Raw genomic sequence first — 260,038 nt, forward strand, 5'->3', positions numbered from 1 at the left:
CTAGTAATGAGTTTCTGACCTAGCTAGGCACAAGATGGTTCAGGCACGGCCCTTGGAGCTCCTGTTGTAGAGCAGCTCGTGACCAGGTCTGAATGGTGCTTTTGCCCTTCAGTAGGTCCTGCCCCTCCTGGGAAAAGCACAATCTCACCTGTATTCTGGGAAAAAAAGCACAAAGCTAGAAGGCCCAGTATTCCCTAAGGCCCTGAGCCAGAACCGACCCCACCAGCTCCCACTTCTGGAGGGTATTTAATGCCATAAAACAAAGTCTGGTGCTCTCACCTTCACCACATCTCCACAAAGCTGAGGGTTTGTTTTGAAGAAAAAGTATGTACTTCAGCTGGAGCATAGGCTCAAGGGCTTTGCTGAGCTTGAGGCTCACCCCCACATCACTAAGAGGAGGGGGTTCAACAGGTGACAGGTATCTGCTTGTGCTCCCAAATAACAGCAGCATAATTAGGAAGGGCAACACTTTTTAGAGGAGAAAATGTCAAGAAACATTGTTGGGGTCACAAACTTAGGAGGAGGTGAAATGAGAGGACTGGTCTGGAAAACTCTCCTATTAAAACTGCAGAAGCCCTGAGAGAGGGCTCTTGGGGCTGCTGGCCAAGGCAGGAGAGATGCACGAGGATGAACAGGGATGGAAACAACCTGGCCACTGATGTAGGCTATTGGCATAAATCTTGTCTCCTCCGCAGCCCAGAAACCCAGCCTATGCTGAAACTGCGTGTAAACGCTCTTCAGAAAAGCAGAAAAAAGGGGGCACCAGGAGATGCTTGAGCAGGGCCTTCTGTGCTGCCCTCTTTGTCCCTGCCAAGTGGCGCTGGCATGATTCCAGCCCAAGCCATGTACCTGAGACGTGTGGATCTGTCACTTCTGGAACAGGAGAAATGGGGGAGCCCGGCAGCACAGCTTCTGCAGGGAGACCTCCTCTCCCAGAGAGGTTCACAGCCAGCTGGGCAGACCAGGGGGCACGCAGGAAAACTTGACAGAATTTTCCCAGACCTTTTAAAAGCTTCCAGCAAATGCCTCTGCATAAGGCTCTTCAGGAAACAAAGGCATTTGGGAGAGATTAGAAACTGGTTGGGAAACCCAAAATCAAGAGCAGAAATAAATATTTGATTTCCATCCTGCCCTGGCTCTCTGCAGGAAGCAACGTCTGCTTCTCACCCATCTCAGGAGGAGGAGAGCAAGATTGAGACCATTTCTTTTCAGTAAGCTGAGTCTTGCAAGAGCAGCAAACCTGCAGCAGGGCTTTAAAGGTAGAGGAGATGACAAATCAATGGCGTTGCTGGCTGGAAGGAGTAATTACAATGACTTAACACATATTGCTTGCTTCTAAATTAACCAGGAGCACTCAGGAGAAGCCCCACATTCTCTAAGGGCAGCTGGCTTGAAAACAGTGCATCGCACTCAGAAGAGATGAGGAACAACAATATCACCCTTGGGAGGCTGGGTATAGAGGGGAATTTTAAAAAATGGTGTGAAGAAGGTTTTGTGGTTGTGGTGGGTGCTTCAGCTGGGTTGCTGTGTTGTGTCTGGATATCCAGAATGGGGGGGAAGAAGGGACTCAAGAGGTGGGCAATGCAGAGGCAGGGGCACCGTTGGGCTGTAGCAGTTCAGCAGGAGCTGTCACAAGAGGAGATGGTGTGGGAGACAGGTTGGTGCGATGGATACCACCTGTGTGCCCTCCTCTCCCTGCCCAGGGGCTGTTAACATGCTTCGAGGAGTGGAGAGGGACTGCCATTTTCCTTCCTAATCTGCAGGACTCACAGCTGCAGGGCTTTCTGCAAGCCAAGGGCTTAGCCAGACTCAAACATACCCCCCCCACATCCTCCAAGGGTTTTGTCCAGCAGCAAAGAAGACCAAATCAAACATGGCAGTGGGAAACCTTCAGGCCTGATGACTGTTAACTAAAGTGCTGAAATTCTTGAACCCCTCCAGCCCCTGCCCGTATTTCCAGAGGGCACCACTGGCCATGCAGGCTCTGCCTTCCCGGGGACATGGACAGTCCTGGGACCTGCCCGCATTGCAGCGGGCTTTGGGAAGCTCCTGTGCTCCCCAACACCTACAACCTGAGCTTTGGGTTTGCATGTCACAACTCCCTGCAGTGTGTCAGCCTCCTGGTCCCTCAAATGAGGTCAAGCCAGCCCATGCTTGTCCCCAGGAGGTGACTTCCGAAGTCCCCATTTACCCGCTCTGCCCTAGTGATGGGGCGCTGCCTTAATTGCATCCTTGCGCTTCTCTGTCCTGCTGGGAGCCTCCTCTGCTCCCTCCCAGAGCCAGGAAGGCTCATTAAGACTCGTGCAGCACTTGCATAGGGAATGTGCCATGATTCCAGAGCATCTGTCACAGGAACAGCCCCCGCACGGCTGTTAGTGCTGAGGCAACAGACCTTACTAGCAGTAGCTGTTGTTACTAGAGGTAGTAGCTGTGGGATCATATGAGGGTACTGCATTTCCCAGCAGACCAAGGGATCCAGCTGTCCCAGAGCAAGTTGCCACATCCTCCAGAGCAGAGGGTTGAGCTGCTTTTGTCTGCCTCCAATTCCTGATCATCAGCATCCCCATCTCTGCTTTCCCTCAGCTCAACACAACATGGTGGGGCTCTGATGCCAGTGAAATGTGGCTTCAGCATCTCCACAGGGCCTCCTGAGTGCTCCTCCTGCCTCCAGCAAGCTGCATCTATACCACCCCGCAGGGTGGTATACAGCTGCAGGGTGGACCTCAGTGTGTCCCAAGTCCCCAGCCTGGGCCCTCTGATACTACCCAAGGCAGTGTGGAGCAGTGCCCAGTCCCTGGGCTGTGTCTGACAGGCTGGACAGCAATCACCAGGCCCCTACTTTATCACAGGGATGTTGGGGAAGTCCCAAAACATGGCCTGAAGCAGGTAAGAAAAGAAAGAAGAGAAAGAAAAGAAAGAAAAGAAAGAAACAAAAGAAAGAAAAGAAAGAAAGAGAGGAAAGAGAAGAAAGAAAAGGAGAAGAGAGGTGCTTTCACCTGATGAAGAGTCAACCTGCTGTCTGGTCAATAAAGATGGCTAAAAGAAAGCATGAGGCAATATATATGTTATATATATGTGTGTATTTTGCAGTTGGTGCTTGCATTTCTGTGCTCAGCTAAGGAGTACAATGCACCCTCATGTCAGAAGGCAAATGGCACTTTGTTTTAATGCTTAATGCTTTCAGCAGCCACAGTGAAGTACAAAGGGCTGAAAGAGTTACCATCTGTGAGTAGTGGCAAATAAGGAAGGACCAGCCAGAGCACAGCAATGATTCCAGCTCCTTACAGATCCAGAGGGGTGAATTGGACCCTTGCTCTGGACTTGCTTTCACCTACAGTAGGGCACCTGGTTGCTTGATATGGAAACTAAAGACCAGTACCTGTTACCTGTGTTGGCCCAATAAGACTCTGACTGGCTTGCAGTGTGGTATAGAGGCAGCCTGCACTTGAGGGTGCAGAAACCAACCCAAGTGCTCACATTTTGCTAAGCCACAGTAGATGGAGACAAGCCAGCAGGATGCTCTCCTTCCTCAGGAGGCATCTCTGCCTTGCAGCCTGACCATTATCACCCACCACAATCACAAAACCCACATTGTTCCTATCTTTGACTTCTGGGGTTGGCCATTTTCCCTTAGCTTCTCACCTAGGAGCTGCTGCTGAACAATCATCACAACCAGTCCCAGCATTCCCTGAGGGAAACACCCCCTGGGGTCACATTGATCGGAACCAAAGCACATTAGTTGAACCCAGAACTGCGTAGGCACGCATGCTGCCCTCCTGCCCCACGCATAGGGGCATAGGCACACAAACACACCAGCTCGCACTGACTTGCTGCTTGGTAGTAAAAGTGGGTGAACTACGCAAGGATTAAAGCATTAAAACACAGCAAGAATACGATGTTTGAAAGAGCCGTGTCCCTGGAGAGATTAGAGTAGCTGCCTGGAGATAAAGCAATGATGATGGAAAGATCTACTTCCTCGCAGAGATTCTACTCCTAATTATCTCGTCTGAAAAGAAAAAATGATGATCTCCCAGCTTTTATCTGCCTCTTGACAATTTTAGCTCTGCGCCTGCCTCGTTGGAAGAGGCCGATGCTTGCTGAAAGGAAGAAGGGGAAGGAATCAGCCCAGGGGGCAGGAGCAGTAGGAGAATGAGGGGCACAGGAGGTAGAGCTTCATTTCTGTCACTGCCTGCAGCGGCGGCAAAGGGAAAGATGAATGATCACTGCAGTGTTGTCTTTCCAAGCCCAAAGGCATCTCTGCTGCCTCCAGCACTGGTCTGTCAGGCAAAGGACAAGCAGGAGATAGGATTCACTGCTTCACGAGCAAAAGAGACAACAAGGCCATAGGGCATAGCTCAGTACTACAGTGTGAGAACAAGACTCATGAGCTGGCAGGGGTAGAAGAGTGCCCAGCTTGTTCCTCCCCTGCTCTTTTCCTTCTCAGACAGCAGAAAGCAATTCTTTCAGCAGACAGCCAGCAGTGAGGACATTTCAAACAAACACCAGCCAGAAGGACCATGTGAAAGATCAGGCCCATGAGCCACTCTGTGAGACAAGGATGGGCACTGATGGAAGCCCAGGTGTCACATCCAGCATCTGAGGCTTTTCATAGAAGTCTTTCCCCTCGATATTACCCTGAAGCTTGCTGCTTCTCCACCTCTATTAATTTCAGATTAATTCAATGCTAGACCCCCAGGAAACTGTTTAAGCCCTGGCTTAGAGGTAATTGGTGTTTGGCTAGCAGGGTGGAGGGCAACAGAGGTTTCCCAGCAAGCCAAGAGGCAAGGTAAACGTGAAAGCAAAGAGACATTACAAGCTCAAAGGCCATGGAGGGCAGGAGGGGGGCTACTGTTATAGGAACTGCTTGAAAACTCATGATCCATCCTCACAGCACCGCTTTCTCCTTCTGTACAGTCATACTGACATGCAAACGTGGGCGATTGCCTCTCCCACACAATGAGAACTGTGTCCAGATCTGGGCCCCTCAATTCTGGAAGGTTCTGGAGCGGATCCAAAAAAGAGCAACAAAGCTGATGAAGGGTCTGGAGCACAAGTCTTATGAGGAGCGGCTGAGTGAGCTGGGGCTGTTTAGCCTGGAGAGAAGGAGGCTCATGGTGATCTTATCACTCTGTACAACCACCTGAAAGCAGGTTGTAGTCAGGTGGGGGTAGTTTCTTCTCCCAGGCAACTAGGGACAGGACAAGAGGACATAGCCAGGGGAGGTTCAGTGTGGACACCGGGAAGAAATCCTTCACAGAAAGGCTGATCAGACATTGGAAGAGGCTGCCCAGAGAGGTGGTGGAGTCACCGTCCCTGGAGGTGTTTAAGGAAAGACTGAATGCAGCACTGAGTGCCATGGTCTACTCATCATTGACACGGTGGGTTGGTCACGGGTTGGACTTGATGATCTCAGAGGTCTTTTCCAACCTAATTGATTCTGTGATTCTATGATTAAAAAAACCAAACCAAAACCCATGAATTGCCCCAAATCGCTCCTTGTTCTTACAGTTATCCTTGTTGTTAAAAAAAAAAAAAAAAAAAAAAAAAAAAAAAAAAAAGGTAGAACTGGGCCCCAAAGGGGTTTTTAGGCAGAACAATACTAAGTTGCCGGATACCGGGTGCTGGGGCGGGGACTCGGCTCAGGCGCCTCGTGGCCACCCCAGAGCCGCTGCGCCCCAAGGCCCCGCGCGGCGCCCGCCAGCGCAGGCCGCCAATCAGGCGCGCCGGGCTTGCGCTCCGCCCAATGGCCGCTGAGGTGGGCGGGACTTCCCGCGCCGGTTGCCATGACAAGCGTGGCCTTTCCTTGGCAACGGTGCTGCGGCAGCGGCCGCGCAGGTGAGGCCGCGCCCGGAGCCCCCCTGTCCCTTCCCGGGCTTCGCTCAGCGCCGCTGGCCGAGCTCGTCCGCCGCGGCGCCGAGGGCGGCGAGTCGGCGGGGCGGGGCGGGGCGGGGCTACTTCGGGTGCGCGGCCCGCTCGGACCGCGTTCCGCCGCCCCGCACCTCTTGGGCTGTGGCCCCGGGCACGTCTCAGGCTGCGGATGGGTATGGAAGTGGCTCCCGGGGTTTGCCAGGTGTCAGCCGGGCGGGGGCTCTGGTCTGCGGAGGTTGTGGTTTGGGACTGCCCCGTGTGAGAGCTGGTGGTCTGCTTGACTTGGTGCTTCAGCCAGCGGCTCTACATACTTGGCATAAATGCTTGGTCTGTCGCCTGACGTCGTGTTTGTTTTGCATTGCCTTTAATATGGGCTCGCCCCTGCCTCCGCTGGGTAGGAGAGGAAGATGCTTTGTTCCGAGTGAGGGAACCAGCGGGAAGACCACGGTGAAATGCTCTGGATCTGTCAGTCAGTGCTGTGCCTCTGTGTTGCCAGAGTCAGGTTGGTAATTAGGCCCAGAGGCACGGTCCAGAGTTTTCCCATATGGTCCTCCCCAGCCGACAAATGCTCAGGGATCTGAGGAGCAAGTGCACAAACGAGACCAGGATGTTCCTGTTAAATGTTACGTTCACAGATCCTGTGTCTAAAATACTCCTGCCCTTTGCTTGTCATGTGCTGTTTGAAACTCTGGCAGATAATAGTGCCCTGGGAAAATCATTTTGGAACTAATCAAGAGTTGTGGTGGCTGATGTATTGTTCTCCCCTCCTCTGTCAAAAGCTGTAGCCTGGCTCAGCACTTCCCTCCAGCTCCGTTGGTGCTTCTTGGAAGTGCTGTGTTCTTAAAGCCTGGCTTATGGAAAAGGATACATTTTTAAAAAATTTGTTTCCATTAATGGTCTGTGAGATAACACTCTCTGTGCGTGGGATGTGAAGGCAGTGTTGAGAAAATGGCCAGTGAGTGAGATAGCGTGATGTTCTCGTAATAGTTTTATTTGCCTCTCGCTTTAATTTAAAGCTTTCTGTCTCTTCCTCGTGTTTGTTTCTGTTGAAGCAGTGTCCTCTGGGCCAAGAAGCAGCTCCTCCTGCTGAAGCTGCTCGTGTTCACAGAACTGAGTTCCTCTCAGCTTTGCTGAGCTACAGGCAGCCCCTCTACCCCTTCCCGGGGTCCCTGTGGAAGGACCATGGAAGAGACCGAGGAGGAGAAAAAGGATGAGGCTGATTATAAAAGGCTTCACAGTTTTCCACTGATTAGGGTAAGAAGGGGGATGGATTGCGCATTTACCAGTGTCACAGATATGAAACTCTGCCTTTGTTCCTACCAGCCTTCTCCCACTGAGTAGCTGCTGTGAGAACATGAGTACTGATGGTCCTGTGGAGGGATCCTGGTTGTCACTGCTGCTTTCTCCCTATCCTTGACCTCTGTCAGAGAAATCTATTAACACCGGTGTCCCCCGTGTCAGCCGGAGGAAGTCTGGAGCAAAATGATCCATCTAATAGATTGAGCACACTGCCTTTAGAGCCCTCTCCTCTGTTCTGGATGCACCTTTCTTTTTGTCCTAAGAAAGCTGGAGCAAAAGGTCTTGCTAGGCAGCCAGATAGCAGCAACAGAAGAAAAGGCTGTGTAATTTAGACTTTGTTATGCTTATAGCAATAATTAAGGACTGTGGTCCAAGCAGTATTAACATGCTTTCTCTTTATCTTAGAGCAGAAAAACTGACAAATGCCTTGATCTCCTTTAAGCTGTGCTTACTTAGTGCTAGTCTTCATGTAGGTAGACAAGAATTCCGTGTTGGCTGCAACAAGGAATGAATGAATCAATTCTAATGCAATAAACTATTTTCATATTTACTATGTCTAAGCCCCAACTACAGCCAGTGCAAAAGTAAGGGCTACTTACTGTTGTCTCGTGTCCAGCTCTTGTTTTGTTGTGTAGTTCCTCTTGTTTGTTTGCCCTTTCCAGCACTCGGACATGCCGGAGGAGATGCGTGTGGAGACCATGGAGCTGTGTGTCACGGCGTGTGAGAAATTTGCCACCAACAACGAGGTACTAGCCAGATCCCAAAATGGCCAGCCTGCTGTTGATGCAGCTCAGGGGACCTGCAGGAGCAGGGCTAAGGGTGCAGGGCAGGGTGGAGTCAGGTCCTGACATCCTATTACTCTCTTTATGCACTGAGCAAGGGTAGAAGGAAGCAAAGAACTTGGCTAGATCTCAGATTCAGTTCTCTTGGTCTGCAAGATTCCATAAGAGCACTTTGCTTTCCTGCAGGAAGCAGAGATTAGTAGTGACCTTATCTCCTTCCTGATCCTACGTTCCTGTGGTGTGCTTCCACTCTGTTCATAAAATGCCCTGTGTCCTGAGGGCTTGGCTCAGAACTGTGTGGAGACTCCTGTTTTGGGGATGAGTACAGGAAAGTCTGCTAAGTATTCCTTCTTGGCTTTAGGACCAAGGATAAAGGGAAAACACACCTTGCTCCATGCCCCTACAAAATCTTCCTCTCTCCTTTTTTGGATCAAGCAGGGTGTGATCTGGGAAAAGCAAGCCTTTTAAAAGTCAGCCTAGTTTCAGTGTTTTGGTAATTAGCTGGAGAAAAAAAATGGACTCCTGTAAAAAATAGCCACAGCTTAGTGACCTGAATCTCCTCTTGTGCTCACCGCACCCAGCATCTAACTCCAGCAGCATCTAAAGCAGAGCTCTTGCTTCAGGCTGGGTGAACAACAGAAGGGGTTGCTAGATGCAGTTCTTTAATTTCTTCTGGCTGCTGTATTGGAGGCTGCTGAGACCTGTTTTACCCTTGGGTGTACCTCTGGGCAGCTCCCTGTTCCTGCAGTGCAGCTGCTATACCTGTTGCTCCTGGCTTGAGTAGTCTGTCAAGGGAGAAGACTAGGGGGGTGTTTGCATAAAACATCATTGGTTGCTTTATCTCACCCTATCCTCTCTGCCTTAATGTTCACCAGAGTGCTGCCAAGATGATCAAAGAGACGATGGACAAGAGGTTTGGGTCCTCCTGGCACGTGGTGATTGGGGAAGGTTTTGGCTTTGAGATCACTCACGAGGTGAAGAATCTGCTGTACATGTTCTTTGGTGGCAGCCTGGCCGTGTGTGTCTGGAAGTGTTCCTGACTCCTGTCTGTGTCCCAGACTTGTTGAATACAAGAGATTTGTCCTTCTCTTGACAGGTTTTCTACAATCTGGAGGTGGGGCTTTATTTTTAATAGTTAAATGTCAAGATTTCTCTTTTTCATACTGATGTAACAGTTCCGTAGGATACATATAGTTGGTGCGTGTGTGTGTGTGTGTGTGTGTAAACTGGCTAAGCTGTCCTGTCCTAGCTCGTGGGATTTCTCATCTGTCTGTGGCTCTTTCCTTGGTGTTTGAGCCAAAGCAGAAGGGAAGTGGAGGATAGTTAATCTCATGACATGCTGCAGAGCCACAGAGCAGCACTAGCAAGGGTCAGCAAAAGAGAAGAGGTGCTATCTAGCCCTATGGTTTTTATAACTCCCACTTGTTCCACATCGTGTTTTTTCTCTTCTGCTTTCCCCGCTACCATGCAGTATAGTTCTGACCAGCACCTGTCTTTCATCTCTCTGACTGCTGCTCATACATTCTTTCTCACTTCTAATATGTCCATGCAGACCTGGCAGCACCAAGGGTCTCCGTTCAGGCTGCCGGTGGAGGTGTGAGCCACAGGGAAGCAATCCCAGCTCGCCCTTCCCCGCTGCTTTTGGGAGGGTACAACAGCTGAGCTGCCTGGGTGTAGGAGGTTGCTATGCAAACTGCCCCCTCCTTTCTCACCCACAGTGCACTGAGACAGCATGAAAACACAGGCGGCTGACGATGCCTGGGGAGTGGGTGAGAGCTCTTTTTAAGGCTCAAATGCCTCCCCGTCAGTTCCTGGGGGTGTTGCAAGTGCTGTGTACTTTCAGCATCTTGTTTGGGGCTGGCAGAGGAAGGAGGCTCCATGTGAAATATAACTTGGTCATCAGAAACCTAATGTCTTTCTGGACTTGCGTTCTTTTAGCCTGTTTCATTTTTTAAAGCTGTCGGTGTTGGAGGATGGAATGAACGTAACTGTATGTTACGTCTGTGGCTTATTTATATAAATCTGGGGAACTGTGTTTTTACAATAAAAATTTAGCAAAATGTCTGTGTATGTGTGTTTGTGTAGGAAAAGTAGTTCAAGAAACATGGAAATAAGTACGCAATGGTGTAGCACAGGCAGAGGACAGTGACAGATCTCCATCCTGCAAGTTTTCTGTGTGCCTCTCATCCTCCCTGTTCATTTCCTTTTACCAGTGCAAATCACTATGCTGAGGCAGGATGCCAGGCCCACAGTGCTGCTGGACAAATCCCCCAGTCTACGCAGCTGTCTAAGCAGTAGCAGCAAGGGAGCATACCTGTGTCTGCTGGTCAGCTGGTGTGCTTTGGCTCTAATCTTCAGTGTCTCATATTTGTGGCTTCCTTATTTTCAGATTTCCTCTCAGAATGTTGCCAGCTGGCACCTCTAGTGCATAGTTCAAGATGGAAGGATCTCTTTGCCTTAGTGCCTGCAGTGGATCAAGCTGGTGGAGGGTCTTTTACAATTCCTTTTGTTCCTTTTCTGAACCTCAGTGTTACACTAGAGATGTCCTTCTTCCATTTCGTGTCAGGAGCTCTTCTATAAGCCATAAATTGGAGTAATATGAAAACAACTGGAAATTATTTCAAATTTGGACCGTGTGTGCTTGGCTGGGACTAATGTCCTCTCACGTAATTCCTCACTGATCAGGTGAGAGTTGTGAGGTGGGAGGGACACAAAACTACTGTTATAAGGTAGTTAGTATCATGATACCTGGCCTGTGGTCAGGATTTCTGTGCTGCGTAGAAGAGCCCAAATCCTTTGAGCTGTCTCATGATGTGGTTGCTCTGTCTCACTCCAGCTGGCTGCCATTACATGAAGATAGTGCTATTGACTGGTGCTTTCTGCAGCTGGCAGGTGGAAAAGATTATTCTCTCTTCCACAGCTTTCTATCTCCTCTAGATTCAGAGGAAAAGGTAAAGCCAGTGTCTTTGGAATGCCCAACATTGGAGCATGATGATACCCTTAGCCATACCACAATTGCTTTAATCATGCCTCTTTCAGACTAATGAATAATTAACTGCTGTGTGCATATGCACAGACATGCTGGTCATGGGCATCTCTGCAGGGTCGCGGTGACCTGCAGATGACCACAGGGAGCTGTTTACCTGAGTATGCAACCTCTTGGCTGCTGCCTGTTTGTTATCTCCTTGGCTACCAGCTGACCAAAGCTAGTGTCTTTGTGACCTGCTTCGGCAACAAGGTAGTGGTGACTGCTCCCCAGCCTTCTCGAAGCTTCCTGTGCAAACAGATTGAGTTGAGCAAGGTGCGAATGTGCAGCAAGGCAGCTCCCACACTGCCACTCCCCCAAGGTAAGTGCAAGGTGGCTCACAGGAGAGTGGCAGGCTATTTTTGTTTCCAGGGGTAACAGCTTTCCCACAGGAAGTTACCATGAAGAGGCCACCCCTTGTTAGCTGGTTTCCAGGCCTGTCATTGGCTCTGTACATGAAAGCACAAGCCTCAGCCTCCCAAAATTCAGCTGCGTGTGTCAGGGCCCCTGCTCTGAAGCAAGTGTTTAAGGTAATAAGATTGATTGTCCTGCCTGTTGCAAGTTGAGCCATGCTGTGCTGGTCCCCATGTGCTAGAAGAAAGACTTTTGTCCTCCTTTTGCTGTAGATGTGGCACATTTTTGGGCATACCTATAATTTTCAGGGGAGTAAGGTTTACGGATCAGAAATGGTCCCTTGTTCTGTGTTTTCCACAAGAGACTCCTCTGTGGCTGATGACTTGCTGGATCGGGACCAGAGGAGGCCATTAAGATGATTGGAAGGCTGAAGTACCTCTGGTATGAAGACAGGCTGAAAGGGTTGATGTTGTTCAGCCCGAAGAAGAGAGGGCTCCAGAGAGACCTTATAGCACCTGCCAGTACCTAAAGGGTGCCTACAGGAAAGCTGGAGAGGGACTTCTTCACAGGGCGTGTTGTGATAAGACAAGAGGTAGAGGCTTTAAACTAAAAGGGGTTTGTTCAAGTCTGAATATGGGGAAGAAGTCTTTTACAGTGAGGGTGGTGAAACACTGGAACAAGTTGCCCAGAGCCATGGTGGATGTCCCATCCCTGGAAACATTCAAGGTCAGGCTGGAGAGGGCTCTGAGCAACCTGATCTAGTTGAAGGTGTCCCTGCTCATTGCAGGGGGCTTGGACTAGATGACCTTTAAAGGTCCCTTCCAACCCAAACTATGATTTATGGTGGAGCCTCTGGGGCCTCTCTGCTTTTGACTATAAAAGTGCAGTCTGTTGCTGGAGGATTTTACCTTATGAATTTTCAGCAGAAAGCTAGGAAAGTTGGCAACAGTTGGCTTGCTATTGTGTTTCCCTCTCATTTCTTGCCCCCTGCATATTGCTGCCATTACCCATTAAAGCATCAGAGTGAGTCAGATGTAGAAAATGAGATAAAAACCGCAGGGTGATGCATGGGTGCCAGCCAAATGACTCTTTCTATCTCCCCGTCCCGTAAAGCTGTGATAGCAGCTCAGGGGGCTGTGCTTCATGACTTCATCCCTCCCTGCTGAGGGGAGATGGGCAACATCATTATCAGCTGCCAGGGAGTCCTGACTTGGAGCCTGCAGTGAAAATGTCCTCAGATGTAGGGCTCCTCCTCTGCCCCAAGGATGACTTGAACCTGCTGGGAAGATGGAGGAAGAGCTGGAGGGGGGAGATGAGAAGAAAGAAGTGCAAACTCTACCGCTTCACTGTGATGATGTCATGGCAACAAGGTACATTGATGTGCTGTCAGGAGATTGGGCTTTGAAGGTCTCCAGCTCTTCCCCGTTGCTGCAGGCTCATGTCTGACTCGCTGAAAAATGTCTTGGTTAATATTTTATGCCTCCACTGAAGTGCTAAGGGTGGCAAGTGCCCCACCTAAGCCCCCTGCCTCTGCTTTCCAATGGGATGCTAAATCGGGGAGGGGGGTAGGATTGTAAGCTTCCCTGGGATGGGACTCACAGTCAGTAGGGTGGCTTCAGCCCATAGCGTCCCTGTGCCTGTCTGACTCTAGGACATAGGAAGGAGGTTTCTATCCCCTCCAACCCACTTTGGAGCTGGTTTGGGACACTGGAAGGAGGGGGGTCTCCCTCTGTCCTCAGTCTCCCAGGGCTGGATCTGGAATAAAGAAATCTCTGGCCCTGCTCTGGGAGCTGAGCTCAGCTCCTTTGATGCAATCAGTTAGTATATGGATTTTGGTGGGGGTTTTGTGGTTTGGGGTTTTTTTGTTTGTTTTTTGTTTTTTTTTTCCACCCTAAGCAATGACCTAATGATCCCATGTTCCAGTTACCAGCTACCACCCCTCTTAGGTGCCTTCTTTCCAAATCGTGCATCTGGACTGGATCCAGCAAACTTCCCAGAGCAAGACGCCGTGTTCCCTTCCCCAAGGAAGCCATCTGCTTCCCTCCACTCAGCTCCTTCTGTGGGGCTTTGGGCTCGCCAGCCGGGCTGGAAAGCTCTCCTCCTCCTCGTTTGCCCCGGCTCTCATCGGCCATCTTGTCAGCACAAGGCACGGGGAAGGGAACACGGGGCTGGCTGAATCTGGGGCGGCTGATGGTGTCAGCCGGAGGCGGTTTCCAGGCAACTGTCGCGCCGTGGGACACGCGAGCCAAGAACACCGGGAACACCGCGTTCTCAGCGCACCGCCTGGGAGGGGACCGAGCCTGACACGGCACAGCGTGGTGTGGAGAGGGCAGCGTGAGCGAGAGGGTAGTGCAGGGATGGCAGCAGAGGAAGGGGTCTCCAGAATATCCCCCCTGTCCACTGATCATCATACCCTCTCTGGCTTGGAGTGAGAATTTCCAAGCTGGCTCCTGGTGCAACACGCAGCAAGGAAGGATCGCATGATGTATGGGATTTCACATGCCTTCTGCATCCTTTGGGAAATCAAAGAAAGGAGAAACATAATGCCAGATTCTGTACCCAAGCCCCCAGGCTTGTTGCAGGTGGTCCTGTGCTTCTCTGTCCTTTAACAAATCCAAAGTTCCCTCCCTACAAGTCATGAGCCATTTGTGTGCACGCAGCCCAGCTCTGTGTCCCTGGGTGTCACTGAGAAAGGGAATTTCTTGTAAAGTTGGGCTGCCCTTCCCTTCCACAAGCTGCCAGTGCTCCCCATGCTTAGTAGGTCCCACTGCCCCTCTGCGGTGATGTCCAAGGCAGCATCCCCACTCCTGCCTACCTGCCTGCCTCCCCCACCTGCTTTAGAGGCTCTGGGAGCATCCCAACCCATGAACCTACCCTGCTTGGTAACCCTTCCTTACACTGCCAGCCCACCATTTCCCTTCCCGGCAATGCTGACACTCACATTCCCTTTGTTTTATGCCATTTGAGTGGTTTTTGATAGGTGCATTTAGTACAACTGATTTTGAATGGATGAAGGAGGGTGATAAAATTGCTTTGGCTAAGCAGCAGGGAAAAGATTCTCCTGGATTCTGAGTGTGAGGCTGTGATGCACATGGAGAATGGAGCTGCATAGTGCTTGGCAGGGTGGGTGCTGCAGAGGGGCAGAACTGCTTTAATGCCGTGTATGCCAGGAAATGTTCTGCAGCCCCTTGTGGGTGATAGCACAGAGAGACAGGACAGTGAGGGGGTCAACTGCAGCCAGTGCTGCCCCTGGGCCAGCTTTGCAGCTATTGATTTGGAACTTGCCCTGTTCACCCTAACCTTGGCAGTGCCAGCTTGACCCTTATCAGCACTGATAAACCCCGCCACAACCTCCTGTCCCATCCTGGTGGTGTCACTCTGTGAGTGCCGCACTGGCAGATCTGTCCTGTGACTCCGCTCTTGCACCAGTTGCTCTCTTGCTGCGATGCTCTAAATCCAGGACATCTCTCTTTTATTTTTACACAGGGGCTGTGGCCACACCAACTCTTTTAACCCTAGGTGGGTGCCTACCCCTTGCTGAGTGTTTTGGGCAAGGAAGGATGTGGCGCCGGCTGCAAACACTTTTCCAAAGGAAATTTAAAATCGGTCTTCTCTTTCTTCTGCTCTTGGCCCTCCTCATGCACCTGGTGATGGATTTTGCTCTCCCTGCAGCCCACAAGCCCTGCAGCTGCGATACAAAAGCAGCAAAAGCCACAGGTGTCCCGTCAGGCAGCCCCATGCTGTCTGGCCTCAAAAAGCTGAGCCTGCGAATCCTTCAGGATTTCGGTGGCAGCAACAGCTCCTTGGAAAAAACCTCTCAGCTACAGGGAGCAGGGCTGCACACAAGGACTGGAGAGCTGTGGGTCCAGCACCAGCAAGAAGGCGGCAATGCGGGACAGACCAAGGAATCAAAGCTGGCGGCACTTTTTGAACATCCTCTTTACAACATTCCAATCCCAGAGATGACAGAGAAAGATAAGCTGTTTGTCATCAACCCCATGGAGAAATTCAGCCTGCGCAGCAGCAGGAGTGACGAATGGTGAGGAGCAAGCTCAACCCTAGCTTGCTTTTGGGGGATAAGTGGGTTTGAGGGGACAAGCAGTGGGAACCAAATATGTACTTTCCCTACGGAGAGCAGCATCCTCCCCTGGAGGGGCCCCCACTGCTAAGTATGCTCTTCTCATACCTCAAATCCTCTCTTAGCCCTGAATTTTTGGGCTGCTATTCATAAGCCTGTAGCACATGGCAAAGCCAAAGGAGATTCTTGAATTATTCATTGTATTATGTAGGTTATCTATTGGGTGGTCTCCTTCCCTTCCCCAATGCAGACTAGCCTTTGGTCCCTCTCTCTGTATATGAGGAAGTCCCCAGTCCAGATTTCTAACCAGTTTTATCCCCTCTCCCGATATGTTGAAGATGCAAAGCCTGCAATGTGGGTTATCTCTAACAGTGAGACCATTCCCATCCTGCATTTGGCAGAATATCTCCTGACCTCTTTAGGCTCGGCTGTATGCTGAGCTCACTGCTGCCGGCTGCCTATTTTTATCATTGGACTACTAACCTCTAATTAGAAGGGAAGATATTAAAAGCTTTAGCGTTGTAACAGCTTCCTTATGGAAAGCACACCTTCCAAAAGTGATGCCTGCTAAATTTGGGAGAGAAGAAAAGCTGGTTTAAGAGCTGGTTTCCACAAATGGCATTTGCCTTGTTTCTGAGGACCATCTCACCTATGGAATAACCTTGGGTCTGGTTTGATGAAATTGAGGCACAGTCTGTTTTCCTAGAGAGAGACATGGATTTGGATTATAGATGTCCTGGGCTAACTGTCCCACTGCAGTGCCAGTGTGTGCTAGCACAGAGGGGGGGACAGATACTCCCACAAGCTCCTTTGAATGCCAGCTAACTGCCAATTTGCAGGATGCACAGAGACAGGGATAGTGCTAACCCAAACTTATCCCCCTGGGAAACCAAGGGTGTGTGATAAACCTGTCCAAGGGGAATGGGTTGTTGGGGGTGGGAGTTCAGGTCAGTGCTGGGGATGGCTGGGAAGCCTGTGCTCTGGTTTTGCCACCATGAAACCTGGAAATCACACAGAGCTTGTGCAGGGCCTTCCCCATGGCTCACCCTCCACACACTGGCTCCTGGGAAGTGCCTGGGGACTGAGGACAGATTCCATTCCACTAAAAGCTGTTGTTGTTGTTGGGTGGTGGTGGCTGTCGGGCTGCAGGGTCAGCAGCAGTAAAGCCGAGACGCTCCTCCCGACAGGGAAGACGGCCTATGACACCTACCCCACCTGGCTCAAATTCCATGTTGGCATCAACCGCTATGAGCTGTACCCCCGCTGGGACCCCCTGTTGCCCACACTCCTCCAGGACTTGGCCACACAGAGGATCATCAGCTCAGGTACCATCTCCCTGCCCACACCCCTGCCCCACTGCCTGCTGCCTGCCTCTCTCATCCCTGTGTGCCTCCTTTCAGTCCAGAAGTCTGGCGGGACCCAGCTCAAGCTCATCATGACGTTCCCAAATTACGGGCAGGCCCTCTTCAAGCCCATGAAGTGAGTAAAGCCTGGGACAACCCCTTACCCCACCCACATGGTCCCATTAGGTAGCAAGGAGTGGCCAGAGGGGACTATGGAGGAAGAAATGGACAAATGCTTTGTGCACTGCCTCGCTTCAGCACCTCCATCCCAAAACTGAGGCAAGCAGAATAGCCCCCATTCCCTTGTCTTCCCTGGCTGCTTATGACAGCCTGGATGCAGCTTGTGATGGGGTAGTGACCTCCAGTGGTGGAAAGAAGAAGGTGGTCCATGAGGACTATCCAGGAGCCTCCAGTCCATGAGGCTTCCCAGCCCTTGTGTTGGAAGCAAGGAGTATGTGGGAGCCTGGATGGGGTTTTGGAGTGACACCACCCATCAGGAAGTGACTGGAGGAGACTGGGTCTTGCTGTGTCTCCAATGTCACCAGGGGACACAAGGTGAGGTGTGATTTGGAACCAAGCCCACGCTCAGAGTGACCCCCACCCTCCCAGGCAGACCCGGGACCAGGAGACTCCCGTTGATTTCTTCTACTTCTCGGACTTTGAGCGGCACAACGCAGAGATTGCAGCCTTCCACCTGGACAGGTGAGCATAAGCTTTACATCCAACCCTGCCTTCCCATGCTGGCAGAGCAGCAGAAAAACTGCTCCTTCATCCCATCTCTCCCTCCTTTTTGTGAGGGATACCTCTTGGTGGGTTTAATAACTTGCTGTGAAAACCAGCCGGGGTCGATAAGAAATGGTTCCAAGTTCTGTATTTCAGGATCCTGGATTTCCGGCGAATCCCCCCAGTTTCTGGCCGTTTGGTGAATATAACAAAGGAGATTCGTGACATCACCACAGACAAGAAACTGGCTAAGACTTTCTTCATCTCCCCAGGTGAGCTTTCATGTTATCCATCCTCTTCTGTGGCCACCCACATGGAGCTCAGCTGGACCTGTCTGCTCCTGCCCTGGGGCAAACTATCCCTCTGGGGACTGCTCCAGCTCCTGTGGATCCCCTGCCACAGGGTTTTGCTCCTCACAGCCTTCCTTGCCATTGCGTTACCAGTGGTGCATGGCCACGGTGCATGGAGCATCCTCCCCTGGCTGCCTGCCAGACCACCCTGCCTGGGGGTCACAGGCTTGTTGCCTTCCTGTTCTTCATCAACCTTTGCTTTGTCCCCATGGCCAGCGGGTAACATCTGCTTCTATGGGGAGTGCTCCTACTACTGCTCCACCGAGCACGCCCTCTGTGGCAAGCCGGACCGGCTGGAGGGCTCCATGGCTGCCCTGCTCCCTGACAAGACCTTGGCCAAGCGCCGCTCCTGGCGCAGCCCCTGGCGCCGCTCCTACCACAAGAGCAAGAAAGCTGAGTGAGCCAGGGCATGGGGGGTATGGGGGGGGGCATGGAGCAGAAGAGCTATGGGATGGGAGGGGGCTGCTCCATGGCCACTCTCAGTGGCCCCCGTTCCCTCCCCGGCCTCTGCCAGCAGGTGGGAGCTGAACCCCAACTACTGCGCTCGGGTGCGAGAGACGCCGCCCTACGACAGGGGCCATCGCCTCCTTGACCTCATCGACATGACGATCCTCGATTTCCTTATGGGTGAGCCCCTCCATTCTGGTGCTGAGGGCTGTGGAGCTCCCTTGGGACAGAGAAGCCCAAATGTCTCCGTGTCCTACAGTGCTGTGCCCTGTGAGGCTTGTTGGCCAAACTTGTTCAGGCTGCAGCTAGCTGCAGTCTTACCCAAAATGAGAGGACAGGGCTGTGCCACTAGGGCAGAAGTCAAAGGACAAGAGATGCTGGGGAAATCCCAGCTGAACACCCCAGACTCAGAAAGCACCTTCCAGCATACTCCCACATGCAGCCCCTGGAAAGCAGAGGCAGAGGTGATACCCAGGGCTCTGGCTGCCTCTCCTGCCCCTGGGCTGCTGCTTCTTCCCTGCACTGTCCCCTCACTATCATCTGACTTGGAGAGTTTCCCATCTCCTCGTTCTTGGCCACCCAGCCATGCTTTTGCCATTACTTCTGCTCCATTTGCCACTGTTGTCCCTCTGTGGGGCTGCTGGGATGAGAAGGGGCCTAGAGGCCGGTAGGGTCTCTGCTCAGTTCCCCTCCATGGCCATGGCCACCAGATGGGCACCTTAGAGGTGCCTCCAGACCTTTTCCCCAGCCTTTGGGTTTCAGTCTCACACCAGGAGGGTGCTCTGTGTCCCTGCTCCCATCTCCCATCCCACAAACTGATGGCAAATTTGTTGGCCCATCACAGGCAACATGGACCGGCACCACTACGAGACCTTTGAGAAATTTGGGAATGACACTTTCCTGCTCCACCTGGACAATGGCCGCGGGTAAAGCTGGGGAGGGGACAGCAAAGGAATGGGGGGAGACTGCCAGTCTTGCTGAAATGCCACCGTGACACCCACTGGTGGGCTTTCCCCCATTTCCAGCTTTGGCACACACTCGCGTGATGAACTGTCCATCCTGGCCCCCCTCCAGCAATGCTGCAGGTAGTTAAAGGGCTGCCGCTGCCTGCCCCAGATCTGCTGTCGGGGAGAGGCTCCCGCTGTTGAGACATCTCCCTCCTCATCTTTGGCAGCATCAAGAAGTCAACCTACCTGCGTCTGCAGCTGCTGGCCACCCAGCCCTACCGCCTGAGCGACCTGCTGCGGGAGGCGCTGGCCACAGATCCACTGGCCCCCGTCCTGGCTGAGCCCCACCTGCGGGCGCTGGACCGTCGCCTGGGGAAGGTGCTGGTGGAGGTGGGACACTGCCTGGCCAGGGCAGCCCACCCGGATGAGGTGCTGGTGGATGATGTGGGGTCATGGGTGTGATGGGGGGCTGGGTATCCTGCTGGGTTGGAGTGTGTTTGGGTGCTGCCAAGGATGATATGGGATCAGCAGGCAGCTCTGACTTTGTGTAGTGTTGGCCTTTTGGCAGTGCCAAAGCTGGTGGTGTGATGTACCAGGAAAGCAGGTTGTAAGGATAGCTGGGACAGGGAGAGATTTTAAATAAAAAGGTTGGCCTAGTGGAGATGACATGAGCTGAGATCTCCCGACCACAGCTACCTTCGCAGCCGTGGCCTATCCTCACATGCCTGGACATGTCGCTTTATCCCTCAAGAGCCTTTCAGGAAAGGGTAGGGATTTTTCCTGCCTTTTCCAAGCAAGAGCTGCCAAACTGGAGCAGTTGGCAAGCTCCTTCTGCCCCACCCCGTCCCCAGCATGGTGATGCCCTGGTGACTCCCAAAAACAGAGCTGAGACTCCCCACTGCTGGTGTGGGGAAAATGAGGCAAGAGCTCCCAGCCACTCACTACTTATCCCTGCCCTGCTCTTCCCTCATCCGCCTGAAAACCCCCATGGCTCTGGCATCACCAATTCCTCTGCAGCACCAGGGGTGCAGCAAGGGGGACAAGCCCCACTCTCCTTGGAACACCTCAAATTGCCTGGGAACCACTGCCAACTCCCTTACCACCCAAAAAAGTGGCTCCTGAGAAGGGGACGGATTGACCCGGGGCCATGCACCCTATTTAGTGCCTGGTGGCTCAACACCCAGCTTATCCCCTGAGCCTCCCGGGGGGTTAATCCATGTGCAAGGTTACATCAGCTGGGGCAGGTGCCATCACAAGGGCCACTGTCAGTGTCCCCAGGATGGGGCACAGGCTTGGCATCGGCATGGCCAGAGATGAATGTGCTACCGAGTAGGGGAGATGTCCTCTGTCCTAGTCGGGCACCCACAAAGGGATGGGAAACCAAGAGGAAAGGGTGAAAAAGGGTGGCTGGCACAGTGAGAGATGGAGCTGCCCTGGAAAAGCCAGGCAGAGATTTAGGCTGGAACAAAAAATGGGCTCAAAAGGAAGGAAAAAAAAAAGAAAAGAGAGACAAAGAGGATCTGTCTGCGTTACACAACGGGGCCAGGGCCACTGAATCAGGGTTTGTTGCAGTGTGCCCCCCCAGTGCTGGCGGCACGTCCTCCTACCGCTGCTCTGGCTTGTGCCCCAAACCCCAGCACAGGGAGGAAAAGGTTTTGGGGCTGTCTTACAACAGGTTCTTCCCCTTCTGCCAGCTTCATATTATTTAACTCTTTCTATAAATACCTTTTTGCTCCATAAGCAAAGCCGAGGGGGGGGGGCATTCCTGCACCATGCCCCATGGACGTGGCCTAACAACCCTGTCCAGACACAGGCGGCTGGTTCCCCCCACTCACAGAGCCCTGCCCGGCAAATCTTTTTCTGAGGTACCGTGGGATTTAAAACACAGGGCGTGGGAGGGCAGCTGTTTCTTCAGCCTGGTGAGTTTGCACAAGGTCCCAGCTGTGCTGCCGAGGTTCAAGGTCCCGTGGGAGAAGCCTGGTTTGGCTCACACCCTCCTGCCAAGCCGGCCCAGCCACCCGTGCAGGAGAGCAATGGTAACGGGCTGTCTGAGGCCACGGGTCTGGGGAACAGCAGAACACGCCTGCCCGGTCAAGGCGGTGGGGCACATGGGCGTTGAGCAGGGCTGCCCACGCCGCAGGGATAGGTTTGGTTGTGTCCTCGTGCCAGGTGGTGTAAGGGGTGTGGGTATTTCCCACCCCACCGGGACTGGCAACCCAGTCACCCCAGCAAAACCCAAACGGGGCTGGAGTGCAGCCCTAGATCTGGGAGCTCCAATTTTGGGCTGGCATCACCTACGCCCTTGTCTGGCAGTGTGGGCTCACTACTGCCTATGGTGGACTTGGTGAGGGGGAACCCAAGGGCTGAGGTTCTAGGTGACGAGGTCCTGGTGAACACCAGGGGGTGGGGATGGGCCCTCGCCATTGGCCCCCCAAAACGGTTAAAATAAAATAAAGTAAAATAAAAATAATATGCCAACAGCGATAATAATAATAAATAACAACGATGATGACAAAGAAGGGGACATCGAAGCGCTCCCCAGAGGCCGGGGGGGCCTGTGGCTGCCCCCCCTCCGCGGCGGCGGGCGGGGCGGGGCGGCGGCGGGGAGGCCCGGGAGGAGGGCGGGGAGGCGGGTGCCGCCTGCCCCCGCAAAACAAAAGGGAGCGGCAGCCGCGGCGGCGGCGAGAGCGGCTGGGATCGGCTAGGATCGGCCGGGAGGGACGGCGGGGGCTCCTTCCCCGCCGCGCGTGACTCGCCGGTGGGTTTGCGTGGAGCGGGGCCGGGGGGAGCGGGGGGAAGTTGCGGGAGGGCCGGCTCGGCCCGGGGCTCGGCCCGGGCGGGGGGAAGGTGATGAGTCGGGCCGGGAGTGTTCGGAGGGACCGCCGGGGCAGCGGCTCCACGCGCGGGTGGGACCTCGCGTGAGTGGGAGGGGAGAGGAGAGGAAGAGTTTTATCGCCCTATAAGGGGAGGTGGCTCCATCCCGGGGCACCAGCTCGGGAGGGGGTTCGGTGTGTGCGGGACCCGCTGTCACAGGGGTGGGGTCCCCGCCGGCGGGTCCCTCCTACTGATAATTCCCTCTCTTTTCCGACATCCCCGCCCGCCCCCAGGTGAGCCGTGCCCTCCCCCCGTGCAGGCGCCATGTCCCGCCGCAGTCAGCGCCTTGTCACCACCCGCTATTACCCCGGGGACGACGATGCCACGACCAGCAGCAGCGGCACCTCTCTGCTGGGTGGGACACAGCTCCCCTTCAAGGAGACCGCCGGCAGGTTGGTGGGGTGCAGGGGTGGGGGAGGGCCCCCCCCCCAAACCTGACTGGGGCTGGGCACTCCATCCCAGCGACACCAGGGACCGGGTATCCTCCCGGGTGGGGTGTCGGGATGGCTCGCAGGAGGGAGCGTGACGGGGAGCCCGGCACATTCCGGCATGGCCGCCGGCCGCCTTGGCACTGGTTGTGCCCCTGCTCCAGCGAAAGCCCCGTTCGCCCTGTCTGGGCACCTTTGCCCCGACGCAGGAGCTGCCGTGGGTGGCTGGGTGCCTCCTCCCAGCTGCAGCTGCCTCCGACTGGATGGCGGGAGGCAGAGAGAGAGAGGGAGGGAGGGAGGTGCGCTGTTAGTGCCGGCCGGAAAACCGCAGCGGTGCGAGCGGAAGCGATGCCCGTGGACGGGCGGGAAGGCCTTTTGCAAAGCAGAGGTTGCACCCTCCGAGACCTGCTGCCGTCTGGTGCAGAGGGGAAGTGATGCCGGTCGAGGGATTGGGGTAAATTCCCCATTTCTCCCCCGTGGGTGCGCTGTGATCCCCCACGCAGTAACCACACATGTCTGATGAGCCTGTTCTCGCCCCCGGCAGGACGATCAGGAGGAAATCGAGCAGCACAAAGCGCCTCTCTCCCGCCCCCAGCACCCAGACCTCCTACTACAGCGAGTCCATGATGAGCGAGTCCTACCTGGGGGGCAGTCGGGGCCTTGCTGCCCTGGGCAGCTCCATGCTGGATGATGACCTGGACAGTGGCACGTACTGGGGTGAGCCCTCCCGCCCTCCTGCAGCACGTGGGGGGAGGTGTTGGGGCAGCCCCCCAGGGTGGCTGACTGGTTGCCCCCTGTGGAAGTGGTGGTGGGTGGTTTCTCAGCGGGACTCTGTGTTTTGGGAGCAGGTGGGGAGCTCTCTACCAGGAGGAGAAGAGGCACAGGGGACACAGAGTCCAGTAAGATCAACGGGCTGCTGGAGAGCAAGACGTACGACACCTATGCCTCTTCATCTGGGTACTCCTCAGAAGATGACTATGCTGGTAGGCATCACCAGCCTCTTTGTAGTGGCAGGGATGCAAGGAGACATTCCTGGGGGACTGGCTCGGGGCCTGGCCATACTCAGGGTGCTGCCAATCCCCCCTGCATGCCACCTCCAGTGCAAAGCCTTTGCCCTGGGCAGTGCTGTGGGATGCTGGCTCCGTTGGTGACTTGCTTCTTCCTTTCCAGGTCACTTTTACTCAGGCCAAAGTAGCTCTGGGTCAGGTCTGAGGACTGCAGCCTCCCGAGTGGGCTCCTTCCTCTGGCAGGTGTTCACCTCCCCAGGTTAGTGGAGGGCTGGCAGGGGCGTTTCCAGCAGCAGCTTTCTTGTCTGTCAGTGTCTCTACTCCCTAAGTGCTGTGTGTGCTGTTCCCTGATCAGGTGAAGGGGTTTTTTCCCCTTCTAGGATCATCCCTGGGGGATGGAGGGGACATCTCTGCCAGGACCCCTCCTGAGGCTTGTTTTTCCTCCTGGCAGTTCGGTTCATGACATGGCTGTTCTCAGGGCTGGTAGGTGCCTGGCGCCGCCTCACTGGCACAGCTCCCCGCCTGGACAGCGTCCCTTTCTCCAGGTGAGTGTGGTGGTGGGACACCAGGAGGGGGGAGGTGTGTTGAAAACCTGCAGGACCCTGGAGCAGGGGTGTGTCTGATGCCAAAGCCCATCTGGACTTTGCTTTCCCTCGGCCCCCATCCAGAGGTGGTGGAAAGGTGGCTGCAGTCCTACAGGTGCCTATTCCTTTTCTATGCTCCAGGCGCTACCCATGGTTGAAGAAGTCCCTGCTTCTGCTGCTGCTCCTCCTTCTCCTCGCTGCTGCCGCCTACGGTAAGCCAGCCTGACTCCACGTGTTGCCCTGAGGTCTGGGGCAGTGCAGAGCATGCCACTGCCATACCTGGGGGATGGGATGGCTCCCAGCTCAGTGCTCATGGCTCCTGGTAACATGGTCCATCTGCTCCACTGTGCTGGGACCTCCTGGTAATCCCAGGGGATGCTGATGGCTGAGTCTCTGCATGTCCACCCTATCCCCGGCTGTGGCCCATTAGCAGCCTGTGGCTTTAACCATCTTATCCCTCTGCATGTCCAGGAGCTTGGTACTTCTACCCATATGGGCTGTCAACACTCAGCCTGCCTGCCTTCCCGTGGTGGGGAGCTGGGAAGTTTTCCTCCTCTGATGTGCCTGGAGCAGGGGACCTGACCATGCTGGACCAGGTGAGCTTCAGCAAAGACATGGTGGTGGCCCAGGTGGGATGGGTGCCTTGCAGGGAGAGCTGGAATGATGTGGTCCATGGCTGAAGGATTGCTTCTAGGGGATGGAGAATGGTGGAGAATGGGGCAGATGTGGAAACTGCCCAGATTGTGACAGATTGTGGTGGAAATGGCTTTGCCAGCTTGTGGCCATCTCACTTTTGGGCTGCCCCAGGAATGGAGCAGGGGCAAGTTCTGCCGTCTCCTGGGAAGCAGCAGATGAATAAGGTGTTAACTGACTCTGGGGAATGAGGGGTATGGACCCCTTCCACAGGGGTGCTGTGGAGCAGGCACCTCCTGGGGGGGCTGCATCTCACTGTGTTTTGGTTGCTGCAGGGAGGACACCGGCTCCTGGCTCGCTTCCAGTCCCTGGAGAAGCGCTTCGAGGCACTGGAGGCTGAGCTGTCACGGTGGCAGCTGCGTCGGGGGGCGGCAGCCGTGACAGCAGGAGAAGAGCCACCCCCAGGGGACATCCTGGTGCTGCTGGAGGGGCTGGTGAACCGCCGGGATGCAGGGCTGAAGGAGCATCTCCGCACTGACGTGACCAGCCACCTCCAGGTGAGGGGTGCAGGCGGCACATGGTGAGATGGGGGTGTGCAGGGCCAGGCTCTGATATTCCACCCTGTTCCTCATCCTGCAGGGTGAGCTGGATGCCTTCCGAGCCCAGGTGCAGAGGGATTTAGACGGGCGCCTGGGGAAGATGGCACAAGCCTCTCAGGTAAGGGAATGAGCATGTGGTGGTAATTGGGCAGGACCACTACCAGCATCACGTCTCACCCCTTCCCCTTTTCCTGGTAGGAGATGGAGGCGCGCTTGCTGGAGCTGAACTCGGAGTGGCAGAGGTAACGCTGGCTGTTGGGCAGAACCACTGCTTGGTTAGGGGCAGGCAGGAGGCAGAGTGAATTCCCCACAGCGAGGCTTAGGAGGGGCTTCTAGGTCTGGTTTGCTTGGGACAAAAGGAGAGATTTGGAGGTGTTGTCTTGGGGGGAAGGAAGGGATGGATATGTGGGTATGTTGGTATGAGCCAGCAGGGGCCCTTGTGGCCAAGAAGGCCAGTGGTATCCTGGGGTGCATTAGTAAGAGCATTGCCAGAAGGTCAAGAGAGGTGATCCTACCCCTCTATTCAGCCCCAGTGAGGCCACACCTAGAGTGCCGTGTCCAGTTCTGGGCTCCTCAGTACAAGTGACATGGAGCTCCTAGAGTAGGTCCAGCAGAGAGCAACAAAGAATAAATAAGGGACTGGAGCTTGTTCTTTGTAAGGAAGGGCTGAGGGAACGGGGCCTGTTCAGCTTTGAGAAGAGACAACTGAGAGGGAACCTCATCAATGCCCATCAGTATCTGAAGGGAGGGTGCCAGGAGGATGAAGCCAGGCTCTTCTCAGTGGTATCAAGCAATGGGACAAGATGTGACAGGCAGAAACTGGTGCACAGGAAGTTCCACCTGAATATGAGGAAGAACTTCTTTACTGTGCAAGTGACCATGCACTGGAACAGATTGCATCCAGTAAGGGAAACTCCACAACCTCTCTGGGCATTCAAGAACTGTTTGGACACAATCCTGTGCAATGTGCTCTAGGATGGCCCTGCTCAAGCAGGGAGGTTGGTCCAGGTGACCCTCTGTGGTCCCTTCCATCCTGACCCATTCTGTGATTCTGTGGCTAGCACCAGGGCTACAAGGGTGATTGCAGCAAATGACCTGTGCTGCTGTCGTTTTGCATCCCTGTGAGGAATGTGGCCCTTCAGCCAAGGGGTGAGCTGTGTATGCTTTCCCACAGGATGCAGCAGAAGATGTCACTGCCACAGGAATTAAAATGTTCTGGGTCTGGAGATGGGGTTGAGCATAGGCAATGTGGGATGAACCTCTTCCCTCAGTGTGCAGAGGGGAGCTGGGGCTATTGTCACAAAGTGTTGTTGCCTTTCTCTCCACAAAGCTCAGCAGAGGAGAGCCTACGAGGGACCTTCCAGCAGGAGGTGGGCAAGCTGGAGCAGGAGGTGGCAGCGCTGAGGAGGGAGCTGGTGGGCCTCAAATCAGACCAGGAGGTGATGGGGAAGCATGTGGAGGGGATGCTGGAGCAGCTGAAGACAGTGCGGGCTGATGTGAGTCCCCTGTCCCCACCCTGCCTGGCAGAGAGAAGAGCGAGGGTTCCTGCTCCCGGACTAAGCTCTGTCCCCACCCTTTCAGGTGGAAATGCAATTCCCAGTGTGGATCAGTCAGTTCCTGTCACGGTCCCGGCAGGATGGTGCTGCTGGCCTCATCCTCCAGCGGGAAGACTTGCAAAGAGAGCTCCAGGCTCTGGAGCGCAAGATCCTTGCCAAAGTCTCGGAGGACCGGAGACTCTCGGCCCAGGATGCTCAGGCTGGTAGTGGAGTGGCCCTGCAGCACGGGGGGACTGCAGGGGTGACAGAGGAGGTGAGTGCTGGCCTGAGCCCCAGGGACGTGATGGTGACCTCAGGTGTGAGACTGGGGACTGTGCCTTATTGTGTGTGTGCAGAGGGGCTTGCACGTGTGCCTGGCAGATGGCAGAGCCATTGGAACAGCCCCTACAGTTGGGATATTGATCCCAACCCACCGGGCAAGAGCATCCCTGAAGCTCCTTCTCGGTCTGTACCTGCACTCTGCCCTGGAAGGGGTCACAAGTGGTGATACTTGCACACCTGTGAGGTTCTTGCTGTCTTAAAATCCAAGCTTCTGCTCGTGCATCCTTGACCCAGAAAGTAGGGCGGGTGCCAGCAAGGATTCCATGGGTGGAGCATCTTGCTTATCCTCATTCTTAACAGCACTGCTGAGTTGTTTGGTGCAAAGCATTTCAGCAGAATAACACCAAGGGGAAAAAATGAGTCTGCTTGCTTTGGAAAGAGTTGTTGGCAATTCCCTGTGGAGGTAGTGGAGGGAGGGATCAAGCTGGGATTAGCAGTCCCTGCAGTCTGTGCAAGCTTTGTGCACTCTATAAAGTTTAGACCTGCAGTGGTGCTGCAGTGTCCCAGCTCCTTTGGCTGGGTTTGGCTCCAGAAGGATTCTCCAGCCAGCTCCCCCTTTCCTGGATGGGGAAAGCTCCCATCAATCTTGCGGGAAAGGACAGGAAGGACCAGCAGGTGATGCTGAGGAGAACTGGGTGGTGTGGAGTTGTATCTGGTACCCACTCCCCTCCCCTGGGCACAGCCTCTCTTTTGGGGACGGGCAAGCCCAGCATGCCTGGGGTATTTTTAGCAACCTCTAGCAAGGCTTCCCAGCCAAATACGTGTCCTCTCATTTTTGCCGTGGTGATTCATTCCCCGGCTGTTCTGTCCCCTAGCTGTTTTGTGGGAAGGTCTTTGTGCCCTCGCTGCCCCTGCAGGGTGGAGGTTGATGGGGGGCAGGATGCCTGTCCTGGCCCTTCACCCCTCTTGTGCCCTCTGCTCCTGCCGCAGCAAGTGCATCTCATCGTGGGCCAGGCCCTGAAGCGCTACAGCGAGGACCGTGTGGGGATGGTTGACTACGCCCTCGAGTCGGCAGGTAGGTGGTGGGGGACGAGCCAGCTGTCCTGGGGAGGGGACCACAGGGTGCTGGCATGCAGCTTACCTGCTGCCATCCCTTCTCTGTGCCAGGGGCCAGCGTCATCAACACCCGCTGCTCGGAGACCTACGAGACACGGACAGCGCTGCTGAGCTTGTTTGGCATCCCCCTGTGGTACCACTCACAGTCCCCCCGTGTCATCCTGCAGGTGGGCACCCTCGGGGCAAGACCCCACTGAGGGGGAGGACTGGCTGGGTTTTATTGGGCTCTTGCTCATGTGGGTTTTATTTGGCTCTTGCTGTTGCTCCAAGCCAGCAGCTGAGCTGATGTCGGGGGGAGAAAAAAGGCGCTGATGGTGATAATATTGCTGGTGTCTCACTTCCATGCTCATAGCCAGACGTCAACCCTGGGAACTGCTGGGCATTTCGTGGCTCCCAGGGCTTTGCTGTCATCCGCCTCTCCAGCATCATCCACCCCACAGCTGTGACACTGGAGCACATCCCAAAAGCCCTCTCACCCCAGGGGACCATCCCCAGTGCCCCCAAGGACTTCACTGTCTATGTGAGTATCCCTGCCCCTACCTGAGGGAGGAGTGGGGGGACATGGTGGGAGGGTGCAGGAAGGAAGGGTTGATAAAGCCCATACCTGGCTGTGGGGTGCTCTGAAGGGGGTTCATCTTACCCTGAAGAAGAGGAAGAAGCAGTACTGGTGGGGAGAGGGGCAGCATGGGCTTCAGAAAGAGTTTGGAGGGACACAAGGGGAGAGGGGATTGAGTAGGTGTAACTTCTGGTCTTCCTCCCCCATCCCTCCCCGCTGATCCCTGTCCCCATTTGTCTGTTTTGGCCTGGAAGAGCAGGAGCGGAGGCCAAGCACGCTTGTGTCTCCCTCTCTCTTCTGCCCTGGGTGTGCTCATCACCTCTGGTCTCCCTCTCTGATGACCCCTGGTTCTCCCTTTCTGCCTCCCTACCCCTCCATAGGGCTTAAAGGAAGAAGGAGAGGAGGAGGGCCTTCTCCTCGGACAGTTCACCTACAACCACGATGGCGACCCCATCCAAACGTTTTACTTGGAGGTAAGCAAAATGGCCCTTGGAGCACCTGACCCCAAGAAGAAAATGGGGTCTCTGAGCCTTAGAGAGCTCCCAAGGGCTCACGTTTTTCTTTCCCCTTCTCCCCAAGGGTGACTCTGTAGGCACGTACCAGCTGGTGGAGCTGCGGGTGCTGAGCAATTGGGGCCACCCCGAATACACCTGCATCTACCGCTTCCGCGTGCACGGGGAGCCGGCGCACTGACCCCCGGCTCCCGAGCAGGATGAGGATGCCGCCAGGCTGACAGCAGGAGCGGATTCGTCTGGTTCACCGCTTCGCACGTAGAAATCCTGGGATCCGCCAGCAGCTGCCCCAGGAAGCTGCTCCCCTGCGGGGAGGAGAAGAGCTGGTGTTAAAGGGGTGAGGCTTTCACTCTTCTAAGGACTGAGGTGGTGAGACAAGAGCATCCCATATGGGTCCTAGCGCAGCCTGGCTTGTTTTCTGTGCATATCGGACTTTTTAACTTTTTGAGCTAACTTTTTATCGGGTCTGCGCTGCCCCTTGTCCCTGTTGCCCCGCTCCTTTCTGATGGTGTGTCTAGCATTGCCAGGACTTGGGAAAGGGGTGTGTAATTTTGCGATGTGCTTCATGCGGGCTTGGGTGCGATACGGTTTATGGGACTGTGGTGCCTGGCCCGGTTCTGCCGGCGTAGGTGGGAGCCACCGGTCCACACAGTGGAGTCCCCTCCACACAGGGTCACTTCTCTTGCCTTGGCGTTGGGATGGCTGAAGATCTCCAGCCCTCCAATGCTGGTCTGGCAGAGAGGAAATGAGACAGTATTAATGAAGTATTAACATAGAGCTAACAGTTTGGGGTGGCAGGAGGAGAGAAATGTGGCACATGTTGGTGGCAGAGCCCGCCTTGGTGTTGCCGTCCGTCTGCTCAAGCCCTCATGCTGCCAGTGGCTGTGCTGGGTCTTGGTGATGCTATTGGCCTCCCAGGCTGGCTGCCTCCCCAGTGTTAAGCTTGATGATTCTATTGAAAATTCCTGTTGCCTGCTTCTCCTTCGGGGTTTGTTCTGGGTGTTTTTTTGGTTGTTTTTTTTTTTTTTTTTTGAGGGGTGGGGAGGGGCATTATTTTACAGTTGGGGTGTTGGGGTTGTTTTTTTTCTTTTTTTTGTAGTAACAAAGGGAAAAAAGACTTTTTCCTTGCAATTTGTACTTAACCGGAGAATGTTACATGGTGCCACTTGGGCAAGTGGCTTAGATGTGGAGAGGGCTAGAGCTTTGTTTAGTAGCAGAATAGCGCACATAGTAGAATAAGCTAGAACAAGAGCAGCAGAGCTGTTTGAAATATGGGCCTCGTTGTTGGGGGCTTGGTAGCTGGACCTGGGAGATGGGGTCCTCTGTAGACTGCTGCTGGTGGGGTGCTGGAGGCATTCCTGCCCTCCTTGCTCCGAATGTCCTCTGAGGCTGCAATGGCTGGCTGTGGCCTTTTGCCCATGGCTGCATCTGTGTATACATGACTGTTAGCAGCAAGCAGGAACTGCTGCTTCAGTGCTCTGCAGGTCTCTTGGGTGGGAGATGGGGCAGTCTCCAGGGTTTGCAGGTGCCAACATGCTTCTGCTCATTGGGGAGCAGCAGAGTCACCCCCACCTGCAGTGCTCTGAGCTGCCTCCATCAGCTCCCAGTCCCTGATGGCAGATGGCTGGTGCAGCCTGACCTCCTTTCTCTTGGAAGGGCTGCCTTTCCCTCCTACCTCTCCTCACAGGCATTGCTCTGTTCTCTGAGCCCTGGCTGTGGAGGACAGTGCTGGAGCAGGATGGGGAGTTCTGACTGCAGTGGGCATGTAAGTCCTGCCTGTGCTAATGTTGTAGATGGGGGGAGCCACAGCAGGAAGGATGCACAGAGAGCTTCCCTGCCTGTGCCAGAGCCATCTGGCCCCTCCACCTCCTGGTTCCCTGCATCACATGTATTTTGGCTTATGTTCTTTTAGCATTTACAGCCTCCACCTTTGTCTTGTGTTTTGTTGAAAGAAAAGCTAAAGGGCTCACATTTAGCGCTTCATCCCTGTCTGATGCTGGTATCATCCTTCCCCTGGCACCATGAGAGCACTGTGTACTGATTCCCACTCTGGTGGTCACTGCTTGAAGCACTGTAGGCATAGAGGAGGAGGGAAAGGGACTGAGGAAGTGTCTCCCTTCATAATGCCCTAATGTGTTGATCAACAGGCAGAGATGCTGAGCCCTGCCCCCCTCCATGCCACCCTGAGGGGATGAGGATGGTGGCAGCACATCCCTTCTGGAGGGGTCCACTTGCTCCAAGCAAGGGAAGTGAGCCCAGAGGCCACAGCCCCATCTCCAACAGGTTAAAATTACCCTGTGGAGCCTCCTGCAGAGCTGGGAGGCCCTGCTGCAGGGAGAAAGCTGACCTGTAGCCAGATCCAGTGACTATAAATTCTCTCCTATATTGAGCATAGTCTTAATTCTTGGCATCCACAGCCAAAGTTATTTTAAACTCATCTGCAGCTGCCTGCTTGCCTTGGAGCCATGTCCGTGAGTGCCCTGTGCACACGGAGCTGTGCTTTTATCAATGCCTAGACCTGTTCTGGGCTCAGCAGAGCAGCTCCTGTATTTATTTGAATGATAGAGAGAGCAGAGATGAAGCTCTCCCTTTTCCCCACCTCTCTTTGGCTTCTGGAGCAAATACCATAACCATGAGACTGGGAAAACCCCTTCTTTAATGTTTTTTCTGGCTCCCTGGTCTCTGGTTTGGACTATCAGGGCAGACAGGGTCTTTGCCCAAGAAAAAATTGTTTTGTGGTAAATCATGCATGCTGGTAAGAGGTGGGAAAAGGGACCTCTTTCCCTGAGAATAGAATTGCAGCACGGTCTCTGCACCTTCCAAGGGGGTGTTAGCTGGTGGCTCTGGGTTAGGGAGCATTTGGCTTTACAGGGCAAGCTTGCCCTGTCCTTTGGAGATGAAAGTCTCTGCTGTTCTGAGGTAAAATCCTCTGGAGACACCAGTGAGAGCTCATCCTGGGGCTTTATGCTCTTCTCTAGCTGGTTTTAGAGGCCTCATGGTGCTGCCTGTGTGAGGATCCCCAGGAACATATGCTGAGGCTACATGTAGTTTTTCAGCCCCCACATTCAGCATCAGTGCTGGGCTGCAGCCTGAGTACCTGTACTGAATGCCCGGGCAGCTGCCTTTCCAGCAGCCGCTTGCAGGATTTCTGCAACACTTCCCAGAGCTACAAAAAAAAAAAAAAGGGCACATAAAACTGCTGCTTCAGCATGTGCATCTCTGCCCAAGGGTATTTAATCCTAGAGCTGATGCAGAAGATGAGCCTGGTGAGGCAGGAGAAATGCAGAACAGCTGTGGGAGCAGATTTCCCTTATTTACTTCATTTCCCTCCTCTATTTTCCCTCCTTCTGAGTTTCCCCTACACAAGTTACAAATTAACCCTGCAGAAACAGATGGTTACAGGCAGGAGTTTGTATTTGATGCTGTAGCCTGTCGCAAATGCTGCACTGTTTTGTTCATTTTATTTTTTAATCAACAGATTGTAATTTATGCCTATGCAAGAAAAAAAAAGACCAAGACAAATAAATTATATCAAAACTGTCCTGTTTTGTACGTTTGGATGTTTTGAAAGTGAATTTGCTGTTGGAAATGATGCACAGCTAGTAGATGGACAAAGCTATTCTTGTAGCTCTTCTGTGTAGTCTCATGGCAAATCCTTATTTTTCAGCTTGATGTGCTAACTCTAGGGTCAGCAGTTGTCACCTTGTCATTGAGCAGGCTCTGGGATGCAAAACTCAAATTCCTTGGGACTTCAGTGACTTCTACTAGACTTAAGTCTGTGATGGACCATGGCTGTGTCCATCCTGCAGTGACCTCCAGGCCCTCCCTGGGCATCAGTCCATCCTCTGCCTTATGAGCAGAGCCTGGCTTGGCCCTCAGGAGCAGCAGGGAGAAAGCCTGACACAAAGCACAATTAAGGGTAGCTGCAGGCTGCTCTTTTCCCTAACATGGGTTGTAAATTACTGAGCAGGCAGCTAAGAGCAAGTAGAAAGGAAATATTTAATTTTCCTCAGCATGAGAAAATGGCGCAAAAAAGGCGGCCGCAAAAAAGGGAAATTGAACTCGCTTGAGGAGGGTCACAACCCGGTCTGCTTAACCAGGATGGGCTTGGAGGCAGGCTTGTGTTGAGGAGTACCATGCAGCTCCTCCCAGGTCACCTCAGGGCCAGGCTTGCTCTGTGCTGGCCCTGGACCAGGCATCTCCAGGATAAAGGCTCCATGGGCCTCTGCTCCAGCTACCACCAGCTCCCAGCCCAACACTTACCTATGTTGGTAAGTGCAGGGCGGAAAAAGCGTTTGCGAACCTCTGAGATAAACTGAGGCAGAAAAAAGCTCATTCCACACACTGGGGAGTCCTGCTGTATTTGCAGAAAGAGGTGAGGTGCAAGTCCTAGCAAAGGCCCAGGGAGCACAATAATATCCAGGCAGTGCAAGTGCTGTGCTAAAGTTGCATTCTGCAGCAGAGGTTCTCTGATGGAGCTGGCCCCAAATGATTTGCTATAGCTGCTTTTCACACGCACTCATACACATCTCACACAGCTCACACCACACATTTAACCACTCTACCACCAAGGGGCACTAAATCTTGTTCAGAGTAAAAGCTGTCAGGGCTGTGCAGAGGCTCAGCAGCAGCTCTCTTGTGCCATGGCATGCCCTCCCCTGCCCTCACTGTGAACACAGCCTCCTTTCGTAGCCAGGAAAGGAGACTGGTGCCAGGCAAACCTGCTTTGTCTGGCTTTCATCCTGGTTTTCCAGAGGGACAAAAAGCAACAAGACACACTTTAACTTGGAACAAACTTTTTTAAAATTTATTTTATAGATCACACCAGCCTGAGTGATCTTTAAATGCTGGTCACAAAAGAGAGATCACACCGCCTCCTTTGCACAAATTGAAGTGAACCTTCTTTCATTCTCGGCAGTCTCCTTCATTTGGAGCACAAGGAATGGAGAAAGAGAAAACCGCCTGGAGCTCCCTGCTCCCCTCAGAAGCAGAGGGCAGTGAAATCAGATGCAGTTTGATGCTGCTACAGGGTCAGAAGACAAAAAAACCAGGCCTTCATGCCCTGCTTAGCCACACCTCACACCCCCTCACAATGTGGGTGCTATTAGTGTTGTAGCCGCCTATAGTTCCTCCCTCGCCAGGAGAGTGCTGGTATTTAGGCACATAGCTTGGAAAAGGACTGTCTGACCTCCCCCTCCCACCCACGCTCAAGCCACTGAAGTCTCTAAGGCAAAGTACCCTCGTTTCCAAATCACGTTTCTCACCTCTCCCGTGCCGCTTAATGCTCTTGGAGTGCTGGTGTTGGCATCGGGAGATGCACTGTGGCCCCTGAGCCTGCTGCCACTCAGTCGGTGTGAAAGCCTCACCTCGAATCACAAGGTGAACTGGAATGAACTCCACACAGAAGCCACAGAGTAAGAAACAGGAACAACCCGCTCAGGAGGGACAGAAGCTTTACAGTCTCCCTCTAATTAAAACAGAAGTCCTTCATTGGAGGAGGAAGCCCTCAGAGAAACCGAGGCTGACCACACCTGCTGGGGAGAGCCATGATTTGCTGAGGATGCCACCTCCTCCTCCTCAAAATGCTACCACGCTCCCACAGCTCACCACAAGCTGGCAGAGGATAACTCCTATCCTCATCGGAGCCAAGCAAAGGGGCAGGGTTAGAAGGGAGATCAAAATATGCAGGGAATCGATCACTTGCACAACTCAGGGTTAAAAAAACATTCTAACAGTAATTTGTAGACTATCCTTGCAGGGCCTTCCTGGAGAAGCAAGAATTTGTAATTAAAATAAAATACAATCTTAAAAAACAATGAAATTAAAAGTCACAAAAATTACTATGTACTTCCAATCCTGAAAGCACTTCTATAAATTTGGTACCAATTCATCACTGCCCTCTTTGGTCAAGAGGAGAGAAGACAAATCCTACCTCTGCCATTGCAAAGTTTGGCCACTGAGTTCCAGGAAAGATTTTGGAAATCTTGGAGTAAACAAAATTAAGGGGAGGTCATGTTAGCCTGGTGTCTCTGTTCCAAAGGTATATTGCCACCTGTGACCTCTGTCCGTCGAGGTGAGAAGGCTTCCTCTGGCTCAAGGGACGGACTGAGTGTTCCTGCACTGTATTCTTAATACTGTCAATTGAGTTGCTGCAGCCTTGAGAGGCAGGTGAGATTTGCTTCCATGTGCACTGAACAAACACTAGGAAAAGCAGCACAATGGGAAGGGGAACAGGATGGGCATACATCTGCCCACTTAACTCTGTTACTAATTAAAATCTTAAGTGCTATCAACATTATTTGAGAAGGAAATTTAGCATAAGATCCCTGAATTTAATATCAAGAACTGCTTTCCAATTTGTTTCCCTCTTAGATCTCCAACTAAAGAACTTTCTTACCATCTTCTTCAAACTTCAGTCACACTACAACATTAAATTAAATCCATTTAGAAATAGTTTAAGAGAGAGGGAATCCAGAAACATTTTGGCACGGGGCCACTGCGGTGAGGAAACAATGCCCCATGGAGCCATCCTAAGCAACGTGTTTTAACCTTTGCAAGTCTGAAATTTCAGGCGTTCGATAACCCCTGGATCTGAGACAGCAAATAGAGGGAGAGCAGCAAGTCCTGTGGACAGAAAGGGGTGAGGGAGGAGGGAGGCAACTAACTGGCTCTTCGCAGTTCTATCCAGACTCTCCTCTCATCTTCATGCACACAAAATATAATAAAAACTAATAAGAATAAAAACTAAGCCCATGATGTACAAAAATGTGTCAACAGGTGGAGGAGGAAGGTGTCAGTTACTCAGTTCTCTGTGTCTTATCACCTTCATTAGCTTATAAATTATGCTCCTCTCCATCGCTTCCTTCAGGGAGGAGGGACGATTCTTCTGCAGCCAATCAGCTGGGATGGGTTTTGGTTTAAGCTGCTCTGGATCTTTTGGATAAGAAATGAAAGGAAGGGGAGGAATTCCTCAGAGAGAGGAGGAATAAGAAATTCAGCAGCCACTGGCAGGAGTCACACAGGCTCCCTGAGATTTCACTTTATGGCGCTGACCCCCACGCCGCCGGCCTCCTCCTCCGACTTTTGACTGAAAAACAAGAAGACTGACTTTAGTGCAAAGGGACCCCTCAATCAGAGCATCAACACAGCAGGAGTTCAGATGGATCATGTACACATTCAGACAGCGGGAGGGCAGTTGTGACTGATTGGCTTCCTACCACTGCAGGAAGGAGGTAAGGCAGACAGACACACCATGAGGGAAGGAGGAGAGACAGATGCACCAAAAAATTCTGCCTTTCAAGCTGGGAAGGATTTGATTTCCCAATTTTCTGAGTGCTTCACTCCCAAGAGAGCCAGCAGGTGCCATGGGCTTCGGCATTCAGGAAATCAAGGCCTCGGGCTCCCTTGACTTTGTGCAGAATGGAAGGAGAGCCCCCCACCCCCCTTACCACAGCTCTCTTGCTGACCTGACTCTGTTCCCAATCTCAGGCCAGCAAACCCACTGTTCCTCTTTGAAATCAGCCAAATACCTTATTGCCCTCACGGATGTGGGGCTCTTCGTCCAGGGCAGGCTGAGTGGAAGCAGCAAGGAGAGAGAGGAAGAGGTAAGCAAGAACAAAAGCAACAGAGTCTCGGGCAGGGATGAAACAAAACGCAAGCTGGGAGTGCTACTTACAGCCACAGTGACGCTACAACAAGATAAGGAGGAGATGGAGGACTGGTGTGAAGCCCCAGGCATGTGCAGAGGGAGAGAACCCCTGCCACAGGGCTCTTTCACCAGCCAGCATGGCTAAAGATTTGACCAATGGCAACTAATATAGCTAGAGTTAAGAAGGGGAACACTGACCAGGTCTCTTGACAGAGTCAGTTCCTGAACCTTTCACTTACTAGGTAAATACACTAAAAGGAGAAGATCTTTCTTCTGTCAGTAATAAAGCTGATAAATAGCTCCCAGAACCTGCAGCTAGAATTGAATTTCCGTTCCTTTCAGGCCAGAAAGGCTAGGTATCCTTCATTAACAAGCTGAGCTGAGAGGTCCTAACCAACAAAACAACCTGGATAAATTTCTCTAAGAAGAGATAAGCCTTTGCTTCTCCTTGGATGTCTCCATCCTCCTCCTTTGACAGGGCAGATGACCTGTGACTTATACTCAGGTTGTAATTTCTCTGGCGTAAGGATATTCTACATCTCATTCAGACATCAGTGACCCATTCTGTGACTGGTTGTTTGATGCTTCACTAGTTGAGCTACTGGGTATTATGGAGACACATTTTCCCTGTGAGCACAGTCATACTGAAACAGCTTGCCAAGAGAGGCTGTGCAGTCTTCCCTTGGAGGGTTTTAAGACATGACTGGATAAAACCCTGAGCAACCTGGTCTGACCTCACAGCTAATCCTACTTGGAGCACGGGGTTTGACTAGACATTTCCTGAGGTCTAACCTGAATTGTTCTAGGACCTTCAGCAGCTGTCTGCTGAAAGGTCAGCCATAGGGTCAGTCATCAGAGAATTATGATTTCTGCTGTGAGACTACTTATATTTCTATTTGTTTCCGTGGCACATTGAATCCCAAGGAGAGTGCTATGCTTGTGCTTTAGAGTGCCCTTCCTCCAATGGATGAAATCAGGAGGCAAACAGCTAGGACTGACATGGTCTTTTCCTCACTTACCAATGGTTGCAGGGCAGTAGCTGTCAATGCTGCTGCAGCTGTTGAGGGGGCCTCGTCCCCAGCTGGTGGGCCTCCAGCTGCCGTCCCAGTGGCGGGAACACCATCCTCTCGTTTTGTAACAGCTCCCTTCTTAGTTGACTGCATCTTGATCTGCTGTGGCTTGGAGTTCATTGGCGAGTTATTGGTGGTCTGGAGTAACTGCAAATTGCAAAGGGAGAGGCCAAACTCAGCATTAAAATAGCTAGTCTGATCTGGCAAGGTTCAATGCTGCTTTTTAACAAAAAGCCTCAGGAGAATTTATACCAAAAGCCATCGAGAAGACTGCAGCAGCAGCAGCTATTCAAAGAAACCTAGGCCTCTGAGTTGCCCTCAAGAATTCTTACCAGGAGGAAAAGGTCACTCAACCCTCCACAACATAAAGGGACCGGCTACAAGATGTCTGAAAGAGACTGAGCCTTAAGAACCAGAGGCCTGGTTCACCCCCCACCTTCACATTCCTTCACTCGTACCAGCTAAAGACGCACCACATGACAAAGCACCAGAACCCATGTCAGGGCTGATGTTTGTAATTGAAGGACAGCCTCTTCCCTCAATTTTCCAGAGCTACCCAAATCCTCCTGCTGGCTTCTCAGTGTAAGAAGTAGCCAACGAGCAAAACCAAGTTGGACTCTTCAGCCTTTACCTTAGTGATGGTGCCCACAGCTTTGGTGCGGCCTTCACGGAAGACCAGCCGCTGGTCTATGTGCAAGTATTCCGGGGTTTTGATGAAGCGAAAGTGCACTGTGGCTTTGTCCCCTGTTCGCAGGCAGTCCTTGTCCATGCTGAGAATCGTGGCTGTCTGGCGGATGCTGCCACAATGCACTGCAAAGGTAATGCACAAAGGCTTTCAACAGCCAGTGCCATTAGTGGAACGAGCTCCAGACAGACATCGAAGGCAGTTTGTTGCCCTACAGCAAAGACTACACGGGTCACGCAGCTGCCTTTGTTCAGTCCTCAAAATGAGAACACTGTGATCTAGAACAGTTGCCTTCAAATGGTGCCTGTCCTGAAGCACCCTCAACAGAATCCTACACACCAAGCAGCTCAGCTAGAGGGCAGGACCCAAAATGAGTCTTTCCATCAGCATTTGAAGGTGAAGAATCTTTGCACCATGGAGATCCAGCTCAGGCAGGCTCCAAGTACACTTGAGGGCACACATCTCCTTTTTACCTCCTCCACTCTCCTCTGTCAGCTCCCTCCCCTCTTTCTTACACATTGCTGGGAAAGGCAAAACCAGGAACTATGGCATATACTCATGCTGACAGAGCCACCAGGAGCAGAATTATCTCAGGCTAGAACTGATACCAACTGCTACCACTGAGAAACAAAGATGAGACAACACTGAGGCACATACCCATGGCCTGATATCGTGGGCTGATGGTGGTGGGGTGATGGAGCACCAGAATCTCTGCTTCAAACTCCCACGATGCTTGTGGATTCAGGCGGGGTGACACCATTACCATGCCTTTCCGGATGGAAGAGCGCTTGATCTGGAAAGCAGAGACACAAAAAACCTTAGCATGATTCTCCAGGGAAGAAATTTACTTCTCTGGCTGACTGCATCCAGAAGGGTCCTAGGGGATTTCACAGATATTATCTCATGTTTGCCAAAAGGCAAAGCAAGAGCTGTTAAGCAGCATGTTATATATCTGATGTTATGTAAAGGCTGCGAAAATCAAGTTCAGCTGAAGTTTCTAAGGAAGCTTTAGTTAGAGTGCTGGGAATGCTGGACACTGACACACATACCTCACTGCTCCTTTAAAAGCAAAACATACATTCTGGTTACACATTACCCAAGCAGATGATCTCCAAAATCACGATGTCTGTTAATACAACACAATAAGCCTGAACACATGAAGTATGGTGTAGTTTAAACTATATCCCCTTAAAATAATTGGAACTTCTATTGACAGAAACCTTTTTGGAAGAGGAATTTCATCAATTTTTGCTTATTTTTAAATCCCCAAACATGCAGCTGGTCCTACAAGCCAAGACGAATAGTGTAAATATACTGCTCAGGACACTAATGCAGTTCCAGCACAAAAGGAGACTTTTCTTGCAGTACCTCCACTTTGTTAGACATCTCCAACACTATTTGTCATTACCTAGGGGCACTGCAATGGCCTGGCAGCTCTCAGGAGGAACAACCAGGATGTAGAATCCACAGAGGTTCTACGGGATTTTATTTCGCTGCAAAATGAGGCAGCTGAGGTTTGTAGAAACAGTCTTATTGTAGCTGATCTCTGAGAGCACTTGAAAATTAGAGGGTGGTTTCTTTTGGGGGGGTCTAGAGCAGATCATCTCACCTTCTTCAAAGCAAAGGAGGCAGTCTGGCCTCCCCGCACTTCTTTGACAGGCATTCTCTTGCGGTGGATGGACTTGACAGCAATAGGCAGGAAGTTGCCAAGGGGATCTGGCCCCAGCAGAAGGGTGTCATTTAGCTTGATGAGGCCTCTCAGCGTCGTCCCAGAGACAACTGTTCCTACGCCCTATGCCAAAGGAGAAAAAACAGTAATTGGGTTACTCAAGCAGGCTGACAGAATAGCTCTAGAACTCCCCTCTCTAGAGAAAATACCTTCTTCAACCTGAAAGAGGGAACAGAACATTCTTCCAAAAACCAGGCCCCTTACCGGGACAGAGTAAGTATCATCTATCTGGAATTCTGCTGGCTCTTCTTCCCTGTAACTGGTCCGTGGAGACAAGAGATTAAGAAACATCTTCAGCAAATCTAGGTTCTCCCCGGTGACATTTGAAATCTGGAAAATCGGGCACATCCTGTAAAGGAAAATTGATGAAAATGGAGTTAGTTCACCTTCCTACCTAGGTTTCCACATGTAGGGAGACATCCAAAATCTTGGGACTTGAATTCAAAACACAGTGCTAGGAAGGGAGAGCCTGGCAAGAAGTCAGATGCACAACACCCCATGTTTGAACACCTGCAACATTGCCTCTGCCTTCTAATGACATTTGGAATAACGTGTAAGGTTCCAGGACTGAAGGAAGCCGAATGCCCTGACGTCTTCTGCAGACTGCCCAGAAGCAGCCTCTCATTTCTGTCTCAGAGAGGGGAACACAAGCAGGTCAACCTCAAAATCAACACACTCTTATGGAATCAACACACCACATGGCAGATGCAACCTTCACACATCTAGACAATGGGACTCTCTTTCTGAATCTCCTCACCCAGTCTCCAAATAGGATTGAAAGAGAAATGATTCTCCTCTACTCCCGTTACCTCTCTGAGCTGAAGTTGGAGGCTGTTACAATGACATCATCCTTGCTCTGAACCAGCACGGGAATCTTCCTGCACCCTGGGGACTTCAGCAGTCGCTGTAACAGCTTCAGGGTTTCTTAAAGGGTGAAATGAATATTGTTAGGGCAGCATCTCCTGTCTTTACAAATCACTTTTGTGGGGTCTCTCCCTGAAGGGAGACGGGTGCTCTGGCCACAAATAGACAGGAGAAGATGGCTAAAGGTGAGACTATGAGTTTGCTGCAGCCCAGGTAGGACTTAGGAGCCATTCCATCTTTCATTTCATGCCAGCTAGCCTGCTGCCAAGCGACACCATACACAAACAGACAGACAAGTTTGCATCTGCAAGTGCAGTGCTGTGAAGTAGACATTTTATAGCTGTCTATTAGTAGCTTTAAGCAGTTACAAGGTATTTCCTCTTCCTATAAAGGATTTTTCATATTGAATTAAATGAAAACCATCAGGACTCAGGAACGGAAATATTTGAGAACATGTGATTTAGAAATCAATTTTGACCAAACACACCTCAATACATTTTTCATGGAAGTCAGCTTGCCCTAGGAGGCTGGAGAAGCATGAAAGAGGTGAAGATCATCATCATAGACTAGAACAGTGTGGGTGGACCAGATTCGGAAATCATTGTTTTGGGACAAATCTCATGGCTCCCAACTTTCATCTTTTGCCTCTTTTTCATGTATTTTCTAAACCTGGTATCTATGAGCCAGCAGGGGCATTACCTGATGCAATGGCATCAGCCTCCTGCAAAGTGCCTTACAATAAACAAGGAAAAAACAAAAAAGGCTAGTAAGGACTTAAAAGAGAAAAGAATTTATATTCTACAATTGTCATCCAATTAGATGGGTTTTTGTGAACAAATGATTGCCTATGGGAAAGTAATGTTTTGGATACAGAAACACAAACATCTAATCATGCCATCTGCTCTTCACAGATACACTTGAGTCAAATCTTGTGTCTATTTACTTTAAACAGAGCATGTCATGGGAGTGGCTTCTCCCAGGAGCAGCTCTTTTCTTCTCACACCGAGCCAAATGTTCTCCTTCCTTCCCAGTTATTATCTTATATTCAGGCCTTACATTTATTTGCCAAATAACTACTACAGAGACATTTAGATTATCTTCTGTTCACATGCTTCTATTTACCTTAAATATATTTGGGATTTTTACAGTAATGAACTAACCTCAGTACTGGGAGCATTCACTTCCCAGATTCTTAGGACCGATTATCAAAAAACCTGAAAACATTCTTCCAATTAACTACAGAATATTCCTGTGGGTGTAAGAAATGCTTAAAGAGCATTTCAAAGGTGAGAGTTGGTCACTGCCTGAAAAAATGTCAGGCATGGGTCAATGGGTCACTGCTGGGGTTAGAGGTACTGCTTTAACTGCTGCTGAGAAAAAAAAAGAAATCACTAGCCCCTACTACTCACTGCCATCCCTGCCTGTGTCTAGTCCTGTCTCCCATCCTGCTACCATAGCCCACATATGCAGCTGCTTCAAATCATGATTTATTAAGTGTTGGTTGTTCAGACAGAGGAAGGAGCTGCTGTAGTTATACCAGAGTACCTGAGAAGTGCCCAGGTGAGCAGGATGTAACAAGCAGCTGCCCCTTCACTAACAGCTGCCGGAGAACAAGTCCAATCACAGCGTAAGATCACACTCAAACTATGGGCAAGGAGGAAAGCAGCTTTCAAAAGAACTTCCAGACTTTTCCTCCAGGTTGAAATACCCAGAGAGAAAGCAAAGCCCCAACCCCAACTGTATGCTGCTCCTCTTAGTGTAGGAAACACTTTCAGGTTGCTCTGCTGAGTCCCTCAACATGGGTAATTTTGACATGGTGACTCCCAGTGAAGCACCTGCAAAATGGGCAAGGGAAAAAGGATAGATTGCTGGAAGGTGTTTAGTATGCAGTCAAAATCAGATAAAGCAGCTTTCCTCCAGCAGTAATTCCTGAACCCAAGCAGAGGACAGCAGCACATACAGAGGTAAGAAACAGCCCTGGAGAGAGCCTGGAGGACTCACCTTGCAGGATGTTGGCAGGGCACATGTCAATCTTGGTCACCACAACAAAGACGGGAACATTAAGTGCAAGCGCCAGGCCCAAGTGCTCCTTGGTCATGCCAACAATCCCAGCATTACTGCCAACCTACACCAGGGATATAAGACACAGGGATGTAAATGTTCCTCCTGCAGTAAGCTGGGTTACAGAGAAGACCTCGTGCCAGATGTGCAGTGGACTGTGATCAGGTTGTAGATGTATCACTGTGACTGTATGAGCAGTCTCAGCTCATCTCAAATGCTGTTGGACACTGACAAAGGACTAATTTCTCCCCATTTTTAACAAGGTTTTGTAGAATTTAGAAATCTTCCCATTTTCAAGAATCACAAACCTTGGGACTGTCTGGGACTGACAGCTTTGTGGCACTTGCCTCAGAGTCCTGGGGAGATACCCACAGAGGCTTCTGCTCCCCAGCAATGTGAGATGCTGCCTCCCTCCATAACCCCACAGGGACTTTGCAATAGGAAAGAAGTCGAGGCTGTTAAAGCTGTGAACAGACCCACTCCAGCTGGTATGGTACATGTTTCTTGCTACCTACCATAAGCATGCAGAAATCAGGTAAGTGGCCAGTCATGCCAAAGACGGTCGTTTTCAGGTACTTTTCATGACCAGCCAGGTCAATGAAAGTAATGACCTTGGTGGATTTCTCACAGATCTTTGTCCATTCCAAACTGCCGCCGTGGCTGTCGGGTTTGTTCACCACGTTGCCCTCGCTGTCGAAGCCCAGGATGTCATTGCCCACGCTGCTGGTGCGGCCTGACTCAATCTCGTGCTTGTGGCGGAAGAGCTTTTGCCGAGCAAAGCCTCGGCCATTGTCTAGCTCGCCGTGAGTCAAGACACCCAGCAACGTGCTCTTTCCTGCGTCCACATTGCCAACCACTGCTACCCTGGAGGGGAAAGGAAAAAGGAACCTGGTAAATGACAATACCTGAAGAAACAAACAAACAAGCAAGCAAAAAAACCCTGAACATCACTGCTCCTGTAAATAACTTTTTTTTTCTTCCTATCCTTTAAACAGAGATTAAAAAATGTTAGACCCTCACAGGTAGAGCAGAGATTCTTTTACAGTTATTTATTAACAGTGGAGATCACAGGCTCTGGGGACTGGGATGCGGAAGACTGTGGAAACATGTCACTGGCGTCCAGCACACAGTCAACTGAACCTGACATTGCCTGATGCCACACAGAGTGTCTCTCTTCTGTCTCTGCAATCCAACATATACACTGCAGCAATTCAAAAGGAAGACTAAATCACAACTTGGTCTAGAATACCTCTGCCTTTCTCACATTCCTCACGTTGCAATAGCACCAAGTGCTAAGTAGAGCACAAAAATTGAAACTGTTGTTTCCAGAAAAGCTCGAATAACAATAAAATATTTTAGGAGAAAACCATCTCCTACAGCAAGCTGTTTCTTTGACTCTGATCAAGGTGGCTATTATGGCTGTCAGTAAATGTTGGAAATCCACTCCATCCAGGTCTGGGCAGACCCTCAATCATGTTACATCAGGTAGTATATGTCCATTAAAAGGTGACTTGGATCATCACAGTCCTGGAACAGAACTGAATCCTTAGTCAAAAGCATTGTGTTCCAGCACTGTGCATATATGCACATGCATACTGCCACATGGGCACATGTGACTCCCTTCTGAGATCCCACCATACAAAAGATCCCTAAACTGTGAAGCCCTCACCCAGACAGCAACAGCCCTCTGCTAAACACAGGCAAATTTTCACCAACAGTTTGTTCACAAAAGAGACAGCAACAACAACAAAAAGGCAATTGCATTAGCAAGGAGTGGTCAGGCTCAATTCCCTTTGTTGGGTAGCTACAACACCCAGACTCCAACCGGCGTTGCTGGCTCAGCATCACGGACTGCTCACACAGTAAAAATGCAGCTGAGCTGCTGACTAACCCTGTCTCCACCTGGCTCCTCACCTGACCTCCAGGAAGTCGTTGTCACCCACGCGCTTCCGAACGAGGTAGTCGCGCACCTTGCCCCCTGCCTCCTGGTGCTCCCGCAGGAGGATCACGTCTGCCTCGATCTGCTCCGCCATGCTCTTCAACGTGGCGTAGGACGCTTCCATGTCTGCCTCGCTCAGACCGTACTCAGTCCCGTCTAGTGTGGTGTGGAGACAAAGAAGAGTCAGTGAGCACCACCTTGCAACAGCCAGCAGCAACATCATCCTGCCTGGGACCTTCACAACAGTCGGTATTCATACATGGACTGGAGGTATCAGCCACGTACACAGAACAAGCATCCTTTACCCAAAATAAAAAGAGATGGTCTTCACTGTGAGTCTTAAAAGACACTAGAAAAGCACCATCTTTCATCTAGAGGAGTTTTCACAATTTTTACAGGCAAATACTTATGGACTGGCAAGAAAGACACATTTTTGTCTAATTCCCTTACTTCACATGCTGAAGGTACTTTGTGTCCTTCAGTCAGAGGAAATATCTCCTCTTGCATTGCAATAAAGGGTAAAGCATTAACAAAATGAAAGCTGTGACTAAAATATCACCACAATTAACCAGGGAATGTGGGACCAATGTAAACAATCAGCTTGTTTTATAAAACCACACCCCAGTACACACTTTCTGCAAGTCTGGCCGGCACAGCAATTTCTTCAGCTCTCACATACTCCAGTTAAAACAATGTTTTTGGCATGTCTCACTGCCTTCATCCTGGCACTTGAAAAAAAATGCTGACAGCACATCAGACCAGAAAACACCAAGGAATTAGTGCTTCCTCAGAACGGCTCACCCAAACAAAGAGCCAACAGTCACAGCAAGCCAGTGGCAACTACCTACAGCTTCAAGGCCACCACAGCCTCTCTCCTAACTCAGGTGCTGTGAAGGTACACAGATTTCAGGCCAGAATCTCCTCTGTGGGTAAAAAAACCCCACAAAACAACAAACAAAGGTGGAGGACCACACTGCACCTGAAGACCAAAGCTATTGAGTGTGTGCGTGTTCATATGCATGGCTGACTCATCACCTGGTAAGCAGTAACTGCAGTTTGCACGAACTAATCAGCATTTTAACTACTGCACAGCTCTGAAACTAGCAGTTACTGGGTGATTTCCAACCTAGCTCATAAGCTGGCTGAGAAGCTGTTGAGATGGCGAGGAAAACAAAAAGCCTCATGGCTGGAGTCTTGGGTCATAGAACGGGAAAAAGAAGTAGGGGACAGGAGAGGGTAAGAGCCAAGGGAGAAATGGAAGAGTTGCCACTGGTGAAACAGTGAACTTCCCGGCAGTCTTCATTCACTTCTCAGTCTGCCAAGTTCATTATCTGGGATGATCAAAATCACAGACACTCAAAGTGAATTAGAAGGAGAGACGGCGGCAGGGATACCAAGATTCTCTGTTATATATCCCCATCTTCCTTGACTATGCAGCAACCCAAAGTGAAGTCAGAAGTTTAAGCTCATATTTTAAGAAACAAATGCCTGCTTCTAAGTACCTCATTGCAACAACCGCCAGTTAACACCCTCACAAGGTATCCTTGAAGAAAAAGCAGGTACTAGCCTGATTAGCTAGATCTCCACTGTAGATGTGGTTATCCCAAACACCAACGAATCAGGCTACATATGGGAAGCTTTCCTGAAGGCAAGAGCATTATCCCTGTGATATTTATTGGCTGCATGACCACTGGCTATCTAATTCTGGCTTCTCTTCTATGTTGGCTGCTTTGCAAGACTCCAAGAAAACCCAAAAAGACACAGTTCTGAGGTAACACAGCTCTCTCCCTCCATTTTCTCAGCCAACCCTGGTACCCACAACCAGAATTCTGTATTCTTCCTCAAACACAGTGAATTGCTGATCATGACAACTTCATATCCATCAAATATCTAGTATATTTGAAACATGCCTTTAGCTTTATGATAGTCAATTATTTTATATTCAGAAAAGAAATTTTTATTTCAAAGTAAGGCCACATTCAATTTTATTTTACCAGCATCAGATGAAAATATTCAAATTGTCAAAAAGAACAAAAAGGTAATCTGTGCTAAATGCTAAAATCCGCGAAGACAAATGACTGTGGTCACACACAAATTAATGTGGCAATAAAGGCCTCACATTGAGAAAAGGAAAACCTTCCCCTCCATAGTACAGATACACGCTAACAAAGAAAGTCAGCAGCATATATTTTGGCTATCTGAAGTACCTCTAATACATTCCTGTGGGATGAAAATATGTTATTTCCAATGGAGCAGTGACCAAAACCAGACAGAACAAGACCTTTGTACACACTGAGGAAGTCTCTACTAAAACTGTTAATATGCATTTAGACCCTTCGTCTTTTCCTGGTGTGCTCAGACAAGATATGCCTTATTTCCAAAAAAGAACTTGGATGATTTTATACAAAAAATATGTTTAGCTCTGCTACGTAAGACAGCTGTTGGTAGGAATAAAAGAAAAGAATCTGTCCCACATATTCTGCTATACTTTATGGAGGTTTCCAAATTATTCTGGAAAAGTAAGCATTACCTTCAGCAGATAAACTAGGTTTTTCTTATAATTTTTGTTGCTTTCCTGAAGAAGCTATACTCACCTGATCCTTGCCCAATGACATAGATGGTCTCCCCACATCCCTCATCAATCCTCTCTGACATCTGCTGGAGCAAACTGTCATACTGCTCTGAAGTCGGACTCACCATCACCAGCTGGAAAAAGATTAAATATCCATTTGCAGGTGCCAAGCTAACAATTTCAAAACCAGCTTCAGTTACAAGGACAATCAATCCATGTGCTTTATTGAAAGAGAAGGGTTCTTTTTCCAGGACTGCTTTCTGGTGGTTTTGTTTTGTTTTGCTTTTAAACCAGTTTTGCTGTCAGCTATTTCCTTGTGACACTACACAAGGTTGTTTGTCTGAGCTCAGAGTTCATTCATGCTGGAAGATACACTTCAAAGCAAGTAAGAATACCAAGCATCTCATTCTGATGTAACCAATATTTAAAAGCCACATTTAAATGAACACTCCAGTATGTTTCCATGCAAGGAAAACAGAAAGGGGAGGAGATATTTTCTCCACAGAAATTTCTTAGCTGGGTACTCCACGGTCTCTGCTCCCCCAGAACGTGATGGGACAGACAGAGGAAGCCAGCCAGACCTCACTGCAGAGCACAACAAGGCACTAAAATCAAGAACATCTCAAAAGTCTTTCACATATTTGATCTCCTCTTTTGTTTTCTGAGGGGGCAGAGGAAAAGAAGAGAACATCAATAAGTATTATTTTCAAACTCCTAAGAGAATTTTAGCTACTTTACACTACAGTGCTGAGGGACAGACATACAAAGCAGTTTGTACAAGCACATCTGCAGGTTCACGAGTGAAGAGCTGCAGTTCTGCAAGTCAGTAGTTGTGCTACCAATAAGCTTTAACTGCAGCTATTGCAATAACCACAACTTCCTTTGCCCTGCAGAGGCATCAAGAGAATGAAAAAATAAGACAAAGCAGAAAATGAGGCCAACAAGACAGTGCTTCAGGAACGATTTTTCTTAGAACAGAATGGTGTAGCACCACTTCTGGCAAAAACTCGTATTGCTCACACAGTACAGCTGAGGACACTGGCACAGAGCGGCCACAATGGTGGTATGGTAGTGACAGACCAAGGAGACCTCACATCACCAAGTCTACTTCCCCTCTGGATGCCCCCATGGTTGCAGACCTGTTGGTGGCTGAGCATCCTGCTACAGTGGCTCGATAGCTGTAGCAACTGAGATACACATTTCTGTTAAAAGGCACTTTTAGTAAGAGTCGTAAGGGTTGTCACCCACCAAGAGCCCCATGGGTAGGCCCACCTGTGCCATGGTACAACACTAAATGACATCCATGCTTTCACTAGCTGTCCCTACACACACATTCCAAAATCACATCCTAAAAGATGCACTTCCCTTGGCTACACACTAAGGCCAGCCTGAAATCTGTGCTAGATTTGCCTAAAACACACAGTTTACAGCAGTTCACAGTATCATCTTCAAGTCTGCCCAAGATTCTGTAACACAGCCTGACTTATTAGCACAGCTAACACAATGTGCATTCAGGGAGGAACTACTTTTACTACCACTATTACTACTACCACTGCATAGTTGATAAAGGCCTTCATTGGAAACCTGGAGTGTAAGGGAACCCCAAAACACCATAAATAACACTTAAGCAGCTTCCAAATCCATAATGATGCATCTGGGAAACTGAAGCACAGACAGCAGGTGCTGGTTAGAAGGTTTAAGGCAGCCAAAGCAACACTTTCCTCAGATGTTAAGGGTCCCACAGAGCATGAATGTGTCTGCAAGGGCCACACAGCTACAAGAGAGACAATCACCTTCACGTGCCTCTTTTGGACAAATGCCCTATCTAAGCCTTTTAACTACTTGGCATGGTCTGCAAAGGGTACTAAAGCACTCTGAGCTGGAAGGCCACATAGTCTTTCTATTTCATGCTACACAAGACTGAATTTTGCCTTTATTAGTTTTTCTTTCAGTTTTGTTTTCTTCTTGAAGGAAATCACTGGATGTAAATGCATTGAGACGGAAATCAGCAACTGTTCAGAGGCTTGATCTGGGCAGGAATGGAAGGCTGTGTGTTAATGTCTAGGGTTTGTTTTGCTCTGCAAGTACTTTCAGGAGTTCCTGGAAGCAGAGCAGACAGGCTCACTGCTTAGGCCAGTACACTAGCATAAGTCAGGGACTCGGGAAGATCTATTAAAGAGGCTGTCACATACATAAAGGTCAACAGAATAAGAGGGGCCACCAGCACCGAGGCACACTAACTTCAGTGTCTTCAGGTCTCATCACCAGCTTTATTTTAGTCTGAGTTCAAGTGCTTCAACAGTGTGAGCAGGTACGGTGTGTAACAAGTATCAAGGGACATTTCAGCTGAGCAGCTCATTGTACCCTTTCTTCATGTTGCCAGGCAGGAGGGCTGGGGAGTTCAAACAATACCAGCCCATGCATATCAGCTCAAAATACTGTTCTCCCACCCTGCTGCTTTCACTGCCACACAGAGGTGCTGCTAAAGGGTGTTCCATTGGTAGACTGCCTTCAAAGGTTACTCTGGGGCCCATGAAGCTTATGGTTGACATGATGTAGTGGGACATCAGGAGAAGTATGTGTAGATCAAATAGCAGATTTCATGGATCACACTTTTCCATTCTGCAGCCACAGCCTCAGCCAGTTCTAGCTTCCTGGGCCACTGCAAGACTTGATGTGCTGTTTTGAAGGTCTCTTTAGCTTCCTGGGCAGAGAGAGTCTGGTCTTTGCCATCTCCTTGGTCGGAGAGACGTCCTCCATTTTGGCCCCTCTGCTTTTTTTGCTTTTCACCTTTGAGCAACCCCCTCCATGCTTGCACTACGTATTGGTGTGTTTCAGGGGTTTTCACAAAGTCAAAAACGTTCACTTTTGTTCCTTCCACTTTGCCAGGCACTGAGCAGTTATCAGTAGGAGCCATGTGGATCTAGCAAACTTCAGATTTCCTACAGGGCAAAAAAGTAACAACCAGTTATTGTTTTATTCTTAAGACAGCAGAAGGAAACATATCTCACAAGTTTGAGATGCCATTCTCTAAAGTCCCTTCCCAGTCTCTGGGGAGAGGTGGCTTTGCCCGCCTTTCCTCTGATCACTTTTGGGATTAACACACACCAGAGGTGGGTAAAAACTACAGTTGCCTGAGCTTACTCCTGAGGGACAGATTGGACTGTGGCATTCTGCACTGCCCAACAGCAAGCAAGAGGCCATAGCCTTAATTAACAGCAATTTCAAGAGACCAGCAAGATGGAGCTCAGGTTATAGCAGCACTAATACAGGTGGTCCTTACAAAAAAGCATCCTATATCCATAAAGCGGACAAACTATTAATATTGAGGGCAAACCAAGTACTATGTGGTAGGTAGTGCTGCTCTTTATTGGCAAAACAGAGCCTGACATTTTGCATGGCTGGAAAGCCACCACCAGCCATCAGGAGGTCAGGGAAAAGGCACCTTCTGTAATGTCATATTTTGATTTCTATTCCCTATGGATATACACAGTTCAAGTGCTATTAATGTTCTGCTGTCAATGTAGATCTAATATAAGTATCAGTTTCACTAATAGTCGTGTGATTTGGTTTTTGACCTAAAAGTTGATTACTGCTGCTGTGTGTTGACACTAATGGGAAAACAAACACCCATTAAGATCAACATGACAATGAATTTGTGCTGATGAATGGAACTGTTTGCTTGACCAGCAGACAAGGAGTACTCGATAACTGAATCCCAGTGTTCCTCTCTAAAAAGAGCTCACCTTACAGTGAATGAACTGGGAGGTGACTGGGAGACAAGTATGTAACAGCCAGGGGGTGTAGATCAGACCAGGACAGAAGTAGCAACTAGCAACAAACTGACTGCAGTGGGAGTTCCCATTTTAAGCATGGATTGGAGGGGAGCAATTCAGCTGGGAAGACAGAATAGAAGAGGGGGATCAGGGGGTAGATGTTAGCTACTGCATTCTCACCATATGGGATTGCTGTTTTGAGTACACAGTGGGAGACTAACTTGGAGAGATGCAGCAGAGCTCACAGTTTTAGCTCTCATACAAGATGGGAATGAATGAAAGGTCCAGGGAAAAGAAAATAGGTGCACAGTGCTGAATGGAAAAGTAAATTATAATAAGGTCAAAAAAAAATGCTTACCTACCACCTCCAAAGCGCCTGCAGATTTCTAATAGTGGAAGACTGACTGACACCACAAGTGGAGTTTGTGGGAGAAAAGCATTCTTCTTTCTTTGACAGTGTTTTGGTCAGGTTCCTGGCTGTCAAGAATCAGTGATGCAGTCCTCGGCATCCTCCTTGGCCCTCTTCCACATCAGTCACATCCAAGACAAAGCACAGATCAATATTGGCATCCTGTATAAAAATCTTGTCCAGCTCATTAAGGCATGAACAGGTGGCTTAATAGATACTGCAGGTTTGACTTCTGTTCTTTAGTATCTTACAAGACATCTCCATAATAATTTGTTTTAATACAGTCCCACATTATAAAATATTCAATCGTCTCCTCAAAAAAAAAAACAACAAAACCAATCACATTTCCATGTCCACACACTCATTCCTCTCTCTCCACTTTCCTGTGCACAGAGTATGAGAAAGTCCAGGACTTTGGAACAACTTCAGTTGAAAGCATGAAAAGGAGGCATGGCAGAAAACTAGGAGGAAACACCAGCTATGCTGACTTCTGGGTCACATAATTACAAGTGGACCAAACTAAGCTTTCAGGAGACTTTAATGTGGGAGACAGCACCACAGTACATCAAACCCATGGCAGCAAAAGGTATACAGTTAAAGAGATCAGCCAACTGGGAAAAAAAACAGGAGACAGTGTGGAAAGGCAGCTAATGTAGTCTGTGGCAGGCTCCAGCACGCATGTATTACTACAATGTACCTTCCTGCAAGATGAAAGTGAGAACTGGTTCTGACGGAAATAAGACCATCACACAGTTCTATCACTGGGACCCTAGAAAGGAACTGCACGAGGTGAACCAACCTTTTTACATTGAATTTAACCCGTGTGCAAGAGCCAGGCACCCCTGTCACTGAGCCTTTGCACTCAAAAGTTATGAGCTCTGACCTTCTTTTAAGATTGCGAAGAAAGCCCCAGGAACTAGTGCAACTGGCAGCAGAGATAACTAGAGAGCACCAGCGCGGAGGGAAAACGTCAGCGGGACGTTGCAGTAGCTGTCAGCTCCAAACCCCGCGCTCGCTGAAGATGCTGCACCGGCCGTGGGTCGGGGATCCCCCCAGATTGCCGCGATGCGGAAAGCGCCGGGCGGAGCAGCCTGCCAGTACCCTCCTGTCCCGGCCGGGCCACGGCACAACTTTACTGCGTTTCTCCCGGCCGCCTCCACAGGCACCGGGCTCTGCCGCCCGCCCCGGCGATGCTGGGGCAGGGGGAGCCCTGGGGGAAGCCTCCCGCTCCGGCGGAGGCAGGCGGGCCCCGGCCTCTCGCTCTCCTGAGGTGCGGCCAGCGGACAGGCTGGGGGTGGCAGCCCTCCGTGGCTCGGCGGCCGCCGGAGAGGAGGGCAGAGGGGGCCCGGCGGGGTGATGGCGCTCGCCGCCGCCCGCCCCCCCGCCGGGCCTACCTTGCTGGTGAGGTCGATTTCGGGCTCGCCGTTGAGCGCCTCGCCGTCCTCGCCGTCGAAGGCTGCGCGGAGGGGGCAGGCGGCCGCTGCCACGCGAGGCCGTCCGCCCGGGGAGCCGGGCTCCGGGGCGAACATACAGGCCGGCACCGGGGAGCCCCCGGGAACCGGGGATCGGCTCCGCTCTGCCGCCGCCATCTTCCCTGCCCGGCCCTCCGCTCCCCCCCCCCCGGCCCCGCCCCCGGCCCGCCAAGGCGGCGCCCGCCAATCACCGGAGGCTGAGCAGCGCGATTTGCATGTTGCCATGGCGGCGGCGGGCGGGGCCGTGGCTATTCATGCCGCGAGGCCGCGCCCCCGCAAAGCGCGCGAAGCCAATGGGAGCAGCAGTGCCAGCTCGGCTTGTTTGCTACACATACAGACACACACAACACAGCCGGCGCGACGTGTCGGGGAGCGCTGTCCAATGGGAGGGCTGAGCTTCGTGACAAACAACCCCGACAGCCAATCGGATACGGAGACTCGAGTGACGGGGCGGGACTAAGAGGCTGCCACAGGGCCCGCCCCAGTGGGTGGGCTTTCTCTCAGGTTAGCCAATGAGAAAGAGGCGATTTTTCACTGACAGTTTTGTGAGCCAATGGCACGGGGAGGGCGCGCTGGGTGTCTCTCCAGCCCGCGGGACTGGCTGTCCTGGGCCGGCGTTCCACCACAGCCCCCGGCGTGGGAAAAAGGCTCCTCCGCCCCGGGCTCCTGGCAGAAGGCCTCCATGCCATGCGAGCCCACGGTGTTCAGACCGCCTGTGGTGCCCGCCGGCAGGCAGGACGCCAGCGCCAAGGAGGAAACCTCTCTGGCTGAGGGGCTTTGTGGGCCGGCAGGTGACCCCTGCGGAGCGGCAGGGAAAGCCGTCCGTCCTCGTCCTCCGCCTGGTCGCACGTCCACTCCACCGCCGCACGCTTCAGCCCGCGGCACAGAGCGAAACCGGGGGAGGACTGGCGTTTGTTTGTTCACCTGGCGGTGAAACCGCTCTCAGCTCTGTCCCGGCTCGTTTTGGCGCTGACGTCAGAAGGGGTGGGACCGCGCCTGCGCGCGGCGGTGGCCGCGTGCGGTGGGCGGGGGTGGGTTCCGCGCGCGTGTGCGTGCGCGAGAGCGGCGTGAGCGCGGTTCGGCGCGCGCGTGCGCCGGTGGGGGCGGCCCGAGGGGCCGAGCGGGCGGTGAGGAGGCGGCGGCGGCGGTACCGGCCCGGCCCGGCCCGGCCCGGAGGGGCCCTCCCGAAGGGAAGGGCGGGCGCCTCGGCCCGGCCGCGAGCCCCGAGGGACTGGGGGGGTTCAGGCGGGGGCTTCTCCTCAGCGCGGTGGGCTGCGGTGCTCGCTGGGCCTCGGCAGCGGGAAGCGACCGCCGCCCGGGTTGTTGTTGTTGTGGTGGTTGTGAGGGCGCAGGGTGGGGAGGGCCGAGGTGGGAAGGTGCGGGGCAGGCCGTGGGGCTGGTCCCGCCTGTGCTCCCCTCCCTCCCACGGGCTTTGTGCCGCCTCCTCCCGTTGCTAACGGAGACTTCCCTTTGTCGGAGCGCAGGGTGACCTGTGAGGAATCGCCTTCCCCGCAGCCTGGACTTGGGCTTCTCGTGGCCTAGCAAGAAGCGGTTTCTTTTCCCGAGCTGTTGGCATCTTCCTGCCAGGATTCATTCGTTCCCAAAGGAATGGAGGAATGCAGCTGATAAGTGCTTAACCACGCTGTGCCCCCATAGGCAGCACCAGGCGCTGGCTTATCGTCACCACTTTGGCACTTTGGGGTGGGCTTCTCCTTCTTACCTGCTCTGGGTACCCTTTTACTGTCACTGTAGACCAAAGGAGATGGAAGAAAAGGAGCGATGTGATAAATTCCAGCTGGTACCTAGACGCTAAGGGGAATTGTATATTTTGACTTTTTTTTTTCCCTTTTTTTGTTTTCTGTGAAGGGGAGGGGAAGTATTTTATGGGGTATGGGAGGAGGGAGGAAAAATATGCTGCAGATCTTCATGTGGTTTTTAAAACCAGCTGTCAGAGGGAATTACTGAATAAACTGAAGCACAAGAGGAGGGTTTGTGAGCTGGAAGCAGCGCTAGCCCACCAAAGAAAGGGGCAGTGAGCTGCTGTTGTGACTGTGGAGGCAGAAACTTCAGCCTCCTTCATTTCTCACCAACTACTCCACATCCACCCATCGAGAAAATGAGTTGCGTGCCATGGAAAGGTGACAAGACCAAATCAGAATCGCCAGAGCCACCCCAGCCACCACCACTGCACATTTACCATGAGAAGCAACGCAGGGAGCTGTGCGCCCTCCATGCCCTCAACAATGTCTTCCAGGACAGCAATGCCTTCACCAGGGAAACCCTGCAGGAGATTTTCCAGAGGTAGGATACTCTCTGTATTGGTGGTAACTACCCCTTGTCCTCTGTTGATTGGAGGAATTTTCAGGTCTTATTTGGGCAAATGTAAAGAAAAGGAGGGATTCAGACTATGCCACTGCTTTGAGATGAATATATCTTCTTTTTTTACACCCGGTCTTTTTTTTTCTTCCTCCATGCAGAAATTCTTTCTCTTTTTACTTGTTTCTTAACCTACTCTGGCTGCCAGTTTTGGGTCCAAGGGCTTTATTGCAGATGCTGTCATGGGGTTGGACTGCTGTCTTCTTCCCTACCCACCTTAATGCCTCTTCTACCCATCTTCCATGTTCCCTGACTTGTATGTGTTATCTTGATGATAATAACACATTTAGGGATTCCCTTGGGAGAATGAAGGCAGCAGGAATGACAAATGGGTCATCATAAAAATTCAGTATCACAACACTTCTAAGATTTTTGGAAATTAGCAGCTTTGCAAAATGAGTGACTCCTTATTTGAGTGGTTCAGTGAAGGTCTTCAAATATTATGTTGGGTTTTTTTCCATGCAGCAAGACCCTGATTTAATTTCAGTAGCTGGACCCCTTTTTTCTGTGGCATTGCTAAATGTTTCCCAACAGCTTCCGATAATTAAAGTGGTTAATATAATAATAATTCCAATAATTAATTCTGATAATTAAAGTGGTTTTGAGTTTTACAAGGATGAATGTAAATTATTAACGTAGCCTGTGCAATAGCTGGTGCTTTGCTCAGTGTTTATTTTACACTGTTTTGATGCTTTGTGGAAATTGTCCTGTTCGTGCCTTTAAAAATTCTGGTGATCTTTCATTGGTGGAGCTAAGTGATCATATAGGAAAAGAGGTCTCCTTTGATGCTCAGCCTGCAGATGTTGTAAGTCATGTAGGTTATGCTCAGCAGTTGACAGCATCTTGTGTTTGTGACAGGTAGGAAATCCCACCATGGTAGGAAATCCCATGGTTATGTAGTTATTGTGGGACAAGGCAGTCGGGGTGCCCTGTGCTGATGAGCAGGGAGCTGTGCACCTCTGTCACTGCTCTCCTGAAAACTGGCAGATTTACAGAACTGGTACTTGACTCATGCCTGTCTTTGGCAAAGATAGCAGATATCAGATTGAAATGCTATTTACAATAGTGTTGTAGATAAAACTCCTGCTGGTCCATGGCAGGCTCAAGGCACTCTTTGTCCAGTGTAAAGACACTGTGGTTTTGTTCTAGAGCAGCAATTGTCAGAATCTTAATCACAGCTGGATTGCTCTTGGCCTGAAGCAAACAAAGGCAGTTCATGTGGTAGAAGGAGTGTGATGATCTAATTAGTTGGCTTTTGTTGGGCTTGGTGAGACGGAATTAGTGTACAGCATGAAACCTCTCAAAAAGAGATGGGATGTTAATCTTGCTAGACCTCTTGCCATAGAAGGGAGAGTTTGTTTTTGAGTCCAACCTGGTGGTGTTCCATCCTAATATTCAGATGAAGATAGATTGATTCAGCCCTATGGTAGTATGGAGGTATACATGGAAATTCCTCTTGGAAATGGATGAGCTATAAGCTGTGTGTAAGAATTGCCACTGCCTTTCCATTTCTTTTGGGTTACTACTTTTGTGTAGCTCTTTGATTTGCCTTTAAAAAGCGTGGATTTAGTTGCCTTTTATATATCGCTTGTCTTTTTTGTGTCTTATCATATTCTGTATGTTGATAAAAGACTGATGAATATTTTTAATAAGCTACAAAAATGTTATGGTATGATTTTTAAACCCAGTGTTGACAAGGTAATGACATCACAAGTAAACTTAAGCTTTCTGTAGCTTTTACCACATCCCTTGGAGAATGATTGAACCACATCGCTTAATCATTAGCTTCCGTTTTGCTGCATCCTATTGTGAAAGGCCAGTTTTGATGATTATCATCTCAAGAGTATGCCAGAACTTGTTCCAGGCACCCCTCTGATTTTGTAGTCCTTCCCTTTTCTTTAATACCTTTTTGATGTTCTTCTGGCTTTTGTTGCAGGAATTAAGATTGCCTGCTCCAAGTGTTGCGTGGAGATACAAACAAAATCACTTCACTGGAGTCTGTGTATTGAGACCTGATTGGGAAGGACAGCTGCATACAGGAATCTTGGAGCCCCTTGTGTTAAGACAATACGTTGATGAAAGTTTCTGACTGAGATTACCTGGATTTCTGTCCAGCTTTGTCAGTCTTTCTCAGCTCAGTGTCTAGATAAAAAAAAACACCAAACGAAAAAACCCCAAACACCCCCCTCCCCTGCCAAAAAAAAAACCAACTAAAAAAACTAAACAACAACTTTGGGGAGGCAACTTAATTCCTTATCTAGTAGAATCCTTCAGCTGATGATTGTGGACCCTACTTAAGTGTGTGTGTGGATAGCGACATTGAGGCAATTCTTGGTGCAGGTTTGGTCACAGGTGCCATTTCTTTGAGACTGTCACCTGTGCTGGTCTCTTAATCTCATTTCTGGAGCTCTGCAAGTTCCGTGAAGGAACAAAGATAAATGTGTTCTTTCAGGTCTCAAAGTTGTATCTGGAGTATGGTGCAAGGAGAGGGTGCTTCTGTAACCCAAAGGGCTTTCTTGATTGTGAGGCTTTCCTAGCTTTCTGGTGCTCATGAATTAGGATGAAGCAATGATTTTGAGGAATTAGTTGTAGCCAAGTGATCTTACTTTATGGAGATGCTGGAAGAGCTGTGACAAGCTACAGTTGCATCTCTGTGACCAGTAAATGCAGCAGAGCTTTGAGACTGGAAACCGTGAATCTCTGAAAATGTGATTGCCTTACTCGGAAATGCCCTGTTGTGGATATTAACAGCTTTTCCTCTTGCCATGGTGTTGTGGACTCTTCTCCATTCTATAGTCGAGTTCTCCCCACCCTCCTGTGGGGAGAATGCTGTTTTGCTGCAGTCTGCTCCAGTGCAGGAAAACACAGCTGAAGCCAAAAGCTACCTGTCTTCAGACCTTGGTTGGTGTGAAACTCCCTACTCAAACCACTGCGTTCTTCTTCTTGTCAAATGCCTTATGCTGTCAGGGCAGGAATGCAGAAGGGCTGAGGGATTTTCACTGGATGAAATATGCCTGCAGAATGTGCACTGTGCTAAAGGCCAAGCAAAAAACGTGCAGGAACATTAGGAGTTTTGGGGGATGGAGTTGACAGGTGGGAGAGGCAGGTGAAATGTGGGTGTTTGGATGATATGAAATCTGAACCTTGCACCAGCAGAACTAAGGATGTCCTTACCAATCAAAAGAGCAACTCATTACAACAGAACTGATCTCAGGCTTGACTTTCTTTAGATTGGCATTGCATGACCTTGCTGTTCTCTGCTCCCAGTTTCCCCTGTGCTTGGTTTTCCAGCTGTCATCTTCATCATAATACATCCTATCATCATTTTCCCTCCTTACAAAATTTCTTGGGCAGGGGGGAAGCATAAAACAATAAAAGTGGATAACAGGGTTTTTTGCCACATATCTCCATGTTTTGTGTCTCACATCCATTATCTGAAGCTGTCTTCTATTTTTGCATGTAACCTCATAGCAGTCCACATCTTCCTCACAAGGGGAAGTGGAGAGACAGGCACTGATCTCTCCTTTTTGGTGACCAGTGACAGGACCCAAGTGAATGACCTGAAGTTGTGTCAGGGGAGGTTTAGATTGGATATTAGGAAAAGGTTCTTCACTCAGAGGGTGATTGGGCACTGAAACAGGCTCCTCAGGGAAGTGGTCACAGCACCAAGGCTGGCAGAGTTCAAGAAGTGTTTGGAAAATGCTCTCCAGCACATGGTGTGATTCTTGGGGCAGTCCTGTGGGGGCCAGGAGTTGGACTCGATCCCTGTGGATCCCTTCCAACTCAGGATATTCTATGATTAGATGAACACAATAGAGTGCGGTTCTGCATTTTCAGATGCTGTAGTAATGGAAGTGATGTCTAAGCAAGCTTATAGGTCAAAGCTGAAGAGATTTGTTCACAACAGGATTATCTGTTTAGTTACCTACAGCAACAGTTATTTTTTACCATCTAGCAAAAGCAGTGCTTTAGAGAGCTCCCAGCTGCAAATGTCTTCACAGCTTTGTGTCTGAATACTTCTTTCATTTACCAGTGAGAGGGTGGGGAGAACAACCTTTTCTGCATCCAGCTTCCCCTGCCTCTTTTTCCTACCCAGTCTTCGAGACCGGTGTTGACTGTTGAACTCTCAAAATTGTAATAGCCATTGTCCTAAATGGCAAACTGGCATTCACTCCAACTGTGAATTGAGGAAAAATCATAATTGAAGCATCCTTCAAAAAGTACCAGTTCAAGGGAGTGGGGGGGGAAAGCTTTTTGGTCTCTTTTTGCATCAAAGGTAGGACCTTTGGAGGTTTTGTACACCAAAATTATTCTTAATGCATTACTTAGTCCCCTCAGCCCCTTTGATGAATGAAAAGGGGGAATGGAATAGTTTGTGTTTAAACACAAAACCCCCAAAAATGGCCTTCAGGTTGTACAGCAAGTAGCCCTTTGTGGCTGTAGAATACAGGTTCAGCAAACGCCTGCTAGAGCAGTCCCCTGTTCTGTTTGCAGGCTGTCTCCCAACACCATGGTGACCCCCCACAAGAAGAGCATGCTGGGAAATGGGAACTATGATGTGAACGTGATCATGGCAGCCCTTCAGACCAAAGGCTACGAGGCGGTTTGGTGGGACAAGCGCAGGTACTGACAACTTGTGTAATTCTGGAGGTGGCTGCTGTTTGTAAATATGAGAAAGAGATTGAACTGAAAGCACCAGAACATAATCTTACTGCTGTCTTGTTCTCTGCACTCTTTCAGGGATGTTAACGCCATTGCCCTGTCTAACGTGATGGGCTTCATCATGAATCTGCCCTCCAGCCTTTGCTGGGGCCCCTTGAAGCTCCCCCTCAAGCGACAGCACTGGATCTGCGTCCGGGAGGTGGGAGGCACCTACTACAACCTCGACTCCAAGCTCAAGGTGCCCGAGTGGATTGGAGGTGAAAGTGAGCTCAGGTAGGATTTCCTCAAATCTTTCCCTGTTGGAGGTGAGAAATATGTCCTTAAACAGTGAGTGATTGAAACATGTATGGTTGACCTTCAGTAGTAAATATTTGAAAGTAATAAAGTTCTTGTGCTTCCACTTGGATTTATGCCTCGTTTGGAGAGAGCTAAGGGAAATGCTTTCAGCAGCAGCAATCTCTGTGAGCTCAGGAGAGCCTGACTTGGCCTCTTAATGTGTCTGGCTCTGTCATTAGTGGTAAAGGCAGAGGCCAAGTCTGGTATTAGTGGGTGACCCCTGCAACAAGATGTGCTGTGCCCTGCTCCCTCCTTGAATGTGAGAGTCTCAGCATTCTTTGCCTCTTTAGTAACTGTATGTTCCCAATAAAAGGCTTTCCAGACTAAAAGTGCAGCCTTATCCCTGACAGCAGTGAAAGCTGTTTGTTAGAAATCACTTTCCTATGTAAGCACTGACTTGGCTCCTCTTCCCTCTTTAATCTTAACATGAGATAGTTGCTGTAAATGCTTTATAAAGTCTCACCTGCTCTTGGTTGTTGTTTAGTTTCCATTCCATCATGTTGTGAATCCTACTAGCAGCCTTGCTGTCTTGACTAGACTTGTGATGAGATAGGGATTGCACATCAGCAGTATTTGCAGAGCTGACCATGCCATTGAAGTCTTGGTAAAGGGAATGTCAGCCTTCTGTGAACTTCTGGGATAAAGCAACACTGGAGTGTTTTTATGGAACTACTGTGCAGAGGTTCTGGTGGATTTTATCCTGTGTGTATTTTTCTTCAGCAGTAAATATGGGCTTTCTGTATTGGGAGTTTTGGAAATCTGGAACAAAAGGTATCAGAGAAAACATTGATTTGACTTTCAGATTTATTGGAAGTAATCCAAGTTTGGTATTAGAAAAAGCTGAGGGGCAGAAAGGGGCTAAAGAACCATGTCAAATGACCAGGTGCTATGACCTGGGATAAGCACATCTCAATGATGGGCTGTTTTTTTCTGCAAGTGTTACCAGATTTGTTGGAATTATTTTAAATTACAGTGGGATTCTTGATCTTGGAAATCTGAAGAAATTGAACTTGGTTTTAATTCTATTTTTGCTACCTTGGAAAGTGACATCTATATAGACTTCTCTCTTCTGAGGTTAAGATAATGTCTGTCTGATTCAGAGAGAGTTTTCTGGGCAGAGCTGTGTTGAATCTATTGGGACAAGTTTAATATTTGTTTGGGGGGTTTTTCTGTTGTAAAATAACTAAAGACTTTGGGCAGGGTGTGTTTCTCCCATTTCTTGTCACATCTACATAGTTAGTTGCATTTAGTTGTTGTAGAAGATGATAGAGTTCTACATTCAGTAGCACTTATTTCTATTTCTCTTTATGATAGGAAATTTTTGAAACACCAGCTGAGAGGAAAGAACTGTGAACTCCTACTGGTGGTGCCAGAGGAGGTGGAAGCACATCAGACCTGGAGAGCTGACGTGTGATCTGGACCGACTGTCCTCCAACTACAGCTCTTCCCCTTTACCAAACTCCTGATGTCCTAAAACCTGGATAATGGATGCCCTGACTCTTCCTGTCTGGAATTTCCTTTGTTAGGCTCTTCTCTTCCTTCCTTGGTGCAATAGGGCAATGGCGCAGGACGTTGGGGGTGGTGGGTGGGGAAGAACTGAGGCCAGAGTGGAGGAAACTGGAAGCCAATCACTTTAGTTGCAAGGTGGATGAGCTGCGTCCCTTTGGCCAGCGGGAAGGCATCGTGCTCTTTAAAACTGGGCTGGGGGCGAGGGTGCCTGGAAACCTCCGGCCTCCCTTTCCCCACGTGGCTCAAGGCCATGTATGGTGGGACCCTGCCCTGTCCAGGGCTTGCCAGGGAGGAGCAGGGGCCGAGCATGCTGCCACCTCTTCACAAGTCTCTCCCTCCAAAACAAGTCACCATGAAGACATTTGCAATTCCTAAGGATCTCTCAGGACACTCAAAACACTAGGAATGGTACGGTGCTCAGCACGACCCTCTGCTTCTTAGGGCTGGTTTGTGCCAGAAATTAGGAAACAATAATAAGAACAGTGTCATCTTCCAAGAAATTCTTCGGGTAGCTAGAGGATTCTTCCCCAGTGTCTCCAGGGATTTATGTATGTGGTGAGTGGTTCTTTGGCAGCGTGTGGCTGGCTAAGGTGACATGGAAACAGCAAGCACAGGCTGAGGAGTATCAAGTTTCTGGACTGGAGAGAGGCCATAGTCTGCTTGGGTTTCTTCGTGCTGTGGTGCAGGGGGGGGGGATTATTTTGTTTTATTTTTTAACACCTATTTTGGTTTTCTGCATGGTCACCCAGTTTAGAGGCTGCTTGGAGAGAGGAATAAAGCTGAAGAGGTTTTGAGAGAAATTTCATTCCCCTTTATTTCCCTCTTCAGAAGCCTAGCCCATAGTCAGGAATGTCATGTGAAATGTCCCAGAAACGGGTCAAGTTACAAAATAAAAATGAGCTGAGGAGAGAAGCCTTCATAACAGGTTTGCCCTTTCATAGTTAGTAGCCACTGGCGTGGGAGCTGCAGAGGGTCCACCAGAACTTTCAGGCATTAGAGACACCCTGACTTGGTAGTTGAACCAATCTCCCCTTTAGTGTTGGCCCACAAACATTCCATTAATGGATGAATTGCTTTTTCCTGCCTTCTGTGGGGAAGAGTGACTAGACATGGAGACTCTAAGCAGAATCCCTACCGGCTGTTCCCAGTCACCCAGATGAGCCGTAGCTCAGCCATGCCTTCCATGGCAGGAGGTGGTAATGCTGAATTTGGAACAGACTTCATTCTGTTTAGCACTTCCTGGCTGAGCTGCTGTTTGCTTCCCTCTTTACATGTCTGAGTTGAACAGCAGCCTCTGGTACCTGATGGAGCTCGAAGGATCCTGCTCCATCGTGCAGGAAGGTCTCATTACTGATGTTCGAGCTGGTGAAAGGAGGGCTTGTAATGATCTTTTCTCAGTTATTTTTCTCTTCAGAGCTCTGCAAATGCATGAGTGGGTGCTCGAAGCTGAAAGACCACCAAAATGGCACCTTCCCAGCAGAGAGGCCATGAGAGGACGGGATGATGGTGTTCACTGCCCCCTGGACATCTGGCAAGCACTGTTTTGCAGTCCTTTGAGCACAGCCTCCCACAGTAAAGGGCAAACGGCTCTTACGTTTTAAAAAGTCGTATTTCGTAACACATTCCAATGACCAATACCAGCTGGCAGAGTTTTTAAACACTTTCCAGGCAGGATGTGCAGCCTGCAGGCATTCTGCTCCTGACTTGAAGCCATTTCTTCAAGAGGGGTAAAAATATATCTCAACAGCAACGTTTTCTATGCTGATTGAAGTTGCACTTTGGAGAAAAACCGTTTGCATGGAAACTGCAAGCCAATGGACAGTGCACAATATGCAAAGATGTTTTAAAATACTTTGGGGCTACTCTCCTCTCCTTGTACATCAGCTGCTTCCCATGGGGGGGAAACAGTGTGATCCAGCTGCTCAGGTAAAGGGAAAGTGTACGATCACACCCCTGTGGGAGGCGAGGCTGCCGTGCCCAAGGGTGGGTGAGCCGGTCCACTCCCACCGCTCAGGAGTGGGGAAGCCCCTGTTTGTTTTCTTGCTTGTTTGGTTTTGTTAGAGCCTTGTCTTGGGTTTGTTTACAGAGATGTATTTTGTTTAACCAAATATTAAAAATGGAAAAAAAAAAGTTTCCATATAAATGTCCTATCACTTCTGTATGTTCAACTGAATTGTTCTGTAACAAAGTATGTAAAGGATAAATAAATTTTTTTCTTTGGTTATAAAACCACCACCTTTCTGTGAGTTTAGAGCCTTGAACGTTGGTCACCAGTGCTGAGCACCTCCCTGAGAACTCCCTTAAGCCATGTAAGGCTTCCCCCCCACTCTGAGGGTGACAGAGCCATGTCAGTCCCTTCCCCGTTGCCAGGAAGTGCATGAAATGGAGAGGTCCCTACACACAAAGCTCCCAACAGCTCTGAAAGAACTGAGCCTCCCTCAAGGACATCTATTAAAATCACACTGCTCAGGTTGGATTTATTTAATATTCCATACAAAAAAATACGCAGCTGATATCTGAAGTTCTACTTTATGAGGCAGAGAATCTGCGTGGATGTGATCGTCTCAAACCTGGCCTGCTGCTCCCTCTGTTCTCACACACACACAGAGCTACAGTGAAAGTGTTTCTGCAGACACATCTTCCCAAAGAGTGTTTTCCATGGGGTATGGATTGCCACCTGCACCCCTCCTTCCTCTGCTGCAAAAGTCACTCCTGCCACCGGTGTCCTTCAGCTCCGAGTCAGGCAGGAAGGAATTTGTCCTCTCTGACTGCTGCTTTTCAAAGCTTGACCTGTGCCCCAGGGTGGTTCTGGGGGGGCAGGGGCAAGGAAGCTGGCAGAGGAGCTCCCCCAGTCCAAGTCAGTACCTGGTTATGGCATAGTGATTGAATAAAAGGAAATACTCATGATTTCTACAGGAGGGGGGATGCAGACAGGAACCGTCATCAGGTCCAGAGGAGGGGCTTCCCCCCCTCGTTGTGAACAGGTCAATGTCCCAAAGGAGAACCAAAACCAAAAACAAACAAAAGGAAAAAATGCCCTGACCCAACAAATCAACAGTTCAATATATCATAATCGCGAGGTCTTCCCACTTGATATGAATCCAACTCAGCTTCTGCAAATTAGATTTTTCCAGACAGCGGAGGCAGGGCCCCTGGCATTCCCCCTGAGAGCCCTGCGTTGGGTCCAAGGAGGATCTGAAAGGAAAACAATTGGTTGAGTGGCTTCAAGGACACAGGAAGGATTCCCACCCTGTCCCCCCTCCTACAGGTACTGGCAGTGCCACAGCCGAGGTCAGTGTCTGACCACAGCCCCTGTTTCAGCTATTCCAGCCCCTCAAAGCCTATCTCAGCTGGAGAAAGCCAGGTTGTGCTTGCCAGATTGTCCCACTGGAACATCCAGCTGGAGAATCTGGTGGGATGAGTGAGGCCACAGTGTGTAACAGTGCACTCCTCTCCCGCAGCAGCTGGTCACAGGGGGAGGCACTGGCACTCCCAGCCGACTTTGCAGGGCTAGGAGAGAGGGCTGGGCTGTTCCTGCCTCACCTGTCGCTGCTGCAGCTGCTGCTGTTGCTCCATCTGCAGTTTTTCCGTTTCAAAGACGACAGGAAGAACCAGAATCATGAAGGAGGTGGTCCCAATCCACAGAGCTGCCCTAGAGAATCTAGCAAGGAGAAAGAACATTAGGATTTAGAATCAGTTCTTTAGTCACTTCTTACCCACTTCCCTTCCCACGCTTCCCTTCTGCGCCACGGGCAAAAACCTTCCCCCAAATCCACCCCCGAGCTCCAGGTGGCACCTTACCCCCGCCCTCCTCGCGCCGCCCAGAAACAAAGCGCGGCCCTGCCGCTGCCCGCCGGCCCCGCACTGCGCTACCCGCGGCCAAAGCCGCCCCGCGCCAGCCGGGCCCGCTTCGAGGGGCTCCCGCCGCCCCCTCACCTGTACATCTTCTGCGCTACCGTCAGCGACAGGTCGAACGTGGCCCCGGCCGCCGATCGCACGCTCTCGGGGAACATCTCCGTGAGCCCCCACAGCCGCTCCGCCAGCGTCTCGTCCAGCTGCGGGCGGCACCAGCGTGTCAGGCCCTGCCGCCCGGCCCCGCGGGGTCACCGCGCCCGCCCGGCCCGCCCGGCCCGCCACGCCGCCGCTCGCCCTGATACCTCCTCGTCGTCCTCCTCTTCTTCCTCCAGCTCGTCTTCCAGCTCCTCGGCCTTGCCCGCGCCGCCCTTGGGCAGCAGCTCCTCCGGGGACAGGGACGCCGCGGCCGCCATCGCCACCAGACAGGACGGAGGGGAGCGGCGGGCGGAGCGCCGCCGGAAGCGGGGCGGCCCTCCCGCCGCCCGGCCCGGGCGAGGCAGCGGCCCCTGGCGGCGCGGAGGAATGATGGCCGCCCCCCGCCCGGCCGCCCCAGCGCAGCGCGACCCGACACAAACACCCACAGAAACGTGTTTTAAAGGCGAGGTTTTATGTAGATTATGCAAAACCCTCGAGAACGAGCAACTCCAGCATCCCGCTCGCCCAAGGCAGGCGGCGAGGCTTGTACGAGCCTCCGCGGGCTCCCCATGGGGGGACAGGCTGGAGGGGGCAGGGGTTTCCCTGCCTTCCTAAGGCAAGGAGGAGCCCGCACGGAGAGGGATCTTCTCCACCGCCCTTGTCCGGCTGCCTTGGAGAGAAGGGTATCTATGCTGGGTTGCTGCAAGGTAAAGTGCTCTGAGAAAAAACGTGTTAATTTTAACAGTGCTGCGGTGCCAAACCAACCATCAGCAACATCACGGCACCGCACAATGCTGGAGGCATCTCGTCACTCTTGGTCCCATGAAACAAAGTACCTACACACAGTACCAACGTGGCTGGGAGGCCCAAGCTGGCCCTGGCATCCTGTGTGCCAAGACCCAGAGCCAGCCCCATTCTCCAGCCACCTCTTCTTCACTTCCTCCTCCGGCTGTGCTGCTTCAGCTCCTCCAGCTCCTTCTCCATCAGGTGGGACTCAGCGGTGGTCTCGGAGAGCTGCAACGCATAGCAAATGATGACAAGAGTGAGTTAAAAGCTTGTGAGGCTTCTCTGACTTCACAGCACAGTTGAAATTTGCCACTGCGAGCCAGGACCTGCAGAAGGGAATTTGTTCCTATTGAGCAAGGGGGAAGCTGCCATGTCACACTTCACTGAGATCACCCGGAAAACCTGGAGAACAGCTAGGGTTTCTGCTCAGTGCTCCAGCCACAAAAGCCACTTGCCAGTTTCAAAACATGTGAAGAGTAAGGAAGGAAAATAAAGGAATGAGTATTTGTCCAGACTGACATAAAGGCTAAATCACTTAATAGACGGAGAATACACGTGTTCTATTTCACTGAAAGTCTCTCCAGATTTTAAGCACAAAAGTTGTGATCTTAGGATAAGGCTGAATTTTGGTTTATTTAGGGCTTGGGAATTATTTCATCCACAAGTTTAAACACAGAACAGATGTCATGTCCCTCGTGACAGCAGATGGAAGTTTTAATCCTCTGTGACCAGAGAGGGTGGTTATAACTCAGTTTCACAGTTAGGGCAGAGGCCAGAGTGGCAAGAAAAATGCCATTCTCCGTGCAGAAGGGGAAAGAGGAGACATGGCGCTTGCAGGCGCTGCCCTCTCCTCAGCCACAGCATTCACAACAAGCTCTGGTGCAGGGGGAACCTTTCTCTCTCCTCACAGAGCAGATCAGCCTCTACTCCCACAGTCACTTCACTGTTACATGAATGCTGCACAGCAGGGTAAGGCAGAAAGCAAGGTGCAGTGGGAGCAGCCTCCTTCAGCAGTCCCAGCACCCTTCACTTGGCCCTTCCCCGAGGAATCTCCACTGCTATGGGCAGGCAGGAATAGGGTGAAGACTCACCATGTCCAGCAGAATATCCACCTTCAGCCGAAGGAGGTTGTTTTCTTCCTCTAGCTGCTGGTTTCGTTTGCGCAAGCGCTGCAATTCCCTGCGATCCCCCGTGAAGCTTCCTGATTCTGGGAGGAAAGAAAGAGGTCAAAATATAGATTGTCAGCCAACCGTGGCTACTTCAGACCAAAACAAGCTGAGCTGCACTCTACCTGACACCCACTGGCCATTTTCAAACTTCAGGTTCTGGCCAGCAAGGTTCATGGAGGGGGTGCCGTACTCCAGGCCCAGCTCAACCTCACGGGTGGATCTATCCATCTGCAGGGAGAAGATCACACTCAGCATTCCGCAGAATTCCAAGCCACCCCCTGCTCTCCCATTTCTTAGTGACTGGCATTAAAATGGAAGATGCTGGTCCAAATGGCCCTGGATCCTGGAATCCTGCTTGGTCATGTACTGCTGCAGTAGACAACTGGCTTCTCACCACCATCCCTGCACTTTCTCCCACCCAAACACACACTCATCTCCCTGGGTTTGAAGACCACTGGTGAGGAGTTTTCAGTGAAATGGTTCTGGACTGCATGTAGGGTAACAATGATCTTTCCCTGAGCTATTCCATTTCTAGTTTTATATATGGTCACCGGTGATCAGAAATGGGGCTGCACTGCAGGAATAGAGCAGCACAGCTGGAATCATAGAATATCCTGAGTTGGAAGGACCCCACGGGGATCGAGTCCAACTTCTGGTCCTGCACAGGACAGCTCCAAGAGTCACACCACATGTCTGAGAGTGTTGTACAAATGCTTCTTGAACTCTGTCAGGCTTGGTGGCGTGACCACTTCTCTGGGGAGCCTGTTCGAGTGCCTGACCACCCTCTGGGTGAAGAACTTTGTCCTCTCCCAGAAGAAGCTGGGAGCTCTTGTAAGGGTTACGGTACTCACAGCAGGAGCCACCCACCCCGGTTACCAAGCAAGTACTCCTGCAGCAAACCATGGGCACTGGGACTCACAAAGTGCAGGTTGGAGAGAGAGACCCATTTCCTGGGGGGGGTCTTCTTCGGGCTGAAGGAGTTCCCAAACAGGGGCATCACGTGCTGCTGGCCGGGCTTCCAGGAGGCTCCCTGAAAGAGCAGGAGGGATAGGGCTGGTCTGAGGCTGTGGGACAGGAGCAGTGATGTGACAAGGCAGCTACGTTGGCAGGGGAGAGGTTTGCTTCAGCTGCCCATTTTCCAGCACTGACGCTGCCCGGTTTCCACCCAACACCAGCCCTCGCACCCTTTCTCCCCAGGCAGTGCCCCCCTGGCTCTCAGAGAGGCTGAGATGGCGGTTTGGGGGGTACCTGGCTGCCCACCCGCCACCACTGCCCGGCAGCACCGGCCCTCCACGGGCACCTCCGTCGCACCTCTGTTGCCACGTGAACAAGCTGGGATGGGGGACAGAGGGTGCAAAGTGTCACAGCCCCCCCAGCCCTCACCTGTGCCCCCTCCCAACCAGTGCCCTCTCCTCACCTGTGTCCCCTCCCTGCCCGCGCCCCCTGCCCTCGGCCGGTATCCCCCGCGCCGCGCGGTATCCCCCGGCACCGGCTGGGCACGGGCCGTACCACCCTACGGGCACGCCGAGGAGCTGCGAGAGGAGCACCGCAGGGCGTTATTCCCCGCACGGGCCGCCATCGGGATGCTCCTTTGTTCTGTTTTCCCTCCCGGCATCTCACTGGCGAAAGCAGCGGGCTCGGCGAGAGCAGAACCGACGAGGAACACCCCCGCCCCGCAGTGGTAGGGTCAGCCCCGCGCTGCGGGGGCGGTTGGGCCGGGCTGTTCCATCGGGCTTCGCCTCAATGACGGGGGGGGGGGGGGGGGCCGCACCTCTCCGTTGGGCCGCGCTGGCTCCCGGCGCTCCCCGTCCGTCCCCAGTGGGATCCGCCGCGTGTCCCGGGAGCAGTTTGCGGCCGCCGCGTTGCCGTGGCGACGGGATCCGCCGGTCCGCTCCGCCTCCCGTGGTCGGGGAAGACGGGGGCGGAGTGGCTGGGGCGGTGGGGATGGGGCTCTTCTCGCGTCAAAGTTGTGATGTGCTATCCGCGCTTTCCCTGGCACCCTCCCGAAAATGCTTGAGTCGGTTGGAAGACTTTCTAAAATTCTTTTGGGTGGGTTTTTTTTGTTTGTTTGTTTGTTTTTCAGATAAATACCTATAAGACGTTAGGCAGAGAACCCCTCCTTGCTTGGGAACATGGGAGAAAAAGTGGAGGAGGTCTGGAGTCCTGGACTGCGTGTGTTCAGGGGATGATGGGTGAGGAGCTGAGGAGGGAAGTATCCCACAGAACCACAGAATCAATTAGGTTGGAAAAGACCTCTGAGATCATCGAGTCCAACCCATGCCCGAACTCCACCGTGTCAACTAGACCATGGCACCAAGTGCCACGTCCAGTCTTTCCTTACACACCTCCAGGCACAGTGACTTCACAGGAGCAGCTCCTCACATGCCTTTCTCTGAAGCAGTCCCAGCGTCCTGATTTCCTGCACACGTTGCAAAGTCCTCCCTTTCAGCACATGATGGAATACATTTAGTTTTATTGTGTTACTTGCTGGCTTGTATTCCACAGGAGGTGGCTGTGGCAGTTAGTTTGGATAATATTTTAAATGAACAGCAGGGGTATGTAGCAGATATCACCAGTACTTTTTATATTGCAGGGGCAAAATGCCATTCCTAAATTATAAAATAATTCTCCAATATGTTAGAATTTAGTGATCTGAATTTACTTGCTTCATTGTTAGAAAAGCTTCTGTTGAGGACTTCCTGGGGCTTTCCTGAAAATTTTAGATGAATGAGATACTAAGATGCTGACTTTGGTTAAAAGGGAACAGTAAAGAAAAGAAGAAAAAAAAGGGGGGGGCCCAGGCAGATAAAAGGAGAAGAAAAGAAGAAAATCACCAACCTTTTACTTTGGTTTGTACATGTATTAATACTCCAGGGGAAAAAAAAAATCCAACAGTCTTTCATTCTCAGAGTGCTTAATTGGCACCCTGCCTGAAGTGAACCAGAAAATGATTCACTTGGAATGAAAATTGAAAAGATACCACAATTAAACCCGGTGTCTAGAGACAAGAAAAATCTCTGGTGCTGCACTATCTTCTGGTAGTCCAGTTAAGCAATGTCTGTTTCTTGCAGGATACATGCTATAAACACAGTGGCCTTCTGACCTGGTGTACCAGAGTCTGTGCACTGGAAATTAGTGATTTTTGCAGTAAGAGAAGTGATTATATTGTATGTGGGGAAACAAACACCCTTAAAAGTAGACTAAAAACTTGCCATTCTGAGCAAAGTCTTTGTGAAGTAGTCATGGCTTCCATCAGCATTTAATACCCATTGGATAAGAAATATGAAGGTCCAGATAAATGAGGGCAAGAGTCTTGGAAGAAAAGCTGAGAGAATGTAGAATTAGAATTTTGAACTGAAAAAAAAATGCAGCTATCCTGGGTGCTTATAAGAGCCAAAGACCACATAGGATAGTGAGGGGCTGAGATCTTAACACTCACTTTCTTCTTTTTCATTCATTATATGCACTGAAAATTTCTGAGTTTCCAAACAGATACTCAGACCTGAAGAGCTCCAGGTGAGAGATGCATCTCCCTGAGTTGCTCAGAAACAAAGGCACATATGTTTCCTTTGTAAACACTTAAGGGGTTTTTATTGCGGGGGTGGGAGGGGGACCAATGACAGATGTCAAGAAGCGCCGGTCAGGACATGCCCTGCCAATAACACAGGGGGAGTATTGTTCACCTTCCTAGAAGAAACCTCTATGTTTCAGCCCACTTGTTGCCTGAGTTCTCCTTGCACTGAGCAGGATGAGTATTGAAGTAATATATTATAGTTACTGTAAAATTAAACTGTCTCATGTATCCAGGGTCTCACCGTGATTCCCTGACAGCCTCTTTCTGTGGAGCAGAGACTCTGAAAAGGCCAGGCAGCCCAACCCTACTACTTTGGCACATGGGGTGAATGCTTCCTTCTGTGTGTGCCTGATGGCTGTGTGCATGGTGGGTAATACCTGTGTGAATAGTCTCACAGTTGGTAGGGCTTGTGAATGAGAGTTCAGAAAGCTTCTCCTGGAGACTGAGAGAAAGAGGTTCAGTGTCTGATTTCCGCTGTGATTTGCTTAAGGAATCTTTCTTCTTTGGCATGGCATTACTAAGTTTCATTTCTTGCCAGACTCCATTTCCTTGAAAAATGCTGTGGAATTTCCTTGCTGCACCAACCTCCTGGGCTATTCTGGCAGCAGCTTTTCATAGTTGTTTCTCTGCTCACATCAGGTAGATACTGAGACAAGAGCTGACCATTGCTGTTTCAAGCATTGCCTCTCGATGTATTGCATTGTTCTCCTGCCAGGGGGTAGTTTGACATATGATTTTGAACGATGCTAAAAGCATCATGGCATAGCACAGTGCATCCTTTTGTGCCTGTTGCTTTGTGGGGAAGTGAATGCCTAGCACACACACTCTCTGCCGGGACAATAACTAGAGATCACTTAGGTCCTGCAAAAGCTCATTAAATGGTGAAGAAACTGCATATCACAGTCATTGTGCAAGGAAGCTGTGTATGTTCTCACGAAGACATCTTTGGGAACACTGGTGGAAGGCTGGGAGATTGACAGGATGAAGATAGGGCTGCAGCACATGGCAATGTGGAAGTTTTGGAATAGACCCAAGCTGTTCTTGGTAGCCTAATTTGGAGCATCTTCTTCAGCTTTTTTGGTTCACAGGCGATAGAGAATCTACAGCTTAGGTAGTCTCAGAGCTGCTTTTAACTCCATAGTGTTTCTCTTGCCTTTTTTCATATACACTATGGGATTATTATTGTTCTCTGTTATATCAATAATTTTAGGGAACCCCCACTGACTGGTGAGTTCAGTAGGCTTACTCTAAGCTTACTCTGATGTAAAAAAGAGTATTTATTGTAATTATTGCTGCTTGAAACTTGCTACATTGCCTGGTGGGCTAAATGAGACTGATTTTGAGACCTATAAAACCTATTTTGGGATAGTGAAATTAATTCCCTGCCCAATTAAATTTTTTTCAGTAGTGAGGTAATTCCTGTTGCCTCAGTGCTCTGCAGTTAAGGACATCCCTTCTTTTAGTATCCTAGATATTAAATACATCACCTATATTTTACTGACAAAGCAGACACATCTTTTTCTCTCTGTGTTTCTTCTTTTCATTATAGCCAACTCAAGAGATAAAAGAACAGCCGTTTCACCGCTTTGCAAAGAATTGTGCTTTCCTCCTGCTTGACTGCCGCCGATTCCACCACCAGGAGGCCCTCGTTCCAGTGCTTACGGCTAGGCAAAGAAAGCACAAGGACAGCAAAAAGAGGTAGAGAAACCTATCCCCACAGGAGTAATCTGAAATTAATACTTATCTATAAACATAGATTTTCAGAGTACTGTGCAGGCACCTATTATTAGAATCTATTATTATTGCAGGAATCCTAATATCCAACTATTAGTTGTACTGTAACTTCTGGGAATAATGGAGTGTCACAGATGGTATCCCTGCATTGAATCCCTCAGTGACAGCCAGGAAAGTTCATGCCTTTGTCTTCTGGATAGTAAAGCTCTTAGTGACTTAAGTAAAATAATAAAATGAAGTAAAGCACAGGTTTGACTTCTAGTCACTCCCGTCTGCCCTCTATTACCCAATGAATATGCCTTCCCCTTCTTTGCCTCTGCCTTCTCTCTTTTAGTTACTTATTCCTGGGTTCTTAATTTTCTTTCACTTTTCACAGCTGGCTTTTATTGTCTCCGAAAAGTTCTAAATATCTGCACTAACAGTCTGTCTGATTGTTCTGTTTTGCTAACATGACCTTTAAAGAAAGGGGGAAGAAATGTTTTCATCCTTTCTTTTTTACCAAATCATGTACTTCTTTCCTTAATTATTGGCTCTTCAAAGCTGCAGTCATTGCTTTGGCTGAAATGTAGTTTTTGTTATTCAAAAGAACAGTGTGTCCATGATCTCTTAACTAAAAAGTATTTAGAGTTGCCTTTTTTTTCCCTTAAACCCTATTTTTTTCTCTTCATTGCTGAGTCAAGCCTTGTATATCTGCTTCTGTGCTGTTTTCCCAAGATCATGTTTCAGTGCTGATGAGCTTTGTAATGCAATTTCAGAATGGATGATAGGTGAGAATAGTTTTGCTCCTTGCAGGAAATGCGGCTCCTGCAAGCTGTAGCCCCTTCTCTTTCAAACCCAGTTCCTGCCCTCCTTCCCTGAATTCACACATATGCATTTTACATGTTTACATTTGTTTACTTGGACCTTTTCTTATATGTACTAATGTGTAAAACACATATCCTCTGCTCTAAGAAGCAGAAAAAGCATAAATGAAGCCATGACGATGTATGCAAAGTTCCCAGGCCTCTGAGGTTTTCCGATCACCACTCACCGTTCTGGCCACACTATTCACTTTAAAGAGTTTACACAAATACACAGGCAGTTGAGCCACTCACGCACTCTGGAAAGAATCCATCACTTCCTGACAGAGTTTGCCACGAGGCTGTCCTTAGTGACTGGGATACTGAAGGCTCAGAGAATACGTGCTGCTCACACAGCAGTGAAAACTCGTGTTAAGCTCTATTTCACTCTGTTCCTATTACCTGGCTACTCTTTGCTTGCTTCCACATCTGTATTTTCCTTCTTCTTTTTGTCTCTTACTTTCACAGTCATCTGTTTCCATGGATCACTTAACATGTCCTTTCTACGAAATGATGAAATATTAAACCTCCAGTCTGTAAGTTCCTGATGAGCGGATGCAGGGAAAGGGAATAGCAGTGAAAGGGTCTCAAGGATCTCTGCGTATGCGTTGGTGTTTTGTGCTCTGTTGTAACCCTTCACAGCTGGCAGATGCTGGAGACAAGATGTTCAACCTTCAGGCTTTGCTGCTGTGTTGTTTATAAGGGAGAGCAAACAGGGCCTGTATTCTAAATCCCCTTCTAAGCTGATTTTATATCAGGCCATAGGTGAACATCAGCTGTGCTTTGTCCATACAAACAAGTGAGATACTGTGAAGCTCAATGTGTATAGCACACTATGGAGATCAGAAAGAAGTGCTAAATATTCTTTCTTCTTCCATGTTCTTTCACTGTTCCTTCTATGCCTTCACTTAGGCATCAACTCCAAGAACTGGAGACTATTCTCAGCTGGAACCAGAAAAATTCAAGATGAACAATCCGCTGTCACCAAAGTCATGGGAACACTGATGCAAGCATTCTCCCTAGATCCTGCTATTCAAAATAAGAATTTCATACCCAACCTGGGTGGTCATTTTTCTCCCCAGGATGCCTTGATCTATAGGTCTTAGTCTGCACTAATTCTTTGTGTCAGAAAGGTATGCCTATGGATAGCCTCTTACCAAAAGCAAAAGTTGAAAGTAATGTGGTCTTTAGATGATGTGGTGTCTGCAGCAACATGACAATGGACTGTTTGGCCCAGTCCTTTCCAGTTCTGGGTATCTGCTGTCAGCTCTTGTGGTTGCTTTTCAGGCTTTTGAGGAATGCAGAATACTGTTCACCAATGGTCTGTGCTACCCAAGGGACAGCAATTTAGAACCCATTCCTATGAGGCCTGGGAAGGCCAGGTATAGTAGTATTTAAAGCAGTAAATGTGAGATTTGGTTGTTTTTTGTTTCCTGTCTTAATTCTGGGTTGTTTCCTGGCGTAGCAAGGGATGCAAATATGAGACATACCAGGATCAGGTAGAAGGTGGTCTTGATAGCTCAACAGTTGCCATGTAAGTGGCTGTACCTTGTCAGTGTGTTCAGCAGCAGTAAAGCAGGATCTTCATTAGTTCACAAGGGAAAGCAAACCCTGAAAATAAAAATTTTGAATTTGCATTGAATGCCCAAGCATAATGAGCCTTAATGGAGGGTGGTCTCTCTGCATAAACTTAAAATAAAACATAAACTAAGTCTTGGATTCTAAACTTAGGAACTGTGTTTTTCACTCTGCCTCCCTTCCCCAGATTCCTTCAAGATGACAAGCAGTCCAGAGAAGACTGGTAAGCACTCTGTACGAGAATGCAGGATAAAAATATATTCACAAATATGTGCAGCCAGCAAGTGGATGTGTCACAGAAGCCAAGGCTTTCATTAGAAGGAGTCATTACTCTTAAGGAAACTTTCCAGTCTGACCACTCAGGACCTACTCTGTCAGTCACACTTGGGCCAAAGCCCTTTTGCAGCGGGCGGCTCCACGGAGTCAATGGGTGCCTTGCCTGACTCCCTACACATCCCACACTCACACAGTCAGACTAGGTTTCCTTACTGGCTCAAGCCAGGGTTTCCCATAGCAGAGGCTCAGACATCTGGATCCTTAAAATAATTTAATCTTCATGCAATAACAGAATGACAGCTTGAGTGTGGTGCCTCCGAGGAGGGACCCCGAACAAAGGAAGCCCTGGGTTTTTATCCCCTCACAGTCTTCACAAAAAAGTCCTCAGCAGGTGTTTATTCATCTTAATTTCAAACACATGCCCCACAAGCACCTGTTGCACTTCACTTGCTCTTCAGGGATTTTTGCTCATTGAAGGTCATCAGTTCCCCAGACAACACTCGCTGCCTATATTGTACTCTCCGGCCAAGATCCAAGGTACCGCAGACATTTCCTTTCGAAAAGAAGTAAGAGAAGAATGTGATATAGGGAAATTTATACTTAACTTTGTGCACCAAGTGCTTAATATTGTAAAGAATCTCATCTTTTTAATGGGAGGGAAGGCATGTCATATTTAGAAAGTGGCTCCCAGCTCACACATCTGTGTAATTTGATTCAGTTTGGAAATAAAAGCAGATGAAAATCTGAGTCTCTGAAGATTTAAATCTTGTCGGCCTGAAAGAAAGCGAAATTGTTTTCATGGGTCAGCAGACAGGCTGTTCTCACAATTCATTCATTCATTTACTGCTGAAGTAATGTGCTACTTCAGTTCCAAGATTAAACAACTGGTAGTGATAACTTGTTGTCAGGGATCGTGTCAGGGTGTCAAGCCTTGTGTAGAACACAGGAAAGCTAGTAATGGAAATTGAGACAGGTGAGCCAGTGTGCAATGGGCTGCAAGTAGCGATAATCAAGTCAGTAAAAAATGGGGATTGCAGCATCCAAAACAAATATCCAAATTTGATATTTAGTCACCTAGATAAGTCATGACACTCTCCAAAATGCTCCATAATAAGCATTTATCTTGCAGGCAATTGGAACTGCAGGCACTTAAGCTTTTGCTCTTTAATTATGAGCATCTAATTTAATTTCTGGTTTGATTTCTTGGGACCTGGATGACCTAGATGATGGACTATAATGCAACAGCATTACCACTATACTTGGATACAGAATAGCAAATTACTTTGAAATGTCTAACAGAAATTCACTGGATCTTTAGACATGGTTTTTGTCAGTGGTTTAGGAGAAAGAAAATAATGCTTGTTTGTCAGACAAAGAAAGGAAAGGTTCTAAGCACAGAGAGCAAAGAAAGTAAGGGAGAAAATAAAAAAAACAAGAGAGATAGTTGGGCAAACTGGCATGGAAAAATTATGAGCAGTGGAAGAAGTGGTAGTGGATAAAGGTACACAGAGGCTGCATTGAATCGGAGGCTGGAAATGCTGAACTGGATACAGAAGCCAGTGAGATATTTAAAGCCAGTGTTGATAGAGTCAGTAATTTATTTCTCTACAAATGCTTTGGAAAGAAACTGAATTATATTGCTCCTAAATTGAAGTTAAGAACAATGCCAATATTGTTCAGCACTTTGTGGTTTTCTGGTATTGTACATGGAAGTGAGGAGGGGAGGTGGGATGGGGAGAAAAAACAGGTAATCACTCACAAGCCTGTCTGTTAAAATCTAGAACCTTTGAAAACAAGCTGGCAGGAAATTAGTTATTCTCCCTAAAGTCTGAAATTAGGTATAGCAAATATTTTCTTCTATAATTACTCACGCTGCAGATGATTTATCTTGGCATAACATACAACTTACTCAGTTTGCAATTTGCTGATTTCTACATATTTTTGTAATGGAAGTTTGTGCTGTCACGTCTGTCAACAAGTGGAAGCAACATCTTCTGCTTCTCTTGACCAAGCTAAATTGAGTTTGGTTTATTTTTTATTTTAATAGACATTATTAGAGCAATGCTGCTGGAATCCAGGTCACTTTTTCTTCTTTGGAATTCCTGTCTGTGCTTATATTTAAGTATGATCACAGTGATACTGCCATGCTGCCAGTCACATTCCTCCTGCCACAGTCAGGGGTCTTGCCATTATAGTGTTAGAAAACTCCCCCTTACCAGTGCTGCTTTGTCACTGTGGAGTGGCAAGGGGAAAACACATTTCACTGAGGAATTATGGGAGAGATTAGTTTGCTTATAAAACTGGCTTAGAAAAATACAGTAACCATGTGATGTTAGAACCGTTTTTTTACCCAGATCCACACACTGAAACACACAACTGTGTTGTGCTTTATTAATTTTTTTAAAGCAGTTTATAGAGTCAATACATCTTGAGGGAAGAAATGTTCCAAAATTGTTTCTGTTGGAGACAGCTCACTTGGCTGTGAGTTTTATGAAATAGTTCCATCAGTTACTCTTTACTAGGTAAAGGCATTACCCTGGTGTCACTGCTATTTTGGAAGCCTACAATTGCCTTCTATGACCCTGAAATTTCTCCTGCCATTTCAGCAGGAGAGGATGTTTTTACTTCTTTTCCCATGACTGCAATGTGATTCTGCTAGCATTACTGGCTGCCCTAGAAACAGCTATATTTCACTTGGGGATGGGCTAGACTTTTTAAAAGGAATACATGAGAATTAAGGAATTAATCCTACCATCGTGGTAAATTTCTGAAATTTTTTCTGCCTTTCATTTTTCTTGAAGAAACTGAGCCACGGAGAAGCTTCTAGCAAGTACCAACCTCATCAAACAAGCAAAGTGTCTTCCAAGTCCAAACAGGTTAAACACAAACCAGTGACTTTTCCATGTACAGAATGGAGAAAAAACGGTAAAATACTATTTCTTTTACTAAGAATTTGCAGGCTTGTTGTTGTGAAGACCTTTGCTATGCTATAATATGTGCTCACCATTTGAGTGTGTGTACATGGATGTGTATGTGTTTGTCAATCCTAGACCCATCACAGCTGGGACCCATCACAGCTGCTTGTGTGCACATGTTCTTTTGTGTGCCTAGTTAGTGCAAATAACTTCCTTAGGTATTCCTTGGATTCACTGACATGTACTAGGCAAAGGGAATAGGGACTGCTGACATTTAATATTTCAGACCTCCACACCCAAGATGCAAAGCTTGAAATGGATAAGAAGAAAAGCGTTTGGAAGCGGTCTCAACATATGCTTGAAACGAGAAGACTAAAAATAGCACCTCATTCTAGAGAGGTGACGCAGTGTTTGGAGAAGGAGATGATGTCATAGATGGAGTTAATTTTTCTCTCTCCAGCGGACATAGCTGATCTTGTTGGCACCCAAATATGCCCTACAATACAAAAAAAAAAAAAGATTCTTAACGGTAGTTGCTCATATAAAGGCAATGTGGAAGTGGGATTGCTTTGCACAACTTAATGTTGGGGTTTTGTCAGTTTTTCTGCACAGATTCTGTCCCTAAGCCACTAAGGTCCCTTGCCTGTGCCCCCTTAAAGCCTTTTGTCTTACTGGGAAGAATGGGTGAGAGGACTTTACTCCTTTTGCTGGAAGCAGGTCCTCTAAGAGAGCTTAAACAACTTCTGTTGCATTGAAGGCAAGTACAGCTTCCAAACCTTTGTGCTTTGGATATATTTTTAGACTTATAATTATGACAGTTCTGAAGACTTTAGCTTTGTTTGCTTCTCAACAGGCTTCCTTCACCAGTTGTTCTTTGGGAATTTCAATACAGTGTTGGTGACAAACTATATACTGCTTACTTATTGTGCCTGTATCAGGAATTTCCTTCCCTGCCTTTTTTTCCCTATCAAATATACTTGAGTTCCTCCTGAAGCAACACCCAGAAGAGTCCTTTGCCCAGACAGTTCAGACTCCTGAGCTGGTTTATAGGTGCTTTAACTTTAGAGAGAGTTCTTCAAGGCCACTCAGTCGCTTCTTACAAATGGCTGGGATGCAAGACTGTTGTTGCTCTCTTCAGCTTCTTATCTCCAATTTGCTGATCAGTTGGGGACATCTCATGGCGGCAGTCCAATACTGAATACTATTTTGAAATCAAATATTTGAGTGTTGTCTGATTTCCTTCTTGTCTGATACTCACTGCCCTAAGAACAGAGGTCATGTGTGAAATTTGGCATCAGAAACTCTGACCTATTCCTCTGTCTTGGATTGCCTGGCTGTTAAAACAGGAAGTGGTGCCTTAATAATACAGTGGAAAAACAACAGTGAGGGATAGACAAAACAGGAAGAAAGATTGCACTAGGAAATACTGGGATATATTGAACCCCAGTGGGATTTGTTATTGAGTGGTAGTTGTGCATCTGCACAGAGTTTCAAAGACACAGGTACATCATTTATAATCACCATTCAGCAAAAACACAAGGAGGAGAGATTAAAAGCCTTTTTTCAAATATGGACACAGAAATGTTTAATAAAGAAACTCTATTCCAGTAAGGCTGATAAAGAAACCATGGTAATGAAAGGAAAGAAGAACAAGGGATTAAACAAGAATAATCAGGCTAATGGATCTCTGAAGTTTAAAGGTTCAAGACTGAAAAAATTATTAGCTTGAACATTACTGAAAATTAAGGTTTTATGTGTAGCAAAATCAAGGAAACACAGTATTTTAAAGACCATTACAATTCCTGAGACCTTTAAATATTATTATAAAGTAAAAATAACTGTATGATGATGCACTCAATGCCTATCTAAGTTTTGGGATTTGAAAAACGTACTGCTTATGATCTCTTCTGGCCACTAGCCTGGCGAACATATGGAATACAAATGGAGCAACATTGGTTTTTTTTTTGTAGTTTACACACAAACTCACTTGCAGAAGCAGCAGGCAAAGCCAAGAGTAGAAAACTGGCCAAATAAGAGCATGTTCAGTTCTGAAATATGATTGGTTTAAAAGAAAAGCTGATACTGACTGAGAGGCTGAACTAGAAAACCTTAGCTTTTCCAAACTCATAAGGAACGTGGAGACACTGCGAAAATGATTCATTTTTCAAGTAGAGGCTCTTCAAAGTTTGGAGCTTTTTTTTAAATGAAGAAAGGTCTCAAATACTAGTGCTGAACCTCTTCTAAATGTGAATTTAAAAATGTTTTTTTCCTGTAAAATGCCATTTTTTATGTGACCAGTGAATTCCGCTGTGACCTAGAAATTTAAAATTTTCTATCAGCTGCACTTTAAATACATTCTTCTTTCTGAAGCATGCCAATGAAAAAGCTGTCCTGAGTACAAACAGAGCAGTGTACTCAAAGTCATTATTCACCCTACTTGACAACAGAAGCACTCAGTTTCTGTGAGCTGGAATGCATTAAAGGGGAAAAAAAACATTCAATGATTTATGCTTTTTTGAGCTGTAACACTGAAAACTCTGCTGTCCTATGTTTGGTGGACAAAGCTGCTTTGCTTCATGTCTTTTTCAAATTAATTTTCAATTCTGGTGTGTGAATAAGTTAGAGAAGCACTGATGCTTTTGGCCATAACAGTTAAGACAGTATTTGCAGTACTTCCAGCTTGTTTGTATTAGGAGTTGGAATTTCTTTGGTGTCAAGATTAAACACACAGTCCTGTGTTCTGCAGCATGGCAGATGCATCCGTGAACAATTTTCTTGTTTTAACTCCCTTTCTGATGAGTTATTGCAGTTAAATCAAGTTTTCTGACTCAGCTTCCTGCTAAAGTAGTAACCCCTGTTGCTTCTCTCATTTTCTCTCATGCACTAATGTGTTCAGCTGCCACCAGGCAAATTCTACCCCCTGTATTTGCATTCAGTCCCAGAGAAGTCTCTCTGTCTAAAGGAATGGTGAGAGTCCACTAAATGGCAAAACTGATCCAACACTGTCTCTCTTCCCCATCTCCCAGCTGCCTGATCTCATCTTTTCTTCTTTATTGTTGAGATAAACACCTGAGGGAATACAAATAGGGAAAATGCAAAGCATAATGCCCTGCTGGGTTAAAGCAAAGATCTGGCTCACTCTGAGGGCTGGAATGTTGGGTGTTAGGGCAGAGTGGGAGCCTGGCCATGCTCTGTAGTCTGATCAGGCCTAGCCCTGGTGCCAGACTGGCCTTGTGATGTACTTCATTCCCTTGGGGGATGGCTTCCCACTTAATCTGCGAGCAGAGGGATATTTAGCCAATTCTTCTGTTTTACTTAGTGAAATTAAGATATTCACCCATGGACTTTAACCAGGCCTATGACTGAGCTTTAATTCAAATGCAAGCTTGTCAGTGTCGTTGTCACCAAATTTGAGGACTGATAACAGTTTCATATCAAATAAATTTTACTATTGCTTTCTTCATCCTACTTTTATCTGATCTTGGAGGTCAATTCAAATGAAAAAGATATATGTAACTGCAATTACTACTCCCACTTAGCTATATATGTGGGCAGTCTTATTTCATAATTAGTCTGTTACTTCTGTTTATCATAAAGTTAATATCAAGCTGAAGTAGAACAAAACAAAAATCTATGTATGTGGAGTTAGTCAAGAGCAGTTATTTTGGCATTTGCAACAGCTGTTTAGAAAGCTCTCACAGTTTAAAAAAAGACCTGTACTTCCCAAAGTATACATTTCATGATTCAGACTAATATATTTTACTGACTGCATTTCATTTTTTTTCAGTAGAGATTTTTGTGCAGAGATTGATAAACTGTAGAAGGTCACAGCACCGGCCTCTCAAGCAGAAAGAAATGTTGAACATTAAAAAGCTGCTTTAAAAAGATATATTTTTAAAATAAATATTAGCATAGGTCAGAAATATGCTCAGTGATAAGATTTTTAAAGGACTGAATTTTAGCTGCAATCAGGCAGCAATGCACTGGCAGCAATGCACAGGCAGCTGCAACCATGCACTTAATCCATGTCTGTCCATTCTGCTACTGATCTGCTTGTTAGCTCAGGTAATCCTTGAGTTTCCTCTAATTTATCAGCTAATAGTGAAAATAAGAAGTATGTCAGACACTAGTTAGTGACACTCAACAGTTTGCTCCTGGGCAAAGAGGAAGCACACCTTACGTATAATTAAAGTCAGAAATTTATTGTTAGTGTAATTGAAATCTTGAGAGTTGGATGATTATTGATCCAGATACAACTTATAGAAAGAATAACAATACAAGAGTACTTCTATAAAATGGTAACACATACACTTCTTGGATTCTACCTCTTTTCCTTGTATTTCACTCATCTGTCCACTCTTCCTGTGAGTCATAAGGTTGGTGGTTTCTTTCTGGTGTGTGGGTGATATGGGGAGTTGTCAGCACCTGGAGTCCTTTGCTGGGAGAATATGATCTTCATGTTGGTAGTTTCTCCTTCCTTGCTCTAAGATACACTTGGTGTCATTTTTTATATGCTTGCTAGCACACATTTACAGCTTTCTTCATTGCTCTGCAGTGCCACACTATATCTGATTTTATGGTATGTGGTGCCCATTACATATGTTAGCTGTTATTTTTTTTGTTCTCTTTGTTACCCCTAAATCTAGTTCCATGTCAGCATTTCTTTGACTGATCACTGGTGAGTTGTTCATAGCCATCCTGTCTGCAGAGCCAAGCCTGTGCCTCACCTGTTACATTTACATCCCTGTACTCCTCTGCCCACCTTGTGTCCCCACTTTTCAAGGCCTCTGCTATTGCACTACGCCTGTATTTCTCTACACTGCATGCTTGTGCTAGTCGTAACTCTCTTTCAACACAGAATAACTGTTTGTTACTTCTATTTATATAAAATGATGACTGTACCACACACAGATAAACAGAAGTAAAACAAATTAGCCATAGACCTTGTTAGTTATGGAAACTGCTGTCACAGCTAACCAAGTAAAAGATACAGAAGGGTCAAGAGAAGTTCAAACAAAGCAAACCTGACAAGCCCCAGTCCTGAGGCCTTGCAAATTCAGTACAAAGGTTATGGCAAATTACTGTATTACAAGGCTGCATGGTTACAGGGTTTTAGACTCAAAAGTCATGAGCAGGTAAGAGCAAGCTGTACACACTACCACATCATCCATCAGGTTAGGCTGTTTTTTTTAGAACCGTTTAGAACTGGTTATGCTGGCATTTTTTCTCTTTTGGGGAAGAAAAAAACATGAATGCAAGACTTGGACTCTCAGTTATCTGAAATTTTAAAACAAGAGGCTAGTTCAAAGAATACTGGATATTTTTACAGATAAAATTGCATGGCATAGTGAAGTGGAGAAAATAAGGGTAATGGCAAGGATAGCCAAGCAGTGGAATTGTCTGATTCTTCCTCAAAAGATGAAAGAAAACCCACAGCTTCCCCAGGCAAACAAACATCTGATTCAGCTTTGAGCTAGATAATCTCTTGATGTTGCTTTCAGTCCTATTGTTTTCTATGACTAGTCTTCTTTTTTTTACCTTAAATAAAAAACTCCTTGTGCGTTCCCAAAAGGGACAGCTTTTCTTATGTCTTTTGTCTTTTTGATAGACCATATGTGATATACTGATGCATGTCTCCATAAATCCTCTAACTTGGCTTAGGTTTTGCAAAGCTTAAGAGTGGTCTTATTTTCCCAGTTTGCTTTTTTTTTTTTTAATAAAGAATTGCTAATTTCATAATCTTCTATTCAAATAGTGAATTTTATGGTGCTTGGACTGCTATCACTTACTGTATTTGTATAGCTGACATACAGATTATTTCTTTTTCATTTACAAAAATACCCATTCCTGAATTCTCTGGTTGGTGTTTTGATATTAATATTATCTTTGGCATCTTTTCTTCTCCAGTCACATATAATTTGTTGTGTTCCTGACTTGACCTGGCACCTGTTTAATATCAATGGGCACAGCCCTCTAATTCATCATTTCCTCCATAGCTGCAATTCTGAACCATGATCTGGACAAGACATCTTGAGAAACAGAAGGGAGATCTCTAATCCTATAACATATCCTTAGTGATTAACTCAAAGTAAATTAGAGGCAGCAAAATCTGTGTCTTTTTAATGCAGGATCACTCTCAACACTGTAGGATTGAGTACTTTTTCAAGGCTTTTTTAAAGATCTCAAGATTGCAACAGAGACATAACTGTCTCCCACTACCATATCTATTCCTTCCATTAATTGCATTTTAACAATAGAGCTCTCCTGTCTGAACGGTGAAGCTTGGCTGATCTGATATTTTTGCCAGTCCCCCTGAGACCCATTGTATGCACACAGCTTTTGCAGTTCATCTTAGTTCTGACCAAAGAGAAGGAAAACACAGGCAGAGTTATTTCCTTCATGTAAAACCTCAGAGCCTACCCCAACATATGCAGGCACAGTTTCAGTCATATTCCCAAGATGGACATGGAATTCAAGGAACTGTACCAGAGAGACTGCAGATAAACGAGGAATTTGGACATGAAGCAGCAGGAAGATAAGCAAGAATTGCATAAGTACAAAAAATTGTGTGGATTCATCCTACCATGTTCTGATAACCTGAATTCAATTCTGCTATTCTTCTCTTTTGCTAATCTGATATGCTTTTAGACTATGCTAGTCTAGTATACTTTTGCCAGTATAACCCATTAGCTACCAGGGGTTTTCAGAAGAGCTTTCAGGTGTGAAGAAAGAGGAGAGAGTTGCAATCTGTGGTGTGAGTTAATATAAATTCCATGGGGCACATTTAAACAAGGTGGCCTTTCCCTGAGACTGATCAAGATGGAATCTGTGTTTGTGCTTCCTCACAGAAAGTTTTTGGCAATTTTTTTTTTGAAGCAGTGATTGTTGACTATGATGTGACTAAGGGAGTAGCTGAAGTGACACAGCATTGCATGGCTACCATGATTTCTGGATTTGGGTAGTTTTGGGAATATAATAGCTAACCTAACTTCCAAGGTGGTGCTGCTATTTACTCTGTATATTCCTTTCCTGTAAGAGAGTTTTTTGCCTTGTTAATATTTGGATTGTCTTTGAAATATTCAGTATCCTTTCTCCCTCTCTCTTCTGCTTTCCCTCCCCACCTCTCACCCCCAACATGGATTTTACAGGGGAAAAAATCCAAACAATGGCAGCTAGAGAAGGGAGAGCTGAAGAATATGAAGAAATTGCTGCACCTTTGCCCGGAAGCATTCTGCAATTCTGGGAAGATTTCAGATATCATATTATTTTATCCTGGTTAGGAACAGGCAAACTGCCAACTTGAAAGTTCAGAGAAGGCATTAGCTCCTATATTTGACTTTAGTCCATTTGAGCAACATAAATATGGATCAAAACCAGGTAATCAAAAAAGAAAAAAAAAACAAACCAAAAGCTCAAACCCAAACAAAACCCACCACCACCAACAAAAAAGCCCTCATGATTTCCCTGTTCTGGATACCTAATACTTTTATGGTAAGGTTTTGACTTGGGTCTTATCTTGTCCAAACTGGTACACGATCCCACATAAGAGGCAATGCAGATAACAGTGGGGTGTCTCATTGCCAGTACCTCACTCCCAGCTGCAGACACACTGGTCAGCAGCAGAACATGTAAAAGGGAAGGAGCAGACTCCAGCACACCTCCACTCACTTGGCCGGTGTGTAGCAGGATGGGGTATGTGGGGTTATTGCACAGCACCAGCTGGAAGCCAAATGAGCAATTAATGATCACACAACATTTTGAAGCTGTAGAATGGAATTTATTGCCCAAAGTAGCACTTCGGAGTGGGAAATAATCTTCGGATTCTGTGCGTTCATTGACCTTTCTGGGAACTATTTTCCAAACTAAAAAAATAATGAAGGGAAAGTTGTTTACAGAGACATTAGCTGTAGCAGAGGTGCTCTGTAAGACCAGAAGGGTCACTCTCTGCATGTGCATTCTGTTCTGGAATAAAAGCATACTTTGTGAAGGAATTCGCCTTTAAAGGGCTGCCTGCCTAAGTGCTCTTCTGGAATAGCTCTTGTGGAATAATGCAGTTTTCAAAAGCAGTGCCAGCCGGTTCCTCAATATAGACAAAGCCTCAGGGCTCCCAGGATTAGACTTTTGGTACTCATGTAAATTGCTTGATGTCTCAAATGGGGACCCTGCGAGCACTCCTGTGGTGTGCTGATGATTGCTGAGGGCTGTGGGGTTTGTTGCTTGGTTTCCTGACTTGGCTAAGAAACAGCTTGAAAAAAGTGCCCTTAACCTCCCACAGACGAAGGGTGGGTAAGTTTTCACAAACACCTTGAAACAGGCTGAGAATGTTGCTCCCATCCCTTCTGCCATTTCAAACCCACACAAGGGGTGGCCAGGAACTCCTCCTGCTCACAGGAATCCGCGGATGTCTCCTTGACATGCAGTCCCGTACTGACTGTGCTACCAGAGGCAAGCTAAAACGGGTAATTGCTTTCCACATACTGCCTCCAAGAAGACTGCAGATGTCTCAAAGTGTTCATATACTAAAAAGCACCTTTTCCATCCTTTTAAAATGGCAGATTAAGTCATGTGTGTGACTCAGCCTCATTTTCTTGTCCTGTGACTTCAGGCAAGTCACTTCTCTTCCAGCTCTCTGACGGGTTTTGAGCATCCAATCCAAAACCGCCGTGTGCCTTGTTTAGGAAGATGCGTGAGTGGCACCCTGGAAAAACAAAGGCAGAACGTGTTGAATTGAATATCCTGCTAATCAATGCCATTCCATGTTTTTCACTAAGGCTGCCTTTCCCAACTGTAAAACAAGGGCGATGCAATATTCCTTAGAGAGAGAGCGAGTATATATTTCTTAAATCACAGATGATGAAGTGATTAAAGACAGTGGTTAAAATGTATTTCAGCGCGGGACGGGGCTGAGGGGAGGGACGGCCCCCATTCCTGCCAGGAGCCCGTGCCCTCCCTCGCGGCCCCGCCCCTCGGTGCCGGCGGGAAAGCGGCGGGTCGGTGCCCTCAGGAGGAGGAGGGCGAGAGGCTGTGGGGAGTTCGGAGCCTTCGGCCTGGGTACTGTACCTACCCGCTCCCGGAGCTGCCCGGGCGTGAGCTGGGGTTTCGTTATTGTTGTAATTTTCGTGGGGAATTACGGTGCTCGGCGGGAGAGGGAAATTCTGCGGTGCCTCACCCTTTGGGAACAGAAATGTACATCCTACGCGAAGGCAGCTGGCAAGGAAAAAAACCAAATAAATCCGTGTGTTGATAGGCGATTAATCACTTATTTTCCTCTGAGTCAACAGATGTGAGATCACACACACCGTGGTGCCCCTTGGGGCAGGTCAGATCGCCTCCTGCCCCTGGCCCAGGGGGTCGAGCTCTGCTCCAGCCATTTTCTGTCAGTCCAAAAACCCAAGGGGAACTGCTGGGAACTGCTGTCACACCCGCAGCCTGGAAGGGGTGCAGCATCCAGGTCTTCATCACCACTCTTGGGCACCTGAGGTGGCACAAGATTGATGGTGTTTCTTCATAGATTTGCTCTTTTGTCTCAGACTTTTACCCTTTTATCTACTGCGTGTCAGGCTGTGGTGACTGAAATCCTTCAGGTGCGCCAACACACCAGCAGCAGGAGGACCCTCCACTGAGCAGGAGGATTTTGTTCATACCTAAATTTTCTAGTGGGGTGAGGTATAATTTCTCTGTTTTCCCTTGTAGCCTGCAGGAGGGCACAGGTCTGGGTCTGCCTTGTTTTTCTGCTGTGAGATGCCAATTGCCTCAGGATGGGGAGTAGGAGAACAATCCCGTGACCTGCTGAGCGTTATTGAAGTGCAGGATTATGTGCATTTCAGGAGGATGTTTCTAATGAAGAAGGGGATTGTAATATAGTTTTAATACCTTTTGCATTACTTGTTTTTCTTCCTTCAGTATTTGAAGGATTTTTAAAAATCTCTTATTTTTTAATTAATGTTTTACTGTACTTATGCAAAGGCATGGTTTGTCATTCCGTAATTGTCAGTGTTCTGAAACAGAAATGAAATATAACCTGACACTATCAGATACAACTGATTTTATAAGAATATTTCCATTAAATATTAACAGAAGATAATACTAAAATTCTGATATTTCTCCCTTTCCAAGCCTCTGTATACAGAAGATTCTTGCAAGCAAATTAGGCAGACCTTAAATATCCATTTAGAAGCTAAAAAAAAGGCTCTTTGCAGATATTTAGCCTAAACTATCCTGACCTCTGTTAGACTCCCAAATCTTACAGTTAGAAAGGATGAGCAAGTAAATATATACACATATCTTTATGAGATGGTTTACAAAACTTTTGATCAGCCATAGATAGAGCAGCAAAGGTAAACTCACAATTAAAACAGAAGCAACTTGCCCATTTACAAAAGAAAAAAAATGATTACAGGTTATAAGGTCATATTTCTAGGGAACTACTTTGTATTTATTTTTCTTGCATTCATACAATTTAAGGAGGTCATATTTTGCTTCTTGTTTAGCCATGCTATCACTAAGGGCCTGTTCCCCTTCTAGGCCTTGCTTATAGGAAGTCACATAGAGAGGGCAGTGAAACAGTGGTGAAGCAGAGACATGGCAAGTTAAGCATGAAAAAACTTGACATGAGCTCTCTGTACATGGTTTTGCATAGTAAAAGCCTCAGATTTTTATTACCCTTCCTTTATTCGTTTTATGCAAGCATACTCCTTACAGGCATTACTTGCATGTCTTCAGCATTTATTGGTCATTCTGAACCTCGGCAAGAACTTCAAAACAAATAGAGCTTTAATAGCCTACTCTCAAGATATATCACTAAGGAGTTGTAGCCTTAGTAGCACTGTTTTGTGGGTTTTCTTTCACATAAAGATGGGGAAGCTGAGCTGTTGCACAGCCTTTCCATTAACCATTCTGTCTGTAACTATGCTTACTTTTGCTATAAATATACAGACTGCCTTTAGCATTCTTACCAGAATAAATTCCAATAATGATAAATCATTTTAAATGTTTCCCACTTCCAAAAACTCGTCTCTGACCCAAGATTCTCACATGGGAATGAGATCTCTTTTACTAATACCTGTGAAGCTCCTTTCTAGCCAAACTGGTTCATCTTAGAGTGAAGCAGTAGATTTTCTCCTTTTGGTCTGATATATCAGATAATGAAGATTTGGAAGCAGAATCCAAGTTTAAATCCATATATGATGACATACTGACAAGTTTCTGTAGTTCAAGGATTTCTTAAAAGTACTTTTACAATCATTTACTCATTTATTGCCTCCCCAAAACTGTCTTTGTTTGCATTTCCCAGCAGTGATCAATACTTTCTTGCCTGCTCTTTCACAATGAAGGCCATGGAGGATCAAGTAGTCCAAGAAGAACCAGGATACCAGGATGATGAGGTAAATTTAAGGTTGGTTGGAAAATATGAGCAGCAGATGTTGTTTGAAAGTAATTTGATAGTGTTAAGAAATCAGTGGAGAGACAGGAGATCCCCAAAGACCATCAGGGAGTTCAATGTGTTTAAAATTTTGCTCTAATCTATTACCAAGAAAATCTCATTCTCTTAGTCCCTGTACAACCTGGCTCTTCAAGTACTCTTCGTTAACCTTTCAAAAGCTATGCACAATTTTTAATGAGATTATCGTTATTTCTTTATATTTTGTGCTTCTCTATTAAATGCAAGGGGATATCGGTTAATCTTATGCTTCCAAGGAATGGTCATCGCCATGAAAAGACTGAGAAACTGTGGCAGAAAAGCTCTAGATGATGATGATGACAACACAAGTTTTATTAGCATAGCAGAGGATTAATTGCCTGTGAAGTTACACTTTATGGAGAAGGTGATAGGAAATATTAAGGCCTTTTTGGCTCGCTATGGCTTTGCCTATTTCAGTTGCCCAAGAAGTTAAGTATTATTGAGGAAAATCAACAGAAGTTTACAAATTTGAAACAGACACATAATGAGATACACATAATAACAAGAAAATAACAAGAAAAACAAAAATCTATTTTTTTCCTGCTATTTTTTTTTAGGAATCCTTTTTTCAGGATATTGACCTTCTACAGAAGCATGGAATTGTAAGTATTAGCAATCACTTGACCACACAGAGTTGTGTATGTAAAGATGTTGTAAGGTTATTTCCAAAACTGTATGCACATTGATGCAAGTAGCTGAAATTCCTCCTTGCAGTACATTCTAACTCAGTCATGTGGAGACAAATTTTGCCTCTGGTTATAAGACAAATTTTTAGAAAATCTCGTTCACATCAGATTCCTAAATAAAGTGGCAAGACACTCAAACTATTTAGCACCTAGCACTCTTGAAAAACCAACTGCTTGCTAATTTATTTGAAAACTGTGTGATAGATTATTTCCTGTTCCTGCCAATCTTTGTAATTACTCCTGCATTTCTGGTGCCTGTGAGATTACACTGTGACAATTGTCGCTATACTATTTTCAGCATGCTGGTGAAGGGGGGAGAGTAGGAGTGAGGAGAATATTAGTAGCTAGAGAAATAAGTGGTTTTCTTCATCAAATATGAATTCCTATCATTGTTATCATTATCATAATTATCACATAAACATCACCTATTTATTTGAATTACTATTATATGTTTATCTAGGAGTCTGGCTCATGGATTGGAATCCTATTATATTCAGTTATAGGAGCAGAATAAAAGGTTGGGTTTGCCTGAAGTAACATAAGATTTAACTCTAATTTAAATGACTACAGGCAAATACAGATGGGAAGGACACAGACAGAATGAGTCATCATTAGTCAGCACTATAGCTACTGGGCTGAGCATGTCAGCAGTGTAATTGTTGACAACTTTTTTTATTGGCAGTTTCAGAGTTCTGAAGAAGGATCACACGATTGGGAGCTCTAACTATGGGGCCACACAGGAAAAATACACAAATTATTGCGTTAAAAATTTAACAAGTTGATCAAAGAGGCTGACCTGAGCTGGAAGGGAGCTGTACTAGCCTGTCAGTATTAAATAAGGCACAGCATTCACATAATGATATGAATGTATGAAAGATCTTGAAAATAAAGGATAATGACTTAGGCTGTTTTTCTTGTTTAACAGGGCTATTCTGCTCCTTTTCATTTTTTTCTTTCTTCCAAGTGGGTATTCTCACACCTCAGGGGAAGGTTTTGTTCTCAGCTGTGCCAGTTAAAAGCTTTGTGTGAACATATGATGACCCATATCTACTAAATTAATTTACTTCAAGAAATAATTTTTGTGGATTTAGATTTTTTTTTTCCTGAGGAGTAGAGAGAAAAATATTTACTAGATCTGACATGTAGCCACAAAGAGAGTCAGAATAGCACAACCGAGGTTGTGGTTCGATGATCAAAGGTGTTTGGTTGGAATTAAGGTGCTGTGACCCCTCAGCCTTTGCTGAGTGTCATACACATATCACAGGATGAGAAATAAGCTTCCAAATGAACATGACTGATTTCTCACACAACCCCCTCCCTTCTTATGCTCTATGCACTCCCACACTCTAGATAAATAGATGATATGTCCAGTTCATAGTTTTTTTCAAAGGAAAATCTTGGCCAGAAATGGTAAATTGATGTATTATCCCACACCTTTCACACAGTGTGTTTTCTTGTGAGTAGGCTGTTTGTGCTTTTAAATTCCCAGTGATGCCAACATCATAAAATGAGGTGAGAGGAGGCAAAATGTGTCAGTAGGGTGCTGTCTGAAGTTGTGCTGTTCCCAATTTATGAAAAACTCCAGTAGCTCGTTCCATCCCAAGGTATCAGTTAGATCTGGGAGATACATGTGTTTTAAACTGGACATAACTGTGAACATGCAAAACCAGCACAGCATTTAGACTCAGCTTCCAGTGATCCTCATGTATCGGCTCCCAACTATCCACCCTCAGATCATATGGTTTACAGATTATCTGTGCTAAGGGACCAAGGGCAGACTGAGTGTTATAGGGTTTCCTAGGATGGGCTCCATGCTATCTGTAATAATCCATACTGTTTCTTTACTACCAGCTTGGATCTAGAAAAACTGACACTGAACAGGGACAAGTAAATACAACTGGACCCAGACACCTTTCTCTCAAAACCACCAGGAGCTGCTCTCTGCACCACGATCCCTCACACCAATCTTACTCAAAATTTTCTTTTGTTGGTGTCACAAACTACACAATGGAGAGTTTACTGTGTAAATCTGTTTATTTCTCGGTGAAAACCCACATGCATATGAATGTATAGTACAGTATGTTTCAAACTGTTAACTGTCTGAATACTCACAGAAGGGAAATTTCTTTACAGAACGTAGCAGATATCAAAAAGCTGAAGTCAGTTGGGATCTGCACAATCAAAGGAATCCAGATGACCACGAGACGGGCGCTGTGCAATGTAAAAGGGCTTTCAGAGGCCAAAGTGGACAAGATTAAAGAAGCTGCAAACAAGCTTATTGTAAGTCACTTCCCTGAGAGTTTAAACCTATGTTGGCCTCTCCAAAATGCTGTGCAACATTTCTCTTAACAGATTTTCCACCACATCATTAAGATATTTTTGAAAATTATTCTGTTTGTTACTCTAAAGGGATAATACTTTATACTCCACAACAACCAGATAGTATTTTTCATACCTTACCTGTGTGAATGAGGCTAGAGCGGAGAGAAGATATTTATATGGGATATTGCACTATAACTTCAGGATAAAGCTAAAATAAACCTCTCATGTTGTCTTTGGTCTTCCTTAGGAGCCAGGCTTCCTGACTGCCTTTGAGTACAGTGAAAAACGGAAGATGGTATTTCATATTTCTACTGGCAGCCAGGAATTCGAGTAAGCTTACCTCTAAAATCCTTCCTTCATCCAAATGTTTCCAATGATTATATTTATCATCCTCAATGAGACACAGAAATATAAGGGAATAAATACTCACATAGGACAAGTAGGTCCCCTTGCATTTGGAGCTAGTGCTGGCTCAAAGATTCCTGCATCAGTAAGCAACAAGGCAAACTCCTTTTCTGAGGGGAAACTGAACTTTGTACAGTCACTGTAAATAAACATCAAGAGTTTGCATCCAAAAATCCTGAATGTATCATCATTTTTTTTACCTAGTCAAAACAACCTGCAGGTCTCAGGTCAAACTTACAAGTGTTCAAGATCTCCCTTGAGATATTTATCTTTTCAAATGTTATTTTTTCCTCTTCTTTCTTTCCAGTTACAATTTCTACAGATCTTTCTCTTACACATAAAAGGAGAAGTTAAGACAGAGTTAATTCTTTATGAATCAGGGATCATTTAGTGCCCTGCACTTAATGCAGCAAGTGAGGGGCTTTAGGGCAAAAATTACTTTTCTTAAAGTAGCAAAAATGTATCTTTTTTTACTTTCCTCTTCTGATTTTGTGGGTTTAACTATATCATAATCCTCTCCCTTTCTCCAGTAAACTTCTGGGTGGTGGGATTGAAAGCATGGCAATCACTGAGGCCTTTGGAGGTGAGAGAACCACATTAAATGAGTGTTACTGAACAAAGACCTGAAACTTAATTTAGATTTTAATTCATAAAAAATTGATTATTTCTATCGAATTTACCATGTCGTACTCACAAAGATGAGGACCTGCATGAGTGCAAGAAGAAAGAATCCACTTCTCTTAGTGTTTTCTCATTTTCCCTCTTCATTTGCTTGCAGACTAAGTTTGAGCTGAGTAATCATTAGACTTGGGGCATATCATTATTAACACTATTACTAAGGTGTCAAAGTTCTGATGCAAAATGTTCCTTTCCAGTAACACAACTGCCACAAAAGGTATGCACGCTTAGTGTACATTGTATTTCATGTAAGATTCTGAAATTACAATTAAGCTACTATTATAGTACACTTGATTAGTTTGTGCTTAACACTTCAACAACAACAACAAGAGTTCATAAAACACAGCACTCTTCCCTTTAGAAAAGATAAACTGGAGACTAACATGATTTGATGTAGTGAGATGATAAACTTGTAAACTTCTCCTTGATCATTTTACTGAAAATGAAACTGGCCCAGGTCAATGGAATCAACCATTTCTTACCCCACCCGTCCTCAGTTAACACTTTACCACAGGTGCCATGTGGTTTTAACTTTTACACACAAGGGAATAAATGACCTTAGCAATCTAGTGCGATAAAATTAAAGCATTTCAGATTTTGCTTTTCATGTGACACATTTCTCTTGCACAGAATATGATTTATAAATTGAGGTTAAATGATTTAAAAAGATAGAGATAGAAGTGAGTTTTGTAAGTAAGAGTGTTCCTAACTGCAGTAATGCCTGAATCTGGCAAACTTGGAAAAAGAGACCTTGACTTTTTTTTCCCCTTTTCTTTATTTAACAGAGTTTCGGACAGGCAAAACCCAGCTATCTCACACTCTTTGTGGTAGGTGTAATGCCTTAAAAGAGACATGTTTCTTCTCAGTGAACCCATTCTTTACCCCTATGTCAGAATTAAACACATAGAGACAACTCAGAATCTTTTATGTCCAGAAATACAGTGTAACAGACCTTGGTGACTCTTACCTCCATTAGCTGTGTTTGAGTAGAGAACTCATAAATGTTTACTTTTTAATACTGCTCACATCCATGTAAATTTTGCCATAAGGAGAGAGATGATAATAGACTGCCTTAGATAAACCAGTATAACACACCATCTGGAAAAGCAGAGCACAAATATGGGTCACATGTAGATGGGGGGCATTGCTCAGAAAAGGGCAAAGATTCTATCTCAGTATCTCTTTTACTTTCCTGGTTTCCAGAGGTTTTGCTGAATATGACATTCTGGAAGGGCACTGAGAGGATACTACTGGCTGTCTGTAACTGGATAAACAAATACTTTGGCAGTTGCAGTATTCGGGCAGTGCCAAATACAGCAGGACTCTGATTTCCCAGAGATATCTCTCAATGTGTAAATAGTAGTAAAAAATAACTAATATAACTATTAATGCTGCTGGAATTACCAGACACTGCGTAGGCAAATTCCCTTAAATGAACCCTACATTGTATAGTGAAATATGGCATGTTCTGGAAAAATAAGGCCTCTTCTAGTTAGTACAGTCTAATGGCCAGCAGAGTCATACCCTTTTGCATGAATGATTACAACTGGATTCAACATTTTAGCTTATTCACTCTAAAGAGATTAAACCCACAATCAATAACTGTTCATGTATCAGGAAAAATTCATACCCAAAGAATTTTTGATCAGATGAGTTACAGCTGGAAAAAACCCTACTAAAACAATACAATCAATTTGGGCAGAGGATTAAGACAATGCCTTGTGTATAGGAACTTATTAATAATATCCTTAAAAGATACAGATTTAGTTAGGGTACTCAGTAAAACACAGTTTTGATAGCATTTATTAAATCTCATCTGATCTCCAGTCGAGAAAAGGGGCTTGAGTTTATACTCAAGATGGCAGTAAAACTTGAGATACTCCTCATTTCCACATTGATTAAAACTGGTGGTTCTTTGTGATATGAATAAGCAGTTGTATTTTATTTTAAAAAATAATAATAGAAGGAGCAAGAAAATATTTTCCCCACTTTTTCATGTTGATCTTCTATGATTCTCTGCAGTAACAGCTCAGCTCCCAGGACCAAATGGCTACACAGGTGGAAAGATTATCTTCATTGATACTGAAAACACTTTGTATCTTTTTGACTCTTAAGCTACAGATATGATGAACTTGAGAGACAGTTTATTTTATTATATGGAAGCAGGAGTCTCCTGATAGCTTCATATATGTAAAAAATTATGACTGGCACAGAAATCCTGAAGAGCACAGTGTGTAGTGGCCCACAAGGAAGTGACTTTTTCCTCTGTCATTTGATGTAATTCAACCTGGAAAAATTAGAGTTAGGATTCAGATTTTATTTTAAATGAGTTTTGCTTGTGTGTGGGTTTTTTTGGTTTTGGTTTGTTTGCTTGGGGTTTTTTTGGTTTTGGTTTTGGTTTTTTTTTGTTTTGGTTTTGCTTTTGGTGGTTTTTTTGTTTGTTTTTTTTGATTGGTTGGGGGTTTTTGTTTTGTTTTTGGTTTTTTTTGTGTTTTTTGGTTTTGTTTTTTGAGGTTTTTGTTTTGTTTTGTTGGGTTTTGTTTTTTGGGTTGGGGGTTTTTTGGTGATTTTTTTTTAAGATCTAATAGGCCTCCTACGGGTGATAGCAGCTTTTCTGTTCAAGATAAATTTATCTAAGTACTAAACACTATTTTTAACACTTCACATCTGCGATAGACTGTGTATAAACAGGTTTTGCTCACAGCTAAATTCCTAGAGCACAGATATTCATGTGCCAGCCCCTCCCCGCCTCAAATCCTAAACACAAAACAATTATCATCGTGAGCCTTAAACTATCTTTAGGGTACGTGGGACAGCATGAAGAGAAAAAGTCAGTCTTCTCTAGGATCGAAATAAGTATTCTTCTTTCCCACCCCATCCCACCCCTAATTCTATTTTGGAATGGAGTTTTATTATTTTCAGGGCCTGGTTTGTATAAAGAGAAATCCTTAACTCTGACTAATGTCAGCCGACCAGACCGTCTCCGTGACATTGCCGATCGCTTCAGCGTTGACCACGAGGCAGTACTTGACAATGTGCTGTACGCACGTGCATATACTAGTAAGAACAGTATTGAAACTGGCATGATATTTGTGTTTTTTCTCCGAGGTACCCATTTTAATATTCTCATTTTATCTACAGCTCCAACACACTGTGTCACAAGACACTGCTTTAAAACTTAAGAAAGTTTTAAATGGGACTTTTACTTTGAGAGTGCAATATAAATACGATGAAAACAATTTCTGTGTGTCATTTAATTCAACATTAAGTTGAACTGTTTATATTGCTTTTCAGTTTCTTAACACGAGAAAAAAAGTTGTCTTCTTGCATACTTTCATTGTGAAGCTTTTCACAAAGAAGTGTTGTGAGATGGGCAAGTGGAAACTGGAGCCTGCAGAAGCACAGGCACTGTTGGGTATTGTAGATTGTTACTGGGCACTGGAGTTAAAACTGCTGGCAGTGAAAATATAGACAGTGCAAACATTTAAAGTGGGATTTTAAAATTCAGGCTTTTGTTCCTTCAGAGCTCCTTCTGGTCCTAATTTCACTTGGCAACTCTACTTCCCACCAGGTGAACATCAGATGGAATTGCTTGACTATGTAGCAGCCAAGTTCCATGAGGAAGCTGGTATCTTCAAGCTATTGGTACAAGACTTTTTGGTTTTGTATGCTTACTGTTTCAGAATAAGTTTTCCTATTTTCTTTCACTATATTTACTTATCTAGCATAATTACAATGCAGATCATTGACTCCATAATGGCACTTTTCCGTGTGGATTTCAGCGGTCGTGGAGAGTTGGCTGAACGACAACAGAAACTAGCTCAGATGCTGTCAAGGCTCCAAAAAATATCAGAAGGTTGGTAGCACAACCACCTAGTAGTCCAAGTGTATTATCAATCAGGCACTGGCCCAGGAATCTTTCCTCACTTTACACCTCTGTCTGTTACCAAAAAGATCAAACTGAAAATATATTAATTCAAGATGACAGATTGAGAAAACTTTAGAACTCTTCAGCATTTAGAGTTTTTCTAGAAATGCTGTCAAATCCTAAATGAGAGAATACGTTGTCGATCTGGACAAATATCCAGTAAGAGAAATTGTCTTCCCCAAATTTCTACAGTCTAAATACAAAAGAAACACAAAGAATAGAAAAAAGGATGAAGGCACAGAGAGATAAAAAAGCCCATCACCGCTTTCCTAGGACTTTGCAATGCTCTGAGGGATGATGACAGGATGTTGATGAGGAATGAGTAAATGCTTTTTTTCTGTGCAGTAAAAAAAAAGGCAAACAGAGAAAGGGAGGGAGAAGGGGCTGAGGGCAGGGTGCCAAGAGAGAAGATGGGAACTGAGAAAGACTTGTTCACTGGAATTCTGAAAAGTGCTCATTTTTGGTGTACCTCAGCTGAAGCCATGCAGGAGCAAATTCAAGTTGACTCCTGATTAACTGCAGCCATCAGCCATAAAGAATATTTGCTGCTCGTTCATTTGAAATGTGAAGTGCTTCAGCAGCAGCCCTGCTTTTACTGTGAATGGGAGAATATTTTGGCATTCTAATTGGATGTAGTCTACCTTCTTTCCATTGTTTTCCATTGCAGAATATAACGTGGCCGTGTTTGTGACCAACCAGATGACTGCTGACCCAGGAGCAACTATGACGTAAGAGAATTCTTCTCTCTCTTTTTAAAAACTTTCTCCTATTTTGTAATACGTATTTAAGAGAGAACTGAGACTGTATAGAGCAAGTGGCACTGAAATGAAGGTTCAGATTTTTTTATTGGTTCCTGTGGTATGAGGAATCGTTCATGGATGACACCTCTAAGTTTCTCTCAGTTTTTGTAATGTTTTTTACGTTTATCTGCTGCCTGGTATGACGGTATGATTTCACTGTGACTTGAATGAAGACAACGAGCTACAAAAAGTATTGAAAAAGCATCCCATTTTCCTTTGGAAGACCTTATATATGATGTTTAAATTGTGCATTTCTTGAGCCTCTTGAATTTAATGAGAGGCAAATGATGCCAGCACTGACCATCTGAACATCCTATCTTGAGGCAAGTGTGCTAAAGTATTTTTTTAATATATTGACCTATTTATCATTTATTACTGAGTTGAATAGGCCTTGTCTGACAGTTAATCACAGTATTAACCTCTGGAATTTGCACAGTGAATCGCTGCCATTTTCTTGCTAATTCAGCTTTCAGGCAGACCCAAAAAAGCCCATTGGGGGCCACATCCTTGCTCATGCTTCGACTACCAGGATCAGTTTGAGGAAAGGGAGAGGGGAGCTGCGTATTGCAAAGATCTATGACAGGTAAATGACCTTTCCCTCACAGCAAGGAAACTGCATTATGAGCAACTGTAAAGTGACCAAGTTCAAGGTACTGAAACTTTCTGCATGGTAAATTGGGAGAAAATCTGAAAGGACAAACTAATTAACAGATTAAACAACTAATTAAAGTTGTCTTGCATATTACATACATTAAATTACGTGTTCTTTCATTATAAATCCTACTAAGATGCTCGGCTCTTAAAGAAGACCATCCAATAGTTTGGTAGGAGTCGTGCTCCAGAGCTGTGAAATTACTGTTTTCCTGACATAATTATTTCACTTTTTCGGATCGTGCTGATATTGATCACGTTTGCACATAGGTGTAAAGGCACTGAAGTGTTCCAGGTCACTTACACCTACAACATTTTGGGGACTGTTTCACAACTGCATTTAACATGGAGAAACCCACAAGTTTCTTGGTTGTTTTTTTTCTCCAGCCCTGAGATGCCTGAAAATGAAGCTACATTTGCAATAACCATGGGAGGGATTGGGGATGCCAAAGAATAGGTAAAAAAACAATGTAAATGTACTGCTGGGCAAGTTGGGATGAAGATTTGTGCGTGGCCACAACTGCCTGGCTTCACTTCTAGCTTTTGAGAACTATTTGAGATATTTTGGGAGAACACTGGGATGAACTCTGTACAGTTCAGTTTTACTGAATTTGGTTCATTCAAGGTCTTTGTTTTTCAATTAAAATTTCAGCAGACAGTGATTCAAGAAATAAGCTTGTGAATTGTTCTCAGAATCCTTTTCCTATGTTTTGTGAAAATCAAAGCTGTTCTTTCACATGAGATTAAATATACTCTTTCTTAGTTTATTTCAAAGAGAATGTCTAAGTCGTAGGATTTAATGCAGCAAAATGAAGAATTGGAATAAACTCAGTTATGAAATTACCATAAATAGGTGGAAAAGGCAGTGGGAGGAGCAACAGCCCAAGAACTTGATGGATTCTCATGTACTGCAGAAGAACAAGTAATTTTAAAAATATGTTTTTAGGCATTTTTATCTTGACTATTTTTATCTTGATAATGCTTACATTTTTATTTAGCAGTTTTTACTTTTTAGAAAATAATGTTTTAAAACTGTTCTTATTAAAGTTAAAAATAAAGACTAAATTGGAACAGAGGTCTGATTATGTTTGAGTGCTTTGAATTAAACCCTTCTCTCAATAATCCTGTTGATCTTTCACGAGAGAAATAATCCGGGTGCAACCCAACATTTTAAACCTATTGTCTAGTTCTCTAACGGGACAAACTTTACATAATTGGCTTGTCATTCTTCTAACAGAAGTAAGAATACCAAAGATTACTATTAATGATTGTTATCATCATCATTATTAAAAGGAATAAAACAATCCCAGTGGCTACATAGGAGAGAGAGGCACTGGTACTGTCGCTTACACTGAGGGAAAGGCATTTAGGAATCAGTTTGCTGAGGGAGCACAGCTCAAAACTAGCCAGAGGTGTGGGTCATGGGGTACAAAAGAAGAAGCTGGGAATAACGAGAGAAACAGGGCACTGGGGGACAAAATAATTCAGTTTGCAATACCTCTGATGCTCATGGAATGGCTTGTTTTAAAATAAACTCAATAATTTATGTATTTATAAGGGAAGGTCTTACTCTGTCCTCTGGTAATGAGAATGGTTTAACTTTGGCCTCTAACTTTGGTCAGGGAGTTTGTTCTCACTGGCACAAGAATTTTTTTCATTTAGATTAACAAATGCCTGTAGAATAACATGAAGTAAAAAGGCAGTGATGACCAGAAACTCCTCCAAGAGAAGCCTGATGCTGTAGCCAGGCTTTTCCTTGTGAAAGACCTAGAGGGCTTGCCTTCCTTAAGTGGTTTCTTTACAGAGAGCTGGTATTCTTCTTGACGTAAAGCACAATTTTTCAGTGGAGAAAAGTCTAGAGAGACAAAGGCAGGGAGGCTGGCTGATCTGGGAGAGCCAGGATCGGATCGGCTATTGTCATTTAATGCAATGTCTAGTCCTTTGCATGTGTCATTCCCACACCAGGCATTCATATCCAGTGGCCAAGTACCAGGTATCAGTGAGAGTGCGCAGTGTCACTTGACTCCCTCCCACCTAGAAAGGCCCAAGTTTCTGTCAATACTTTATTTTAGGCACCAAGATTGCTTTTTGCTTTCTCACGCGTGCCATACATACATACATACATACAGCACATAAAACTAAAATGGTAGTTCGTGTGCTGTTCCAGCCTGTTACTTTTATTCAAGGGTCTGGAACTAAAGGGGACTCACTTTCTCTTCTGCCAGTACAGCCGGTTTTTGATAACCTGACGGCCCAGTAAGCACCAGTGATAGTGCAGCCGCCGTTTGAGCCGGGGCTGGGTCTGGCTGCTGTGACCCCATCGCCCACCCAGCACGGCCCCTGGTGCCAGGACATGCTGACCTGCCCCTTGGCGATATTACAGGCACGGCACAAAAGAACTTATGGCCTGTGCCACGTAATCGCCTCATGGATTATTCTTTCATTCGGCGAGGAGTCCCTGGTTGATCTGGGGAGTTCTCTCCCGGCCTGCTGGTGCTCTGGCGACACCAAACATCATGGCCGCTGTCACTCTGCTCCTGCCCCAGCTCCGCGCCAAGATTCCCCTACTAATCTAATATGGAAAAACCTAGACACGTCAGAGCCGCCACGGAGGCCTGAGGGGCCGCTCCCGCCCCGCCGCCCCTCGCCCCATTATTGTCCCTCCATTGTGTCCCCAGCCCCGCCGCCACCTCGGCGGGGCCTGCGAGCGCGTAGGCGACAGGTCGTATTCTTCAAACCCGCTGCACAATCAGCGTAGCCCTCCGGCTGTGCCTGTGCGCTCCGCGAAAGAATGTTACACCAAGCGCACGGGCTCTTCCCGCCCTACGCCGGCCTGAGTTACGCACCTGGCGTACGCCGTCCGCTTACGTAACGTGCGCCCGACCCAGGTTTTGCCTGCCGAGCCGAAGGCGTTACGGAGCGCGCTCCTTGCGCAGTAGACTTTGGGGAATAGCGTTTCTCTCCTTCTCCCGCCCGCCTTCCTCACGCGGAGCACCGGCTCTAAGTGAAGAACTCCACGCACCTTTCGTAGCCCGCCTGCTGCTGCGCGGGGCGGTGTTTCGCCGCGCGCGCTTCGTGCGTAGCTGGCTTCCGTGAATAGGCGTAGGCGTCTCGGAGCGCCGCGGTTTGCGCAGCGCCGCGCCGCCCGTAGCGTAAGCGGAGCGGGCCGGGGCGGCGGCGGCCATTTTGTGCCGGGAGCGCGGAGGAAGAAGACGCTGGTGTCTCCACACCGCCCGGGCCCTGGAGCCGACCGAGAGCCCCGCCGTCCCGGCCGCTGACGCCCAGCGGGTCTCGGACCCACTGACCACCTCTTCTCCTTTTGTGTCCCACCAAAGAGGCGAGGTGGCGCAAAGCGAGTCCTCCGAGGCGCAGCCGCCCCTGGCTGGACCCTCTCCCCGTACCCCCAGCCCCTCGCCGTCCCCACGGCCGGCGTTCCGCTGCCTCTCGCCCACCCCTCCGGGGGCGATGAGAGGCTTCGGGGACCGGGGCCGCGACCGAGACCGCGGCGGGTAAGGGGGGGGTTCGTCACGGCCGGGAGGCGATGGGGGGAGCTGAACCACCGCGTTGGGGGCCTGGGGAAGGCGGAAGGCCGGAGAGAGGGGCGTGCGCTGTAATAGGGGTTTTGGGAGAGCGAAAATCCCATTTGTTGGGATTTTCCCCCACGAATTCTCGTGGGGGGGTGGGGGGAGCTGGAGACTGAGCTGACAACAACGTGGGGTGGTGGGCTTTGAGGTGGGCTTTTAAAATTTTTTACTTAGCTTTTCTGTCGTTCGTATGTAATTGTGAGCCTTGCTTGCAATTTTAAGGCCTGCATCCACAACCCCCCGCCCCCAATTATTTGCTGCCAGCCCTGCGACCCCCGTGCCCCCCCTCCGCAAGCTACGAAGGTCTTGGTGTTCCTATCAGGGTTGGTTGGTTCCTCTGCCCTTCGGGTTGTCATTGCTCCTTCTGGACTTTCTGGAAAAATGGCATTGGGGGGAAGATCTCTCTCAGTTGCGCTCCGAGGCTTATCGTGAGAGGAAGTGGGATTGGAAACTGCTGCCATGCGGGGGACCTCGATACTGGGGATCACACTTGCCAAGCTTATGTAGCACAACAGGGATTGTTCGTGTGGCACTGTAGAGACCCTAGTATCTTGAATGTATTATTTAAGGGAAGTTTGGCTTGGAAAAGGCTTTTGCAGGTTTGATTTGATGTGATTTCTTGTTTCTGAGAATGACAGCGATAAATAAATACAGTGGCATTATACTACATAACTGGATTGAGGCTCGAGTTTTTTAAGAGCTGAAAGTAATAAGGCATTTGTGCCAGGCCTTTTTAAAGAGAAAGTTAGAAATAATTTTGGAAAGTGGCATTTTCTGTCCTTCAGATCACGAGTAGTTAGGCCTCGGTTCTCAAGGATTAGCAATAAACGTATCATGCGGGTTCTGTTATTCTTAATATGGCAGACTAGATCTCAGTTAATAAGTCTTCTCTCGGTTTTTTTTTCTTTTTTTTTCCCCACTTCCTTCTCTTCTTGTTTTCCCTCTCCACAGAGGGATTAAAGAATATTTTGCTGCATGTTGCAATGCACTTTAACATTTAGTTTCTGGTCGTCTGTGAAGGGAGATAGTTATATCATTGCTTTATCTTACACCCACATTTCACGTTCTGAAATTAAAAGATACTTTCATTTTTTTTCTCCACAGAGAGGAGGGTTCTGGTGTTTTTCCGCTATGAGATTTCCAGCTCAGTTTAACACAAGGACATTGGAGTAAGCGCTTTGGCAAGTCTGAGATAGGTCAGACCCCAGCTGTTTTTGGAGTTTAGTCAGTGAGTTTTAGTATGCAGATTTATTTACAGTTACTTAAAAGAATACTGGCCAAAGCGTTGACACGAAACTTGATGTGCCTTAAAATTAGTGTAGCCTCAGTTTATGTAAAGTCTTTGATTATAGTGGATGCTTCTCTTTGATCAGGGGCTTTGCATGAGTAAAAGGAGTGCCTACATGCTTTTTTGTGAAGGTTTTGGGCATTTGCACGAAAAATCTTTTTTTTTTGGCATATTATCCTGGAGGTTTTAATGCATTGGAATTCAATTTGTTGTGTATGTCCTTTTAAGGTGTGAAAATATTTGTAACCGCTAATAACCATCATACTTCATAAATAAACTGTATAAAATTTCAGGCCACCCAGTGTGCTGGTTCAACACCATTTGAAAGTTTATCACCAGTTGTTTTGTAGGCTAATCAAATACAAGTTTCTGGTTTCTTCTTGTCAGGAACGAGTTGTAGGTGACTACTTAGGATGAAAAATTACAATGTTTTGCTCTGGAATGTATCAAATTTAATCGGTTCTGTCCCAGAAATGATGGCATCAGTAATATGTCAGAAGAATGTTTTGAGCCAGATGGAATTTACACTTTAAAGAGAGATGTTGGCAAATCGGGGTAATATTCCTGGATTCAAATCAGTTTACTTGAAATTGGAATCTCATTTTACTTGTAGTCAATGTAAAGTGTCAGTTACTGCCAGTTCAGTAGATAAACCTCAACAGGTAGGTTCAAGGGCTGCTGTAGGGCTCATGTCTTTCAGGACAGTCTCTGGGCATATTGTGTGTAAGAATGGAAAACTGAAACTATGTGACTTCAGTGCAAAATGCATCGGTTTTTCCCTCTGGATAGCTGCGGGACAAATACAGTACCAGCTGTTCCAGTGTCCAGTCTTGCAATCAGCCCTGTCATATGTTTCCTTTCATAGGGGAACTCACTGACCCTTTGAACCTCCACTGGACTTCAGTGAGACTGTGGGTTTTGTAGGGACTACTTGGATACAGAAATAGTTGCCATTTTGACCAGTTAGCAAATAAGGGATATTTATAAGAAATGGAAGATGCTTAATGCACAGTTGCAACAGAGCAAGCATTTTAAAACTTAGTAGGTTTTAAGTTAGATTATATCTACCATACTTACCTTTTTCAACAATTTAACCCCTTCTTCCTATTAAAATGTCGATTTGAGTTCTGTTTTCTTGGTCTCTTAGTCACTATAATTTGTGGTTTCCATTGGGAAGTGATTTAAAGAACAAATGCCCTTAATGTTTGAGGGGGTAGACTTGTACCTAAGATAATTCAGATCTTGTTTATTTTTTAGCAACTCTTCCTCCCCTTCCCCCACAAGTTATTCCTGTAAGAAGGTTGCTTTGGGGTTTTCGTTGCTTTCAGTTTGTTTCATTAACAGTTTTTTATTTACTAGTGGACTACCTGGGAAAGATGCAGACACTTTGGATTTGCTGTCTAAATAAGAGTTGTTTCAAATATGCATGTCTCATGAATTCATGTTTATCAGAAATCTATAGCTTTAGGACAAAATTTGACCTGATAACATTTGGAAAAGTACCTTCTGCTGAGTTTGTATGATACTATTAGAAAAGTGTAACTGGTTTTTTTTTTTGTGGAATTTTAAAATATAATTCATGATGTTTACAGTAAAAAAAACATTTCATGCCACTGGGTTTTTATTTACTCTTACAACTTATTACCATGAGCTCATTTTGCTTATTGCATTAGCCAGTCATTACAGTTAGTTCTTAACCTTTTGAAGTGTATGAAATAACTTGGATTAAAAAAACTCAAACCAATAACATTTGAATTGTTATGCTAGTTGGAAATTTTTTTGTAAATGTGAGCTTCTTACCCTTTTAAGTCTTTGTCAAAATACATATGAGAGGGATGTGGTTTTCCCCAGGTACTTTTTTGGCTTTTTTTATTCCTGTTAGACTGTGTTTTAAAAATTATTTTTAATTTTTTATTTCATTGGTTCCAGAATTACAGATGGACTTGCAGACTTGGCTGGAGTTTCTGTTCTTTACTCTGTTTTTCATTTGAGACATGCTTTTTGATAAGAAAGGAGATATAGAGGGGGAGATAATGAAGTAACTATTTTGTATAAAACTAACTTGAGAGAGATAGAAGGAACTTGTAATTAGAGATTTTTCTCATCCTTTTGATCTAATCATGTTGTTAGTGCACTGTCACTTTCAGGACAACCTGAAGTTGTATAGGTAATGTAAGTGCTGTAGATGTACCCACAGCCATGTCCTCGAGACAGAAGCTTTGAAGGGGTGATGTACAATAAGATGATTTGGGGTTCAGAACTGATTTAAAGCGGTTTTATGTTATTTCAAGAAGTTTTATACCATCACAGTGATTTGAGGGAAGTGACTTTTGCTAGAATATTGTGCTCATGTGTCAGCTTGGGGAAAAGAGAATGGAAAATGGTTAAGAAACCTGCAAATTCCAGAGTGATTTTGAAATAGTTTTTAAATATTAAGTATTTTTTTTAATAACTAACATTAACATTCCCAGGTTTGGAGCAAGTCGCGGGGGTCCTCTTCCTCCAAAGAAATTCGGGAATCCGGGAGAACGTTTGCGTAAGAAAAAATGGGATTTGAATGAACTGCCCAAGTTTGAGAAGAATTTTTACGTGGAACACCCAGAAGTGGCCAGGCTCACCCCAGTAAGTTCTGAGATTCTGTCTGTTCCGTGTTGCCAACAACTGAAAATGTTGCAAGTTGAAAAACTTGTCCTAGGAAGTCTGGGACAATATAATAGAACTGCCTCTTCATTAGGCTTGTTTGATGTGTGTACTCTGTAGGATACCAGCTCTTGTTGCCTTCAGTATTTAACATTAGCAGAGGTGATGCTTCTGTTCTTAGATATTTTATATTTTGTCATTTGTAACTCATCATCATAGTGCTTGTCCGGTCTAGCAATTTGTCCGTGGAGACAAGACTTCAAGAAATGGAGTTACAGTATTGGAGAGGCCCTGAGACGACATAAAGTAATGAACTAAAAATGGCAGAAATACATGAGAAATATTTACAAGTAGTATTTTATCGTAAAAACAATTTGGACTGAAAGAGGCCATGGGGAGATCTCTAGTCTAAGCCTCTGCTCAGAGCAGGGGAAACTGCAGGACTAGAGCAATGCCTTGTCCTTTAAGTATGAACCCCGGGGATGGGAAGAATTTATATCCTCTCTGGGTGGCTGTCTCAGGGCTTAATGTTTCTCATGGTATTTTTTCCCCCCTAATAATTATCTGCAACATTTTCTCTACAGCGACCCGTCTGGTCGGAAGTGGTTGAAAATAGCAGTTAAATTGAAGGTTGAAAATGGTTGAAAGTAGCAGTTAAAGGTCACTGTAAGCCTGTTTTTTCCCGAGCTAAACAAACCCAGCACTCCCAGTCTTTATTCATACAACCTGTACTCCAGCCTCCAGCTTTCCCCATGTAATTGGACATGCCCTGTTAAAACAGTATCCTGTTTACACTGGGGGCTCAAAACTGGGTGCAATACTTTGTGTTTACTCTGTAGTTACAGTAATCTTTTCTTCCTACCTGACTTCAGTTTAGGGACTTTTATTCTGTCTGTAATGCATTTTTATATTAGAAATTTAGAGATTTGTTCTTAACACGAGGCAATAAAAAGTGCCTGTTATTGATGTGTATCTCTCTATTGATTTCTCATGGGCATTAGAATAAGGTCATGAATTGTGGAAACATGTTGCAAAGGGCAGTTGGGCTTGGAAGATAAAGTGGGATTTTTTTGTCTAGATTTTCTAATTCTAAAATTACACTTCTGTGGATACGCATTTCAGAAGTATTACAAGGAGTTCTGTTACTTAGAAAAATTGTTAGGTCTTGGGTTATCATTATGGTGCTATCTGGGCTTCTTTCACACAGAAATAAGTGTTGGCTCCGAAACAGTTCCAAGCAACATTTCTGAGGTGCAAGTTGTCCAGCAAGAACTCTGTATTTGGCCACCTGTGGCATGTATTAATTGAAGGAGAAGGACTGTCCTGCCTTTGGTTTATTGTATATTAGGTCCTATTCAGTTTGTTTAATTCTTAGCATTGCCACAAAAAACATGTTTCTTATCCTCTGTTTGTAATCACTTTTGAAGCTGTTGGTCGTTTCTGGCCTTTGGAAACAGTATATTTCCTAAAAATAATCTGTTAATATACTTTTCATTAAAAAGGGCTGGTTATAAGAAGACAGAGACAGTAGTCCTTCTAGGCTTCTTAGAGAGCTCATACCTCTAAATGTAGCAGAAACTGTACAATAACTCAGTCTTAAAATAAAATCTTAAGGAAAGTGGTTTTTTTAGATCTCTGTTTCAATTCAGTTCTCTAACAAAGCTGTTATCCAGAGGTGTGAAGAGACTTAGCAGTTAGAATTATGCAATTTAAGTCCCTGCTGACATTTGGCATTTTCCTTTTTTTTCCCCCCAACATAAATAGTATGAAGTTGAAGAACTGCGAAGGAAGAAAGAGATAACAATTCGAGGAATGGAGGGCTGCCCCAAACCGGTGTTTGCCTTCCACCAGTGCAGCTTTCCCCGTAAGTATTTTGCTGTTCGTTAACATCATGAGGATTACTCAGAACATGCCTAAACAGTTAGTGGGTCTGTTTTCTAAAAGGTCTTGTAAAACCTCAGTAATCTTTTAACAATGTTTTTCTTTTCTGCAATTCTGAAGAGTATGTGATGGATGCCTTGATGGACCAGAACTTCACAGAACCCACTCCAATTCAGTGCCAAGGCTTTCCACTCGCCCTCAGCGGTCGTGATATGGTGGGCATTGCGCAGACCGGCTCTGGGAAGACTCTGGCAGTGCGTATTCTTTCCTTTATTTAGCTAACTTTCCTGGTTACTTTGCAGAAATTACCTACGTGTTAGTAGTTTTTAGGCTTGTCAGTACTAGGATGAAGTAAGATGATTATTACAAGTTTTTAAAGTTTTCTGTATTGCATCATGGGGGAGACTTAAATTTCAGGTCAGCTAGCCTGTTGTATTCACAGGCTGTTGTGACACAACACATACATCACAGATTATGCACACAGTATTTTGTGTGTGTCTTCGATTTTGGATGCTTAGTTACTTCTCTTTGGTCTATATTTGCCTTGCACTTTAAAAAACAGGGTGTTCTCTTTAACATGTGTTTCATTAACCAGGCAAGTTAAAAGTCTTCAAGGTATACATTAATTTAAACTGCAGTGTTCAAAAGGATTTTTATCCTTTGTGAAAAGCAGTTGTTAGGGCCAAGATTGCTCAGTTTGGCTAACTTAGACTCCAAATTGAAATGAACCTCCCTTTCAGTGGTGCTGAGCAGCTGTATTTTGTGCTCATGTCAAAGCAGATATGGTTGGTTGGCAGCTTTGAAAATCTTCTATTCTGCTGGATAAATGCAAGTATATTTTTTTTGCAGAATCCTGATTTTTAGGTATTATGTAATACTGTTTTCTTCTGTTTCAGTACTTGTTGCCTGCAATTGTTCACATCAACCACCAGCCATATTTGGAGAGAGGGGATGGCCCAATTGTAAGTGTTTGTTGATTCTCTTCCTTTTTGTGCGTATGGCATGGCACCGTTAATGAGATGTGTGCTTTATTTAATTGATGTATCAGAATAGTAAGTGGAAGAATGTTTACCATTGCAATGTGAACATCCCACTCAGTTGAAATTCTGTGCAATTGCTAGAGATTCTGTGCATGTTCTAAAGATATTTAAATGCTTTAGCTAATAGAGAGCAGATGGTCCAACTTTGCTTATGGTTTTAAGTTAGGGATGTGTATGCAGCTTGACTATCCTGAATCAATTCCTTTTGTAGTGTCTTGTTCTAGCACCTACTAGAGAGTTGGCCCAGCAAGTGCAGCAGGTGGCTGATGATTATGGCAAGTGTTCAAGACTGAAGAGTACCTGCATATATGGAGGAGCACCTAAAGGTCCCCAGATCAGAGATCTAGAAAGAGGTAATTTTAAAGTGGGTGTTTGCAGTTTCCAGAGGAAGTGATATTGTAAAAGCTCTGTAAAAATACAACTCTTCTCAAAATCTATTTGGAAGGCAGTGAGAGTGAATGAGTGGCTGGCTCTTTCTCCTGTTAGGATGAGAGTTCATGAGGTAGTTCTCTTCTTTGTTGTATAGTGCCTTGGATGTCAGATTTCCTTTCTGTTTTCTCTTTGAACTTCGTCTTGTGAAGGTCATCAGGATGTAGGAAGGGGAAAAGAAAACTTCCCAGAAAGAGAACAGTTTATTTTGAGGAAATGCAATACCACCAAGTTTAAGGAAGGATTTTGCATAAGGCATATTTCAAGTTTCCTGCCTAGATTTGTTCAAGTAATCAAACTTAGCTTCTGAACATGTAGAAACTTCTTTACACGGTGGGAGAGGGTGTGTTTCTTTTTCTGGTTGTGATTTTTTGAAATTATTGTTTGTTTTTTAAATTGTTCTTAAGCGCTAAGCCCTATTTCTCTTCATGTACCCTGTAGTGTTCTGCAAATGTCTTTGTGTACATAGCACGAGACTGGAGTTGGGAATGGTGAGGAACTGTGGTTGTACAGCAACCATTGTAGCACAGTAGTGCTGAAGTGTCCCAGCCCTCATTTCAAGGGCTGGTTGCATAAAATTTCAAATGCAGGAATGTGATGATGGCTTTCATCTTCACTAGATTAAAAAAACGTAATAGAACTATGTGAAAAGATGCAAGAAGTATTACCAAGGTAAGCTTATATATACAGATCTATTCAAGACATCAGAAAATTTCACTTACCACTGCAGTTTGCAGAGTCATTATTGAAAACTGCAGTGATGGGATAAAGGCATGCATGGTAGAAGTCTGTGGGGTAGCTCTGAGAAAACTGTAGTGCATTCCAATTCAAAAGTAGCATCTTAATGGAAGAGTCCAAAGTTACATGAAGAATCCTTGGGAGGATCAGCTTACTGGGTGTTTGTACACCTTTCTGGAGTGCTGTAAAGTAGATGTTCTGCTTATGAAGAAAACCTTTTTCATGCCCCCTACTTCCCTAAACTTGCCTTCTGCGGACCTTTCAGTAACACTGAAATACTAACCTGAAAGATCTGGGAATTGGTGGAAACCAGACCCTCCTTTTAAGGAATGTGTGAATTGCCAAACTGGATATTAGTTTATGAATATTTAAACTCTCTTTTTATGCTCATGAATACAGGCAGGATGGTTTTCTCTCACTATTGATGCATAATTGCTCAGTATTAAAGCCCATGCTTTGGCTTTACGTGTTTTAAAAAAAAGTGGAAGTACTTTAACCTACAGAGCAGGAGGAACACTTCATGTTTGATTAACGTGGGAAGTTTAGCTGGAGTTAGCTCTGATTTTTCTAGACACCTCTCTAGACTGCATAATTCTGGATGAAGATGGGCCAGGATTGAGTAGAATTTTATTTTACTTCTGATTTTTGGACAGCTCTTCACTGGTGTTTTTCTGACAGTAAGCTTTTAGCTTCTGTACTGCATTTATTATTCTAATGGCACTGTAACAGTAGTTTCAGAATGGTAAAAAATATTAAAAGAAACTAGGGCTTCTACTGAAATGACTCAATCTTGGGTACGAATGAGGGTGGTGCTTTTTTTTTTTGAAAACAGTTTTGCTCTGGAAGGTGATTCATTCTGACTAAAAATACCAGTTGACATTCAAATGAAGAACCTTACTCTTTTTCCCTATTCTATTCTGAAGGTGTGGAGATCTGCATTGCTACACCAGGTCGCCTGATTGACTTCCTTGAGGCTGGAAAGACCAACCTTCGTCGGTGCACGTACCTGGTGCTGGATGAAGCAGACAGAATGTTGGACATGGGGTTTGAGCCCCAAATTCGTAAAATCGTTGACCAGATCAGGGTGCGTGACCGTTGTAAAAGCACAGCCTCCTTTGTTTTCCTATTCCAAGCCCAGTACCTTTAATAAATCCGTTTTCCTTTTTTCTTAGCCTGACCGACAGACTCTGATGTGGAGTGCCACCTGGCCAAAAGAAGTGCGCCAGCTTGCTGAGGACTTCCTGCAGGACTATGTTCAGATCAATGTGGGAAACTTGGAGCTGAGTGCCAACCACAATATCCTGCAGATAGTGGATGTATGCATGGAAAGTGAGAAAGACCATAAGTAAGCTAATTTTCCTACCATTTCACTTTCTCTGGTTGTATTTAAAAATCCACATTGCTTTATAAGCCAACTAAAAGTTTCAAATAGTAAAGTACTTGTAGTATTATTTAACCTTAGAGCGTTACAAAATAAGTAAGCCCTGTGATTGACTAATCTTTTGTGTGTATTCTGACCATACCATTGTACAACCAACTGAAATTCTGTGTGATACTGACCTGTGTGGATGTATGTTGTGTATGTCCTCAATGTATTCTGGTACATATGGGCATACATCTTAGTTCTCAATGTCTCTTTTAGACTGATACAACTGATGGAAGAAATCATGGCAGAGAAGGAAAACAAGACTATCATCTTTGTGGAGACAAAGAGGCGATGTGATGATCTCACTCGAAGGATGCGCAGAGATGGGTGATTAGCTTCCTCCCTCCCTCCACTTTTTTCTAGTGGGAAACAGAAATTGTAATCAAAAGCAGTAACGTCTTAAGTGTTCATGATGCTATTGTTGGGAACAACTTGTCCATTATTTTCTTGGCTGAATTCAGTCATTATTTCCCAGAAGATTCCAGTCCATCAAAGCATTAGTGCAAGAGAGAGTATTTGTAAGCAGTGCAGGTTTGTTAGTGTATTGGAATCCTGATATGCTGTTTGGGAGTGTATCAATATGGGAAATGTGATTTGGCTTCGATGGTTGTTTATGTAGGTAATGGGTTTACAGTGCACATGTTGGGTAGATAGAGGCCAGAGGAGGATAGGGAATAAAATATTTCTTAGATCTTACAGTTTTACATTTTAAACAAAATAAAGCGTCCTGTTGCCTTTAATGTCTGTGCTTTCTGTCCCTACTAATGTACATTTCTGTTTGGCAGTTGGCCAGCTATGTGTATCCATGGAGACAAGAGTCAGCCAGAAAGAGATTGGGTGCTTAATGGTGAGTCCATAACTGAGGGGAGAATAACTTAGGCTGCTGTACCTAATTTACCAAGACATGCTTTTCTCCAGTCTTTTTTTTTTAAATCCAGACCCAATAGATGCATTTAAAAGAACTTCCTTTGCCTTTGTACTCTTTAATTTCAGTACTTGTATTTGCCTTTTTTTGTTTGTTTTGACAAAACACAATGGGAAAATTTGTTAACCCAGAGAGATGGATTTTGAAAAATAGTTGAGGCGTTATATCCTGACTTGCTGGGGTTTCTGGGATTGACCCATCCCACCTAGCTTCTGGAAAATGAGCATTTAGTGTAAATCAAGTTCAGGTAACTTTATCTTTTTGAAAAATCTTTCTTCATAGAATGCTTTGTTTTACAGAGTTTCGTTCTGGAAAGGCTCCTATCCTCATTGCTACCGACGTTGCATCTCGTGGGCTAGGTTTGTACACATAGACCACTCTTGCCTACTGCTGCGTATTTTTCTTCTTTGGACTGAAAAATGTTTTCTTTAAAAAAAAAAAAATTCAAAGCGTGATTTTCCCCCACATGTGAAATACGTTTTTTAACATTAATCTTTTTTTTTTCTTTCATATTCAAAGTCTCTTCCTGCTCCTAATGAACAGGCTTTGGTCTGCAGCAAGGCCTAGGCATGACCAATCGATCGCCAAGAGGGAGAAGAGACGTCCAATTATGCAACCCAACCCTTCCACCACACTCACTTCTTCCCCAAATCCAGCTTTTGTTGCTGGATAGTAGGGATGGATTGCTCTCAGTTCAGAGCGTGTCAGATAAAGTTCAAGTAGAAAGTTGTGGGAGAGCATTTCGACAGCAAATAGCTAACGTTCTCCCCGTATGACACACCACAGATTTGAACATACCAACCCCAGTGTACATGCATGTTTACCCTGCAGATGTATTCACATCTGAGAAAGCACTGCTCCAGATCTTTGGTCTTGACATGTAACCTTCCCTCCTCTGTGTTCCTTCTAGGCAGGACCACTGAGATGATATATGGCCTTTAACAGACGTGTAATTGAATCAAAATAGCACAGCTCTGTTCTGGTGGTATGAAAATGATCTGTCTGGATGCATCAGTTGTGCCCCCTTTTATAATAAGCATTTTTGTATTGTGAAACACGGTGAGCTGAGCACAGTCCTTTTACATATGCCCACCACAGAAGAGGAGGATGGCTTCTGAAGCGCTCCGAGTTTTAATAACAGACATTGAATACTCTGCCCACCTTGGGTTTGGTAGAGGATAAACTACTTGGGGATCAATGTCTCACTGTAGTAAATTTTAGACAAAATTACTGCAAATCATTGCAGATTAACTCGGAGAATAGTTTGTTAAAAGCCTCAGTTACCTGAGCGTTCTTCATATGCTGACAGGGTGGCTGTGCTGTGCATCATATGGTCACTTTTTAATACAGGCAGACCATTACTTAGACTTGGCAGCCTTTGTTCACACAACCTTCACCCCTCCTTCCCCTTCCCCCTCAAAAAACATCCGGCACTTCCTCAGGAAGTGATTATATGGACTTCAGTCTCTGCCCTCTAGGGTCATGTCTGGACCTGTGCAGTTAGAACTTGGGCCTGTTGGGAGAAGGGACTGAGGCCTGAAACCAGTTTGTATGAAAGAGAGCTGCTTTCTCTAGCAGCATTTTTTAAACAGGCTTGCTATGTGCTGGTAGCTTCTTTGTGCATCTTGCCTAGACATTTAAAACAGCCTCACCCCCCTCAAAAAAAACCAAACCACTCCCCCCAAAACGACTCAATTGGATAACACTTCAGAAAACAGTCTTCCCACTTCCCATCCTACACTTCACCTGAGCGAAGGGGGAAAGGTCTCAGAGTCTGTTTCTTGTTACTGAACAACATCTCTGCTTGTTTTGGGGCCCTGAGTTTGCTGCTTAAAATAAGTCACTTAACTGGCAAACTTCTGGACGACTTCCTCCAAGATCCTGGAAAGTGAAGGCTTCTACCTAAATAACATAAAACAGGGGCGCGCGCCTTTTGGCTGAGTCACCAGGGCTTTCCCTCTTCCTAATGGAACATTGATTTCAAAAAAGCTTCTTCCAGGTAAGTTCTGAGTCCCGTAATAACTTCTTTGTGATAATTCCCTGGAGTGAGGTCCTCTCTCTGCACTGATTTTTTTTTTTTTTTACTTTATTTTTTTTGTTCAGTCTATTAAACTAAAAACATTGAATTTGTTTTGTTTTGTTTTCTTTAACAGAAGCTTTGATATCAGCTGCAGATCATTCTCAGTGCAGGGGTGGGGGCACATCTACAGTGATGGTCTAAACACCTAGACTAGCATGTTTGCTAGTTTATGTCTGTCCCGATTGATAATTGGAGACTGTCTGTGCCATAGGGTGTTCTGATGGTCTGACAAAGGGAATGTTTCCCAGGTAGCTGTCAGAAATGATTTACAGTCTCAATTCTTGATCCTGCTGCATTATCTTCTAAAAGTGCAGGAAGATTGTGAGTGTGTGCAGACACTTTGGAGCATGCTAGACTGGAGAAGCTGAGTCTTGTACGCGCTCTGGTCTTTTCTTCAGCGAGCTGCGTGCTCTACCAGGACCACTTTCTAGTCTGGAAAACACCCTTGCCTCTTCCTCTTCCTGCCTTCCCATTCTTCCTGCTCCTCCCCAGTCAAGTCAGTTCTGTCTACATTGGTAGCTACAATTCCCTGTGCTTTCTGCTAGGAAAGCACATCCTTGTATCCTCTCTGGTAATTGAAGTCACTTACTACTGGATGTGCAAAACGGGATTGACTGAGGACCATGCAGCCTGGAGCTTGTCAGTCTAGTTACACTCTGGCTGTGAAGATGCAATCTGTCACACGTACTCCTCTCTTTACTCCACTTTCCTTTTTTAAAAAAACTGTTGCATCAAGGACCCTAGCTGGAGACTCGCGCAGCCCCCTGTGAAACCTGCCTTCTCACTCCCTTTTTTTGGTGTGATTCAGGACTTTGGAGTCAGCAAAGACTGAGGAGCCCCCCCTTTGCTGTAATAAGAAACAGACATAAAGTCCCCCTCTTGTCACTACAACCCTCATGTTTTTATTTTTCCTACAACCCCTTTGAAATTGATGCAGTCTGGGCAATAGATGCAGTCTGACCCTTTGGATGTAATTTTTGTATCTTCATTTTTTTGACAATTGCCCCTAAGAACCCCAAATAGGGGACAAAAAGCGTTGGAGGACCTGAAACTTACCTGAACCCAGGTTCTCCGGCGCTTCACAACCAAATGGGGCTACAGAGAAGCGTCTAAGCCAGTTCACAGAGCGAGCGTGTGTGGGGACTTCTCGCTGCCACGGACCCTTGATGCATGCTCCCCGCGCTCCAGTGGTCCCGTGTCAGAGGGCGGAGTTTTCGAAAGGAGGCCGCCAAAAATAAAAGGCAAAGAGACGGGATCGGCTGCAGCGGTTTCCCACAGGAGGAGGGAGTGTGCATCGGTCTGGTAACAAACAGAGAATGTTTCTCTCTTTAAAACCAAAAAAAAAAAAAAAAAAAAAAGGGAAAGGAAATCACAAAAATCTGTGTTTTATCTTGGATATTTTCAGAATATTCTTGTTAAAATGCAGATTTTAAATATTTTTTTATGAGCTGTTAGGGCATTTACTGTAAAGCTGCATTTGAAAATATTGTACACTATAGTAAATAGGTGCTTTTGGTACTTAAGGTGCTTTCACTGAAGCGTTACACTAACATTTACTTGATTTCTGTCCCGCAAGTTTACAAAGTCTGTCCTTCTGTAAAGCACACAATTCTGATCTCCCAAATTTTAATACTGTTTTGCATACAAAGCCATTTTGATCATTTTGTTTCCTGCTTCCATCTGACACTGGAAGTAGGAAATTGCTAACGGAATTCAGGATTGTCCAAATTATGCAAGCTTGCCAGAGCTGGACAGAGCAGCACAGTGAAATGTTAGTGCAATGCATTCTGGTGATAACTACAAAGCTGAGTTAAGATATTCTAGGTCTGCATAATTTTTAATGAGTTGACTGAATAATACTAATGTAATTGGAGTGTCTTAAGCTTTAGGCTAGGGAAATTAGTTCACTGTATTCTATTAGGATTGTAAAAGTAAATATTTTTAAGATTGCCTTTTATTTCATGTTACCGAGTGGAAGGTAAGTGATCTCATTACCGTTATTTTTTGTTAGACTTCTCCCAACAGAGTAAAAGCTTTACCATGGCAGTTCTGCCCTTCCTCCACCCTAGTTTGCTCTGTCTGTTGGTGACATTTTCACTTTACAGATTGTGTTTAAAAAGAAAAACCCAAAATTCAATTAGCTTATTCACAAACACTGGTGTCTTTGATACAGGAAGACAGAGAAATGCATTCTGGGGAGGATAACTTTGAGTGCAGGGCAGAGCTGCTTTAAAATTATGACTCTCTTTCAGGACATTGACCTTTCTTCCTGATAGTCTTAAATTTGAGTCTTCTGCTCTTTTGGGATGAGTCTGTCTTGTGTTTATTCCATGCAATTACTAACTTTGCTTTTTTTTTTTCTTATTACTGTCACCTGCATTCGTGCTCCCCACCTTTCGTTGGCACGTCCTCTCTTCTTCTCCCCTTTCCTCAACCCCACCCCTTCACTGTGCTTCGCTCCTGGGCACTTCACAAGATGTGGAAGATGTTAAATTTGTGATAAACTACGACTATCCGAACAGCTCCGAAGATTACGTGCACCGTATTGGCCGTACCGCACGTAGTACCAACAAAGGTACTGCCTACACCTTCTTCACACCAGGAAACCTGAAACAAGCCAGGGAGCTTATCAAAGTGTTGGAAGAAGCCAATCAAGCCATCAATCCAAAGCTGATGCAGCTTGTGGACCACAGAGGAGGAGGAGGTGGTGGTGGAGGTAAAGGCATATGGGTGAAGGGCCGCACAGGGATAGGTTCCCCATTTTTGAGGGAGGGAAGATTAAAAGAGGGTAGGGAAGTGGTAAGTGCAAGTCTTAAGATAATAAAGCTGTTCTGTACTGGAGGTCACAACACATTATGTAGATGTAGTATATCTACATAATGTTCCAACAGAGAGGCAGTCCCCTGTTTTAAGAATTTTATTTTTCTCCTGATAAGGTCATCACAGGGCTGATTTCATTTGAAGTAAGTAATTCCTTATGGCTCCTACCTAAGCACACACAACACTATGCATGTGGATACCCATGCAGAATTGAAATGAGTAAAGGGATGCACTGACTTATTTCGGGGACTGAGACTATTTTTGCTCCCATCCCTTGAAGGAATAAGAAGTTTCCTTATATTTCCAAGTTAGCCCTGAATTCCTTCCATTTCTTTGTCTCCAAGCATGTGCATAAAGAATCCTCGTTGAACTTTGTGTTTACACTTTGAACAAAATGACGAGGCGTATGCACAGCTGTGCAGGGAAGTTACAGTCAAAAGAATGTGCTCCTTGTGGGCAAAATTGGGGATGTAGAAGGGGAAAAATAGGGGCACAATTGTTCCATAATTCATTTTTTAAGACTTGTTCATGGTACTAAATCTTAATATATCCATCGCCAGGAGGTCGTTCTCGTTACCGAACGAGCAGTTCAGTAAACAACCCTAACCTGATGTACCAGGAAGAGTGTGACAGGAGGCTCCGGGGAGTGAAAGAGGGCCGGAGAGACTCAGGTGGCTTCAGAGACCGTGAGCGTGCTGACAGTTATGCCAACGGAGCCAACAAGACCTATGGCAGTGCCTACGGGAGCCCAAATTCTGCTTTTGGGGCAGCACAGAGCCAGTATGGTTACACTCAAGGGAGCTATGGAGCAGCTGCCTATGGCACGAGTGGCTATGGCACTGCAGAGTACAGTGCTAGTGGCTATGGTGCCAGCACCACAGCTGCCACCGCTGGGAGAACCTCACAGAGCACTACCCAACAGCAGTATGCAGGGATGGTGGGGCGCTCGGGCCAGCAGCCACAGCCGCTCATGTCACAACAGTTTCCGCAGCCCCCTGCCACTAATGTGATGGGCTATATGGGACAGACTGCCACCTACCAGTACCCACCCCCTCCCCCGCCCCCGCCCCCCTCCCGCAAATGAGACCACTTGGTGACCAGTGTAGACCTCTTGCATTTAAAGGAACCTTTTCTTTCTCTTCTTTCCCATTGTGATGTCTCTCATGCAGGTTAGACTTAGAATTCACCATTCAAATCACTTGAGCCCATCAAAAATGGCCCCCAGTCCACATTAATGACCCTGTCCTCTTTGGTTTTTTCTTTTTTTTTTTTTTTAAGAGGTATATATAGTTGACTGGAAATTCATTATTTTTATCTTGCATGTTGATGAGTTTGGAAATTTTATTTTCTCTAAAGGAAATGGGTATAAGGCAGATAGGTCCCAGGTCGATCATCTTGGTGTCTAAGGTTTGTGTGAAAACTTGCTTTTGAGAGGAAGAAATTTCTATTCTGTAACACGTTAACTTAATTTCAGGAAGTATCAAGAGAGGTGGGAAATGTCGGGGAGCCAAAAAGCACTTCATTTAAAATATAAATGCGAGGGAGCAATGCTCACTTCTCCTAATCTTATTTTTTTTTTAAGTAGCTCACTATTATTGCTTGTAATCTTGTCGTAGATGACTTTCTATAGGAAAACTCTGCTCATTTGTCTGAGCTGGCAGTGTTCAGAGTAATGCCTTATTGTCGGCATTTTCCACAGCTCTGGAAGCCCCATCTTCTCATACCTGTGGCAGCCAGCGGTAGGGAGGTTGGAATTAAAAATCCAGTGTCTGAGACCAAACCTACCTTGGATTTGATACCTGAAAACCTGATAGTTGCTGTGGGTACCACTGCTAAAATACTCAGTCAAGTAAGTTATTTCATGCGGAGCCTGGTTATTGTTAAATTAGTTTCTGCTCTTAAATTCCTGTTGTTGAGTTTATTGAGAGAAGTCATACTTGAGAGCCAAGAAACTAAACAAGTGATGAACAACGTATCTTGTTCGTCTGTCCTTCACAAACTCCCTCCCTTTTGCCATAGGGAATGTTCTGAATGCCACTACGCTCAATAAAATGTGACAGAGTTTTCCACACTTGAATTTAAGAGGCTTGAATAGAGTGGGCTGGGGGGGAGGGCAAGGGGGGGGAGGAAGAGAGGAGGAGGAGGAGATTGACTGGGATCTCCTTTCCATGAGGTAAGCAGTGAGCTGGTTAGTGCATCCTGATTCTGAAGCTTTATTTCTTTTGTACCTTGCTCTGACTATTGCTTTCTTTGGCTTTTGAGTGCATTTCCCTGCTCCATTGGTCCCTTTGAGCTGAGCTCTTGCAGGTAGGTAGTATTTTAGAAAATGTTAGAGAAGAGTGAAATTTTAGTAAATACGTAAATAAAACTTGTTTATTTTACAGGCTAAGGTGGGTGTGAGGGGGGTTCCCCTCCTTAGTAAAGCATGTTGTTGACTTGTTATTTCTAATACCAGACGGTTCAGAGACAGTAGATGATAACAGGAGTTGGCTGCTCTTGATCTGATAATGTGACAAAAGAGTGGATACGTCTCCTGGTTTGAGGCATGCTCTTTGCATTATGAGAATGCAGGGAGTTGTGGGTTTCTTCTGTTGGCGTTCTTGCATATGGATGAACAAGGCAGCCCACTCCTTCTGTAGCAGAGTGGAACTTCTTATAGCCCTGGGAAAGAGCTTGCTTATACAGAAATGATTTCTTTTTAAATTTAATTTCTTACCAGAGTAAAATTTTGGGGGTTGAATGTGCTGCCTTTTTTTTTTTTTTTTTTTTTTTGGGTGCAGTACGCAGGTAGGTTGCTGACAGGGAGAAGGGAGAGATCTTCCAGAACCTCAGTTCCTTCATCCCATTTTATAATTCCAGTGCATGGGCAGGAAGTTCCTTTGCTTGTGTTAAGTGAAAGCCAGAAACATTTTGTTTATCCAGGCGCTGACTGATTTGTCTTTGGCCTCCCTCACAAGCAAATATAGAGCTTTTTTTCTTTTTCCTTTCTTTGTTTTAAATTTGAGAGTTGAATGCAGAAATGTGTTTGAGGAGTGTAGGAGTAGGACATCTCACTGACTGGCTTTAAAAAGGGTCTCTGGACCACCAAAGCTGCCTTATAGTCTGTTATAGCTTTCACTTCTTTTGGTGGGGACTTGTGCACATGTAAACATCGATGCCAAGTCTTGCTTTATTGCCATTGAGGTCAGCTGAAGTCCAGGGTCTCGGTTCAGTTCAGAGTGTCAACCAGACTGTTGAGTGCATAAATGCACCGTGGCATGTGCTGCCCCTGTCCCACCTGGTGCTCACTGCTCTGTTCCATATACCAGCTGGAGGGCCCTTGTGGATAAAGCATTAGTCTCTAGTGTTGTTTGCATTGTTTTCAATCTGTAAAAAGTTTGTGGGAGTGTCAGATGAGTTGGGTGTCTCCTCCCCTCCCACTTCCTGAAGCAATTTACTGTTTGGACTTCTCTGAACAATGGAAGGGTTAGTGGCTTTGTGTGGGATCAGCATCTTGTTTCACACACCTGCTGGTCTCTGAACACATTCCTGTTGTATTAATAAAGACTTGAATTGAGAGATTCATAGATCTGTGGTGTTCAGGCACAGGATACTAAGAGCTATGTTACTATTCTTAGTTTGTAAATTGTCCTTTTGATACCATCTTGTTTTCTTTTGTAGGTATAAATAAAAACACTGTTGTCAATAAACTGTGAACTTTGTCTTTATTTATGAAATGTAAAGCCGTCTTTGCCCCTGTTCTTCCCAGTTCTTAAAGTCAAATTCAAGGAGATGGAAACACCTCTTGGCAACCCACTGAATTTTAATTGAAATTGTCCCCATCTGTAGGATATGAGGAACTGAAAGTGAGTGAGTGGGGAGGATGTTTGAATACTTGTGGAACTGGAAGATTCATATCATTCAAAGGGAATGTGTTTTTCTTGAATGTTACGGGACCTGAATAGAGAGAGGGTCAGGCAGACTTTATTTTGAAGAGGGTGTTAGTTCATACAGAGTTAAAATAACAGTTTGTAGCATCTGCTGTGTCAGATGTGGCCACCTGTGAAATAGGTCAGCGGCTTTTGTCTGTGCTATCAGACTTAATAGTACCGTGGTCCCTTCACCACAGGGACTTGCCAAAGGACTAAAGGGAGTTAAAAATTCCCTTATACTCCTTCTGCTGCCGCACGTTCAAGGTAGAGGTGTGTTCTGGAGGTAGGTGCTGGGAAGAGCCAGGAGAGAATAATTTGCACTACTTTGGTATTGGCCAGCACTACTTAGACTAGCACCAAATTCAAGTGAGAAGAAATAAAAAAATGGAGGGGAAGAGTCTTGTGGATGAAAAGCATTTCAGCTTTCCAAGCCTTGTCTTCCTGTCACCAGGTTGAAACTTGGCTGAGCCATCCGTTAGTCAAAAAGGGCCAGGGAAGGAAAGCTGTGATCTTAAAAGCTTTGTCTTCAGAATGTCTTGCGTTGTGGAATGTCTTCAAACAGGCATGGGGAGACTTAGCTTCTTTCCTTTTAGGACTATGCAAAAGAGAAAAGGTAATGAATGAACTTGGGGGAATTCAACTGTTTTATTGTTTCAACAATTTTATTTTTTCTAAATTGCTGTGTAGAGCATGGGGTAGTGGGATGCCAGGTTTGCAAACTGCAAATGGGAGACAACCACTACAAAATTGCTGCTAAGAGGGCAGACTCCACAAGCTAGCTATTATCCTTTATGCTAAAGGAAAAGGTTCCTGTTTCCTTTTCCATGGTTACTTGCTCTCCCATGTGGACCCTTTTAACTTTTTTTCTAATGATGTGCTATCCTTAGTGCTTTCCCCTTTTGATATAGACCATGGCCTGAATAAATGGTCTGTGGCCAGCCCCTCCTAAGCCTGCCCCACCCTGTTTGATCTGAAACTTGGGATGGCAGGGATGCCTCTGGTGGGGTGCATGGAGCAGCAGCCGCCCTGGATGCGTGGTGGTTGGCAGGGCATGGTGGCTGTCGGCCTGGTATGGGGGTGCACCCTGGGGGTGGGTGCTGGGGCCTGTCTCTGTTGGGTGCCAGAGGGAAGGGCAGTAATGTGCTGACAATGGACCACAGAGGGTAGTGAGTGCCTGATGCACCAGGTGGGGCCACAGGGACTGTGCCAGGCTGGAGAAATGGGCTGGGGGGAACTCGTGAGGGTCAGTGAATACAAATGGATGTCCTGCCCCTGGGGTGGAACAACCCCAGGCACCAGTAGGTGCTGGGGCCTGCCCAGCTGGAAGGGGGCTTGGCAGAAAAGGCCCTGTTGTGTGCTGGTGGATGCCAAGTTGAACGCAAGCCGCCGATGTGCCCTTGTGGCAAAGAAGCAAATGGCCTCTGGAGCTGCAGGGCCAGTGTGGGGGTCCTTCCTCTCTACTCAGCCTCGGGGAGGCCACAGTTGGGGTGGTGGGTTCATCTCTGGGCTCCCAGGGCATACTGGGGCAAGTCACAAAGGACCACAGGAGCATCTGACGTATGAGCACAGGCTGCGAGCTGAGACTGTTCAGCCTTGAGAAGGCAAAGGGGGATGTCACCCATGTGTACAAATGCCTGATGGAACAAAAAAGGAGGCAGACCCAGACTCCGCTGAGTGGTGCCCAGTGACGGAACGTGGGGCAGTGGGAAATTCCACTTAAATATCAGAAAATAACATCTTACAGAGGGTGGTCAGACACCGGCACAGGTTGCCGGGAGAGGCTGCATCCTGTAGATAGTCAAAACCTGACTGGACAGGACTTTGAATAATGTGCTGTGAGTGGGGGCATGGATTAGATGATTCCCCCTCTCCTTCCCCTGTCTGCTTCCAACCCCAGCCATTGGGTGAAACACAAGCTTTGAGGAGCTGAAAGCTTCCTTGGGATATCTTTCATGTCCTTGTGTTAAACAGAAAGGAGCTCATCTAGTTTTGAAAACAAGATAAAAAGAAGTAGCATTCTATAAAAATCCCTTCGCAATGCTTTGGTATAGGCTCTGAAGTCTTATTTAATACATTTCTTTATATAACACATTTTTGCTTTTTTTTCTTTTCTTCAGCATTACTGCCCTTTTGTCTGAGTTCTTCAGTGTTAGAAATGTTTTGAAAAGTTGGGGTTTTTGAAAGAATGTAAAAGAGATGCAACCTGCTATAATATTGCTGGCTCTCATAAATGACTGCAAAGCATTTGCATATCTTCAGACCCTGTTTCTCTCCCATGATCCAGAACATTTGTGTAAAAGAAAAGAGGGGAAAAAAAGCAATTCTCTTCCTGCTGTGATGTTCCAGGGACAAATGTTTTTTCTTCTGCCTCCTGTATCATCTAAATTTTGCAGCTCTGTCACTAGCGGTGTGAGACTGAAAGCCAGCAGTTGTGTTTTTTCCCCCTTTTGTTCCACCATCACAGCTACAAAGGGTATCGATTTCTCACAAAATACAGGACACATGAATGGAGCAAAGCTAAAATGGGAATTAGTTTTGAAAAGGAAAAAAAAAAAGGAATTGACGTGGAGCACCTTGATGGCAGTTTTACAAAGTCATTTTCTGGCTACAGAAATATTGAATGACAGAAGGAAGTCTTAATCTGCCAAGGCCAGCCACCTGCTCAGTGCTCCTGTCACCTCTCTGTCAGCAGGTACAGTGCATGAAGCTACCAAAAATCCATCCCTTGAAACATCAAACATGGGCCATCACTATTGCTTTTGGCAGACTAGAAAATGGTTGTCCACTCAGGCAATTTCATCTAATTCTGTCCTCCTCAACAGAAAGGTGTTTTAAAGGTGTTTTCAGCCTTGGCAAACCACAGTGTGTTCTACCAGGATTTATGCCCTCGGTGCACTTGTTAGCTCTGGTATGTAGCCATTTACCAAACACAGCACTGAAATGGAAGGGGCATCTGATTTTGGAAAGTGTCTCTTCTGTGCAGATGCCCATCTTCCTACAGAATTAGTTCTTGACAATGTTACATCTTTCCCATCAAAGGAAAAGTAGGCTTAATAATATCTCCATATGTCTGCAGTTGCCTTCTCAGGTACATTGTCTGCCTGCAGCTATTTTTTCCTCCTGAAAGTTTTTTTTTTTTTTGCGTGATTCATAATCTTTCAGAATGAATGTAGAATTTAAATGTACCTCAGTTGTTAACTTCCCAAGGTGGGGTTAAACTAGGCTTAGCTCTGGTTTAATTTCTGCTGTGTTTCACACGCGCTTTAGAGCTTTGTGAGCAGTCATGCCCACTTGCATTCAACAAATGGTTTTTTTAAACTGGACTTCAGGTGCACAATATGCATCACAAATACGGCGAAGAATGAAGCCATGGCAAGCTGCAGCTCCACTGTGCATTGCAAGAGTGCTGAATAAACATTTTAGATTTATACCAACCTATTTACCTACCTTTGGTGACGTATAGATAGAAGAAGTCGCAGTAGAAGATGGTTTGTACCACCCCAGAGACTACAGCGATCTGGTCATAGAAATTCTCTGTGTGGTAGCGCCAGACCCAGTTGGCAATGTAGAGAGCACGGTAGAGGCCCAGGAAGAAAAGGTAGTGCGTCGTGATGGTCTCTGCTTCCCCTGTCTTGCTGATCATGAAGAGCTGAGGAAGGATAGCCACGGACTCCAGGTAGATGGAGAAGGTCCAAAGTATCTGTGAGGTGCAAAACGAAGGCGGTGGGGAGTCGGTGCTGGTTAATATGTGTTAAGGCCCAAAGCTTTTCCTTTGGCAAAGCACTGATGTGTAAGTGGCATGAGTAGTGCTGCTGAACTTGGGGGAAAAGAGCCTGCTGTGCTGGGACTGAGAGGAGACAGCACTGAGCATCTTCAAGGCCTGCCAACTTTGCCTTTCCTGCCTGCTTTTACTGTTAAAAATCTCAGTTATTCAACATGCTTCTCCCTCTGCCGCCTGGTGTCAGGCTGCTGCTTCCCCTCCCTCTTCCTGATTCAGTTTTTCCTTACCTCCAAGGGGGTGAAGCTGTGGTTCTCCAGAAATGACAGGCCTGTGACAGGGACCAGCAGGAACTCGAGGCGAAAAGAGTCGTTCTCACTGTCAAATGTTTTCCGGAATTTCACGTAGATCATGTACACGGTGACGTAGGCACATATCAAAAAAATGACCTGGGGGAGAGAAGGGAGATGGCAAGACCTTCCATGCTTAGAGGACGTCTTTGCCAAAGGTCTGTAAACCTGGTTCTGGTGTGGCCATGCCAGGGTCAGATAGTGGTGAATGATTTTCCTGTGCTGGTTTATGGATTAACTTCTGCTGGAGATACTCCAGTGGTCAAGTAAAGCTTGCTCCACCATGAGGATCACACATGTTTGAGTCCCTCTGGGGCTCTGTGTGAAGAGGTTGGCTTGGTAGCAGCCTTCTGTTAGCATTCCTGCTGTGCAAGGACATCCAGGCTTGGTTCACAGCATCTCATTCTAGTTTTAGTGGTACTAAATGTGACTCAGCTCACTCACTGGCTCTGGTGAGGTGTTTTTTTTTTTCAATGGAGGGCCAGTGACACCAAAGGAAGCATCTCTACCCACACTTCCTGGCTGAAAAACCTCACTTAGTGACCGTGTACCCTCACCTCCTTGAAAAACCACAGCGAGCTGAGGGGAACCTCTTCTGCTGCACTGCCCTTTCCTTACCTTCATCACAGTGTTATAGACAGAGATGAAGTTTGTGAACAGGTCCAGATAGCGGGTTGTGAAGACAAGGGCAAAAAGAATCTGACTCTTCCCAGAGATTCCTGTGTGGCAGGGAGACAAAAGGAAGGTAAAGCAGATGAAGGAAAGGACCCATAGGGTGGTAGTTTCCCCTTATGCCCTCTTTGGAAGCATTTGTATATATGCATGTTGTTTTTTGAGCCAGGTCTGGTGTGCAGGTGCTGATGTAGCTCTAGACCTACCCCAGGACTGGCCAGAGACCCCCAAGTAACAAGGCAGGCTCCTGCTGAGCCATGCCTGTAGGGACTGGTGCCCAGTGGGCATGTCCACTGCTTTGGCCAATTCGGTCCTTACTGTCATCAAAAGGCCTTTCTTCTCCCTCCTTTCCTCCTTTGTTGCCCACCTCACCAGGGATTGTGTGATGTGACATCTGACATAGGAGGGAAGAGCTGTGGGACCAGCCCAGGGATGCTGATGGAGCTTGGTCACTGCTGGCTGGGAGATGCAGTCAGGCCCACCCATTTCTCTACCAGTGATAATGGTCACAGCTCCAGCAGCCCAGCCCCAAAATCTATTGCTGGGAAAACTATGAACTCAGCAAAATCCTCCTGCAGGAAGCTGTTGTCCTAATTTCCTTTCCCCAGGATGGGGCAGCCTCTGGCACCTGTCCACCACTGGCAGGACCTCCAACTTAAAACAGCTTTCTCTCCAGGTTGTTGGTGTTGGTGCTGCCACAACTTCTTACTCTCATTTTCCACCTCCCTCTGGCCTTGCTGCCCTCCCCTTCACTTCACCACCCCAAGACCAACACCTGCCCGAGGCTCTGTGCCTTGCCACATCACATCCTTCCAACACAGCGCTCTCCTTCTGGCAGGGACACCTTCCAGAGGAGGAGGGTGACTTCCCTGCGAGAGCCCAGTGGGGAGGGCTTCCAGTTTGTATGGGCTATCACTAGTCTTTCCAGCACCCATTTTGCTTGCACCCTTCATCAAGCTGCCCTCCAAGAAAGATCACCCTCCTTCCCTGGGGCATGGAAGCACTCACCGGCACAGGACTTGGACTTCAGGATCTTCAGGAGGAGAATAATGATGGCCAGCAAGTGGGAGATATCCCCCAGGATGCGGAAGATGTTCATGATGCTGGTGGGGGGCTCCTCTGGGGCGAAGGGAGTGTGGCACTTTCCGCAGTCAGGGAGGGCGAGGGCAGGGAGTTTTTCTTCCCTGAGCCTCAACTGAGTGAACAGTCTCCTCCGGCTCAACTTTCCTTTTTCCCTGAGCACAGAGCCCTCCCTTCTTGTGGAGCAAAGTTCAGGCTCTTCTCTCCCCTGGTTGTGGGTGTCTTTCCCCTTCCAGGCTGGATGTCTCCCTTAATTACTTTTCCACCAAGGTGTATTTTCCCTCTCCCAGGCTAGGGCCTTCTTCTCCCTGCTTTAGGCTGAAAGTTGGGGTTTGTCCCCTGGAGAGCCCCAGGCTGAGCAGCCCTGAAGCCAGCGCTGGGTGACGGTGACGTGGCTCCTGGCTGGCCGGGGAGGAGAGAGAGGAGGAGGCAGAGGCGGGAATAACTGCGCTACTTTTCCCTTTTTCTTTTTTTTCTTTCCTCTTTTTTCTTCCCCAACTTGTCTCAAGTTACATACGGAAGTATGGTTAGAGGGGAAAAGGCAGAGGGAATGGGATTCCCATCCTCTGGCCTTGAGGACACACCCTCCTGCGGGGCCAGGCTTCCCAGGGAAGTTCACCATGGTGCATTAACCTCTGTCCTGCTCCCAGCCAGCAGCCTTCTGCCCTCTGCCCTTGCTGGCCCCATCCCACCTCCCGACACCTTCTCCCCAGTGCTCCACTTTGTCTCCTGGAGCAAAAGAAGTCAGGAGAGATTCGAATTACCAAACCATTGCGGCTCTTCCACAGCAGTTCATGCACAGGCATTCCCTGGTGACTGCCCCACCAGGCAACCCTGCCTTCGGGTTTCCCATCTGGAGCAGCGTGGATCCCAGACCCCAGCCCAGGAGGAAAGAAAAGATCCTCCCAAGAGCTGGTTTGAAACAAACTTCACTGAAAATATTAATCTTGGAAGCCTGCAAGTGTGTTACAAACAACGTAGTTTATGCGGTGAGTGAAAGGAGCACATGGGCACTGCTGGTTTTGTAGATTTCACAGAAAGGAGCTCAGTAGTGACTGTTAGAAAGTTCTAATATATTTGAAAACAGCTCTGAGTGACCAGCCTGGTTAAGACAAACCTTGTCCTTGGAGAAGTGGTTAAACAGGGAGATCTCATGGCAGCGGTGGGGGGACATCTGCAGCAAGAACCAGCAACTAGATATTCAGTATCTAATCACTTTGTATTAAGTGCCTTAATTTTTTGAATATAATATAATATAAATAAATATAATAAATAAATTAAATATAATTTATTTAACTTTATATTAAGTTGTTTTAATACAACCAAATAGATGTTTCAATTTGTCACCTCATCCCTGAGCTGTGGGTCTAATTTGGTTACTCTTGGGTTATGTGATCCTGCCTCCTCTTGCCCCAGAGTCGGCTCTAGCTGCTGCCCTCCCTGTCCCCTGCCATCACCCATGGCTGTCTCCTACACATATGTCTCTGTCCTTATGAACTTGCTTGGAGTAAAATCCTTAAAGTATAAAAATATTATTCCTGGTGCTTTCTGAAAGGATTAACAAGCCTATTAGCATCACCGGATCCCTTTCTGAATATATTTGCATACATTTCCTCCCTGCCCATTAGGCTGGCAGTTGTGTTTTCCCTCTCTGATGCTCTAGCACCTGCATCATCAGGCTTTTCCAGATGGATTCACAGGCTGTGTTGGAAAACACCTGCTCAGCCCCATGAAACTGGGGATGGCCCTGCCAGGGCACCGAGGCAGAGGTTGGTGCGATGGGAGAAGAGTGGGAGAAGACCAAACGACAGCACCGGCAGAGGAGCGACAGAATAGGGACTGGCTGAAATTGGGTTTCCAGCCATCAGAGCGGTGCTGCCTGGGATTTCAGCAGGGCCATGTGGGTGCTGGTGAAAGGAAAGCCCCAGCCCTGGTGGCCCTGCAGGGCCCTAGTATCCCAGGTCCTTTTGCAGGTGGGCAAAGAGAGGTCTGAGCCACGGAGCAAGGATGGAAAGCTTAGAGGAAAGAACAGATTTGGGGTCTTCTCTTCCAGTTGATCCCTTTCCAAGCCTCTGGAGCTCAGTGTCCGAGAGCACTTGTCTTTCTCTTGTCCCTGCTCTCCTCTTTGCAGCTTCTTGTCTTGCCCAGGGAAAGAAGTCCCCTGCAGAGGGGTAACACTGTTGCGGGTGGCCAAGGTTTATTCTCTTAATCTTGCACCTTCCCAAGAAGAACTGATGGGTTCCAAGTCATGGCATTATCTTCTGCTGTGGCACCCGGAATCCCCAGCTCAGGTGACCATCAGAGGGACTTCCTGGGAGCAGCCCAATCGAGCTCACCCAGCTGGGACGTGGTGGTGGGGCTGGGGTTTCCCCATGGGACATCCCTGTGTGGCACACATGAGGGCCCTGGGAAAGCTGCCAGGAGGCCAAGGGGCAGCCAGGCCCTAAGAGATGAAATATTGGGCACATGAAGTGGCAGCAAGTAAAAATAAACCTTCCCTCCTCCCTCCCTGCCACAACACGAAGTGCCTTGTGCCGGGTGTCTCCCTGCCTCCCGAAATAATGCTGGGTGCTGCCACCACCCTGCACTGCGATGCTCTCTCCATGCCTCCCGTTTCCATGGTGACCACAAGGAATGTCGCCAGGGTGACAGGGAGGCAAGTGAGCTGGGATTTGGCATTAAAATCAAGAATTTGGGGTTGTTGGGTTTATTTTTCTTCCCCCTCTCCCCCTCCCCCTTTAGTTCTATTTTTGGGGTTTCCCTCTCTGCCTCTGCTGGTCTGGAAGGCTCCTCCTGCAGAGCCTCTGGGCCAGGCAGCAGCAGCTCCATCCAGTGCTGTTCCCCACTTCTGCCTGTCCTGCGAGGCAATGGCGTTGGGATAAGAGGGACAAAGGGGGTTTCTTCTTACTAAAACATTTGTTTCCTGCTACCAGGAAGGCTTCTGTGCTTTCATCACAGAGGTGCTTGGCTTGGTGCCCCCCTCCATTTCTGCTGTAGAATGTGGCTCAAGCTGCATCCAGACCTCCTGGGAGAGTGGGCAGCCTCAGGGATTCATCCAAGAGAGGGAAATGATTCAGCATACCTGGAGGGACTGGGAAACATGGTGGGATTGAACACCATGAGCCACCTCTGTGTCTCACCATCTCTGCCCCCTGTGACCAGGTCAGTTTGGCTGGGGCGGTCCTAAAGCACTGGTGGGGGACAAGGATGGGATGATTGCAGGAGAAGCGTAGAGGGAGCCTTGCAGGTGCTAAGGAGTCCAAATCTTTGTTGTCTGGTTTAAACACTCAAAGTCAGAACTGCCCAGGGCAGAGAGTGCTTGAAGGTTTGTGCTGGCTTAGCTGGTATCACAGGAACGTGGGACCATAGGTGTCCAAGCAGGGGCTGCTGGCACAAAGGTAGCACTTGTCTTCATCCCCAGGCAGGAGAGGGGTCAGGCAGCAGTTATTCACCTTCCTAGGAGCTCTTGCTTTTCCCTCCCTTCCCTCCTCCCTCCCTTCCTCTCTCCCTTCCTCCTTCCCTCCCTCCCTCTTTCTCCATTCATCCTTCCATTCATCCCTCCAAATATTCCTTCATTCATCCCTCCAAACATTCCTCCATCCATCTCTCCATCTCTTTCCCTCCTTTCATCTATTCCTCTATCCATCCTTCCCTTCAACCCTTTCATCCCTCCATCCTTCTATCCCTTTGCCTCCCTCAATCCCCACAGCAGCATTGGGAAAGGTTGGCGGAGTGGGGCTATTTTTGGGAGCGTCTCCCTGGCAACGGCTACCACCACCGTCTGTGGTGGCTTTTCCATAGGTGCTAAAATATTCCACGCTTCTTATTAAAGACGGTGCTGGTGGAGACGAGCGGGGGTGGCGAGTGTGAGCCACCCCGCTGCTGGGGCCAGTGGCCATGGGGCGGTCAGGGCGTGGCACCTTGGGGGCACAAAGACAGCTGGGGGCCAGTGGCATCCTTGGTGAGACATCCCCTTGTCCCTCTCAATGGCTCCAGCAGTACCAGCTGCCTCTTGGCCATACCAGGCTGCCACGCCATGCACGAGGTGTAGCTATTCATCCTCTTGCTGTACAGGTGAAGGGAAACACGGTAAGGCCTTGTGGGGAGCCAGCAATGAGGAGCAAAAGGCAGAGAAGAGGAAACTCAGCCTGAAGCCGAGATGACCACAGGATTGTGCAGGTATTTGGTGGCTTTGCCCACTCCAGGAAGGAGCAAGATGTCTCAGCAGCATCTTCATCCCTTTACTGCACGGAGGAGAAAGGCCTGTCGTGGTGCCAGAGGGATGTCACGCTTTGCCACAGGGCAGATGGGCAGCTACCGGCCTGTAGCTCTTGGGAAGCAGCCCCATGGGCCCTAGGGACAGGGCTTTTGGGAAAGCAAGTACCCCTATGAACCTGAACAAAGTTCCCATAGGGATGGGTACAGAGGGCATGGACAGGCTGGCCCCATTCCATCCAGGTGCAGCAGCTCCCGGGGATCCCGCCACGGGAGCAGGAGGGAGGAGCCATGAGTGCACTGAGATAAGCTGGCCCATGCAGGAGGCTGATGAGCTCGTGCTTTGCAGCTGCTCATCTGCATGGAGCTACCAAACTCACCCTCTGCTTCCCTGGTGGTAGCTTTGCCAGGTGGGAGCGGGCTTTGCTCACCACGGCAGTGCTTGCTGATGCCAGTGGGGGACAGCAGGCCCCACAGAGTCTTGTGCAAGGGGATCTTGGGATGATTTTAGGAGGGAGGGTTGTGATTTTTGCAGGATTGGAGCCCAGAGGAGACTCAAAATGGTTTTTTTTTTTATATTTTTTGACTTTTCAGCACAGGCCTTAACACTGAAGACAGCAGATGAGACACCAATATGGAAACCATGTCCTCAAACCATGCTGTCCTGGAGCAGGGCTGTCCCCAGGAGCCCATGCCTGCAGCCACTGCCTGTGTGGTCAGGGCTCTCTTCAGCCTCTGGCTTCGCTGCAGCAGAGTCCCCTGGCCTCTCATCACCAAGAAGTGACTTCTTCAAAGCCTCTGAGATGCTGCTGCCCATGGAGACCCAGAGGAGGTTGCCTGGACATGTTTCCTGGCAGGGTGGCTGTGCACTATCCTGGAGCCCTGAGGGCTGGTCCCTCTGTGCCCACGCTCCTGTCTCCAGCATTACCTGTCCCAGAAGGAAATCTGGGTCTATAGAGTGGGGAGGCAATGCCCCACAGCAAACGCTCTGCATCAGCTGGGAGAGCCTGGTCCTTCCTCAGAGCGAGGTGTCAGCCCAGTACCCCAAATCCAGGTGGGGAAAAAACTCTGACAGTGGATAATTCATCCCTGTGCACCAGCCCAGCAGGAGGATTCACCCCCTTGAGGGCATCTGGTGGCCCCGCCATCCCTTCCCTGGTGCTGATGGTTGCTCTCGTCTCCCCCATGGTGGTTCCGCAGCTCTGAGCTCACATGCGAGGATGGGCTAAAGTAGCGGAAAGCTGTTGGATCCTACCACAGAGTTACTGACTTCTCAGCTACAGACTGCATAGCAATCAGCGAGGGGGAGAGGCAGCCAGGGAACGGGAGCAGAGCGCAAAGGGAGGAAGAGTGGAAGGGAGAGGGGGGATCTGGGGACTAGAGCAGGGAGGCAGCAAGAGACACGGGCAAATAATGCCAGAAAAGGAGGGAATCAGGCAGGAGGGGGAGACCTGAACCCATCGCCGAGCCACGAAGGCACATCAGCACTCCGTGGGATGGACGCTCCTGGGAGCAAAAGATTCTGAGAGGCAGAGGCAGGAGGAGAGCACTGGCGTGGGCAGGGCAGAGTTAGGAGAGGAGCAGGTCGCAGCAGAGAAGTAGCTCTTCGAGGGGAAAAAATAAACCTAAGCTGGAGGCGAGCGAGGGCTGCAGAGAGACTTCCCTGATTCCTCCGGTCTGGCTGAGACATTTCATGGTGAGATGGAGAAAACGTCCGCTTTCCCCTTCCTCTGATGTTGGCTAGGCACGGCTGGAGCAGGCAGCAGCCCTCGGCAGGACCCGGGTAAGAGGCGGTGCCGGGGCGCGCTGCTCCCCTCATCGGCATGAGACCGGGAAGGGTTTTTTTTTCTCTTAGGAAAATAATGTATTGTTTCATTTGCGTTCACTCTGAGGAACAGCTATAAATATAACTTAGGGAGAGATGTGTGGCTTCGTGTGACTGTGCCAGTGAATAATAAAGTTGCCTGTGTGCACGGCATATGCACGTACAGCTACCGGGGTGGCCGTGGGCCGAGGGGCAGGGGTGGGCACCTGCCTGTAAACCTCCCCAGCTCCCCTCCCCGCCCCTTGCCACCCTGACTTTGGTCGCTTTCAAGTAGCTTCTTCGTTTTTACAGCTCCCCATGTTTCCTTAGTGTCTTCTTGCTCTGGGCTGGGTCTTGCTCACCTTTTTCCCCTGCTCCATGTGGGCAATGGTCCCAGACAGTTTACAGGGAAGAATGCAGCTGGAGATCCATTTTCCAAGCGCTCGGGTGCAAATGGGGCTGAAGGGGATGTGTTGGTTCTCCTACTGCCTGTGGAGCTTTTCGGGCTCCAGACCTGTCCCTCCCTCCCTTGCCTTCCACCTTTCCTACTCCCAGCATGGCTGATCCTGCTGCTGGTGGTCCAACATCCTCCAGATAGCTGCAAAGGGTCTTCTGCATACTGGGTTTGAGTGAAAGGAGTTCAAGAGGAAGCCATGAGCAAACTGCCAGAGAAACTCTGCCTTTGCTCCCTGTTAGCAAGGTCAGCATCCCCACCAGGGCACGAATGGGCAGGCAGGTTTATGTGGTGCTGGCAGGTCCCTTTGGATATTCCTGGTGCCACCTTCAGCCCGCAAGGCCCTCTCTTCTGGGCCAAACACCTGGAGTCAACCAAATCCCTCTGCCAAGAACCTGGAGATCCTGTCCCCGCTGCCCCATCTGGACTCCATCCATGGCAAAGCGAACAGAGGATCTGAGGCCTCTACCTTTTCCCCTTCCTCTTTGTGGGGGGTTGTGCTGTGAAGGGCAGACAGTGACAGCACACACAGGGGATGCATGGTGAAGGTGATGTGGCTCCCAGACTACCCTCTACCCCTGCTCTGTGCTCTCCTTGGCTTCTCAGGAGGAGGCATCCACAGGGGGTGGGAGGTGTGGAGATGAGCTTAGGGTCTGGGGCCACCCAGAGCCTGGGAGACGACAGGTGGGTGCATGGGGAACACATCTTGATGCAAATACGCCCCTTCTCCATTCACCATCAGAAGTGGCACGCACAGAAACCTGAGACACCCCGGCATGTGACCACCCCTGTTTGTGGCCACTGACAGTAATAATAAGTACAGGGGAAATATGTGCCTTAGGATGGAAACATGAGTCTGGTGGGGACAGGGGGTGGTGGGGAAGAGGAGGGATGGTGAGGTCTGACCACAGACAGGAGTAGCTGGAGAGGGCTGGTCCGGAGGGAAGTGGGGCTCCCACTGCTCCACCTTTCTCCTCTTCCATCTCTCCTCCCATTCGGGTGCCAAGATCAAGTGCCCCAATGTGTGGTGCTGACAGGGGACTGGCAGGGGGACTGACAGGGGACAGGGGACTGGCAGTGGTCCTTGCCCCTTGCAGCCCCCCACCGTGATTTTCAAGGAAAGCCAGAAAGTGAGGAGGTGGCTGGGGAAGGATGGAGCTGTCTGGCAGGATGGATCCTCACTGGTCCCTCTGGCCACTTGGCCACCCCAAGCTCAGCTACTGGCCACCACCCTGGGAACGGCTGCATTTCTGGGGTGGTATCACTGATGGGAGGGTGGCAGCAATGGGGAGGAGGACATGGTGATGGATACCTGTGCCCGCTGCGTGCTGACATCAGTGCAGACCATAAGCAGAGCAGTTAATGGCAATCTGCCCTCAGCATGTTCCCCTGTCCTGTCTCATTATTGCACTAGGTTGGCTTAACCCGACAGTGCAGCCAGGAATCAATAGATGGATGCTGGCGTCTTAGCAATCGATCCCTCACTCATACACGCGGCTCCCAGCCTCCCGCTGGCGCTCGTTTTTCTGTGAATGGCAAGGACTGAGTGAAGCTGTCTGCACTTGCCTCGCAGCACTGCGAAACTGAGTCAGGCTAAATTCATGCTCCTTCACAGCACTGCCTCTGTGCCCCAGGAGGCACCGGCGCTGGTTTTCCTCCCCAAACAAGGTGGCTTTAGTGGGGATGGTTGGGCTTGAAGACTCTTCTTGTGAGAGATGTTGATTCTCTGTCTTGGGACAGACAGGGGGTGCCTTTGAGCTGGTTCTGACCCTCAGACCTCTCGGGCTTGTTCTCCGGCAGTGAAGATGGTGCCAAGGACCAGGCAGATGAGGGATGTGAGCTGGCTGCCGTGTGACCCTGCCCCAATGGTCCCAGAGACCCATGCACCTCCATGCCTGTCCTCCTGGGAGCCTGGAAGCAGGCAGCTTGCTTCAGGGACAGCTTTGGCATTCACCCACTGGTTTATCTGGGGAGAAGATGCCTACCATCTCCTGGCACCAGCACTGCTGCTGCTGTCATCGGAGATTAGGGAGCAGAGGGTGGAGAACAAGGTACCCTCCAGTCTGGCACTGCCCCATGCTGCCAGCCAGGGACTCCTGCAACTACTTTGCCCATGCCTGCACCAGCCCCTGCCACCACGGCAGTGGGTTTGCCCCTCACGATCTGGACGTCTGTTTTATTTCTATGGCAACATTTCTCCCAAAACACTTCAGAGGGAGCCTGGTGCTGTGCGAAAACATGTGAGGCAGCATCCCCCATTCTGTCCCCTGCAAAAGGTTCAGAAAAATGACCTGACACTTCCCTTTACCTCCCTCCTCACCTTCTTTCCTCCCTGGTGAGCAGCACCAGCACTGGTACAATGAGCTGCTGGCCTTGTCCCGGCTTCCTCTCCGCTGCCTGTTCTCCTTTTCCCTGCCTTCAGCTTCGCTCTCCCCTCTCCTTTCACCCGCTCCCTTTCTGCTGGCAGCCTGCCTCAGCACCCGTGCAGAGGGACCAGCTGAAAGTAGTCTTATAGAAAGTGGATATCAAAAATTGCTCTGCTATAGAGGAGGTAAAGCCCCATGAGAGCTGTATAGATTGAACCCACCAGCAGCGCGGTGACTGCGGGGGCTGAAGGGCACCCGGGATCCCAGAAGCTGGACAGACAGGCTCTTCATCCCTCTGAAAATCTCGATGGCATTATGAAGAGGCGGTGCTTGCCACGGGAGTAGGCACAGCGGCCCCAGAAGTCCTCTCCTCTCCTGTTCCCATTTTTCCCACACCATCAAGAAAGAGCCTCATGTCTGGGTGGAGGTGACCAGGCAGAAGCTGCAAGCAGCACCGAATGCCAGCAGGTGAGAGGCAGGTGAGCAGGCAGGATGCCAGCAGGAGCAACTATTGCAGCCTGGAGGAGCAGGGGTAAGACAGCAACCTGTAGAGATGGCGGGGGGATATCGCAGTCATAGCAGTGTGCAAATGCAGCCACCGTGTCCCACTTCAAACCATTCTCCCCAGTCCGATCCCATCCGCGATGGCAGCCCCTGCCGTGCTGGGGACCTGGGGGGCAGGTGAAGGAAGGGGCAATGGTCCTCCATACTGCGTGAGGTGGGCAGCACTTAGGCTTGACATCTTCTAGATGCATTTGTTAAACAAGACCGATCAAGCTGCAGCAATACAAGTCAACAGACCTGAAGTGAAATAATTGATCCACTCGCTGCGGGAATGCAGTTTTCCAACTTACCTGGGATGCTCCCTTCGCTCTGTTTCTGGTGCTTTTCAGGCATGGCTGAAAGGGAGAAGCGGGGACCCTCTCAGGAGAATCGTGGCTCTCTTGGGCTCCTTGGGCTCCTTGTTAGCATAGCAACAAAGGGTTTGAGGGGAGGTTGTTTTTCGCCTACAGCTGATGGGTTAGTGCTCAGCAGCCAGGCCACGCTGGGAACTCAGCTCTTGTACAGCGGCCGAGTGCAGAGCAGTGGCTGTCACCTCTCTTGATCAGGGTCTTGGTGTGGAGCAGGCTGTGCTCTGGTTACTGCTCGCCCTTTGCTGCTGTCACTGTTGTTGTCATCATCCATAACCCATTTGCAGGCACCTGCCTTGCTGGGTGCTTGGCAGAGGTACTGCCCTGTCAGGAGTGCAACCGCAGCGGGCAGGCAGATGACGTGAGCCACCCTTGCCGCCCTTTTGCTGCACACTAATAATGATCCCTTTCCCCTGAACAAGCCAAAAACCATCAAGAGGCCCTGCGTGGGCAGCTCTTCTGGCCAGGGACTCTGTGTTGCAGAGATACCGGAGGTACAGGAGTGCTGCTGGGAAAGGCCTTTCATCAAGGCTCCCACAAGGCAGGGTGCTCAGTGAAGGATGTTCCTGGGATGGGGGGGTTAGAAGAGATGTCCTTTTCACTGGTGCAGTTATGCTGGGAAGCTGGAGGAGGCAACCTGGGAGCACTGAAGCTGCTTGGGATGTGAGGATCTCAGGGACACCACAGCGCCTTCAGTTTTTCAGTTCTTGTGGGTTTTGCACCAACCCTTTGGGGGCTAGTCCGTAGTTTTAGCAGGCAGGGTGCTGGGGCATGCATCAGTCCACATGTTTCCTCAGGAGCAGGTGGGATGGGGTCTGTGCCCTGGCTGCCAAAAAAGCTCTGCTCCTTTTTGGCCAAAAAACCACCAAGGGAAGGCCAGGGGCCTTCTGACCGTTTAATTTTCCCTGTGATGCCAACTACAAAGAAAAACACCCACCTACCTCACTCATCAAGAAGGGATTTCTCCCCAGCTGCTGTGCCAGCAGCATCCTTTCCTTACGATCCTGCTCAGCCAATCCCCAGCCCCTGTGTCTTGTCCCCCCCAGCCCCATTTTGGCCAGAGAAGAGTAGGTGAAGACCAATGCCAGTCCCACCAGCTCCACCAGACGGGGTATCCCCCGTTTACTCCAAGATCCTGGGTAGCAGGCAGCTGTTCTTGGAGTGCCATTGCCTGGACAGTGCAACTGGAGCAGGGATCGCCGGGGTGGTGTGGGAGCAGGCAGGAGGTGATGCTGTCACCTCTCTGTGCCTCTTCCTGACTTTGTCATCCTGGGGACCTTTGTGTGGTTCCCATTTTTATCTGTTTTTTCTCCCTCTCACTCTTTCTTTCGTTCTCTCTTCGTTTCTTCTCTCCCCCTCCCATCAGCATGTGGGCTGATCACTGCTCAAACTTTTAATTCAGATGGTAATTGGAATAATAATACGGGCAGAATCCTTCTGGCTCCGTTGCTGCAGCTGGCTTCAGGGAGCTATGAATAGCTCTGAGTCACACACTGAGATGGTTTAATTTCAAATGATTTTGTTTTGTTTTCATATTACCCATCCTCAGGCTCCAGAGCTTCACAGGGGGGTAAAAATATCCCCCCTTCTCAGTCCATCCCAAAATGTAAACCAGGCAGAGGTACATTACTAAAATCTTTTTTTGGAGAGGGAAACTGGTCAGCGGATCATGCCTTGAGGGGCAGATGGGGACTGTTGGCACTTAATCTATTTATAATTATTGAACGAAAAGGCAGAAGTGTGTATATAAAAATGGTATAGAGTTGATTACAGCTTCCTCCCCTCACCTTCCATATGTCACTTGCCTTTTTAATATGGTAAAACTCTCCTGCACGGTGACTGTGCCTTCGTGTGTGCCCATACAGTGCCTGGCACCCAGCCCTGCTGGCACGGACGAGCGAGAGCTCGGCCACTGACTCCTGTGGCTGGACAGCCCCACGGCACTGAGCTGCCTTATGAGCCCTGACATGAACCCCGGGAATATTTGTGAGGAATAGGAGAAGAGATGGAGTTACAAAGATAATGAAGAGGACAAACCAAATGCTGTGGATCTGCGAAGCTCTGCAAAAGGGCAAAGAGGTCCCCTCTCGGCTGCGGGTGTTTCCGTCCTGACCCCCAAGAGGCGGGAGGCTCATCTGCTGTGTTGTCACCGTGCCCAAGCTGGCAGGATGAGTCTGTGGACGCTGATCTCAAAGCCAGCCAGTGCTACACCACCTGTAATGGGGATAAAGGCACAAAGTGGAGCGCAACCAGCGGCTGCGGTATTGACCACAGACAGAAGGGAAGCATTTGCCAGACAACTCCAGATAAAGCAAAGACTAAGAGTGTAAAAATACTCTGGGATTTTTCCACCGTTGTCGTTCACAGTGTATGTCCCAGAGCACCAGATATGGTTGTTATAAAAAGAGAAGTGGGGGAGTGCTTCAGCATGGACTTTTCTGTTCTGTTTCATGAGACTCTTCCACTGCAAATTTAAGGAAGGATTGACAATATATGATCCACTCTGGCAGGGGCTGAAGAAAGACTGGGATGTGTGAGGCACCTCACCGTGTACTGGGGATGGAGAAAGGGAGGCATTGTGTCAGCACCAAGTGCCTTGACATTATTGGCCCACAGATCCCTTGGAAAAGGACAGCAACAACCCATCCCCCTGTGTCTACTCAGGGTCAGAGCAGAAGCGGGGTGGCAGTGTGGGCTGGTGCGATGGCTTGTGCTGCTGGAGCACAGTGTCACACGGGAAGGTGGAGATGACTGCAGCATCATTGTGGTGTCCCCAACATTGCTCAATCTAGGACACAGGAGGGGAAAAGTGGTTGGGAAGGAAGGAGGGGCAACCCATGCTGTGGGGCTGGAGGCGAATGTTGGTCCCTGGAGACCCACCTGGCTGACATCTTCAATGCTGCAAGACAGTGGCTGTGATGCCTATGCTGCACCAGCTTCCCACAGTGCTGCCAGGGCTTCCTCAGGCTATGAAATATATGGGTATTCACATACACCAGGGACAGGGTAGCAGAGGGATGAAGAGGCATCTCACCGGATTGCAGTATCCTGCATCTCCCAGGGTGCCCCATGCTGCACCCACTAGCATGGTTTCATCTGGCTCCCCAGGAGTTGCCACTGACCCCACAGCTTCCTCCTCCATGTGTGGGTCCCAGGTAGTAGAAAGATCCTTGGATACGCTCTGAGATTTCCATCTCTGTCCTCAGCTAGGCTTTTCTCCCCCTTGTCCATGTTACAGGCAGTGTCTGTTCAGAATGTGTCACCCCCTTTTTCTAGACATCTCTGAGCCTTCCCCTTTCATCCAGTTTGTGTTTCAGGTTTCCAAGCTGCAAACTGTGTTTCCAAGCTTCCAAACTGTGTTTGCATAGGTTTTGGCCTCCTGGTAGGGCCTCTGGCCTTGCTGAGCTGGCAGCATCCATTTTGCAGGCAGAAGTCAGTGGTGGCCCTGGGCCACCAGCTGCTGAGGAGGGACAGTGACATCTCCAGGGGGCTAATGCAAATGTTGGCACCAGTGTGATAGCAGTCCCAGGCTCAGGGCTTCTTGCCTGCCTGTTTGTCCTTCCCATGGTGGCACCACGCACTGTGGGGGTGTGTTGAGGTGGAAGTGGGAAGTGTGTTTATTTTCGTTCGTCTCCTGGCTTGTGCCGCTCTGAGTTTGTGACACTCGGTATTACTAACACTTCCCTGTGCCAGCTGGCAGCAGGGAATGAATCAGATTGGCAGCACCACTGTGTGGACCCCTCATTGGCCATCCAACTTGGAGTGATGCCTCTGGCTGGTGATATCTCTTGCCCCTGCCCAGGGTGAGCCCTGGCACCAAAATGCCAGTGGCCTGAACTTGATAGTGGCAACATCTCAGTACCCTGTGGGCAGAGTTGTCCCCTCTGACCCATGCTACCTGCCAGGGGCTGGATGGTCCCTGTCCCTCCTTCATGCTGTAAGTCTCAGGTGGCTTCATGACCCGCTCTCTGCCCACTGGCAACATCCCCAAGTTGGGGTCTGCTCTGCAGCCAGTAGGATAGTTTATCCTCCTGCTGTCAAAAAAAGGCTTTGCAGTTGTTGTGGTTTAACCCCAGCTAGCAACTAAGTTATCACTCAGCTGCTGGCTCCCTCCCCCTGTCCTCAGCCCCTGTCAGGAGGAGAATTGGAAAGAGAAGGCAAACCTTGTAGGCTGAGAGAAGAACAATTTAATAACTGGAACAACAACAATAACAACAAATTAATAATAAGAATTGTAATAATAACTAGTGGGAGAGAGACTAACAGGATCTAAGAGAAAAAAGTGATGCACAACCCAGTTGCTCACCACCCATTGACCAATGCCCATCCCATTCCTGAGCAATGATTGGCCCCTTTAGGTAAATCCCCCAGTTTATATACTGGGCATAATGTTCTATGGCATGGAATATCCCTTTGGCCAGTTTGGATCAGCTGTCCTGGCTATGATCCCTCCCGGATTCTTGTGCAGCTCCTCACTGGCAGAACATGGGAAATGGAAAAATCCTTGGCTTAAAGTAAGGCACTACTTAGCAACAACTATAACATCTGTGGGTTATCAGCATTATTCTCATACTGAATCCAACACACAGCACTGTACTGGCTACTAGGGAGAAAATTAACCCAGTCTCTTCCAGAATCAGGAGAGCAGTTGATTGTTTCCTCCCCCCCCTGCACCACCCCCTCCACTCCCACTCCTGACCACTCAGTATCCATGGAACTCAATGACATCACAGACCTTGGAATGTTGGTTGTTCCAGCTGTTGTCCAGAGCCAAAACATAGAGGTGTCTGGTCCTCCACTCTCTCCTGAACTCCCTCCTGTCCTAGACGGAGGGATTTTGGTGGCTGCCTCTTCTCCCGCAGGCATCAGTGAGGCTGCAGAGGTTGACACTGCTTGTCAGTGTCACCGGCCTGCGTGATCTGGGCTCCAGGAGGATAATTTGGATTCTCCCACTTGCTGCAGCCCAGAGCACCCTGAAAAATGTCATGGCCACTTGGCATCTCTGGGCCAATGGTGAGTGTCTTACCAGAATCTCAAGGCTTGGAAGATGATGATGATGACGACAGTGACAAATTCAGGTACTCCTGCCACTCTGCGCATACTTCACCCCCGAGCAAGAGCAATGACAGCTTAGATGACAGTCAGACAGAGGATCTGAGAGAACCCATCCCATTTTCCCTAACTCCCAGGCACTCTAACATGGTGGAAGGTGAACAAGTGGAGCTTGAGGCAGAAGATCAGGAGTTTCAGGAACCATTTTACAAAGACCATTTTAAAAAGTCTGACAACTCGTCTGGAGATAAGGAGCCCAGCCCGACCCAACATTTTCCTGGGCATCGGGGGTCGCCTGGTCTCCAAAGGGCCAGTATGGCACCGTGTGGCTCCCAAGACTCTTTCCAGAGTAACACAGACCAGCACTTGGAGATGGAGGCCGCTGCCCCACAGGCCCATGCCAGTGACCCCTACGTGGGGCCTTCACAGTGCACCACGGGAGCAGAGCCCCCCATGCTGCACAAGGAGGCCATCTGGGACAGGGATTTCCCATCCCTGCAGCTGACCTACAGCATCCTAAGGGAGGAGAACAGCATGATCAGGGAGGAAAACAAAGTGCTCAAGGATAAGAATCTCGCACTCGAAGAGGAGAACTATGTGCTCAGGGAGATTTTCTACGGGCTCAGGGAGGACAACGTTGTGCTCATGGAGGAGAATGTCATGCTTAGTGGGGAATACAACATGTTCAGGGAGCAGTATGACAGGCTCAAGGATGAGAATGACTCACTCAGGGAGGACAATGCCACGATCAGAAGAATGTTTAAGAACTTCCAGAACAGCTTGGAGACCCAGGCGTGCATGGTGTCAAGCCTGCAGGAGCAGCTGAAAACTAGCCTGGTTGAACGGAAGAGGGAAGCCCGAGAGCTCGAGTCCGTAGTCCAGCAGACTAAGTGTAATCTCCAGCTAATGACCCAGCGGGCTCTGGATGCAGAAGGAAACATGGAGAGGCTGAAGCAGAAGATCTTTATTCTCCAAGGACAGCTGGAGAGATCCAAGCTGGAGAATGAAAACCTGAGAGCAGACCTGCCTGGGAGCAGCGAAGCACGACTTGGACTTCACGTGGCAAAACCCCCACAAGCTCATAATGGGCGCAAATGGCTCCATCAGGCAGCTCCTGCCTCAGGAATGAAGGTTCTGCCTGTTATTGCTGAGGTCCTTGAATCTACCAGCAAAATTCTCAAATTGTAAGCAGAAAAAGACCTATGAGTGCAATTCTGTGTGAGTTCTATGGATGAATGTATGAATTGAGATCATGGGTCTCCTACTTGCAGCTATTTGCTGTAAATAAAAGCATTTGCTTTTCCATTCTCAAATGTGCTCAGACTGGTAGCCTTTATCCTTTGTGGAGATACTTTCCTTCTGATTAAGTATCAGTTGCAGGTAGTTGTAGGTACTGCAGAACCAGCAGCAAACACTGCCCAGGCTCTGAGCTGCACGGTCCAGCCGTGGTGGGCTCTGTGCAAGAGGCTGTGCCACAGCTGTGGCTGACATGAACTCCTGTGTGGGAGCCAGGAGGAAGCACAACAGCACAGGATGCAACACTCTTAAACAGTGTGCTCATCCCTTCCCATAGCCGTACCAGCCACAATCAGAGATGAGCAAAGCCCTTGTATTTCATCTTGCTTCCTTTGCCCCTTCTTGGAGATGTGGGAAGGGTGAGGAGCAGAGATCCAGATGCTGTTGCACACGGTTTCAGTGAGCAGAAGCTCCTTCCTTCCTCTTTCTTTGGAGCTGGCTGCTTTCTGGGCCACAAATCCAGTCTCTAGAAATTGTGCACCTGTTCCTGCATCTGGGGAAAGAGGGTTGTCGGTGGTGAGAAACCTCTGGGAAGTTGTGAAGTCATATATGTGAGCTGTGGCAGTGCCTTCCCTCCCATACTGATGTCAGTGTTGGATAAGGATGACCTTGGCATATGCAGGCTGCCTAAGGAATGTGCCAGTTGGAGAGGATGCCCTTCCTCTCTTGGCTGGGGCTGGCATAGAGGGGTGTACCTACACTGCCCAGAGTCATATGGGAGCCTGCGGCCCAAACTCACCATGTAATCACTGAGGTTGCATCTTAGCTTTATCTGAGCAGGATCATCTGTGGACATGAAGTGACCTTTCTTCATCACATCAACATTTCTGATTAATTCAGGTTACCAACCCCAGGTTCTGCTGTAGGTTTACCCAGCTAACAGCAAAGTTCCTGTATCTGGTCAAACTGACCCTCCTTAAAGACTTGGGTGCTGTAGGGTAGTGAAGGGGTGGGAGCTGGCAGAGTTCAGTGCCAAAGTGCTTTTTTCCTGATGGGAATTTTTGGGCAGCTGCTTACTTTTGCCTCTGTATGGTGAGTTGTGGATTACAAGGTTGTTGTCTTCTCCTGGTCCCATAATACCCTTGGTCTGAACAACCATGTTTGTGTTGCCACAGAGTTTAAACTGCCTCAGTAACCAGGAGGAGAAACTGCTGGTTAAACTTCATCCTATCAGAGGTGTTGTCTGAAGTTCCTTTCTTGATGCCTTCCAGTCTGTGCTCCTAACTGGGGAAAGCTGGTGGGCTCCCTCAGCCACATGAAGCCCCATTCTGCAGCACTGATGACTGAGACAAGGATGGTTCTCACCAGCTTTTCCATCCTAGACAGTACTTGCTGTTCCTCTCTCCTATCCATGCATGAGCACTTACAAGCAGATCTAAACTTTAGATTTGACCCCCAAATCTTTGTATTTGTCCCATATCTGGCAAACACTAGTTGCTCACCAGTGAGGCTGGGAGTAAACAAATTAGCTGGCTCTGTCTGCATCCTGTGCTCTGCGCTGGCTGCTGTAATCCAAAGGCTACATAGCAGGATTAGCATGGGTGTACAAAGCCCTTCCTAATCTGTGAGTCATTACCCCTTCACTTCATTTCACTTCCCAGCAGCTCTGGGCAGACAGATAGGTGAGCTCTTGAGTCTGGTTTCCGCATTCTTCCATTCTGGGAGGACTGGATCGAGACATAACACCTGCTGCACCTCCTCCCAGGACTCTGCTGCTGAACTGCTCCTTGGATGCTGTACACAGGGCATGTGCAAGGTTTGTTTGCTCTAACCGGCTTCTCCTTGGCTACCCCTAAGCCTTTCAGTTCTCGTTTTTGGCTTTACCACTTAATTTTCTTCTTTTCTTTGAAACAGGGGGGATGTTCTGTGCACTCTGGAAATAAATCCCCTCTGGGTCAGGCTGAGTTGATGGGATCCCTGGGGGCTTCTGTGCATGCCCATGCTTTGTTAGCCATTGTGTGTGAGGTATTTAGCCTGGCTGAGCTCTCGTCCTGGTGTAAGCTCTGATATTAATATAATGGCTCAGGGTGAGGGCCCTGTGAGCTGCTCAGCTGTTGTGCCCTTGGTCTGGAGAGCAGTGACCAGCCAGCCCTGCTCCCCTGCTGGCAGTAGATGTTGGGGAGGGCGGGGTCTGCGGGCCGTGTGACCCAGTCTGCACCATCAGCTCCTCACCTGACTAAGCCAGGCTGTGGCACAGTGCCCACGGAGACCTCCAGACCCACCCTGAGCAAACAGTTGTGAGCGCTGTGTCCACTGCTCTGGACTGGGATGGGTGCTGCCAGCAGAGGTTCTGACTGGGCTTTGCTTTGTCCTTCTCTGCCAGGTGTGTGCCAGGAGCACTTGCAATGGCAATGCCAGCCCCAGCTCACCAGAGGTGAAACCCGGAGCCACCTCGTCCCATGTGAGTGCTGCTGCATGAGTTCCTGTGCCATTCCAGCTCCCGTGGCCCCCTGACATCTGATGATACAGTGAGCCATGGGCAGCGTCCGAGTCAACAGGTGAGTAACCCCCCTGTCAAGGACTGCTGCTGCCCTGGGTGGCCTGGTCCTCATCATCTGGCCCCTCAGGCCCTACCTTCAGCCTACCTTTTGGTATATTCTTCTCAAATTACCTGTCAGGGTCTTTCCCTTTCCTGTTCCAAGGTGTGATTCCTCTCTCCTACTCCAAACCAAAACATGCTGTACATAGGGGTAGTGCTTGGAGGAGTACTATTGAGGAGAAGCAAAGCACTGCATGGTGCTGGACCAGAAATTACAGATTCCAGGAGGGCTGCAGAAGCCACATGTCCCCAGGAATCACAACTCCAGCCACCAGATCTTCCCTTCCTGTGAGATGTGGATGGGTGTCTTGAAGCCCATGCTGGTGGACTCCAGCTGATGTGTCAACACTATGGAGTGGTAGGGAGACACTTCCAGGGTCCTGTGAGGCTGCAGCTCAGCAGGCATGAGGGCAAAGTGGTCTTGGCAGTTCAATGCACTCTCTCGATTTCCTCAGTGGTCAGAGCATCTTCTACCATCACATCTTTAAGGAGTATCTGCAACTGTCTCAGCATCACATGAGGGGCAGCGTCAGAGCCGCCTGCAAGGGAGGGAGCCAGAGGGGTAAACGTCTCCCAGAAAGCATGTGTAGCTTCTGCCAAGGAAACTGCCAGCACTTTGACTGTTGATCTCCAAATTACACCTTTGGCCTTGGATACAGGATGCTGGAAGCCATGCATGTTGCTGTGGCAACAGAATTGTCCTGAGTGCAGGAAGTGTATAAACACTGTCAGCACACACCATGAAATCAGTGAGTAGAGCAGAGGAGAAAATAGAAACTCCCAGCTTCGCATAGTATCAGGGCCAAAATGTGGCCATGCAGTGGGTGCTTGCTCCCAGGCTTCCTGGCTATCCCAGCCACTGTCAGGTTTCAAAGACTTGTAACTCTCCTGACCACAAGGGCTGGAAGGTACCACAGAGGACAAGCTTCTGCTGCTTTGCTGCCTTGTCAGGACTTTGCTAGATACAACCTCCTGGAAGTAAGACTCAGCAAATATTGCAGCTGACCTCCACCAATTTGGTCAGAGAGGCTCCATGGTGCAATAACCAGTAAAATGTGCTGTTGTGAAATTCAACAGTACTCTAGCCCTGCGAGCCACCTGCATGTCTCCTGCCCTTGTTGTCTCAGTGAATATGTGAAGTTACTCTTCACATATTTCTGATGGAAATGCCTGTTTCTCCTCTTCCCAGATACAGCATCGTCTCAACTGAAGAGGATGGACACAAGGTCTCTGCACTGGGCAGCATCAACGGGCACAGCCGGAATGGGAAGGGCCACGCTCCCCAGCGGAAGCACCGCAACCGTTTTGTGAAGAAGAATGGCCAGTGCAACGTCTACTTTGCCAACCTGAGCAACAAGTCTCAGCGCTACATGGCCGACATCTTCACCACCTGTGTGGACACACGCTGGCGGTACATGCTCATGATCTTCTCGGCCGCCTTCCTGGTCTCCTGGCTCTTCTTTGGCTTCCTCTTCTGGTGCATCGCTTTCTTCCATGGTGACCTCAATGCACCGGTGGTGGGAGGTGGTCCCTCTCTCCTAAAGCCCTGCATCATGCACGTGAACAGCTTCCTGGGGGCTTTTCTTTTCTCGGTGGAGACACAGACAACCATTGGGTATGGCTTCCGCTGCGTGACTGAGGAGTGCCCGCTGGCTATCATGGCAGTTGTGGTCCAGTCCATCGTGGGCTGTGTTATCGACTCCTTCATGATTGGCACTATCATGGCCAAGATGGCAAGGCCCAAGAAGCGGGCCCAGACCCTTCTCTTCAGTCATCATGCAGTCATCTCCGTGCGGGATGGCAAACTGTGCCTCATGTGGAGGGTGGGCAACCTGAGGAGGAGTCACATCGTGGAGGCCCATGTCCGAGCCCAGCTGATCAAGCCCTACATGACAGAGGAAGGGGAATACCTCCCCCTGGACCAGCGGGACCTAAATGTGGGCTATGATGTGGGTCTTGATCGTATATTTTTGGTCTCACCCATTATTATTGTTCACGAGATTGATGAGGAGAGCCCACTCTATGGGATTGGCAAGGAGGAGCTGGAGACAGAGAACTTTGAGATTGTGGTTATTTTGGAGGGGATGGTGGAAGCCACAGCCATGACCACACAGGCACGAAGCTCTTATCTTGCTAGTGAAATCCTTTGGGGTCATCGTTTTGAACCAGTTGTGTTTGAGGAGAAGAACCACTACAAAGTGGATTATTCACGCTTTCACAAGACCTATGAGGTAGCTGGCACACCTCGCTGCTCAGCCCGGGAGCTACAAGAAAGTAAGATGACTATCCTACCTTCTCCCCCACCTCCCAGTGCCTTTTGCTATGAGAATGAGCTGGCACTTGTCAGTCAAGATGAAGATGAAGATGATGACGAAGTGGGAGTGGTGTTAGGGGGCAGCACCAAGGAGGAGGGAGGTATCATCCAGATGATGGATTTTGGAAGCCACCTGGACCTGGAGCGGCTCCAGGCAACTCTGCCTCTAGATACAATCTCATACCGCAGGGAGTCAGCCATCTAATTCCTCCAGTCTCCCCATTCCATTCCTATTGCCCACAGTCTCCTCTGTTCTGCACCCGTACACTGGATAAGTTCCTTGACCACCAAACGATGTCTCCCATGACTGCCTCTCAGCCCCTGAGTACATCAAGGCCTGGAGCTGCTCTGATATACTCCCTTTCCTATGAAGTCATACTGCTTGGAAGAGGAGTGAGGATACACTACTCTTCCCAGGTATGCAGTTTATACTAGGATCCCTTTCCTGCCCAGAGACAGGAGAGCAGCAGGCCTGATTTCTTGTCTCTGGAGAGGTGACAGGAGTCCCTGCCTTCAAAGGACAGACTGGGACCTGCAGCAAGTGCATCTGCTGCTGAAGCAACAGCAGACTTTCTGTCCCCTCTCAGTACGGGTAGGCCCAATGGCTGTCAGGGGTCATGGCCATCTCTAGGAGAGGAGCAATTCCTAAGCACTGACCAGATGAGGATGGAAGGGAGAGTTCAGGACTCCTGGAGGGAGTGGGGAAGGATCTCAAGGGACAAGTTTACTTGCATGTTTGTTGCTTGTTGCACACGACTGTCTCTTTGTATATAAAACAGAAGAAGAAATGAAATCCGTATTCTTCCACTGCAAATGTGAAGGTAGGAGACAAGGACATACTACGTAGCCTACTCTTGGCTTTTGGTATCTGTCACCTCCAGAAGCAGCTCACCTCCACGGACTCAGACCCAGTTCTCCCAGTCCTCTTGAAAAACACATCCTGCTCCTCTCCTGAAACGCCTGGCGGAGGAGGCAGGGCCCAGTTCTTGCCACACTCAGACTGCTCCCTGGCACGGCACAGCTAGGATGACAGACAAATGACCTGACTGAACAGCAGACCCTCCACTTGCTCCTTTCACCTCCTTCATTCTTCTCCCTGCTGCCATCAGCTGTAAAACTGAATTTGTAACTATTTATTTTTAATAAAGTCTAATATCCCAAGGGGAGGTTTGGAAGCAAAGGACAAACCCCACAGCTGCAGCCTGGTATAGAGACTGATGAGGGTTATTAGCGCTAATGTTTGCTGTTTATATAGTGTGGGAGCCTGAAAGCTCCAGCACAAGGGCTCCCTTGTTCTGGGCCTCTCTGGTAAAGACCCACAATAAGACACTCAGAGAATTTGTTAGGGGAAGAAGGTCATACAAATGTGTGTACAGAGGGAATCATTTGCATTAAAATCACCAGTAGGATGGGTCAAAAAATTCTGCTTGCTTTGGAGATGAGAGTTTTGCCCAGGGAAAGGTTACAGTTATGCTTGATAAAGAGGCAGAGATGTGCAAGACATTGGTCTAGATGGAAGGCCCAAAAAACCCACAAAAAAGTCAAAGCCTCTTTTTTCGCTAGAGGCAAGTAGAGGGGAAATTAGGGAGGTCATCAACCAAAGCTAGACTTGTAACATCACTTTGCTGTGATTTCACAAAAGAAGTGAAAACCTGATGAGCCTTTTCCTTCAGGAGCAGCAGAATCACCCCTTCAAAACTTCAGATGAGATGAGGGCAGAAAGACAAGCAGGGAGCTCAGGAAGCTGCTCTGGGCACCCAACAGATGTGCTAGAGGGGGAAAGGCTGAGGGAATTATGTCCCACCCAACCTCTGACCTAAAAGCAGAAAAACAGCATCTCAATATCTATCTGGAATTGGTTTAAGAAGCAACAGAAAGAGGGGAAGAAGCAGAAGGATAAGGAAGGAAATAGCAGGACTGAGAGGAAGAAGCAGACACAGCAGGCAGGTGGCACAGGAGGAAGGGGAAAAGAGGAAGAGGAGGTGAGGTAATATGGAAGTGCGTTTCAGAAAGAGCACAGATAGATTAATAAGACATGTCTAGACCCAGTCACAGCCGTTTCTCACCACAGAATGTAGGTTCTGTGGGGAAGCAGCTCTCCTGTCCAGGTTGTTCCATTCACTGGAGTGACTCCATTCAGCACCACTCTCCAGGCCTGGCTATGCAGCCAGTCTTCTACCCAGAGAACAGTGCACCCATCCAAGCCAGACAGTTTCTCCATGAGAATGCTGTGGGAGACAGTGCCAAAGGCTTTACTGAATTTCAGGTGGACTATATCCACAGCCTTTCTCTCATCCACTAAGCATGTCACCTAGTGACAGGAGATAGGAGGAGATCAGGTTGCTCAAGTGGGACCTGCCTTTCCCAAACTCGTACTGGCTGGACCTGATTCCCTGGTTGTGCTGCACATGCTGTGTGATGGCAAGGTGATTTGCTCCATGACCTTTCCTGACATTGAGGTCAGGTTGACAGTTGCCTGGATTCTCCTTCTCGCCTTTCTTGTAGATGAGTGTCACATTGGCCAACCTCCAGTCACCCAGGGCCTCTCTGGTAAGCCAGGACTGCTGGTAAATGATAGAGAGTGGCTTGGTGAGCTCTTCTGCCAGCTCTCTCAGTACCCTTGGGTGAATCACATCCAGCCCCGTTGACTTGAGAGTGTCTAAGTGGTGTAGCAGATCACTGAGCATTCCCTCCTGGATCATGAGGGCTCTGTTCTGCTCCCTGTCTTCCAGATCAGGGGAAGAGGGTACCCTGAGGACAACTTGTCTCACTATTAAAGACTGAGGCAAAGAAGGCATTCTTCCTTACTCTGTAGCAATCCTTGGCTCCAGAGCGCATCCGCCAGAGCAGTTTGCCTCAGAACCTTCACTGAAATGATGGATACACCTGGTTTTGAACAGCCACCATCTCTCCCAGCTCTGCCAGTTTTGAGGCAGAGCTGCCTCTCCTCAGAGCTCCAACGTTCCCCACTTGAGAACTGGGGTGCCTCTCTCAGGGCTAATTTCAAAGGTTTGCTGGTTTAGGAAATGAAGTCACTCCCTCCTTTCATTATTTACTTACTTTCCCCTGAGGGAATAAGCAGGGGCTGGTATTGATCTGGCTTTTAATACAGCTTTCAGAGTTGGGTGCCTGCCACTGGCCATGGCAGTGGAAACAAACTAATGGACCGAGAGAGAAGGACTTTGCGTGCGAGGACACGGGCATTCAGGACACAGGCTGAGGTGGTGGCCTCCAGGAGAGGAGGAATCCTCATGCCTGGGCACCCTCCTCACTGACATACAGCATCCATTGGAGGCAGATGGCAGTGATGGGTGGGACAAAGTGCCCACTGCCCATTAGCTCTTGGGAGGCTCATCACCAAGGAGTGAGTGTCCAGAGATGCCAGGCAAGGATGGTGCACCAGGGCCATGGGCATGCACAGCTGGAGTGGCTGAGGCAACAAAGAGGTCAGCACTGCTGCTCCTCACGTCAGCTGGTGTGGCTCTTGGGGGAAAAATGGGAAAAGGTAGGTAAAGCTGAGCAAACCAGCATCATGCAGCCATGCTGATGTTCCAGCCCCCTCCATGCGTCTGAACCTGCTGGCCCTTTCCATGTCATGTTTGGCATCACAGTGGAGAAGACACTGAGGCACTGAGAAATATTCAGTTACCTGCTGTTCACAATAAAATTGTGAGAAAGCTTTCAGTGCTGTCAGATCGTTAGAGAGGAGAGAGAAAAGGGGGCTGAGAGGAGGGGGCGGAGGGAAGAAGAGGAACAACCAGAGTGCAAGAGAACAGAGATGATGGGTAAATCTCTGCCCACCACAGACTCTTCACGCAGCTGTGCTGCTGTTGCCGCACACAGCTCCTCCAATGACATGGTGCAGTCACTCCAGGGACTGTTTCTGCAAGTTGCACACATGTCCACAGGCTTTGCTGATACACAGCTTCTGCACAGGAACTTCTGTACCTGCACACTAAAATCACAGAGTACTCATGTCCAAGTACACATTGCACGTACCTACATGTGTGTGCCACACAATGGGGCATAATCCATCCTCCACCACAACTTCATTCCATAAACACCCAATGCCATACACAAAAATGCCACACAGCAGCAGCATCTCAACAAAAGTCTTCTATGCTGGGAATTCTCTTACGTGCCTGTGAAAAGCCACCAGGATAATCCATCTTGGAAGGCTGTTTGCTATAGAGGAGACTCAACATTTTTAAGGATTCTTCAAATCAACACTCCGAGACATTCATAATCATAAACACACCAAGTATTTTATCTTTTGCATACAGTATGTGTAGCATCATCTTTCAGGTAGATGACACCTCCTCGCCCTGTGCTCTCCAGAGAAGATATCTCTATCGAATGACAGAGCATGATGTCCTCCAGCTTCCTCCCTCCTCCAGGATCTGATGGAGGGACCACTTTCTCAGGACCTGCATCTAATCCCAAGGGGCTGGCAGCTTGCTTTTCAGGAGGAAGACACTGCTTCTTTGTTTATTCGACCACAATCTATATTTCTTTCCTCTCTTCTGAACTTCTTACTTGGCTCATTATTGAAAGCTATTCAAATACCAGAAATATAATGGAGAGAGGAAGGACTTCTTCCCTATGAATAAGATCCAGGCACTGGTTCAGTTCCTCTACCCCTTGACAACTAACCAAGCTGTTGTCACTCTTGCCAGCTTTCAAATGAATGTTGTTGTTTGAAATGACACTTGAGAAGCTTGTTTCATGTTTTATTTTTGGTGACACTTTTGGACAACCCTTTTAAAAAGAAATCATCATTGGCACCTTTCAACTCACACAAAACTTGCTCAGTGAAACATTTTGATACACACTGCAACTAAAAATATTTTCAAGAAACAGAACAATAATCTCAACTGGGGAGAAAATGGGTTTGGATTTCCAAGGTTAGGAAATGGTGTTGAAAATGTCTGTGCTACTGAACAAACGTGTCAGTTTTCAAACAGCTCGGTTTCATTCCGGTTTTGCCCAGGAGTGGAGCAGGGCACATGGCACTGCCCCAGCAGCTGCGCGCAGGCTCGTGTCCTCTGCAAGAATACCTCCTCTGTTTGCTTGGGGCTTTAGCATCTCTTCTTTGCCTTTGCAGGAAGGCCTGAGGTCTCTCCCAGCTTTTGGACAGTGGCCACGGTTTTAAATATCACCAAAAAAACCCCCAATCCGGTAAAAAAAAGCCTTACCTTCCCAGGCCATTAAGGGCTTGCTCTTGCCCCCGCGAAGTCAATGGGACTTTGGCACTGCCTGTGATAAGAGCAGAGCTGGGCCCTAATGGAGCACCACTATTGGAAAACCCCGCGGGCGCCGGCCCTGTGCTAAATCCGCAAAGCCGGGACGGACTATTGCTGCACCGCAGGAGGGGGAGAGGAGGGAAAGCAGCCTACTGGGGTGTTGAACGCATGGGGTGGGGTAGGGACAGCTGGGGCAGCCTCGCTGGGGCAGATCGACGGGACAGCAGAGGGATGAGGAGGCAGGGAAGGCAGTCTGTCTCCGCAGCCACCTGCGACACGGGATCCCACGGCCGGGGTTGTCACACCAGCAGGAGATGAGATGGCAGCCAGTTCTTGGAAAGGCTACACAGGCTTCTCCTCCTGCCATGGTCAGCAGGGTGGGGGTCCTGCCCTACCCAGCCCCGGTGTTTTTCCGCCTGCAAGACGAAGCACAAGGAGAGTGAGTGGCACTGAGAGACTGTAGAAGCCCGGGCATTGCCTGGCCTCAGAGCACCATCTAGAGCTGAAAGCAAGGCTGGCATCCCCGCGGGTCCCGGCGTCATACAATTGTTGGAAAAGACCTCTAAGGTCACCGAGTGCAATCGTTAACCCCGCACTGCCATGTCCACCACTAAACCGTGTCCCTAAGTGCCACATCTACATGTCTTTTAAATACCTCTGGGGATGGTGACTCCTCCGCTTCCCTGAACAGCCTGTTCCAGTGCTTCACAACCCTTTCAGAGAAGAAGTTTTTCCTAATAACCGAACTAAACCCTCCCTGGTGCAACTTGAGGTCATTTCCTCTTGTCCTATTGCTTGTTACCTGGGAGAAGAGACCGACTCCCAACCGGCTACAGCCACCTTTCAGGTAGTTGTACAGAGTGATAAGGTCACCCCTGAGCCTCCTTTTCTCCAGGCTAAACAACCCCAGCTCTCTCAGCATCTGGGGTTGTTTAGCCTTGTGTTCCTCCCTACAAGTCCCAGTATCCTTGCAGCTCCTGACTCCCCGGGCTCACCCAGTGCTGCTTCTGGCCCCAGCACTGGGGACACTGTGGGGCTGGGGCTGAGCCTGACTCCCCAGGCAGTGCTGTGGGGCGCAGCTGGGGATCAGGGGAGGAAATATTTGATCTGGAGGGAAAGTAGTGTCTGAGAGGACCAGCACCCACCATCAATGCTGCACCCATAACCTGCAATAAGGGTTAGCCCACCTGACAGCCAGGCCATGGCTTTCATAGAGCAGCCACTTACTCTGAAAACAGTTTAGATATGTGCTACCACTTTCATTTCTTCTTGGGGAGAAGCCTACAAAGCTGTGCCAGCCCTGGGAAGGTAGCCAGAGATGACCTTTGTTCAGAGTCAGGCCCTTCTGGTTGCCACCTTGATGCCTGCTCGTCCTTCAGTTGTCTCTCAGCTCTGCCTGGTTGTATGTGCTCAGTGTATGAGATTTGCTCTCCTTTTTTCCTATTAGTCAGTTCCTCGATGGGACACGTACAACCTATGGCTGTAGCAGGGTGCTGCTGCCTCTCCCATGCCACAGGCCAACGTGCTCCCATGGTGGAAGAGGGGCAGTGAAACTGCATGGAAGTGACAGCATGAGGGCTGTCAGATAGAGGGTTTCCAATGCCCCGAGAGCTCTTTGGGCAACCAATCTTTTCATACCCCCTTGGGATATTCAATAACAGCAGCCTGGCTTGCAAACTGTAGGGAGCCTCAGCTCCTGGACTTCTTCCAGTTCACGGGGAAAGCGACACCAGCAGAGCAGTCAGTGGGCTATCAGCACAAAGCTGAGCTTTGACTATGTCCCCTCCAGAAGGGTGCATTTAGTGTGGGAAATGCCTCTGCCTTCTGGGAAGCCCAGGCACACAGACCCCAAGTGACTCACTGTCAAAGTCAGGTCAGCCAGAAAAGAGGTAAAGTGGAGTGATGTGATTTCACTGCCCCAATGCCTGCAAAGGAGTTCACGATGAACACAAATACCATCCTGAAATAGTCTGAGAGATACAGGATATTTGAGCTTTAAAAGGTTTTTTTTTTGCCTCTGAAATTAGCAGGATCATTTTGGTGCCGGCCCCAGATTTGAAATAGTACGTCTTGAAACTTGGGACCTGGTAATATTTGAGTCCCTGGCTGTAGTACACTGATAGAGTTGTTTGAATGTCCCAGCGCTGACAGAGTCAGCTGAGGGCCTGTAAAGTACAAAGCCTTGTTACAGAAACTGTGCGACCAAGAGAATGAGGAGCTTGAAATTGCTCCTTACAGGTGATTAGATGCTCACCCAGCAACAGCCTCTGTGTGTCTATCAGGGACCCAACACAGGCCTGCGCATCACTCCTGGGGTATCGAACAGAGGAGGACAGGCTGATGCAGGAACTCCAGAGAAGACTTTGAAGATATATATAACGTGACCTGCAGCCTGCACGTGCTTCTCTCAGGGATGAAATAATGAATCAGTAGGAGAGTGGGTGCGAGCACATGACAGGCGAGGCAGACCCATAGCAGAACGCTTGGTACCACATAGAAGGATCTGATTAAATGCAAGCAGAGCAGAGCCACAAGCCTTCTGGGTTATACGGTGTGCCTTTTGCTTTCCAGGACACAGTGTTGGGCTCACTAGCAATGAGGCTGCCTTGAATAGAGAAACTTATGTGACCCTTCCAGTGTTGCATGAGGCAGTGATGAAAAACAGCTGTGGAGTGGAAGGCTGCAGACATAGGATGACTGGCTGTACCCATCGTGTCAGGGTTAAATAATAGGGTGCCCTGGAGTGCCCAACGAGCCAGCAGTGCTCAGCAATCTGATAGGTGCTGATGGGACAGGGCAGTCTGAGGTCAGTGGAAGAGGCAAGTCAGGGTGAGAATAACTGGCAGTGGTTGCTGCAGAGGAGGTACAAGGTGCACTGGTGGAGTTGTACTGGCCAGATGAATCTGCATGTTTCCTGCTGCTCTGTTTGATACACAGCTCTCCTGTGGCAGTCAGATGGTCTCATGAGCTCAAAATTCATTGTTCGTTGTTAAAATGCAAGAGTAATTTGTGAGAAATGTGGGATTTTCTGAGTCCTTGTGATTATTTGGTGCTTTGCCCCATGGAGAAGCCTCCAGAGTCCTCATGTCTTTTGTCTCCATTCTGCTTGCTGCTGCAGTCACAAGAGAAAGGACAGCTTCTGTTCTCAGCCAGAAAGCAAGCAAAGGGGAACATAAGTGGCTGACAGCAAGGGAAAGTGACTTGTCCAAGATCACAAAGCAGTCAGTGGCAGAAGGACAAATTTAACCTTCCACTGTGGGTTGAACCTGTCACCTCCCTGTACAGCTGAGGATACTGCAAGTGATAAATGAACCAAGAGCAGCTCCTAAACTCGGTCTCTGCCCATCCTGCATCTGCAGCTGCAGTGAGGCCGTTGCCAGGACATTGCACTTCCCTGGGTGTGTACACAACACCCATCACCTTTGTACCACTGCCCACAATTCCAAGCAGCAGTTCTTGGACCAAGTGCCATGCACATTCTCAACTCAGACACCCCTGCCCTCTAGATGTCCAGGTGTAGGAACTGGGAGCCATTGGGCCACAGAGCTTCCCCAAATATAGCCTACATGGGGCCTTACAGATACAAATCACAACTTCCAAATCATAACCAGAAATGAATAGGAGGCCATGGCAGGCTCAGATGAGCATGCCTTTCGGTCCCTGATGAGCAACAGCACAATATGAGGCAGAAAGGAAAATCCACAACCTCAGTCCTCGCAGAGAATGAGTCCCAGCTGCCTCTCACCCTTCTCTGTGTGGGACGGGTGGTGAGATGGCCTTTTGTTAATCGGTGCCCTGTGCCTGGTGTTTAGCTGGCAAGGACAGACTGTCCCTTCCAGAGAAACCCCTTGCATAAGAATTAAAGAGGAGCTGGGCTGAGATGCTGAACTAATCCACCAGGGCATGTCGGGAAGATGCATTTTAAGCCATTCTCCCTGCCCTCCTGTCTTCCAGTGCATTGTTTATCTCTTCTGTCCCTTCCAGAGCAGTTTGTGAATTATTCTCACTGGGCCAGCTGGTTTCATAACTGCCTGTGTTACATCCCGTCCCTTCACCCTCAGAGTCCACATGGGAGATGCTCATACATGGGAGGCTTTTTAGCTATCACCAGTTTGCACTGCTGAGAATAACAAGCCCTCACAAACACTGCTCCCCCCCAGCCCGCAGCGGCTGCATGCTGCACACACATTTCACTACTATGGCCATGTATTCTCTCCCCTGGCACTTGCATGCATGCTCCCACCATAGTCTTACATGACAAGCTCCTTGCAAGCTCACTTCGCACATGTGATGCCCGGTGAGCTCACTGGAACGCCCAAAAGTGGCACAGTTGCCACAGGTGTGCTCCTCACCCATCACCCATCATATCTGTGATACCTTGTCCACCGTCAGCTACACCCTTCACACAGAATTCAGGCTTGCAGCTCACACTTGCCACGGACATGTGTGTGTAGCACATACCTACCTGGCACATGCCAAACACACACTGTACACAAATGGGCCACTGCACATCATAGGATCAAAGGATAATTCGGTTTGAAAGACCCCAGAACATCTCTAGTCCAGCTTTCTGCTCAAAGCAGGGTCAGGAAAGAGGTCATATGAGGCTGCTCAGAGCTTTATTTTCTTCTAAAGTACTAGGATGGAGACTGTACAGCCTCTCTGAGCAACTTTTTCCCACACTGCCTTTGAGGACAGAAAGATCTTCCTTTATTCAAGTTGGACCTCTCTTCTTTCAACTCATGTTTGTTGTCTCTCATCCTCCCACCACACACCACTGTGAAGAGCTTGGCTCCATGTTTCAACAAGATTTACAGGTCCTTTCCCATACAGCTGCTCTGCATCTATCAGGTCCCCAGCCATATTGTGGCCAGGGCTTCTTCCTTCCCAGGTACAGGGGCTGTGCATTTGCCCTTGCTGAACTCCCGGTGCACCTGCAGGCCCATCCCTCCAGTCTACTTATGTCCCTCTGATAGCAGCCTTGCCCTCAGGCATTTTGACTTGTTTCCCATCCAACTGTCACCTGAAAGCTTAGTGGAAGTGCACCCCATCACCTTCTCCAGATCATCAATAACCATGTTAAACAGGATGGGTCCCAGGACAGCCCCCTGAGGCACCCCACTTGGTACCAGCCTCTAGGTAGAGTACAACCCATTAACAATTAATTACTCCCTGTGCCTGACCAGCCAAAAATTTTTTTACCCATCTGCTTGTTTACTTAATGAAAAACACCACCTTTACTTGGATATCAGAATGTTGTGGGAGATGGTATTGAAAGCCTGGCTGAATTGGAGATAAACAATTTCCACTACTCTCCCCTCACCCATAAATCCCATCATTTTATCAAAGAAGGTGATCAGGTTGTTCAGGCATGATTTACCCATGGTAAGCTCACACTGGCAGTTGCCAGTCACCATCTTCTCCTTCATGTGCCCAGAAATGTGTTTCAAGAGGACCCCTTCCAGGGCTCAGATGAGTCTGACCAGCCACTATCAACATTTTGGCCTTTTTTAAGAAGAATGGAGGACCTCCTCTGACCCATAGTTCTGTATCCAGCATCTCCTCCAACCAGCCTCCCAAACACAAGTAATTTCACAGCGGCGTTGCCTCCCACCTGACCAGCCCAGGGGAGCAGTGTTTGTGTGGGCTTTTTATTCACAGCCTTATATTTCATTTGGTCTGACCTGCAAATCTCCCCAAAGTGGTGATTGTGGCTTTTCAGTTCTTCACTGCTGTTCCTAAGAGAGATAGAGAGAGGGCTGTGGCTCTGAGCCTCAAGGTTGTTTCTCTCTTCCTTGAGTTGCACACCTCAAGGCTTTAAGAAGGTGTCAATACTGCCTAAATCCATCCCCAGTGCCTCCAGAAAGAGAGGAGGGTACAGAGCATCCTGATCCCACCCCACCAGGAAGATGGAACGGGGCTGCCCTAGCTGATGGCTCTGCCACATGATGTTGCCATGGGGCAAAAGCCCAAAGAGAGAGAGGGACCAGATCAGCTCCTTTTCTCAAAGAAAAAAAAACCAAACAAACAACAAAAAACCAAGGGTTGGAGTATTTTAGAGGGAGATGTGCTGCTTTCAAGGTAAGGAATAATCCACAAGACTTTGCAAGGAAGACGTGGTGCCTTCCCTGTGACCCTTCATCTTGCCCAGACTGCTGGGCCAGGTTCTTCCACCACCCCCTAGGCACTCAGGTGCCATGGTGCCCACTGAGCACTCAGCGTGCAGGCGAGCAGGATGAGGTTACGTGTCTTCAAGTAAAATCCTGCTGATTCAGCCTTGAGTGCAGCTCCTCCCAGAGAACCTTGTCCCTGTCCTGTGGTTCTCTGCTACGTCTGCCCTGGCCTGACACAGCTGTGAGGGTGCACCTAAATATCCCTTTTCTTTTCCTATTAGGTCCATCTTTTTTTTTTATTCCTTTTTTTCTTTTTTTTTTTTTTTACCACAGCAAGTCAGTATGGGTATAATAAAGAGAGTCAGTTGCAAACTGACAGAGGCTGGGAATACCATGAAGATAAAAAAGGCAAGGTATATGGAAAAAAGCAATAAATACCCTTAATTACAGGTGTGGCCAGGAACAGCTCCTATTATTGAGGTTGCTGATACTTCCCCTTATAAGACCCTGTTTTCACTTGCTTATAACTTTGTCAAAGTTTCACTGTTGGAGCAGAAATTTTTCATAAAGTGATTGTCTCAGCTGGAATTGGGCACATTTATTTAGTTCTTCTTGAAAACATGGGCCCACCACTAGGTTTCCTGGGCTGAAGGAAGTATATATGAGGCCCAGAGGATGAAAACTGTGGAACTTCTGGGCTTCAAGCAGGGGCTTGGCCTCTGGCAGGATGTTGTTTTTTGTGTCACAGAAGCTGTGTTTTCCCAGCTGCCTGAAACATCCCTGCTCTCCCTCACCAGTGTGGACAAATTACATGGTTTTGTTAAACGTGGAAAGAAGACTCATCACAGCTACAAACTTTTCAGCCTCTGCTAACCTGCCCAACCCTTTCTCGGCTTCTGAGGCTGACATGACAGCATATGGGCTTTCCCAGGTAGGAGAAGTGCTGAAGGAAACTGGGAGGGCTTTCCCTTCTGGGGAAGTGACAGTCATGCACTGTCTGAATATCTCAATGCTTTCCCTTGCCCTGTACTTCTGGCCACCTCTCTTGCGCCTTCTGGGAAGCGTAGTGGAGAAAAGTCCCTGATTTGAATAGGGAAGGGAAACCCAAAGTCTGGGGAAAAGCAAATGAGACTGGGAGGCAGATGAGACTGCAAGCTGCAGGGAAATGCCAGGTCTGGTTTGCAAAGGGGCTATTGCGTGAGAGCTGCTGGGGTGACTAGGGATAGCTGACCAGGAAAACCGGGAGCAGGAAGCAAGGCTGGCTGGGGCAGTGAGATGGGAAATGGGAAGAGCAAAGGCATGGTGATTAGAGATGTGGAATGGGAAGAGCAGAGGAGGGGTGATTGCCAGTGCAATAGGAAGAGGGGGTGGAAGGGATATGGGCAGCACTCAGATTGTTTGCCTGGGGAGTGGGAGTTTCTGGTAACAGATGGGGACTGGTGATGGAGGGGAGTTCCCACCAACCGTCTATGCAGGAAGGCTTGGACTAGTGATAGGGAGCAGCTTGTGTGGAGGGGGCCGGCATGTGGTGGGAAGGCTGCGGTTGACTGGCCAAGGACACACAGCTGAGCCAGACTGGTATGTCTGGGCAGGAGACTCAGCCTGGGCATACAGAAGGGGAAGAAACAGGGAAGGGCAGGTGAGGTGGACCTGGGAAGGGGCAGTGGCTGAGCCCAGAGCCTAGTGCTGTGTGACAAGCCTTAAGAAAGAAAACCAAAAACGGGAAAGCTTAGAGGGGACAAGGGAACAGGGAGGATGGCTATATCAGCTTGTGTTTCTCTGACCAGAGACTTCTCCAGTGCCCTAACAAGGGTCTCCTCCCAAGTCTTCCTCCCAAGCCTTACTGTTCCTGTACTGGTACCCTAAATGCCACCCAACAGCATGTCTCACCTCTTTCTAGTGCTGCTCCTTGCTGAGGACAAGCAATTGCTGCTCTCTATCAGAATACACATTTCTCATCACTGAGAAATGTCAGCACCAAGGCTGGCTGTGCAACTGCCCTTAAATGTCCTCATGCATATGAATTATGGTTTAGTCTTTAATTATGTGGCTACAGATTTATTTTCCATGGGACACCTGCAGCACACAGGTTAGATGGTGCTCTGGATGAGTCTGGGCTATGTCATGAAAAAGGCTCTTTGCAGGGACTCAGCATAATTTGTTTTTTTGTTGTTTTTGTTGTTGTTGGGTTTTTTTTCCCCAGAAAGTGTGAAGAAAAAGGAGTGACTCATTGTTGAGCCAGTTTTGTGTTGGCCTGGATCCCTGCCCTTGCTGCGGATTTCCTACCTGATGCTGAGCGAGTCACTCACAGCAATCTTTTCAGAGGTAGCTATTAGCTATGTTTTATTTATTTTGGCATTTTGCTTTGTTTTTGGCCTTGTGCTATCCTAGGATCCTGATGTCTCATTTGCAGGAGTATTTATTTCTCCCTCCTGCGATGGGGACTTGCACTCGACTCTAGAAAAGGCTTTAAAATGCAGAGCATTCTGGCAAAGCACTCAGATCAGCATCCCCACCTTGCAGGCTGCATTTGACCTTCCCTCCGGGAGTGCTGGGTCTTCTCTAAAATGCTACTCTCTTGCTTGGTATGAGTATTGAAAAGACAAATCTATTATTATTTGGAAAGTACTGAGAAACTAGAGTGTATATTGTGAGAAGAAGACCCTATGTACATCAATCATTTTTTTGGGGGTGGGGGGCTGCATGTTCTGAATGAACTGTGAGTTAATGCTTTGAAGAACTCTGTCAGCCCTGTTGGATGTGTCAAGCCACAGGTACCTGCCTCCTCAGGTACCTTTGCTCTTGAATTGCAGGTGGCAATGCGTTTGTTCTCACTTCTCATCTTTTCTTGCTTTCACTGGCCTTGCAGAAGTAGAACTTCAGCACAGTGTCAAAGTTTTCTCTGCTCTTTCCCTGATCACTCACACTTCCCTAGCACAGGCAAGTCTCTCTGTGGCGAAGTGACTTTGGTCTTCAGAGCAGTATGTCCTTCCCCAGATAGTGGGTGAAATGAGATTCTGCTCACTGTGGATCAGGCAGAGCTGCCAAATGCGACCTGGCAGTTGGCTGAGGTCTGCTAGGTCACTGAAGCTCAGCTTTCCCACGAGTTTTATTAGGTACTATGAATATCATATACCGTGATTCTGGAAGGCCACCCAGCCATAACACTGTGAATAAACAGAGCAACTTTAGTCTTTCTTTTCCTTTCCTACCTGAGGAATGACATGGTGGGCAGTGGTGCGGCTGGCTGGATGCACAGTGAGGTACAGCCCCCCTGGATACACCAGCCCACATGACTCAGCTCGAGACAGGTTGTCATGGGTTCCCTCTACAGTGCTGCAGCTTGACTGCTGGGGACAGCTTAAGGACCTTCCCATGTGAACAGGACAGCAGCCAAATGTAGCCCCATATAGCCCATCTTCCGCTTGCCTGCCTTCAGAAGCAGCACTCCCTGTATCATCTAGGGATGCTTTGACCATATCTGAACCCTGGGAAAAGTAGGCATGAGGTGTCCCAGGTGCAGGTCCCCCCGTTGCTGAGCTAAGGGGCTTGGACTCTCTTCTGTGTTTTTACAAAGATCCCTTCCAGGCAAACCAGGGAGACAGGATGAGGTAAGGCCTACAGGGTTTTCATCCTGAGATAGGGTTCTGAGTGCAGCTGTGTCTCACTGCTGGATCTGGGAGGTTAGACAGCCTTCCAGGTGCTGCTGTTCGAACAGAGTCTTAGTGTAAATCGGTTGTTGTATTGTGGTGCTTCATTAGGGCTAAACCTGAGGGGGTGTTCATCTTTGGAGAAGTGCACAGAGGAGAAAAGATGCATGTGACTGCAGCTGCACACCAGTTTAATTACTGGAGAGGAACAGAGATGACCCAGCACAGATTGTGAGCATGGATTCTGCTTGTCCCACAAATTTCTTCCCTCTCCAACCGAACCCCAACCTCTCTCTAGTTGCGGTCCTGCTGCTTGTGTTGTATATAACACTTCCCTTTTTCAGACACTGGGGTAGGAATTACCTGTTGCATCACTGGAGCACTGACATCCCTGACGCAGACAGGGTCCCCGCAGTACTGGCTGCTACACACATTGCCAAATCAGCAGCACCTGGACCAGGCTCCCTAATAAAAATTACTCTATAAGAAGAGGTGTAACTAGGCAATACTTGAAGAAAGGTGGGTGTTATTAGATCATGTGGTTAGCCAGCACTAAAAACTTGATTACAATTCAATTAAGGGAATGTTTCTAATTAAAGAGTTCTTATTTTAAGCTGTAAATGATTAAAATAAAGGTAACTGAAGTGTCCATGTGCACACTCAATTTAATCCCCCAGGACTGTATCTACATTTGGGATTCTTTCAAATTCCCTCCCACTGCCTCAGCCAGCAATAGGGGGAGAGCTGGCATGGCCATTGTCCTCACAAACATTACACTTGCCTGCCAGTCAGTATCACCCCAAACTTTGCTCCCACCACCCATACTGAGAGCTGCCTCTCCTGGATTCCGATTCAGATCTATCCTTCCGGGCTCTCTGTCAGAGCTCACCTCGCTCAGTGCCTGTATGAGCCTACCACTCACAGCAAAATCGTGAGTGATGCTGTCCTCCAGCAAATCCCCTCTTGACTGACGTGCACCCACCCAGGGAAGGAGGGTAACCCAACCCTTGGCTGGATCTGGCAGTGGCTCATACTTTATTACCTGCCTTCCCATCTGCTCACTGTTACATAAGCTGTGAAACGACAGAGGTTCAATGGAGCATGTGTAAGGAAATGTCATTACTACAAAAAACTCAATTAAATTTTAACTTCTCCAAGTGGAGGCAAAGTTCTGTGATAAAACTGGCCCAGCAGTGAGAGGGAAACACCACTGGTTCCCAAAGGCTTGCATAAGCAAGGAACTATTCCCAGGTCTCAATGGCCCAACAACTCGGTGTGGGCACGAACTGGTAGCGAGATATAGGTCATTGAAGTCCACCATTTTGGTATGGCTTGAAGCAGAGACTGCTTTCTGTAATGCAAGCTGCCCACACGGCTGCAGCTTGGGCCTCTTGGTGCCAACAGCTCATGTTTATGTTTGTGTATTTGGAAGTTGACACTGGGGTCCTGGCTTAGATGCACCCAAGGGCTATACTGGTATGGGGGCTCCTGAGCTCTTCCCTATCGCGCTTATCTCCTCCTTCAGGAACCATGGTTCTTGACTTTGAGATGACTGTGCTGAAGCATCTCCTGTACCCTGATGAGGCATCCCTGCCTGTGAAGTTGGACATCATCTGGCTCTAGCCGCAGGTCCTACTGCTATTCCCTTTCCACTCACCCTACACTGGCCTCCAGTCTCTCCTACAGTCCCGCTCCCAGAGATCAAACAGCACTTCCATCCTCCTTTGTCCATCCAGCCCCAACCTCCCAGGAGCCTGCAAATACTTCCCTGTCCTGGGGTCTGCTCCTACACCACCATACAGGTCTGATGTATGGCTGCTCCCCTAAATCAGCTGGCTTTCAGAGATGCTCTGGGGCTTGCTGTGGCCACCTGGCCCCCAAACACCCTGGGGGCTGTGGGGTACCCCCAGCTTTGCACCTATCTGCTGGTGGGTGCCCCATGGACCTTGTCCATCCAGGTTAGGGTTTATATGTGTGCTTCGTCATTCATGTGGATTTGCAAGTGCTCCACCCAAGGCGTGTTCCTGCTCCTGAGGGGTGCGGGCTGAGGAGCCCTGACCCTCTCTGCGGGGTTAGGGTGGTTCTGATGCCTCACTGGCCTTCCTGGTGGACCCCTGCTTGGCATCTGCTGCCAATGCGATGGCACCCAGCACCCAGGTTTGATCATCCCCATGTGGGGCTACCCTGCTGTTGCCCCAATGAGGAGAAACCTTCAGCGGGGTCGCGCCCCCCAAAGCCCAGCCCGTGTGTGTGTTTGTATGTGTGTTTGTATGTGTGTTTGTGTGTGTGTTTGTGTGTGTGTTTGTGTGTGTGTTTGTGTGTGTGCCCCCTCGCCGAAGCTGAGGGCGGCGGGCGGGAAGGCGGCGGGAGCGGCGGCGGTTGCGCCTTTAACGGCGGGCGGAGGAGGAGGCGGAGGAGGAGGAGGGCCGGGGCTGCGCTGGGTGACATCAGTGGGTTTGGCTCCGGGGCTCAATGGAAACTGGGTGAGCGCCGGGCTGTGCCGAGCACACGCCGGCTGGAGGGGACGGCGAGCGGGCGGGAGGCGGCAGGCAGCGCCGCGCCGCGCCGAGCCGAGCGAAGGAGGGACGCGCCGGGCACGGCCGCCACCAGCCCTCCCCAATCCTCCGTCATCCTCCCCGCCGCGGCCGCCTGGCCCCCTGACAGCCGGCGGAGCAGCATCCCCACACGGCCCCCTTCCCGTCAGGGTGGGTATGGGGGGCGCCCGCCCCCATCTTGGGGCGCAAACCCCGGGGGAAAGGCGGCCCCTCCGGCTCTTTGTGTGCGCGGAGGGAGGGGGAGGGGGCGGGGGAGGGGAGGGCAGGGCGCGATGCGCCGGGCCGGGGGGGCGGCGGGGGACAAAAGCCCCTTTGTGGGGGCGCGGGGAGGGGGTCGCCCCCTCCGCCACTGGCAGATTGGGGGGGGGGGAAGGCTCCCCCTTCTTCCCTTTCTCCGCCTGCCGGGGCCCTGCCTGGCTGCCGGCGGGGCCGATCGGGGAGGGGGGTGCCGTGTGTTCTCGGCGGGGGACTGCGGGGGTCCCGGCAGGGGGCCTCCCCCCGGATGATTTAACCCCCCCCACCCCTTCCGTTCACTGATGCTCCTTGTCTCCCTCCCCAACCCCCGTCTTTGCTTGTTTCGGGGGAGAAGGGGTGTCTGCGTTTGGGGGGAGGCTGTAGGGGTCGGCGTTTCGTCTTGTGGGGGCTCGGTACGGGCGGGGGTCGATGGCCGCGGCCGGGGCCGAGGTGGGGGGTATGGGGAGAAGTTCAGCGCCGTTCCCGGGGGTGGCAGCTTTTTGTTACCTACCCGGAAAAATAACAGCCCGGGTACGACTGTCTTCGCGTAGTGTTTTGCCTGTAGGGGGTGGGGGTGTAAGGGACATATTTTTTTTTTTGTTTCCCCCTCCCTCCCTGTTTTCCTGTTGCGGCTATTTCTTCCTCAGATGTAGTCCAAATGCTCTGTGCATGGCGTTTCTTTTCTCCCCCCACCTTATTTGCTGCTCTCCTTATTGTAAGTGTGAAAGGGTCTGGAGGGGTTTGATGTTTTGCATTTCAATCAAAACGGTGTTTTTTTCTTTTTTACATGCCATTTTTAAGCCAGTTCAAATTACTGTTTTACCAGCCTCTTCCTTTATTTCCTTCATATACCCAGCCCCCCCGCCAAAAGAAAAAAAAAAAGGCCGTGTAAAGCCTCCATGGTCTATGAGCAAAGCAGCCCCCACTCCCCACACTTCCACTGAAAGCCAGAGCAGTGCTGGGATCGGCAGCCTCCATTATGGAACCGTGGGTTTGGTTTTGCGTGGCCTTTGCTAGACAGGGCATCTTCTCATTCCTGACCCCCTCGGGTGGGACAGAGGTGGCCCTCCTGTTCCCCAGCCCCCTCCCCCCGCCCAAGATGTTCCCTGCATCTTTGGTCGCCATCGTATCTGGCACAGCAGTGTGGTATCAACTCTTATCGTGTGTTTATATAATGGCCTTTGTGCCTGTACGTGGGTATTTTATATTATATAAAAGGGGCTGGTGCAAAATGGTGTGTGTGTGTGTAAGCACCGCTGACGGCTGGATAGTATTATTATTTTTCTGAGGCTGTGTAGTATTGGATATTCACGTATGCAAACGCTCATGCAGAGCACACACTCGCTTTGAGGTTGTATGTGTGTTAATCCCTTATGGAAAACTAAATGGTTTAACTAAATGATTGCCTTGCAGCCCCTGGGAATGCTGCCTTGGCTGTAGAGTGCAGGAAGGGTGGCAGGGCTGGGGGGGTTAAGCCTGCTGGGGGGTGGGTAGGGGGGATGTCTTAGATTTTGCACATATAAATAATATATAGGGAGTAATATAAATGTCACATATAAGAATATATATTTTATATGTAAAATTTTCTTTATGACAGTAGACCTGAAGATCAGATTATAGGAGTGGAAGCTGTAGATGGTGGGGGTGCGTGTGTGAAGTAGAAGCAAATATGATAGGTGTTTGAACTCCTGGAGCAGCTGTTGAGGGGGTGGGATGTGTGTCCTGCCCCATGACCACGAATCCAGGCTGTTGCTCCCTGGCTATCCTCCACCCAGGTTTTCTACGCACACTTGTGTGTGTGTGCTGGGGGGGGGAGATAAGGCAAAATGACAGCTGTGCGAGACCATGATTTTTTTACTCCATTATCCTGCTTCCCGCTTCCACCCCCGCGCCCCAGAGCATTTTTTAGATTCCCCTTTGGAGCCTGTTGCTTAATCAGCTAGAAGGGCTGCTGCCTCCATGTGTGAGAAACTCTTCTTAACCTGGCTCCTGTCTGTCCCAGAAGGGTGGGACTGAATTTAGGCTTGGGGCTGTGGTGTTGCAGAGCAGTATCCACTGTGCCCTGGTGCAGAGGAGACCCCGCAGAGACCTATTGCCCAGTCTCTGCCGTGTGCTCGGTTGTGCTCGCCCCAGCTGGGAGTTGGACTCAAGTGGAAGTGTTCAGGGTTCACAGGCCTGGGTAAACACACCATGAAGGAAGGAGGTTCGAGAGCTGTCTTCTTGACAGTGGTGTGACAGGTTCCCGGGGACACAGACCTTTGATCGTTTATTGGAGTAGGAGTGTAAGCAAGTCAGATGTATGTTAATGTGGTTATACAGAACAGCAGGCAGCGGATAAAAATCATGTCTGTTTGCTGTGCCCTCGCCCAGGTCTGCCTGCCTCCTGGTTTGGTTCCCAAGGCTCTGCCTACATTCCTTGTAGTAAGAAAGTCAGAAATAGCCACAGGGTTTTGTAGACTTTAGATGCACAGAAACCCACATGCATAAGTAAATACTAGGTGAGGAGACTCCACCTCTAAGTGTTTTGTGTGTGGTTTCTGATGACTGGAGCTCTGCTTTCAGGGTTCACAATGTCCCCTGAATGCCTTGATAGGATTATTTCCCTGTACATCTCTACAGTCCATCCATTCTTCTTTCTGTAATCCCATCTCCTGGGGCAGGAGAAGCAGCTCTGGGTTTATAGTATGCCCAGAATCCTGTAGCTGGGATTATTTTTTTTTGTACTTCTGTCTCACAAGGCCGTTCCTCCCTTCTTTCCTTCAGTGATGCTTCCTTCCCACCAAGCTCCAGCAAGGGAAAGTTCCTCTCACCCACTTGTGAAAACATGAATCATTCCTCACCTTTCCTGTCCCCAACAGGCTCTGTGTCTGCATTTTGTATGCTAATAATGTGGCATTGCATAAATTAGGACTGTGGCAAATCCCTCTAAAAGAAGACGCACTGGCTGTCTTAGGAAGAGATGTGGTTCCTGGAATAAGTTGGTGGCCATAAGAAGGGGCGAGGGAAAGTGGTCTGCTAAGGGTGAACTGCTGGAACTGTGTTTGGCAGAGGTGTTTAGCAGCAGAAGTTGAGATTGGCAGGGAGAACAATCTCTGGCTGTGGTCCTTCCACCTAGTTGGTTTTCTGTGGAAGGTGAGGAGGCTAAGCCTGGGCATGTTGATGGGGTATATCAGGTCAAAGGGTTAGCTAATCACCTCAGGTAAAGGGATGAGGAAAGGCCCGAGCTGCTAAAAACAAACAGCCAGCACACCTAGGTAGGCAGCAGAGATGGAAAGGCTCACGTAGACCAAAGGAGGCTGTGATCCCATCAGCAGAAGCCTGTGCAGATAAGCAAGTGCTGTTCCTAGTCAGTGCCTCGAAGGGTTCAGTTCAGCAAGATGTCTCCTCCCTGTCCCTTGTGCCAGCCTCTGCCTACGAGTGATACAGTCTGTCTGTCTCTTGCAGCTCTTGAGTCCTATGCTTCACCACCACTGAGTGGTGGTTGGACTAGGGCTGGGCCAGAGAGCAACTTCTTCTCATAGGGTTTATTATGCCTGTCCTTTTTGGTGTCTCATGAGGTTACTTCTGTCCTGGTGCCAGGTACTGTAGGGTACAAGGAGCAGTACCTCTTTACAGTGGTGTGGCATGATCACCCACTGAAAGCTTAGAGGAGATTTCCTGATCCCCTCCCCAGTCTCTGAACAAAATGATGGGGAAGAGATTGAATTCTTCTTTCTAATAATGGGAACATGGAAAACATGCTTGAGAGGGTTGTGTTCCTGCAGCATTTCTAGCTCATGCTGTCCCTGGATGTTCAGGAGATAGGAGAGGTGATGGAGGCCATGTAGAAAGTGATGTATTTCAAGATTTGAAACTGTACTCAGCCTCTGGGTGAAGTGGGGAGGTCTCTTCTGTAGTGTTACATGATTCACTTCCTGTTTCTGCTCTGACACTGTGCTTTCTGTGCTTCTTTTCTCAGCACGACTGAACCATGGAGCTTCGAGTAGGGAACAAATACCGGCTGGGCAGAAAGATTGGCAGCGGTTCATTTGGAGACATTTACCTAGGTGAGTGTGAGAGTCTGTCCTTCTACCTGCCAGGTTGTTTTTCTCAATTGCATCATTGTTTCGGGGTTGTTTTTCTTGCCTGTTGGTATTTGTGGGCACCATGTAAGGTTGGAGGGGGTGGAGAAAAGATCTTCAAGGAATACTGCTAGTTGCTGCCTGTCTTCTGATGGCAAAGAAAGTGGGATGAGCTCAGCTTTGCCTTGCAGATGCTGGAGACATGGTGGTAGTTGATTAGACTGATTTAGATTTGGACTGTTTGGGACATATTTGACATATATGCTGCTCCAGCATTCTCACTTCCTTTTCTTGAGCTTGGATGTGTGTGGGTATTAACTCTGTAAAGAGTGGGTGGTGGAAAGGGAGGGCATAGCTGTCCCTTCAGGGGTAGAAGGAATAAAGTTTTGGGAAGATTAGTAGTGGAAAAAGTGATCTGGACCTTTAAGAGAGAGGTCAGAGACCAGGAGCTGTAAAACAGGTCGGAGAGCCTGGTGTGGTTGAACTCCTGGGCTTTAGATCTGTTAGATCTGTAATGGGATTTAGAGTTAATGTCTGGAATGACCTGAGCTGGGAGCTCAGTGGACGGAGCCCATGAGGCACTGGGTTTCCTGTTACTGCAGCAGGTTACCTGGGTAGAAGTTCTTCCAAGCCAGTGTGCTGATGTGTGCTAATGTTCCCTGATGCTTTGCCTGCTCATGTTTTTATTGGCTCAAACCATGTGGGGCCAGAGTGGCGAGACTACCCAGTAGCCTGATCCCTCCATGAGAGTTGATGTGGCTTTACCTGTCATCTGGTTCTCCCCACTACCTTTTTAGTTGTAGTCCTGCAGGCCAGCAAAACAACTGCCCTCTCCCTTGGTGTCTGCAAACTTTGGGGACTTACGGGTGTGTCATGTGCTCCTTGACTGTTTGCTTGGTTGAATTGTATTTTGCTTCCCAGTACATCCACCACTCCTCACTTTTGCTGCTCCTTCAGTTTTTCCTAGTTTGTCCATCTGCTGAGCAGCTTGGAGCCAACACTGCATTTGATGTGTGGCATTTCCAGTGCCTGGCAATGAAGGACTACCCTCCAGTGATCTGTAATGTGATGCCTCTGCATAGGCTTCTTTGGGTCTCCTTGGCTTCCCCCATCACCAACACTATCAGGTTGCAGAATTGGCCTTAGCAGACTGTCAGCTATATTGTAGAAGATGTCTTCTAGGATCTCCAACATCTTCCCATCCCTCCCTGAGTCCCTTTTGTTGAATACCTCTGGTTCAGATTACTTTTTCCTGTGCTTGTAAATCACCGTCTGTTTTCAACCTCTGGCTTTTACCTCCAGTTCCCTCTTGCTTTATTATTCTCTCTTGATTGGTGTTGGCAGCCTCTCTTGATTAAGTGTCCTGTGGGAATCATCAGTAACAGGCTTTGTTGCCACCTTTATCCAAAGCATGAACAAAGATGATAAATAATGGATCTGGGATCCCAATTCCACTGTGTGCTGCCTTCCTGCTGCCTACTCCTGTATGCCACTCCTCTGTGACTCTCCAGCCAGTTAGTGTCTGATAGCCCAGACACAGCATTTTCCACCTATGGTAGTGCTTGAAGCCTTCCAGACCCTCTGTAGGGCAGCATAAATTGCCAGGATCTTGCAAAACATCTGGGGGTACACGTGGGGTAAGAAAAGAGGTACTGAATGGAAAGGCCTGATCCTGTGTTCCTCTGCACCACGTAACAGGTCATCCACCTGTGCAGAGCAGGCGTGGAAAACAGGCTCTGGTGAGGGGATTGTGCCTGCCTTGCCTGTAACCAAACAACATGAGAGGCAAAGGAAGCCCCAGTGCCCTAGTGTGGTGAGCACAGAGGGATTCAGCCAAGTTACTTGAATGCAGTATCAAAGCCAATGATGTTCATTGAGGTGCAAGCCAGCATGTTTTGAAGCAGTGATAGCGAGACTTCTTGGAGCCTGGGTGACTCCCCAGCCTGGAGGGATCGGGCATGTACTCTCTGATGGTGCGTCTGGAGGACGCTTGTGCTCATGCTGTACTCTCACAGCCTGCTCTGCAGACAGAAGGACTCATTCACGAGGACTTCTCTCCTGCACTAAATTCACCTCACAGTTCTCTCTCTCGATAATGGTGCGGAGACAGAGCAAGGACAGACATGCCTTGTTTATCTCTGGGGATGAGCAGGGGCTGTATGGTTTATCCTCAGCTTCTCTCTTTCAGGATGTTACTACCTTCACCTGCTCTGTAACCAGTGGGTGCTGCGTGCTGTGCTCTTCGGGATTTGTTTTTGTTTTTTTTCTATCAGAGGGAAACTTGGATTTCTACATGGGTAGACACAAAGGATGGACTGTGTTACTGCTCAGCTGAGGCTTAAAGCACAATGCCTTCCTTCCATGCGTACTTTGGGGGATAGATGTGCTGCGGGGATATTCTCCCTACATTGATTTGGGAGGGTGGGAAATGAGATCATGCTACCGAGGGGTCTTGGCTAACCCATTTACCTCTAAAATTGCTCATTCAGAAGAGCAAAATCAGTTTGCGGAGGAATTGCCAATACTTTTAGGCTGTCGGAGGGAGGTGCTTTGTCAGAGGTGTTGGCCAAGAGGCAGGGCAGGGTAGCTGGACCTGGTAGGAATCGTCTGGCCGGGATGCACACTGGTGGTGAAGAGGAGCTGGGCAGACAAAGCATGCTGGGACCTGCGCTGGCTGGGGACAGTTCCTGGTGGCAGGCTCCTCCCTTGCTGGGAGGGGAGTGCCTTCCCTTTGTTTCCTGGCCTGTTAACTCTCTCTCGCCCTATCTGCCTTCTTCCATCTGTTCCCAGCCCTCCATTCTTCCCTCGACAGGCTGTCAAGAGGGGAGCGGGTGGTGGGGAGAGTGGGGGCCCCGGCCTGTTGCCACTGTGCACAGGGAGGGCGGTGTTTATTGTGTCAAGCATGCAGTCAGGCTTCCACTCTGAAAAGATCCTGTTCAGCCGGTGACATCCTCTGTCCCCGGGGCCCCGTTTCAAAGAGCTCATGATGAATGAGTTGAATTTGTGCAGCCCCCACAGCGGAGCGAGACTGGGGGTGGATGTTAGGAATTATCCCCGATCCTACATACGTCTCTCAAGTGGCTGAAGCTTGCAGACTCTGCTGCATTTGTCTGAAACACGGTGTTTTCCAGTCTAGAAAGAGAGCAGAGAACTGTTGCTTTTGTACTTGTATCTTTAAGAAAAGATGGTGGTTAAAACATGGAACAAAGGACCAGAGAGATTCCTGCCCTTGGATTCCCTCCTCACTTGTGGTGGTCTCGATCTGGGTGGATCTCTAGCAAAGAAATGGTAGAGGGAGCAACCTGTAGACACAGTGGGGTTTGGGGATGGAGCAAGCCTAAAGTGTTCAGTCAGAGAATAGCTCCTCAGTAGGTCTGATTGGTCCAGAGAAGAACTGTGAAAATGGTTAGAAGGATGGAGCATGTCTCCTATGAGGAAAGGCTGAGAGAATTTGGATTGTTCAGCCTGAGAAGAGAAGGCTTAAAGGTGACCTAATTTTGTCCTTCCAGTACCTGAAGGGACCCTACAAGAAGGATGAGGAGAGACTTTTTGCAAGACCATTTAGTGACAAGACAAGAGGGAGTGGGTTTAAACTGAAAGAAAGCAGGTTTACATTAGATACCAGGAAGAAATTCTTTACTGTGAGGGTGGTGTTGCAGTGGAACAGGTTGCCCAGAGAAGTTGTAGATGCCCCTTTCCTGGAAGTGTTCAGTGCCAGTTTGGATGGGGCCCTGAGCAGTCTGGTTTAATGAAAAGTGTCCCTGCTTATGGCAGGGGGGTTGGAACTAAATGACCCTTCCAAACCAGGCTATGATTCCACCTTTGTTTTTCTAGGCCACAGGGTTGTCTCCTCTTTTTTTTTTTTTAAGTTTTTTTTAAGAGACTAACACCTGTGTTTGGGCTATGGAGAGTGTGGGGTCGAGAGCCATCTGAGCACATATAAGTGGCACGTTCACATTTTGAAGAATCGAAGTCTTCTTGATGCCTACCCCTGCTTTCCCTTTTCGAGCTTTATGTGCCCACAGATAACACTCCCCACCTGCAGACAGCCTAGTAGATGGATGCATCATCATCATCTTCCTAAACACCCATGGTAATGTAGAGATGAGAACTCATTCGTGTTTCCACTGTTCAACTTCTGGGGTAGCATTTATTCAAAATGGTAACGCTACCAAAAGTCAGAAAGACTCACCAAATTTGTGTGTCAGCAAATGGATTAGGAGAGGGAAAAATTTCCCCTGGGAAATGGACAAGTGAGCTGCTTCAGAGGATTTGGAGGAAAGTCTTCACAAAAGCAGGGGAAAGAGAAAGGAATGAGGGAAGGAAGCACTCTTACCTTTTTTGGGTGTCCTGAGTGTTTCCATGCTGACTGAGGGCCAGTGATTGAACACTAATTTAAAAGACAGATACTAGTCCCTTTTCCTGCTTTTTTCCTCCTTGTACTCCTGATGCTTATAAGAAGGGTCTTGTGGTGCAGTGAAGGAAATGTACAGACTTGTTTTTCTGGCCAGGAGTTTTTAAGTGGAAAATGGCAGCATCTTTTCAAAAGTAACCATTGGCTCTACCTCTGAGGATGGCTTTTTGGCTTTCCCTTCTGCTGAATCCTATGTTAAAATCCTTATTAAATTAATCCCATTGCTCCTCCTTCCCTCCCTTATAGCACCCTAAATAATTCCTCTCCCTCCTTAGTGTTTACAGCCTTCAAATATTTGCAGACTGTTGTCATGTCCCATTCTTCCTCCCCACCCTTCTTGGTTGTATCTCTTGTCTATGTTACATATTTAGCTCTTTTAATCTTTCTTAGTAAATCAATCCCTCTAGGCCCCAAACAGTTTTGTTGCTCTCTTACAAATTCCTAGCAGCTTGTCTGTCTCGACCCGGCGCTGTAGCATCTAGATTATGTCTTTTTGCTAGCAGGCAGCTCTTGGCTAAATTTGTGTACAAGCCAGAACTCTTCAACAGGAGATCCTTAGGATCCAGGGGGAGAAGGGATCCAGTTGTGTGAACAATTCCTTTTTTTTCTTTTGGTCCCTGGCTCTGGAGGAGGTGTGGGAAAGAGGATAAATGGAGAGATTTATCTGCAGCTGTCCTTGTGGACTCTTAAAGTCTTATCACAGGGTTCAGGAGGCACAAATTAGCCAGACCTACTAAAACTAGCTATGGGATATCTACAAAACGTCACCTTTGACTCCAGCTCATGTTTGTCATGCGTGTTCTGGAGTAGTTTATTTTATGACAGTGTTCACAAGCCGCTCATGATCAGAGCAGCTCTCTGATTTGTGTTTGAGTGCAACTTCTAATAGTTCCAGATACGAGGAAGGGCTTGTCTGCGTGTGTGTGTGAGGCCGGCATGGCGGGAGGGGGAGAGAAGCAAAACTTGAGTGTCATTCCCGTGACCTGTGTACAGATATTCATTCTTTCCATTTTAGGATGATGTGAAACATCTGGAATCCTTTCAGCTATTATGAGGGAGAGAGCAGCCTGTTCCTTCTTTGACAGTGCACTTTGGGACCAGAGTGCTGGCTTTCACAGCTGGCAGCTCGGTTGTTTTTAGAGAGAAGTGTGTGGGGTGGTGGTTTAGTGTCGTCACAAAGTATCTAGCAATCCCTTCAGCAGAGGTGTCTGGGCAGCTTAATTCAGGACTGGATTCAGTTTATTTCTTCACGCTTCTAATTTAGGATATAGCAAATGTTTCTGTGTTGGCAAAAGATAAAGGTATTATTGAAGCCCTCAGGAGAGGGAGAAGCTGGGGACTTAGAAATTGTCTGTATCGAGCAGGTCAGGGCTGTGGAGAAAACAGATAGCTGGGAATGTAAGTAATGTCTCCTCCTGAACTAATTGGCTCTGTTGAAATGATGTAACTGAGGTAACTAGTAATTTTGCTAGGGAAGAGATACTCTGTATCACTGCCTGGGGGTGACTTGCATTCAGGGTCTGGGTATATGATCAGAGGCAGCTACAACTTCCCCTTAGCTTAGGCACTGTTGATACGTACAGATTGACCTCCCAAAGTCTGGTACTTTTTGAGATAACAAAGCAGTTAACATGTTGCAAGATTGTTGTTCTAGCCTGGGTTGTAGGGTCAGACTTGGTTTCCTATTCACGTGCCTTTCTCTGGCCTTGTGTTTGCAAATGGCAGCGCTGGAAACTCTCTATGAAGTGGCTGAATCTCGTTTCTCTCACAGAGAACAAATTTCAGGGCAAATCATAAGGTTTTGGCATTTTTACAGGCCTTGTTAAAAGTGTTTAACTTCAGTGGAAGCTTGCGCAATCTTCATTTCACTTCTCATTTCTATGCAGGAGCCAATATTGCAACTGGTGAAGAGGTGGCCATCAAACTGGAATGTGTCAAAACCAAGCATCCCCAGCTCCACATTGAAAGCAAGTTCTACAAGATGATGCAGGGAGGAGGTGAGATGGGGAGGAGAAGATGGGGCCGGGGGAGTGGTTGAAGAAGGAAATTATTCTGGAGGGCCTTAGGAAAGAAATGATTTGGTGTTACATATGATCTTCTCAGCAGGGGATGCAGCATCTAGTCTCTGTTCCAAGGGCTTAATCTTTCTCTTTCCCCAGTGGGTATCCCCTCCATTAAGTGGTGTGGAGCAGAGGGGGACTATAACGTGATGGTGATGGAGCTCTTGGGGCCCAGCCTGGAAGATCTCTTCAACTTCTGTTCCCGCAAATTTAGTCTCAAGACAGTTCTGCTCCTGGCAGACCAGATGGTGAGTTTCCTCTGAAGCATTTGTGCCTACTCTCCTTTTCCATGCCTTTTTTTTTTTCCCTCCCATCTCCTCTGCTTAAGAACTGCTATATCCCAAGCTTTCTTCATTTAGTGACAAGTGGCTGCCAGCTTTCTATTTCTTGAGGAAGTTGGGGGCCTGGAACCTAGACACTGATGACTTTTCCCGATCTCCATCTCTCTTTCCTTCCCCTGCTGCTCACTCTGTGTTAGTGTTGCACACATAGATACTTTTACCTGCATGATGAATGATTGGCATCACTACCTATCTCAATTCAACTGCCCAGGCCCTGTGTTTAAGACCCTTAGCTCTTGTGGATGGACCCCCTACCTTCCCAGCCTGTCTAAGTTTGAAAGCTGACAGCTGTCAATGCTGAAGCTCAAAGTTTTAGTCCATGCAGATTTGCTTCCCACCCTTCCTTGTGGCGTTAATGATGACCTCCCCAGAGTGAGGACTGGGCTGGTGTGCAGGGTTGAATTCCATCTACAGATCCTGCAACCTCCAAAGGGTGTCTTTTCCTTGGTTGTCATCTCTGATATTCTCTGTGAAATGTCCTTTTCCCTACTCTGACAGGTCAGTGTCCTGGACAGGGTACTATTTTTAGCAGATGCAGTTAAGGTAGGTTTTTTCTTTCTTGTCTCACTATTTATTTATTTATCCCCCACTCCAGATCAGCCGTATTGAGTACATTCATTCCAAGAACTTCATCCATCGGGATGTAAAGCCAGACAACTTCCTTATGGGCCTCGGCAAAAAAGGCAACCTAGTATACATCATTGATTTTGGTTTGGCCAAGAAGTACCGAGATGCCCGGACCCACCAGCACATCCCTTACCGGGAAAACAAGAATCTGACTGGCACAGCCCGTTATGCCTCTATCAACACTCACTTGGGAATTGGTGAGCCTGCTGTTTCCCCTTGGTGGGGCTTTCTAAGGGAGGTAGTGTGTCCCCAGAAGGAGGGAGTTGGGTTCTGTGCCTGATTCCATTACTGACCTGCCTTGAGATGGTGGGCAAGTAACTTAAATGCTACACCTGTGTTACCTCTCCTGCCTTTGGTGGCACTTCGAGCTTCTGAAGACAGAAATTGTCTTATCAGTATGTGTTTGTGCACTCATCACTTAGTGCAGTGGGGCCCTGTTGAGCATCAAGACTGTGACCTCTGTGACTCTGCGGCTACTGAATCTGCCTTGCACAATTTTTGCAGGCTGATTAGATGTGTAAAGGAGACATTCACAGGCACTGCGCCTTTAGGAATGTGTGCAATTGAAACCTTTCTTGTTGACTCCCAAGCACCTTCATCAGTGATTATTCTGTAGCTGTCAGAGCTGGAGGATACAGGCCTGCTGCAATATGGTCCACCGCTGAAGGTGGGGCCAGCCATTTGCTGAAAGTGTGCAGGAAGCTGGAATGAGGGAAGGCTTCCAGCTGGCTGGACATCCAGGTTTTGTGATTGGGAACTGACTATCATGGTTCTTCAAAATACCTGTGTGTCTGTGAACCACACTACCCTGTTCACCACTGAGGCAGCTTTAGGGAGGTAGGGCTCTGCCCTCAGTGTCTATGGTTAGTACCGTGGTAATGAAACTAGGCTGGGAAAGCATGCTGAGAGCTCAGCCAGGTCTTACACTGGTGCTGACCATCATCCCAGCTTTTGTAAAAACCTTGACCAGGTTAGTGCCCACCGTGCTCAAACCTCCTGAAGTCACCCAGATTCTTGTCCTGGGAATCAGCCCCTGGTGGGTGTGAGGAACACAGTTGAGAACCTCTTGCAGTTTTCTCTTCTGTTCTCTGACCAAAAGCTTCTTTCCAGTGTTTGACCTCCTTCCTCTGCTAAATTTTTGCTAAACTTTGTTCTCAGTATGAGGCTTCCTTAGTTACCATACAGTCTGTTCTGAGCGGGCTGACTTGGTCCTGCTATTAACTGGCAAATCTGAGGAGCAGAAACACTAAAGCTGTCTTGCCTGTGAACCCAGGAAAATAGCTACTGTGTTTGCAGCTCAGTTTGTGTCTCTGGGAGACCTTCTTCTGAAATGTATAACCTGAGAATTTGAAAGTCAGAGTAAGGAACTCAAACCTTTTAAACTAGCAGCTTCCACAGGATTCCATGACCTCATTTTTCCTGCACTCTCCCCTCTTGCAGATATTTCTCAGATATCTGGAGTCAATATTTGACCTGCAGAAAATAAAGTGGTTTCCCACTGTCTTCTTTGTTTAATACTATATAGCTGTAGATGGAAAATGCTTTATTTATATAAAAATGGGGAGTGTTGTGTGTTGAGAGTGGGCTGTGATCTCCTGACCTCCTCCATGCTGTAAAAATACTTCTTGTAGAGCTTTCCAAGTTGGCCTTCTGTATTTTGGCTTGACCTGCATATATATAACTGACTCTCCGTTGAATTCTCAGTCAAGATTTCCACAGCCATGGAAACTGCCACAAGGAGACATGCACAAAATAATTATCACTACTCTGTCTGTCGATTCTTATGTGTGTGCCTGCTCTGCCTGAACTGATCACGAGAGGCTAAATGTCTGGCTGTGGTTTTCAAATGACTTCATTATTCATCCCACCCCAACTTAGCCCTTTACTGCTGGTGCTTGGCTTGTGTATCAGGACGAACAAACAATGTCTAAACAGTAATCCTAGGGCAAATTGCATATGCCATGAGTCTGAGCACAGCCACCGCTCTCTTCATGCCCTTTGCTTCGGGAAAGTCTGGGTGTGAGTTACTTGGCACAACAGGTCTCAGATGTATTATCTCCACGTTGCAGATAGTTCCCCTGAACAGCATAAAGGTTACATGACTTGCCTGGAGGAAAGGGGATGAAGGTGCTGAGGTTTCAGCTGGAGTTCCTGTTTCTCAAGACCTCGCCACAGGGTATATGACAGGCACATTTGTGAGTTAGCAGCATTGCCATGGGAACCATGACTCTGAAGTTTTTGACTTTTCAGAGACTAAACTCTCTGTCTTAATGTTACATTAATGCGCTCTACGGAGAGGGAAGGAACCAGGTGCTGGGGTATTCGTGTGACAGGAATAGCAAATGAATAAATGCCTTTATTTGAATGTGCAAGCTAAGGGTTGGACATTCCAATGTCTGGAGGAAACACATTCTTTTCCCAGTGACTGGGGAAAAAAGTAGGAGGCGAGATTGGGGAGGGTTTCCACAGCTGGAGACTTGCCGATGGGGGAGTCACTGGTCTGTGCAGGCTTTGCTTCACACATTCCAGTCAATTTTCACATGCTCTAGGGATGAGAGTCCCCTGCACCCACTGTAGCTTGTAAAGTCTGAAATAGATGCCCAGGGTGCCCAGGAGACAGTCTTGGAAGAAGCCTGGTGGACTCTGTCTGGGTAACAGGAGGTGGGAGGTGGGGGACAGTGCCTTCCCAAGTGCGTGTCCTAGATGGCATCAGTGTAGGCTGTGCAGATCATAAAGTCCTCCTGCTCATCCTGCCCTCTGTCACCCATTCCAGATCTCTGTGTATGTTTTTAAAGGCTGTTGCCATGCAGTGGGGAGAGAAAGGGGAACTGTAGTGCAACTTATGCAAGATCAGATCTGAGTATGTAGTGAGAAAAACATTGCTTGATTAAGCCTGCTTGCAGAGCTGGGCTGGCTCCAGGGAAGACAGCTAATTTCTAGGGAGTCCTGCATGGGAGCAGCATCACTTTGAACAGAATCAGAGTGGAGGGAAACACTCTCTGGACAGAGGGACCAGAAGGCAGTTTAGGTTGCGAAGAAACATGCTTTGTCAGGAACTTTGTGTCCAAGACAACCAGTCCTCAGTCTTCTGTCTTTGCCCAAGCATGTCTTTTCCTGTCCTGCTACTCACCCCTGACTTGGCTTTTGAGGACCCTGCTTTGTGAAGGGAGTGAGGGTGTGGGCTGGCTCGGATCCTCACTGGGAGTGGGAGGAGGGAACTGGCAGGAGATTGCTTGCAGAGTGAGAGGTTGGGTTTGAGGGGTTGTACTGGCTTGTGTGGGAAGATGACCTTGTGTTTCCATTGGAAGAGGTTTTGGGAGGGAGGGAGGAAAGGATGAGTGTCTTATGAAAAATATATTTTCATAAAATTGTCTTTCAAACCTTCCCCCCCCACCTCGTTGTAGGAAAACTGAGAAGCTGAAATAAAATGGAGAGAGGAAGTATCACAGGTCATGACTGTAATCCAGCTTCTGGACTAACTTACTCTGAGCATGCATTCACGTTACTTGTATTTCTCTTTCTCTTTTCAAACTGCCAAGTGAGATTTTTTTCTTCCTGCATCCCAGGGATGGTGTGAGTGTTAGTCACTGATTGTCAGACTTCTAAAGGTGGAAAGTAGTGATGCTAAATAGTATTTCTTTGGTGTGTTGAGGTAAAGTTTTATTTCTAACTCTTTACTATCTAATATTATCTAGTATCCTGGGAATGTTGGTATATGAGGCCAGGGAAAAGAATAATTAAACTTGGGAGCTGTGTAATAGTAACTGAAGATGAAACAAAGAAACGGGATGTAGGAACTATTGTCCTTCACAATCATCCAAGATTTAAATCAGGATCTTGTAGTTAGGGTTACAGATGAAAGACTGCTACAATGTTTTGAGGTAGCTGCACATCTGTGACCCATCGTGTTGATACTTCAGGCCTATCATAGATTTGAATCTCAGTGAAATTGTTTAAGTGGGCTACAATTGCCACAGTACGTGAGGTACTAAACATTGGGGCTGCAACGCAGTCAAACACTTATTCATTCGGAATTTTAATAATTAGGTGTTTTGCTTGCAGTTGTTTTTCCTTGATCACGTTGCTGTGTTAAGGCATAGTTAAGGTGTGTTTGCATGCATGTAATGGATACTAGTTAGCTTCCCAGTTTGGTTTTGTAACCCCTCTCATCACCTTCACTAAGGCCTTGTAGCATCTCCCAATGACTTTAGGCTCCCTAATCTCAAGTCTTTAATTCAGGCCTTCCCCAAATCGCTAGGACTGTGCCCGGGCATATGTTCACAGAACATATCCTGTTCTGGATAGGGTTGGTGACTGTGCTCAAAACTGCTGTGCTTCACACAAGTAGAGGTGTGTTATTCAGCCTACCCTAAGCAGTTTGGAGTTCAAGCAAGATTTTGGAGGCAAGATCCTGATTTATTCCTGAAAGGCTGATTTGCTTGTTCAGTAGGTTTCTCTGGTTCCTGCCCTGCCTTTCCTTACTTCTCTTGTCTAGAGCACTACCATGCTCTAGACAAGAACCCGCAGTTAGACACTTTAAAGCTACAGCATGGATAAATCAAGGGCTGCCAGATTGCAGGACTGAGATTACCCTTGTCTCCTGTACTTTCAGGCCCTGGGTGTGCCTTCTGACTCCACATGCCTCCTGTCTAAGGATGTAGGTCATTACCAAATATTGTTCGGTTTTGTTTATTTGATATACATGATGAGTAATTGCAGCCCTCTGAGAGTACACATATCCCAACCTGAGGCCAAATGCAAACTCAGTTTCTTTTCTCTGCTCCCTCCATAGCATCTAAGCATCTCCCAGACAATCATGTAATTATCCTTGGCAGTAGCCTGATAAGATAAGGAGGTATTAGCCCCTTTAAAGTGGGCAACTTGAGGCAGTACATTAGTGAGGTCAAAAAATGCTGTTATTTCTGCATGCTCAAAGTAAAACACTTTGGGGATCTGCAGGGCTGCTTTCTCCTCTACTCCTGTCTTGGAATTTGGGGGTTTTTATGGTGTTTCATGTGCTTTGACCCAAAGGCTCTCTCCTCTCAGTTATGAAGGAATAAGACCCTTTTCTTCTGCAACCCCTTTGCTTCCATTTTTTTTTTCCCCTCTCAGTAGTTTTAACTTGCCAAGCAAGCCTCCAGTTCTCAAAACCACTAGGAGATTATGAGAGAGATGCAGGAAGAAGAAAGAGCCGTGTTGACCCTCAGGAGCTGGACATCTGTATCTGTGACCTGCTACAAGCTACTCTTTTGTCAGGGTTTAGCTCAGCTAACAGAATAAGGGGTAGCTGTAATGATCTACTGGCCTTTGAATGGGGCAGGTGGTAGCATGTAACTGATACTGACAGTTAACCCACAGACCAACACATAATCTGCAGCATTTTCCAGGATGTAGCGCTGAATCCAGCAAAATGTGCTGTAGTAGTGAATTAATCTAATAGGTGATTCTCTTTAGTCTTTCCTCTATCCCTGTGCTCTCCCTCAAGCCATATTTTGCCTGCCTGTTATCTGTGTCAGTGGTTGTTCTACTCGAGATGTAAAGTACTTTTTCCAAAATGCTTATTTTATTTGGGAGGAAAACAAGGGCAAGGGCTTCTTGGCAAGATTTATAGATGAATTTGCAAGCATGTTGGAGGAGCTGGGAGGAGTTTCACAAGTTAACCAGTCAACATTTGCAGTTGTTGAGATTCTGCATCAAATCCATCTTGAGCTAGCTTGAAACTTAAAATGGCTTGGCCATTCCAGAGAACAAGTTCAATGTGAAAGGGGGTTTTTTTTGTGAGGCAATTTTTTTTGTTCCATAAGTAAGCATCTAAAAGCAAGCCCTTGCAATAGCATATTAAGGGCAACCCTTGCTCTTAGTAGAGTTGGTAGTGCTGCCATTTACAGTCATTTCCTATTTGGAGGGGAACCTTTTGTTCAAAGTATGCCCCTTTCCTCCACAGCTTGAAAAATGCCACCAAGCTGGAAAGACATCTTTGCACAGTATTACATGTTAGACTCCTCTAAACAATTAACCAAGTTGTTTACTACTAGAAGGGGTCCCTAGTTCCTTGTTTCTGCCCTGCCTAAAGAGTATCAGCAGTTTAATTAGAAGATGTGTTTGAAAGGGTTGTGTTGGGCTTACCTCTGTTAGACTTGTCTTTCTGTGACTACCTCTGTCATGACTAATCCCTGGGTTGAAGAATCATTCTGGGTGGAGAAGTGTAGGTGCCCTTCCTCTGGGACTGGGAAGAGCAAAGTAGGCAGTGTTGCTGCAGCACTTATTGAGCTGTTAAATTCTTGTGTGAATTAAGGCTTGTCCAAGTGAGGAGGTAGTCAGAGTCATTAGTTATGAAGTGGGTGGGGCCATATGGGGAGAGGAGCACTTTAACTCTTGTAATATGACCGTCCTCACAGGAATTTGCACTGGAATGTCTTCTACAAGTTTGTCTATCCATAGAAATGTACCAAAGAAGAGAGAGGAGTGATTGTTCTGTTCTGTGTTTAGCACCAAAGCTATGTGATTGCCAGAGTACTTTTGATTGCTGCTCACTCCTTGCCCCTTTGTAACTTCTCACAGAACAAAGTCGCCGTGATGACCTGGAGAGCCTGGGTTATGTGCTCATGTATTTCAACCTGGGCTCGCTGCCCTGGCAGGGCCTCAAGGCTGCCACCAAGCGCCAAAAGTACGAGAGGATCAGCGAGAAAAAGATGTCAACGCCCATCGAGGTGCTCTGCAAAGGGTACCCTTGTAAGTGCTCTCGTCTTGATGGCTGTCTTGTCTGCTGCTTGGCTTGTTCACCTGCTGAAACCCCATGGAATCTTGAATCCTAAAGAGCAGTGCCCGGTACCCCAGACCAGGATGTGCTGCTGACACCAGTGATGAGAAGGATAACAGGTGGTACAGTTCTGGTTCAGAAGTGGGAAATGTGTTTTTGTGGAGAGTGAAACCTTATGTTAGTAAGGGCGTGAGAGTCCTGAGAGGGATAGAGGGATCTTTAGGACCTCAGTAGCAGTTTGGAAGCGGGATGGACAATGAGCTGAGAAGGTACGCTGGTGATCCTGAGTTTTTACTGGTTAATGAAGAGTCCCAGAAATAGCCAGGCAATGAAGTGGCAATTGGAGTTCTTTGTAGGTAAACATGGGTAATATGTGTGAGAACAGAGAGAAGTCTTGGTCCTCACGTCATTTGCACAATAGTAGACTCCGACTGACCAGTGCCGCTCATCAATGAGCTGTTGCAATTACAATAGGTGATTCTGTGAAAACAGAAATTTTGTGCACAGCAATTTTGTGCAAACAGTGTGCATAAGCCCATGGCCTGTTTGCACTCTGCATGCACTGTGTAGCTCTGGTCCATCCCGGATGTGGTAGAACTGGAAACCGGTCCAGGAAAGGGCCAAAAGGGTAACCGAGGTGAGGTGATTTCTACACAAGTAACAAGTTTGCTGGAACCTGGAAAAGAGGTGATTAGAGAGATGATAGAAATCTATGCACTCGCTATGCCTGCAGAAGTCTGAGTGGGAGACAATTATTTGGTGGCCCCAGTTTTTGTATTGGAAGAGAAACAAAGCTGGTTTCTGCTAGCTTCAAAACAAAATGATGCAGTTCTTCACACAGCTGGTAGTAGACCGTAATAGTAGTATTGGAACTCATTCCCAGAAGTTGATGTGGGTACTTAAAGCTTACTGGAGTTCAAGGAGAGATGGGACAAGTACATGGAAGAGAGACTCGTGGAGAGTTACTAATTAGTCAGAAACCACATCCAGATCAGTTCCTGGAGCTGAAAGTAGGTGGGAGCTGGGCTAATGTTAATAGAAGTGTCAGACATGCTTGCTTCACGCTTTCTCCTCTGTAGCTGTCTACTTCTGGCTACTGCTTAAGATAGACTACTGAACTAGGAGGACTTCTGATTTGAGCTGAATTTCCCAAAGCTCACCTCCACCTCTTCTTTAGGCCTGCATTCTTACTGTCCTTCAGCAGGCTCTGCAGGACTTGCTAAGTCTTGCTTGGAGAAACCGACAAAGATGCGTGAGCATTTTCTGTGGTAAAAATAGGGATGGGGTTTTCTTAGTGGCCGAAGCGCTGCAACCAAACCAGCAGGCTCAGTTTTTGTTACACAGCTCTGTGTGTGTGCTGTCCTGGTCCAGCAAGCCACTGCTGAAATGCTGCAGTGGCTCCATGGCAGGGCATGGGAGGTTGGATGGTGTTCAACAGCCAGCTGTTCTCTGCTCTCTCCAGCTGAGTTCTCAACATACCTCAACTTCTGCCGTTCGCTGAGGTTTGATGACAAACCTGACTACTCGTACCTGCGGCAACTCTTCCGCAACCTCTTCCACCGCCAAGGCTTCTCCTACGACTACGTCTTTGACTGGAACATGCTTAAATTTGTGAGTGTGTGTGGCAAAAGGGCTGGAGAGGAGTTGTTTTTTATCATGGGGAGGGGAAGGAAAGTTGGAAACTGCCTGCTGTTTGTACTTAGCCCTGGTGAACAACTTGACAAAGGGTAGAGTGAAGAGAGGCAGAGTTACTTGGTGCAAACTGGGGGTATAGCTACTGTTGTATTAGTGAGTATGTCTGATCTGTAGCTATAGGTAGGTAGAGATAATTTTTCAGGAGAGGACTATAATTGGAGGTGGGACAGTGGATTCCAGTAACAGCTGTAGTACCATATGCTTTCTTCCCTGTTTCTTCATGGAACAGAATGAGGTCCTCTCTTGGTGCAGTGGAAGATAGTGGGGGGAGACCATGTTTTGGGGATGGAGCTCCACTTCCTTGGCACGATGGAGTACCATGTGTTTTCTGTCCGGGGCTGCTGCTATCTTTCCTGCCTGACAGCCATGTGTGGTGTGGGGGTTTCTCTCCTCAGGGAGCAGCCCGGAACCCTGAGGATATGGATCGGGAGCGGCGAGAGCATGAACGAGAGGAGAGGATGGGGCAACTCCGAGGGTCAGCCACACGAGCACTGCCCCCTGGCCCGCCTGCTGGAGCCACTGCCAACCGTCTTCGCAATGTCACTGAGCCCATGGCCTCCACCCCCACCTCCCGAATCCAGCAGTCCGGTGAGTGGGATGGGAGAGCTTGGGGAGGGTTCCACCCCTGCTGTCAGCTAGAAACCAAAATCATTGACTGATATTCTTGCCTCGATGGTTCTCTGCCCTGACAGGCAACACGTCCCCCAGAGCAATCTCAAGAGTGGACAGGGAGCGGAAGGTCAGCATGAGGTTACACCGAGGAGCTCCTGCCAACGTCTCCTCATCTGACCTCACAGGGCGGCAAGAAGTGTCACGGATTTCAGCATCACAGGTGAGTCCCTGCTGCCATGTTCATGGCCTTGGACTGGATATTCCAGAAGTACTATGGGCCCCAGAGTAGTTTTTGGCTGATCTGTTGGAGCTGACATGAGCCTGAAGCTTCTAGTGTGGTGAGGGGAGTGGTACCAAGTTACACCTTCACTCTTCAGTTACATATTTTCTGGAGGCCATGCTCAGTACTGTCATCTTAGCTCTGCTTTGCTTGGAGTAAGACTTTGTCTGGTTCTCTTCCAGACCACAGTGGTTTGGAGGAATGGAATAGTAAACTCTTGGGAGGAAGGATGTCCTGAAAGAAACGTGCAGCCTCTCTGTTTTGGTGTCTTCTTTTTCCTCTCCAACCCTTAGCAACTCTTTTTCTTTTGTAGACAAGTGTGCCATTTGATCACCTTGGGAAGTGAGGAGCAATTGCCACTGGACCAGTGTTTGCTTAGGTGAGCCTGTCCTATGCCTGGGAACCCCCAAGGGTGAAATTGCTGGGAAAAAAAAGCCTTAGGTTAAGACTTTGCTGATGTTGTGGGGGATTGGTACATTTCCTTTCCTTTCATCTTACTTTGAGATGTTTTTGGCTTCAGAGGGAAGAGTAAGGTTGGCTGCCAAAACCTTGAGGGGATGGATTGTCTTTAAGTGTGAAGGTAGCTTCCATTTCTCCAGGAGGGTAGGGAGGGTGGATAAGGTGCTGGGCTGGGGAGCCATTTTGTTAGTTCCTCATGAATGCTTTTCTGGCAGTGTGACAGTGTTGGGGAGGAGGGTGCTGAGCATGTAATCAAGTGTGTGAGACTTTGCACAGCCAGTGAGTGCCTCTTGTAGAGGAAATGACAGTAGCTGGGCAAGGTAACTCCAAGGGGAGGCAGGAGTGTAGAAGAAAGGGCTGATACGATTTGTTATGCTCCAGCTGGCATTGGAAGTGCTGGGAAGAATCTTTTCACCTAATGTCTCTTCTCTCTTTTGAATTCTCTTTCTAGTGTCTTCACTGTATTTTTCTTTTAAAAAACAAAAAACCCAAAAAACAAATAAAAACTAAAAAAAAAAAAAAAAAGACAAAAAAAAAGAAAACACCAAACAAAAAAACCCAACAGAATTTCTTTTTGCCAACGATGAGGAGTCGAGCTGTGCCCCCGCGCTGGTGTGAGCCGTTTCCGAGAGGGCCACCTGCGTCCCCCGGCGCGACGCCTCCGAGGAGCTGACAACGCGGGAGCCGTGCGGGAACACCTCCGCTGCCCCCCCAGCCCTGACCGCCGCCCCCACGGGCTACCCCCAGTTCCTTCTCCTGACTCTCTGCTCCTGGTTTTGATTTTTTGATTTCTCTATTTTTTTTTTTTTCCTTGGGTATCTTCCCCTGCTTTTTTTTTTTTTTTTCTTGTTAAATATTATTTTGAAATCATATGGTTTCTAGCCATATAAATTTTAACTTTGCTCTCCTTTTTATCTGAGGGCAAGGGATGGTGCAGGGTGGGGGGTGAGTTTTTTGTTTGGGTTTGTTTTGTTTTTTTTTTTTTGGTTTTGTTCTTTTCAGGAGCCTTGTGGGCCAGGAGCGAATCAGATTCCAGCCACACTTGATGGTAGAAGTCTGATTTTTATTATTATAACAGAATTTATTTTCTTGAGCATTAAACGAATTTTAAGCTGTGAGGGGAATTGTGGCAACAGCCTAATCATTGACTCGGGCTTCCTTTCCTTGGGTGGCTTCTCTGCGGTTTCTTTCTTGGATGTTGGGAGAAGTGCCAGCCTTCCCTGAACCGAGCAGTCCTCACACACGGAGGGATCTCTATGGAGAGGCACCTGGTGCCATGGAGGATGGGATCGTTGGAGCTGGAATACAGGGAGAAATATACTTCTCATCCCTGCAGCGGGGTCTTTTTTTCGTCTGGCTGTGCGTGTTTTTCTATTTTTATTTTTTAATTAAAACTTGTTTTAATTCCTGCGGAGAGAGTGTGGGACTTGAGGAGAAGAGAGGGGCGCACAGAAACGGGAGTTTGGAGTTCTATCAGAGCGATGGCTCTTGCTCTCTCCTTCCCTCATGCAACCCCAAGTAAGATCCACCAATACATGCACAATCCCTTCCTGCCCTCTCCCATCCGTCTCCCCCCCTTTCCCCCCCACTTTAGTTGTTTTTAAATATAATTTAGGAATACTCAAGCTGCTTTGTGGCACTTGGGGCTTTGAAACACAATGATCACCACTGCGACCTATGGCCTGTAGCAGACACACTGTCACTGTAGTGTGGAGCCGATGGGTTGTTGGCAGGGCGGGGAGGGTGGGGTTAGTCTTTGTTTTGTTTGTTTTTACCCTTTCTATTTAACACTTCATTTTTCCTCCCTGTTTTTTTCCTAATTTATTTACCCCTCTTACTGTCTCTCTCTTTTTTTTAATTAAAGAGCAAAACTTTTTATTACTTTGTAATTTAAAAAAAAAAAAAAACCTGAAGAACTTTGGGGGGGATTTTGTACTTTTTTCCTGTGTAAATATTGGACTTTTTTGAGCTTTATCGTGGTTGTTAATTTGAAGTAATAAAGTAGAAAATGATAAAGTGACGCCAGCATCTGTCATTTCTTCCGTCACTGGCCCTGGTATCTTTGCTGGGAGTCACATCTTACATGCAGGAAGCACTGTCTTGCAGCTGAACCTGTTTCTGAGTTCCAGGAACAAGTTTGATCAGAATTACTGGAAAAAAGGCACAGGACTGGAGCGCCTAAAAATAAACCTGAGCTGATCTCTGCAGTTACAGCCTTGGAACAGGCAAGAGTTATGTGAAATCTGATTCAGGATCTCTTGGTTCCTGGATTTGAGCCTCTGGCGTCCCGTGCATCTGGCCTTCAGCAGGAGAGGGATGGGACTGTCTGCACTGTTGGCTTTGGGTGTGCACTGACTTCAACAGAGGTGGACCCTGGATTATGTGTTTTCTTGCTTTCTTCTGTCTTCTTACTTAAATCCTGAAGGAATGGGAAGAGGAGGGGCCCAGGTATCAGCCCTGAGCACCTAAGACCACCACTGTGCCTGATGAAAACAGGCTGAACTCCCTGCGAAGTGGCACCTGCTGCTTTGGTGTCTCTGGCAGTGTGGTTTGTTTGGGTTTCCCTCCTTGGTTGTCTGACCTGTCTGACAGTAAATTACTAAATTTTAATACTGATTTACTTCTAAATCTCTGCTCCTGTAGTTATGCGTCCCTGCATTATCCAGATGAGAGGCCTGTTACTGCCAGGCTTTCTAAAACTCTTGAAACTGATTTTCAGAAACACCTGCTGAGAATAAATGGACAGATCTTGGTGACTTCAGAAATTCCTTCCAAGCCTGTTCTCTGCCAGCTGAGCAGGAAGAGCTGCTCCTTCATTTCCCTGCTGTGTGAGGCTTCCAGCTTCTGGGATGAGAGAAGAGTAGGAGGGTAGGGAAGAAGAGGGTAGTTCAGGGGTATTGTACTGCTGCCTCTAAACTGCATTTGTCCTGCCTCCATTTTGACTGTGGTTTTGATGGATCAGAATGAAACTGGACTTTTTTCCTTTGTAAATCCTGTTTTCAGTGAGAAAGAGGAACATTGCCTGTGTGGAAGACAACACCCCCATCACTGCAGCGTGGTGCAGGCAGCAGAGCCATGATCTGGCTGGATTCAGGAGTGATTGCCGGGTTTCGGGTAGGAATACTGTCTTGTGACAGAGGGGAAACATACTGCCATTTTGGGAGGTGTGGGGTAGCAGCTCTACGGGTGCACCTGTGTTTCGAGAGGACAAGTGTCCTAAAGCAGTAGGAGAAAAGGAGAAAGTCATCAGGCATATCTCAGGCGGGATGTCACCTCCTCTTGCTCATGCAGCCCTCTGTGCAGGCACTTTTTGGGCTTATTAAAGGTTTTAGGGCTTGGTTTGGGGCTTTTAATTTTTTTATTTTTTTTTTTTTTTAGGTTGAAAATGCCTTGTTTTGGCTCGAATAGAGGCACCACTTTGGTTTCCAACACCCGTATCTATATGTACGTTTTTTTCCTTGGGGAGTTTGGGGGACGTTCCCAACAGCTCTGTGTTTGGTTTTTTTTTTTCCCTCGGAGTGCGGGCGAAAACAGCGCTGAGATAGAGGTGGAAATATGCCTCGGGGGGAATCTTTCTCTGGGCAGTGCTGTCCTTAGCCGGCCCGGTGGGGGGAGAGCGCTGCTGGAGCGCCCATCTCCGGGAAGCTCGTCCCTCCTCCCGGCGCTGCGGCAAACCCCGAGTCACCCTCCCGGCCGGCCCCGCCCCTTTAAGAGCGAGGCGGTGACGTCACCCTGCCCCCCTGAGCGCGGGCGGTGGGCGGGGCGCGCGGGGCCGTGCGCAGGCGCGGAGGGAGGGCCGGGCCGGGCCCGGCGTCGCCATGGGCTCCTGAGGCCTCCGCGCCCCCGCGCCGGTGCCGGCGCCGCCCGCGGGGCAGCGGGGCAGGGCTCGACCCGACCCCTCCTCGCCCCACCGGGCTGGGCCGCGCCCGCCCGCCCGCCCGCTGCAGGGTAAGACGTGGCGGGGGCAGGGTGGCCGCCGAGCCGAGCCGGGGCGCGGGGGCGGCTGCGGGCGGGCAGGAGGAGCCGCGCTGGTGGGGGGGTGGCTCGGTACGGCCCCCACGAACTCGCTCGCATCGTCCCGGTGTGGACGCGATCTCCCTCCCGCCCCGATCCCTCCTCCCGCTCCCCGGCGTCGCCCCCGCGATCCCCGCCGTGCGCTCCCCCCAGCCCTCCGCCCGGTTCCCCCCGGCGTGCCCCCCCTTCGTCCCAGGGTCGCCCCCGCCGTTCCCCCTCCGCGCACATTCCTCCCGCACGGTCTCCGTGCCGTCAGACACGCGCGTCTCCCCACAAGCTTCCAGTGCAGCCCGCACAGCCTTCTCCGGATAGTACACCCCCGAGGGGATAGTCCACCTCCCCCGGTGCAGCCCACTCAGTTCCTTCCCCCGCCCGCCACATGTCCTTGCTTCAGCCCACCCTCCCACTCCCCCTGCACACACACGTACTGGCACAGCTCCCGCGCTCCCCGGTGCTGCCACACTCCTGGGTGGCATTGGGAGGATGTCACTGTCCTGGCGCTGGGTGGGCTGGGAGCACAGTGGTGGGCAACAGGTTTGTGTTTGCTGTGCCTCCTGTGGTTCAGGCTGAACCGACTGACAGACACCGTATGCATGTGCTGGTGTGGTAGGTGTGTGTGAGCAGACTGTTGCTGTGCCTGTGTTCTCTTGCGTCTCAGGTGAGTTACAATTGGTCTTGTTTGGATGCTCGTGGTGTTTTGAAATTTCAGTTGCTCCATGAGGGCTAACTCAGCCTTGACAGCTGCAGTGTGTAGTGGAAGGAGGGCTTTGGAGGAACGTGTGCGTGACTGGGTTCTGATGAATTGTGGAAAGGGACTAGAGTGGTTTCAGGCACAGCTTTATGAAAGCTGCCTGGAGCACTGTGAAGCTGTCAAAAGTGGGAGGACAGGAGGAGTGGGAAATCTAGAGGAAATACTGAAGATGGTTCCTGCTTACAGAAAGTTTGAAACTGTTCTTGCCATGTAGGGAGCTTGAACAGGAATAATTATTGACGGCATAAAGACAGGTCTCCCCAGAAAGAAGACTGTTTACCTCTGTCAAAGATAAAAATAGAAAGTATTGATCAATAATGGAGCGAAGGCTAATAGGATGAATAGAAATGTCTTTCTTATCCTGCGAGAAAAAGAAAACAATCGATGAAAACGTAATAAAGCATACATCCCACTAACAAAGACTCGCCTCTTTTAACACAGCAGTTAACTGTGCCTTTGAACTTGTGTTGCTGGATGTTACCCTTGACTCTAAGAGCTTAGCAGCCTCCTTTAAAGGGAACACAGATTTCTCTAGAAATGTTCACGTCATTCAGGTTTCTAGTACTAAAGGTCTGTATTTGTGTGGTACTGTTGAAAAAAGTAAACTCTCATGCTTTTAGGATGTTGGCTAAGTGCTAAACAATAGGGCTTTAGGGAGAGCTTTGGTATTCTCCAGAGGCCTACTTCAGGCTTTTTTGCACCATTGTCCCCAAGAAAATGGGCTTCAAATCTGCTCTGGTGGAGCAGATACCATCATTGTTATGGTTGTGCTGTAAACCTCAAGTGGTATATATGCAGCAGGTGGGTACCTCTGTGTCTGGAGCAGGAGTGATGTGTTCTTGCTGTAAAATGATCAGGAAAGCTTTACTACTGAAGTCAGTGCTTCTAACCAGCTTGGGGATGTGGGCAGATGTTTTTCTTTGTATTCTGTGCAGGTTTCTACAATCAATTCAGAGCGCTGGACAGGTGGTGTTTTGGAAATGTGAGGCAAGAGGAAGAGCACCTCCCAGCCCCTCAGACAACTTTTGTACTTTTGCTTGTCTGTCTCCTTGGGACGTGTGGCAGTTAAAAGGGGAAAGTTCTTAGATATGCACAAGCTGGTCAGAATATGAAGTTCAGTGTGACTGGCTGGTTTGGCATAACAAAAACATTCTGAGCTGCCTAGTCTCCAACTATTTGACAGAATCCAGCTAGAAATCTGCGTTGTTCTCTGTCAGCTTGTTTGCCTGTTTGCTGGTAGCAGGCTCAGAGTTGAGCTTTTGCGGTTTACAGTTGTGGGATTAGGGTTCTTCTCGTGGATAAAGGAAGGGTGGGGTGGTTTCTTTTCCAGTTCAAATTAACTTTTAAAACACTATCCCCCTCCCAAAAAAATAAAAAGGTAGTCCCTAAAACTAAAACATCTAATAATCATATTTTGATGTAGATGACAAACCTTTAATTTCCATGTGACCCTTCACTCCCTCTCCCCTCCTGTTTTTAGTTCGTGTTTAATTGGCTTATGTTTGCTGTGATGGAGACAAACTCTTACCTGCTCCTTCTAGCAGAAGTGCCTGTTTCATTTTCCAGCAGCTCAAAGGATATTCTTTGAGCTCTTGCAGCTGTGGGTGGTGGGTGCAGTGAATTCCTCAGGAGATGTTTATTGTTTGGTCCTAGCCGCTTCAAGAGCCCAGTATTGTATTGTTCAGAGTACCGAAGTTTGAGGTGAAATACGAAGTTTCAAATCAGACTTGTTGATTCTGAAGAGCCACTTCTATGACTAGTTTTCTCAGTGTTTTCATCCTAAAATTGAGGAAGCCAAGGAAAGCAGCAGTGAATGTACAGGGTAGCTTGTCTACAAAATGACGAGGATAGTGCAGCCTCAGAGAGAAATTGCGCTTAACCTTTGTACAGTCGAGCTTTTCTAGTCCAGGACTGCTGCTGGCTCTCTGTGTAACAAAGCAGCTGTGTATTATTGAACGGCCAGGGCTGGGGGCAGAAGCTTTTTGCTGTTTTAGTGGTTGTTATTGATTGTGCTTGCCGAGGCCCTGGAAATTTAAGGTGCTGTAGAGAGCAGCATTGTGTTTGAGTTTTGAGTGCTGACTTGCCCAGCTGTTTGCTTGGAGCAGTGTGTGTGTTGTGTGCTGTTCTCACTTCTTCCCAAACTCTGTGGGGTTTGCTTTCTTGTGGTGGAAGAGTGGTTTCCTGCCAAGACATTACACCCTACCAGAGCACCTGAGACTCTGAAAGCAGTTTGACACTGATAAGATGGATTAAAAGACTTAGGTAAAATAACTGTAAAATATTGCTGTGAATGGACTGAAAACACCCTTATGGAAAGGGTTTTGATGGTGGGTTTTTTTTATGGACTACTTTTGGAGAGAGCAGCTGGACATGCTCTCAGAGCAGCAATTCCCCAGGATGGTTTTGGAAGGGAAATTCTGCCAGCTAAAGCAGTGAGTTGCAGCCACCCTCAAGGAATCTCATCTCAGAGTCTCCCTCCTCTAGGGAGAGGCAGGGCACTGGAGTACTTGCTCATAGCCAGGTTCTGTCTAATCTAAAAGTCAGCTCAACTTCCATTGGGTTTTTGCGATTGTGTAAGTAACATGTCTGGAAAAGCAACAGAGCAAGCTGTCTCCAGGGAAAGTGCAGTGTGTAGGCAAGCTGTTCAGGAACTGTGCTGTATCTGTGTTTGACCAGGTCTTTACAGCCTCTGAGGGGCATAATTGACAGGAAACCTGAAAAGGGAAGTAACTGCCATGCTCTCCTTGCAGCATTAACCCCCAGAGTACCTGGATATTTGTCTTGCCACTATTAAGTGTGTCTCTGCATTGAAAGGATGGGAATATTGCTATTATTATCTTATAGTCATAGTGCCTGGGAGTATGATGATGCTGAAAGGATCAGCCATTTGAGGATGTTGTATAATGGAGGGTGACCAAGAGCATAGAGAGATGGTGTCATGGTCTCAAATTTTTTGTGTCTGACTGGAAAGTGTTCCTCTCTGCCCAGGTATGCTGTACATGTGGCCCCTGATCAACTCTGTAGCAAAAAATTAAAAAAAGGTCCTTCTGATTCACAAAGAAAATGACTGCAACATGTTATGTAGTGCAGCAGTGAGGCTTCAAGAAGATGAGATGGAATAATACCTTAAAAGCTGACCTTGCCGAGCCAGTGTTCCCTCCCCAGGCTGCAGAACATGTCATGGATGCTATTGGAGACTGCTGAGCTGATTGCTGGGAGCCTGCAGCTGCCTGGTCATCTCCAGCACAGATACAGCCTAGGAAGCAGTAATGAGCATAGCTGTGCCCCTGTCCAGGTTGCTTAAAATGAACCTGGACAAGTCAATCACCTGAAGAGGCAGATTGGAAGAGTGAATTTCTCTTCATGGCTCACCACACCTTGTCTCCTTGCCAGTTTTGCTAGGAAGGGCTGGTTAGTGGTGGGTGAAGCTATTTGCAGCTAATTGTCCCATGGGAGCTGGGAGTGACCTCACTCCTTCTCCAAACTCTCCTTACAGACTTCCTTCCCCCCTCCCAATGACTTTGTGATGGTGCTGATTTTACAAGAGTCTTAAGATAGAAATTATTTATATAAATTCCCGTTTAGGCAACTTCCTGCAATTGGGTAATTTAATGTTTCAGTGTCTGGAAACATTGGGTTGAAGTTTCATCTTTTTTTTTAAGCGCACCCCCTCAGTTAGATGTGTGGAGTATTTCTTTCTGTATAGAGAAAATGCCTTGCTGTTGATGGCTTTTGGGATAGAGAGGGCAGATGTTGGAATCACCTCGAACTGTGTTTTAGTAGCTGTTGGCATCTGTCAGCTTCTAACAGTACCGGTGACTTCTCTGCAAATCTCTGTGGTCAGCTTTGGTGCTGAGTCAGGAAAGGGGGAGCAGCTCCTAGCCACTCCTGTGCTGTAAGTAGCCTTTGGAAGATGATACTGGGCAAGGTTTTCCCCTCTGATGCTGCCTCTTATTCCTGTGCTTTAGGCATCAAGGGTGAGAATGGTTTCCTCCTCCAGGCACTGCCTGTGAACTTCCACAGGTAATCTTTCTGTAAGAGAAGTGCTGTATGTGGGCTTATTCTTCTACTAGCAAAGCTGTAATGCTGATATATCTAGGACTTGGCATTTTTGTGTGGGGAGGAACACTCCTCTCCCATGAATCCAGGAATACAAAGGTTCCAATCCTGCTTTCAGAAGTTTGCCTCTGTAGGATTTTTATTTATCTCGAGGGAGTAGTAGGACAGGAGAGAATGGAGGGGGTAATGTCAGACAGGAACCATGAGACTATGCGTCCATGATTTTTGGGAATTAAGAAGGATATACGTGCCTAATGGTCAGAGTTAAAAAAAAAAAAAAAAAAGAAAAGCAACAACCCACAAACAAAAATAAGCCAACCAGTTGTTATTTTAGCAATAACAGAATGGCTTCATGGAGAGTCGCCTTGGATGCTTTGTTGAGAATCACTGTTTTTACAACACTGCTGCATGTCTGCGTCAGAGAATGATTGTTAGGGAAGTCAGATGTGCCACTGCCCTCAGTGCACCGCTGCATGGTTGCCTGGGCCTGTGATAAGATGTCTGGGTTCTTCCAGCGCATTTGCTTGGTACATTGAAGTATTGATCTAATCTGAAAGATTCTATATGTTATATTCTGTGTGGAAAAGTATACTCCAGTATATTAAAAAAACTCCCTTTGCATGTGACTTCCACATGTTTAATACCTTTCCATGCTGCTGTAGAGTTTGACTTCTGATTCTTCTTAGAGTAACTGTATACCCTGTGGCAAATTCAAAACTGTTCTCTCCTCTGTCTTGGCATGCAGAGGTGGGGAACAATGAATGCAAGTGGTGGTGGAATAAGTTCTGGTTTGACTTTGTTCTTGAGAATGTTCTTGGAAAATGAAAAACAAACTTCCTCTGTCATGCTGGACACAACTGTTTACAACACATCCTTTTCCTTGTTGTCTCTTTCCCCTCTACCAGTTGCAGAATATCTTTGTAGGCTTACTGAGTTTCTCCCCTGGGAACAGGGGGCTTGACTAGTTTGTGTGGAGTGAGGCTGCTGGGAGTATGGGAAAGGGATGCAGTGCACGGCCTAGGTGTGTTTGATCCTGTTCTCAAAGGAGCGGTTGGAAGGTTGGGGAACATGCCTTCTCCTCATCTCCCTCCCCCTTTCTCTCTTTTTCCTGTCCCCTTCCAAAAAAGGGACTGGATGCTGGATGTTGACCCATCACAATGTTGGTCAGTCCACAAAAAAAAAAAGAGGAGGAGGAGGATGGGGAGAGGAGGGCTGTGCTAATACAGTGAGACAACAGAAATTAATAGAGCAGAAAAAAACTCTGGAAAGAAGAGTGCATGGCTCAGGGTAAAAGGGTTTTATTGTTGATTCTGGGTTTTTAAATGGGCACATGGGGAGGGGAAGCTGCTCTCTCTTCAGATGACTACAGCTTAGCAAAATGGGTGGGGGCTGTGTGAGCTGCAAGTGGAGATTTTTGTGATATTCTCACATATTTATTTCCTCAAAATGAGAAAAGAAGTGGTGTGACCTTGTTGAAGGTTAGATTGTTTATGTGTAGGATGTGCTCTTATGTGCATCGGATCATCTCTTGAGTATGGCTTAGTGGGTATGTACCTTGCCCTGGAGTTTGGTCTCCCTAGTGGACTGACTCCTCTACCTTCTGCTTCTGAGGCTAATGTTTCTGCTCGTGCTGATGCTACTGGTTTTATGTCCCAGTGACTCTTTTCTCTTGTTTCACTGACTGTACCGACAGCTGTGAAAATTGTGACTGGGACATCTCTTCAGCGTTCAGACTGCTCACTCCTCTGTAGAAATAACATTGACAAGAACTGCATTTGGATCGGAATTTGTTGTGCAGACAGAGCATGACATGAAGCGCAGTAACTGTAGATTCAATCACTTCATATGTTTGTAAGTCTTGCCTGTCTTCTGGCCGGGCGCAGCACTGCTCACGTGCGTTCGGAGTTACGTACGTGTGCCTTTGTATGAAGTGTGTGTGTGTTGTGGGGTGACTTTCACTGCCTCGACGTTCAGGAAGCTTTGCCCAGCATGAGTAGTAAAATGTAAATGAGTTGTACTAGTTAAAATTGCATGCCAGGTCACATACTTAATTCAGATTGTTTGGGGAGTCCTATTGGAGAGCTTAAAAATACACTGTTGGGACCTTTTCATGTCTCATAGCTACGTAAACTAGATGCCACCCCAGAGAGCAAAAGCAATTTAAGAAGTAATAAATGTAAAAGCATTTGTTTTTTCTTGGATTGCTATCACTGACTTGAGCTGTGCCAGTGATTCTCTTACTGTGTAGAGTTATTTCGTCCTCTTCTCCTTTTCTACCTTTTGCCATATCAGCTGGTGATGCCATACCTTTGGGTGTTGAAAAGACCATAAATCAATTATCTATCAATTACAGAATTTATCATGTATGCCTAGCACAATGGAAAGAGTTGATCCCAGTTGGCAATTCTAGGCATTTTTATAATTAAAATAGTCTAAAATAAACCTTGAACCATTTTGTCCTGTGGTTTTTTTATTCCTTGTGAGTCTAGGGCACATTCTGAAAAAACATTAAGCTCCTGCTTTCACTAATATAAAGCTCTTGCTCGTATCCTAATAGATGCAGAAAGTTCGGACGTTGATTAAGCTACTGCATGGAATTTCTGTACTGGTCTTTTTGGATCCAGAATAAGCATAATTTAGTGGAGAAACTCTTGCAGGAATAAGGATAGTTTAATGGAGAAACTCTTGGAGGACTAAGAACTTAAGAGGGGAGTGGAAAATGGTTTTGTGGTATATCTTAACAGAAACAAAAGTCATCATGGTGGATATTTAAAGCTGGGGTAAGTGTGGAGTAGGTTTTAAGGAGGAACATTTTCTTCTCTCGTAGCTCTCCAGGAGAACCTTGCAGCCAGGCCGTGTGTGTTTTAGTGGATCGTGTCTTGTACAGCAGAAGGAGGCTTAGCTGTTAAGACTCTTTCACAGGATAGCTTTGTGTATCATTCTTTGCTCTCTCAGCAGTTTAGAAATTAAATACTTTCAGCCTTGGATGAGATGATCTATTTTAAAAACACAGATTGTGTTTGCAGATGGGACAGAATGGCTTCAGAGTCATGTTGTTTGGGGTTCTTTTGCTACCTGCACCACGGTAGGTCTTGCTCAGAGCAGCCAGCCACCTCCTGCTTTACTAGACTGTGGTCGAATATGTGTTCAGAAATACTCCATGGAACTGAAGGACCAAGCTGGAATCTTTCTTCCCTCCTCTTACACCACTTTTGTTGCGTCAGAAATGAGGTTTCCGTATTTATGTTTGTTTATGTAGAAATAGCTCCTCCTCAGTGGTAACATTTTCCATGCCTTTATGCAAGCCAGAAATGAAGTTTTTTGTTTTCACTTGTGCCACATCGTGTCTGTTTACTGTTCTGAGTTTATTTTCAGTGGAAGAAGCTGCCATGTTAATGTTGAAGACAGAAGGTCTCTATTTCTAAAAGATACAGGACTGGCAATCTGCTCCTGGTGGAGAATTAGTACACTGTTGTTCTCCTGTGGATGCAGGCCATGTGGGCTGCTAGCTTTATGTCGGTTTGCTGTCTCTAACAGAATCGGTCCCCATGCAGTTTAGAGCCTCTTCTCTATCAAGAATCCTAATAACAGTGCTTTTCATCTCTAGGTTTTTATCAGGATAGTTATCTTGATAGAAATAGCACATGCTTTGTTTTGTTTTCTTTTCCCCTTTTTGCATTGAGAGCAGCCCCTAATACTCCTAAAGTGCTTTCAGAAGATCTGTTAGATAAGTTTAAACTGGTACTAAGGTTGGTGTTTAAGCTAATGCCCTGGCAGTACAAGGTCCTATCTTGCTCTAATGTGCATAACTTATAATGATTTCTGGGCAGGAACAGGTAACAGCTTGTAGGGGATGGGAGCCTTCCACATTCGAGGTTTTGGGGTATAGACCTCACACAGAGCTAGGCACTGCCTGAAGCTCATGTAACCCACGTAGAAGAATCGTACAGCTCTGATCCAAGTTTCCTGTGGCCATCCTGAAATACACCTAAGCCTGCGTCTGAAAGCCCTGGGGGTGCCTAGATGTACTTTTATGTGTGCATGTTTCCAGAAGTTTGTCACTTTTCCTGGCACACTGGTCTCCTGGTCCTGTTATATTTCAGGTTACCTCCGGGGGGAGCAAGGTAGTCAGTTGGAGATGGGGAAAGCTCCAAGAGTGAAATTTAGAAGTGTTGAAATATTTTCCTTTGATATATTTAAGAGTGTTCTCCAGAAAGGGAGAATAAGTGTGCAAGTAACTTTATTCTCCCTTGAACTGGAAGCAATGAGGTAGAGATGAAAGAGTGGGCAGAGAAGACAGGATATGGCAGAAGAGTAAGGAACTCTCCAAAATCTATTATGCATTAGATTGGTTTGTATTGTATTGGTAATTCATGTTTCTAAATGCCCCTGATTTGACATATGGTAATGTCAAGCGCCTTCCTCATGGTTTAGTACCTTGCAGTGCTGGGAACTGTATGGGGCAGAGAACAAAAAGGCAGTTGTCCCAGGGAGCTTAAAATGCGCAAGAAACAACAGAGGAATACAGCCAGCTGGGAGGAGCACTGGAAAGAGATCACAGCCAGGGGCCTGACTGATGTCAGGTCATTGCACAACTGGAGTAGCAAAGTGGAAGAGTGGAGAAGATGGAGGTGAATAGGGAATAGCTTTGTGGCTGTTGGGAAGTATCTTTTTACCCAGGTGTGAGAGGAAGCAGGGAAGTATATTGTGGCACTGACTTGGGCTGTGATGGAGGTAGGTGTCCAAGAAACAAGTGCCAAAACACGTTCACAGTGTCAGGTAAGAGGGAAGCTGTTTATGCCAAGGTGCTTGATCTGTAGCTCGTCAAGGCAGCATGTTTGCTGTGATGTGCTCGCAGGCACCACCTCTATTGGAAACCTGTTCTAATGGTTTGCTAGACTTGTGTCCTGTTGCACAGGGGAAGAGGCCTCTCAGAAGAAAGGCCTGCTAAGTGAGTTAACAGCCCACCCTCGTGATGTTCTTTTTAACAAAGCAAAAGAGGAGCTCAAAGGCTGAGCTAGTGGTAGTGAATGAGCTGAAATCCACTCACCTGGTTAAGGCTCTAACCGTCTGTGCTGTTAGCTGTTTTTCTGAAGTACAGACCAGATTTGCTCTCACAGCTTCAGCTTCTTGCGTACGGTAGTCTTTTGTAACAGCTTTGTGCACTGCTTATACCTGTCACTGTAGCTGTGATGCGTGGGACTTGAGAAGATTAGAAGGGATAATTTGGAAGGTGTATGTTAATTTTGCAGATTTGGGAGTACAGTATTCCATCGTGTTTCATTAGCAAGGAGAATGAACTGCCAACTGATGCACAGAACCAATAAAAAGTATCAAGTGAATAAAAAGCTGTCCTCAGGGGCAACCCTGAGGGGCAGGGGGGGTGAGGTGAATTGGGTTTTGGCATAGGAGGAGTGTAACTCTAGTTTGTAAGAAAGTTTGTATGTTTTCTTTCAGAACACAGTGCTGGTAAGAGTTATTAATTTCAATGACTGTGTCAGTTAAAGGGGGTTAGATTAAGAATGATAGACGATCATGTAATTAATGGTGGTTGATGTATAATCACAAGGGGGCAGTGTTAAGGTTACATACACAACTTGAACTTATAAGTGACCCTGCTTCTGAATACATAACCCTTGTCATGTCAAAATGCTTGTTGATCACTTTTTGCTATTTCCCCTTCTTTTAAAATGAGTGCAGAAACACAGAAGAATTCCCTTTCAGATCTTCACTTCTGTTGATCTTACTGACACTGTATTTGGCTCTGTGCTATTGATGTGGTTTGATTAGCTGGAGTGTGAATGTCCAGGTCCTGTTCCTCCTGCCACTTGTGGTCTGATGTACAGATCCTCTCCCCCATGAACTTTAGGAAGGGCTTAGCAGCTTCCCCTCTTGCATATCTCCCAAAGTGCACTAGGATGTGCAAGGTTGCAGCTGGCTGGACTTTATTTAGACCTAGGTTAACCACAGATGCATCTGCTCTGATTTCATTCTAGATGTGCCCTTTATGAGCTTAGTGGAAGCACTCTCTCAGCACTGTGAGTGTTCAGTTGCTACCTTGTGACATCCTCATCCGGCCTTCATCTCTCCAAATGTTTAGAAATAGTATAGGTAATGAAGTGTGTGTGTGCGTATGTATGTTTTGAAGCTCAAAACTGAACACTTGTATTTCCTGTACTGATCAGGACTGGAAAGGAATTACCCTGCTGAACGTGTGGTTATGGAAAGTTGTAACTCAGAGCAGAGCTATTTTGGAAAAACAACAACTGGAAAGAACGAAGAAAAGCCAAGTTTGACAATTAGTTTGTAAATTAAACTACAGCAGTTGTGCAGGTCCATGTATAGTAAGATAATATCTGCTTTAAAAAGTCTGGGTATTTCCCTGGATTTTTCTCTTTCCCCTGTGGAAGAAAACAGAAATGAGGTAGACTGTGGCATAAGTAACATCAGAGTGCTGCACACCATTAATGCAAGTGTGTGTTTTGTAAAAGCCTGTGCTGGAGGGGCCATTTGCACACCTTAGTGTGCATGTGGAAAGGACTTGCTACTGGCCCTCTGCTTTTACTGGGTACCTGTCCCCCAGTTTGTGCTGTGGCTTCAGGTGAAGCAGAGCTGGGGCAGTTCATCTGCAAGTGTATGCTCTTGTTTGTGCTGTGTAATGACCTGTCAGTAAATGACAGATGTGTCCTTCCCTGCTGCAGCTGCAAACTGTGGTGATGGATTGTTGGCCTTTCTAAAGCCCTTTCCATCTACTGATCATAAAGGCCTGTGTAAGAGCTATGTCTCGTGCTTTTACACAAAACGCATTCCAAAAAGTATGAGGAGGTTATCAGAAGGAGGCAACATTATGCTGTTCCCCTTGATAGGCACGTCTCTACTGCAATCACATCAGAAGCAGCTCTTCTAATGGGTAGAACCAATGGCTGCCTGCTTGTGATCTTGGTTTAAGTGGATTATCGTCCTGCAATCCAGAGGTCACATTAGAGCCTGCTTACAACCAAATTGAAAATAATAGCTACTTTAGATCTTAGACCTTCAAGAATTTGTTCCATTGAAAGAAGATAGCTTTTTATCCAGGAAATGGCCAAGGGTCATGCTGCTTTGAGATCTTGCATGTTCTGGGTCTTTTCATGGGTCAACTGGCTTTTAAAAGCCAATCAGGTTAAATTCACATTGTGCAGAAAATAATGCTAAGTTAGTAGAATTACTAGCAGGCTGGCTAAGTGTACCATGCCATACAATGTTTGGTAGAAGCATGACTTCCATGCTCTCAAAGCAAGGAAAGCTTTCAGTACATATCCTTCCAATGAGGGTGCTTTGCACTGAGTGTGGTTTTCAACATGGCAGTAGGAGAGGGGGGGATTGCTTGCTGAAGGAATAAGGATACTCTTCCCCTTGCCCCCCTTGCTGCATAGTGACACTGTGGCACATGTTGTTGCCTGTTGCTGCTTGGCAGGCTAACCATAACACTAAGACACAGCAGAATAGCCCATACTTTTATGGAAAGCAGAGCTGTTAACTTAGTTGTGCCTGTCATCTTCCAGTATGGATGATTTAGATACCTCCTTCTGATCTTTTTACAAGGGCATGCAGTGATAGGACAAGGGGGAATGGTTTTAAACTGAAAGAGAGTAAGTTAAATTAGATGTTAGGAAGAAATTCTTTACTGTGAGGGTGGTGAGGCACTGGAACAGGTTGCTCAGAGAAGTTGTGGATGCCCCATTCCTGGAAGTATTCAAGGCCAGGTTGGATGGGGCTCTGAGCAACCTGGTCAAGTGGAAGGTGTCCCTGACTATGGCAGGGGGGGTGGAATGAGATGATCTTTAAGGTCTCTTCCAACCCAAACCATTTTATGATTCTATGATCTCAGGTAAATGCTCTATTCATCTTGTGCTGAAATTATTGCAGTAGGGAGGTGACAATAGCGGTGGCAGTGTTTCAGGATGTCAGGGAGGATGTGAAAGGTTCCTGAACACCACATGATTTGTTGTGTCACGAGGGGTGGCACTGGCAGACTTATCTAGGTCCTGTTCCTAAAACATGTGAGCAGCCTGGTGAAAGGCATGTGAGAGATGCAAAGCACTGTTACTGTTATGCTCCTGACTCCTTTCAGCTGGGTTCAATTGCTTTTTGGTCCTCTTCCTTGGCAGGTCTTGGCTCGTGGGCAGCTCTTCAGCAATCCCATCTGGAACCTCACACCAAAAGGCACCATGATAATGATGACTGATGTCACTGCAGCCCCCAGATTGGGGTCAACTGCCACCACTCCAGCTGTGGCTCCTAACTTCTCCCGGATGCCGGAGGATGGCAGCCCCACAGCTGTGGAGCAGCCAATATTCCTCATGACCATTGCTGCTCAGGCTATCTCAGGTTTCTTTGTATGGACAGCTTTGCTCATCACCTGCCATCAGGTAAAACCCCGCCACTCGTACTTCTCATCCTTTCCTTTTCCCCACATGGAGGAACAGACCATTTCCGCAGTATGAATGGAGAAGAAGCACACTCTGTAAAACATTTGGCCACCTCTTGAATGTTTGCAGTAAGGTGTGTTATCTCAGGCCATCCTTTCACAGGTCTTGTATCTGAATCCAGCCATTTTGTTATTGTGTCAGCTGTTGGCTAAAAGATTGTAGTCACCTGTTGTTTGACATTCTTCCTTTGATCTCCTGTGCCAGTGGATTCCAAAGGCTGAACTCCACTACGGAAAGGAGTAGCAGGAAATGTTTTATTTTGATTTTTCTCTTCTCCCCGCTTTCTGGGCCAGTTGTCCTGGGAGCCAGAACAAGTCAAACCCTGCATCCTGTTCTGTACCTCCCTTTCATGCAGTTGTCATGTGAACTAAAAACCACAGTAGGGAAACACGAGCCCTGTTATTTATCAACCTGTGTTTTGTACCTGTTGGATCATAGATTCCAGAGTGATGACTAGAATCTAGAAAACTACAGCCTATTGATGGAGTACAGGGGCTAGTGAAGTTAAAACATGGATTAGTCACAGATGAATAAGAGTAACACCTGCAGTTTCACCAGCTTGAGTAACAATTGCAAGTGCCATGGATCCTGCTGTCAAATTGATTGCCTACTGAAGGTAGGAAGAAATTTTCCTCCGCAGTATAGCATTGCACAGTTAGGCATTAATGTCCTTCTCCAAAGAAACTGATGGAGGTCAGTGCCACAGAGACACTGTTGATTGAAATGTGCTGTTGTCCTCTCACACGGCAGCAGCTCCTGTGCTCTCGTAGGCGCATGGATCACAGGGCTCTTTTGACATCCCAAGGGCAAAGCTTAGAGTCATCTGAACTCCGGTATCAGCTGTCCCTGTGCTGGGTGAGATGTGTCACTGGGATTGTCAAAGGGCAAAAATATCCCTAAGGTTTGTTAGTTTATTTTCAACCTGTTCTCCCCAGGAAATGAGTTTTTTGTGAGCTCCTCATGGGTTAGGGAGAGGAAACAGAAGTATTTTTGAGCCCTTCAGTTGATTTTGACCAGATCTGGCCAAGAGGCAGGGAGGGATAAGCAACAGACTGCTGGGGAGAGAGAGAGACAAGCCCCTCTCCCTTATGAGGGAAAGGTGAGATCATCAGCGTATGTTTTGTTAGATCCTGCAGAATCCTCACAACATCCCCAAATGCAGGGTGAAGCTTCAAACAAACACTTGTGCCTCTTCAGGCAGCAGAATCAGTCAGTCATGAGGCACGTATGTAATAAACTAGCTGTTACTAATTCCAGCAGTTGGGGCAGCAGCTCGATGAGAATTGCCATTCAGAGGCTTTGCCTCTGCTGACTCCATGGTCAACAGAGCGTACCCACAACTTACACTGAAGCTCTGGCCTGTGTTATTAGGCCATTGCAGGAACTGTACTTATCTTCAGGGTGTGGTTGTGGTCAATGCCTTTTTCAGGAGGTGGGTATTCTGTGAAAAAGCATCTTAGGTGTGGGATTTAATCATGGCTAACAAACTGTGAGGGGTGGGAGCAAGTAAGGTGGGGACGCTGTGCTCCCCCAGCCCGTGACTTAGGGGGATTGGCATGTGTGCAAACAGTCAGACAAAACAAACGCTGTGGCTCTGTGGCTCCTTTGAGCACGTTGCATGACCTCAGCACTCCCTTGATGGCTGTCGGTTTGTGGCTGTGCTGTCACCAATGCGCAGAATGACACTTTTTGAGCATATAGGCTGTGGCTTATCAGCTTTTTGGCTGTGCTCTGAAGGGCTCTCTTAGGTTGTTTCAGGTGAAAGTCTTCAGGTGAAAGCATCCAAAACTGCTTTCAGAGAGTGTGTTCACAAAGAGCACGTGCTTAAGCGCATGCACCTTCCCTCTTCAGAGAAAAGCAGCCTGCAGTGGTGTGAATCTTAGGTACTTAAAAGAGGATAGCAGGAAGGTAGGACTGATAACTGGAAAAAAGATGTGAACAAAAGAATGTGGGCAAGGTAATGTAACAGTAAATTAATTCCCTATAAGAAACTAGGTTAGAAATGCCTCCATTTCCTTTTCCTTCTCCTTCCCCCTCTCTGCAAACCAAGGGTTGCTATATCAGTGTCATATGATAACAGTGATTTATTTTTTCTTTTATGTTCATCACCTTGAGGCTGCTGGAGGCAATCAAGAGGTGATTTACTGAATTTGTTTTTCCTGGTCCAATTGACTCTCCAGTTCTACTTTCCCTCTCTACTCCATATTCCGCTGATCCTGGTCTCCCCTCTCCGTCCTCTCAGATCTACATGCATCTTCGCTGCTATAGCTGCCCAAACGAACAGCGCTACATCGTCCGGATCCTCTTCATTGTGCCCATTTATGCCTTTGACTCATGGCTCAGTCTCCTGTTCTTCACCAATGACCAGTATTATGTTTACTTTGGCACAGTGCGGGACTGCTATGAAGGTAAGGAGGGGTCAGACAGAGGTGGGAAGTCTCTGCCCTGAGAGAACTTTGTTTCTGGTTGAGAACATGGAGAAAGCATCACTGTCACCTACTGAAGCAAAGTTTTGTGGTGTGCCTAACTGGATGACCATGACTTGCTTAGTGACTGAAAATCATAGAATCAAAGGATGGTTTGGGTCAGGAAGGACCTGTAAAGATAATCTAGTGCAGCACCCCTGCCATGGGCTGGGACAGCTTTGCTCAAAGCCCCGTCCACGCTGACCCTCTTCCTCATTGGCCTCTGAGCAGGACAGGATGTGTTGAACCTTCCCTTTACAGTGTTTTGTAAAGACCAAGTTTATGGTTTTCTTGGGTTCTTTGTTTCAGGAAGGTCTAAAGCCAAAGAATCTGATCGTATCTGGGTGTTAGAAAGCGAGGTGTTGCTTAGCTCCTGGCTGTTCTGACAGCACCTACTCAGCAGCCAAACACTTGCTTTGTCCTGTTTTGCTGGTGCAGTGTGTTAGCAATGTATTCTTCTGGTCCCATCCTGTGGCCACTTGTGTGCTTGCACAGGGTAGCACAGCCGCCACATGCTGAGGCTGGTCAGGTGTAGTGCTTTGGGGTCCTGCAGGAGAGAGGATACCATGTTCAGGATGAGTTACCAATGGCTTGGTTTTGGTTGTCTGCTGCAGATAACATAATACCACTAATGCTGTATGTGAGGGAAGCAGTTACTCTCCAGTAAATGCTACCTTAACTTCCCTCCTGATCTTATCCTGAAAGAAGCCTCTACCCACCCAGCAGGAGAGACTGCACTCAAGCAGTGTATTTTTGAGGACAATTTATCACCATCCCCTCATTAAATCATAACTCATTGGTACAGTTATTTTGGTGAGATCTGCATTGCAGAGAGGTGCCCCTGGCCATGTGATCAAGTTAATCAGCTGAAGGGACCAGCAGGCCCTCCTCGCATCCACAACAACGCTCTGAGATGCAGCAGCAGATGGCAAACGTGCACACGTGATGCAGGAGGCATCTTTGTTTGGGCCTGGTTTTATAGTTTCCCTGCCCTGTGCGTGTGTAGGTCTAGCAGGAAGCCTGCTGCTCTGGGAAACTCCTCTCCTAGCAACAGCCAGTGTCCCTCTGCCTTGCTTGCTCAGGGAGTTTGCAAACATTTGAGCATCTGCTCAGGAGGCAGCCCGTGCGCCAGAGTTCACCTCGGCGCATTGGCCTGTGTGAAAACTACAGGTGGAGGTGAAAGCACCTTTGGAAAGCAGGTTCTGTCCCTCACTTTTTCTGGGGATCACTTCAAAACAGCCTTTTTGTTCTGTTCCCTCCCTTGACATCCACCTTATCCTTTCTTTTATTGAGAAGATTTTAGGTTGTGAGGTGGGGAGGAGCTCTATTAGGGAATGGGGGGAGAAGACTCTACTAATAAATTTTGAAAGCTGTCTTGAGCCATATGTAGACTACATTTCATAGTGTTTTGGTGTTGCTCTTTCCTGTGACTGTTTCTGTACAAACCTGAGTGTCAGTGACACTGACACAAGTAGATTTTTTTTTCTTTTACATCGATATCATGAGTATCATCTAATGACTGTGGATCAGGAATGGGAGAAGTGTTCTTTTGCTGATGTGATGAGTTTTGATCGCTAGCACTTACTTCTTTTGGGGAGGGACAGGCAGATATTTCTCCCTCCCTTTTATTCCTTTTGTTTTGTTTTGTCTTCTTCCTCTGATGTCATCTCTTCCCTAGTGCTTGTGGAATGGCCTGGTATTGTAATGACCACATCAGAGGGCAGGGGTCACTGGAGGACAATAGGAAAAGCTCAGCTTTTCTTCCTCTGAGTACTGGGAGCTGTCAACTAAGTTGCAGGAAAATTGAAGGCAAAAGGGGTTACCACAGTTATTTAAATGAGTTTTCCGTGGTTGGTGTTTTGTCTCCTAATTAAGGCTTTGGTAAAGTAGTTACTGTGTGAACTTTGTTCAATAATAACGATTACAGGTGGAGTAACAGTATACCAATTACATATGTAGAAGCAGGTATACCATTTACTTTTAGGTGCCATAGCATTCTTACCAGCTAGACACATCTACAAGCCATAAATACAATGTTTTGAGACTATGAGAATTTTGGGAAGTGTTGAGTACCTCTTTGCCAGGGCATAGTTTGGATGCTTGTAGAAGAATTAGAGTTGATGTCTGACTTCAGAAGTTCATCTATGTGGAAAAATTGACCTCAGGTCTAATAACCGGCTGCTTGAGGAGATCAGCGTCTCTGTGCTGTATGTTATTAGGCTTCTGTTCTTATTTCAGAGTTCCTCGAGACTTCTGTTTCTATCCTACATTGTTTGAGGCAAAAAGCAGGATTTGGGTGTTGTCATTCCAGGGAATGTCCGAGTACAGATGACCGTAGAAAACAATGTTGAAAGAAAGGTCATCTGGTCTGTCCTTTTGCCCCAGGGCTGTATGTAACACACTCAGTAGTACAGTCCTTGCCCTAAGAAATCTCACAACTTTGAGGGTCCCACAGCGATTTTAACAAGTCGAGAGAGTATCAGACAGGGCACATGCAGGCTTACTCCGTGCATTAAAGTGGGTTTGGATCCCATGAAAAGGAAATACATCTGTAGTTGTGGAGAACTGAAATGGGACAAACTATTAATGGCCAGTTCAAGAAGGCTGTTTGCTGTCAAGAAGGCATGTTGCTGGGGAAGGCAAAGTGGGCCAAGGAGAAGTTTATTCAGTAGACAAGAAATTTCATCATTCTGAGGAAATGAAGCACAGTCTGTTTTTCCAAAATCTCCACTAAACATGAAAACAGCGTTTCACTAAAACCCCTCTGTTTCTCCAGCTTTTATATCTGTAGTCTGGTTACCTGGCAGAGAGAAACTGTGTTCATCAGCTAGAAGGTTAAATACAGGAGATAACATATATCTGATCCATTAACCCATATCTCTCCCAGATTATTTAGTACCAACGTAATGTCCTAGAATAACACACAGGAACCCTGTAAAGAATGGCATCTTACAGATGCCAAGTAATACAGAGACTGACTACAGTTTTAAATGGTTCTGTGACCCTTTTGGCATGAGTCATGGAACTGGCGTGGGACCATGGCCAGGCTCCAGTTCAGATAGTCTTGTGAGTGCTGAGGTAGAATGATAAATGCAGTGAAAATAATCTGGAGTGCTTTGAAGGGGAAGGTGCTGCATAAGCAGTCCCTGCTAATGTTTGGTCTGTTGCCTGTACTCTTGGTCCTTGCACCTGTTTTGAAGTTGGTTGTCATTTTACTCTGATTGATGTCTTTGCAGCCTTTGTAATATACAACTTTCTCAGCCTATGCTATGAGTACTTGGGAGGGGAGAGCTCCATCATGTCTGAGATCAGAGGGAAACCAATTGAGTGAGTATTTATTGTGCTTACAGCATGACGCTATCCTCCTTCTGAGCCCATCCACTTTTCCTCTTATCCCTGCCCTGAAAAACTGTGTCATGTGGCAAATGTCTGCTGAGACTGGACAGTGTGGATGGTGATGATTTACCAATACCCTGGTCTGAGACAGATCAGGTTGATCACATCCTCTTAGGCAAGCTGGACTGATACACAGCTTTTCTGGACACCTGCCTACTCATTTGTTTATTTTCTTATTTCCTTCTCCTTTAAATCTTTTCTATCTTTAGTTGATTGTGCTTCCTTTGGGATCTGTGTTTCTCCCCATGCTACTCGGTTAAAGGAAAAATATAATTGGAGTGTATAGTCAGGATGTTGGTTTAGACATTTCTCTGAAAGAGAGTATGGCTGTAACTTTAATTATGGTTGGAGGAAGCACCAGTCCTACAACTTTGCTACAGAGAGATAGATAAAGAGGGTAGGAATCTTGCACTCCAGCCCAGATGTTGCTTGTGAACCCTGTCATCTTGTGTTGGCTCTTTCAGGTCCAGCTGTGTGTATGGAACTTGCTGCCTGTGGGGAAAGACCTATTCGATTGGATTCCTGAGGTTCTGCAAACAGGTATGGGCTGGAGGGACTGTGCCATCCTGCAAAAATGAATGAAGTGTGTGTGGGTGGCAATGGTGCCTTTTGCTGCTGAACTTCTGAGATGAGCACTCCTTTGAGGGGGATTATAATAGCATTTTGAGAGGCCTGCAGACTGCTGAGGAGTTTCAGGGCTTTTTTGTTTTAAATGATTTTAATGTTTTCTACTCAACCCTGCATCAGGACAGCCTTAGCAAAAGATGCAAGTTATCTCCTGGAACTGATGTTAACCCTGAGAAGAAACATTTCCCTTTCTGGATTGCAGAGATCCCAACTTTAAGAAGCTGATGTCTGTGTTGTGTCGCAGACACCTCAGTTGTGTAACAGCCTCCTGAATTCCCAGAGCTGCTGTTGTGGTTTGGAGTTGAGGAGGGGGTGGAGGTTAAGCATGACACATTGCTTTGTAGGAGGAACTGAGTATTGCTCATCATGTGTGTCTGTCTGTGCTGAACTGGGTACGTCGAGTGGGAGGGCAGGAGCGAGGGAGATCTAAACCTCGATACAGCCCTTGTCTGCTCATCCCAGGTCAGTCACCTCTGGCTGTCACCAAACAGCAGGTGAATGTCAAGTCTTTGCTCACTTGCTGAAATGAACGCACAGGGTTTCTTTGGAGACAGCGTGAAGCAGGTCTGGTTCTTTGAAGAGGCTTAGGTCATTGTAATTCCAGGCACTGGGTCTAGATCTTTGCCCTGGCTTTTCCTGTACATCATGACCTGTCTTCTGTGTTTTACCAGTATGCAGAAATATCAAAAGTAAAATGCTGTCTCAGTAATATCCAGTGCAGCACAAGTGACCATTTCCAAAGGATGACATCTTTTGCTTTTCTGTTCTGTTTGTCCCTGCCCCATATTTTGTCCTTACGGCTTTCCTGGATTTTTCCCCTGATACTTTATTTTCTACTCTGCGTCCATTATGCTGCTTCACCTGTTTCTCTTGGGTTTCATTTGGACACCCTATGGTTGATTCACTGCATTACCTATTCTTTGTGCTTCTAATGTTAACTTTTACCTTTCAAAGATGTCATAAGCAAATGAGTGCTGGAGAAATAATTTCCCTTAGACCTCTTGTTTCTCATGTCCCACAGCCTCTGGCAATTATCGCCACATGGGTTTGGCGATGGCCGTGTTTGGAAAGTTTGTTCATCACAGTGAAGGCTAGAAGCATTCTTTGGGCAGGGGGAGGTGTGTTTTTTCTGCTGGCCTCCACAAATCCTAACTCATTTGGTAACTCTGGCTAAGGTGGATAATTTGCTTTTCCCTTGCTGCTATCTAGCAGCATTTCTTCTAGTCAGGCCTGCCCTTTGCTAACTGCTAAGACTGCTGTGGAGGCTGTGAGGGAGATGTCTTGCAAATGGATGTTTAAATACTTCTGTCCTTTTTGGCTTGGTGAGAAATTGTTGATGCCAAGACTCACTTTCTAGTACTTCTAGAGTTTCAGGATTGCCAAGGAAGACCCCTCAAGGCAAATTCATGGGAAAGCTGGTGCAAAAGAGCAACAGAGCACGTGTCAGTGCTGATCTAGGCAGTATCCATCATCATGATGATCGGGGGAGGAATGTGTTGGAAGGAACACCTTGCCCTTTTTAGCCTTGTTCTCAGCATCTCCAGCACTTCTGTTGCCTCCCACCCCACCTGCCCATTTTCTGCTCTTTCCAGCCCCTTTCATCCTGAAGGAATCTGTACTATAACCATTCCTTCTTTCCATCTTCACCTCCGCTAAAAGCTTTTCTCAAGCAGGTGCCTGGTTTGGGTCAGTGAGTCTACCTGTGTTGCCTGTGGCCCTCCAGCAGTGTGGTGGCTGCAACGTAAAATCCAAACAGCTTGTTTCCTTTAGGATGTCTTAATTAAGATTCTTTACTGGGCCTGTGTCTGATGACCCTCACACATGGGTCACACACCATCCATGTGCTTCCCATATGCTGTAGCATCTTCTAGGGAAGCAACTAAAAATAGTACGTGGTGGTTTGGATTGCAGGGAAATGGTTAAAACATCCCAGATTGGAAGAAGGGGAAGCTCAGAGGATGGAGTTGTTTACCAATTAGCTTGACCTTTTCCAGTTCACATATTTACAGTGACTCACTAACTGGCATGTGCTGGGGTTTTTAATCTCCTTGAAGTCTTATGACCACTAACAAATTGCATCGTATCCAAAGCAATTATTACTGTTTGGTTTTACCTTCTTTCTTTACATAGCCCTCCCCACATGTGCACAGGTCAGCACCTGCCAAGGCTCTTCCAGCCTCCTTCAGGGAGACATGGATCGTGTCTTTTCAGGGAAACATTTTTAGGGTCAGAAATCTTCACTCTCTTAGGACTTTGAAGTTCAGCATCTCCAGAAAGTTGAAGAATGGGGTGGCTTTCAGAGAACATTTGTTCCAATAGGAGCAGTGGTTTATACTGGCAGAATGGATAGAGTTGATCCCAAGTGCCACAGAATCTTTGGGGAGATTCAGTAAAGGTCACATGGATGACAGCAGAACAGGTCTTAACTTCTGTCTGTCAACACACATCTCTGTGTATACAAAACACCTTAATATCGTGGCAGCTGTCAAAAGTTCCTCCTCAGAGAACTAAGTTCCCCTCCGATCCAGGGGACCTTCTTGCCTAACGATGACAACTATGGATTGGCTTTACTTCCCCAGTATGCCTTTGTTAAACTTGCTGTGTCCATACCATAGCACAGTGTGGGATTTTTTGTTTTTCATACAGTTGCCATGCATAAATGTGCTGCAGCACAGCCTGTGAAAAGCAGCTCTGGAAGAGAGGACCTGAGCAGCTTCTAGAAGCAACCCTACAAAGACAGTTTTTTTCCCATTCTGGACAAGTAGATAGCACACATACTGCTTCTGAATCTCCTGTATCTCCTTTTGGGTGTTGCAGTCATCAAGCACAATTGATTAGGAAGTGGCAGGATCAGACTCCTTGTTGGGGCTGGACTTGTGTTGCTTTGCTGAGTTGTCCTAGTGGACACTACATCGTGATGCTGGTTTGGGGACTTGGCCCCTTGCACCTCCTGCCTTATCATTCTTCCTCTCTCATTCCTGTAGGCTACCCTGCAGTTCTGTGTGGTGAAACCCCTCATGGCAATCAGCACAGTCATCCTTCAGGCCTTCGGCAAGTACAAGGATGGTGACTTTGAGTAAGTTTATTTGTCTGGCGTGCAAGACTTGGCTGCCCATTCTCTGCCTGGCTTTGCATGTTGTCCATGTGTGTGCTGGGCCATGGGAAAAGATGGGACAACATGGGCTGATGCACATGAGAGAAGAGGGCAGAGGTAGCCCTCTTAGTTTCAGGTTTTTTCTACCTAGTTTTGGGGGAGGGAATGGGACAGGGAGGCAGGAAGGAAATGGACTCTTTGAACTCCCCAGTGACAGTGGCAAGGGGAAAAGATCATGCTGAAGTTTCAGGCATTCATATATCTTCTCTTTTCAGTGTGACCAGTGGCTACCTCTATGTGACGATCATCTACAACATCTCTGTCAGCCTGGCACTGTATGCCCTCTTCCTTTTCTACTTCGCCACACGTGAGCTACTCAGTCCCTATAGCCCAGTCCTCAAGTTCTTCATGGTGAAGTCTGTCATCTTCCTGTCCTTCTGGCAAGGTGAGCTGCTTTTCCCTTCCCTTGGTAGGCACAAAGAACTCTCTGCAGGGCCTCAGACACTAGAGTGAATAGAGCAGATGTTGATGAATAGACAGAATGTATTTCTGTATTCTATTTGTTTTATAGTCATTCACTGCTTTTTTCTGGGAAACCTGTTTTGCTCATTTTCATTTTGTTTCTATGCTCCTGAATCCTCACTATCACTGTGTGTGTGTGTGCACACGCATATCTACCTGGCAAAATCAGCTGATAGGGTGAAGAGTCCTTTGCATTCCTGGAACAGTCATAAAGCACAATCTGCCAGCATTTTATCTCATGCTGCCATTTTATTGATTAAAGCGGCACATCTAAAAATTTTTAGTACTTTTTTCAGTGCTCTATAAATAAAATTTTAATGGTATGTCTGTGATTTATGTGAAGCAGCAAGCTGGCTGAGTGCGGTGTGTGCTGCCACAGACCCACCGCTGAGCAAGACATTCAGAATTCATGCGCATGACGCAGAGGCACATTCGGAAAGTTGAAATTCCACCTAAGCTTAGTGCCTCTTACTAATTGGCTCTAAGCATTTCCCTGTTCAGTGCCCTACTTAGGTTTACTGAGTTGCACTTCAAAGACTAATTGAGTAGGAACTTGGGTGGAATTTAGGCTGTTGGAGTATGGCCCATCCTCCCTGTCTATGGACAAACTAATAAGCATCTGTTTTATCATCTTGAGCCATTTGGTCACATACTTTGTCTTCTTTGGAATTCTTTGGCCACCATGGTTTTGTACAGGGAAAAACTTTTTTCTTGCAGTGGTTTGTCAAAAATACCCTATGCTTAAATGAAAAATTCTGTTACTTGAATTTTTGCTCTAGCTAGTCAAAGTGCTGATGTTGCACAATGTGGAATATGTAAAAATTTTCTTAGGGATGTTCTTTGATGTTTGATCTTTGTATACTTTCAAGTCTAATCAAAAAGAAAAGAGATTTAATCCATGAAACAGAGAGCAGCTAACAAGCTCTAACTGATGTCCAGGTGTTAGAAAGACGAATCACTTGTCTATAGAATTACCTTGTTAAGGTTTCAGGCTTGACGTGTTTCAGATCTCAGACCTAGGGGGAGGTTAACAAAGCTTGGGAAGAAGGATGTACCACTGACAGGGGACACAAAGAATGTAGAATTAACAGGCACCCAGGTCATTAGGCAGAACCCCCAAGATAAGGAAGAAACTAAGACAACTCAGCAACTGTGTTGAATCAGCTCTGACTGGGTAAAAGGTAATTCTGGCAGGGGGAGATCATGACCACCAACCCAAAAAACCCACTGACTTGAAAGAAAAGAAAGACTGAGCATGAAGACTAATTGGTATGAGAAGTGAGACAATTGATAACAAATAGAAGATAAAATACTAATTAATAAGAGAACTAGGAAACTTGTAGCCAAGGAACATTAATGGCTTTGTTTGCTAAAATGTATAAACGATGAGTTTTGGTAGTCATTATGCTGGTTTTGTGGCTTTACCACCCAGTACCCCTTTCTGCACAGAACTGTAAATAAATCGAATACATTGACTGTGTGTGTGGATTGCACACCATGTGAAAGAACCTATTTTAGGACAACACAGATCACAGGAGTGCTTGCAGAAATACCTGACTGCTCTTACTGTTTTGGACTTGAATAAGTCCTGCAGCACTTAGTTTCACAGTTTATGCAGCAGTTGAGAACAGAAGAGGGTCAGTGTTTGAACATGCTTTGCTTAAGCATATTTATCTCATTTTATTCCTCTTTTCTCTGTTGTACAAGTGGCTGTAGGTGGGTGTACGTAGCCTGCTCTATTTGTAGCTCCTGTGTTGTGGGGTTGCATCTAGGACATACAGCATAAACAGCTATTCTTGACAGTTACCATGCGATCATGTTTTCTGTACATTTACACGAGCTTGTTGCTTTGTTTAGGGATGCTGTTGGCCATCTTGGAAAAGTGTGGTGCCATCCCCAAAATCCACTCTGCTGGTGTGTCTGTGGGTGAAGGCACAGTAGCTGCTGGGTATCAAGACTTCATCATTTGTGTGGAGATGTTCTTTGCAGCCATTGCCCTGCGCCATGCCTTCACATACAAGGTGTATGTGGACAAGAGAATTGATGCCCAAGGTAGGAAGTATGCCAGTGCATATGGCTTGTCTCTTTGGTAGTGAGACTGGGTGGAGACTGGTCCCTCAGGCAGCCAACACACTGATATGACTCCCAACCTGAATGCTTGGAAAATGTCACATCCCCTCCTCTGCGGTGTCTGAACAGATTCATTGTGCAACAGCTCTGCAGGGCAGAAACCTTGCCTGAATTGCACTGTTCCCTTTTCAGTTCCCCAGTATACCACCCACAACAGCTTGTTGCAGACCTGAGGGCTGCAAGAAGTTGCATCGTTTTGGTGGAGTGGGTTTGTCCTTCTTCCTGTCTCACCAAAGGGGAACTCCATTGCTCCAGGTTGTGCAACGGACTGAAGGCAAGAGGGACGGGGCCTAAAACAGGCTCTGTTTTGAATCTGGCTTGGGAAGATGAGCCTCTGCTTTGGCAATATGTTTGTCATGGAGGAGGAGGATCTCCCTGTAATGACTTAGTGAGGGTTGGGCTGCTAGAAGTCTTATTCTACGGAAGAGGAAGGTGGATGTTATCTCTGGGAAAAGGGGGTTTTTGTGCCCAGTCTATGCATGTACATTCAGTGTTTTCCAAATAAAGGGGTTCTTTCCTGCTATGGGAGATCTGTGATGAGGTGTGGGAGGATAGCAGCCTGTAGATGACCTCTCCATCCCAGCCAGCCCCAGAGGCTTTGGAAGGAGAGTTGTTGCAGTGGGGAGAGATGAGATCTGTGGGTGATGAAAGGGTAAACTGCTGGCAAGTACAAGTGGGGAATGTTTCGGTGGTGGGCCTTGTTCAGTTCTTGTTATTTCCTCTTTCTCTCTGTCTCTCTCTCTCTCTCTGTCTCTCTCTCTCTCTCTCTCTCTCTCTCTCTCTCTCTCTCTCCTTTTCCTTTTATCTCTCCCTTCTTTGGCCACTGGTCCCTGATGCAGCTGTTCCATCATATGGGCCATACGGTAGGTACAGCATGCTTTGTGTGTTTGTCTCAGTTGGCTTTTAGCTGAGATGCTGTTCTCTCCTGATTCCCAGCTTGCCTACAGCCTGTCCTGTCCCTTGTTCCCCCTTCCTTGTAGATCTGTAACTCTGCTGCCTCACACAGCTGCTTTAGGGTCGTCTGGGTTATAAGTAGTAAAATGGCTGTGTGGGCAGTGGAGTAACACGCAGCTGCAGAGTGTTCCTGTCAGCTGTGCAGGCTCAAAGGAGCTGGTTTGTGCTCTCACCCCAGCCTCTCCTCACTTTTGTAATTGCCCAAGATGATCATCATACTTTGCTTCTCTGGGGAGCTCATCCCCAGGCTTGAGCAGAGCCAGAAACTCACACTGGAAATGGAACCTAAAACCCATGAGAAATGGCATTTTCCTAGAAGGGGATGCTGCCTTCCTCTGTGCTCAGCACTTGAGTGGGACAATCTCCAGCTATTGCTTCCTTCATGGTGTCACTGTGACACCCTCTACACAAGGGGTGGTTCTTCCTCTAACACTGCTTGTTCCCCTCCTTTCCCTCCTTTGTGCTGCTTTCCCACTTGTATGGTCTCTTTCCTGTGGACATTTTGATACCATCCAGCAGTGTAATTTTCACTGAGTGGGAATGGCAAATGACATTTCTCCTAGAATTTTTAGAATTTCCTTAGTTTTTGTCTTCTGAAACCCTTTACAGGAGTACCTCCCTACCTGACTGTCTTCATTGCACATTCGAGCCAGCACTGGTAACATGTAGTGGAGGTTGTCACTGTGGGTATGTCCCACTCTCATGGTGTGTACCCCATTTAGTGCTGAGGTGGATTCAGTTGGCTAACAGCATCTGAATTTAGGAGCACCACTGGTAAAGCCATTTGTGTGGCATTTCCTCAGCAGCTGCTTAAGGAAGTCTGTAACATACCGTCTGCAGGACCTAGGATTGCATGTTCCCCGTTCTCCTTACCTTCACGTTCAGGGGCATGGGCGAAGGCAGCAGTGTTCCTCACTTGTCCCTCCCTGTCTTACCCAAACAGGTCGCTGTGCTCCCATGAAGAGCATCTCCAGCAGCCTCAAGGAGACCATGAACCCTCATGACATTGTCCAAGATGCGATCCACAACTTCTCCCCAGCCTACCAGCAGTACACCCAGCAGTCGACGCTGGAGCACGGTCCACCCTGGCGCAATGGCAGTCACGTTATCTCGCGCTCCCACAGCTGCTCCGGTGCCCGTGATAACGAGAAGACCCTCTTGCTGAGCTCTGATGATGAATTCTAGGAGGGGAAACTGCCAGCACAGGCTGTCAATTTCCTCCCTTTTTTTTTTTTTATAATTTATTAAAGCAGAAACACGCAAGTCATATCACTTCCTAGAGAGTACAGATTGCAGAAGTGTGGGCACTTCCCATTAGCTTTTGTGGGTACGGACATGATGAGCAGCGTGGAGGTGGTGGAATGGCCAGGACTCTATTCTCGAGCCCATTCCTTACAGCAGCAATCAAATTAATTGAAGCAAAGCTCCAGGATTTGGAGCTCTGGCTTTCCACACCTGCCCTACTTGGTGTGGAGCGTCACTGGCCAGAGCCTGGAGTTGTGGCCAAAAATGTTTTTGTTTTTTTTTCCAACAGGACAACCTGACTCCTTTGTATTCTTTTTCCTGAATGGTTGATGTAGGCATAGTTTTCTCCCCAACTCTCTGGTACTAACATCTCTGTGATCCTTGGGAAATGGGACTGGGATGCAGCGATAAGCATTCCTGAGGATCAGACCAGAGACTGGTCTATATAGCCATTGCCTTTAATGCTAAGTAAGGAATATCTGCCCCCACCCTCCCGAGCACCTTGTTTTGAGCCCTGGAGTCAGAGTCACTTGAGTGAGCGAGGGGGAAAAGGACAGGACTTTTTTCCTTTTCTTTGGCTCCCTACATCCCCTGATCACCATCAAAGCTGATGCTTGTTGAGGCTCAGTGGGGATGGAATTGCTTTCTCACAAGGATGGAGTTTTCTAATCACTAAGTGTCCAAGCTTCCCATCTCCCTTGTGTTCCTGTGGCTAGAAGCCTCCCTGGAGCATGTCTCCTGCTAAGAAGATGGAGGACTGCCTGTGATAGGCAGTGGAAGTTTGTAGAGCTCTGGCCCCTTCAATCCTCTTTGGGAAGGGAAGATATGTAAACACAAAACCAGTTTTTTGTTTATGTTTCCTGTCCCCTAGCATCACAGCTGCCCCTCTTAAAGGTGTGGGTTGCATCAGGTAGCTGCCAGAGCAGGTCCTGGTCTCTCACAGGTATCTCTCCCCATGCTTTTTATCACTGACTTTCCCTGTGAGCTGCACAAATTTTACTCTTAGGCTGGAATATTCAGAAAGGAATGTTGCACACTCCTTTGTTTTTTATCTCCATAGCTGTTCTGGGCCAAACTGGAGCAGACTTGAAACCTGACATGACCTGGCTGGTCAAAATTGTCCCTTTTATTCTCCCAGGCAGCAGTTGCTGCTGCTGCTGCACACTTCACAGACCCTGCTGCAACTCAGTGCTATCAAGGGTGGAACCAGCATCCATGAAAGTGGGAGAAGCTTTCCCTTGCTACTGTTGGGTTTCGGATGGGCCCATGGGTACTTAGTAGAGCCACAACAGAAGTGATCCCTCTGTAGATCTATCCAGGGACCAGAAAATGCCTCTTGCTTACTTAAAATTATCTAGGGGAAGAGTGGGCAGCATGCTCAAGTGCTACAGATCAGATGCTCCTACCTGCAAGCAGGAAGCAAAACTGAGAGATTGGAGCGAGCTGCTGTGTTCTTCTCGGCTGTAGTTTCTCTGTTCCTCTCCCACTTGCCTTCCCTGCCATCAGCAGACCTGTGTGGTTCCACACTGCCCCTTGTTACTCTGCTAGGAGCACTGGAGGCTGGTTTACTGCCTTCAGGTTACCTCTCCACTTGTTTCCTAATCCACCTGCTTGTTTGCTCAGTGTCTCAGGAGTGACAGTGAGTGAAGAGCTTCTCATTTCCTCAGCACCCCTGCCCAAGCTGGGCAAAAGGGCTTAAGGAGAGGCAGTTTTGCTCCCTGCTGTGAGAATAAGATAAAGAAAGGGCTTAAGGACAATGTCTCCTTCTGTACTTGTGTCTGGGGGGATGGTGAATCAGGTGGGAGCAACAGTGCTGACTGTTGAGGGAGCTGGAGGCAGGATCAGTGGATCCAGCAGCTTCTGTGCTGTTGGATTTCCCCATTTGCACACATCCTGCGATGCCATGCTGTTAGTTACTGCTTTTCCTAAGTCTGTGTCTGCTTAAATGGACATGCAAATACGCTCTGCCAGGCTTTGTGTGGGCTTGGTGTAAAACTTCCTCATGCATAAGCTGCCTGGAAAGCAGGGCTGAAGATTGAATGGGCTTTCCTTCTGTCCTCTATGGCTTTGATTAATAGTCCTTTAAACGTGAGGTACTTATGTTAAAGTTGCCCTCTCTCTTAGGAAAGTAGGGTGTAGGACATGATCCTACCCTCCCCTTTCTTTGCATTTGCAGGTCTTGATGATGTCCCAGTCGCCCACTTGGTGACTGTTCCCAATCTTTGTTGCATTTGGGTGGCCGAAATCCAAAATCTCAGTTATTGCCTCATTGAGCATGAAGGTGGTCCAGGCTTGGAGAAGCGTTTCTTAGAACTTACTTTGAAATGTCTCCTGCATATATATGCTGTGCAGAGGATCTGGATATTCTCAAAGCATCCTTTATGTAGTGGTTTCAATATAATCCTTTCGCACCAGCTGCCTTCAGAGAAGCCTGATGAAGAACTAGTGCCCAAACAACAGCCAGCTGCCCTGCTTTATAATTTTATATACATATATATTTTTTAACACCACACAAAATCATCCAGCGCAGAGCTTGCTGCTCTCTCTCCCGACAGGCAAGTGCCAGAGCAAGGATTGGCTCTGAAGCCGCTCTGGCTTGGAGGAGCAAATATAAGATTCAGAGCTTGAAACCAAGAAGGCCAAGGTATCTGTGGTCTTGCAGGTCTGCTCATGGTAGCCCAGGGCCCCAAGAAATGTGTCAGTTCCAGGAGTAGGCCCTTGGAGCTGCTCTCCCTCACCTGCTTCCGCTCTTCTTCCTTCCTTCCTTTTTGTTTACCATGTAACATACCCATGGGATTTGTTTATTATTTTTCCATATAGAGTAGTTCTTTGTATATAAATGACTGAAAAAAAAAGTATGATAAATAAGACAGAGTCACCTAGTTTTGTACCTATTGTGTTTAACTGATGTGAGCTCAGCGACAAGCCGCTCTCTCTATTTTGGTCTTTGTGACGTTATACTCCGCAGAAATGAGCAAATATGATGACAAATAAAAAATATAGAGATAATATAGATTGTACTTAAACTGCCTCTGTGTGGTGTTGTCTGGGTGACTTCTCTGAGCTGATTTTAAGCTTTTGCTCAATGCAGGGACAGATGCTTGGTGGCTTGGGATGTTTTGTCCTCAGAAGGAAAGGTCCAGGTGTCTGTAGGAGCTGTTGGAGCAGCATTACTACAGCACTCTGGGCTGAGACACCACTCATGGCTCAAGGCATGTGTCAAAAACCTGTAGAAATGAATCCTACCTTAGGTGCTCAGTGAGAAACACCTCTGGGAGAGAGGGGGCTGCTCTCTGACATGGGCCCATACAAACAGTGACTCTGGGCTTTTCTTCCATGAGCAGCCTTGGGGCCAGGGCAGAAAGCGACAGAGGGAAGGGGAATGTTAAAACCCCAAAACATCCTGAGTGCTGCAATCTGCTGGGGACCAGGCCTACCTAGGCATCAGGGGAACATGCTCATCACTTCCACCTCAGCTCTGAGGAAAGGCGGTTTTCCACACAAGGAGGTCAGGCTTCAACTCTGGGTAAGGTGCCTGCAACATTTCCTTCCCCTTCTGCCATCCACAGAGACAAGCTCACTCCTTTCCTACTCACTGTTCCTGAGTCAGGCAGTGAGGTCACTTGGCAGGGAAGATTTTGGGCAGAGCTGCCCTGATTGTACCTGCCTCTCCTCCTGCATCCAGTCTAAGGGCAGCCCAGAGGGAATTTTTCTAGTGAAAAGCATTATTTTTCCTAGGAAAATCTTTATTGAGCATAGCTGAACTGCTCCTGCAGTGATTTGGGGAGTGATGTTCAGCATTAAGCTTGCTTTCCAAGCCCCTTTCTTTCAGGGACTATAAATCTGTCTTATTCTAAAGAGTCATGAGTGGTCCCCCATCTCATTTTTTTGGGCATGTTCTTGAACACGTCCTGCAGCAAAGCTAGAGGGAGGTAGAAAATCTGGTCTCACTGAAACACAGCTCTGTCCCAAGTTCAAGAACGACTAAACACACTCTCCCTGTGGAAAAAAAAGAACTTGCTTTATTTGTAAAGTCTACAAAATACAGAGAAGTCGGGTAGGACACATACTGTAAGTCAGAAAATAAATAAGTTTTTTTTTGCTCTATATAAGTATAAGATAAAATGTGATTTGCATATATAAAATATAAAGTACGGCTCTGTACCAACATCCTGGCTGTGCCGAGAGGCGGAATGGCAAAGAGGACGTGAAAATAACTTATGTTCGTGCAATAAATAAACCCAAGGGGAGTTGGGGTGGGGGGATGCTCACCACAGTGCCCTTCCATGAGTGGCAGGCACCTCTCTCTGGGGAGGGATGGAGGCTGCAGCCGAGGGTGGCTGGCGTGGCAATACCCAGGCAGGGGCAGAACGGAGGGGCAGGGGAATCATCCACAGCAGCAGATGCCAAGACAGGTCTACCTCTACCTCCCCTGTGCTGCCCATATTTTGCAAACCCGGCTCTTCCCCAGCATTTCAGCCTGCCGAAGAGCCCATTGTCCCACACCAGTGTCCAAGCTGGAGGAAAACCAAAAGGGAGGAGCCTACCTGCCTGCTAGGCAGCTCCCAGGAGCTCTCTGTCCCTCCTTCCCACCTCCTGCACCTCCACCCCTCTCTCTGCCTCCGCAGCTGTCTCTCAAGGGCCAGAAGCACCTTTCCATGGGCTTTGTAGGCGGTGGGGCACTGGGGAGCGCTTGGTGGGGCCGTACAAGCTGGCCCGTGCTGAGCAAAACAGTGTTTATCTCTGCTCCAGCTGCCTCCGCTTCCTTCCTGCCAGTGCTGCTGCATTTCAGAGACACCCAGCCAGGCTGAGTGTCCCGTCAGCAGGAAGAGGCGTGAAGGATGTGCGTGATAGGGAAAGATAAAACAGCACCACTGCTTCTCCCCTTTGTGGAAAACAGCCTGAGCTGACCCACTCATGTCCCCCAGCTCTCTCCTGCCCAAGGGACCCTGAATCACTGTCACCTCCCTGCACCACAAGCTGCCACAGTGCTTTCCCATTCCATTCACCCGTACCAGACATCAACCTGCAGCCACTTTCTCTCCCGCCTTGACCTACCAACCTTCCCTCGCCATCTCCATCCCCAGAGACTCCAGCCATGCTGCCACCTCCCTCCCTGCTCCAGCCATGGTCCAAGTTGTGTGCCCAATGCTGATATCCCTCTCTTATGCCTTCTTCCCCTGCACTGCAAAACCTCTCTCCCCTCCTTTCCCTCTCTGGCTCCTGGGACTGCCTGGCCTGCATTCAGCTCTCCCATACCCTCTCCCTAAAAGGAGGCACCTGGTGTTTTCCCGCCAGCTTGGAGCCATGAGATACTTCCCCACTGCTGCCTGTGTGGGTTTGCTCTCTCCTGTCTGCACCTCCAGGAGGGGAGGGGGCTGTCGGGGCCATCAGTGGGGTCATGTCCTCTACTCCAGCACCCACACTGCAGCAGCCCTCCCCACATGGGGGAGCTGGAGGTCAAGGGAGAGGAGAAGGAGGATTTTGGGTACAAGTCCCAGCAGGGAGGAGGCTGAGGAAGGGCTGGGAGGCAATTCATGGGGGAAGGCGCCCCGGGGAGGTCTGTGCCCAGCCGGGGGACGGAGGCCAGCACTAGGAGTAGGCAGCCTGGTTGGTGCCGGACTTGACGATGGTGATGACACTGGCGGTGGCCACCTTGGCAGTGGGCCCATGAGTGGCCACAGTGCGGGCAAAGCCCTGCAGGGCCTCGTACTTGCCACGGAGAGTGTCGAGCTCCAGGCGCATGGCAGCGTTCTCCCGGGCCAGCTTGTCCACCTCCCACTCCAGCTCCATCTTCTGTTTCTGCAGCTCTTCCTTCTGGCAGACGCGCTTCACCCGACAGCTGGCAGCGTAACCCCGGTTCTTCAGCGTCCGACGGCGCTGCTTCAGCCTCGCCACCTCCTCCTTGGAGAGGCCCCGCAGGTGGTGGTTGAGCTCCCGCACTGAGAGCCCCATCAGCTCCTCATCCGACAGCAGCGGCGTGTTTTCCCCCAGCTCCCGCTTCACCTGCCGGAGAGAGGGGCGGTTGCCTGAGGCACCCCAAACCAGCCCCCTGCCTCCCAACCCCCTGTTCCCACTGGCACTCACCTTCAAGGCCTTACTGGAGAGCCCGTCTGCAGCCATCGTTCCCTCACGCTGGCCCTGTTGAGCAGCCAGGAGAGAAGCTGGTTACAGCCAGCCCATGGCCTCACCACGGAACAGAGGACACCGGCCCTGCTGGTCCCCTGCCCACTGCCCACATGCTCCCCCACCCCGGGCCGTGTGACTCATTCCACTCGTTTAAAAAAAGTACGTAGTAATAATATTAATAGCAACGATGACTGCAAGCAATAATAATAATAGAGGAAGGCGGGACTTCCCATCCCTCCTTCATCCCATCCCGAGATGGTGGGGATGCTGCTCTGCCCAGGGGACCCAAAACGCCCCAGCCGGCTGCTGGGACGCCAAGGCTTCCCCGCGGGGAGGAAGCCGGGGAGGGATCCGCTAGAGGTTGAAGGGAAAGTAAAAGTAGCAGACCCACGGAGTGACACCGTGACGAGGCCACCCAGCCGGGACCCGCGCGGAGGTGCCGCCCCTCCACCCCTGTGGCCCGGCGGGCGAGGGCACCGCGGCTCCCGGCCCAAGGGGTCGGGCATCCACACGCTCGGGGGACGAAGGGTCGGGGCCACGCAGGTGGGCGGGCGAGAAGTGCCCTCCCCGTGATTCAGCAGCACAGAGAGAAAGTCACCGAAGCAGCGCCTGTCCCTCGTCGGTGTCCGGTTCCTCCCCGTCCCGGGGCTCGGAAAGTGGGAAGGGGTTCGGGACCCCAGGCTGCAGCCCAGGAGCCTTTCCCCACCTCGGGGAGCTCCGTCCTCGTCAGGGGAGCCCTCGGAGGGGCGAGTGGGGCCGGGGTAGGGCAGGGAACGCCCCGCGAGGGATGAGGGGCTGGAGGGGGGCGGCGGGGAAGGTGGAGCCGGGGCAGCTGGAAGCTGATGCAATCCGGGCCGGGGAGCCGCCGCCGGAGCCGGGGGAGCGGCGGCAGATCCCCCCAGGGCGGTGGCTAGGACCTGGGAGGAAAGCGCGGACGGCACCGAGCGCGGACACCCCCACCCCCCCAACCCGTCCGATCCCGTCCCAGCCCCAGCCCCAGCCCCGGTCCCCGCCCTCGGCGTAGGCAGAGCGGCCTCCAGCCGGTGCCGGACCCCGCCGCCCCCCTGTCCCGGCCGCCCCGCAGGGGGAGAAGCGGAGCGGGGAGCAGGGAGGCCGCCCGGACGGCGCTCACCTGGCGGCTGCGGCGGTGCCGCGGGGCCGGTGCCGGTCGGGGCGTCGGGCGGCGGCTCCAGCCCCGCTCCCCACGATTACTCACCCGCGGATTCTTTTCATTCATAAAAACACAGTCATGCGGTGACGTCACCCCGCCGCGCCCCCTCCCCGCCGCCGCCGCCGCGCTGGGCGGACGCTGCTCTTAAAGCGGCCGCTGCCCCAAGAGAGCCCCGGCGTGACCGCCCTTGTGGCGCACTGCCAGCGTATTAAACACGTCGCGTTACGAACGCAGCCAAGCTCCAACGGCGCCGGTTATAACCCTAATTCGAGGACTACGCACGCCCGGTGAACGGCCGTACCGGGCGCAGAATGCCGCACCGCAATGGGCCACTGCCGCTTTAAGGGGCGCGGCTCCGCCCCTACCGTCCCACCCCTCACAAAGATGGCGCCTCCCGCCCTTCCGCCCTCCTCTCTTCGGGAAAGCGGCGGGTGTGGCGCGTACCCCGCCCCCCCGGCCCCGCCCCGGCAGCGGCGCCGCTGATTGGTCCGCCCTTGGGGGTGGTGCCGCTGATTGGCCCGTCCCGGGGGGCGGCACCGCTGATTGGCCCGTCCCGGGGGGCGGCACCGCTGATTGGCCCGTCCCAGGGGGCGGTGCGCGCCGGGGATTGCGCGCGGGGGGCGCTGGGGGCCCGTCGTCCTTTGCCCGGCCCCGTCCCAGTGTCCATCCCCGTTCCCATCCCTGTTCCCGGCCCCGTGTTACCCTGGCAATTCTGGTTCTCCTACTCAGGCGCTGAGTCACACAGCCCGTGTAAGGGTAGCGGCCGGCCGGAGCCGCCTGAGGCTCCAGGAAGATGCAGTTCCTGGGGCGGCTGGTGAACACCATCAACAGCGTCACGCAGATATTCAGTAACCCGTACCGGGTGAAGGAGGTGCCGGCCGCGGAGTATGCCGGTCACACCTGCCTGCGGGAGGAGGGCAGGGTGGCCCTGTACAAGAACAGCATCGCTCGCTCCTGGGACTGTCTCCTGGTGAATCCACAGAGCCCGCAGGTCGCTTTCCGGTGAGTGGCAGACCTTTAGCCATCCCTTCTGCAGAGGGAAACCAGAGGCCCGGTATGGCTGATCCTGGGACTGGTTCACAGCTGCGGGGTGATGTGTTTGAGCAGCAGGTGGCTGTGCGGGCTGGGAGGCCCTTGGGTAGGCGGGTGGCCAACGAAACAGGACAGGGTCCAAGCACTGTGACAACAGGCAGCTCTGAAATAGTTCAGGGCATCCATAGGTACATGTACTTCTACTCACACCTGTTACGGGTTCAGCATCTGGAACATAGGGTACTTCGGACCAAAACCTAACATTCCTCAGGAATGGGACATGCTCTCAGCTAGTGAAACATTTTCCGTGCTTCTCTTGGAACAAGCATGGTGCCAGTTGAGGAAAAACAGGAAAGTTCCCAGCACTGCTGTTTCGAGAACTGTTCCTCTCAGAAACATGGGGTCAGGGTTGTTCCTTTGAGCAGGACCGACCCTGTGTTTGCCTTTCCTCCAGGCTCTTCCAGCTGGACAACGAAGCAGACGCCCTGGTGCTCTTTGAGCAATATGCCCGGCAGCTGCGCCCTTTCTACGAGAGCTCGTGCCAGCCCTTGTCCCTGGAGGAGCTCCAGCAGCTCTGCGACCTCCTCCGCAGCCACCCCAGCTGGTCCGCGGCACATGTCGCTGTGGAGTTCGGCCGCCGGGAGAGCTTCCGGCACAACCATATCCTGAGGCAAGGAGCAGGGGGTCTCCAGTGCTGGGGGGGCAGGCTGGGCCAGGCCATGTTAGAGTATCTCTTCCTGATGTGCCAAAGCAGCAGGGGCTGCTTCTTGGGGTAGCTTAAAGCCTGTGGTTCCTGCAGAGATGAGTTTGGAAGTGCTGGCCTTGCTACACCGTGCCTTGATGGCAGCAGTGGTGGCAGAGGGCCCTGGTGGCCACTGTAGGGCTGCTTGGTGGGTTTCAGGCCCCTGCTGCAGAGCCCAGAGCTCTGGTGTTTGAGGGAAAAGGTTGAAGTGTCCTGCTAGAGATGCTGGTCAGATTATCACAGCGCTTGTGGAGTTGCTCTTTGGAGGGGCTTGTGGCTGAATTTGTAAATCACAGGAGGACTGTCTGGCAAGTTTTTGGCTACAAGCCCTTGCTCTGTTTCCATAGAGAGTTCACTGATGATAGGGGGGACTAGTGAGGAGTTAGGGGACTGGAGGGCACCACTAGGTTGCTGACTCTAAGCTGTCTCCTGCCTGCCTTTGTGCAGGGGGAACCGATCCCATACGGAGGAAGAAGCACCAGGTCAGGGATAGACTCCAGGGCAGGACTGCCTGATAGCCCTTCCCTGTGGTTCTTCCCTGGCAAGAGGCTGGGCTTTTGTGATCCTCATGGTTCACACCAGATGGGGCAGATAGGGCAGGTACCTCTGTATCAGCTCCTGGAGCGGCTGCACGTCCTCCTCCTCGCAGCCACTCCTCGTCCTCACACCGACTTGTCTCTTGCAGCTGTGTGAACAGCACGGACAGCGAGGATGGCTGCACCCCGCTGCACCTGGCGTGCCGCAAGGGAGACATGGAGTGTCTGCTGGAGCTGCTGGAGTGCCATGCGCGGGTGGACATTACCGACAGGAACGGGGAGACTGTTTTCCACTACGCTGTGCGAGGGAGCAACCCCCAGATCATTGAGGTGGGGGCGATTTCTAGTCTGGGGAAAAGTGGGACCAGAACGGGTCATCTCTGTGCTGTGAGGAGAGAGACAGGAAAACAGCTGCAGACGGGGGGAGGAGAAAGTCAGTTCCCCCTGTCTAGTTAATGCTTGAGTCTGATATCAGCCTCTTATTTCCTCTCTTTACTGGTCTTGTTTCCCATAAAGGGGCTCCCAATTCCACCCTGCACTGGAACAAGGATATTAAGCAAGTTTCCTCAGAAAGTGTCCTTTACTGCTATTTACATTAGACCTTCATCCTGCCTTTCCTCAGGCCTGTGGCTGTCCCTTCCCTCTCTCCTCCCTGCAGGGTATTTTGTTTCGGGCAGAGTGCTCCCGTAGGGAAATGTGTGTTCACATTGCCCTGGGGGATCATGCATTGCCCACAGACTGAAGGACAGTTTGGAGCTGCCCTGGGCTGTCCTGAGCTGCAGGACTTGTTGTTTGAATTGAGTGGCTTTGCACAGGGGATGGCGATCAGCCTTGAGGCAGAGACACTCTGAAGCCAGACGTGTTCTCAATTGCTGAGAAGTGCTGGGCAGAGTGATGGGGTTTGTAAGGGTGTGGGTGGCTTTACATGTGGTTCCTGAGATCCGTCAGCTTCCCAAGACTCAGTGGGAGCCCAAGACTGACTCTCTGCTATGGCTGCAACTTTGACGTTTGCCCAATACCTGTTGTGACAGCCCTCCCTCTGCCCTCCAGATTGTGCTGGGGTTTTCTAATGCATGATGGTGGAGGAATGAGGATGAGGGCTTGCCACGGTGTGGAGCAGGGCAGTTAGGAACTTTGTGTTAAAAAGGTGTCCTCTTTATTTCTCTGAAGGTATCAACTTGGCTCATTGTTACAGAAATACTTCCAGGTCTGATCAGTCTCTTGTCTGTTTCTTTTCTCAATTGATTTCTTGCTAAACCAGAGAAAAGAAACTAAAATCCCACTTCTCTCTCTTGTGTGTACCAGGGCTTGCAGGGTTTCCCCAGTACAGCAGTGGGATGTTTTCAAGTAACAAACCAGCCAGCAGGCAACAGATCTAAAATTTACAGGGAAAATAGGAAAATTCCTTCAAACATACTCCCACATGCATGTTTTAAACAGAATCCTGTTTTTGTCTGAAAGCAGCAGTGGGTTTGGAGGGGAGATTGAGCTCCTGCCAGCTGATGGGGCTGCAGCAGGAGGGAATGCTGCTGTTTTCAGTTTGTGCTGTCAATTGGTTGGCCCGTGCTTGGCTCATGGTGAGATGGTAGGAGTCTGCTGGACTGTGTCAGTCAAGGTGGTGTGAGCCCTTTTTGGCCGAGGGATGTCTCAGAAGCACCTGGGCCAGAGGAAGAGGGCACGGAGAGCTCCCCTCTGGGGAGACAAAACAAGGAGTGCATCCATATCTACTGTGTTGCAAGCAAGTGTGGAGAGAACACTCTGTCGCATCATGAGGAGACCAGTGCTCCAGAGTCTGTCCTCGCAGCTCAGGAAGAGAGACAGTGCTCTTCCATGTCTCTCTGTCTGTTTGTTTATCTACTCTCTCCTCTTTCCAGCTCCTGGGCAGAACCCCAACTACTGGCTTGGACCACCTGAACCATGAGGGGCTGACCGCTCTGCACCTCGCATGCCAGCTGGGCAAAGAGGACATGGTGCGCTCCCTGCTGAAATGCCGCGCCAGCTGCAGTGTTGTGGGCATACTGGGATACCCCATCCACACAGCACTCAAGTTCTCCCACAAGGGGTATGTAACTGCCTGGGCTGCCAGAACATGGCTCTCCCTCCAGTCTGGGAACCTGTCTGCTGGCTCAGCACTGTCCAACACCGGACCCCTTTCAGGGCTGTGCTCAGTAGGAATATGTCTTGTGCAGTCTTCTGCTGCATCACTGAATTGGCAAATGAACAGGGAAATGCTAGTGTGGGAAAGAAAGAAATTCCTTCAGAAAAGAAAGGCTTTTCCGTGAATTAATATATTATTCAGTATTAGACATCAGGAGAAAGACAGACTTCAAAAAACCTTTTGTGAAATACTTTTTCTCAAAATGAGTTGTGAGAAAATGATTCACTGATGCTTAAATAGCATTGCTAATTGATGCACCTCTGCCTTTGAGTGCTCTGATCCTAATAAGATCTCATTGCAGAGCCTATTTTTTCCCATCTCCTATAGGCCAGAAGTACTCTTGACTCTTAATAACACACTCTGGAACTGAATCAAAAGAGGCACAATGTTTACTCTCTGTTTGGTTTTCCCTGGAGAAATTTGATTTGCTTTGTGTATACTTTACGATACTTAATGCTTATAGGGTATCTGAGCTCTGAAAATAGGGCTCTCAAGCCAACACTAGCTGCAGCTAGGTGATTTTTCAGCATTTTAAAAAGCAATTTCCAACATTAGAGACACATTCACAAGCCCAAAATGTGCTTAGGTCCCCGAGTTTGCACTGAGACTTGATCTCTTGTGCAGGGTTTGTTTGGTGGTGTTTTAGAGAGGAGAGCATATGCTTATATTTTCTAAGTCTACCTACCCCACTTTCTAGGCATCAGATACTGGTCTGTTCACAACAGGTGTGATTTTTCACTCATAGAGAAGTACACAGACTCTTAATTTCAGCAAGTGTTTAACTATTTCAGTTTTATCCCCATGTTTCCATGGAAACAGAGGAGAGAAGAATTTCCTCTCAGGTCTTGAGAGTTTCCAGAAATGCCATATTCCTGTATCAGAGAAGCACCCAGGTGTTGCTCCACAGCTTGAAATTGGGAAGAGATTTTCCTGCTCTGAACGCTGTACTGCTTGTATGCTTCCTGTTGCACCCACCCTTTCTGTAAAGAGCAAAATAAAAGTGCAGCTGAGGAGCTTGCAGGTGTTGCAGAGACCCTGCTGCTGCTGAAGGGTTTCCTGGTTTTCCTCTGGGTGGAAGGCAGGTACTGATGTGGGCAGAGGTCTTGAGTGAAGACAGCAGCCACCCCTCCCGTCATGTCATTGTCTGACAGGTGTGCCCAGGCCATCCTCGAGGTAGATGCCAGCCAGGTTTCCTCCAAGGACCCACGCTATGAAGCTACTCCACTACACTGGGCGAAGAAGGCAGAGGTAAATGGAGCCAATCCATGGTGAGAACCTGTGCTGCCACCCAGCATGCAGTTAATTCCTCTTGCTGCTAACCTGTCCCTTTCCAACTGCATGTGCAGAGCCCTGGAAGTGTCAGAGCCCAGCCAGCCCAGTGTTTGATTCCCTTTGCCCTGTGCCAATCAGTGCTGTTTGCCACGGGGGACAGAGCAGTGGAGCCTTGCAGTGAAATAAACTGGTGGAGTCATCCCTAGTACTTCATCTGTGACTGTGAAACTGCCAGCTTGTCCCTTTTCCCTTTCGTTGAGGAAATTGCAGCACTGTCCCTGAAGCACAATTGCCCTGGGAGGGAGCTCTTTTCTCGTTACCTGACAGTTTCCTGGAAGCAAACAAATCAGTGCCTTAAAGACTGCAGGGGAAGTGTGAGGTGGGGAGGGGGGGTGACATGTGCATGACGGTCATGTTCTACCAGAGATGAGCAGGTCAGTGATATGCCATGCTGGAGCCACCTAAATGGTGCTTGTTGCAAGCAGAGGGCTTTCCTATTACAAGACTCTTCTCCCTCCTCCAGTATCACATCCTGCTCAGAAATGTCCTGTGGAGTTTCAGAACAGACCTAAATTTGCCTGGCTTATAAAGAGAAGTTCAGGGAGAAAACTTTTTCCTTCCAGTCTGAAAGGATCCTGGCCTGAGTAAGAACTGTTTTTTTCTCAGTTGATCTCAGCCAGTCATTACAGTTGCATATAAATCCCAAAGCATCCAGAAGCTCCAGCCAGATTGCAAAACCACCAGCTAGTTCTGTGGTAAAAGACCCAGAAACCCCATCTCCAGTGCTTGGAAAATTCAGCTGGCATCTGCCAGCCAACTATACCCAGGCTAAGGCTCCCTCCTCTTCCCCTGCTTTGCTTGCATGAGATCTGGATGGTTTGAGCACCCAGGTGTTTATCCTTACGATTGCTTTATCTCTTCCTGACCTGGCACCTGCACGTTGGGCACAGATGACACGGCTGCTGCTGGAGTACGGCTCCCAGGTGAACGTGACCAGCCGGACGGCTGACATGGCTCTGCACATCGCGGTGCAGAGGGGACGCTTCGACTGCGCCATGGTCCTGCTGACACACGGCGCCCACACCAACGCCCGCGGTCAGAATGGCAACACACCCCTGCACCTGGCCATGAAGGTGAGCTTTCTGCAGAGGATGCTGGGAAGGAGAGAGAGGGTTTTCTTGAAGGGCTGAAACAGAGACAGACTCCTTTGAAATTCTGGCTCTTGCCTTCCATGTGGTGATCCCCTGTGGGCGGATCTGGCTAATAAAAGGAGGAGGGAAGGAATGAAAAATCACGTAGTGGCTCTTGAGCTTTCTCTTGTCCCTTAGCACGACCACCTGGATATGATCAAAGCGATCGTCGTGTTTGGAGGAGATATCGAGATCCCCAATGATTTTGGGGAGACACCAGGACTGTTGGCAGCCAGGAGCAGCAAAGGTGAGGGAGCATGTCAGCAGCCTTACAGGGTGAATCTGGCACCCTGTCTCCCCTTGGTGGCTGAAACGGTGGCTTGGGAAGCAGTGAAAGCCTGCCACGCATGGGTGATGCCTCTCCAGTATGCTTTTCCAGTATGCTTTTGTAGTCGCTCACAGGGTAGGCGCTTCCTTTGCTAGCGGTGTAGGCTTTGTATTACTAGCCCTTGATCGGTTTCTCTTCTGTGAGACAGAGATGCAAGAGGAAAAGCTGGCATGCACTTGCACTCCCCCTCTTTCACACCACCACGTCAGGCACTGCAGGCTCACAACAGGATGACGCAGTGCTGCTGAACTGCTCAGGTGGGAGCAGACACGGGTGGTTCTTCAGTGGCAAGAAGTGTGTGGCACACACCTCCTTTGAAGCAGCACAGCGCCGGGTACTCCTGCTGTGCACAAGTCCTGCTGCCTGGTGTTTGGGAGAGATACCCGGGATGTGCTTTCCCCTTCCTCGGGTCATCCCAGAGGTTTTGTGAGGCTCAGACCTGCTATGAGTTTGGCAGAGCACGTTATCCCCCGGTGTGTGCGTGCACTGATTCTCTTTCTGATCTGTGACTCCCCCTTCCGTCACCTAAGGTGCGAACCGGAAAGTGCTCTTAGACCTGCTGCAAACTGTAGGGACCGAACGCTGCCACCCACCACCCAACCCTGACTCCCCAAGCCTGGCACCATCTGCCGCCTCCTTCCTGGAAGGCCAACCTTCCTCACGGAGCAGCTTCAACAGCTTAGGTAAAGCCTTCCCTGGCCCTCTCTTGTTCTCCTTCCTTCATACTTCACAGTGCTGTCTTGGATCTCTTCTTCAGATGGGCCATGCTCTGGGAACTGTCTTAGCTCTCAGTATCTGGTGACTCTGTCGTGACTCTGTCCTCGTTCAGCTGTTGCAGGATCCTATCTCTTTTCTCTGCTTTTCCTGTGTGTACTCTAAACTCTCGTACTCCAGACTTTTGTTTTATAGAACTGACAGATGCAGCTCTGTAAAAAGGAGCAGGAAGACTGATTCCTTCACCCTTCTGGAAGAGGTGTAGCACTTAGTTGCTGGCATGTACTTTATCCACTGGGTCATGTACTTAGTGGTCTGCCTTGAGGACCACCCAGTGTTGTACTGGGCACAAGGGGATTTAGAAGTGTGACTTTTTCAGATCCTGGAGGCCAGCAGCTGGGAGAGGGAAGGGGTGAAGTCTGAGGATAAGTAACCCGGGTCACAGGTTTGTTATGTAGAGGAAAAGCCTACTTTAGGACATGCAACTGTGTCGTAGCTTGTGCTTTATACTGCCCAGACTCTGTGAATAAACACACGGGTCTATTTTAAGTGCTGGGCTTTCCATCTCCATTGAGCTCAGGCAGAGGCAGCGGGAGGGGTTACAGAGTAGTGGGTGAGTTGACTTGAAGGGAGGCTCTCACCCTCATGAGAGGAGCATGGAGGCAGCTAGCAGCTTCTTGTGGACCTCTTCCCATCTCGGGCTGGAGGTTTCCTTTGCAAAGGCTTTCCTATGAGGCTGGAGGACAACCCTGGAGTGTGTCTGTCACCACAAATCTCACTGGCTGCTGACACCAGGACTTTCTTCTCACCATGGCGTGGTGAAGGCAACCCCTACCCAGTTTCAGCTCTGATGCAGTGACAGAGCAAGACCCTTTTTTGTCTTGGACTCTGGCCCTTGAAGAAACTCCTCACCACATTCATTGTTTCCATGTGCTCTAGACACAACAACCTTCCAGCCTGGGTGCTGGCAGGAGTATGTAACTTCTCTCCCCCTGTTCTTCTTTTGGTTTTGTAGGCTGGCTTCTCACCTAGCCTGGATCGGTGCCCTGCACCCAGGGCAGCCTGGGTGAACATCAGCTGAGGGGTAATGACAAGCCACTCTGTCTCCACAGCTCTCCTGCCTAGGTTACCTCGAGGAGTAGATTTAGGTTTTATCTTAGCAGCTTGCAGTAAACTGCTTAGTGGGCACACTGCTAGGCTCTGCCTTCTCTCTCACCCACTGTGCTCATCTTCTGCTTCTACAAATCATTTGTCTCTGCCGGTGCATCTCCAGCTGCACACTCTAAAGGATGGTGTTGCACTTCTTTGGTGTGGAGTTTAGTCTGGGGGGTACCTGTTGGCTGTGGGTAAGATGGCTCGTGTCTCCTACAGGCAGCTTTATTCAATGGGGAAGGGAGTTGGATATTCTCTCTGTGATTATGGTGGAAATCATTCACCACACTGATGGTCCCTAATATTTCTTTCCTTTTGCATGTTCATGGCCCTGTAGGGTACCAGGATGTTCTGTATGTTTCCGCAACTCTCGGACAGTTGTTGAAGGCACCAGATGTTGTGGACATGCCCAGTGAAGACAGAAGAAAGTAAGTGAGGAGCAGCTTCTGTCCAGGCTCCCATGCAACTTGAAAGTGAAATCTGTGTGTGAATTCTCCCCTCCCACACCCGTGGGGGTGGCTTCCTCAGAGCTGATATTTAATGTCCATTGCTGTTGCAGTTTTTGCCAACACCTTGCGATAAATTTCTGTTTCAATAAATGACCACTGCCTGTCCTGTGGGCAGCCCTGGAGCTGCAGTGGAGCCTGAGCTCAGCAAGTGAAACCCCTGCTCTGTCCCTTTCCTGTGCCACTGGGCACCCAATGCTGCTTTAGTTTTGTGATTACCCCATCTCCACACGCTGCCCTGATGCTCGCCCAGCTCCTCAGGACCTCATCTTGCATGGAGTGGAGGAAGGGTTGGCACTGAAGTGCTGCTGGCAGGATTTAGGGCTATCTGCTTTTTATTTATGACACAATACTCACTGGAGTGTAGTAAGGGACTTGGGTGCGGTTTCAGCTGGTACTCTCTGGTGCAGAGGTTAGAGATGGCTATGCAAGAGCAATGGGTGTTGCACCAGCTCTGGCAAGGATTATTGGATGTGTCTTATTTGCACCTGAGAGACCACTGCTGGATTTCTTAATTCACTGATTACTCTGCAGCAATCTAGTAACTGGCATAATTTCCTGCTCCCAAAGCCACATTCGTATGCAGTGTTCTGTGGTTTGTAATCTGTCCCACAGTTGCTAGTCATCTGTGTCCGTCTCTCTCCAGTCAGGACCGCCTCCTGTGCTTGGATGGAGGGGGCATCCGGGGCCTCGTGCTCATCCAGCTCCTCCTGGCTATCGAAAAAGCTGCGGGCCGTCCCATTCGAGAGATTTTTGACTGGATCGCAGGGACTAGCACTGGAGGGATCTTGGCCTTGGCTATTGTACATGGTAAGGACAGTGCAAACAATGGGCCCCTTCTCACTGCTGTGGGCCTGAGCACACCTCTGTGGGGAATGGGTGTGGGGTGGGAGCTGCCTCTCTGAGTCCTGACTGAGATCTTTTGTACCTGCCTGCCAAAGGAGGGATGGGATGTTTGTTAATGAAGGAAAACCTAGACCTGGCTTTGCGCTTGCTTCTTACATCAGCTGAGCAGCTTTCTGGGCTTTGGGAAGTGAGTGGTGACAGAGTGCAATATTCCGTTCTTCCTATGCTCTCCACAGGGGCTTCAGAGCAAAGTGGTTGACACTTTCTGGTGGTGGGAAACTGTGCTCCAAGTTTGTTCTTCCTCTGTAATCCTTCCCAGTCATGCTGCTGAGGATGAAGCAGATGACAGGCAGCTTGGGAAGGGAGTGGGATTGGGAGTGATGCCTCCCATCTCCTGCTTGTTCTGGAAAGTCCTAGCTCTGATGTGCTGTTTGTTCTGCCTACCCTTCCTCTTGCTCCTGCTCCTGCCAACACTGTTGCCTGTCTCAGGGAAGTCCATGGACTACATGCGCTGCCTGTACTTCCGCATGAAGGACATGGTGTTCCGGGGGTCTCGGCCCTACGAGTCAGAGCCCCTGGATGAGTTCTTGAAGAAGGAATTTGGGGAAAACACCAAAATGACAGATGTCCGAAAACCCAAGTAAGTCTTGCCTGGGACTATGCTAGTTGATGCTGTCCTGCATGTGCTCTAGAGATGCTCAGCCTCTCCTTAGAGCAGATCTGCAGGAGTGTGATGTGCAGGTTGTTGAAGCCTAAATACTTTTTTTTCCATTTTACTCTTATTCTCTCATGTCCTTTTCCCTAGGGTTATGGTGACCGGGACGTTGTGTGACCGACAGCCAGCTGAGCTCCACCTTTTCCGGAATTACCCTGTACCAGAGACAAAAACCTCCACTGAATACAAGACAAGTGCATCTTTCAAACCACTCACTCAGCCAGAAGGTAAATTATGGTGCACAGAAGTCCGTCTGGTTGGCAGAGAAGGTTGACAGGGACATATTTAATGTTCTTCTTCCATCACTCTAAAAATCAGGGCGTCCCAGCAATGGCTCATCGCTGGTCTTGACTTATAGTTTGGTCCTAATGGTGCTTGGCTTTTCTCCTTTCTCTTCCTCCCCTGGCTTCTCTTGTACCAGGAACAGGGACTGGCTGGCAAGGTTCATGAGGAAGGGGTCTGCTAGAGCAGTCCTGCATACAGTCAGTACCTTTCCCTGGGCTCTCACAGAAAAACATGGAAGAGCTGTGTAACTGAAGCATGCAGCCCCCTCCAGCTTGCTGCTTTGTCTAGCATACACAACTGGTTCACTATCAAAATAGCAGCAATGAAGCAGATAGAAAGTGAATTTGACCCAGGATATGTGGAAAGTTTTGAGAACATCTTTTAAAGTCCCCCCAAATCATTCTGTGCATCCAAGCAGAGGCCCTGCTGTTGGGAGAAAGAAGCAAAACTCTGCAGGGCAGAGTTTTCGGGGACTGCAAGCCCTCCTGCTTAGTGCTGGTGAAGGCAGTGTGCTCCTGGTGCACAGCAGAGTTGCTGCAAGAGGCCTTTTGCTTCCTCCCTGTCCAGACCAGCTGGTGTGGCGCGCTGCCCGCTGTAGCGGTGCGGCTCCCACTTATTTCCGGCCGATCGGCCGCTTCCTGGATGGAGGGCTGCTGGCCAACAACCCGACCCTCGACGCCATGGCGGAGATCCACGAGTACAATAAGACGCTCATCAAAAAGGTGAGGGAAATCCTAGCCTGGTAACTGGGGTGTTTTGGCCCCACTGAGCCTCCCTTGAAGAGGAAATGGATTTGGCAATGGATGCATATTAGTGGATAAACTAGGTAGCAGTGCAGCACTCTGAAAGGAAGTGTTTGGAGGGGAATATGTGTTGGGAATGGTGGCTGGGAGGGGAGATACCTCTTCTGACAAGGGTGTGAGACATGGAGACAGCCTCATCAGCCTCTCCTTGCTACTTTGAACAAGGATGATTCAGTTGATGGTTGTGTGTGGCCCTTGATGCAGCTCTGCAGGGCCTTTTTCTGCCCAAAAATAAATGGAGAAGACTCCATTTATTACTCCATAGGGTACTCTGTGAGGCTGAAGAGGGAATGCCTTCTGTGGTATGGCAAGTTCTTAAAAAAACATGAATAACTACTGGCAGCTGTTGTTCCCTGTAGTTGAAAGGGAAGGTGTGTTGTCAGAATGTCTGAAAGTTGTACTGTTTCATGGTCATCTGGTCCCAAGACTCATCTCCAGGGTGTTCCCATGAGTTTAGGTGCAGTCAGGGGGATAAGGGACAGAACAGTGCGACTGATGAACTCCTGTGGGTTACACACCTGTCTCACCAGGCTGTACTTAAGGGGAGAGAAAAGACTACTAAGCCTTTTGCCTTGGCTTTCAGAGCTTCCCCAGGACTGCTGTGAAAGACATGCTCTGCCTTCGTTGTTGGTTCTAGTAAACAAATCTTTTGTTTGTCCACAGGGTCGGAGGCAGGAAGTAAGAAAATTGGGGTTGGTGGTCTCCCTGGGGACAGGGAAGCCTCCGCAGATCCCAGTGAGCTCTGTGGATGTTTTCCGCCCCTCCAACCCTTGGGAGCTGGCGAAGACTGTCTTTGGGGCCAGGGAACTTGGCAAGATGGTGGTGGATTGTGTGAGTACTGGGAGGAGGGGATGGGGAAAGACCCCTGGGGTTGCTTGCAGGGAGGGAGAAAAAGTTTCCAGTCTTCAGCTTCTTCCTTTTGGAAGTAAATTCTATTTCCTTGGAACTGCTCTGACCATGGATGTAGTGGGTAACTTAAGAATTGCGGGAGCACAGCAGGTCTGAAGACCTGTCTGCTTCTGTGGGATTTTGAGTTCCAAGGCAGGTTCTTGCAGCTGAAAGGGGCTGAGGACAGGATGGTGGTCAGTGACCCTTAGGAACATTTGCAGCATTGATTACCATATGAGCAACCCGGGCCAAAAAAAAAAAAAGTCATTCCTTGGAAAAGAGCAATTCATTTTTCTTTAGAAAAGCCTTGTTGTCCCCACTGGGGAAATCAGTAAACGCTAGAGAAGTGGAAGAGTCACTAATAAAAAACAGTTTTTGAGAGCTGTGGTTAGGAGTGTGTAATAGGAATAAGAGCTTGCATGTTTCAGAAAGATCATGAACTGTTGTGCATGAAAACACTCCAAATGAATGAAAGCCAGAAGGATCAGAATGGAAGTTCTGACTGTGATCTTAATTCTGTTGCTTTATCTCCTTTTTAACTTCCTAAAGTCAGAAAGTGCCTGGAGTCCCTCTGCTTCCCCTGTCTTTTATTTCAGGGCTCTCAGGGACCTGTGCCACGATAGTAGTAATCACAGGCTGTGCTGTTACAGGGCTTGGACAGAATGAATAAAATCCCAAGGAGGCTGTCATTCATGTCCTCCTGGAAGTTTCTTTAAGGGAGTCTACTCAATGCTGTGATGTATGGAGGATCTGTAGGGTGCAATTCCTTGTGTCCCAAAGATCAGGAGCACTGTTCTTACGTTAAAAATAAAAATAAATAAATAAAAAGGTGCCTCACTCTTGGTGGCAAGCAGGGCCATCCAGGATGAACTTGCTCCTGGTTTTCCTTTTCCCTCTGCAGCTTGTGCAGTTCAACTTGGTGCCAGGGAAGTGTCTTGCAGGCAGGGGAAGAGCAGTCAGGCTGTAACTGTGGGCCTGTTTCTCCTGCAGTGCACTGACGCAGATGGCCCAGCTGTGGATCGTGCCAGGGCCTGGTGTGAGATGACGGATGTCCCGTATTTCCGGTAGGAGCTTCCTTTCCACTGTCTGCACAGATCTATTTTTATCCCTCTCACTTCAGACCTGGCTGTGGCATGCGTCATCCCAAACAGCATCCCCTCCAGAGGCATGCCTGCCCAAACCTGTCCCCTGCCTGTACCCTCATGCCTCAGTGACACAACAGAGGATGCCCTGGCCTCTGCATGAACTGATGCTCCAAGCACGCCTGGTCTGGGGACACTTAGTGGAGGCTTGCGGGTTGCTGTCTTGTGTGGTCCTTCGGGATGTGCATCCTGCCCCATTCCACCACGCACAGCCTGGTTTAGATTTGTCCCTCATGTGCTGCGGTTGCTGAACTGTGGCTCTGCAAGTCTGACAGATACAGGGCCAGTGAGCATCTCAGTGGCAGGAGCCCCTTGGCAAAAGTCTCCTGCTTGGCAGGCTTGTGCCTGACCACCTCCGCATCTGTGCCCAGCTGGTGATGCTGTCTTGGTGTCTGCAGGCTCAGCCCTCAGCTGCACACGGAGGTGATGCTGGACGAGGTGAATGACACAGTGCTGGTGAACGCTCTCTGGGACACCCAGCTGTACATCTACCAGCACCGGGAGCAGTTCGAGCAGCTGGTGCAACATCTCTGCCGATGACTGACCTGGAGGTTCCCATTCTGCATGCCAAAGGCAAGGGGCAGCAGACACTGAAATGGCTCAGATTTGCCCTTCAACCAAGGTGTTGAGCTGGGGGAGGGACTAGTGATAATTATGAGGAACTAATAATATTTAATAGACAACAGTGCACATACACATGTATTCCTGGACAGCTATGAAATGCTGACAGTTATCCTTGTTCTGTAGCCCTGTCTCTGCTGCTGTGCTTGGTTTTGCTGCCTTGCTGTCTGACTCAGAATCCAGAGCCCCCACCTACCTGTCTTGAGTTGTAGCAGCTGGAATGTCTCCTGTCTGTGCAGTACCTCCACTGACAAAGCACCGTGCACCTTCCCACGTCACAGAATGGGCTAAGACCTGATGACAGCTTCAGGGATTGCTTGGCCCACTGGGGCCAAGTTATTTCAGAGCGTATAGTATGGGAAAAAGGGATTATTTTTCCTTCAACACACCCAGTTTGAAGGGAAGCAGAAATGCTTCAACTTTTTGGAGTAGATATGACACAGAATGTTGCAGCTGGCCTTGGGAGAAGGGCAAACCTTTCCTGAGGCAGGTTTTCTGTAGCAGCTTCTTTCCCCTCTGAGATGGGCTGGCAACATAGGTACTGACTGTGCCTAGGGTGGGAGCAGACCCCTCCCACCCAGGGCTTTTTGTGCCACCTGATTTGCTGTGCTGCTCTTTGCTCAAGGGCTGAGATGTGAAAGCCTGAATTTACTTGCTGCAAGCTCAGGGTAAGGGACAAGAGCCTTGGCTTAGTAGAGAGGTCATTTATCTTAGTATGGAATTGAAATGCTCTGAGATCAGTTCCCTCCAAAGAAGCTGACCCTGTGACAATTTGGGTTTACTTTTTTTTACTACTGGAAATTTCACTGTAACTGCTATACTAGTCATTGTTTCTATCGTAAATTTTGCATATTTATAAATAACTTATGTATGTATTTGGAGGCATTTTGAGGAGTACCCCAAAAAATTGAATTTTTAATCCATTGCATTTGACTGAATGGACTGCTGTTGCCAACAGGGCTTCTGTGAAAAACTGACATGACCTGAAATAAAGAGGGATTTGCATTTGTTTCTGATGTCATGCAGTCAATGGTTGTCCTCTCTCTCTCTCTCTATCCTGCAAGTTCCCAGAGGGCTTCTGAGCTTGCGGCCTCTGAATTTCTTCCAGGTACACAATCAGGAATAGGGCTCCTTGAGACACAGGATTATACCAAGAGGTGAATGACCTGTCCTTGCAGACAGCCCTGGGAGCACATATGTGGTGTGAGTGGCTGATAGTTCCACAATAATTGCAATGAGAGGAAAAAGGCTTTGGACCAGCTGCAATATCAGGATCCTCTTAGAGCTGGCCAGGCCCAAAAAGTAGAACACTGAAACCCTTTGGGATACAAAAGGCTGGAGATGGGGCTTTAATTTTGGTATCCCCAAGTGGTTCCCTGACAAGGTAACTGCTGCAAACCTGCTGGACCTGCTGCCCAGTGGCTCCTACAGGACACCAAAGTGCTGAGTAGGTCTAAAAACTGATTATCTGCCTTCTGATCTTCAATTTCACAAATGAGATTGTGGAATTAGGAGGATTTTAGGCAGAGTAAAAGTCTTCTTTTCCTGTATAACAGAGGGCCTTAAGTTCTGTTTTTCTACAAGAAGGTAAGATGGAGAGACCCTAAACTCCTTTCTGCTTTTTGCCCCTGGCTTGCACTCTGCCCCCCCTCTTTATAAGTCTGCAGGGACTTCCTGGAGCAGGTTCCTTGTATGCAGATGGGGAGATCAGGAGGGTTGCCACGTTAACCCCAGATGGCAATCAAGTACCACCCAACCACTCACACCTCACCACACCCCTGCTGGGGAGGAGACTCAGAAAGAAAAGGTAAACCTTGTGGGTTGAGAGAAGAACAATTTGATAATTGAACCAAAGTATAATAATAATAAAAATGATAAGGAGAGGGAAAGAGAGTAAAGGACCCAAGAGAAACAAGTGGTGCACAACCCAGTTGCTCACCACCTGCTGACCAATGCCCAGCCCATCCCCAAGAAGTGATCGACCCCTCCAGGTAAATCCCCCAGTTTATATACTGGACATGATGTTCTATGGCATGGAAAATCCCTTTGGCTCCTTCAGATTAGCTGTCCTGCCTGTGCTCCTCCCAAGTGTCCTGTGCAGCTCCTCACTGTCAGAACATGGGAAACTGGAAAGTCCTTGGCTTAGAGTAAGCCACTACTTAGCAACAACTACAACACTGGTGTGTTATCAACATTATTCTCATACCAAGTCCAACACACAGCACTGTACTGGCTACTGGGGAGAAAATTAACCCAGTCCCAGCCAGAGTCAGGGCAGCTCAGGGTGAGTGCCCTGCGAGCTGCTCAGCTGTTGTGTCCTTGGTCTGGAAACCAGAGGAGCATCCCTACTCCCCTGCTGGCAGTAGATGTTGGGGAGTGCAGGGGCTGTGGGCTGTGTGACCCAGTCTGCATCCATCAGCTCAGCTGCCTGAGCCAGGCTGTGACATGGAGACCTTCAGGCCCGTCCTGAGCAAACAGTTGTGAGCCTTTTGCCTGCTGCTCTGGACTGGGATGGATGCTGCCAGGGGAGGCTCTGACTGGGCTTTGCTTTGTCCTTCTCTACCAGGTGTGTGTTAGGAGCACTTGCAATGGCAGTGCCAGTCCCAGCTCACCAGACATGAAACCTGGGAAAGGGTTCAGACAGAAGCCTGTTCCTGCTGTTAGGGAATCTCTGAGACTGGGTGTGGGAGGGAGCCTGGTTAGAGGGAATAGTGGGCAGGGAAGAGTTTAGATTTGTTTTGAGCTTTCCTTGCATTCTCCCTGCCTGCTGCTATTTGCTGCCTGCCATTGCAAGGTGATGGGGATCTCCTGACTCCCAAGGTGTCTGCATGAGAGAGACCTGAGGATGCTCCACTAGCACAGCAGGGCTGGACAAGCCACCTCCGAGCAGTGGCAGTGACGGAGGCAGCGAACCATAAGGCGGATACTCAGGCAGGCGGCTGGCCCTGCAGGTGTCAGGACAGGGAGAGCTGGGTACCAAGCTGGCAATCAATAATGCAAGGAGGCGGTCACATGTCCTTACTGGCTGTCACAGGATTCCTCTCTCCCCAGAGTCTGGTTACTTCCAGAGATCAAGTTCCAGTCTCTTGGCTGGTGAATTATTAAACTCCATCAGTGCTCCCTTTGTACCACATCTGTGTCTTCCTGCTGTCCTTTCTTGCCAGTGACGGGCTCTTTCCATCTAGCTGGCTGTGCAGAAGCAGAGCCCTCCAGGCCATTATAGCACCTGGTACTCTCCTTTGCTCCTTGCTTCTCCGTGGGAAAGGGAATAGGCTCCAGAGATGGATCTGTCCTACAGATCCACCATCTCCATCTATAAGGTGAGTGCTGGCATCAAAGACTGCTCCTGTTGGCGCAGGGGAGACGTATGGGTAGGAGAAGAGCTGTTTTCTGCCAAAGGCTCCCTTGGGTGGACAGCTGAGGGCTGAATCCCTTTGCAGGCAGAACTCCAGCAGCTCCTGTGGGCTCTGAGATGTGTTTGTGAGCAGATGGCTGGCAGGAGGAGATGATGGTGTGGGTCCTAGAGGCAGATTTGGGAAGGAATTGCGCAACCGGGGTGGTTGGGGCATGGAGCATGAAGGGTGAACCACCTTGGTTGCTCGTAGGAAGAAGTTTGATCAGCTGTTTTCCCCCTCACTGGAAAGAACTGTCTGATCTTTATAAATGTTTCCTTGCACACTTTAGTGCTGAATCAAGGTGATGGGGGCTGGCAGAAGGTGGAATTGCTTATTCGAATCTCTGGTCTTCTCTGTAGTCAATGAACACCTTTGATAAATACAACAAATAAAAGCGGAAAAGCTGGTGTGAAGCAGTCTATCCCTTCTCTTACTAAGCTCCTGAGTCTGGCAGTGCACCACATCCTGGCCAGGAAAGAGTTGTGTTTGTGCCTGGGTAATAAACAGTGACTCTCACCCTGGCCAGCTCTGGGATGAGGGGAAAGGCTGTTCAGATCCCCTTGCACTTACTCCCCTGCCTGCAATGGGTGTAGGACCTTGGGAGAAAGCCATATTCAGTCAGGTAACCCCTTGGCTCTGCAGTGGGCTACCTTGCCCTCTGGCACTGCTCCTCTCCTGGAAGACTAAGGGCAGCCAAAATTCCTAGCCACCTCCACTGCAGGGAGCTGACTTTGTGCTCGGCTGTACATCCCCACAGCCAGCCTGTGCTGTGGCTGGGGGAGCTCTCATCCAGCCAAACTGCAGCAAGGGGGCATCAGCTTGCTGAAGTCTCTGGGGTGTGGGGAAGAACAGCATTAACGTGCTTCTGCCTGACCACAGAGTATCCTGGAGCAGTTCAACCCTGCGCTGGAGAACCTGGTGTACCTGGGGAACAACTACCTGCGTGCCTTCCACGGTGAGTGGGGTCCTGCCCAGCCAGGGCTCCAGACCATACTGCTGCATCCATCCTGGGCATCTTCTGTGCCGTCACCCAGGACAAGGTTGCTGATCCGCCACCTCTGACATGTCCTGAGCTGCCCTTAAGTACTCTTCTACTCCAGGACCTGCTGCTGATGGGGAGAGATGGGGTGCCTTTGCCTATAGGCGACGTACCAGGGGGTGGCTGTTCTGTGTGCTGCTTGCTGGAGCTGGTGATGGTGGGAAGGCAGGCCAGACCCTTATCTCCCTCCTCTCTCCTCTTCTCCTCACAGCATTATCCAAAGCAGCTGAAGTGTACTTTAAGGCAATTGAGAAGATTGGGGAGCAAGCTCTGCAGAGCTCCACCTCACACATGCTGGGTAAGGCTCTCCTGCACACCATACTCTGTCCTGTGATGAGCCACAGTTAGGTTTTTTTGGCCTTCTCCCTTAGCTGGTCTCTTTCCAGGAATAGAGGGAAGAAAGATAGCTCCTCTAAATGGTCTCACCACACCAGGCCCTGTCCAGGTGCTGAGAGTCAAATTTATTGTGTGTCCTTGAATATCTCTCACAGTCTCTGTATCTCTCTGAGATCAATGACTGAGCCCATCTCTTGGGATGGACCTCCAATGATGGGCCTCTTATGGAAACCAGTCCTTGTTGAGTCTTCCTTCCCTGAGAGTTGAAATTTTCGTTAGGGAGGAACCATTTTCTTCCTCCTTGCAGGTGTGGGGGAAAAAGCTGGAGAGCATGCACTGACAACAGTTGATGAGGTCTTGTCCTCCTGAGCCTGCAACCAGGTGGAATGGCAGCTTGGGGCTGAGGGGCTTACACTCAGCAGTGCAAATAACTCTGCAGCCTAGTGGCGACTGCTGAAAATGTGCTCAGGGAACTGTCTGCTGCTGAACATTTTAGTGAAAAGCTTCCAGCAGATGTGTCCCTTCTGCAGACTCCTGTTGTCATATGCACCTCCCAGCTAGCTCCTCTGCTCCCTGTCCTCAGTCTCTTCCTTTCCTGTTTTCATAATACTGACACCAGTGAAACAGGACCATGCACAGCATCAGCAGCAGGTCTGTGGCTGCTTTCCTATAGGGCAGCCACAACTGTGCACAGCAGCTGGGGTGCCACTGGCATTAGAAATGGCACCTGTAGGGCCTATGGCAGAGCAGAAACCCAATGCCCAGAGCCCATGGCAGAGGCGAGGCTGCCTGCTGGCACTTGGTGCCAAAAGAGAACACTGGTCCCACCACTTCATGGGCTGGAGCAACCCCGTGTTGTCAGTGCCTGGGGAGGAAGGCTACCACCCTCTCTCAGGGTGCAGAGAGCAGTGCTTTGCAATATCTCTTGGACTTTCATACCTGTGTTTCGTCAGCCTGAGTTGCATCATGCTGGTCTGCCTCCTTGGGCACACAGGGAAATGGCCGCAGGATTTTTAAACCTTCTCCTGTCTTTTTCCTTGAAGGTGAAATTCTTATGCAGATGTCTGATATGCAGAGGTTACTGAGCTCTGATTTGGAGGTTGTGGTGAGTGGTTTTCCTGAGGGCTGGTGGAGGTGGGAAATAAAGGCACTTCCTTAAGCACAGCTTATCAGCATTTATTGCATTCACCTGCCCTCATATGAGCCCGCAGGCAGGTGCCTGCCTCCCTGCTATCCCACGTGACAGAGGAGTGTTACAGAGCTGCCACTGCAGCTGGGGTGGCAGAGCCTGGCAGGTGCATCCAGGTGGCAAGGGAGTCTCTGGCACAGCAAGTTTTATGAGCCACCCCTCACCACAGTGCATGCAACACCCCGCTTGCTGAAGGGACAAGAGTGATGGCTCCTTCACCCCTTTCAGGCTCAGACCTTTCACGTGGACCTGCTGCAGCACATGGAGAAGAACAGCAAAATGGATGTGCAGTTCATCAGTGTGAGTGATGAAGTCCCTTCTCCTCCTCAACCCTCCTTGTTTTCTTCTCCCATCTACCCAAGGGTTTTTGCTTGAGCACTTGAAGTGTTTCCTTGACTTTTCTCAGGAGGAGTTGGGGTGGCTTTTCTTCTCCCACCATGGAACAAACTCCTCTTGTTTGGCTGATGATGGAGAGCTGAAGAGGGCAGGTGGCTGTTCTTTCCATAGTGAGAATTGCCAAATGCTTCAGTGGGGCTGAGAGACTTGGCATCCCAATAGCAGAGTTCCCAGCTTTCCCAAATCGCAGCCTCTGCATAGCTGTGGCTCCTCTGCCATTATGGCCCAGCTGGCCATGTTGGTAGGTAGTGTCATGGAGGGAGATAGAGGCCTGGGGCAGCTGGGTGCCAGTTCTTGCTCCTGAGGTCTTGAGGTTCATCAACACTCTGAGGCCATTCAAAATGAAAAGAAAGGTAAAGAAAGACTTTGTAAGAGGTCCAGGTGAAGCCTGACTTCAGGGGGACTCAGATGTACAACCACACATCAGAGCAGAACCCTTGCTGCTTCACAGTGTGTCTGGGTCTCTGGTTCCTCACTGAGCCTGGTTTCTCCCTGGTAGGAGAGCCAGAAGCACTATGAGCTGGAGTACCAGCGCAGAGCCACCAACCTGGATAAGTGCATGGCAGAGCTGTGGAGAATGGAGAGGGCTCGTGATAAAAACACACGGGAGATGAAGGTAAGCAGTGATTCCAGGAAGGGGAGCTGGAAAAAAGAACTGGATGATTTCTGTGGAACCAGGGCTGATTTTTCAGTTACCTTAGCCACAGAGTTGCCCCCAGTATTCAAAAGGCAGCAGGTTTATCTGTAAAGTAGGAAACTCCTATTCCACAGGGTGCTACTGACCTGTGGTACTCACTCCTGCCAAGCCTTTTCCTCACTTAGGAAGCCTCAGTGTGCAAGGACTCAATCCCTGGCACTCTGCTCTATCACCTCTGGTGCTCCAGCACTGCAAGTGAACTGGGAAGCTCATTGACATGATGACTCCTTTCAACCCTTCCCATGCAATGTGTGAACCCACTCTGCTGGATTTTCACTGATCCCTTCCTCCCTTTTTTCCCTGTGGTGCAGGAGAACGTGATGCGACTGCGCTCAGAGATGCAGGTGTTCGTCGCTGAGAGCCAGAGAGAGGCTGAGCTAGAGGAGAAACGCCGCTACCGCTTCCTGGCTGAAAAGCACCAGATGCTCTACAACACTCTCCTCCAGTTTTACAGCAGGGTATGGCCCTGACATGTGGGGGAGCAGAGCTTGGGAGCAGGCAGCAGGGCTGGAGAGGGAGCATGTGGGCAGAGGGAGCCAGGGCTGAGCTGCCCCTTGGGTGAAGGCAGCATCTGTGCACAGACTGGGCAGGAAACTCTATTTCCTTTCTTGCTGTCAGATTCAGGCTGCCTGTATTAGGCTGGGAGAGCATGGCTGGGGCTGAGGATGGTGCTGACACAGGGTTAGTTGGGTGTGTGAGTGATGGAGGAGAGAAGGGTGATGTGTTTGTAGCAGTGTCATTTGTACCCCAGGATCTCTGCCATCCTGAAAATTCACTCCTGTAGGATACTGTTTGGCTATTCCCACAAATCTAATTGTGGGAGGACCTGTTCCCTAATTTAACACATGTGTCAGCCCTAGGGTCCCTTTGTAGCTGTTCTGCCCTGTCCATCACTCCCTCTTTTCTCTTTCTGCCCAGGCTCGGGGCATGATCCAGAACAAGGCACCACGGTGGAAGGAGCAGCTGGAGGCCAGCCGCAACCCCTCAAACAGCCACTCACAGGGGCTGCTCACAGCCTCCCACGGCCAGGGGTATCCATCAGGACGGCTCACACCCACTCACCTTGAGATGGTGAGGCGCCCACAGCTTCACCTTGTTTGATGCACTATTGGAACAGGTTGCCCAGAGAAGTGGTGGATGCCCCATCAAGGTCAGGCTGGAGAGGGCTCTGAGAAACCCGATCTAGTCAAAGATGGCCCTGCTTATTGAAGGGGGTTGGACTAGATGGCCATGGTACTTGCTGCCTTGTCCAGCTTCCGTGGCCTTTCCTGGCCAAGATGAAGAGAAGCATGCGTATGGGCTGCAATGGGGGAATGTGCTATGTTTGGCTTTCTGAGTGGAACTTCAGATCTCTCAGAGCATCATCTGCCTCACACAGCCCCTGTAGATGTGTATTCAGCCTCCTTTCCTTCCAACAGCCCCAGAGACCCCTCGGGGACTTCGCCTCTTCTATGACTGGCAGTAGATCCAGCATCTTCTCTCCAGACCCTCCAGAAATGAGACTGTCTCCTCAGCCGGAGTCCCCCAGGCAGCCACTGAGGAGGACACCATCAGCCAGTATGACCCATATCTGGGAGCAGTGTTGTGGGGAGACACAGGGGTTGGACCTCTCTGGGAAGAGGGTTGGGTTTGGGAAGGGACTACCACTCTATCAGACCACCAGTCCTCAGCCACATTCCTGGGCATGGTAAGAGCAGAATGCTGGGAGATGGAGAGGGCAAGGCTGAAGTAGAAGGTGAGCTCAGCCTCCAGGGCAGAGTCCATCCAGGGCAAGGCCAGGATTCCTGGCTGGCTGTATGAAGTGGGGGACCCACAGATGTGCAATTTTCAAGGCTCCTTGGACCATAAGAGCTGGCTCTTGCTGGAGTTCCATTTTAGTAAAGCACCTTCCCTCATGCTACAGATTTAATATTAGCTTGCCCTATGAAACCCAGCCACTTGCCTCATGACACACCTGCTTTTCCTTCTGGAGAGATTTCAGCTTTAAGTGTTTAAAAAAGTAAAAAGGGGCAGGGGGAGATAAAAATTACCCAAATAGTCAGTAGCTCTAGCAGGGTCAGGAAGAGGACTGTCAGGCAGGGCATCAGCTGTGGTGTGCAGTGTCTATGTTCTAGACATTTGGCAGAAGAGGACACAGTGCAAAGCAAATGGTTTTGACTTCAGTTGATTTTCTCCTGCAGGATGCTTACCATTCTTTGCCCATGCTATGCCCTGTTCTCTCCCTGAGAGAAAGTCCATCTACTCCTCCTCTAGAGCAATTACTTGCCTGGGGAAGCACTGGTCCCTTTGAGGCAGTGTGGGTCTTACAGGAGGATGCCAAACTCCAGCCAGACTCTTTGGATGCCTCCCTGCAGGTTTGCTCCCTACAGGCCGTACTTCCCGCTCGGGTTCCTTCAGCAAGGCCAACAGTGGCAGCGAGGGCAGGAAGAGGAGTGGCATGGCAAAAGTGCAGGCTATCGTGCCCCACGCCACGGGTGCCAACCGGACTCTGCTACGGTTTGACCCTGGGGATGTCATCACGGTGCTGATGCCGGATGCACAGAATGGCTGGCTGTATGGCAAACTGGAGGGCTCGTCCACGTATGTGACTCTGATGCTGTAAATTGGCCTGATGCAGGCTTGTTGGGTCTGGAGCTGGGGGGGTTAAGCCCAAAATTATCATCCATCCTCCCCTCCTGGTGTGGCCTGGGCACTATGTCTCTCACCCACCATCTCAGTGGGACATCACTATGTCCTCAGGAATGGGGGCTCTCCAAGCCAGGGAGATGGGGTGGGGCAGGGCTAGCATAGATGAGCTGTCTGAGGAAGCTCCAGGGGCTTTGAGGAAGAGTCAGGGATGCAGTGACCCTCCTCCTGGCTTGCATGACTGAGTGACTCTTGTCATGGGATCCAGCTCAGGGCCATGAACTGCTGGAGTTACCTGAGAGGCCTTAGCTCACACTGCAACTGCTGCCACAGCCTCCAGCACAGGCAGGACATGGAAACTGCTGCACCCACCGCTTACTGAATTACTCCCTGTGGCACTGCCGGCCAACATGTGTGTGGAAAGCCTGCCCCATTTCACGAGGGATCCCTGCACCAGGCTCTGCAGGAATGCTCAACCTCAGATATGAGATGAACAAGAGCAGTGCCTCTCTTTGTGAGGGGGGTTTCTGGAGTGGAGTTGATGCAAAATCCCAGGAAGAGGTTTCCACAGCTTCCTTGTGATTGCAGTTAGTTGGAGTGTCTCTTCCTGTATTGTGACAACACTGCTCCCAGGAGCACAGATTTTGCACAGCCCCTGAGATAAGCAAGTCCTGCTCCAAGCTCAAGGTCTGTCTCAGAATAACACCGTGCCCCACCTATGGGTGAAAGAAGTTCAGGACTCCTGTCACACATGGTAGTGTCAGCAGTGGCTTGGTTGATATGTGGGATGGGTGTAGATCAGGAGTGCTGGGCAGCTGGATCTGAAGAACCATAGACCATGGTTACCTGGGCCTCATATGTCTGTTTCTGTGCCCTAGGTGTGGCTGGTTCCCTGAAGCTTATGTCAAGCCTCTGGAGGATGCGCGGGAGATGGAAGAGCCAGACACCAGGTAATAGGAGGGCAATTGGCCAGGCAGGAGGTGGAGTGGCTCCTGACACATTAGTATATGCCAGTGGGGTAATTGTTTAGGGTGTGCCCCATGGAGAGCTGGAGGGCTCCCATGCTGGAACACCTGCCAAGAGCCTCATTACGCCCTGAGATCTCACAGGCTTCCCCAGGTGGCTCTCCCAACACGTGCAATGTCTTCTCAAAGGTGCTTGTGAGTGGGCCAGTCCAAGCCATGTGTATTTCCTCCGGAGGCATCCTGTGTTGTGGCTAGCACTGGTGGTACTCCCTGTTCCTTGCTCTTTGACTCCTACCCCACTGTCTTCTCCTCTTGCTCAGGTCTTTCCCACTGAGAAGCAGTCACAGTATGGATGACATCCTGGACCGTCCCAACACTCCCTCCTCTAGCAATTACTGGCCTGCTGCTGCCCAGCCCAGTGTGCCGAACCCACCTCCCCTGTCGGTGGGTGCCAGCAGTCACCAGAGTGGGGCAGTCACCCCAGTCAGTTCTGGCTCCAAGGTGAGTGCAGGAGGAGTGACTGGTGGGTGTGTATGGAGTGGGCCACACTGACTTTCATCCTCCAAGGCACACCTTTTCTACTCTGCCTGGTAGAGAGAGAAAATCACCTTCCAGATGTTGGTGAAGGACCTGCTCCCTTCCTGAGTTAAGGGGTCTTGTTAGCAGCAGCCTTTCTCACCCAGTCTGTTCGCATGTCACCATGTCCTGATGACCCCTGCCAGCTAGCCTTGTGTGTGCAGATCCTCAGTGCCTGGCTTTGCTCCCACAACGGACTGCATTTCCACCCCTGCCTTTCTCATTTCTCTCTCTTTTTGCTCACCAGGGACCCTTCAGTTCAGTCCTTTTCTCCATGACTTCCCAGCCTGATTTCTGGTGGCTCCAGGGCAGCACCTCTTTCTGCTAAGAGTAGGACCATGGAGTGATCAGGCTGGGCTGGGAGTGGGTGACCAGCTAACAGAGATGCCACCCTTCATCTCCCTTCAGAGAATGGAGAGGAGTTTCATAGGGCTCCTCTTCTAAGTTCAGGCAAACATTGAGTTAATGTCACAGCTGGGAAAGGGAAAGACTGGGAGTAAAGGATGAGGGCACAGCCATTTTTGAGAGCCTCAGAACAAGTTATATGCAACCCATGGTTTATGGATGGCACACTAAGAAGGAAATCGTCCACTTAACACTACTTCCAGTTGTGAGGAATTGACTGGGGAGAAAAAAGTTAAAGACAACTAAATGTGAGGACCTGAGAGGGGGAAGAAGGGTGCTGCCCATGGTCTCATGGAGGACTGGAAAACTTCATCTCTGATCCCTGGTTCCAGGCCAGTGCAAGGTTGCAAACAATTGGGTTGCTCAATGATCTGAAACCCACAACATTTAATTACTCTTTTTTTCTCCTTTGTGTCCTGCTCTGTGGTTTCAGGTAGCCTCAGGCTTCACAACACTGGGGAACAGACTCGGCAGCCTCTCTGTCCCTCTGGGTCACTGGTTTTCATCCAGTCCCAGAGCTTGGGTGTGGGGATAGACCTGGGATTGAGCAATGAAGTGTGTGGAGCATTTGAAGTGGCATGGCAGAGTGCTTGAGCCGCATTAGAAGTTTGGAAAGAGTCAGCCTTGCTTTAAACATATTCCTGAGACATCCCCCAGTTGAGCCACCAGCAAATGGGTGTTCATTTGACTTTGCAACTGGATCACAGATAGACACATGTGGCTTCCTTGTCTGCCACCAGCTACAGAAAGTGGTGTACTTTAGCAGGCCAGTTGCCACTGATCCCTCACTATCTACTGACCAAGAATAAGGGCCACAGGGCACAGATCCATCTGTCTTTATTGGGTTTGTCCACATTTAAACAATATGTGGTGTAGGGTAGGGAGGTACAGCTCTTGAGTTCCCCATGGATGCAGGAAGCATGTGAGGGCACTGACGATAGACTCTTTGCCAGGGTGTGTGGGCAGCATGAGGGGGGCATCTCTGGCTGTGCTGGCAGGGTGAAATGTAGCTCAGACTGTCACTGTTTGCTGTGCTCTTCAGACAAGGCACTTCGGGGATCTGAACTGTCTCCTTTCTTCCCTAAGACAAAGGGAGGTGTCCTAGGGGAATAAGGAACCTCTGGTGTAGGGACAACCCCCCACCACAAAATTCAGGTTCTTTTTTTAGCAGGGAATTTGTGGGCTTTTGCAAAGCTTGAATGAATAAGGAGTCAGAACCCTGTTAATAGGACTTGGGCTCCTAACTCACTGGAAGTGTTTTGTCAAATCTTCCTCTGTGTGCTGTGTCTCCTGCCCCACTTTTCTGTCTCCATTCCCTGCACCAGGTTGCTCACTGCTGCTTTTCTTTTCACTGCAGAAATCAGGAGTATTTGACCAGCCCCCTGAACTCTTCCCACGGTGAGTGAGATGTGAAGCTCTGCTATGGAATCTTAAGACAAGGGGAGCATTATTACAATGCTATTATTATTTAATCTTTTGGGTTATCAAATGTGGGAGGAACAAGGAGGTGTCTGGAGGAAAGCAATGCATAGCCTGCCTTCCAGGACAGGAGGCAGAGGTGGTCCATTCTGGCCTCTGCTGACTGGAAAGGCTCTATCCTAACTCTGACAAAATGAGGTAGGCTTGAGCACCCTGAGCATGTGTTCAGACCTGTGTACTCTCTCCCATCCATTTTGCAAGAGCCACAATAGCAGCTCACAGCCTGAGTGTGGAGCTACATGACTGGGGAGCTCTGCCAGCTTGGGAAAGGGCTGAGGCAGAAGGCTTTTAGTTTTGATGAGTCAGGTCTGTGGAGATCAGACTTGTCATAAATCCCTGCTTTCCTTCCCCCTGCAGTTGGGTTGGTGTCTCCATGTTTCTGGCATGGTACTGTGGCCTTTTTCTGCTCCCTGGCTCCTTTTCTGGAGGGTCAGGGGGCTACAAGTAGAGAGTGCTATTGGGAGGGACAGCCATGTGCTAATGTCTCTTCTTCATCCTATGGAAGGGGGAGGGTGAGAAGCCCAAGGAGAACCACATGGGAACTTGCAGCAGGGTGTCTTAAGGAGGGCGAAAACATACTCAGCAAACAGCTTTACCGCACTCTCCTTGGCATGGAGGTGACTGCCCGGCAGGACTAATAACCTTTGCTTGGTCAGAAGGATCCCTGCATAGCATTTGCACATTTTTTCATGGTTACCTGTTTCCTTTCCCTTTCCAGAGGTACCAACCCCTTTGCCACAGTCAAGCTGCGTCCCACAGTCACCAATGACCGCTCAGCACCCATCATTCGATGAGGCAGGGTTGCAGATATTGAAGAATTTCAGCAGAGAAGGAGGAAGAGGACAAGGGCTACACAAGGACTGCCCAGCTGGGCAGCAACCTAGTGCTACCACTCATGGAGTGACCTCTCTTTTCCTCTCCCTTACCTCTGGGACACTGGGACCTGTCTCACCTGGGTTTCTGGTGTGCTTTAGCCAGCAGAAGATCCCTGCTGCTCTTTTTGGACTGATCCTCATCCCCCCTCCCCATGTGGTGTTACTGTACTTGAGTGGGAAAAGTCTGGTTTTACAAGTGTTGGTGGCCTGGGAGAGGGGATGCTGTTGGTCTGGGAGGCGGGGGATGGATGGGAAAGAACATCTGCAGCACAGGGCACTGCTATTTTAATATTGAAGGTGAAGCTTTGCTAGCCCTGCTGTGGGCAGAGAAGGACTCTCAACAAACAGTTCCTTTGCTACCGGAAGAACGAACCCCAAAAGGAGGAGGCTACAAGGTTTCCGGTGACGTGGTCTGGCTGTCGGGGTTTGTATTTAGCTCCTTTGGCAACCATGTCCTTTTGTAGCAGCACCTGCCCCTTCTCACCCCCAGGGCAGCCCCTTGCCTTGCTAAGCAGCCCTGGGGCAAGGCAGGAGAGGGTGACAATGTCCAGCACTGCTGCTGTGCTCCCTCCCTCACTGTCCTGTGGAAAATATGTAGTTTTTTTTAAATAAAATTGAGAACATGGCTTGTGTAGCCATTCCAGCACCTGACAGAATGCAGGAGGAGGAGGACGGGTGGTGCCCACCAGCACTGGGGTCATGACAGCTGCCCATGGTCATGGCATTGGACACTGCAGTGCTGTAGCTCCAGATGGGGCAGCTGCCAGTCCAGGGGTCCAGAGTGGATGTGGAGGGTACCAGCAGGGCTGCACTATGCACTGCACCAACAGCTGCCCCTTGGGCCCCCCTGGCTGTTGTGCCACTGGATGGCAGCAAGGCCCCACTTCCCGGCTGCCACATGTGGGCAGGGATGTCCTCCCTGGGAGGCCATCTGCTCCTCGCCCACCCCAGCGCTGCTCAGTGCAGGGGGAAATGCTCCCCTGGGACCTGTGGGGGCCTCACCAGCCTGGGAATACCCTACGTGTGCTGGGGGAGCCCTCACGGGAGAGGCAGCGTGAGCGAGGGAGAGAGCGGGAGCAATGGCCGAGGCTTAGCTGATTAGCCTTATTAATAGACATTAAACCCCAGCCGTGAGTGCTGCCAAGTTCCTGCAGCCCCCCCACTGAGAGGCTGAGGAGGTTTACAGCCCAAGCCTTTCCCTCCCCAAAACACCAGCTGGAGTGAGCCCCAGCCCCCTCCCTGGAAGTAAATGGGTTCCCCCACAGCTGCCAGATGTTCTTTGTAAGGCAGCCACTGAGGGGGGTGTTTTGGAGGGGATTGTTGAGATGCCAGGAGTGAGCTGGATCAGGTAGTTTGAGCCATGGTTGGTGGTGATTCCTCAGCCGGTGCACCTTGTCTTCCTTTTCTGCTGGGCACATGCCCTGCCAAACCTCTCCAGCTCTTCTTCATCCTTCTGGCTGGCAGTTGAGGAAGTGGTGGGATGCTTCAAAAGCAGCACCTTCCCCCACTTTGCCCCTTATGGAAGCATGAGCCCATGCTCTCATCCTCCACTGCCCCCTCCCCAGTACTCTCACTCCTCGCTTGGTCCATCAGCAACACCCCCCACCCTCACTCTGCTTCTGCCTGACTTGATCACTCTGAATCTGGCCCTGCCAGCCTGCCCCACTCTGTTGGGGGAAAGGCAAGGAGCCCCTGGGCAGCAGGATTACCAAGGGATTCGGGCTGCGGCAGGCAGCCACCTCGTCCCCATTGGCTGGAAAAGCCTCTTAAAAGTGCAGAAGTGCTTTCTGCCCGCTCAGCACCTGCTGGTCTCTGCCGACCTGAAACCATAAGCAGCTGCTGACCCACATCCACATTGGGAGTGCTGTAGGCACTACTTGCACGCACAGTAGGCAAGGGGGTCCCCCACACAGAGCATCCTCCCAGACTGGCCACGGGCAGCTTTGCTGGACATCATTGGAACTGGAGGAAAGCAGGCTGAGAACGGGATTAGCTGTCTTGTGAGGACATATCTGCCCTGAAGGAAGAAGTGGAGCAAAAGAGACTGCTCAACAGGTGCTAGATTCCTGTAGGCCCACCATTCCTGTGCCCACCATGGAGCAAAGATCCAGCAGGACCATCTAACCAGGTATCTTCATCTAGAGCTGGGAAGTGCCAGCCAGAGGGAGAAGGAAACACTGCTGACGGGTCTGCCCAGCCCTTGGAGGCTCAGCTTGTCAGGAGGTCATCGCTTCATTGCACAGGTCAGTGGCATGGGGAAATGCTTGCATCCTCTCTCTGACAGCCTCTGGGACAGCTTCACCTAGGCCTGCACTTATTTAATCCTCTAAGAAATGCTTTCCCAGAGCATTGTCTGTAGGCTGGGGAGGCTGGTGGCATGAACTGTGGCCCATGCACTTGATAAACAGACCCCCCCACCCCATCCGTACTGTGTGGAGGCACTAAGAGCCATCCTAGCATTTTTGTGGATCCTCCTGGATGCAGCTTGTCTGGCACAGTGGGGCTTTGCTGGGCACCATCCTGCACTGGCTGCACTGTGCTCTGTGTGTGTCCAGGGACTGGCAGCCACATCTCAACTTGCTGTGGTCTTCCTCCTAACCTGGGCTTGTGACTTCTGGTGCTGGTGCACATCTTCTCCTTGCACCCACTTTAGCAAGCTCTGTGGCAGTGCCAGCTCTGTGGTGCACTGGAAAGGATAGGTGTCTTGTTGATGAGCTTTTAGGTGCATGTGAACTTATGCATGATATTTTTACCTGTGAATAAAGCTCCTTAACTAAAGAGAAAATGATAGCAAGCTGTAGAGCGCACAAAGGCAGGTGCAGGGTACCTGGTGTGTCCACTGTGTGCAGCCTAGAGCTGAAAAGGATATGTGTTGTGTTAGGAATAAGGCAGCTCTGAACTGCCTGGCTCAGCACTGGGATAAATCTCCAGCAGAGGTGTACTACAGCATATTGGCCTTGGAGGCATCTCCACAGGTGAGCTCCTCTGTTGCACTTCAACTTTTTCAGCCAACATACAGCTGCAGGCAGGTAAAAATGCTTTAATCCTTTGCTGTACAGTTGCGTAGCACTAAGCAAGTGGCTCCTGTGGAGGTACCCATCCAGCTCCAAACTCAACAGCACTGATGGATATTTGTCTATCCTGCTCTTCAAAATGAGACACCGTGAACTCATCATTGACAGGCAATGCTACAGAAATCTCTGAAGAGCATGTCACAGAGAGAC

General features: G+C 48.4%; 17 protein-coding genes across 42 annotated transcripts; 12 read left to right on the top strand and 5 right to left on the bottom strand.

The window, feature by feature from the left end:
• Positions 1 to 5,727: 5,727 nt before the first annotated feature.
• On the top strand, positions 5,728 to 10,013 carry DNAL4 (dynein axonemal light chain 4). Of its 4 annotated transcripts, XM_051784405.1 has the most exons (5): positions 5,798 to 5,835; positions 6,267 to 6,370; positions 6,924 to 7,122; positions 7,830 to 7,913; positions 8,825 to 10,013. In XM_051784405.1, the coding sequence occupies exons 3-5, from the start codon at positions 7,051 to 7,053 to the stop codon at positions 8,987 to 8,989; spliced, it is 321 nt and encodes a 106-aa protein (XP_051640365.1). In that variant the 5' UTR covers positions 5,798 to 5,835; positions 6,267 to 6,370; positions 6,924 to 7,050; the 3' UTR covers positions 8,990 to 10,013. The 4 variants fall into 4 exon arrangements, with proteins under 4 accessions (XP_051640366.1, XP_051640367.1, XP_051640365.1 ...); XM_051784406.1 differs by lacking the exon at positions 6,267 to 6,370 and having other exon boundaries at positions 5,728 to 5,835; XM_051784407.1 differs by lacking the exon at positions 6,267 to 6,370 and having other exon boundaries at positions 5,760 to 5,835; positions 6,921 to 7,122.
• A 4,769-nt stretch (positions 10,014 to 14,782) lies between these two features.
• On the top strand, positions 14,783 to 19,871 carry LOC127469531 (extracellular serine/threonine protein kinase FAM20C-like). The gene is made up of 10 exons (XM_051783981.1): positions 14,783 to 15,367; positions 16,556 to 16,731; positions 16,807 to 16,885; positions 17,359 to 17,451; positions 17,629 to 17,744; positions 18,039 to 18,219; positions 18,340 to 18,449; positions 19,114 to 19,195; positions 19,295 to 19,354; positions 19,444 to 19,871. The coding sequence occupies exons 1-10, from the start codon at positions 14,889 to 14,891 to the stop codon at positions 19,676 to 19,678; spliced, it is 1,611 nt and encodes a 536-aa protein (XP_051639941.1). The 5' UTR covers positions 14,783 to 14,888; the 3' UTR covers positions 19,679 to 19,871.
• A 1,965-nt stretch (positions 19,872 to 21,836) lies between these two features.
• On the top strand, positions 21,837 to 32,882 carry SUN2 (Sad1 and UNC84 domain containing 2). Of its 2 annotated transcripts, XM_051784099.1 has the most exons (18): positions 21,837 to 21,974; positions 22,324 to 22,482; positions 23,063 to 23,235; positions 23,367 to 23,501; positions 23,689 to 23,784; positions 23,977 to 24,070; positions 24,251 to 24,321; positions 24,581 to 24,705; positions 25,078 to 25,299; positions 25,382 to 25,459; positions 25,540 to 25,583; positions 26,672 to 26,837; positions 26,923 to 27,150; positions 28,149 to 28,233; positions 28,326 to 28,441; positions 28,627 to 28,794; positions 29,211 to 29,303; positions 29,410 to 32,882. In XM_051784099.1, the coding sequence occupies exons 2-18, from the start codon at positions 22,355 to 22,357 to the stop codon at positions 29,521 to 29,523; spliced, it is 2,136 nt and encodes a 711-aa protein (XP_051640059.1). In that variant the 5' UTR covers positions 21,837 to 21,974; positions 22,324 to 22,354; the 3' UTR covers positions 29,524 to 32,882. The 2 variants fall into 2 exon arrangements, 1 of the variants encoding a protein (XP_051640059.1); XR_007904019.1 differs by lacking the exon at positions 29,410 to 32,882 and having other exon boundaries at positions 28,631 to 28,794.
• Positions 32,883 to 34,127: 1,245 nt separating this feature from the next.
• GTPBP1 (GTP binding protein 1) lies at positions 34,128 to 53,709 on the bottom strand. 2 transcript variants are annotated; one of them, XM_051784009.1, is made up of 13 exons: positions 53,490 to 53,709; positions 47,933 to 48,044; positions 45,314 to 45,494; positions 43,915 to 44,263; positions 43,340 to 43,463; positions 41,284 to 41,398; positions 40,679 to 40,823; positions 40,355 to 40,537; positions 39,403 to 39,538; positions 38,692 to 38,870; positions 38,010 to 38,207; positions 36,872 to 36,913; positions 34,128 to 36,429 (listed from the first exon to the last, which is right to left on the bottom strand). In XM_051784009.1, the coding sequence occupies exons 1-13, from the start codon at positions 53,682 to 53,684 to the stop codon at positions 36,337 to 36,339; spliced, it is 2,052 nt and encodes a 683-aa protein (XP_051639969.1). In that variant the 5' UTR covers positions 53,685 to 53,709; the 3' UTR covers positions 34,128 to 36,336. The 2 variants fall into 2 exon arrangements, with proteins under 2 accessions (XP_051639969.1, XP_051639970.1); XM_051784010.1 differs by lacking the exon at positions 36,872 to 36,913.
• A 458-nt stretch (positions 53,710 to 54,167) lies between these two features.
• JOSD1 (Josephin domain containing 1) lies at positions 54,168 to 63,242 on the top strand. 2 transcript variants are annotated; one of them, XM_051785064.1, is made up of 5 exons: positions 54,168 to 54,598; positions 55,052 to 55,868; positions 60,438 to 60,566; positions 60,684 to 60,878; positions 62,256 to 63,242. In XM_051785064.1, exons 2-5 carry the CDS (start codon positions 55,684 to 55,686, stop codon positions 62,353 to 62,355), a joined length of 609 nt encoding a protein of 202 aa, XP_051641024.1. In that variant the 5' UTR covers positions 54,168 to 54,598; positions 55,052 to 55,683; the 3' UTR covers positions 62,356 to 63,242. The 2 variants fall into 2 exon arrangements, with proteins under 2 accessions (XP_051641024.1, XP_051641023.1); XM_051785063.1 differs by lacking the exon at positions 54,168 to 54,598 and adding an exon at positions 54,616 to 54,694.
• A 1,659-nt stretch (positions 63,243 to 64,901) lies between these two features.
• TOMM22 (translocase of outer mitochondrial membrane 22) lies at positions 64,902 to 66,772 on the bottom strand. Its single transcript, XM_051785065.1, has 4 exons — positions 66,608 to 66,772; positions 66,387 to 66,505; positions 65,994 to 66,111; positions 64,902 to 65,645 (listed from the first exon to the last, which is right to left on the bottom strand). The coding sequence occupies exons 1-4, from the start codon at positions 66,716 to 66,718 to the stop codon at positions 65,571 to 65,573; spliced, it is 423 nt and encodes a 140-aa protein (XP_051641025.1). The 5' UTR covers positions 66,719 to 66,772; the 3' UTR covers positions 64,902 to 65,570.
• A 121-nt stretch (positions 66,773 to 66,893) lies between these two features.
• Positions 66,894 to 70,276, bottom strand: CBY1 (chibby family member 1, beta catenin antagonist). Of its 3 annotated transcripts, none has more exons than XM_051785068.1 (5): positions 70,167 to 70,276; positions 69,315 to 69,425; positions 68,518 to 68,623; positions 68,318 to 68,433; positions 66,894 to 67,454 (listed from the first exon to the last, which is right to left on the bottom strand). In XM_051785068.1, exons 2-5 carry the CDS (start codon positions 69,390 to 69,392, stop codon positions 67,374 to 67,376), a joined length of 381 nt encoding a protein of 126 aa, XP_051641028.1. In that variant the 5' UTR covers positions 69,393 to 69,425; positions 70,167 to 70,276; the 3' UTR covers positions 66,894 to 67,373. The 3 variants fall into 3 exon arrangements, with proteins under 3 accessions (XP_051641028.1, XP_051641027.1, XP_051641026.1); XM_051785067.1 differs by lacking the exon at positions 70,167 to 70,276 and adding an exon at positions 69,796 to 70,105; XM_051785066.1 differs by lacking the exon at positions 70,167 to 70,276 and adding an exon at positions 69,813 to 70,103.
• A 63-nt stretch (positions 70,277 to 70,339) lies between these two features.
• On the top strand, positions 70,340 to 102,270 carry DMC1 (DNA meiotic recombinase 1). 5 transcript variants are annotated; one of them, XM_051785057.1, is made up of 15 exons: positions 70,340 to 70,444; positions 73,519 to 73,667; positions 90,605 to 90,695; positions 91,330 to 91,374; positions 93,592 to 93,738; positions 94,028 to 94,110; positions 94,716 to 94,768; positions 95,649 to 95,690; positions 96,886 to 96,958; positions 97,832 to 97,923; positions 98,435 to 98,508; positions 98,605 to 98,719; positions 99,459 to 99,519; positions 100,058 to 100,174; positions 100,630 to 102,270. In XM_051785057.1, the coding sequence occupies exons 1-15, from the start codon at positions 70,340 to 70,342 to the stop codon at positions 100,697 to 100,699; spliced, it is 1,317 nt and encodes a 438-aa protein (XP_051641017.1). In that variant the 3' UTR covers positions 100,700 to 102,270. The 5 variants fall into 5 exon arrangements, with proteins under 5 accessions (XP_051641017.1, XP_051641021.1, XP_051641018.1 ...); XM_051785061.1 differs by lacking the exons at positions 70,340 to 70,444; positions 73,519 to 73,667 and adding exons at positions 88,052 to 88,362; positions 88,872 to 88,972; XM_051785058.1 differs by lacking the exons at positions 70,340 to 70,444; positions 73,519 to 73,667 and adding exons at positions 88,053 to 88,362; positions 88,872 to 88,972 and having other exon boundaries at positions 90,608 to 90,695.
• Positions 102,271 to 103,559: 1,289 nt separating this feature from the next.
• On the top strand, positions 103,560 to 122,782 carry DDX17 (DEAD-box helicase 17). Of its 2 annotated transcripts, none has more exons than XM_051785054.1 (13): positions 103,560 to 103,751; positions 107,586 to 107,736; positions 109,519 to 109,618; positions 109,756 to 109,889; positions 110,532 to 110,597; positions 110,887 to 111,028; positions 112,766 to 112,926; positions 113,015 to 113,187; positions 113,485 to 113,595; positions 114,054 to 114,115; positions 114,493 to 114,552; positions 118,750 to 118,989; positions 119,654 to 122,782. In XM_051785054.1, exons 1-13 carry the CDS (start codon positions 103,708 to 103,710, stop codon positions 120,175 to 120,177), a joined length of 1,968 nt encoding a protein of 655 aa, XP_051641014.1. In that variant the 5' UTR covers positions 103,560 to 103,707; the 3' UTR covers positions 120,178 to 122,782. The 2 variants fall into 2 exon arrangements, with proteins under 2 accessions (XP_051641014.1, XP_051641015.1); XM_051785055.1 differs by lacking the exon at positions 103,560 to 103,751 and adding an exon at positions 104,999 to 105,022.
• On the bottom strand, positions 121,815 to 129,307 carry KDELR3 (KDEL endoplasmic reticulum protein retention receptor 3). Its single transcript, XM_051785062.1, has 5 exons — positions 128,753 to 129,307; positions 127,691 to 127,791; positions 127,013 to 127,171; positions 126,452 to 126,704; positions 121,815 to 123,599 (listed from the first exon to the last, which is right to left on the bottom strand). Exons 1-5 carry the CDS (start codon positions 128,841 to 128,843, stop codon positions 123,559 to 123,561), a joined length of 645 nt encoding a protein of 214 aa, XP_051641022.1. The 5' UTR covers positions 128,844 to 129,307; the 3' UTR covers positions 121,815 to 123,558.
• Positions 129,308 to 131,012: 1,705 nt separating this feature from the next.
• KCNJ4 (potassium inwardly rectifying channel subfamily J member 4) lies at positions 131,013 to 151,921 on the top strand. Its single transcript, XM_051785019.1, has 6 exons — positions 131,013 to 131,115; positions 131,758 to 131,986; positions 132,899 to 133,003; positions 133,634 to 134,822; positions 147,246 to 147,420; positions 148,651 to 151,921. The coding sequence occupies exons 5-6, from the start codon at positions 147,398 to 147,400 to the stop codon at positions 149,978 to 149,980; spliced, it is 1,353 nt and encodes a 450-aa protein (XP_051640979.1). The 5' UTR covers positions 131,013 to 131,115; positions 131,758 to 131,986; positions 132,899 to 133,003; positions 133,634 to 134,822; positions 147,246 to 147,397; the 3' UTR covers positions 149,981 to 151,921.
• LOC127469996 (endosome-associated-trafficking regulator 1-like) lies at positions 143,311 to 144,916 on the top strand. 2 transcript variants are annotated; one of them, XM_051785026.1, is made up of 2 exons: positions 143,311 to 143,652; positions 143,764 to 144,916. In XM_051785026.1, the coding sequence occupies exons 1-2, from the start codon at positions 143,555 to 143,557 to the stop codon at positions 144,812 to 144,814; spliced, it is 1,149 nt and encodes a 382-aa protein (XP_051640986.1). In that variant the 5' UTR covers positions 143,311 to 143,554; the 3' UTR covers positions 144,815 to 144,916. The 2 variants fall into 2 exon arrangements, with proteins under 2 accessions (XP_051640986.1, XP_051640985.1); XM_051785025.1 differs by having other exon boundaries at positions 143,311 to 144,916.
• Positions 151,922 to 167,155: 15,234 nt separating the features above from the next.
• Positions 167,156 to 190,899, top strand: CSNK1E (casein kinase 1 epsilon). Of its 2 annotated transcripts, none has more exons than XM_051785027.1 (11): positions 167,156 to 167,486; positions 171,529 to 171,616; positions 177,932 to 178,042; positions 178,205 to 178,353; positions 179,042 to 179,270; positions 185,635 to 185,805; positions 187,296 to 187,444; positions 187,924 to 188,116; positions 188,221 to 188,360; positions 188,734 to 188,799; positions 189,331 to 190,899. In XM_051785027.1, the coding sequence occupies exons 2-10, from the start codon at positions 171,541 to 171,543 to the stop codon at positions 188,764 to 188,766; spliced, it is 1,251 nt and encodes a 416-aa protein (XP_051640987.1). In that variant the 5' UTR covers positions 167,156 to 167,486; positions 171,529 to 171,540; the 3' UTR covers positions 188,767 to 188,799; positions 189,331 to 190,899. The 2 variants fall into 2 exon arrangements, with proteins under 2 accessions (XP_051640987.1, XP_051640988.1); XM_051785028.1 differs by having other exon boundaries at positions 167,162 to 167,264.
• A 1,745-nt stretch (positions 190,900 to 192,644) lies between these two features.
• On the top strand, positions 192,645 to 223,627 carry TMEM184B (transmembrane protein 184B). Of its 5 annotated transcripts, XM_051785020.1 has the most exons (11): positions 192,645 to 192,827; positions 205,854 to 206,114; positions 208,290 to 208,310; positions 208,417 to 208,582; positions 211,876 to 211,966; positions 212,500 to 212,575; positions 215,647 to 215,738; positions 216,032 to 216,201; positions 218,136 to 218,330; positions 219,248 to 219,271; positions 220,306 to 223,627. In XM_051785020.1, the coding sequence occupies exons 2-11, from the start codon at positions 205,914 to 205,916 to the stop codon at positions 220,545 to 220,547; spliced, it is 1,278 nt and encodes a 425-aa protein (XP_051640980.1). In that variant the 5' UTR covers positions 192,645 to 192,827; positions 205,854 to 205,913; the 3' UTR covers positions 220,548 to 223,627. The 5 variants fall into 5 exon arrangements, with proteins under 5 accessions (XP_051640980.1, XP_051640982.1, XP_051640981.1 ...); XM_051785022.1 differs by lacking the exon at positions 219,248 to 219,271 and having other exon boundaries at positions 192,646 to 192,827; XM_051785021.1 differs by lacking the exon at positions 208,290 to 208,310 and having other exon boundaries at positions 192,646 to 192,827.
• Positions 223,628 to 224,609: 982 nt separating this feature from the next.
• MAFF (MAF bZIP transcription factor F) lies at positions 224,610 to 228,020 on the bottom strand. 4 transcript variants are annotated; one of them, XM_051785030.1, is made up of 3 exons: positions 227,953 to 228,020; positions 226,695 to 226,748; positions 224,610 to 226,613 (listed from the first exon to the last, which is right to left on the bottom strand). In XM_051785030.1, exons 1-3 carry the CDS (start codon positions 227,971 to 227,973, stop codon positions 226,200 to 226,202), a joined length of 489 nt encoding a protein of 162 aa, XP_051640990.1. In that variant the 5' UTR covers positions 227,974 to 228,020; the 3' UTR covers positions 224,610 to 226,199. The 4 variants fall into 4 exon arrangements, with proteins under 4 accessions (XP_051640990.1, XP_051640989.1, XP_051640993.1 ...); XM_051785029.1 differs by having other exon boundaries at positions 227,869 to 228,018; XM_051785033.1 differs by lacking the exon at positions 227,953 to 228,020 and adding an exon at positions 227,443 to 227,705.
• A 472-nt stretch (positions 228,021 to 228,492) lies between these two features.
• PLA2G6 (phospholipase A2 group VI) lies at positions 228,493 to 243,853 on the top strand. Of its 3 annotated transcripts, XM_051785016.1 has the most exons (17): positions 228,494 to 228,909; positions 229,394 to 229,609; positions 230,367 to 230,547; positions 232,092 to 232,279; positions 233,527 to 233,623; positions 234,598 to 234,780; positions 234,976 to 235,084; positions 235,696 to 235,848; positions 237,369 to 237,459; positions 238,184 to 238,347; positions 238,873 to 239,023; positions 239,189 to 239,325; positions 239,951 to 240,105; positions 240,850 to 241,017; positions 242,065 to 242,138; positions 242,615 to 242,789; positions 242,964 to 243,853. In XM_051785016.1, the coding sequence occupies exons 1-16, from the start codon at positions 228,701 to 228,703 to the stop codon at positions 242,754 to 242,756; spliced, it is 2,418 nt and encodes an 805-aa protein (XP_051640976.1). In that variant the 5' UTR covers positions 228,494 to 228,700; the 3' UTR covers positions 242,757 to 242,789; positions 242,964 to 243,853. The 3 variants fall into 3 exon arrangements, with proteins under 3 accessions (XP_051640977.1, XP_051640976.1, XP_051640975.1); XM_051785015.1 differs by having other exon boundaries at positions 242,615 to 243,853; XM_051785017.1 differs by lacking the exon at positions 235,696 to 235,848 and having other exon boundaries at positions 228,493 to 228,909; positions 242,615 to 243,853.
• Positions 243,854 to 245,791: 1,938 nt separating this feature from the next.
• On the top strand, positions 245,792 to 258,467 carry BAIAP2L2 (BAR/IMD domain containing adaptor protein 2 like 2). 2 transcript variants are annotated; one of them, XM_051784102.1, is made up of 14 exons: positions 245,792 to 246,157; positions 247,112 to 247,187; positions 247,483 to 247,569; positions 248,651 to 248,712; positions 249,025 to 249,096; positions 249,692 to 249,808; positions 250,201 to 250,347; positions 250,808 to 250,960; positions 251,308 to 251,446; positions 252,259 to 252,469; positions 253,393 to 253,464; positions 253,800 to 253,980; positions 255,818 to 255,858; positions 256,658 to 258,466. In XM_051784102.1, exons 1-14 carry the CDS (start codon positions 246,119 to 246,121, stop codon positions 256,731 to 256,733), a joined length of 1,473 nt encoding a protein of 490 aa, XP_051640062.1. In that variant the 5' UTR covers positions 245,792 to 246,118; the 3' UTR covers positions 256,734 to 258,466. The 2 variants fall into 2 exon arrangements, with proteins under 2 accessions (XP_051640062.1, XP_051640063.1); XM_051784103.1 differs by having other exon boundaries at positions 246,116 to 246,157; positions 252,244 to 252,469; positions 256,658 to 258,467.
• Positions 258,468 to 260,038: the final 1,571 nt, after the last annotated feature.

The sequence above is a fragment of the Manacus candei genome, unplaced genomic scaffold (genome assembly GCF_025592945.1).
Source record: "Manacus candei isolate 608988 ecotype Guabito, Panama unplaced genomic scaffold, ASM2559294v1 h1tg000018l, whole genome shotgun sequence".
Lineage (NCBI taxonomy): Eukaryota > Metazoa > Chordata > Aves > Passeriformes > Pipridae > Manacus > Manacus candei.

Excerpts from the sequence above, each read along its gene's own strand:
- DNAL4 (XM_051784406.1), top strand. The coding sequence starts at position 7,051 with ATGGAAGAGACCGAGGAGGAGAAAAAGGATGAGGCTGATTATAAAAGG. Across the intron at positions 7,123-7,829 it reads ACAGTTTTCCACTGATTAGG|CACTCGGACATGCCGGAGGA; the intron begins GTAAGAAGGGGG and ends TGCCCTTTCCAG. Across the intron at positions 7,914-8,824 it reads AATTTGCCACCAACAACGAG|AGTGCTGCCAAGATGATCAA; the intron begins GTACTAGCCAGA and ends AATGTTCACCAG.
- LOC127469531 (XM_051783981.1), top strand. The coding sequence starts at position 14,889 with ATGTGGCGCCGGCTGCAAACACTTTTCCAAAGGAAATTTAAAATCGGT. Across the intron at positions 17,452-17,628 it reads GCAGCCTTCCACCTGGACAG|GATCCTGGATTTCCGGCGAA; the intron begins GTGAGCATAAGC and ends TCTGTATTTCAG. Across the intron at positions 19,196-19,294 it reads CACCTGGACAATGGCCGCGG|CTTTGGCACACACTCGCGTG; the intron begins GTAAAGCTGGGG and ends CCCCATTTCCAG.
- SUN2 (XM_051784099.1), top strand. The coding sequence starts at position 22,355 with ATGTCCCGCCGCAGTCAGCGCCTTGTCACCACCCGCTATTACCCCGGG. Across the intron at positions 28,795-29,210 it reads CCAAGGACTTCACTGTCTAT|GGCTTAAAGGAAGAAGGAGA; the intron begins GTGAGTATCCCT and ends ACCCCTCCATAG. Across the intron at positions 29,304-29,409 it reads TCCAAACGTTTTACTTGGAG|GGTGACTCTGTAGGCACGTA; the intron begins GTAAGCAAAATG and ends CTTCTCCCCAAG.
- GTPBP1 (XM_051784009.1), bottom strand. The coding sequence starts at position 53,684 with ATGGCGGCGGCAGAGCGGAGCCGATCCCCGGTTCCCGGGGGCTCCCCG. Across the intron at positions 38,208-38,691 it reads CTGTGGGCACCATCACTAAG|TTACTCCAGACCACCAATAA; the intron begins GTAAAGGCTGAA and ends TGCAATTTGCAG. Across the intron at positions 36,430-36,871 it reads ACATCCGTGAGGGCAATAAG|TCAAAAGTCGGAGGAGGAGG; the intron begins GTATTTGGCTGA and ends CTTGTTTTTCAG.
- JOSD1 (XM_051785064.1), top strand. The coding sequence starts at position 55,684 with ATGAGTTGCGTGCCATGGAAAGGTGACAAGACCAAATCAGAATCGCCA. Across the intron at positions 55,869-60,437 it reads CTGCAGGAGATTTTCCAGAG|GCTGTCTCCCAACACCATGG; the intron begins GTAGGATACTCT and ends TTCTGTTTGCAG. Across the intron at positions 60,879-62,255 it reads GGAGGTGAAAGTGAGCTCAG|GAAATTTTTGAAACACCAGC; the intron begins GTAGGATTTCCT and ends TCTTTATGATAG.
- TOMM22 (XM_051785065.1), bottom strand. The coding sequence starts at position 66,718 with ATGGCGGCCGCGGCGTCCCTGTCCCCGGAGGAGCTGCTGCCCAAGGGC. Across the intron at positions 66,506-66,607 it reads AAGAGGAGGACGACGAGGAG|CTGGACGAGACGCTGGCGGA; the intron begins GTATCAGGGCGA and ends TGCCGCCCGCAG. Across the intron at positions 65,646-65,993 it reads AGCAGCTGCAGCAGCGACAG|ATCCTCCTTGGACCCAACGC; the intron begins GTGAGGCAGGAA and ends TTTTCCTTTCAG.
- CBY1 (XM_051785068.1), bottom strand. The coding sequence starts at position 69,392 with ATGCCCCTGTTTGGGAACTCCTTCAGCCCGAAGAAGACCCCCCCCAGG. Across the intron at positions 68,434-68,517 it reads AAATGGCCAGTGGGTGTCAG|AATCAGGAAGCTTCACGGGG; the intron begins GTAGAGTGCAGC and ends CTTTCCTCCCAG. Across the intron at positions 67,455-68,317 it reads TGGATATTCTGCTGGACATG|CTCTCCGAGACCACCGCTGA; the intron begins GTGAGTCTTCAC and ends TATGCGTTGCAG.
- DMC1 (XM_051785057.1), top strand. The coding sequence starts at position 70,340 with ATGGGGCTCTTCTCGCGTCAAAGTTGTGATGTGCTATCCGCGCTTTCC. Across the intron at positions 94,111-94,715 it reads ACTGGCAGCCAGGAATTCGA|TAAACTTCTGGGTGGTGGGA; the intron begins GTAAGCTTACCT and ends CCCTTTCTCCAG. Across the intron at positions 99,520-100,057 it reads GACCCAGGAGCAACTATGAC|CTTTCAGGCAGACCCAAAAA; the intron begins GTAAGAGAATTC and ends TTGCTAATTCAG.
- DDX17 (XM_051785054.1), top strand. The coding sequence starts at position 103,708 with ATGAGAGGCTTCGGGGACCGGGGCCGCGACCGAGACCGCGGCGG. Across the intron at positions 112,927-113,014 it reads AAATCGTTGACCAGATCAGG|CCTGACCGACAGACTCTGAT; the intron begins GTGCGTGACCGT and ends CTTTTTTCTTAG. Across the intron at positions 118,990-119,653 it reads AGGAGGAGGTGGTGGTGGAG|GAGGTCGTTCTCGTTACCGA; the intron begins GTAAAGGCATAT and ends ATCCATCGCCAG.
- KDELR3 (XM_051785062.1), bottom strand. The coding sequence starts at position 128,843 with ATGAACATCTTCCGCATCCTGGGGGATATCTCCCACTTGCTGGCCATC. Across the intron at positions 127,792-128,752 it reads GAAGTCCAAGTCCTGTGCCG|GAATCTCTGGGAAGAGTCAG; the intron begins GTGAGTGCTTCC and ends CCTGCCACACAG. Across the intron at positions 127,172-127,690 it reads TCTATAACACTGTGATGAAG|GTCATTTTTTTGATATGTGC; the intron begins GTAAGGAAAGGG and ends TCTCTCCCCCAG.
- LOC127469996 (XM_051785025.1), top strand. The coding sequence starts at position 143,555 with ATGTCATGGCCACTTGGCATCTCTGGGCCAATGGTGAGTGTCTTACCA.
- KCNJ4 (XM_051785019.1), top strand. The coding sequence starts at position 147,398 with ATGGGCAGCGTCCGAGTCAACAG. Across the intron at positions 147,421-148,650 it reads GGCAGCGTCCGAGTCAACAG|ATACAGCATCGTCTCAACTG; the intron begins GTGAGTAACCCC and ends TCCTCTTCCCAG.
- CSNK1E (XM_051785027.1), top strand. The coding sequence starts at position 171,541 with ATGGAGCTTCGAGTAGGGAACAAATACCGGCTGGGCAGAAAGATTGGC. Across the intron at positions 171,617-177,931 it reads ATTTGGAGACATTTACCTAG|GAGCCAATATTGCAACTGGT; the intron begins GTGAGTGTGAGA and ends ATTTCTATGCAG. Across the intron at positions 178,043-178,204 it reads CAAGATGATGCAGGGAGGAG|TGGGTATCCCCTCCATTAAG; the intron begins GTGAGATGGGGA and ends CTCTTTCCCCAG.
- TMEM184B (XM_051785020.1), top strand. The coding sequence starts at position 205,914 with ATGATAATGATGACTGATGTCACTGCAGCCCCCAGATTGGGGTCAACT. Across the intron at positions 211,967-212,499 it reads ATCAGAGGGAAACCAATTGA|GTCCAGCTGTGTGTATGGAA; the intron begins GTGAGTATTTAT and ends TGGCTCTTTCAG. Across the intron at positions 215,739-216,031 it reads TACAAGGATGGTGACTTTGA|TGTGACCAGTGGCTACCTCT; the intron begins GTAAGTTTATTT and ends TTCTCTTTTCAG.
- MAFF (XM_051785029.1), bottom strand. The coding sequence starts at position 227,973 with ATGAATGAAAAGAATCCGCGGGTGAGTAATCGTGGGGAGCGGGGCTGG. Across the intron at positions 226,749-227,868 it reads GGCACCGCCGCAGCCGCCAG|GGCCAGCGTGAGGGAACGAT; the intron begins GTGAGCGCCGTC and ends GCTGCTCAACAG. Across the intron at positions 226,614-226,694 it reads TCTCCAGTAAGGCCTTGAAG|GTGAAGCGGGAGCTGGGGGA; the intron begins GTGAGTGCCAGT and ends TCTCTCCGGCAG.
- PLA2G6 (XM_051785015.1), top strand. The coding sequence starts at position 228,701 with ATGCAGTTCCTGGGGCGGCTGGTGAACACCATCAACAGCGTCACGCAG. Across the intron at positions 228,910-229,393 it reads AGCCCGCAGGTCGCTTTCCG|GCTCTTCCAGCTGGACAACG; the intron begins GTGAGTGGCAGA and ends CCTTTCCTCCAG. Across the intron at positions 239,326-239,950 it reads ACCACTCACTCAGCCAGAAG|ACCAGCTGGTGTGGCGCGCT; the intron begins GTAAATTATGGT and ends CTCCCTGTCCAG.
- BAIAP2L2 (XM_051784103.1), top strand. The coding sequence starts at position 246,119 with ATGGATCTGTCCTACAGATCCACCATCTCCATCTATAAG. Across the intron at positions 247,188-247,482 it reads CTACCTGCGTGCCTTCCACG|CATTATCCAAAGCAGCTGAA; the intron begins GTGAGTGGGGTC and ends TTCTCCTCACAG. Across the intron at positions 250,348-250,807 it reads TCCTCCAGTTTTACAGCAGG|GCTCGGGGCATGATCCAGAA; the intron begins GTATGGCCCTGA and ends CTTTCTGCCCAG.